Here is a 288358-nt window from a genome sequence, read left to right as displayed (position 1 = left end):
CCAAGTGCCTTGTGGTCAGGGCTCTTTACCTTCTTTCTCTGGTCCGAGTACAGAACCCTGAGTACTTACAGCCTCCAATTCAAAAGGATGAGTTGCAGTCAATGTCCAGAGCCACATTCCACTGCCATTAAATGCAAATTGCTTGACACTCTCTACCTGTAACAATACAGTAAAAACTAACCACTCTGCTGAAAAGTATTTAATAGTAAGAGCCTTCCTAAGCTCCCTTGTTCTACAGATCCTGCCACACAGGAACACGGGTTGGCCCTATTAATAATCAACTTAATAATGATTGCAAATATTCAAACAACTGAGGTTAAATGAAAAGTTCAAATAAATCAGATGCTTAGTCTACACCAGTGGTTTTCAAACTGAGCTGCATAGAACCTAGATATCCCTCAAGTGAAGAGATTGAGCAAGCAGAACTCAGTTCTGGCCCCCTCTTCAAATTAAAGGCTCTGCTTTTATTTGTATTTTACATATATATACTATATACAGACCTCGTACAGAATATTCCATTTGAAGAACAGATGCTTTTTTTTTAAAGTTTAAAAGCACTAGTCAGCACTCAATGTTTGGCATTATACAGATATTTGCAATTAGACACAATCAGATCATTATTATTAAGGGGAAGAAAGAGAGACAGAAAATATCATCTCTATATTCTTATTATTTTTAGTACAATAACCTAATGAAAGAGCAACATATATGTGTATTTCCCATGTGAAAACTGAAAAAGATGAGGCTCTCAGTATTGGATTCTTGCTCTGTATCTGGGCTTCTTGATGTATGTTGGAAAGGGTTGGGAGATACAGGGGAGAAAGTGGGTTCTCATTGTTCCATTATAATATAATGGTCTGACAGCACAAATTACTGGCATAGTTTTAGCCATATTGGCACACATGGGCTATTTCTATTGATCTCTAAACTTAAAGGGTCTATGACCTCATCCAAAGTATGCTTTTTAATAATTCAATTCATTTAAGGGTCCATTAAAATGTCAGAACTATCATAAAACTGGTAAACACTTTGTTACCTCTAATGTCTTCAAAATAATAATGCATTATTGATGAAACCTTGGTTCACAATCACTATGTTCCTATTTGACAAAGCCAATATAGTACAAGCTTTCTCCACGTCCCACCACATGTTCCTCCCTGTTCAGCTACAATACTTTGTTCCTAGGTCCCCCACAGTTCTTCTAAAAAGAGTTCTTTGGACTCCTCTCTTGTTCCAAACCAAGAACATTTACTTATTGGCTGATTAAATTCAAAGAAGAAGCTAGTGTAATAATACAATTATAAAGCTGCTTGTATATGCCACCAACCAGAGCACATAGAAGTAAGAGGGGGCTAGACAGTGTGAAATCCATTGCTAACTAAAATGTTTGCTTCTTTGGATATTTAAGGCTTTCTCTGGTAGAGATTTCTGGGAGGATTTAAGCATGCAAACTTGATTTCAGATGCCTTTTCAGTGGAACATGAGCACAAAGAACAGTATTAGTTTGAGTATCAATCAAACAAAGAAAAGGAAAAAAAAAATTCTCCAAAGCACGGGGATTTTCCCTAAAAATAGGGTTACCATATAAAATGCAGGGTGCCCAGCTAACTTTGAAGTTCAGGTAAGTAACAAATAAGTTTTTTAAAAAGTATGTCCCAAATATTGCATGGGATATACTTACACTAAAAAATTACTTGTCATTTATCTGAAATTCAAATTTGTCTTGTATTTTTATTTGCTAAATCTGGCAACCCTGCCTTTTAAGGGAAATCTTAATGTTTTACCTAACATTAAAAATATTTATGTGCTAGCTCAATAGTCCCCAGTCCTGGCTACACATTACAATTATCTGCGGTTTCCTGAGCCCATCCTTCAGAGCGGTTAAATCAGAGTTCCTGGAGTGAGGCCCAGACATCTTTTAAGCTCCCCCAGGGGGTTCTAATGGGCAGCTAGGTTTCAGAACCTCTATGCTGGAGGATTGTAATCACTCCAGTGTAAAATCTCAGAGACATATCTAGATATATCAGGGATGTCTCAGGATCCAGTGGCAGGGAAATACATGTATTTTTAAAGCACATTCAACATTTTAATATAACTTTCTACTTGAAAACTAAAAACTACCAAAAAACTTATAAACTACAAAAAAAGTTAAGCAGAATGGAATGATTTAGACATGGAGAGCTAAAATTGATAATGAAGAGATGACCTAGGAACCAGGCCAGTCTAAGATGGGCAGAGAACAGGTGGTAGGAGGCAGGCAAGATTTAATGGATGCACAGGTGTCCCAGGTCAGAGGGTAACACAGACCAGATCTCAGGAAAACAACCAATCAAAAGTAGGGCCTCAGGCCAAGACTCTACATAGCCACCAGCCAGGCACCAGCCAATGTACAACTGATCATGTAATCCTGCTAATTGCAGGACTTTTGCATCAATCCTAGCACCTGACTAACCCAGGGTTCACAGGTGACATAGGGATGAGCATTTGGCTAGAATGGTGAACAGAAGTACAAAGAAGGGCAACTGGGAAAGTCACTTATCTGAGCGCAGTGCCAGCTAACCTGCGCCTGCAGTGATCTGAAATGAGTTTGGTACTTTGAACGCAGTTTTTAGTCCTTTGTACTTTAAGCAAGTTGAGTGATGCCTCTCAACCTGAAAGTTCTTTTCTGGAAAGCGAGGAGACCATAACCTTTGCGGAGATGTGTAGGCAGCATTTTAACTCATAGGTTATACGCCAAAGGAATGGTATGTGAAGTCCAAATGTCTATGGGAGACCATCACTTTCCCAGTAACAATCAACCTTTTCAAAGGTCATCTTCCCCTGGTGTATTTGAGGGAAAGAGGTTTATCCAGCCTCCACATCTGGGTCAAGCCTAATTCATTGCTGTTCTCTGGATCCTAACCAGTACCTTTTTCTCCACCTTAGGAGTTTTGAGACTATCATCTTTTGCCCTCTTCCTGAAGAATACCACAAACACAAGGCCATGAGCAAAATATGTATCTATGTGAAGACTTGTAAGAAAAGGGGTGGGATAGTGGTAGTGGTGGTGGTAACTCTATTATGCATATCATTTTTCCGTCTTGGATGCCCTACGCTGATCAGACCATATAGCATTTGGTATGGAGTTGAGAGGAGTGGTAAACAGGGAAATCACAATATTCTGTTGTAATTCTACTTAGAATTAGAGTAGTGGCTTTCAAACAATCTTGGTTTGAACCTCAATAAGAAATACATTTACATTGCAACCCAGTATATGCACACATACAAACATTAGGTAGATGACAGGTAGACAGAGATATATTGTATCCTCACTAAAGTGCTCTCCGATATTTTCTCTACTTATTCACTTCATTTTTTAAAGAAAAACTTCTGCTTGGCTGCAACCTGTTAACATTTGATTTCATGACCAACTAAGGGATCTCAAACTGTAGTATGAATGCACTCTCCAAGAGCAGCCAGCGTTTTAAATGACAAAATTTTCTTCCCACCACATATAGAGATAGAACTTATACTGACACACACACATGCCCACCTGAGGCATCAGCTGGCCCATGAGGCAGGTTGCTGAGCCAGAGGAGTAAATTCAATGCAGAAAAAAAAAAATCAGTAAATGGACTCTTCTTCATTCTAAGGTTCACAAGCATGAACTCACTTGACTATAGCAAGACTCAGAATAAGCATCAATTCCCACGGTGACCAGTTCATGTGAAGGAGCTCCTTTCAAGTGGAAGGACCTGAAGCTCAGCCAAAGGTGGAGCAAGCCAAGGACCAGATGAGAGGCAATTCAGAAATGTGACTGCAGTGGCCTCCAGGGATGGAAGCAAGAACCTAGTGGCCCAAGAAGTACATAGAAATGCAAGGTGGGAAAATACAGTTAGACAAAATAAATATGATAAGCGAAAGCAGGGCAGCTCTAGGGAGTCAGGGCCCAAACATAGGAGGAAAGGTGGTTGATGCAAAGTGCAGAAGGAAGAACAGAGACCCAGGAACAGAGACCAGCTGGGGAAAAGGGGGTGGAAACTGCACAGGTGAAGTGGTACTTGCCCCGTTACCAGAGCCAGAAACTGTGGGTCCTGTGGGAAATGGATGCAGCTTCATTTGAATTGCAATTCATTTTAATTTGAGACAGCAACCCATTTTGGCTAGCTACTTTTCAGCACCTTTACCCCTAGGACATACATCTTCCCATACAGGGGTTCGAGGTGTGCATTCATTATCTTCCACTGAAGTTAAATTTATTTTCACTAATTTTTAAGCTCAAGACAGCTGGCTGGTATGTTTACACTGTGGTGTTTATTTTCAGAGGTAGAGCTGCAATAAATGAAAAATATTTTCCCCTCAGTAGAACAGGAAATATTACACATATATTTATAAGTATGTCTGGTTATTTTTTAAAACACCAAGTCAAAAACATTATAATTATTATACACTGCTGGCAATAATTTTCTGAGTGTGTCTAGTATAAAGAGTGAAAGTATATTCATGACATGCACTATACTTCAAACTGAATATGGAATAAAAATGTATTTAAATAACCAGAGCAAACTGCATATCTAAATAGTACATGCAAATCAGTTTAACTGTTTTATGTTAGAGTTTCTATGATGGGAAATCACCATAATAAAAGTAACAAAGCTACTTTTTTTTTGAGTACCTATTTCATTCTAAGTACTGAGATACATATTTCATATGCTTTCTCTTATTTAATACACACAATAACCACAAGTAGGTATGATTAACTCTGTTTTGTAGATGAGGAAACCAAAGTGCAGAAGGATTAAGTAATGTACCCAAGGTCACACAGCTAGTACATGGCCAAGTAGGAATGAGGCCTGTATCACCTGGCCCAAGTCTTTATTTGCTTCATGTTCCTACATTGTCTCCTCCATCTCCAGCTTTAGGGGGATGACATGCAGGTGCTCATTCTGGGAACAAGGTTTTTCCCAAATGCCATCATCTTTAGAACCTGTTGGAGACTACAGAAGCAAAGACTCTGAAACAGAGTCATGATCTATCAACTAGAAGTAACCAGACTGTATACTCATCATGAAGAATGGACGGTAAACTCATGTGGATTTTCAGAGGGTTTCTTTTCAGATTGCTGTGTCCTCAGCAGGAGCTTTCTGTGCCATTGCAATGTCCTGGGAGACCAGTTCACCCTCAGGGTTCAGATAGCTTTCGATGCTTCTCCCCCTACAGAAACCGTTGTCTGTAACATAGACCCATTGGGGACAATTAATATGTGCTGATAATCTGCTTAGGGTCCCTCCCAGCCAAACACTTCAGAAGGGTTGTAGTGACTCTTACAATGACCCTCCCAATTGCCCCTATGGAGTCCTTCATTCCCATAATTTGCTCTTCCTAATCTCCCTTCCAGACTCTTTAGAGCTGAAAAGCACCTCCCACACACTTCTAGAGTCACTTTCCAGCATTCACTACACATACTCAAATAAGCACATCGAGGTGACAAGTCTAAGTTTCATTATGTTCTTCCTTCACTGGGAAGAGCAGGTGGCTAAGTGTGGCTCTCCTCTACTACATCCTGCATACATTCTGCAGAAGCAGCCAGGCATTATTCAAAAAGGAAGCAAAATGGATACCTAAAATGGGCCAAAAGTATCCATTTAGGCCAAAGAAAATTGTATCATTTGACCAAGAAGATATTTACATCACAAAGTTCTTTGTTTTGACACTGAACTCCAATTTTAATGAGCTTATAATTCTTGTTTCCTTGAATTTGGAACCTACATACACTTTTTAATGGACAGAGTCCTCTCTCAGAAGTAGCTTTCTCTAGTTTTTTTTTTTTTGCCATAATTATCTAATATGTGAACTAATCATGAGTTCTTATACTAGTATTAAGAGTATAAAATTTTATTGGGGGGTGGAGAAACAAAATAGAGACCAACCTTCTAAATTAAACATAAATGGAACAATAAACAGTCATGAAGGGAATTTTGATGATACAATAACTTTTATTACCTTGATATGCTGACTGAGAAAAAAAATAGCATGCATTTTTTAAAAGTGACTTTTCAGGAAGAATAATTTGTTTGCATAAAATATGATTACTTACCCTCATAAATGTTTATTTGAATTTATTGCACTATAACCAAAGCCAACTGCACCGGCCACAGCAGGGAAACCCAGTTCTGAATTGCAAAACAAACCAAAGGTGTGACTGGGAGCATATCAGCAGCCCATGCTGACTCAAGGAAATTTTGGCAGTTAAAATTCTGCTTGATTTTCCAGGAATGAGAGGCTCTAATGAGGCCAAATTCTTAAGAAATCAAAAAAAACTACAATTCAGACTGGGCCCACCCCTCCAAAAAAGAACAATCAGAAGAAGCTGGTCAGCACCTGTCTCAGGTTCACCTGAGTTTCCAACCCACTGTTCACACTAGAGTCTCAAACGGCAACCTCAGGCTGAATCCAGCTACAGAAGCCACACTTACAGGTGGGCGTCAAGTAAGTGTAGAGGAATACAGAGCAAAGGTTATATGGGCTGTGCTCTCCAACTCACCAGACTACCATTTCCACTGTTCTTGGGCTCCTATTTGTCACATACTCACCTACCCATCCCAGTGGGCCCTGGGACTCCTGGCCTCTGCAGTTTGCTTTCTGACTCATGAAATACTGCTCTCCTGCTGTCACCATGCTGAAAACTGGAAAGTTTTCAAGGACCCAGGCTCACATTGTCTCCAACCAGGAGAGTGCAAAAAGGAGGAGGAAGAGAGTTCATCCTTGACAAACACCTTTACACTCCTTTTCTCACTTGAAGCTGCCCAAGAAACCAGAGCCACTCAGGGGCGAAGGGGCCCCAAGGCTCTGTCCTCCTGTTTCCCAGCGCCCGACGCTGCCACAGGTCCTGCAGCCACCTCTACTCCTAAGCAGCCGGATGCTCTATGAGCGTTTACTGAGGGAGGACACGAGACTACTAAAGAACGTCATGGAGAAGATGCAGGACAGGCAAGGTTCTTGGATCAGACCAGGACATCCTGAAATCACACAACCGTGCAAAAAGAAAAATTATTTCCATAGTGATGAATCTATCCAATTGGACAGTTTATTTACTCAGTATCATCAAGGAAAATCATTTTAATATTGCTTTTGTTTTTAAGTGAACAGTAAAGCGTGATTTCTCATGTTACCTTGTTACTTCTACTGTTTAACCTTGGCACACTTAAGACAACATAAAATAGGGACCAGAAAAGAGATGAAAATAAAAATGTAGACAGATTGAACCTCCCAGTGTGCCAAGCACTGGGCTCCATGTGTTTCATGTGGTGCGTCACAGGATCATCTTCACTCTTCATTGTGGAGATAAGGAACGAGGAGTAAAGTTGCCCAAAGTCACATAGAACTTAGCCAAGGTCACAGAGCAAGTAACAAGGTAATTGGGCCTATACTTGATCTTTTAGAATTGCTGGCTAATTACCATTTACACTCACTGCTTCTCTTTTTTTGGGGGGGTGAGGGGTGGATAGTGGCGGTGGGCATATTGCCTGGGTTAAACTTGACTTTTAAGGCTATAATAAAAACACAACATATTTACTGTAACATTTTCATTCACCTGGGCAATTTCCATTTCTGCTTCACATAACTAGTTAAAGCCTTAGTGGCTTTGTCCACAATTCATTGGATAGCCACAATTTCAAATCTGACTCCCAAAGCTGTTTCTTTAGAATGCAGTTGCAGAATCCAGAAGGGGCAGATGTCAGCATTAATGCCATTGCCTTTAGACAATTTCGCCTACAAGAGGATTTTTCTGAACTCTACTGATAACTGTTTCAGAAGTTCTCTTATTCCCTTTGGCTACAGAGGAATAGAGGGTTAGCTAACAATTTCTGGAGAGCTCTTCAGCTAGTGATTCACTTCTCTACTAGCATATAGCTCAAATATATGGGCTGAAAACTGCATTTCTAGACACCATGTTATAACTATGTCCACCATAGGAAGTTAGTTTTGTGTTTTTAAAAAGTCATCACAAAAGTATCCTCGCAGCATGAAATCTGAGAAAGTAACTACCTCACACAGTGTTTTTCTAACACATATTTTCTAACACCGGTTAGCTGTGTCAACAGGAGAGATAAAAAATTGCAAATATTTTATTTCCACATTATTTCCCTAAACTCCCTTGTTGTCCAGAACTTTCCTGCCTTTTAAACTGCAGGTAGCTTCTAGCAAAATTTGAGACAGATGGCAATGTAGAGTTCCTGGCAACAGAGATTAATGTGTGTAACATCAAGCACCCACCTTACAGCTTAGGAGCCTCACGATACCCGAGCTCCTTCCGGAAGCCTCCGGAAGGGTTGCTTGCTAAAATAATTTTCTGGTTAACAAGAAATCTATGCAACATTTCATGCCCAAGTATTTCAGAGGCTCCCTCTGAAGAACCCACACTATGCATTTTAATTTAGGTTTACACATCTCATTTTTAATAGAATGAATTGCACATAACAACATCTTTCACAATATGAAATAAACAGCCCTTGATACAGTTCATCTACCATAAAGTTTTAACTCTAAATCTAGAATAAAGCAAAATAAGCACAGCAGGACTCTAGCCTTCCTCTTCTAACATTTGGTAATTTGCTTGAGCATGGAATAAGGGGAGATTTGGGGCATGGAGGAAGTGAAGACACATTCCAGTACAGCAAAGGCATGCTCATGACATGCTAAGGAGTCCTTAATCTCATCTCAGGTCAGTGACCTTTTATTGAACATCACAGTGTGTAAAATGCTGTCCTGCATCCTTCTTGGTCATTTTGCCATGTTTGCTGGAAATCAATCCTTGTGCAATCAGCTCAGATTTAAAATAACCTTTGAGAGGCTTTTTACCACTGCAGCATGTAAATGGGGATTTCAGATGCATCTGAAAACACAGCAGGAGGATTCATTTAGAGATAATAGACATTTTATTTTTGTTTGTGTTCAAATCCACAAGGCTTTATAGAGCTCCAGGAACTTGTTGGTTAACACATATTTTCTAACACCAGTGAGCTGTGTCCAGGAACTGGCAGTGGCCTTCAAGATGATGCACTTATCCCAACATCTGATGAATAGAAAGTTCCAGAGCACTTAGTTGATTTGCCTGCAATCACACACTGTTCATAAGAGCCACCTTCAAACTTGTCTTTCCAAGGCTGTGCTCCATGTTTGAGACCTGATTGTCAGTGTCTGTTCTAAAGACTCTGAAGAAATAGGGAGCACTGAAAAGGCTGAGTGGTTCTGGGAGATGGTCCCCTACTTCTCCTGCTCTCAACTGGTAGGACTTGAAGGCATTAGTGTCCTTTGACAGACTGTTTCTCCAAGAACTTGGATGAGTTCAATTAGTGGGTGTAGGAAAATTACCTCTTTAGTGAGCATCTTGCAGTTAGACCAGTTGTGAATATAAACTTGATTCTATCTGCAAATGTGGAAAATTTTAAAAACATGGAATTCAACTTGCAATTTCTTTTCCTTTGTGACTTTCATGAAAATCCTTTTCCTAGCCCCTGAGGTTATCTGCAACAGGCAAATCATTGTTATTTCTCCCCATTACATTAGTCTACAAGTTAAAAAGTTTGCAAAAGGGGCTGAAAAGAGTTTCTACCTTTCTATTTTCTAAGTCCTAGTTATTCAAGATTCAACCCCAGTCAATCTTCACAAAGTCTTCCCCTACCACTCACAGTTCACACTATTTACCATGGACGTTAGCTTCTGTATCATCTATTGTTCAGGTCTCTTCCTAATCTGCTTTCTGTAAAAACTGAGAATTAAAACAAAGAACAAATATAGAGGCCAAAATATCAATTTTATTACCAAGTGATTTTGTTAGACTAACTCTTAGATTTATTTAGGCAGACTTGCCCGCAATCTCAGGCAGCCCTGGACCAGGGCAAGGGATAAAAATATGCCCAGGTGGAGTATACACCTTGGAAGAGAAGTACTGAGGAGAGCCCAAGCTCTGTGTGGACAAAGTAGCTCCTAAGAGAAGGAAGAAGGATGGAACCATCTAGAGCATGTTTCACCATGTCCCTCCTCTTCTATAGGGGTGGAGTGAATAAAAGGGAGAGAGAAGCCTGTAGTTTACTCAGAAAAACTCCCCAGAAAAGCCAGAGATGAGAAAAATTTATTCTCCTCTAGCCCATAATTTGTATTGAATTTCTCCACGCATGTTAGTTCTCACTGGATTTTTGAGCTTCTTCAGAACAACCATGTCTTATGTGTCTTCTGTCCCTCACAGAAGCAAATACAATGCTAGATAAATAATGGGTATTTAATAAATATTTGCCTCTAAAACTATTGATAATAAGAGCAAGGATTGTACAAAGTTCACTGCTCACATTTGTGAAAAACAAATCTTAGAAATTCTGATCTGTTTCATCAATAGGTTAACCAATATGGACCTGGGTCCCAAGTCAAATCCTCAAATTCAGAAGACCTGACCTAATACCATGCAGCTTGATAATTTATTGTAAAAAAATTCTGTATTTCATTATTTAGAACACATTATCACCCAAGGATCATGAGCATAATTTGGTATAAGATCATTCTTCACACACTGGGTATTTAAGTGTCTGTTCCCCCTTAAGGAAATATCTATAGAAAATATTGTAAGACTCGGTTGAAAGAAAAAAAGAAATCCATATCAAATTGCAAGAAATAAGAGATGGAAACTACTGCGTAATGTGCAAACACAGGTAGGATACAGAAATTCCTCCAAACTGATTGATGAAAATCTTGCAGTTATGCCAAAATCAGAATGAAGAAAATGTATAGTATAGTCTGAAGAAATGCCCTACCAGCACACCAAGCAAACTGTGGGTGTAAAACTCCTGAATGTTTACACACCATCTGCCTAGATATTAAAAATGCAGTTCCAGACATAAAGGGAAGCATAACAAATTAAAGAAACTTCTAACCTGGAATATCCTTTAAAAGTCAAGTTCTACAAGTTTTCCCAAGTGGGAGCTGACAAGGTAATGCCTTCTTTCTCAACAAATGCACTGCAAGAGCATTATGAAGCTGTCACATATATATTCTGGCCAATTTCCTTGCCCAGAAAGAGGTCATTTTGAAGTATTCCTAGAAGAAAATGAAACCTGGAGAAAGTTGCCTGCATTGATGCAAACTAACCAAGAAAGTATCTTATATGAAGGAAGAGCTGCAACTTTTCACCACCACTGGCCAGAGACAATTGATAGAAACTCTGTTAACAGCTTTATATCAGGGTATTGGTGAGTTCTGTCAACTCTGTGGGTGTTTCTGAGGAACACCCAGTGAAAGTGGCCTTCTTTGGCAGAAATGAACTATAACATGCTCACTAGCAAGCCAGCCTTTGGAAGAAATGAAGTAGAAAGCAAGGAAATACCACCATAGACTGGCCCCAAGAGAAGTCACCAAAGCCTACCCAAACCTCCCCATTTGCTCTCTGAATCATTTTAAAAATTATTCCTTTAGCTTAATAAAGTCATTCACCACTTCATTTAATAGACGCTCACATAGTCTTTCCTATGTGTCAAGAAGGGTTCTAAGTGCTTTATCCACTTAACAAGCCTATTAAATGATACTCTCATTATTCCTATTTTATAAATGAGGATACTGGGCACGGAGAGACCAAGTAACTTGCCTAAGGTCACACAGTTCATAAGTGATTTGAATGCAAATGCTTCAGGCTCCTGAGTCCATGCTGCTGTCCATAAATGTGAATAACCAATAACCCTCTTTGGTCATGATCATCATAGATAGGCCCCAGTTACACTCCTCATGATCACTAATGTAAAATATTCATATACATATTGTCAAGAAGGGATTATACAGACTACATCACATTATTGTCTAATAGTTGTCAACATATGGAATATATCAGAATGTGTTAGAGTCCCTCCTCCAGGTAACTTAGACATAAAGGTGTAGGACAGAAGTTCTCAAACTATAGCCAGAGTCAGAATCACCTGGAAGACTTCCTTAAACTCAAGTTGTTGGACCCCACTCCTAGAGTTCCTGATTTGGTGGGTCCTGAGGATTCATGTTTCTAACAACCTTCCCGATGCTACTTCTGCTACTGAAGAAACCTATATGGTATGTGCAGGCTGCCATAACAGAATACCATAGACTGGGTGACTTAAACAATAGAAAATCTTATTTCTCACAGTTCTAGAGGCTGGAAGTCCAAGACCAATCTGTTGGCAGCTCTGGTTCTCCGGAGCTGTGCAGGTGGTCACCTTCCTCCTATGTCCTCACACGACCTTTCCTCTGTGTGTGTGTGTATCCCTGGTGTCTCTCCCTGTTCGTCTGAAGACACCAGTTGTATTGTGTTAGGGCCTCACTAGGGGCCTAAATTTAACTCACCTACCTCTAAATTCAGTCATGTGGATTAGGGCCCACCCATAAGATCTCATTTAATCTTACTTCTTTAAAGCCTCTATCTCCAAATACTGTTACATTATGAAGGATCAGCAGTTGGGACTTAAAGTACAAATTTTTTGCAGAGGGACAATTCAGCCAACAATAGTACCATACTCTGAGAACCACTGGTCTACGGAATGCAACAAGCACATGTAAAGGGCATGCCCTGGCCGTGAACCTCCTAAGGGAAATTATCACACGAGTCTAAAAGAAGGTAAACTTGTCTTAGAAACATAGGGGAGAGGGGACTCCTAGCAGCCAAGAGTATCCAGCCCATCTGAGCAGTGTCCAAGGACCAGTGAAGTACCTAGTCAGTCCAACTTGAATACCAATCCGAATGACATTTTGTGTCTTTTCAGGAAACATATGCAAAGGGGCATGACAACAGAGCTAGTGACAGGAAATATTTGAATCATAGTATGTCACTTAGCCTTGCTTCCATGGTCACCAAGCAGCCTTCCGATAATTTGGTTTCTCATGCAGATAACATATCTCCAGGGAGAGCATGCCTGCTTAGGACAACCAGGAATTTCTGGTTCCACAGCAATTACATTTCTCATAGTAAATTATTAAGCTGACATTCTGACTTTATACATCAGCCTGTTGAGAGCTTTTTCACACAGAGAATCTCCTATAAATCCACTCAACTCCAGAATACCAATAAAATCTGTTTCTACATTTTGGAACCCAAAGAGCCAGATTCTAATTCCCTCAGGTATAGTCTGTCTTGTGAAGCCCCCTCATGACCAGCATACAACTGTACAGCATGCTGGTTGGATGGCCCTGAGAAGAGACACTTTGTGACTGAGCAGAAGAATCACACTTGAAGGACGAGGGCTGCACAGAGTAAAAAGAGCAGACCTGGAGGGGGTGGAGCCAAGATGGCGGCGTGAGTAGAGCAGCAGAAATCTCCTCACAAAACTACATATATTTATGAAAATATAACAAAGACAACTCTTCCTAGAATAGAGACCAGAGGACACAGGACAACATCCAGACCACATCCACACCTGCGAGAACCCAGCACCTCGCGAAGGGGGTAAGATACAAGCCCCAGCCCAGCGGGACCCGTGCGCCCCTCACCCCAGCTCCCGGTGGGAGGAGAGGAGTCAGAGCGGGGAGGGAGAGGGAGCCCAGGACTGCTAAACACCCAGCCCCAGCAATCCGCACCAGAGCGCAGACGCAGTGCATGTGTGATGTGCTGGAAACTAGGGAAACAGGACAGCAAGACCTGTGAGCGGGTCCCTGAGGCCAGCGCCTGGGGACAAAGAAAAGTGAGTGGCTTTTTTTTTTTTTAATTATTAAAAAAAATTTTTTTTTGGCGAGAGCTTTTTGGAAGTCTTAAAGGGACAGGGACCACAAAACCGGATGGAAGTGTCCCGGGAAACGTAGTCCAGAGGCAGGGAATCTGGGGATCCCTGGGCACTCTAACCCCCTGGGCAGCAGGGAGCACGGAGGGCCCTCACAGAGATAAATAGCCTCCTGGCCACTCCCCCTCCAACGTGGCTCCACCATATCAGAGCAGCTGCCCAAGGCAAGCCACGCCCACAGCCACAGCGGAGATAAACTCCATAGCAGCCGGGCAGGAATCAGAAGCCCTGTCTGCGGCAGCTGCCCAGCACAAGCCACTAGAGGTCGCTGTTCTCCTAGGAGACGAGGGACACAAAACAACAAGAAGGGAAGTTCTTCCAGCCGTCACTTGTGCCAGCTCTGCAAACTATCTCTATCATCATGAAAAGGCAAAATTACAGGCAGACAAAGATCACAGAGTCAACACCTGAGAAAGAGACAGACCTAACCAGTCTTCCTGAAAAAGAATTCAAAATAAAAATCATAAACATGCTGACAGAGATGCAGAGAAATATAGAAGAGCTAAGGGATGAAGTGCGGAGGGAGATTGCAGATGCCCAGAAAGAGATTACAGAAGTGAAACAAACTCTGGAAGGATTTATGAGCAGAATGGATAAGATGCAAGAGGCCATTGATGGAATAGAAACCAGAGAACAGGAACGCATAGATGCTGACACAGAGACAGACAAAAGGATCCCCAGGAATGAAACAATATTAAGAGAACTGTGTGACCAATCCAAAAAGAACAATATCTGTATTATAGGGGTACCAGAAGAAGAAGAGAGAGAAAAAGGGATAGAAAGTGTATTTGAAGAAATAATTGCTGAAAACTTCCCCAAACTGGGGGAGGAAATAATCGAACAGACCACTGAAATACACAGAACTCCCAACCGAAAGGACCCAAGGAGGACAACACCAAGACACATAATAATTAAAATGGCAAAGATCAAGGACAAGGACAGAGTTTTAAAGGCAGCTAGAGAGAAAAAGGTCACCTATAAAGGAAAACCCATCAGACTATCATCAGACTTCTCAACAGAAACCTTACAGGCCAGAAGAGAATGGCATGATATATTTAATGCAATGAAACAGAAGCGTCTTGAACCAAGGATACTGTATCCAGCACAATTATCATTTAAATATGATGGAGAGATTAAACAATTCCCAGACAAGCAAAAGTTGAGGGAATTTGCCTCCCACAAACCACCTCTACAGGGTATTTTAGAGGGACTGTTCTAGACAGGAGCACTCCTAAAACTAAACAGATGTCCCAGAGAAAATAAAATCACAGCAAAGAAAGCAAACCAACAAAATACTAACTAAAGGCAAAATAATAAATAAAATCAACTACCCACTAAAAGCAGTTAAAGGAAACACGAAAGAGCACAGAATAAAGCAACCAACATATAAAGAATGGAGGAGGAGGAAATAAGAAGGGAGAGAAGAAAAGAATCTCCAGACAGTGTATATAAAAACTCAATAAGCAAGCTAAGATAAGCAGTAAGATACTAAAGAGGCTAACCTTGAACCCTTGGTAACCACAAATCTAAAGCCTGCAATGGCAATAAGTACATATCTTTCAATAGTCACCCTAAATGTAAATGGACTGAATGCACCAATCAAAAGACACAGAGTAATAGAATGGATAAAAAAGCAAGACCCATCTATATGCTGCTTACAAGAAACTCACCTCAAACTCAAAGACATGCAGACTAAAAGTCAAGGGATGGAAAAACATATTTCAGGCAAACAACAGCGAGAAGAAAGCAGGGGTTGCAGTACTAATATCAGACAAAATAGACTTCAAAACAAAGAAAGTAACAAGAGATAAAGAAGGACATTACTTAATGATAAAGGGCTCAGTCCAACAAGAGGATAAAACCATTCTAAATATATATGCACCCATCACAGGAGCACCAGCATATGTGAAATAAATACTAACAGAACTAAAGGGGGAAATAGACTGCAATGCATTCATATTAGGAGACTTCAACATGCCACTCACCCCAAAGGATAGATCCACTGGGCAGAAAATAAGTAAGGACACAGAGACACTGAACAACACAGTAGAACAGATGGACCTAATAAACATCTATAGAACTCTACATGCAAAAGCAACAGGATATACATTCCTCTCAAGTGCACATGGAACATTCTCCAGAATAGACCACATACTAGCCCACAAAAAGAGCCTCAGTAAATTCCAAAATATTGAAATTCTACCAACCAATTTTTCAGACCACAAAGGTATAAAACTAGAAATAAATTATACAAAGAAAACAAAAAGGCTCACAAACACATGGAGTCTTAAAAACATGCTCCTAAATAATCAATGGATCAACGAACAAATTAAAATAGAGATCAAGGAATATATGGAAACAAATGACAACAACAACACAAAGCCCCAACTTCTTTGGGATGCAGTGAAAGCAGTCTTAAGAGGAAAGTATATAGCAATCCAGGCACACTTGAAGAAGGAAGAACAATCCCAAATGAATAGTCTAACATAAAAATTATCGAAACTGGAAAAAGAAGAACAAATGAGATAGACCTAAAGTCAGTAGAAGGAGGGACATAATAAATATCAGAGAAGAAATAAACAAAATTGACAAGAATAAAACAATACCAAAAATCAATGAAACCAAGAGTTGGTTCTTTGAGAAAATAAATAAAATAGATAAGCCTCTAGCCAAATGTATTAAGAGAAAAAGAGAATCAACACAAATCAACAGAATCAGAAATGAGAATGGAAAAATCACAACAGAATCCACAGAAATACAAAGAATTATTAGAGAGTACTATGAAAACCTATATGCTAAGAAGCTGGAAAACCTAGAAGAAATGAACAACTTCCTAGAAAAATACAACCTTCCAAGACTGACCAAGGAAGAAACACAAAATCTAAACAAACCAATTACCAGCAAAGAAACAGAAGCGGTAATCAAAAAACTACCCAAGAAAAAAACCCCTGAGGCAGATGGATTTACCTCAGAATTTTATCAGACATACACAGAAGATATAATACCCATTTTCCTTAAAGTTTTCCAAAAAATAGAAGAGAAGGGAATACTCCCAAACTCATTCTATGAAGCCAACATCACCCTAATACTAAAACCAGGCAAAGACCCCACCAAAAAAGAAAATTACAGACCAATATCCCTGATGAACGTAGATGCAAAAATACTCAACAAAATATTAGCAAACCGAATTCAAAAATACATCAAAAGGATCGTACACCATGACCAAGTGGGATTCATCCCAGGGATGCAAGGATGCTACAACATTCGAAAATCCATCAACATCATCCACCACATCAACAAAAAGAAAGACAAAAACCACATGATCATCTCCATAGACGCTGAAAAAGCATTCGACAAAATTCAATTCCATTCATGATAAAAACTCTCAGCAAAATGGGTACACGGGGCAAGTACCTCAACATAATAAAGGCCATATATGATAAACCTACAGCCAACATTATACTGAACAGCGAGAAGCTGAAAGCTTTTCCTCTGAGATCAGGAACAAGACAGGGATGCCCACTCTCCCCACTGCTATTAAACATAGTACTGGAGGTCCTAGCCACAGCAATCAGACAAAACAAAGAAATACAAGGAATCCAGATTGGTAAAGAAGAAGTTAACCTGTCACTATTTGCAGATGACGTGATATTGCACTCCAAAACTACTAGAACTGTTATCGGAATACAGCAAAGTTGCAGGATACAAAATTAACACACAGAAATCTGTGGCTTTCCTATACACAAACAATGAACCAATAGAAAGAGAAATCAGGAAAACAACTCCATTCACAATTGCATCAAAAAGAATAAAATACCTAGGAATAAACCTAATCAAAGAAGTGAAAGACCTATACCCTGAAAACTACAAGTCACTCTTAAGAGAAATTAAAGGGGACACTAACAAATGGAAACTCATCCCATGCTCGTGGCTAGGAAGAATTAATATCGTCAAAATGGCCATCCTGCCCAAAGCAATGTACAGATTTGATCCAATCCCTATCAACTTACCAGCAACATTCTTCAATGAACTGGAACAAATAGTTAAAAAATTCATATGGAAACACCAAAGACCCCGAATAGCCAAAGCAATCCTGAGAAAGAAGAATGAAGTAGGGGGGATCTCACTCCCCAACTTCAAGTTCTACTACAAAGCTACAGTAATCAAGACAATTTGGTACTGGCACAAGAGCAGAGCCACAGACCAGTGGAACAGATTAGAGACTCCAGACATTAACCCAAACATATATGGTCAATTAATATTTGATAAAGGAGCCATGGACATACAATGGCAAAATGACAGTCTCTTAAAACAGATGGTGCTGGCAAAACTGGACAGCTACATGTAGGAGAATGAAACTGGACCATTGTCTAACTCCATACACAAAAGTAAATTCAAAATGGATCAAAGACCTGAATGTAAGTCATGAAACCATAAAACTCTTAGAAAAAAACATAGGCAAAAACTTCTTAGACATAAACATGAGTGACCTCTTCTTGGACATATCTCCCCGGGCAAGGAAAACAACAGCAAAAATGAACAAGTGGGACTATATTAAGCTGAAAAGCTTCTGTACAGCAAAAGACACCATCAATAGAACAAAAACGTACCCTACAGTATGGGAGAATATATTTGTAAATCACATATCTGATAAAGGCTTGACGTCCAAAATATATAAAGAGCTCACCCACCTCAACAAACAGAAAACAAATAATCCGATTAAAAAATGGGCAGAGGAACTGAACAGACAGTTCTCCAAAAAAGAAATACAGATGGCCAACAGACACATGAAAAGATGCTCCACATTGCTAATTATCAGAGAAATGCAAATTAAAACTACAATGAAGTATCACCTCACACCAGTAAGGATGGCCAACATCCAAAAGACAAACAACAACAAATGTTGGCGAGGCTGTGGAGAAAGGGGAACCCTCCTACACTGCTGGTGGGAATGTATATTAGTTCAACCATAGTGGAAAGCAGTATGGAGGTTCCTCAAAATGCTCAAAATAGACTCACCATTTGACCCAGGAATTCCACTCCTAGGAATTTACCCTAAGAATGCAGCACTCCAGTTTTAAAAAGACAGATGCACCCCTATGTTTTTCGAAGCACTATTTATAATAGCCAAGAATTGGAAGCAACCTAAGTGTCCATCAGTAGATGAATGGAAAAAGATGTGGTACATATACACAATGGAATATTATTCAGCCATAGGAAGAAAACAAATCCTACCATTTGCAACAACATGGATGGAGCTAGAGGGTATTATGCTCAGTGAAATAAGTCAATCAGAGAAAGAGAAATACCAAATGATTTCACTCATCTGTGGAATATAAGAACAAAGGAAAAACTGAAGGAACAAAACAGCAGCAGAATCACAGAACCCAAGAATGGACTAACAGGTACCAAAGGGAAAGGGACTGGGGAGGATGGGTGGGTAGGGTGGGATAAGGGGGGGAAGAAGAAAGGGGGTATTATGATTAGCATGCATAATGGGGGGGTGGGAGAAAGGGGAGGGCTGTACAACACAGAGTAGACAAATAGTGATTACACAACATTTTGCTATGCTGATGGACAGTGACTGTAAGGGGGTTTGTGGGGGGGCCTAGTATAGGGGAGAGCCTAGTAAACATAATGTTCTTCATGTAATTGTAGATTAATGATAACAAAAAAAAAAAGAAGAGGGATTACTCCCTGATAGGATAAAACTAACTGCAAATTACCGATTAATACATGCTTTAAATATCCTTAATTTTCATCATTTAAAGGGTGTCAGATGATCAGCTATGGAAGTACATTTTTCTGATAACATTCCTTTCTCTTAAAAAAAAAAAGCAGTTCCTGTCTGGTGATCTCCAATAAGTTCTTCACAATGGTATAAAGGGCATATCAAAGTGTGGGCAAAGGGTTTGTTTGTGTTTATACAGAGGATCAAAGCCTAATTTGGCTACCCAGAAAACGAATTAAGATACGATATGAAGAAGAACTTCCAACATCGATATTCTCTGGAAGAGTCATTCCAGAAGATGATCATCAAGAAACTTCAACAAAGATCCTGGTGCTGTTGCAGTTGTAGCTGCATTCATCCCACCGGTTCCTGGACTTGCCATTGGAATGAAAAAGGAGATATCTAAGCTGGCCTGTGCATACAGTAAAACAACAAATTTGACTGGATATATACTGTCGGAATTCAACCAAGAATTAGGAGAAGTGCAAGTTGCAGTGCTCCAAAATCTTGCAACTTTTGACTGTCTACTGTTAAAAGAACATATGGGATGTGAACAGTCCCCAGGAATGTGTTGTTTTAATTTGTCTGATTTTTCTCAAAATATTCAAATTCAGTTAGACAATATCCATCAGATCATTGATAAGTTTTCACAAATGCCTAGGGTGCCTAACTGGTTTTCTTGGTTTCACTGGATATGGCAGGTAATTGTAGGTCTGCTTTGGTTATGTAGCTGTATTCCTATTATGTTAATGTGTGCATGCAATTTGATTAGTAATTTAAAACCTATACACGCATATGTTACACTACAAGAAGATATGTCAAAGAAATAATCAATCTTCCCATGTTTTCTTCCATCTGCTACTTCTATAGCTTCTCTTCTTCCTTTATAATTACAACCCCTAAGTAGAATTCGTGCCTCAGATCAAAATTACCGAGTATCATAATTCTTCCAAGTGGTAAAGACACCTCAAGACAAATGCTGGGCATAGAAGCCACAGGGCATAAATCTGCAAAAAAGTAAAAAGCTAACCTTTTCAAACAATATTGCTTCCCTCTCACTTACCAACTTTACATTTCCCTGTATGGCCCCGGAAGATGACTGGTTAGCCAGAGACGGGTAAGATTCCTCAAGGGAGGAACAACCTAAGACAGGCACAGTCGCAGGGGGGCCATCAGGTGAGAAGTTGGGGATCAACAGAGGTGAGGCTTAGAATCTCACCCCCCCGCCGTTTTGAGAGATATCTTCTGCATCTGTGGATGTTTTGTTGCCCTTGTCTAACTTGGATTAATACTTAGTCTATAGGCACACACCTGATCATCTACATTTGCCCTCTTACAGCACTAAACTATGTTTTCTACCTTTATCTTGCATCTACCTACCACTTCAGCATTTTATTTAAAAAAAATTAATAATAATAATAATAATAAGGGAGAAATGTGGGATTCACATATAAATCAAGTATAAAAATCAAATGAGTAATCATAATTGACCTGATTGTTTATAGTTCATGATGCGTGATCAAAACCGAAAGTTTCTGTGATGACTGCCCTTGCACTGTTCACCATGTAAGAACTTATTCACTATGTAAGAACTTGTTCACCATGTAAAAACTTGTTCATTAATCTTCAGAAGATTGGAGACTGTTCAGAATTAGGCTTGGGGTTGATTAATGATTATGCATTGAGTCCCCTATACAGAATTTTATTGTTGTTAACAACCATATGACCAATAAATATGATATATGCCCTCTCTAAGGGAAAACAAAAAGAGCAGACCTGGAATTAGACAAATTTGTGGTTAAATCCTAGCTCTACAACTTACTAGCTTTGTTATTTAACCCATGGCTCTATTGTCTCACTTACAAAATGGGGAGAAAGCCTATGTTGTAAATCAGTGGTTCTAAAACCATAGACCTGGCTGTCTGTTCAGGCTGCTATTACAGAATACCATAGACTGGGTGGCTTATAAACAACAGAAATTTATTTCTCACAGTTATGGCAGCTGGGTAGTCCAATATCCAGGTGCCTGCAGATTCAGTGTCTGGTGAACACTTCCTGATTCATAGATGGCCATCTTTCCACTGGGTCTTCACATGGAGAAATTTATTTCTCACAGTTATGGCAGCTGGGTAGTCCAATATCCAGGTGCCTGCAGATTCAGTGTCTGGTGAACACTTCCTGATTCATAGATGGCCATCTTTCCACTGGGTCTTCACATGGTGGAAGGGGCAAGGAAGGTCTCTAGGGCCTCTTTTATAAGGGCACTAATCCCATTAATGAAGTCACTGCCCCCATAACCTTATCACCTCTCAAAAGTCTCACCTCCTAATACCATCACTTTGGGGATTAGGATTTCAAAATATGAATTTGGGGGTTACAGAAACATAGCGCTGGACCAGCAGCATCGACGTTTCTAGGAACTTTTTAGAAATACAAATTCTTAAACCCTACCCTACATATACTGAATCAGATGTTCTGAAGACAAAGCCCAGCAATCTGTATTTTAGCAAGGCTTCCAGAGGATTCTGATGCTCACTAAAGCTTGAGAAGCACTGATATAGGTTGTTGTGAAAATTAGAAATCATGCAAAGTGTCTATATAGTGCCTGGCACAAAAGCAGATACTCAAGACATTTTAGCAGCTATTACTAGTACTACCAGAGGAAATTTGGAGAATGAAGGATTATCCCATGACCTCACTACCCTACTACTAATTTCATTTCTTACTTGGCCAAGGACATGTATTTTAAGCATATATTCAAGATACTTGCATTTGTTCAATTTTTATAGGTTTTCCTTCTTTACTTAGCAGCACGCTTTCACCTATGCTGTACAGTCTTCAAATTTCAATGGCTGTCCAGTATCCCATCAAATGAACATGCCATAATTTATGTAATTATTTCCTTAGTTTTGACCAATTATGCTGCTTCTGATTTTTCAGGAGACATCTTTGGCATACAATTTATCTCCTTCCTTGGAATATTTCAAACTCCTCAACAGAAGAATATCATGTCAAAGAGAATGCATTAGTCTGAGTGTTTTAATGTGTGGTTCAGAAACAAATGCTGAAGCCAGTATCTTCATTGAACTATCCCCAACTAGAAATGATATATCTTGGTATTTTATTAAGCAGAAAAATAGTTTCTACTTTTGGAAAATTTTTAAATTAATACCAAGTTTGAATATTTATATTTACAAAAATGTGATGTAACTATATAAAATGATTTGAGTAGTTTACAGAAATTCACATTTATTCTTTTCTGTAAATCCATACAAATGCACAATGTTTTTTAAATCTGAAAAGTTGAAATTCTGACTTGGTTGAAAACTGGATTTCTACATCACTATGTGACAGAATATGCAAATAAACAAAATTGAAAATAGGTTCCTTTTACAGTCTTGTGTTTAAATATTTAAATACCTGGTGAATCTTACTACTGATAATTCTAAATCCTGCCTTACATTAAATTGATGTAAGTACTATATGAACAAAATTGAAAATGATATAACATTAATGTTCATATTATCAGTAAAGACAACTACATATTATGAGCAAAAAAATAAAGAAATAATACTTAGCTGCAGTGTAATAAATTTAAACATGTAAGGGATTTAGAAGCATGTAGATTCTTATCTACATCTGAATTACTATGTTGAGAATGTATATGAGCTGAAAGATTCATATTTTGTTGTTGTTATCATTAACAATAAGAAAAATACTGTTTGGGAATGTGGTTTAGTGTAATTATACTGCACAAATACTTATTCCCAGTTGTTGTTTTGCTAAGGTCCTGCAATTTTACATTTCATTTACCCTTATGAAAAGGAGGGATCTTGAATTTTCCATTTTTATTAAAATTAGAAATTCAATTTTCAGGCCAAGAACTATGCACTTCAGCTCCAAACCATAATAAACAGCAGAAAATATAAAAGTGCAATAAAATAAAGAGATATCTTATGAGATCTAAAGAAAATGTCAATAAGATTTCTAAAAACAATATGAATTTATAAAAATCAATATTTCTTTATTCTACCCATAATGAAAGAGAAAATAATATAGTCTTCACAAGAAAGTATTTAGAAATTATCAACCTAAAAAAGAATATTCTCCTTTATGGAGAATATTTTAAGACTAATTATAGGACATAAAAAAAGAAAGATATAAAACTCGGGAGCTCAACCAAGTTCATGGACGTGGTAACAATAGAGTAAATATGCCAATTTTCTCCAAATTAACTTTCAGATTAGTATAATCCCCAATAAAATTTCTGGTTTGAGGAACTTGATAAATTCATTCCAAAGTGTATATGGCAGAATAAAATAACATAGATAACCATGTTAACTTTGAAAAAGAATAGCAAAATGGGTGGACTCACTCTACCAAATATTAACACATCACAAAGCCTTAGTATTAAAAATAATTTATTGCTCACAGAGAAAGAAATACATAAACTGAATAGAGTTTAGGGATATACATATACACGTGCGTGCACACAACACACACACAATGGTACCTGATTTATGATAAAGATGTGTACACAAGCATGGATGACTTAGTAGACGTTGCGCAGACCTCTCACCACTTCAACTGTTACTGCTCTGCCCAAGCCACCGCATTCCCTCACCCTGATTCCTACAAAAGCCTCCTAGCTAGTCTTCCTGCTTTTTCTTTTTGATCCCGTTAGTCTATTTAACAGTGACCCTGTTAAAAATAGCCAAATCATACTGTTGTGTTTATTTTTCACAGCTTTACTGAGATAAATTCTACATTATGTAAGTTTAAGGTGTTACAGTGTTGATTTAATACCCTTATAATGTTGTCAAATAATTACCACTGTGGCATTCATGCTGTGTTTTTAAAATTCCAACAACTTACATGAAGATACAAAAGACTTTTTCTGGTCCAATCAAATTAGGCAAAGAAAAATAGTTAATAATCATTTCATACTATCATTAGGCACTATTAGATTTACACATATTAACTCACTAAGCTTCACAACAAACCTATGAAACAGGCACTATTATTCCTTGCATTTTAAAAATGCACAGAGGTAAAGTGATTGACCACAGGTCACAAGTTACATAACCTCTCTGTGTAGGGACTGAGTTGTGATTCAAAGCCTGGAATTCAGCTCCAGAGTATTTGGGTGAGGTTTTATAGCACAGAAAGATTTGTTTACTAGATGTTTAGATATTCCACATAGTTTTAATTAATTACAAAATTAATTCATGATGCTCATAATTGATTTTACAGCTATTATTCAATTTTATGGTAGGTGGGAATTATTACAAAGATTATTACAAAAATCTAGCACATTGCTTGTCTCCTTCTGCCTTCTTCTTTCCACACTGTTCTTTACATTACTTTTCCTCTGCAGCATGCATGGGAGACCTTTCCTTCATTCTTTCATTTCTTCATCTCTCCCATGGGAAGTCAGACTGATAAGGAAGCCTACATGTTCCAAGGCTGCTTCCACACTTGGCAGTGATACAGCAGCACAGGTATGGAGGTGGGGGACATATCAACTCTATTTTGCTGGTGCTGAGACAGGCTGAAAAGTCAGGTTAGTGCACACTATAAAGTTGACATGGACTGAGGGGATTCAGTTTGCAGGTCTCAGCTTGCAGTTAGCTGGCAGTAACCTGAAAAGCCACTAAAAAACTAAAGTAAGAAGAATAATGCAAAGTGAAGGATGGACTGCAATGTGTGTGTGTGCATGTCAGAGAGAGAAATTTAAGTGCCAAGATTCTCCTCTGAGTTGAACAAACTATGAATGTAAACAAGCCCTGCTTGAAGCAATTATCTAAATTACCTAGAAGTCAGAGACATGAACCCAACCTTAAAAACAAGTATTGACCTGTGTGGCCATGACCTAAAGAAAAGACATAATCAAACTCTGAACATGAAAAACTGAATGCATCATTCACCTTTTAGGTTGGGGTTTGGGGAGTCTGGTAGGTAGGGAGGGAACTGATGTTTTATTTGCTATTTACAATTGACATTTCTTCTTTTTTTTTGTTTTCAGGATCCACATTTTACAGATGTGCAACTAGGATTTAAGCTTTTTCTAAGATCACCTAGCGTAAAGAGCCAGGCTATCTGAAGCCAGAAATTTTTTTTTAAATAAGACATCCCTTAACACATAAAAAGCTGGGCCCAGTGCCTGGCAATTGTAAACACTCCATTTTTAAAACCATTGCTATTCTAGAATGGTCAAATCTTCACAGAAGAATACAGTCTTGAGGTATTGATTAGAAACATTGTGTAAGCACAAGAGAAGCAACATAATTCCAGCTGATCACTTTGGAAAATAGCATATGTTCACTTTGAATGGTAAAGGAAATATTGTGCTCTTATGCTCTGCAACAAGGAAATTTACATCCATCTATAAAAGAATTTAAAAAGCCGTTTGGCATCTTACTACACTGATGGACAGTGACTGCAATGGGGGATGAGGGGGACTCGATAATAAGGGTGAATATCACCACATTGTTTTTCTTGTGAAACCTTCATAAGAGTGTGTTCAATGATACCTTAAAAAAAAAAAAGCCATTTGGGCAACAGGAAGGAAAATGGCTTGGATGGTGCAGAATATCCCCAGTGGGGTATGGTGGGTAAGAGATGGATATGTAAATGCAGAGTGGCCAAAGAGGAAACACAAGGCCACTCTATTGCTCTGGTATGTGTTTAACTTATTTCCAAGAAGAAATAATCAATATGGACAAGAACTGCCTTCTACTTCATGCCTAAAACAGTGATTAGCTAGATTTGTGTGCTTATAAATACTTTTATTTTGGATAAGGGCAGTAAAATACTCTTCACTCTCAAATCATGTGAGGTTTTATAAACTGGCAAAGAGACGAGTAGAATTAATGGTGTGTGATGAGAACTGGTGCCATACCTTTGGTGGTAACAGTAATGTTTAAAACAGACGTTTTTCTCTAAAACAAGCCAGGCCCATGGGAGGTAGGAAAAAGCCAAGTGTTCTCAGCACAGCGACAATGGGACTTCTTCTAAAAATTGCAAGGCCAAAACCATGCTGGATGGAGGAAATACTCCTCTTCCTATGAAATTGAACTGTGTTGTTTCTGAAAAAAAAAATACTTACCTTGGCGAGATGGTTTACTTCCTCAGCCATGGAAACTTCTTGGTAGGGAACAGAACCACACTTAGAGCACCCACACTGACCCTCCTATATGGGACCACCACCTCCCGAGAGCTTTGGTAAAAACTTGAGGCACTGGTCACTGTTGCAATTGCAGGAAACCCCCCAAATGGCAAACTCCTGCCTGAACCCCACAGAATGTGGTTTGTTAGGGCCTTGAAGAGGGGGCATCATGTGGGAATGGAGAGAAAGAGGGATAGGCCAGGGGAATGCACTTCTAGCAAAGTTCTAAGCCAAAAAGCCTCCCAAGTCTGTGCAGTTTCAAGATAAAAAGCACACAAAACCACTCTTCTGAGATTCCTTTGTGCCTTCTATAAAAATTTCATGAAGTTGCCTAATAATTTTCTGAGGTTTATTGAGCAGAGACCAGAACAGCACAGAGAAAGGGAAGACTTCATTCACTTCCACCTTTCTGCAGAACTCCACCAGAGAGAGCCTGGAGGGCAGCCTTTCCTAGCTTCTCCATGGATCACTAAATGGAATGGGCAGTGGGGAGGAGCCCTGGGTGCTGGAGAAAGCTCTGATCCCTGACCTCCCTTCACCCAGGTTAGGAAAGAACACATTTTGGGGTGGAATAGAAGACCATTGGTACACACGAATGCTAAAGCAGCATGCAGCCCTCTTGCTGCCACCTCCCTCACCTGGGCACATCCAAGTTGGGGAGGAGGTAAGATCAAAGAGAAGATGAGCAGAAAGTGTGGAACAGCTTATATATTCTACAAGTGCACAGCAGGCACTGAGTAAGATGGTGATCCTGGACATGAAGACAAGAGAAACAGAAAAACACTTATCACGTTGAAATTCTGTGAGCATCAGCTAGATTCAAGACGTAATCCTTTCTGGAATCTCATCCACTGACTTTCTTCCAGAATTTTTTCAAGAAAAAATTAGGACTTTAGTTAGGGCCTTCCCTGCCACTCAAGATTTCCATAAGACAGACTAAACACTCCCCTTCCTTGTTCCGTGGAAATACAAAGACTTTCCCATGATTTCTGCAACTTCCTAGAGGACCAGGTTCTCCTGGGGCCTCCGCCTTCAGGTTCCTGCTGAAATTAATCTGCTCTCCACAACACTCACAAAGTATGAACTTAGCCCCCATTGGGATTTCCACAAGCCAGAATATGTGTGGGTTTAGCATGATTTACTGAGGGCAAAGATGGCTTACACAAGGACACACACCTTCTTAATTGTACCTTAAGAAGCAACACTCTTAAAACCGTCCCAGTTAAGACCAAAGGGTGCGCCTGGTCCTGCCCCCACCCCAGCCCAGCTCTTCATGTCACTGGCTCTGAGTGCCCATCCTTTCTTCCTTCTCTCCTTTTTCTTCTTCCTGTCAGAAGGAAAAGACAAAACCCAGTTCCTCTCCTTGCCCTCCAGTTCAGTTTCGTGGTCAGTACTGCTCCTGTCCTCAGAGTCCCAACCCTCACCTTCACCTTGGCCAAGCATTTATTTTTTAACAGACAATTCTCTCCTTTAAATTTGATGTCAACTAAGCAGGGCGAAGATTAGGGTGAGATGTGTGAAGCTCTTCAGCACAAAAATTCGAAGGGGCATCAAAAAACTGCAATCAAGATATGTAAAATTATACAATTTTTACATTTAAATTGTGCATTAAGCAGTATTTTTTAAAAAACAAAATCAATGCCAAAAAGAAATCCATGATGAAATAAAGATAGAGTCTTATTGTTTGTTACTACTCTGTGCTGTTTTTTTTAAATTTTGGTATCATTAATCTACAATTACATGAGGAACATTATGTTTACTAGACTCACCCATCACCAAGTTCCCCCCACATACCCCATTACAGTCACTGTCCATCAGCATAGTAAGATGCTGTAGAGTCACTACTTGTCTTCTCTGTGTTGCACAGCCCTCCCCTTGCCTCCCCCACCACATTATACATGCTAATCATAATGCCCCTTTTCTTTTATACCCCCGTTATCCCTCCCTTCCCACCCATCCTGCCCAGTTCCCTTCCCTTTGGTAACTGTTAGTCCATTCTTAGGTTCTGTGATTCTGCTGCTGTTTTGCTCCTTCAGTTTTTGCTTTGTTCTTATACTCCACAGATGAGTGAAATCGTTTTGATACTTCTCTTTCTCCACCTGACTTATTTCACTGAGCATAACACCCTCTAGCTCCATCCATGTTGTTGCAAATGGTAGGATTTGTTTTCTTCTTATGGATGAATAACATTCCATTGTGTGTATGTACCACATCTTCTTTATCCATTCATCTACTGATGGACACTTAGGTTGCTTCCGTTTCTTGGCTATAGTAAACAGTGCTGTGATAAACATAGGGGTGCACATGTCTTTTTCAAACTGGACTGCTGCATTCTTAGGGTAAATTCCTAGGAGTGGAATTCCTGGATCAAATGGTATTTCCATTTTGAGTTTTTTGAGGAACCTCCATACTGCTTTCCACAATGGTTGAACTAATTTAAATTCCCACCAGCAGTGTAGGAGGGTTCCCCTTTCTCCTCACCCTTGCCAACATGTGTTGTTGTTTGTCTTTTGGATGGTGGCGATCCTTACTGGTGTGAGGTGATATCTCATTGTCGTTTTAATTTGCATTTCTCTGATGACTAGCGATGTGGAGCATCTTTTCATGTATCTATTGGCCATCTGAATTTCTTCTTTGGAGAACTGTCTGTTCAGCTCCTCTGACCATTTTTTAATTGGATTATTTGTTTTTTCTTTGTTGAGGTGCGTGAGCTCTTTATATATTTTGGATGTTAACCCTTTATTGGATCTTTCATTTATGAATATATTCTCCCATACTGTAGGATGCCTTTTTGTTCTATTGATGGTGTCCTTTGCTGTACACAAGCTTTTCAACTTGATATAGTCCCACTTGTTCCCCATTTTTGCTCTTGTTTCCCTTGCCTGGGGAGATATGTTCATAAAGAAGTTGCGAAGTTGCTCATGTTTATGTCCAAGAGATTTTTGCCTATGTTTCTTTCTAAGAGTTTTATGGTTTCATGACTTACATTCAGGTCTTCGATTCCTTTCAAATTTACTTTTGTGTATGGGGTTAGACAATGATCCAGTTTCATTCTCTTACATATAGCTGTTTTACTCTGTGCTACTTTGCAACAGAAACTCTAGTTCCCAATCAGTCCAAAGTTCCCAGGCAGTGGAGCCATCTCACCCCCAGCCCAACAGGTTTATGAGGGTCCACAGTGGTGTTAGAACAGACTGGGAAATTCAGGGCTTTACATACAGTGTTTTTTTAATTGTAGATCCTCTATTAACTTTTTCTACTTGTTTGAAAATATGGGAAGATACTGTGGTCAGTGTATCTAGGGGCTCATATCTGTCCTTTTGCTTCAGGCTCCAGCATGGCTGGCAGGGTACCCCCATACAGCTGCAGCTAAGGCAGTACGAGTGCTCACCTTGTATGAAACGTCACTGTGGTGAAGCACAGAGGAGGGAGGTGGGAGAACATAGTGGGTAAGAACTTTTGGGTCCAACAGATCCAGGCTGAGGCCTGGCTTTTCAACCTGCTGCTGTGTGACTTCAGACAAATCAGTTATCCCACCTTCTATCAGGCTGTGTGTCCTCCCTGGGAACATGTGGGCAGAAACAGTTCCTCTTGTCAGGATTATTGTGAGGATTAGATACCAATCGTCAAGCACTTGACACATACTTAAATGCCCAATAAATGTTGTTATTCTTCTGTATATTGTATAACAGCAAATAAATTGATTGTATTGTGATGCTGAAGCTCCTAATCTAATAATTTGCCTATTTAATTCATGATGTTGTGAGGAGGTTCTTCTCAGCATATCAAAAAAATTGTTTGATAATAATGGTGTTTTTTCACACACAATAGTATACACAGCAGTAATATAACTCCTTTGGGGTCTGGGACCAATTCCAGTGTTTGTGTTGGGGGGAGGGGAAGGGGGTCTTCCCACACACAACACCAAGAATTCTTTGACACTAGCAGGGTGTCCCAGGACTTAATTCTGTAGTATCTGCCTGGAGACAGCACATGTAGAATAGATTCCCAGATTAAGGGCTCTGTCCTGCAAGACCACTCTCCAACTCCCCACTCCAGATGCCAGCTGCAAGTCCCAGGCAATTACCTGTGCTTCTGACTTACAGGCTATAGACTGGAGGTTATAGCTCTAGGAATAAGGGGGGGTTTCCTGCCCAGGACACGTTCCCTTTGAATCCAGTAGAATCAAAGTAACACAGGGGAAGGGCAGGTTGGATTAAAGGGGTTTATTTCTCACAGCTTGCTTGGGTTCACTAGCCAGCCCCACACCATCCATTTCCTCAGGCCCTGGTACACTCTGTCTTCCCTGACCCACCCCTTCCAGGAGGAACTTCATGGGCAGATCCCTAGGAACTGGCAAACACCAGACCAATTATATATCAGGAACAGAAGAGAGGACAGAATGACTGTTTTCTCTCCACCCCTTGGGGCAGATCAACCTGAGGCTCTGCTGTTCTAAACACCCATCGATATGTAAATGGACTAAGATCAGGCAGGAGATTCTGGAAACTCTGGGTGAAAACTTGCATTTACCCCACAGAGGTTCCAACAACCTCCCCCTTAGGCTGGATTAACTGGTTACAGCAGCTCACAGAACTCAGGAAAACACTTACCAGTTTAATGAAGGATACCTCAAAAGATACAAGTTAATAGCCAGATAAAAAGATACAAAAGGTAAGGTCCCACGTGAAGGAACTTCTGTCTGGTGGAGCTTGGGGCCAGCTGGGCAGTACATGGAGGCATTCTGGCTCTTCAAGCCTAGCTTTCTCAGAAAAGCTGGATCCAAAAGAGCGATATGCTCTTCTCCAGGGTTTTTGTGAGGGTTTCACTGCATAGTCATGATTGACTAAATCACTGACCACCGGCTGGGTCAACCTCCAGCTCCTGCCCTTGGGTGGGGTCCAAAAATTTCTCATTAACATGACAAGACACGGATTTCACATTTAAGGCTTTGAAGTATTTTTAGAAACTGTGGATGAAGCCAAATATACCTGGGAATTATGTATTTGGTCAACTGAATGACCAAATATTTATTTCTCATAACTTATTTAATCACTGTAATAAATGGTGTGGATGCTTTTTCTTTCTCTTTACTAGATTCTTATTGGTCTTTTAAAGTCCATTTTGATGGATGAAGCAGACTCACTCCAAGACTACAAATTAACAGACCTAAGTAGGGAAGCATCAACAAATTGCCTACTTGCCTAATAAAAACAGTCTTTCACTGTATACCTACTATGTGCTCTATGTGAGTTGCTTAACAAACTCTAACCTTGCATTAACCCAAAGAAGTTTTATAAATGACAGAAGGAAGCTCCCAGAGAGGTGAAATAATTTACACAGTGTCAACTGAGAAAAGAAGCAGAGCTAAAATAAAATAAAAGCATTATTTGGGGTCTCAGAATTGCAAATGGCAGAACACAAATTCAGGTAGCAACCATGTTGTAATATATATAAGTAGATATAAGATGAACATGAAGTAAGAACCAGATGCCAGGTATAGATTCACTTTAACTACCCCACAGTCCGAATGGGCCCGGAGCAAGAAGAGGGACACGATTGTGAGAGTGTTGATGATTTCCCGCGGCATGGTGATTAGGCGGCCTTCAGTGGTAGGGATACGCATGTTGACTGGAAATGATTTGACTTAATGTGCTATGTCCGATCAATAATAGTATGTACTATGTACTCTAAGGATAATATGTGCTTGCTTATATGCATGTACTAGATCATTAATGCACGATTATACATAATATGTCCTATGTACTGTAATAATATAATGTACCTGCTTATATGCATGGGCTAAACCATTAATGTACGATTATACATAATATGTCCTATGTACTATAATAATATGATGTACTTGCTTATATGCATGGGTTAAACCATTAATGCACGATTATACATAGCATATACTATATAATTCTTGTTGGACTTTAATTATATTGCAGGAAGTAGTTTATGGAGAATTTCAGCTTTGGGTGCTGACGGTAGGGCTTTTTGTCTTCTTCCTGAGTCTTGGGGAGGGTTAGCTCCTTTGCTGGTTTACAAGACCAGTGTATTTATATATACTACAAAGACTCTTCATTTTATGAGATTGTTTTCGATGATACCTGCGATTGGTATTGCTACTAGGATTAGTGTGAAATAAAGGATGGAGGCTACTTGCCCAATTAGGATGAAAGGGTGTTCTACGGGTTGTCCTCCGATTCAAGTCAGTACTAGGAGGTCAGCTACAAGGAGTCAGAAGATAGTTTGGCTTAGGGGTCGAAATATCATGGTTCGTTGTTTTGATGTGTGTAGTAGTGGGATGAGTGCTAGTACTAGGATGGATAGGACTAGGGCTAGCACTCCTCCTAGTTTATTAGGGATTGAGCGTAGGATTGCGTATGCAATTAGGAAGTATCATTCTGGTTTGATATGGGGTGGTGTGTTTAGGGGGTTTGCTGGTGTGTAGTTATCTGGGTCTCCTAGTAGGTCAGGGAAAAATAGGGCTAGTCCTATTAGTGTTATGATTATAATGAATAGGCCTAGGATGTCTTTGGTTGTGTAGTATGGGTGGAATGGGATCTTGTCTGAGTTGGATACAATTCCTATTGGGTTGTTGGATCCAGTCTTGTGTAGGAATAGGAGGTGTACTAGTGCTAGGCCGAGGATTACGAAGGGGAGAATGAAGTGGAAGGCGAAGAACCGAGTAAGAGTAGCTTTGTCTACTGAGAATCCTCCTCAGATTCACTCTACTAGGCTAGATCCGATGTAAGGAATTGCGGATAAAAGGTTTGTAATTACTGTGGCACCTCAGAAGGATATTTGTCCTCATGGTAGGACATAGCCTATGAAGGCGGTTGCTATTACTGCGAATAGGAGCAGGATGCCGATGTTTCATGTTTCTTTGTAGGCGTAGGATCCGTAATAGATGCCTCGTCCAATATGTATGAATAGGCAGATGAAGAATATGGAGGCTCCGTTAGCGTGTATGTATCGGATGATTCATCCATAGTTGACATCTCGACAGATGTGGGTAACTGATGAGAATGCAGTGGATGTGTCTGCTGTGTAGTGTATGGCTAAGAATAGGCCTGTGAGGATTTGTAGGATTAGGCAAGCTCCTAGTAGGGATCCGAAGTTTCATCATGCTGAGATGTTAGAGGGAGAAGGTAGATCAATAAAGGAGTCGTTAACGATTTTGAGTAGGGGGTGTGTTTTTCGAATGTTTGTCATTAGGTTTCCGTAGTTTAATTACAACGATGATTTTTCATGTCATAGGTCATGGTTTGAGTCCATGTGGGAATAATGACATATATTGTGTTTATTTTAAGTGTTATATTTGTGGTCAATTTTTTAGGGTTTTCTTCAAAACCTTCTCCTATCTATGGGGGGTTTAGTTTGGTTGTGGCTGGTGGGGTTGGTTGTGGGATTGTAGTTAATTTTGGTGGGTCTTTTTTAGGTTTGATGGTATTCTTGATTTATCTTGGGGGGATGTTGGTTGTTTTTGGTTATACAGTGGCTATGGCCATTGAAGAGTATCCTGAGGTTTGGGCGTCTAATGTGGTTGTGTTTGGTGCTTTTGTTTTTGGTGTGGTAATGGAGTTAGTTCTAGTTTTATATATGTTGAAGGGTGAGGGGTTAAGTGTTGCTTTTGATTTTAGCAATCAGGGTGATTGAGTGGCATATGATGTTGGAGGGTCTGAGTTTTTTAGTGAAGAAGTTGCGGGTATTGCTGCTCTTTATAGCTATGGTGTTTGATTTGTGGTTGTGACTGGGTGGTCCTTGTTTATTTGTGTTGTTATTGTTATAGAGATTACTCAGGGTAATAGAGTAGTATGAGGATTAGGGCAATTGTTGTTGCAAATGACAGGAAGTAGAGTTTGATTAGGCCTTTTTGGTTGGATGTTATTAGAGAGGCTTTTATGTGGAAGTGTGCAGTTGATTTTGGTAAAATGTTTTCTAGTTAGATTAGGTCTAGGATGAGTGATGCTAGTTTTTGTCTGGCTGTTAGCGTTCATAGTGGTCAGGAGCGGTGTATGATGGTAGGAAAGTAGCCTAGTAGGTTTGAGAATTTGAAAGCATTTGAGGAATTTTTATGGCGTAGGTTTGTGGATAGATTGCATAGTTCTAGGGCTAATGTGAAGCCTAGGATTGTGATGGCTAGGGCGGTGTATTTTAGGTAATGTGGTATGGTTGTTTGGGGTGTGGATGTTGGGGGGATGTTGTTGAATAATAGGAAACCAGCGAAGATACTTCCTAGTATTAGGCGTTTGATTGGGTTAATTAGTAGGGGGTTATTTTTGTTGATGTTGGTAAGGGTGTTGAATCGAGGTGTCCTAGTAATGTAAAAAAGATGATTCGTGTACTGTAGGCGGCTGTTAGGGAGGTGGCTAGTAATGTAGTAATTAAGGCTCAGGCGTTTGTGTAGGATATATTAGCGGTTTCGATAATTAGGTCTTTGGAGTAGAAGCCTGTTAGGAAAGGAGTTCCTGTTAAGGCTAGACTGCCGATGATGAGGGCGGAGGTGGTGATGGGGAGAATGTGGAATAGTCCTCCTATTTTACGGATGTCTTGTTCATCGTTTAGGCTGTGGATGATGGATCCGGAGCATATGAAGAGTATAGCTTTGAAGAAGGCGTGAGTGCAGATGTGCATGAAGGCTAGGTGGGGTTGGTTGATGCCGATAGTAACTATTATAAGGCCAAGTTGGCTTGAGGTTGAGAAGGCTACGATCTTTTTGATATCGTTTTGGGTGAGAGCGCAGATAGCTGTGAATAGGGTTGTAATAGCTCCTAAGCATAGGGTTGCTGTTTGAATTGTTTTATTGTTTTCTATCAAGGGGTGAAATCGGATTAATAGGAACACTCTGGCAACTACTATTGTGCTGGAGTGGAGTAGGGCTGAGACTGGGGTTGGTCCTTCTATGGCGGAAGGGAGTCAGGGGTGTAGTCCAAATTGTGCGGACTTTCCAGTGGCTGCTAGTAGTAGGCCCATTAGAGGGATGTTTGTATTTTCGGGGTTTAGTATGAAGATTTGTTGGAGGTCTCATGAGTTTAGGTTTGTGAGAAATCATGCTATTGATATGATGAGTCCGATGTCTCCAATGCGGTTGTATAGAATGGCTTGTATGGCTGCTGTGTTTGCGTCTGTCCGTCCGTATCATCAGCCAATTAGGAGAAAAGATATAATGCCTACGCCTTCTCATCCGATGAAAAGTTGGAACATGTTGTTGGATGATACTAGGATTATTATTGTGATTAGAAAGATTAGTAGGTATTTGAAGAATACACCCCAAGCCTTTATACAACCAACTTTGTAGTAAAAACACTAGCTTTAACTGCCCTATTCCTATGAATCCGAGCATCCTACCCACGATTTCACTACGACCAACTAATACACCTACTATGAAAAAATTTCCTACCACTAACACTAGCACTCTGCATATGATATGTATCAATACCAATCGCCATATCAAGCATTCCTCCCCAATCATAAGAAATATGTCTGACAAAAGAATTACTTTGATAGAGTAAATAATAGAGGTTCAAACCCTCTTATTTCTAGAAAAACAGGCATCGAACCTACATCTGAGAACTCAAAAATCTCCGTGTTACCAACTTACACCATAATCTATAGTAAGGTCAGCTAAATAAGCTATCGGGCCCATACCCCGAAAATGTTGGATTATAACCTTCCCGTACTAATAAACCTCATTATATTCGCCATCCTAATAACCCTATTCCTAGGGACTATACTTGTCCTAATCAGCTCCCACTGACTAATAATTTGAATCGGCTTCGAAATAAACATACTAGCCATAGTCCCTATTCTATTCTAATAAAAAACTTTAACCCATGAGCCATAGAAGCAGCCACAAAATACTTCCTAATCCAAGCCACTGCGTCTATATTACTAATACTAGCCATTACCCTTGATCTAATAGCTTCCGGACAATGAACCATCACAAAAATACACAACACCTTACCATCAGCTATCATCACTACAGCTATAGCCATAAAACTAGGAATAGCCCCATTCCACTTCTGAGTGCCAGAAGTAACACAAGGAAGCCCACTATCATCAGGCATACTACTCTTAACCTGACAAAAAATCGCACCGATATCAATCCTGTACCAAATCATACCTACAATCAACACAAACATACTAGCAATTATAGCCGCACTCTCAATCCTGGTCGGAGGCTGAGGAGGCCTAAACCAAACCCAGCTACGAAAAATCATAGCATACTCTTCAATCGCCCACATAGGCTGAATAGCGATAATCATAATATATAACCCTGACATTGCTATCCTAAACCTCCTAATCTACATCATAATAACACTATCCATATTTACAATCCTACTATACAATTCATCAACAACAACCCTATCCCTATCCCACCTGTCAAACAAAACACCACTGATCACAGTCCTCGCACTCCTAATCCTAATATCACTAGGAGGCCTTCCTCCACTAACCGGATTTATGCCCAAATGAATAATTATCCAAGAACTCACTAAAAATAACATAGTAATACTACCAACAATAATAGCAATTACAGCCCTACTCAACCTATACTTCTACATACGCATAGCGTACTCCACAGCACTAACTATACTCCCAACCACCAACAACATAAAAATAAAATGACAATTCGAAACAACAAAAATCATATAACTAACCTCACCCCTAATCATTCTATCCACAATAGCACTCCCACTAACTCCCATTATATCAGTCCTAACCTAGAGACTTAGGTTACGTAGACCAAGAGTCTTCAAAGCTCTAAGCAAATATAAACTATTTAGTCCCTGACCTAAGGACTGCAGAAATTCAACCTACATCACCTAAATGCAAATCAGGCACTTTGATTAAGCTAAATCCTTACTAGACTGATAGGATACAAACCCACGAAACTTTAGTTAACAGCTAAAAACCCTAATCAACTGGCTTCAATCTACTTCTCCCGCCATGAAGAAAAAGTGGCGGGAGAAGTCCCGGCAGAGTTGAAGCTGCTTCTTTGAATTTGCAATTCAATATGTAATCACCTCAGGACCTGGTAAGAAGAGGGCTCTAACCTCTATGTTCAGATTTACAGTCTAATACTTATTCAGCCATCCTACCTATGTTCACTTATCGTTGACTCTTTTCAACAAACCACAAAGACATTGGCACACTATACCTCTTATTCGGCACTTGAGCTGGAATGGTCGGCACTGCATTAAGCCTCCTAATTCGCGCTGAGCTGGGTCAACCTGGGACTCTCCTGGGAGATGACCAGATCTACAATGTAATCGTCACCGCACATGCATTCGTAATGATCTTTTTTATAGTCATACCAATTATAATTGGGGGCTTTGGAAACTGACTAGTACCCTTAATAATTGGAGCTCCTGACATGGCATTCCCTCGTATAAATAACATGAGTTTCTGACTACTCCCCCCTTCCTTCCTACTCCTTCTAGCCTCTTCCATAGTTGAAGCTGGAGACGGAACAGGATGAACTGTGTATCCTCCTCTAGCAGGAAACTTAGCACATGCAGGAGCATCAGTAGACCTAACCATTTTTTCCCTCCACTTAGCAGGTGTTTCCTCAATCCTAGGGGCTATTAATTTTATTACAACTATCATCAACATGAAACCCCCTGCAATAAACCAATACCAAACCCCACTGTTCGTGTGATCAGTCCTAATTACAGCCGTACTTCTACTATTATCCCTACCTGTACTAGCCGCCGGCATTACCATACTACTGACCAATCACAACCTAAACACAACCTTCTTCGACCCTGCTGGAGGAGGAGACCCTATTCTATATCAACACCTATTCTGATTCTTTGGACACCCCGAAGTGTACATCCTAATTCTTCCTGGCTTTGGAATAATTTCTCACATCGTAACTTACTACTCAGGAAAAAAAGAGCCTTTTGGATACATAGGCATAGTCTGAGCAATGATGTCCATTGGCTTCCTAGGCTTTATTGTATGAGCACACCATATATTTACAGTAGGGATAGATGTTGACACACGAGCTTACTTCACATCAGCCACCATAATCATTGCAATCCCAACAGGCGTAAAAGTATTTAGCTGACTAGCAACCCTACATGGAGGAAACGTAAAATGAGCCCCCACTATACTATGAGCTCTGGGCTTTATCTTTTTATTTACAGTTGGAGGCCTAACTGGCATCGTATTAGCCAACTCATCCCTAGACATTGTCCTTCATGACACCTACTACGTAGTAGCCCATTTCCACTACGTCCTCTCTATAGGAGCAGTCTTCGCCATCATAGGAGGCTTCGTCCACTGATTCCCACTATTCTCAGGGTACACCCTCAACAATACATGAGCAAAAATCCACTTCACAATCATGTTTGTAGGAGTAAACATAACTTTCTTTCCTCAACACTTCCTTGGACTGTCAGGAATACCTCGACGCTACTCAGATTACCCAGATGCTTACACAATGTGAAACACTGTGTCCTCCATAGGATCCTTCATCTCACTGACCGCCGTAATGCTCATAGTCTTCATGATCTGAGAAGCCTTCGCCTCTAAACGAGAAGTTCTTATAGTAGAGTCAACAAACACCAACCTCGAATGACTACATGGCTGCCCGCCACCCTATCACACATTTGAAGAACCTGCCTTCGTAAACCTAGTCAAAACAAGAAAGGAAGGAATCAAACCTCCAAACAATGGTTTCAAGCCAACATCATAGCCTCTATGTCTCTCTCAATCACAGAAGTATTAGTAAAATTTACATAACTTTGTCAAAGTTAAATTATAGGTTTAAGCCCTTTATACTTCTATGGCACACCCCCTCCAACTAGGCTTCCAAGATGCCACATCTCCAATTATAGAAGAACTGCTCCACTTTCATGACCATACGCTAATAATCGTGTTCTTGATCAGCTCTCTAGTACTGTATATTATCTCCCTCATGTTAACAACCAAACTCACTCACACAAGTACAATAGATGCTCAAGAAGTAGAAACCATCTGAACCGTTTTACCTGCAATCATCTTAATCCTAATTGCCCTACCCTCCCTACGCATCCTTTACATAATAGACGAAATCAACAACCCTTCCCTAACTGTAAAAACAATAGGTCACCAATGATACTGAAGCTACGAGTACACAGACTACGAGGACTTAAGTTTTGACTCATACATAATCCCAACCCAAGACTTAAAACCTGGAGAACTTCGACTTCTAGAAGTAGACAATCGACTTGTACTACCCATGGAAATGACTATCCGCATACTAATTTCATCTGAAGACGTCCTACACTCCTGAGCCGTCCCATCCCTAGGCCTAAAAACAGATGCTATCCCCGGACGTCTAAACCAAACGACCTTAATGTCAACTCGGCCAGGCTTGTTCTACGGACAGTGTTCAGAAATCTGTGGCTCAAATCATAGCTTCATACCAATCGTTCTCGAACTAGTCCCCCTAAAAACATTTGAAAACTGAACTGCATCTATACTGTAAATCATTAAGAAGCTAGTAGCACTAACCTTTTAAGTTAGAGACAGAGAGTATACCTCTCCTTAATGACATGCCTCAGCTAGATACCACAACATGATCTATCACAATCATATCTATGGTCTTAACTCTCTTCATTCTATTTCAATTAAAAATCTCCAAACACTACTACCCTCACGACACAGAAGCTTCAACAAAGCTATATCACAAAACACCCACCCCTTGAGAAAAAAAATGAACGAAAATCTATTCACCTCTTTCATTACCCCAGTAATAATAGGAATTCCTATTGTCACAATTATTATTATATTCCCAATAATCCTCTTCCCAACATCAAAACGACTAATTAACAACCGTGTCGTATCCATCCAACAATGACTCCTAAAACAAACATCCAAACAAATAATAAGCATCCACAACTACAAAGGACAAACCTGAACCCTAATGTTAGAAACACTAATCATTTTCATTGCATCTAAGAACCTACTAGGCCTATTACCCCATTCATTTACACCCACGACCCAACTATCAATAAACCTGAGCATAGCCGTTCCCCTATGAGCAGCCACCGTAGTCACAGGATTCCGACACAAAACAAAAACATCTCTAGCCCATTTTCTACCCCAAGGCACACCAACCCTTCTCATCCCAATACTAGTAATCATTGAAACAATCAGCCTACTAATTCAACCCATGGCACTCGCAGTACGACTAACCGCCAACATTACTGCTGGCCACTTACTAATACACCTAATTGGAAGTGCAACCCTCGCCCTAATATCAATTAACCTCACCGTGGCTACAACTACCTTCATCATCCTAGTCCTACTCACAATACTTGAATTCGCAGTTGCACTCATTCAAGCATACGTATTTACTCTCCTAGTCAGCCTTTACTTACACGACAATACATAGTGACCCATCAAACCCACTCCTACCACATAGTAAACCCAAGCCCTTGACCCCTAACCGGAGCCCTATCTGCCCTCCTAATAACATCAGGCCTAGCAATATGATTCCACTTTAACTCTACAAAACTACTACTCCTAGGACTAACAACAAACTTCTTAACAATATATCAATGATGACGCGACATTGTATGAGAAAGCACCTTCCAAGGTCACCATACACCCACAGTACAAAAAGGACTACGATATGGTATAATCCTCTTTATCATCTCAGAAGTATTCTTCTTCGCTGGCTTTTTCTGAGCATTCTACCACTCAAGCCTAGCCCCCACTCCCGAGCTAGGAGGATGTTGACCTCCTACTGGCATTAACCCACTAAACCCACTAGAAGTCCCTCTGCTCAACACATCCGTTCTCCTGGCCTCAGGAGTATCAATTACTTGAGCACATCACAGCCTAATAGAAGGCAACCGAAGCCACATAACCCAGGTGCTATTAATCACAATTCTCCTAGGCATTTACTTCACATTACTGCAAATTTCAGAATACTACGAAGCACCATTCACAATTTCCGACGGCGTATACGGTTCCACCTTCTTCATAGCAACCGGATTCCACGGCTTACATGTCATTATCGGTACCTCTTTCCTAATTGTATGTATACTACGACAACTAAAATACCACTTCACATCAAACCACCACTTCAGATTTGAAGCTGCTGCCTGATACTGACACTTCGTAGACGTAGTATGATTATTCCTATATGTCTCTATCTACTGATGAGGTTCCTATTTTCTAAGTATGTACAGTACAGTTGACTTCCAATTAACAAGCTCTGGTCAAAACCCAGAAGAAAATAATAAACCTACTCTTAGTAATAGTAACCAATACCATACTAGCGTCCCTACTTATATTAATCGCCTTCTGACTCCCCCAATTAAACACATACTCAGAAAAAATCACTCCATACGAATGCGGGTTTGACCCCATAGGATCGGCGTGACTACCATTCTCCATAAAATTTTTCCTGATCGCTATCATATTCTTACTATTCGACCTAGAAATCGCACTACTTCTACCACTCCCATGAGCATCACAAACAAACAACCCAAACACCATACTCACAGTAGCCCTAATACTCATCTCACTATTAGCAATCAGCCTAGCCTATGAATGAACACAAAAAGGTCTAGAATGAACCGAATATGATAGCTAGTTTACACAAAATAAATGATTTCGACTCCTTAGATTATGACTTACTCATAGCTATCAAATGTCCCTAATCTACATCAACACAATACTAGCATTTACCATCTCCCTAGTAGGAATATTAATATATCGATCACACTTAATATCATCATTATTATGTCTAGAAGGCATAATACTATCCCTATTCGTAATAATTACCATCACAATCCTAACTAACCACTTCACGCTAGCCAACATAGTGCCCATCATCCTCCTCGTACTAGCAGCATGCTAGTCTGGGCTCTCTCCCAGGAACAAAAAGGATTTTTAAGACAAAAGGAAATGCTTGTATATGTTGTTTACAGAGAATTCAGACTGGTATTAGTGACATCAAACTAGTCTTGGCTGAATAGAAATGGTTGCTCAGTCTGTCACTAAGCAAAGTCTGTTCCTGTAGCAAGTTGCAGGTGTTGGGGCTGAGTCCTTGGCATATTTGCAATATGGCTCAATTCAAAGTTCATAGTTTCATCCTCTGAGGATGTGCATATGGCCCACTTCCTTAATGGCCTCCTAGCTCCATTTTAAAACCCCTTGACATAAGTGACTCCATTTCATCTCACCTTTCACACCAGTATAACACAAGTAATAGTGGTAGAATGAAAATTTGATCATTGCACTAGCACTGGCTTGTTCATGCATTAGGAATTCTTCTCTTACATAATCCTCTCTTTTTCTCAGGGATTACCATCAAATGGAGATAAAACAATTACGTGGTTATAGTTCTCAGAGACTGGAGTGCACCTGCAGCCCTGCAGACCCATATGTATTACTTCTCTGGTGAAGTTTTCTGACTACAAGAGCCAACCTTAGGATTGAACCTTCACATAAAAACAGCTGAAGAGTTGCTAAGACGGGTTAAGCACATTTCCTTTGTTTTCATCAAGTAGGTTTCAAATAACAACATTCACACCTCTTCATCAAGCCCTAAGAAATTTAGGGCTTCTAGTGGAAGTTTATCAGGATGAAAAATAAGCTGGGAAAAATATCTTTTATCATCACCTCAAAATTAGGAAGGAGGCTAAGGGACACATGCAAACGAAAATACATGAGAAAATACTCACTATAAATTCATTTGCAAACCAGGAGGTTTGAGCAGTAGGGGCTGTTGATGGCCCAGATGTTGTCTCATTCTTTTTCTGCCACTCAATCTATTTGGAGCTTTTCTTTTTTTCCCTTCTAATGCTCTAACACTCATGATATTGCTTGAAATCAGCCTGGGACTGGAGACAAAAATGTAGATGCAGTTATAGAAGCATGAACAGCTGAAGCATGAAACTAATACGATCACAAAAAGCAATAGAAAAATCCTAGAGGCTTGTTTAAAAAAAAAAAAAAGGCAATGCTGAATCAGAATCTTTACTGCTGGGTAAATGAACTGGAAGGACCATTGCTGGAGGGAAAGTAATAAACATTCACACCAACATTAGCTGGGACATGGGTTAGCTATGGGTAGCAAACATTTCCTTCAAGTCACTAGGTCAGAGCAAAGAGAGGGCATCCTGCTTTGCCGTGACACTCCTCATTTTTTTTTTCCACCATCCCTGTGGTGTGGTCAGAAGGATTTCTAGGACCTGGTTCCAGGTCTGAGATCAGATTTGGAACAGAATTCTTGCCACCTTCTAAGATGCCACATACCCAGCCGGAAGTCCTGGGCCTCTGTGACAGTACCACATCCTGCTTGCTATGAGTTACATCCTCAGTGCCTACGGAGGCTCCTGGCCAAGGCTGTTCACAGAGAAAGGAGGCATCCTCACCAGAGCTGAGATGAGGATGCGCTAGAAAATGAAGGACAGATTACACCATTCTTCCCTCCTGTGGACTCAGAAAAATAAAGCAGGGCAAGTATCAGCCAGCAGTTACTTTGCATTCTGGGCAAACTCCTAAAATGTGAAACCATCAGACAGCACAATGAGTCCTCCAGGCATCTTCAGTAATACGGTGAGAAAGAGACACTAGGAGAAGTGAAGCAAAGGCAGTTCCATGGCTTTCTGTACAGATTCCAGAAGAAACTGTCACAGGCGAATGTGCTAAGTCAATAAATTGTCCCCATTCAGTCTCTTGCTTCAGATGCTTACAAGATCCCTCCTACATGGGTTTCTCCAGGACCTGCAATACCTTTGACATTTAAACTATGTCTTCCCCACTTATTGGTTATTGCCTAGACCAGAAGCTGGCAAACTACAGCTCACAGGCCAAATCTTGCCACCACCTATTTTGTAAATAAAAGCATTATTGGAGCACAGCCATACTCATTCATTTACCAATTGAGTATGGCTGCTTTACTCACTGTCATGGCAGAGTTGAGTAGTGTGACAGAGACCACATGGCCTACAAAAGCTAAAGTATTTACCACCTCACCCTTTACTGTAAAGTCTGCTGATTGCTGGCCTAGACTGAAGACCCTATGTAAGCTTTCTCTTACAGGTAGGATCTCCAGCTTAGCAGTAAGCCAGTGCTGGCAGCTGATCTCTTAGCCAAGAACAAGGAAATTCCACTTCCTAATCACCATGCTTATGTTGTGGTGATTCCCCTTCTGTCATGATTAATCCTGAAAAATCACCAATAGCCTGTAGCACTGCTCACTTGGGCACAGTAATGGCATTCTTACTGGCTTCTTGCTTTCCATTTTCTTCCTCTCCAATTCCATGTACATTTTGAGCATGTTATGTGTCTAAAATATACATTAAAAAATTGCAGTTCCCCTGCTTTAAAATGTTGCAGTGGCTTCCTCTTTGTTACCTATGGAGACAGTCCAAGCTCCTTAGCAAATGAGGCTCTTCATAGTAAGACCCAAACATAAGCCGTCAGCTTCATCTCTACTATTTCAAGTGTGGCCTTTGTCCTGGGTAGACAGATGTCATATTGTTCTTTGCTTGGTCCACAAACATGATAAATACTTACTCCTGGACAGGTTGTCAAGCCACACCGCTAGCACTTTAATCACAAATATGGAGGAAAGCCTAATGTTGTAAAGGGACTGTTTGAAGTCATTAGGAGGTCTCATCTCAGTCAGTCCTATAAAAGCCCCAGTGCACTACACCAAGGAAGCCAGCCCACTCACTGTTGCCCTCAAGCGGCTGCTGGATCACACATAGTCCTTCACTCGGCCATCTCTTCCTGCTGTAACTGATATTTGCTAGTTCTATTCTCATTGATTTCCCTTGAGGATATAGTCTGATGGGTCTCAGTCTTGATCCATCTCCTTTCTCCCTAGATAGAGAGATAGATAGGTAGATAGGTAGATAGGTAGGTGCACAGATACATATATACATACCCAAAGATAGAGATCTCATCTAGTGACGCAGCTGAGAAGCCTGAGGATCTGCAAGATACTCAACAGCATTCATTTATTCATTCAACAAACATTTTAAAGCACTTACTATGTGCCAGACCCTGTATCACCAAGTGTGGGAGTACTCACTACTGTATATATGCTATGGATGTGCACAGTGAATGAATCTAGCCCTCAGTAAGTTTACCGTTCTCTGATTAGTAGCCCTTGCCTAAGTTACAACATTTGTGCTATTTTCCCAGCTTTCCTATGTGTTCTGGGAGGTTCAGGACAAAATCCTAAATATCCAGTGCCCAGAGATCTCAGGCCATTTTATGAGTCCAAGTGCTAGTCAAAGATGAGAAAAGCTCATTGGACTGTAAGCCCCATAAGGCAAATTCCATCATACCACAGCAATGGGCACAAAGCCACAGGGCAATTTTAATCAATTCTAAAATAATACTGTCCACATTCTGCCACAAATGCTGTCCTGCCATTATATCTCCAAAGAAACGCAACAAGCATCATGCAATGCATCTGCTACTCTAAGTGGCTCCTCAATGCAGAGGTTGAGAAACTGGGACATGTCTCTGGATTCATAAGGAGAAAAGACCACCAACTTTCCCTGCATGTACTGGTCATTTAACTTGTCCTAGTGATAAGTGTAATGGTCTACAATCTTAGATGCCCACCTGAACTTCTTTCTTCACCAACTAACTGCAAACCCTGCTACTAACCCTGTTCCCTAAATGCCAGCTGCATCATGTGTTCAAAGGCTCCCCACTGCCTTTGGCCCAGGTGTCTCACTCCAGCATTCAAGGCCTCCATAACTTGGCCCCAAACTTATTTCCCTGGTACAAACTTCCCATGCTTGTCAAACTTGTATCTCCACTACCCTAACAAGCCACATCCATTCTTATTATGAGCCTTTTAAGATGCCCTCTCCTCTTCTTGCCATTCATCAAAATTCCCTAAATCACTCAAAAATTACCCAAAGAACTATTGCCAAGGGCTTTTCCTATACACTCCTACCAATACAAAGTTCTCTCTTCCTCCCAAGAGCATCAGTCTTGCCTTTGGTGCCACTCATTACAAACCGCTATCCTGGTCAGTTGCACATGTCTTATTCCCTAATTAAATTAAAAGCTCCTTTTAAATGTAGGAAACATGTATTATCATTTTCATACTTAGCTTCTACAATGATGCCCTGTTGGCTTCCTTGAGAAAAGGGCAGGATCTGTATCTCTCATAGAAAGAATATTGAAAATTCCAGGCTGTCTCTACTACAAGGGAAATAGAGATGGTGCAATCACAGTCCACAGAGTTTCCTTGAGCAACCATGCTGGCTGCTTCTCGAGGACTCCTGACTGAGAGCATCGCCACAGGACAAATTTCCCAAGTGCCAAGTTCCTTCTAATGATCCATGTGGCAAAAAGCCCAAGCTTTGAGATATACCCCTTAATTCTATACTCCTCTAACTCAATGAAGACAGCCCTCTTGCTCATATTTACATAAGAAAGGAGATGCAGGTTAAAATAAGCATATTGAATTAAGTGTGAAAACAAGTACACTTCCCTCTGCATAAAGTGACACAGTCTCCCACCTCTACCCCTACACTTCTTTGCTGGAATCTCCACAGCACTTGAATCTTGGCAAAGATAGCTCCAGAGGATCTTTTCCTTTAAGGAAAAAAAATTTAACCTTTGCACATCAACTAAAAATTCTCAAAGCCTGGAACCTGATTATGCCTATACTTCATGAATTATTTATGCTGCTTCAAGTGAGAAAGATCAGATTTAATTATGTTCTGTGTGAGCATCTTCTCAAGAATCAAATGAAAAATATCCTCATTTGTCTACTGAGCCATTTTAAGAACAAGTTATTGTGGTCTCACTACCGAACTGTATATGCTGAGAAACAAAGAGGGTTCACTGGATCAGCATAAAGGAAATAAATATGAAACCAGAAGGTATTTTCCGTATCCACATGGAGCCTGTTTCTATTAAGCCCAGGCAAGAATGACACTAATACCAACACATACAAACACTAATAAATTAGCAGCACCCAATTATTAAGAAGGCAGCCTTAGGTCATAAAAACAATTTTGTGAAATTGATCTTAAATGAAAAATGTATAATTACACTTAAAGCAGTTACAGGCTGGTAGTCAATGAAAAATTTATATTGCCCATGGAGTTGTACCACTTCCTGTGCATATAAAATTAGTTGGACTGGTAGAACTTACATTACAATCGGAAGTGGTTCAAGAGACAGCAACATTTTTCAATATTCTTTCCTAAATGATCCCACAGTCTGGCCAGCTGTGCACCCATTGTGCATGTTACGTTTTTATTGGCTTTGGCCAAAAGCCACTGTAAGACCAAGTGTTCAGAATTCTAAGCAAGAACCTCACAATAGTTTTTAAAGTCATGAATATATTTTTCCTACATTTCTTTTGTTACTCTTTCTTTAAGATCTGAAAGACTTAGCTTTTAGTAAAAGCAAAAATAACCTAGGGGAAAGGATGGGCATAGATGAAAAGTCATGGGATTCATCCTTGATTCATCCCTTACGTCACCAACCACATCTCATCCATCATCAGCTTCTCTAGGCTCTACCTCCAAATGTGTCTCAGAATGTTACACTCTTCCCCTCCATCTCTGCAGCTGACATGCTGGCCAAGGGCACCATGGCACCAACTTCTTGAATGGCCTTTTTCTTCTGCTCCTGATCCCTCCAATTCATGCTTCCCACAGTAGGCTGAGATCCTTCTGGAAATGTAATCAAATCATTATCACTGCTCCACTTCAGACCTTTCAAAGGCTTCCCATTGCCCTTTAAATAAAACCCAATCTCCTCTTGCTGCCTGCTAGGCCTTGCTTGATCTGGCCTCTGGTCCCTCCTCAACTCCAGCCCTTTTCGTTCTTGCCCTCTCTCACAGTGTGGCAGCACACAGGTCTCCTTCATAGTCCTGAAGCTCTTCTACCCCCAGGGCTCTGTGCTTACTCTCCCTTTCCTCCAGAATGCTCTTCACCTGACTCATGGTATCTCAGTCCCCAGCTTATTTCCTGTAGAATAATCCTTTTGTTAATTTGCTCACTTTTGGTCATCTGTATTAGCCTTCAGTGAATGCAAAACTTTTGAGTGACTGAAATAACATATTTAAGAAACTGTAAATTCATGAAGAAATACTTGCATAAATAAGCAAATACCTTAAGGGAAGTTCAGAATTAAGCTTACAGGGTGTTTGCCAAAATAGAGCAGTCCCTTTCAGGGCTACAAATTCTACTTTTTAATTGCACTAAAAATTATATTGTGTTACCAATCTTTCATTTCTTATCTGTTTAAAGACACTACTAAAGAAAAAATTCATGCTACTAGTAAACACAGCAATATCTTGCCTCTATTATATTGAGCACTTCAGAATTTAAATGTAAACATTATTTTCACCAGAGATAGTCATTTAAAAAGCTAATCTCTCTTCTCATTTGGTCATCCTTCAGCAATCTTATTAGACTTGCCTAAAACAGTTCTAATAGGTACATATTAAACATTCCAATACTAGAGGGTGGAATCAAGCATTTTATCCACAACACTATCAACTAATCATACACAGGCTTATAATACTTAGATTTGAGGAGATGCAAAGTATAAAATAGAGTTGCACCCATAGATGATGGGAGATGACAAAGATGGGAAGAAGATGGATGGAGGAAAGAGCAGGAACTCAGAAGAAAAAGGGTCACCCTGGAGAGGAGAAGGTCAGGGCAGTTGTGAGTTGTGATCTGCAGAATGGGAAGGCCTCAGATGGGACAGGAGAGCAGGGAAAGGTTCCAAAGGAGAAGCAGGGTGACCGCCGGTGCCAAATGTGTATGCAGAGTAGTGAGTAACTTAGTCTGACCGGAGCAGAGTTAAAACTGGAGAGAAATAGGAAGTCAAAAGAAGCTCAAGAGTATCTTGCGATGAAAGATCAAATTTAGCTGGCATGACTTACCATGTTTTGGCCCTCTAACACTGAATAACTATAAAGATTTTGGCAAAGGAACAAATTAACAAGAGATAAATACTTCTGTGATGAGGAACTGGGCATTGGAGGACATTCATTTACATAGAAGAAGAAAATCTCTTATAAAGTCAGTACTCAAAATAAATACATACCTTTCTAGCCTTCAAAACAATGACAGCACATAGTGTACACTTCTCTACAAAATCTTTAATATGGGAAAATAAGGATTTTAGAAACCTGGCATGAAGCTTTGTTCAGAATGAAAGAAAGAAGTGGCCCAGAGAAAATTATAAAATCATGTTGTGGGTGGAGCCAAGATGGCAGCATAAGTAGAGCAGTGGAAATCTCCTCCCAAAACCACATGTATCTATGAAAATATAACAAAGACAACTCTTCCTAGAATAGAGACCAGAGGACACAGGACAACATCCAGACCACATCCACACGTGGGAGAACCCAGCACCCCGCGAAGGGGGTAAGATACAAGCCCTGGCCCGGAAGGACCCGAGCGCCCCTCCCCCCAGCTCCCGGCAGGAGAAGAATAGGCAGAGCGGGAGGGAGACGGAGCCCAGGACTGCTGAACACCCAGCCCCAGCCATCCAGACCAGAGCGCAGACACAGTGCATGTGTGGTGTCCTGGATACTAGGGAAACAAGGCAGCAAGACCAGTGAGTGGGTACTGGAGGCCGGCATAGGAGAAAAAAGAAAAGCGAGCAGCCATATTTTTTTATTTGTTGTTGTTGTTGGTTTTTTTTTTTTTTTGGCAAGTGCTTTTTAGAAGTCTTAAAAGAACAGGGACCCCAATACTAGGGAAACAGGGCAGCAAGACCGGTGAGCGGGTGCCTGAGGCCGGCGCCGGAGAACAAACAAAAGCGAGCGGCCATTTTCTTTTTTGGCGACTGCGTTTTGGAAGTCTTAAAGGGACAGGGACCACAATGCAAGGGAAACAGGGCAGGAACACCGCTGAGTGGGTGCCTGAGGCCGGAGTCTGAGGACAAAGAAAAGCGAGCGGTTTTTTGTTTTGTTTTGTTTTTTTTGTTGTTGTTGTTGTTGTTTTGTTTGGAGAGTGCTTTGTGGAAGTCTTAAAGGGGCAGAGCGGGACACCTAGTACAGAGGTAGGGAATCTGGGGATCTCTGGGCACTCTAACCCCTGGGCAGCAGGGAGCACGGAGGCCCACTACGGAGATAAATAGCCTCCCGGCCCCTCCCCCTCCAACGCAGTTCCACCATTTTGGAGCAGAAGCCCAAGCCAGGCCACGCCCATAGCAAAAGTGGAGATAAACTCCATAGCAGCCGGACAGGAATCAGAAGCCCTGTCTGCGTGCAGCTGCCCAGTACAAGCCACTAGAGGTCGCTGTTCTCCCAGGAGAGGAAGGCCACAAAACAATAAGAAGGGAAGTTCTTCCAGCCATCACTCGTTCCAGCTCTGCAAACTATTTCTATCACCATGAAAAGACAAAACTACAGGCAAACCAAGATCACAGAGGCAACACCAGAGAAGGAGACAGACCTAACCAGTCTTCCTGACAAAGAATTCAAAATAAGAATCATAAACATGCTGACGGAGATGCAGAGAAATACGCAAGAGCAATGGGATGAAGTCCGGAGGGAGATCACAGATGCCAGGAAGAAGATTACAGAAGTGAAACAAACTCTGGAAGGATTTATGAGCAGAATGGATATGATGCAAGAGGCAATTGATGGAATAGAAACCAGAGAACAGGAATGCATAGAAGCTGACATAGAGAGAGATAAAAGGATTTCCAGGAATGAAACAATATTAAGAGAACTGTGTGACCAAACCAAAAGGAACAATATCCGTATTAGAGGTGTACCAGAAGAAGAAGAGAGAGGAAAAGGAATGGAAAGTGTCTTTGAAGAAATAATTGCTGAAAACTTCCCCAAACTGGGGGAGGAAATAATCGAACAGACCACGGAAATACACAGAACTCCCAACAGAAAGGACCCAAGGAGGACAACACCAAGACACATAATAATTAAAATGGCAAAGATCAAGGACAAGGAAAGAGTTTTAAAGGCAGCTAGAGAGAAAAAGGTCACCTATAAAGGAAAACCCATCAGGCTATCAGACTTCTTGACAGAAACCCTACAGACCAGAAGAGAATGGCATGATATATTTAATGCAATGAAACAGAAGGGCCTTGAACCAAGGATACCGTATACAGCACGACTATCATTTAAATACGATGGCGGGATTAAGCAATTCCCAAACAAGCAAAAGTTGAGGGAATTTGCTTCCCACAAACCACCTCTACAGGGCATCTTACAGGGACTGCTCTAGATGGGAGCACTCCTAAAAAGAGCACAGAAAAAAACACCCAACATATGAAGAAGGAGGAGGAGGAATAAGAAGGGAGAGAAGAAAAGAATCTCCAGACAGTGTATATAAAAGCTCAATAAGTGAGCTAATTAGGCAATAAGGTACTAAAGAAGCTAATCTTGAACCTTTGGTAACCACGAATCTAAAGCCTGCAATGGCAATAAGTACATATCTCTCAATAGTCACCCTAAATGTAAATGGACTTAATGCACCAATCAAAAGACACAGAGTAATAGAATGGATAAAAAAGCAAGACCCACCTATATGCTGCTTACAGGAAACTCACCTCAAACTCAAAGACATGCAGACTAAAAGTCAAGGGATGGAAAAACATATTTCAGGCAAACAACAGCGAGAAGAAAGCAGGGGTTGCAGTAGTAATATCAGACTAAATAGACTTCAAAACAAAGACAGTAACAAGAGATAAAGAAGGACACTACATAATGATAAAGGGCTCAGTCCAACAAGAGGATATAACCATTCTAAATATATATGCACCCAATACAGGAGCACCAGCATACGTGAAACAAATACTAACAGAACTAAAGGGGGAAATAGACTGCAATGCATTCATTCTAGGAGACTTCAACACACCACTCACCCCAAAGGATAGATCCAACGGGCAGAAAATAAGAAAGGACATGGAGGCACTGAACAACACAGTAGAACAGATGGACCTAATAAACATCTATAGAACTCTACATCCAAAAGCAACAGGATATACATTCCTCTCAAGTGCACATGGAACATTCTCCAGAATAGACCACATACTAGCCCACAAAAAGAGCCTCAGTAAATTCCAAAATATTGAAATTCTACCAACCAATTTTTCAGACCACAAAGGTATAAAACTAGAAATAAATTCTACAAAGAAAACAAAAAAGGCTCACAAACACATGGAGGCTTAACAACATGCCCCTAAATAATCAATGGATCAATGAACAAATTAAAATAGAAATCAAGGAATATATAGAAACAAATGACAACAACAACACAAAGCCCCAACTTCTATGGGATGCAGCGAATGCAGTCTTAAGAGGAAAGTATATAGTGATCCAGGCACACTTGAAGAAGGAAGAGTAATCCCAAATGAATAGTCTAACATCACAATTATCAAAACTGGAAAAAGAACAAATGAGGCCTAAAGTCAGCAGAAGGAAGGACATAATAAAGATCAGAGAAGAAATCAACAAAATTGAGAAGAATAAAACAATAGCAAAAATCAATGAAAACAAGAGCTGGTTCGTTCAGAAAATAAACAAAATTGATAAGCCTCTAGCCAAACATACTAAGAGAAAAAGAGAATCAACACAAATCAACAGAATCAGAAATGAGAACGGAAAAATTATGACAGACTCCACAGAAATACAAAGAATTATTAAAGACTACTATGAAAACCTATATGCCAACAAGCTGGAAAGCCTAGAAGAAAAGGACAACTTTCTAGAAAAATACAACCTTCCAAGACTGACCAAGGAAGAAACACAAAAGTTAAACAAACCAATTACGAGCAAAGAAATTGAAAAGGTAATCAAAAAACTAAGCAAGAACAAAACCCCCGGGGCCGGAAGGATTTACCTCGGAATTTTATCAGACACACAGAGAAGACATAATACCCATTATCCTTAAAGTTTTCCAAAAATAGAAGAGGAGGGAATACTCCCAAACTCATTCTATGAAGCCAACAACACCCTAATACCAAAACCAGGTAAAGACCCCACCAAAAAAGAAAATTAACGACCAATATCCCTAATGAATGCAGATGCAAAAATACTCAATAAAATATTAGCAAACTGAATTCAAAAGTATATCAAAAGGATCATACACCATGACCAAGTGGGATTCATCCCAGGGATGCAAGGATGGTACAACATTCAAAAATCCATCAACATCATCCACCACATCAACAAAAAGAAGGACAAAAATCACATGACCATCTCCATAGATGCTGAAAAAGCATTCGACAAAATTCAACATCCATTCATGATAAAAACTCTCAGCAAAATGGGAAAAGAGGTTAAGTACCTCAACATAATAAAGGCCATATATGATAAACCTACAGCCAACATTATACTGAACAGCAAGAAGCTGAAAGCTCTTCCACTGAGATTGGGAACTAGACAGGGATGCCAACTCTCCCCACTGTTATTTAACATAGTACTGGAGGTTCTAGCCACGGCAATCAGACAAAACAAAGAAATACAAGGAATCCAGATTGGTAAAGAAGAAGTTAAACTGTCACTATTTGCAGATGACATGATATTGTACATAAAAAACCCTAAAGACTCCACCCCAAAACTACTAGAACTGATATCGGAATACAGCAAAGTTGCAGGATACAAAATTAACACACAGAAATCTGTAGCTTTCCTATACACTAACAATGTACCAATAGAAAGAGAAATCAGGAAAACAATTCCATTCACAATTGTATCAAAAAGAATAAAATACCTAGGAATAAACCTAACCAAAGAAGTGAAAGACCTATACCCTGAAAACTACAAGTCACTCTTAAGGGAAATTAAAGGGGACACTAACAGATGGAAACTCATCCCATGCTCGTGGCTAGGAAGAATTAATATCATCAAAATGGCCATCCTGCCCAAAGCAATATACAGATTTGACGCAATCCCTATCAAATTACCAGCAACATTCTTCAATGAACCAGAACAAATAATTCAAAAATTCATATGGAAACACCAAAGACCCCGAATACAAAGCAATCCTGAGAAAGAAGAATAAATTAGGGGGGATCTCACTCCCCAACTTCAAGCTCTACTACAAAGCCACAGTAATCAAGACAATTTGGTACTGGCACAAGAACAGAGCCACAGACCACTGGAACAGACTAGAGAATCCAGACATTAATCCAGACATATATGGTCAATTAATATTTGATAAAGGAGCCATGGACATACAATGGCAAAATGACAGTCTCTTCAACAGATGGTGCTGGCAAAACTGGACAGCTACATGTAGGAGAATGAAACTGGACCATTGTCTAACCCCATATACAAAAGTAAACTCAAAATGGATCAAAGACCTGAATGTAAGTCACAAAACCATTAAACTCTTGGAAGAAAACATAGGCAAAAACCTCTTAGACACAAACATGAGTGACCTCTTCTTGAACATATCTCCCCGGGCAAGGAAAACAACAGAAAAAATGAACAAGTGGGACTGTATTAAGCTGAAAAGCTTCTGTACAGCAAAAGACACCATCAATAGAACAAACAGGAACCCTACAGTATGGGAGAATATATTTGAAAATGACACATCTGATAAAGGCTTAACGTCCAGAATATATAAAGAGCTCACACGCCTCAACAAACAAAAAACAAATAACCCAATTGAAAAATGGGCAGAGGAACTGAACAGACGGTTCTGCAAAAAAGAAATACAGATGGCCAACAGACACATGAAAAGATGCTCCACATCGCTAATTATCAGAGAAATGCAAATTAAAACTACAATGAGGTATCACCTCACACCAGTAAGGATGGCTGCCATCCAAAAGACAAACAACAACAAATGTTGGCGAGGCTGTGGAGAAAGGGGAACCCTCCTACACTGCTGGTGGGAATGTAAATTAGTTCAACCATTGTGGAAAGCAGCATGTAGGTTCCTCAAAATGCTCAAAATAAACTTACCATTTGACCCAGGAATTCCACTCCTAGGAATTTACCCTAAGAACGCAGCACTCAAGTTTGAAAATGACAGATGCACCCCTATGTTTATCACAGCACTATTTACAATAGCCAAGAATTGGAAGCAACCCAAGCGTCCATCAGTAGATGATTGGATAAAGAAGATGTGGTACATATACACAATGGAATATTACTCAGCCATAAGAAGAAAACAAATCCTACCATTTGCAACAACATGGATGGAGCTAGAGGGTATTATGCTCAGTGAAATAAGCCAAGCGGAGAAAGAGAAATACCAAATGATTTCACTCATCTCTGGAGTATAAGAACAGGGGAAAAACTGAAGGAACAAAACAGAACCCAAGAATGGACTAATAGTTACCAAAGGGAAAGGGACTGGGGAGGATGGGTGGGTAGGGAGGGATAAGGGGGGGGAGATGAAGAGGGGTATTATGATTAGCATGCATAATGGGGGGGTGGGAGAAAGGGGAGGGCTGTACAACACAGAGAAGGCAAGTAGTGATTCTACAGCATTTTGCTATGCTGATGGACAGTGACTGTAAAGGGGTTTATAGGGGGGGCCTGGTAGAGGGGAGAGCCTAGTAAACATAATATTCTCCATGTAATTGTAGATTAATGATAAAAAAAAAAAAAGAAAGGAAAGGGGGATTACACCCTGATAGGATAAAACTAACTGTAAATAAACGATTAATGCATGCTTTAAATATCCTTAATTTTGATCATTTAAAGGATGTCAGATGATCAGCTATGGAAATACATTTTTCTGATGATATTCCTTTCTCTTAAAAAAAAAAAAAAAGCAGTTCCGGTGTGGTGACCTCCAGTAAGTTCTTCACAATGGTATAAAGGGCATATCAAAGTGTGGGCAAATGGTCTGTTTGTGTTTATACAGAGGATCAAAGCCTAATTTGGCTACCCAGAAAATGAATTAAGATACGATATGAAGAAGATGTTCCAACATCAACATTCTCTGGAAGAGTCATTCCAGAAAATGATCATCAAAGAACTTCAACAAAGATTCTGGCGCTGTTGCAGTTGTAGCTGCATTCATCCCACCGGTTCCTGGACTTGCCATTGGAATGAAGAAGGAGATATCTAAGCTGGCCTGTGCATACAGTGAAACAACAAATTTGACTGGATCTATACTGTTGGAACTCAACCAAGAATTAGGAGAAGTGCAAGTTGCAGAGCTCCAAAATCTTGAGACTACAGACTATCTACTGTTAAAGGAACATATGGGATGTGAACAGAACCCAGGAATGTGTTGTTTTAATTTGTCTGATTTTTCTCAAACTATTCAAATTCAGTTAGACAATATCCATCATATCATAGATGTTTTCACAAATGCTTAGGGTGCCTAACTGGTTTTCTTGCTTTCACTGGAGATGGCTGGTAATTGCAGGTCTGCTTTGGTTATGTGACTGTATTCCTATTATGTTAATGTGTGTGTGCAATTTAATTAGTAGTTTAAAACCTATACATGCTGAAGTTACTCTACAAGAAGATATGTCAAAGAAATAATCAGTCTTCCCATGTTTTCTTCCATCTGCTACTTCTATAGCTTTTCTTCTCCTTCCTAATTACAACCCTTAAATAGAATTCGTTCCTCATATCGAATTTACCGAGTATCATAATTCTTCCAAGTGGTATAGATACCTCAAGACAAATGCTGGGCATAAAAGCCACAGGGCATAAATCTGCAAAGAAGTAAAAAGCTAACCTTTTCAAACAATATTGCTTCTCTCTCACTTACCAACTTTACATTTCCCTGTATGGCCCCGGAAGATGACTGGTTAGCCAGAGACGGGTAAGATTCCTCAAGGGAGGAACAACCTAAGACAGGCACAGTCGCAGGGGGGCCATCAGGTGAGAAATTGGGAATCAACAGAGGTGAGGCTTAGAACCTCACCCCCCCTGTTTTGAGAGAAATCTTCTGCATCTGTGGATGTTTTGTTGCCCTTGTCTAGCTTGGATTAATACTTAGTCTATAGGCACACACCTGATCATCTACATTTGCCCTCTTACAGCACTAAACTATGTTTTCTACCTTTATCTTGCATCTACCTACCACTTCAGCATTTTATTAAATAAAAAATAATAATAATAATAATAAAGGAGAAATGTGGGATTCACATATAAATCAAGTATAAAAATCAAACGAATATTCATATTTGACCTGATTGTTTATAGTTCATAATGCGTGATCAAAACCGAAAGTTTCTGTGATGACTGCCCTTGTACTGTTCACCATGTAAGAACTTATTCACTATGTAAGAATTTGTTCACCATGTAAGAACTTGTTCGTTATGCTTCAGAAGATCAGAGACTGATGAGAATTAGGCTTGGGGTGGATTAATGATTGTGCATTGAGTCCCCTATATAGAATTTTATTGTTTTTAACAACCATTTGATCAATAAATATGAGAGATGCCCTCTTAAAAAATACAAATGTTGTGAAATAATGACTATATATGATTGAGTTGTAAAATAAACATCCATACAAGTATGCTTCATCATTTATCTAACACTTCATCTTTCAACATAATTTATGATTATTAAGTCTTCAAAAAACCCCTGTGAAGCACAACTTCAGGTTTTCAAATAAGAATGAAGAATTAGGTGACATGTTCAAGGTTACAGAAACAATGTAAACAAAGAGAAAGGACAAGAACTTTCTGAATTCTTGCAACTTGCTTCAGTCTCTGGACCATTTTACAAACAGTTCCTAAGATCAGTGGTAGTTGTTACATGTGAAGCCTGGTGACAAGATTCTGGTAGTGTAAACATTTGAACTCTTAAAGATAAAGACTGGGAACATTTACCAGGATAGGAATCATAAACCACCTCACCTGTGTGATGTAGGCCCTGTTCTATATCTTGTAGCCATACTACTTAGTATTTTGCAACAACAAAAAAAGTGTCTTTGCTAGATTTTTTGTGACATATCTCCTTAAGATATCAAGACTTCAGAACTTTAATGTTATCTCCTGTGAAATGTAACCATTAATTGCAAACATACTAACTGGTGTCAAAGAAAACTATTCAACCTGGTGTCTATAAATGCCATAGAAAATTCCTTCATTCTTTTCTTAGTAGGAAGAGCCTCAAGTTTCTGTGTCTCCCTCATTTGCCTTTGGGCCTGACTGACTTAAATAAGTCAGTGGCTCTAGTGCACATTTTAAAATAATGGTATTTTTGTCAGTATATATACACACAACATAGACAACTAGGCATTAGAACAGAGGGTAGCAGAACACAGAGAGAGTGTGTCTTAGTTAGCTTGGGCTTCTATAACAAAAAAACACAGACTGAGTGGCTGAAACAACTTATTTCTCACAGTTCAGAAGGCTAGGAAGTCCAAGATCAAGGTGCCAGAACATTCATTCTTGTGGAGGGAGCTCTTCCCGGCCTCCTTGCTGTATCTTCACGTGGTGAAGAGAGGGCAGCTCTTTTCCTTTTCTTATTAGGGCACTAATCCCATCATGGAGGTCCCACCCTCATGACATTATCTAAACCCAATTATATCCCAGGGCTCAACCTCCACATACCATCACCTTGGGGATTAGGACTTCAACATATAACTTGAGAGGGACACTAATATTCAGTCCATACCAGCAAGCTAACCTCAGATAAATCATCTGCACTTTTCCAGTTCATTTCCACATTGTCCAGCAGATTACCATGCAATGATTACCAATCCCAGAGGAGGACTCTAAACCCTTCTACCCACATCATCTTGGTATCAGAATCACCAGGAAAACAGTGCAGTCAAGTACTGGATGGTATAATACTTTACATACTCAGAGAAGAGGCAATACAAGATCACCTTTAATAGTAAACCTTAGTCCCTCATGGCCAGCAGGTCTCTCTTGGAGGTGAATGAAGGGCAGTGTTTGCCTATGCACACCACTGCCACAGTAGAAAGACCCTGTCCCCTCCCCACAGAGGACAGATACAACAGTGGAGTTGGCCAGGTGCTCTATGATTCATACTCGTTAAGCAGAGACAAAAGAACATTGACAGAGCCTGAAAAAATGAAAGATAATCCCACATAAGGCAATGGGTCTGGCACAGGCTGTGGGCTCCTTATCTCTTGGTAAGGAAGTGTTCTAAGCACAAGGCCCACTTCTACGCAACCACATGGGTACCAAAAGTCTGCATGCACAAGACTGCCTTTTCCAACATAGGTCTTTGCCAACTCTGGTATCCTATTTACCTGCATAACAGATGCACAGGCCACTTTTACAAAGAAATTTCTCTGGGGAAAAACATTTAAATACCTTCAACATATCTATATTCAAAAATACTTTAAAGTTTTAGGTTTTTACAAGGGAAAAACACTTTGCTTATGAAAATACTTTATTCAAAAGTACTAACCTGGAGGTGTGAGGGGTGAGTGAAAAGGGTATAAAATAGCCAAAAGAAATTTATTGGCATCAGCAAATACTAGTACATGGCAAGAGTTATACTAGAAATATTTAAATAAGAAATTTTTAGAGTAATAACCCACATGGCCTTAATCATCTGTGTGGCCCTGAAGGTTCTTAACTTCTGTTGCCAGTACAGATTTTCTGTGATGTTTTTTTAAGATGAGGGTACTAGACACAGAATAACTTTTTTACTACATTAGCAGGTGGGTAGACATAGGGAAATGGCAAATATGATACACTAAATGAAATGAGGAAACTGTTGCCTTCCCTTTCCCAGGCAGAACCAAGGAGAACAATGGAAGCTTGAATAAAAGACTTAAAGAAAAACAACTTATCTCCTCCCACTACTGGTCTTTGTTTCTTTGGTTCCCAGTCACCTCTTATTTATCCATATCAATGGAGAGAAATGGGGGTGGGTGCTGCAGATGGAATTACCTGTTTGGCCTTCAGCTCAGGAATCAGACTTAGCTTTGGTGTGAAGGAGGAACAGGTGGACAGGTTCCTTCACTCTCACCAGCTTATAGCTAGTCGATGACCTTCCTAAGGACCCACTGAGTATGGATGAGCTAGAATCTGGGCCCCTCAACTCTCAGGTCCGGGCTTACTGTGTGGGCAGGAAAAGGCAAACGCATGGAAAACTTATACCTTTCTCCAATCATCTCGGGTTCCCAAACTTTTCAACACACCACACTCACACAGAACATTTAATGACTAAGGCTCCAGAATACTCAAATACTGTGCTACTTTCCAAACTGGCTATGAGCTTGAGAAACAAATGGAGCACTTTGGTAACTAATACCACTTTGGAACGTAATACCACCTTAGCCTCTACACCACCACTAAGTGAAGATGTTTGCTTCCTGAGTACCAGAATAAGATTACCCCCTTGCCATAAAACTACCCTGCAATTTTCCCCTTCCTTTAGGCTATCCAATTCCCTGTACAGGTGCTTTCTCCTACCACCCTCACACTTTAGCTCTTGCATCCTGCTTACTTGGTTTCTTGTGTAACTCCGGGGTTGGGGAGGTGGAAGTAAATTCCCGATCCAGGGCAAATTACCTTTGTAGATGAAATCAGTCAAAGGGAGAAATAGAGTGGGAGAAACCCGTTTACTGACTACAAGCAGTCGTCCACTTCTGCTCAACTGGGTCTCTCGTGACCTGGCTGCAAAAAGGGACTCCACCCAACCTCTCCAGTGTAGATATGCCCTCACTCCCCCTTATAATCACCTATTGATGCAGACATGGACTACTTCTCTCCACCCACTGGAAACACCTAATGATATAGAGATGCACTAAGGCCAAGCGAGAGATTCTGGAAATATTGCAATTTTACCCACATCTTGTCTTACTTCTTTGTCACATTAAAAATTCCTGGTGAATAGTTACTACTCTTCAGGCCCTGTGATGGGCCTTCTGTGCACCTTGTTAGCAGGGCCAAGTGCTTTAAATACAGCTTATATTCAATACATTTGTATACAAGCATTCAATAAATAAATATAACTCACATAATATGTACTAATCCAATGTTGAAATAAACAGAACATATTCTCTCCCAACTATGCTAATAATTTGTGATACTACACAGTTTTAAAAGAAGTACTATGCAAGCAGATACACACTAAATATTTACTGAATGATATTCACAGCTATCCTATAATGTCTTTGAATCACATTATCTGAATCACAAACTATCTTTCATGTGTGCCTCTCATCTACCCTTCCTGATTGTAATTTCTGGAGAGCAAGAAATTGACTTGAATTTAGTGCCCTCTTTTCAGGCAAGTGGAGGCCCAAGGGACTAGGGTATGGGCTGGTAGGAGAACCTAGGAGCCTGGGCACAGAGAGGTTATCACTTACCCATAGGTGACAGGGAGAGGCAGCATCTTGGGAAAGAGCCAAACCAAAGCCTAGGCAGACCATCTTGGACTCATCATCTGAAAAAGCTAGGGGTAGAAACCGTTGTGTGAGTGTGATGTGGGGCAGGGACCTGGGACAAGCATCATGGTTAACTTCCCCTGCCTATGATGAAAAATGTTGAGATATAAACAGTACAGTATGAACAGGAAAGATTCCATCTTAAAGCTAAGATTCTATTTTAAAAACCAGGAAGTTAGGAAGTAAGATTCCTAAGATATTCCTTAGGAAAGAGACAATAACAACCCACTTTGCTGGCAGGGCAGGCAGTCTTGACTGGTATGTTTCCAGAGGGAAGATGCTATCCTGGAAAGAAACTGACCAATTTCTTGTGTTAAGTTAATTTTGCAGAATTACCTGGAGCACTGATAATAGAAGAAGGTCTCCCACTGGAGATAAGCATTTGGAGACCACTTTACAAGTCTATACCCCCTGCCCTTTGAAAAATGCTTAAAAGACAGAAACCCATTTAGTGGGCCTCCTCTCCTAGAACGCCTGCACTTTTTCTCTCTTTAAGTGGGTACCTTTAAATAAAGCTTTCTCACTGTTAAACTTAGTGCATTTTGTCTTTTTGATGTTTCATTCTATTTCCAAGTCTCCATTTTACCCTTGATAAGTAGGGAGGGGCTGCTGAGATTTGGGCCTGCAGGTTCCCATCACCTGGGGGACCCTATGCAGCAGGCTTCCTCTCCCTCCCTCTGCACCTCTGCACTTTCCTGCTCTCAGCTGCCTGCAAGGCCCTGCCATTCACTTCTACTCTCACTTTAATAAATTCATTCCTTACCTACACTCTTCTTACCTGCCTGAGAATTCTTTCTCATTCAGAGTCAAGAACCCTCCCTTGTCCAGGCTGAGGTCTCACCTGGTGCGCACAGAGAGACCTCCCCAGACGCAGCTGCCCGGCAACAAGTGCAAGCCAGCAGAATCAAATGAGATCCAAGGTCCTGACTGGCCAGTGGAGGGCACATGCCTGGAAAAAATCTTCTAGTGAGAAGGCTGCTGCTGTATCTTTTTTTTCACAGGGTGCCAGTAGCTTTAGCTATGGAGGGAGCCAAAAAAGTCACCAACCAGACCAGGGTACTCTCTCAATAAATGCATGGAAAAGAGGGAGGGAGGGAGGGCAAAACCTGGGCTACACACATTTTTTTGCTTCTACATATTTAGTGACAAAAAATAATAGATGAATCATATATTTTTGCATAGTTTGGTGAAAAAAGAAACACTATGATAATTCCTTTGCCAGGTTTTCCTGAACTAATGGTAAGTGGAGTTTCAGAAACTGTTGGCATATGAGCCTCTTGATGGACATCCTGGTTGAATCCAGCGTGAGAAAATGACTGAAAATGATATGGCCCCTTGGGCCATTCCTTTTGAGGAAATGCCCTCTGCCTGGTGGGAAGAGGAATCAGGGACCAGCAATGCTTAAAAGCTATTTAAATTAGGCCTTCTTTTAAGGACCCTCAGGTTTATGAGCTTAAAGCAGTTCTGTAGATGCCAAGCACTGCCACTAGCAACCTCACACACTATGCTGTCCTGGCACCTTCAACAGAGCTCATGGGTGCTTCATTATACAATAGCAGGGACTCAGGATTCCCCACACTTCGTATAGCTACCTTATTCTCCCTAATAAACTCAGGCATTTTTCAGCTTCCAAATTATTTCCTCTAAGCCAGAGGGAGAAGAATTATCGAGAAGGGAGATGTTCCTGCCATTTCTTTTGGACAGAGTGGAGTGATTTTGGCTTACTGCTTAACTCATTAATTTCCCATCATTTTCCAATGAGACTTTCATTTCATTAAAGGTAATAATAGTTGACAATCTATTACTGTCCCTTATGCCCTGAATTATTATTGCTATATTTTGCTATGGGATATAAAAATAAAATCTACACACTGCCATAGATCATTAACTCAAAGCAAGCCACTCAAGAATTTTATTTTCCAGTGGAATATTCTGTAGGGAGCTGTATTTCCTTGGACATTCTAACATGCCCCAAGTGTCCAGAAGAGGGAAATTAGCATATTGTTCCAAAGTTCATCTCCATTCCTGTTATTTGAAATAAATAGGATTATTTAAATAAATAGAATGCTGGAACAATTGTAACTCTTAAAGTCTCCTCCAAGTCAGAGGGGAAAAAACTTCTTGTCTCTGAGATCCTGCTGGACTCTGCCAGGTAGAGCAGTCAACAGAGGACCTGACACTAGCAAAGAATAAATCAAACTTTTAGGGTAGTGAAGTCAGGAAGGGAGAAACTGCTTACTGTCTGATCTTGGGTAAGTTTGTTAGTTACATTTTCTAAACCTATTTTCCCATCTTTTTAGATAGTGAGAATAATAATTCCTATCTCAAAGTACTTAGCCAATATCTGGTATATAGTTTAAGGCTTAATAAATACTACTTACTATTATTGATTTATTGTTATTTCCTATGGGAAAGGAGCTATATGATATTTATAAGGTAAGGACAGATGTTACTGAATTTTGAATACCATGCTAAGGAGTCTGATTTCAGATGACCAGCAAGGAATCAGCAAAGATTTTAATAATTTGAGCGACACATGGTACCTGGGTTTTGGGAAGAAAACAGAATCAAACCATGATAGATATAGATAAATATAAACATAGATAGGGATATAGACATAGATTAAAATTTTTAAATTTCCCTTTGTCCTTTTATCAACATAGCCCAAAATTATTTCCTTTTTAGGTATAAACAACTATTTGCCTTAAATACTATAAAATGTCTATATTCCCATTCAATTTTTATGGTGATATAATGCCAAATGGCTCAAATAGGCAGAAGTTTTACCCATCTTTTAATCAATAATCTCCTATAATAGGCATTAACACAATATTATTGATTCTTAATAACCAAGTGGCTCTCAGTCTGAATATATTTGCAGGTCATCTCAGCTTAGCAGGTTATTTTAAGACATCTAGATCTATAGTTGGAAAGAAACCACAGATTTGATGTAAATTTTTTAAATACTTATTTAAAATATAATAAAAACTGTTTTTGAAGAGAGAAATCTCTGACATTGTTTTAATCTATCAAATTGGCATATATTACTAAAAAGACACTATCCAGTGTTGGAGAGGACACAGAAAAATAAGCATACCCATATACTTTGTAGGAACATAAACTTTACAGAACCTCTATAAAGGGTAATTTACTAATACATATAAAATTTTAAGTACATAACCTTCAGCCAGCAATTCTACATCTAAGAATTTGTCTTCAGTAAGTAAGCATAAATAGGCACATAGATTGGTTACCCAGATGTTAACCTCAGCATTAATTATACTAAAAACATGGAACTATTTGAATACCTAACTAGAAACAATAAGATAAACCAAACTACAACCCACAGACCAAATCCAACCCACCACCTTTTCCATCCATCCTATGAGCTAAGAATAGTTTCAACATTTTTAAATGATTGATATAAATCAAAATAATAATAGTTTATGACACATGAGAATTATATGAAAATCCACTTCTCAGTGTCCATAAATAAAGTTCTACTGGACTACAGTCACTCCCACACTCACTGAAATATTATCAATGACTGCTTTCACACTATAACAGCACAGTTGGGTAGTTGCAATAGACTGTATGGCCCCAAAGCTTAAAATATTTTCTCTTTCCCTTTACATAAAAAGTTGCCAACTTCTGGGTAAAACCATGATCTAGTCATAGCATAAATTTGTGCAGCCACTTAAAGTGGTACAGAAGATTACTTACTAGCTTGCAGGAATGCTTATAGAATTAAATAAGAAATATTATACAAGAGTATATCAAGTTATGACCACATTTTTGTTAATTTTAATAATATATAAAATAGAAAAAAGACTAGAAGAATATACTGAAATATTAATGGTATTTATCTTTTGATAGTAGGACTGCAGGATTTTTTTTTAAACTTATCCATACCATTTAACATTTCCTGAAAGAACATATCCATTAGTATTAATAAAATAATATTGCGGCACAAAGACTCCAAAATAGCCCCCAATTATCTTCACCTCCTGGTATTCACACCCTGTGTAATCACCTCCCATTTAGTGTGAAGGTGACCTGTGACTTACTACTAAACAATAAAAGATGGCAAAGGTTGTCCCTCCCATGATTTAAATGATATAATATTGATTTCTGTCTTGCCAGCAGTCTCCTTCTATTATCTTTTTGCCTTACACATTTTAATGAAGTTACTTCTTACTTCTTTAGTAAGGACCATGGAAGCAGATCCTTCTTCAGCCAAGCTATCAGTGAGACCCCAACCCTGGCTGATACATTGATTTCAAACTCAGGAGAGACCTGGAAACAAAGGACCCAAGCAATCTGTGCCCAGATTCCTGACCCACAGAAATTGTGAGATAATAAATGTGTATTGTTTTAAGGACTTAATTTGTAGTTATTCGTCATGCAGCAATACATAACTAAACAAATATATAAGTTATTTATATTAAATAATATATAATGAAGAAAATAGCAGCTAAGCAATTTTAATTTTTTTGGATGGTGGACATGACATTAGAAAAGTAAGTAGAACAAATTAATTGGTCAGCTAACTTCTGCCCTTTGGATAAAATTAAGATGCCAGTTCTTAATTAACAGAATTAAGTGTATGGGCTGCCCCAGATCGTATAGCTATAGCTATTCATGTTTGGACTCAAAGAGCCTGGAAAGAAGATTTGACTATTCAAATCATCCCCGGATATGTTATTACCCAGGCTTGACAAGAAACAGTCCTTGATTCCCAGTACTCTAGAATTCTGCACCCTACCTCAAACACCCCCAAAACCACCCCATTAGAATGATACGAAAAGAAAATCTATAGCCATATAATTGCTCTGAAATTGCAGCCACTACCAATATCTAAATCTTCCCAAAGCTCATAAGATACAAAAAGAATTTAAAAAGCATGACTTCTTACATTTTTTGCTAAAAGCAAGTTTTTCATTTTCACCTTGATCAAAAGGATAATTACATGTATAAATCTCCCATCTGACCCCAAAATTGTCTTTAAATAAATTTCACGCACTTTTTATGTCCAACAAGCCATTACATTTTTATTACTGAAGCTGTAATAGCAGTTTATTAGATTTTAAAAATGCCCTACTGATCATTGAAGGTCTTTCTCCTTCCTCAAGCAGGTCTTAAATGACAAAAGTCATTGTCCATCATGATTACTAGGTATTAGTCACAGGTCATAAATATCCCCTATTTTTTGCAGTGGGTCTTTAGGAGATTAAAATAGGACAAAATGTATAAATGGCCCTCTAAACCAGTTAAAAGCATCTCACTTAGATTTATAAATATTCTGGGGAGATAGCCATAAGACTGTCAAGACCAGCATTATTTGCAATTTTTGCTAACAGGAACAATAGAGCTTAATTCTGATTTGTATTGCCCAAGAAACTGCACCACTAATATTGAACAGGCAAAATCCCTTCTGCTGAGGTTTCCCCTCTCTATCTGAATCACACTTAAAATATTTATGGTTACTTTTGTTATAGTAAAACTGCTTTCACATCTATTTCCCCCAGAGTAAAATCTCAATTTTAAAGGACTCCTCAGTAATTCTGAGTTTGTAATGCAAATTATCTTAGGACTTTGGCAGATAAAGACTGTGAGAATGAAAGCTCAAATTGGTTGCAAGGATCAATAACAATCTCAAATGGAGTTGTTCTAAATGAAATCATGAAAAAACAGATACTTTACTTCCTTGGCTTGCTAGTCCTGACATGTGTGAAGTCCTTTAGAACCTGATAGAGGTCTCCATTCTTTGTTTTTGTCTGTTTTCTTCCCTGCATAAGCCTCTGAACACCATTGCCACAATGGCATGAAGATGATGAAAGCATTCTTATTCTTTTCTCAATGCTCCCAACACTTTATTCATCCAACTCTTACCATATTATACTTTATAGTCTTTGTGTACGCATATCTCTTTCCTAATAAGTAATTTAAGGCTACCTATCTTCCTTTACCAACTTCCTAAAGCTCTGCACAAAATAGTCTCTTTAAAATGTTGGGAAGACCTATAGATATTTAAAAGGAGATTAAAAGACACATTAACTGACTACAACATATGAGATTTAATTGGATCCTGATTCAAACAAACCAGTTGTTAATAAAAAATTGTTGGAAAAAACATGACAGAATAGGAAGGTAAGGTAGATACCTCCAGGCAAAAACACACCAAGGAAGCAACTACAGCAAATACAAATAAACCTGAAAATAACCTGAAGACTATAGAACAGACCACTTACACGTGGGGAAGAAGAGAAGACCACACAGAGAAGAGAAGAACACACAGAAAAGGGCAAAGTGACAGAGATGTGATCAAGTAGGACTCAAGCTGCTCCCTCACCTCAGCCCACAGGCAAGAGGAAGAGGAACAGAGCCAGGAGGGGATAGGCACCCAGGATCTGTTAACACTGGCCCTGGAGATCTGCTCCAGGAGCACAAGTCCACATTGCACTGGGTTCTAGTGATTAGCAGGGCTGGACACCAGGGACAGTTGGAGAACTCTGGGAGGCTGAGACTCCAGCCAGTGTGGAGGACAGGCACACTCCACAGTTCCCACTGAGACCCAAAGCAGAGGTGGCAGTTTGAAAGACCTGCCAGCAGCGGGAGGGGAACCAGAGGGGCAAGAGCTGGCTGGACTCTCTCCTCAGGAGAAAGGGCAGGTAGATGATACCTCCTCAGCCCTCACACAGTCCAACAGCTTGTGAACTCTTGGGAGCCCCAGACACTCCATCCCCTTCACTGACAACTCAGCCTCAAGCTCTTTCCAGTGTACTGCCAGCAAGCCAACCCATGAAGCCAAGAAGCAGAGTCAGACTTTACTGCCTGGCAGGCAGAGGGGAGACTCTTCCAGCTTTCTCAGCTCCATTTCAGCCCAACAAAGGAGATGCCTGCAGGAGTCATCTCCAAGAGCTCCTTCCTCCCCATGGGTTTCAAGCCCAGTTGTACAAATCATCCCAGGCAAAGCGACACATCAGCCTGTCCACTCCATTAACCCCACAGCCCTGCCATTGGTGCAGGGCAGGCAGAGGGCAGCCCCACCCACAGTGATCCCAGTAGAGACTTCTGTGCTGATCACAAAGGCAGTGGCTGAAGCAAAATGCTGGCATAGACTCAGGCCACTATAGAAGACAGACAGAAAGGCAGTCCCACCACTGTATGACAATAGCTGGGGCTCTGGCAAAGTAGAACCAAGCCCTGGAGAGTAAACAATCTTGACCTTCTAGATACCATAAGATGCCTTATTCATAAAGCTATTACTCTATAGGCCAGGAAGCATAGCGGAGCCATTTTTTTTTTATTAAGGTATGATTGATATACACTCTTATGAAGGTTTCACATGAAAAAACAATGTGGTTCCTACATTTACCCATATTATCAAGTCCCCACCCATACCCCAGTGCAGTCACTGTCCATCAGTGCAGCAAGTTGCAAGAGATCCACTATGTCCCTTCTCTGTGCTACACTGTTCTCCCCGTGATTCCCTACATCATGTGTACTAAACATAATACCCCTCAGTCCCCTTCTCCCTCCTTCCCCACCCACCCTCCAACACCCCTCCCCTTTGGTAACCACTGGTTCATTCTTGGAGTCTCTGAGTCTGCGGCCATTTTGTTCCTTTAGTTTTACTTCATTGTTATACTCCACAAATGAGGGAAATCATTTGGCATTTGTCTTTCTCTGCTTGGCTTATTTCACTGAGCATAATGTCCTCCAGCTCCATTCATGTTGTTGCAAATGGTAGGATTTGTTTCTTTCTTATGGCTGAATAGTATTCCATTGTATGTATGTACCACATCTTCTTTATCCATTCGTCTACAGATGGACACTTATGTTGCTTCCATATCTTGGCTATTGTAAAAAGTGCTGCAATGAACATAGGGGTGCATACGTCTTTTTAAATCTGAGAAGTTGCATTCTTTGGGTATATTCCAAGAAGTGGGATTCCGGGGTCAAATGGTATTTCTATTTTTAGTTTTTTGAGGAACCTCCATATTGCTTTCCACAATGGTTGAACTAGCTTACATTCCCACCAGCAGTGTAGGAGGGTTCCCCTTTCTCTGCATCCTCGCCAACATTTGATGTTCTTAGTCTTTTCAATGCTGGTCATCCTTACTGGTGTGAAGTGATATCTCATTGTGGTTTTAATTTGCATTTCCCTGATGATTAGAGATGTGGAGCATCTCTTCATGTGTCTGTTGGCCATCTGAATTTCTTCTTTGGAGAACTGTCTCTTCATATCCTCTGCCCATTTGTTAATCAGGTTATTTGCTTTTTGGGTGTTGAGGTGTATAAGTTCTTTATATATTTTGGATGTTAACCCCTTGTCAGATAAGTAATTTACAAATATATTTTCCCATACTGTAGGATGCCTTTTTGTTTTGTTGATGATGTTCTTTGCCGTACAAAAACTTTTTAATTTGATGTAGTCCCATGAGTTCATTTTTGCTTTTGTTTCCCTTTCTCAAGGAGATGCATTCAGGAAGAAGTTGCTCATGCTTATATTCAGGAGATGTTTGCCTATGTTGTCTTCTAAGAGTTTTATGGTTTCATGACTTACATTCAAGACTTTAATCCATTTCGAGTTTACTTTTGTGTATGGGGTTAAACAATAATCCAGTTTCATTCTCTTGCATGTAGCAGTACAGTTTTGCCAACACCAACTGTTGAAGAGGCTGTCATTTCCCCATTGTATGTCCATGCCTCCTTTATCATATATTAATTGACCATATATGGTTGGTTTTATATCAGGGCTCTCTAGTCTGTTCCATTGGTCTGTGGGTCTGTTCTTGTGCCACTACCAAATCGTCTTGATTACTGTGGCTTTGTAGTAGAGGTTGAAGTTGGGGAGCAGCGTAATTCCCCCTGCTTTATTTTTCCTTCTCAGGATTGCTTTGGCTATTCGAGGTCTTTTGTGGTTCCATATGAATTTCAGAACTATTTATTATAGTTCGTTGAGGAATGCTGTTGGTATTTTGATAAGAATTGCATTGAATCTATAGATTGCTTTAGGCAGTATGGCCGTTTTGACAATATTAATTCTTCCTATCCTTGAGTATGGGATGTGTTTCCATTTATTCATATCTTCTTTAATTTCTCTCATGAGTGTCTTGCAGTTTTCAGAGTATAGGTCTTTCACTTCCTTGGTTAGGTTTATTCCTAGGTATTTTATTCTTTTTGATGCAATTGTGAATGGAATTGTTTTCCTGATTTCTCTCTCTGCTAGCTCATTGTTACTGTATAGGAATGCCACAGTTTTTTGTATGCTAATTTTGTATCCTGCAATTTTGCTGAATTCAGATATAAGATCAAGTAGTTTTGGAGTGGATTCTTTAAGGTTTTTTATGTACAATATCATGTCATCTGCAAACAGGGACAGTTTAACTTCTTCCTTGCAAATCTGGATGCCTTTTATTTCTTTGTGTTGTCTGATTGTCGTGGCTAGGACCTCCAGTACTATGTTGAATAGAAGTGGGGAGAGTGGACATCCTTGTCTTGTTCCCAATCTTAAAGGAAAAGCTTTCAGCTTCTCACTGTTAAGTATAATGTTGGCTGTGGGTTTGTCATATATGGCCTTTATTATGTTGAGATACTTGCCCTCTATTCCCATTTTGCTGAGAGTTTTTATCATGAATGGATGTTGAATTTTGTCACATGCTTTTTCAGCATCTATGGAGATGATTATGTGGTTTTTTTCCTTCTTTCTCTTGATGTGGTGGATGATGTTGGTGGATTTTTGAATGTTGTACCATTCTTGCATCCCTGGCATAAATCCAACTTGATCATGATGGATGATCTTTTTGATGTATTTTTGAATTCGGTTTGCTAATATTTTGTTGGGTATTTTTGCATCTACATTCATTAGGGATATTGGTCTGTAATTTTCTTTTTTTGTGGTGTCTTTGCCTAGTTTTGGTATTAGAGTTATGCTGGCCTCATAGAATGAATTTGGAAGTATTCCCTCCTGTTCTATTTTTTAGAAAACTTTAAGGAGAATGGGTATTAGATCTTCACTGAATGTTTGATAAAATTCAGTGGTGAAGCCATCTGGTACAGGCGTTTTGTTCTTAGGTAGGTTTTTGATTACCAGTTCAATTTCGTTGCTGGTAATTGGTCTGTTCAGATTTTCTGTTTCTGCCTTGGTCAGCCTTGGAAGGTTGTATTTTTCTAGAAAGTTGTCCATTTCTTCTAGGTTATCCAGTTTGTTACCATATAATTTTTCATAGTAGTCTCTCACAATTATTTGTATTTCTGTGGCGTCCATAGTGATTTTTCCTTTCTCATTTCTGATTCTGTGTATGTGTGTAGACTCTCTTTTTTTCTTGATAAGTCTGGCTAGGGGTTTAACTATTTTGTTTATTTTCTTAAAGAACCAGCTCCTGCTTTCATTGATTCTTTCTATTGTTTCATTCTTCTCAATTTTATTTATTTCTGCTCTAATCTTTATTATGTCCCTCCTTCTACTGACTTTGGGCTTCATTTGTTGTTCTTTTTCTAGTTTCATTAATTATGAGTTTAGACTGCTTATATGGAATTGTTCTTCTTTCTTGAGGTAGGCCTGTATTGCAACATACTTTCCTCTTAACACAGCCTTGGGTGCGTCCCACAGATTTTGCAGTGTTCAATTATTGTTGTCATTTGTCTCCATATATTGCTTGATCTCTGTTTTTATTTGGTCATTGATCAATTGATTATTTAGGAGCATGTTGTGAAGCCTCCATGTGTTTGTGGGATTTTTCATTTTCTTTCTGTAATTTATTTCTAGTTTCATAGCTTTGTGATCTGAGAAACTGGTTGGTACAATTTCAATATTTTTGAATTTACTGAAGCTCTTTTTGTGGCCTATTATATGATCTATTCTTGAAAATGTTCCATGTGCACTTGAGAAGAATGTGTATTCTGTTGCTTTTGGGTGTAGAGTTCTGTAGATGTCTGTTAGGTCCATCTGTTCTATTGTGTTGTTCAGTGCCTCTGTCTCCTTACTTGTCTTCTGTCTGGTTGATCTGTCTTTCAGAGTGAGTGGAGTGTTGAAGTCTCCAAGAATGAATGCATTGCATTTTATTTACCCTTTTAATTCTGTTAGTATTTGTTTCACATATGTGGGTGCTCCTCTGTTGGGAGCATAGATATTTACAACGGTTATATCTTCTTCTTGGATTGACTCCTTTATCATTATGTAATGTCCTTCTTTGTCTCTTGTTACTTTCTGTGTTTTGAAGTCCATTTTGTCTGATATAAGTATTGCAACTCCTGCTTTTTTCTCTGTTAGATGCATGAAATATCCTTTTCCATCCCTTAAGTTTTAGTCTGTGTATGTCTTTGGGTTTGAGGTGAGTCTCTTGCAGGCAGCATATAGATGGATCTTGCTTTTGTATCCATTCAGTGACACTATGTCTTTTGATTGGTGCATTCAGTCCATTTACATTTAGGGTGATTATCGATAGGTATGTACTTATTGCCACTGCAGGCTTTAGATTCATGGTTACCAAAGGTTCAAGGTTAATTTCCTTACTATCTAAGAGTCTAACTTAACTCACTTAATATGCTGTTACAAACACAATCTAAAGTTTCTTTTCTTTTTCTCCTCCTTTTTCTTCCTCCTCCATTCTTTATATATTAGGTATCATATTCTGTATTCTTTGTCTATCCCTTGATTGACTTTGGGGATAGTTAATTAATTTTGCATTTGCTTAGTAATTAGCTGTTTACTTTCTTTACTGTGGTTTTATTTCCTCTGGTGCCAGCTATTAAAACTTAGGAACATTTCCATCTATAGCAGTCCCTCCAAAATAGACTGTAGAGATGGTTTGTGGGAGGTAAATTCAGCGTTTACTTTTCTGGAAAGAGTTTAATCCCTCCTTCAAATTTAAATGAGAATCTTGCTGGATAAAGTAATCTTGATTCCAGGCTCTTCTGCTTCACTGCATTAAATACATCATGCCACTCCCTTCTGGCCTGTAAGGTTTCTACTGAGAAGTCTGATGTTAGCCTGATGGGCTTTCTTTTGTATGTGATCTTATTTATTTCTCTGGCTGCTTTAAATAGTCTGTCCTTATCCTTGATCTTTACCAATTTTATTATTATATGTCTTGGCGTTGTCTTCCTTGGGTCCCTTGTGTTGGGAGATCTGTGGATCTCCATGGTCTCAGAGACTATCTCCTTCCCCAGACTGGGGAAGTTTTCAGCAACTACCTCCTCAAAGACACTTTGTATCCCTTTCTCTTTCTCTTCTTCTTCTGGTATCCCTATAATATGAATATTGTTCCGTTTGGATTGGTCACACATTTCTCTCAATATTCTTTCATTCCTAGAGATCCTTTTTTCTCTCTGTGCCTCAGCTTCTTTGTATTCCTCTTTAGTTTCTATTTCATTTATCTTCTCCTCCACTGTATCCAACCTGCTTTTAATACCCTCCATTGTGCTCTTCAGCAATTGGATCTCCACCCTTAATTCATTCCTGACTTCTTGGATATCTTTCTGTACCTCCATTAACATGTTGATGATTTTTATTTCGAACTCCCTTTCAGGAAGAGTCATAAGGTCCATGTCATTCAAATCTTTCTCCAGAGTTATATTAAATTTACTCTGGACCAGGTTCTTTTGGCGTTTCATATTTGGATATAGTGCCCTGTAGTGTCCAGAAGCTCTACTCTGGAGCTGCTCAGCCCCTGAAGCAATGTTGGGGGTCGCAGGGGAGCAGTATTGGTGCTGGGGGGAGGAAAGAGCTGTTCCCCGCTTTTTGGCTGCTGTGCCTGTCTCCACTGCCTGAACCAGTGGGCTGAGCACACAGGTATAAGCTTTTATCCCAGAGCAGCCGGATATGGATCCCTGCTTTCCACAAGTGGTTGGAATCTCAGTCTCTCCAGGAATTCTGCCTGTATTAACTTTCCAACCCGGTAGACATGCGAGTATCATGTAAGCACCATGAAATGTAGGTTTGTGCTCCCAGAGCAGATCTCTGGAGCTAGGTATTCAGTAGTCCCAGCCCTTCCACTCCCTCCCTCCTCTGTTTCTCTTCCTCCCATCAGTGAGCTGGGGTAGGGGAGGGGCTTGGGTCCCGCGGAGCCACAGCTTTGGTACGTTACCCTGTTCCATGAGGTCTGCTCTTTTCTCCAGGTATGTGCAGTCTGACGCCGTCCTCTTTCCTGTTGCTCTCTCAGGATTAGTTGCACCAACTATATTTTCTAATTGTATCTAGTTTTAAGAGGAAGCCTCTGTCTCTCCACTCACGCCTCCATCTTTAATCTAATCTATCCAGAGCCATTTCTAATACAAAGGAAGAAACACAGAAACCCTGACAAAATGAGAGGCAAAGGAATATGTTCTCAGCAAAACAAGACAGGACACCAGAAAGAGAGCTAAATGAAAGGGAGATCATCAATCACCTTGATAAAGATTTCAGAATAAAAGTTACAAACATACTCATTGATTTACAGAAAAATATTCAAGATCTCAGGTAGTACTTCAACAAAGAGACAGAAGACCTGAAAAGAAGCCACTCAGAGCTGAACAATACAGTATCTGAAATGAAACATACAACGGAGGGATTTAAGCATAGATTACTGCAGGTAGAGGAGACAGTGAATGAGATGGAAATTAGAGAACAGGATCACAACGAAGCTGAGGAACAGAGAGAAAAAAGGATCTCTAGGAATGAAGGAATAAGTAAGCTATGTGACCAATCTAAATGAAACAATATTCACAAAAGAAGAGAGAGACAAAGGGATAGAAAATCTTTTTGAGGAAATTGTTGAAAACTTTCCCAATCTAGGTAAGGAAATAGACACTCAGATCATGGAAGCACAGGGAGCCCCTAACAAAAGGAACCCCAAGAAGACAACACCAAGACATATAATAATTAAAATGGCAAAGATCAAGGATAAGGAGAGAGTATTGAAAGCAGCCAGAGAGAGAAAAAAAGATTACTTATAAAGGAAACCCTATCAGGCTATCAGCAGGCTTCTCAGCGGAAACTTTACAGGCCAGAAGACAGTGGCCGGATATATTTAATGTACTGAAACAGAAGGGCCTTCAACCAAGAATCCTCTACCAAACAAGATTATTTAAATTTGAAGCAAGTAGTAAACAATTTCCAGATAAACAAAAGTTGAAGGAATTCACCACCAGTAAGCCAGACCTACAGGATATGTTAAAGGACAGCTGTACATGGAAAGAAATGTCCCTAAGGCTAAATAGCTTTCACCAGTGAAAACAAACCCACAGTAAAGGTAGTAGACCAATTAATTACCAAGAAAGTAAAAAAATTAAAACAAAACAAAAGTAGCAAAAGCAACCATACAAAAAAATTAGTGAAAGGATACACAAAAAGTGTAGATTATGACATCTAATACAAAAAGTTGGGGAGAAGAAGGAGAAGAAGAAAAAAAAAGTACCTTTAGATTCCGTTCGAAAGAGTGTAATCAGCAATTTAAAATAGACTATCAAAATAAAGATTAGTTTGAACAGCTGATTTTTATCCACAGTCCTTCTACAAACTATCAGTGTTTATTTGTGAGGAAGCGATCTTTGGTAGCCACAAAACTAAAGCTGACAATAAATACAAACAAAAATTTAAAAAAGAGAAATCCAATCACAACATTAAAGAAAACTATCAATAATAAGAAGAGTATAACAGAGGTAGAAAGGAATAGAGAGGAGCTATAAAAACAGCCAGATAACATAATAAATGGCAAAACTACAAAATAAAATGACAATAAGTTCACATCAATCAATCACCACCTTAACTGTAAAGGGACTGAATCCACCAATCAAAAGACAGAGAGTGGCAGAATAGATAAGGATATAAGACTTATCTATATGCTATCTACAAGAGACACATATCAGACCCAAAGACATATACAGACTAAAAGTGAAAGGATGGAAAAAGATATTTCATGTAAATAATATGGAGAAAAAAGCAGAAGTGGCAGTACTTTTATCAGACAGAATAGATCTCTAGACAAAGATGGACATTACATAATGATAAAGAGGTCAGTCCAACAAGAGGATATAACCATTATAAATATCTATGAACCCAACACAGTAGCACCTAAATATGTAAAAGAAGTATTAACAGAATAAAAGGAGTAATAGCTTGTAACACATACATTTTAGGAGACTTTAACATACAACTCACATCAATAGTCAGAACCAGACAGAAAATTAATAAGGAAACAGAGACACTGAACAATACATTACATCACATGGACTTAACAGCTATCTGCAAAACATTCCACCTGAAAGCAGGAGGATATACATTTTTCTCAATTGCACATGGAACATTGTCCAGAATAGATCACATACTAGGCCACAAGAAGAGCCTCAGTAAATTAAAAAAGATTGAAATTGTATCAAGCAGCTTCTCATACCACAATGTTATGAAACTAAAAATAAATTACACAAAGAAAACAAAAAAAGCCTACAAACACATGGAGGCTAAACAACATACTTTTAAATAATCAATGGATCAATGAACAAATTAAAACAGAAATCAAGCAATACATGGAGACAAATAAAAACAAAAATACAACAGTTCAAAATTTGTGGGATGGCACAAAAGCAGCTTTATGGGGGAAGTACATAGCAATCGATACAGGCCTACCTCAGGAAATAAGAACAATCTCAATTAAACAGTCTAAACTCACAATTAAAGAAACTAGAAAAAGAAAGAACAAATGAAACCTGAAGTTAGTATGAGGGACATAATAAAAATCAGAGCAGAAATCAAGAATAAAACAATAGAAAAAAATCAGTGAAACCAAGAGCCAGTTCTTTGAGAAAATAAACAAAATAAATAAACCCCTAGCCAGACTTGTCAAGAAAAAAAGAGAGTACACACATAAACAAAGTCAGAAATGAAGAAGGAATAGCACAACAGATACCGCAGAAATATATACAATTATTAGAGGATACTATAAAAAATTATATGCCAATAAATTGGACAACCTTCAAGAACTGGACAGCTTCCTAGAAAAATACAACCTTTCAAGATTTACAAAGGAAGAAATAGAAAATCTGAACAGACTGATTACCAGCAATGAAGTCAAAATGGTAAACAAAAAATCCCCAACAAAGTACAGAACCAGATGGCTTCACAGCTGAATTCTATGAAACACTTAATGAAGAGTTAATACCCATCCTTAAAGTAGAGAAGAGGGAATACTAAACTCGTTCTATGAGGCCAGCATCACTCTAATACCAAAACCAGACAAAGACACCACAAAAAAAGAAAATAACAGACCAATATCTCTATGATGCAAAAATCCTCAACAAATATTAGCAAATAGAATTCAAAAATACATCAAAAAGATCATCCATCATGATCAACTAGGATTTATTCCACAGATGCAAGGATGGTACAATATTCCAAAATCCATCAACATCATACATAACATTAACAAAAAGAAGGATAAAAACCACATGGTCATCTCAATAAATGCTGAAAAAGCACTTGACAAAATTTAACACTTTCATGATAACAACTCTCAACAAAACAGGTATAGAGGGTATGTACCTCAACATAATAAAGGCCAGATACAACAAATCCTTAGCCAGCATCATGCTTAATAATGAAAAGCTGAAAGCTTTTCCTCTAAGATCAGGAACAAGACAAGGATGCCCACTCTCACCACTTTTATTCAACATAGTACTGGAGGTCCTAGCCATAGCAATCAGACAACACATATAAAAGGTATCAAAATTGGTAAGGAAGAATTTAAACTGTCACTATTTGCAGATGACATGATAAACATAGAAAACCCTAAACACTCCACCAAAAAACTATTAGAACTAATAAATGAATTCAGCAAAGTTGAGGGATACAAAATTAATATATGGAAATCTGTTGCATTTCTATATATTAACAACAAACTAGCAGAAAGAGAAATAATGAAAACATCTCCATTTACAATTGCATCAAAAAGAATAAAATATGTAGGAATAAACCTAACCAAGGATGTGAAACACCTATACTCTGAAAACTAAGACCCTCATGAGAGAAATTAAAGAAGACATCAAAAAATGGAAATCTATCCTATTCTCATGGATAAGAAGAATTAATTTTGTCAAAATGGCCATCCTGTCCAAAGCAATTTACAGATTCAGTAATGGCATTTTTCAATGAACTAGAACAAAGTTCTAAAATTCATATGGAACCATTAAAGACCCCAAATAGCCAAAGCAATCCTGAGAAAGAAGAACAAAATTGGAGGGATTATGCTCCCCGACTTCAAGGTCTACTACAAAGCTCCAGTAATCAAAACAGTATTGTACTGGCACAGGAATAGACCCATAAACAGCCCATTTATAAATCCATGCATATATGGTCAATTAATATATGATAAAGTAACCATGAATATACAATAGGGAAAAGACAGCCTCTTCAATAATGTGTTGGTAAAACTGGAGATATACAAGCAAAAGAATGAAACTGAATTACTGTCTAAGTCCATACACAAAAGTAAACTCAAAATGGATCAAAGACCTGAATGTAAGTCATAAAACCATAAAACTCTTAGAAGAAAGCATAGGTAAAAATCTCTTGAACATAAATATGAGCAATTTTTTCCTGGACACATCTCCTCAGGCTAGGGAAACATAAAAAAATGAACAAGTGGGACTACATCAAACTGAAAAGCTTCTGTACAGCAAAGGACACCATCAGCAGAACAAAAAGGCACCCTATCGTATGGAAGAATATATCTGTAAATGACTTTTCCAATAAGAGGTTAACCTCCAAAATATATAAAAATCTCATATGCCTCAACACCCAAAAACAGATAACCTGATTTAAAAATGGGCAGAGGACCTGAACAGACGCTTCTCCAAAGAAGAAACACAGATGGCAAGCAGGCACATGAAAAGATGCTCTACATTGCTAATCATCAGGGAAATTCAAATCAAAACCACAAGCAGATACTACCTCACACCAGTTAGAATGGCCACTATCCAAAAGACAAGAAATAAGAAGCATTGGTGAGGATGTGGAGAAATGGGAACCCTCCTTACACTGCCGGGGGAATGTAAATTGGTGCAACCACTGTGGAAAACAATATGGAGGTTCCTCAAAAAATGAAAAATAGAAATACCATTTGACCCAGTAATTCCACTTCTAGGAATTTGTCCAAAGAAAATAAAACTCCTAATCCAAAAAGATATGCAAACCCTATATTTATTGCTGCATTATTTACAATAGCCAAGATATGGAAGCAATCTAAATGTCCATCAAAAGTTGAATGGATAAAGAAGAGGTGCTATATATACACAATGGAATATTATTCATCCATAAAAAGAAAATAAATCCTGCTATGTGCAACAATATGGATGGATCTATAGGGTATTATGCTAGGTGAAATAAGCCAGGCGGAGAAAGACAAGTACAATGTGAGTTCACTTATTTGTGAAATATAAATACAAAGCAAAACAGAATGAACAAAATAGGAGTAAACTCACAGACACTTAGAAGGGACTGGTGGTCACCATGGGCGAGGAGTTGGGATGAGTGTGTAGAGCAGGTGAGGGTGTGGATAAAATGAAGGTTCCTATGGCCAGGATCCTCACCCGAACCTAAACTACTTGACAATGTAACTGGCCTGCTGCTAGGCTACTGCTTCCATACGCATAGGCAATAAACTATTATTGACTGAGTCACTATATAAAGAGATCTGCCCAGTGCTCTGAGAGGAGGCAGAGACAAAGAAAGATTACAGACCTAACTGGATGCAGACATAATTCTTGTGTTCAACCTATTGCTGGGAGAACAAGCCAGGTATTAAACCCTTTCACCCCACGAACATTCCATTGTCATTCCTTGGTCTCACTGAATCCACAGTGAACTTGCCCAGGGCTGAAACCCATTGGCAAAAGAGAGAGGGATAAAGGGGCACAAAAATTCTCATTCATAATGTAAGTTGGTCATGGGGATAGTAGTGCAACATGGAGATATAGCCAATGACACTGCAACGTCTTCCTTTGTTGACAGACAGTAGCTGTGCTAGTGGGGGTGAGAATTTAATAATATGGGTAACTGTTGAATCACTGTGTGTATACTTGAAACTAATATAAGACTACTTATATATATATATATATATATATCTTTTTGAATTAGAAAAGAAAAATCCTGATTCAAAAAGATATATGCACCCTATGTTTATCACCACATTACTTACAATAGCTGAGATATGGAAGCAACTGAAATATCCATCAATAAATGAATGGATCAAGAAAACTGGTACATATGTTAGGTAGGAAGCTAGACATAAGTAGGAGAAGGGGTCAGACAACCACAGGTGTCTCCAACCAGTAAGAAGACATAACTACTGAGCTGTCAATCAGCACTCGTTAGCATGGATCACCCAGCCTAAAACCCCTTGCAAACCACATAAAAATAAGCCTTCTGAACACTTAGAGCCTGTAGGACCTGAGGTCAGGGCCTGCTCTGATATGAGCGTAACAAACCTGCTTGTGTGCTTTGACATCACTTTTATTCTGTCCAGCTTCCCTATGATACCGAACACAACTCTTTCAATCATGTTTGGTGCTGTGGTGGTAAAATGCTCTTACTTTCATTTTCTGACAGGCAGCCATTCTGGCCAAAGAACAGGCATGGGTCAGTCACTTAAACACCACTATGGCATCCACTGCAAGGATAAGGTGGTCATGGATCAGGGCAGATGCACTAGGCACCCCACCATCTGCAAGTCAACAACTGTGCACCGAGGCACAAAGTAATCATACCCAAGTCCAACCCCTGGCCTCCTCACAAATAAGGTTATGCTGCCCAACACTCTTTCTTTCTCAGCTTTCTCAGCTTTCTGTTTGGCTGAGTTTCCTTTAGGCTCCCATAAACATCTTCTGCCAGACCTGATCTCCACTGTCTCCATCTCTTGGGACCTCAGATCACAGTAAGCTCCCTGAGTCTTAAATTAGGAAGCCACAGAACTCTAGTCTTCCATCCTGTTTTCAGAGACAACCAAAAATAAGAATTGATTTCCAGGTCTTGGGACTCCAAGACCTCTGGGACAGACCCTGGGATGCTAGGCTCTCTAACCCATTCCTTTCTTCTGAGATAGGCAAACAAGAATCCAAGCCAGCCAACATGCCATTGGGCTGTATCGTTTCTTAATGGACCCAGAGATACTCAAAAAGAAAAGATTAATATTCTTTTGCAACACAGCTTGGCCCCAGTACCAACTAGGGGACCAAGAGCAATGGCCACTTAAAGGAACTCTTAACCCTAACACTCTCATTCAACTTGAATTCTTCTGCAAACAGCTGGGTAAATGGGCAGAGACACCATATGTTCTGGCTCTTCTATCTTAGAAGCTAAGGGGATCCCTGTCAGACATGTAAATTAGATAGTCTGCTGGGCCCTCTCTCCACTCCTCTCCCTCTATTACCACTGCCCCAATACCCAGCACCACCCACGGGCAAAGCCTCTCCATTAATCCCACAGAATCCTCAGGAACTGGGTCCCAAGCATTCAAATCTGCTGCCAAAGGCATCACTAAAGTACTCCTGTTAGTAGAAACAGTAGGTGGAGAATTCAGCACCAGATTAGCCCACAAACCTTACTCGCTGACTGAGTGAAAACAGCTTAAAGCTGACCTCAGCAGCTATACCAATCCAGATAACTATATTGATCAATTCCAACATGTCAGCATGGTTTATGACCTCACCTGGAAAGATGTCACGATAATCTTGGGACAAACTCTCTCTGATCCTGAGCAAGAGAGAGTTATCAGAGAAGCCCACAAGTTTGTCAGCAATCTTCATTTGTCTGATACTACATTCCCCATTGGAGAGACAGCTGTCCCCTCTATGGATCCTAACTGGGATTATAATGACAAAGAGGCCATGTGGGAGAGGAACCATTTCCTCCTTTGCATAAAAACTGAGATGAAGAATGCCAGACAAAAAGTTATTAACTATTCAAAAGTTGCAGCTGTTAGCCAGGGCCCAGGGGAAAATCCACTTACATTCTTAGAAAGACAGGGAGACTAACTATACTAATCCAGACCTAGACTCATACAAGGGGCAAGTAATACTGAGGGACAAATTTCTCTCACAGTTGGCATCTGACATCAGAAAGAAATTACAGAAACAAATTCAGATAAACCCTAATGGCATGTAGATGAACTCCTGACTGCAATCAGTACTGCGTTTTATTGGGAAAAGGAAAAGAGGAAGGAGACCCAGTATAATCAGCTATTAGCCACTATTGTGGCCAAATCCACGTCCTGAGGCTCATGGGGTCCCAAAGTGAATCCTGAAAAGGATAACAAATGCAACATTTGTCGGAGACTGGGCATTAGGTGAAGAGCTGCCCTACTAGGAACAAGCCCCCTCAAGCTCCCTGCTACAAGTGCAAGGAAATGGGTCATTGGGCCACCCTTTGTCCCAAGGGCCATAGGGTCCCTGGGCCATTGGAACCATCTGTGGTTCTCAAGCTCCTTTTGCAGGAATGAAGAGACCCTAGAAAGTCAGCCTCAATCCATGACATCAACATCACTGGACAAGAGCCAAGGGTAACAATGAACATGGAAGGTAGTACAATTTTCTTTTTAATTGACACCGGAGTTCAATTAAACTCTGTGCTCAGTTCCTGTTCCAGACCCTATCCCCCTGAACGTGTACTGTACTCAGAGTGACAGGGACCCCTACTTCTCAGACCTTCCCTCTACCTTTAGGATGCCTCTTCCATAGTCATTTTTCTTTACATCCATTTTTAGTTTTATAGAAATTCCCAATTTCTCTTCTGGGACAAGACATACTATAAAAACTGTATGCCAGGATAATTTTCAGCTTTCCCCCAGCCAGTCAGACTCCTCTCCAACTTTCAGTTATTCTCAACAAGCCCTTGTCAGCTTTTCAGGAATGGGAACAGTCTATTGATTCTGACATTTGGGATAAGGGAATTCCAGGAAGGGCTAAATATGCTACCTTAGTAGTTGTCCAGCTCAAGGGTCCAACTAAGTTTCCAATGTATCCAACTAAGTTTCCCATGTAAAGCCCAAGGCCCATGAAGGTCTCCAGCCTCTGCTTTCCAAGTGCTTTAAACACAGGCTACTGGTTCCCACTAATTCACCTTACAATACCCCAATTCTAGCTATCAAAAAGAAAGATCAGATTTATCACCTAGTCTAGGATCTAAGAATATTAATGAGGCATTTGTACCTCTCCACCCAGTAGTCTCTAACCCATATACTCTAATAGGAAACATTCCACCTGACACCCTGTGGTTCCTGACCCTAGATCTTAAGGATGCCTTCTTCTGCATCCCCAGAGAGACAAAGTCACAATCACTATTTGCCTTTGAATGGGACGCTCCAGAAAACCCCTCTGGACAACTAACTTGGACTGTCTTTGCCCAGGGATTCAGGGACATCCCAAGACCCGGCCCACCTGTGCCTGAACAACGGGGAGTATACTCATACAATATGTGATGATCTTTTAATCTGTTCTCCCACAAAGCAAGACTTTATCAATCATACTATTCAAACCTTTAATTTCTTAGCTGAGTGAGGATATGAAATTTCAAGGGCCAAAGCTCAGTTAGTATAACAGAAGGTCCACTTACCTGGGGATAATCATTACTCCAGGAAAGAGGCCTTTCTCCAGACTGAGTTCAGGCCATTATCTCACTTACCCAACCTACTACCCACAAACAACTCAGGCTTTCCTAGGACTAACAGGGTATTATAGATTGTGTATATCCCAAATTACAGACTCATTGCACAGTCCCTCTATGAAGTCCTAAAAGGAAAGGATTATTCTAAACCTCTAGACTGGGAACCACCATAGCAAAAAGCTGTAAATCTGTTTGAGGATCTACTGACACAGGCTCCAGCCTTAAGGCTCCCAAACCCAACCAGACCATTCCAATTGTACTCCCACGAAAGACAAGGAGTGGCCCTGGGAGTTCTAACTCAAACACTAGGCCCAACCTACCAACCTATGGCCTATTTGTCATAAAGACTCAACACAATTTGCGGGGATGGCCTCTCTGTTTTAGAGCCATTGGGGCCCTTAGTCTTTTGCTAGAAGAAACCCTCAAACTAACCCTAGGGGCTCCCATCCTGATTTATGCCTCTCACAATATCCCTAACCTTCTACAGTACAATGGATTCCAATGGCTGTCTAACAATAGACTCCTTAAATATCAAATCATGCTGTTAGAAAACCCTGATATTACCACAGCTACATGCTCAGCTCTTAATCCAGCGACCTTGCTCCCAGAAGAGCCCGTACATTCATGTCAAGAGTGCTATTGCTCTCTCTTGACCCCAGGCCCGACCTTACAGACCAGCCATTAGCCAGCCCAGATCTTATCCTGTACACTGATGGAAGCAGTTTTGTCCTCAATGGACAACAGAAAGCCGGTATGCTATAGTCTCTCTGCATGAAACAATAGATGCCTAACCTCTGTCACTGGAACTTGGGCTCAACAAGCTGAGCTCATTGGTCTATCTCAGGCTGTAGAACTACACAAGGGAAAAAGCTTACCCTCTACACTGACTCCAAGAATGGATTTCTTGTTCTTCATGCCCATGCAGCCACCTGGGAAGAGAGGTGATATTTAACTATTAAAGACAGTCCTATTAAATATAAAGATCCCATCTTGAGGCTGCTTGAAGCAAAACAACTCCCCCAACAGGTGTCTGTGGTACATTGCAGGGGACACCAAAAAGGAAGATGCTGAAGTAACTAAAGGCAACCGTCTAGCCGACCAGGCAGCCAGACAGGCAGCTCTTCGAGACCCCTTCGAGATCCTCTTTTGAGGGCGGTCTCCTCCCTTTACTAACCTTCCAACACCTCAATACACTGAGGAAGAGAGGACTTGGGGTCGGCAACAGGGATACACTTTACAGGCCAATGCGTGGCTCACCAAAAATAGCCTCCTTTTTCTACCCCTAAGTCCACAATGGAAAGTCATCAAGTCATTACAAAATGCCACTCATTTAGGACAACCAGCTTTTACCACACTGGTCAGCTGGTTATCTACCAGTAAGGGGTTAACAAATACTATTAAACAAGTAGCTGAAGCTTGCCACCTCTGTACAGTTAACACACAAGGAAAGCCACAGCCCCACCTAGTACAACCTATTCAATGGCAGGGATCCTACCCAGGGGAAGACTGGCAAAAAGACCTTACCCAAATGTCTCAACGTCAAGGATATAGATTTCTCCAGGTGTACACAGACACCTTTACCAGGTGGATAGAGGTCTTCCCTACATGGACAGAAGAGGCCAGAGAAGTGGCAAAAACTTTACTACATGAAATCATTTCATAATTTGGTCTCCCTAAATTGTTCCAGAGTGACAGTGGCCCTGCCTTTATATCCCAAGTTACCCAACTTATTTCACAGGCGCTGGGCATCTCCTACCACTTATATTGTGCCTGGAGACAACAATTCTCTAGGCAGGTAGAACTGGCCAACCAGACCCTTAAGGCTACTATTTGAAAATTGGTACAAGGAACCTCCCTAAATTGGGTCAAAGTACTACCCATAGCCTTACTGAGAGTCCACGTGGCCCCAAAGCCAGTCTTACTTTCATTCTACTTGAAGCCACCTTTGAATGACCTTTCTTATACACTGACCTCTTAGTAGACCCAGAGGCCAATGGTTTATCAGAATATGCCACCTCTATACATCAGTTCCAACAAGCTTTAAAGTAATTTGGACTCAACCAGGTCCCAGTCTCTAATCAACCAGAAGACAAGCCTCTCTATAGCCCAGGGATGCAGGCCCTCATCAAGGTCTGTAAAGATGGGTAGCCCCAATCTCTGCTACAGACCATTTGTAAAGGACCTTACCCTGTCCTTATGTCCATCCCCTTCAGCTGTCAAGGTTCCCAGAGTCGCCAACTGGATATATTCCTTGTAAGTAAAACCTTAGAAAGAACACACCATAGAAGACAGTTATCACCTGGGAGAGCTATACTTGTGAACCACTGGAAGACTTAAGACTTCTTTTCAAAAACAGCCACCCAAGTAAGATAAGTTGCTCATGACTGAACTCACTAACTGTCAAATAACTTTCTTTGCCTTATTCTTTCTTCTTTGGTCACTTTCCCTCCCTTGGGCTTTTCTGTTTCATGTCTGGTGGAGAAACAGCCTAGTCCCTGTGCTTAAGCTTAGCTCTTCAAAAATGGGATAAAAATCTCCTAAGACTTCCTCTCTGGACAAACTCCTCTCATAGTCCCATTGTTTGGCCCATGCTTATTAAACCTCTTAACTAAATTTATTTCTTCCAGACTGCATTTCATTGAGACTAAAGTCCTTTTGTCACAAGTATTCAAAACCTTACTGCCCAAGGAAGACCCTTCTATCTTTATGGGACCACTGGATGAACATGTGTATGGTCGCCCAGGACCTTCTACATCCCAACAGAAAGCAAGCAATTAAGATCCAAAGGACTGAAACGCTCCAGTACAGCTGGAAGTAGCTAGAGTGGTCATCGTCCGTCTTCCCCAAAGAATTGGGTCCCAACTGCTTGAAAGGGTGATGTTAGGCAGGAAGATAGACATTAGCAGGAGGAGGGGTCAGACAACCACAAGTGTCTCCAAATGTTAGGACATTAGCAGGAGGAGGGGTCAGATAACCACAGGTGTTTACAACCAGTAGGAAGATGTAACTACTGAGCTGTCAATCAGCACTTGTTAGCATGGATCACCCCACCTAAAACCCCTTACAAACAGCATAGAAAGAAGCCCTCCCTGAACACTCAAGGCCTGTCAGACATTAGGTTGGGGCCCACTCTGATACAGAGCATAATAAACCTGCTTGCTTGCTTTCTTGACTTCAGTTTCACTCTGCCTGGCTACCCTGTGATACCGAACCTAACTTTTCCCAACACATATACACGATGGAATATTATTCGGCCATAAAAAGAAAAGAAATCCTGCCATTTGTAACAACATGGATGGATCTAGAGGGTATTATGGTCAGTGAAATAAGCCAGGTGGAAAAGACAAATTCCATGTGATTTCATTTATTTGTGGAATATAAAACAAAGCAAAACAGAATGAACAAAATAGCAGTAGATTCATAGACACTGAGAAGTGACTAGTGGTTACCAAGTGGGAGGGATTGGGATGGGGGTGGGGAGGGTAAGGGGGATAATGGAGCACAATAATTTTCAATAACAACGTAAGCTGGTCACAGGGATGGTAGTACACCAGGAGAATACAGTCAGTGATTCTGTAACGTGTTTATATGTTGACAGATAGTAAAAGCACTGGGGACAGGGGTGAGGATTTAATAATATGAGTAACCACTGAAACTGTGCTATACATTTGAGACCAATAAAAGATTGTATATCAATGATATTTCAAGAAAAAACAAACCTGTGAAACAATGAAGGAAAGTTTAACATTAATTGGATATTTAACAATATTAAGGATTGTTAGATGTAATACAATGTGCTTAAGTTGTTTAGAAAGAGCATTTGTGTATATATGCATATAAGAATGGAAGAAATGGTATGAGGTCTGGAATTTGCTTCAAACTAGTTTAGAAAATGGGTGGAGGTATAAATGAAACAAAGTTGACTGTGGGCTAAATTGGGGGATGGGTACTTGGTGCTAGGTATTGTTGCTTTAAAAATTATCACCCCAATTTAGTGTATTAAAACAATAGCAGCATTTAGTTTGCTATCCTATTTTTCTCCTGTCTAATTAAAAAATCAACTGAATAAAACATTATATATCTGCATTGATGATCAAACAATGCATAAACATTTAATTTGTATGAGAATAATAGCACAAAAGAGGGGGAAAGTTACCAGCTATCTATCAGTAAGGGGTTAACAAATACTGTTAAACAAGTAGCTGAAGCTTTGCTCCTATATAGGAGAAAAGTTTTTGTATAATATAGAAATTAAATTGGTATTAACCTGAACCATGTTATTATAAATTATAATGCTAATTGTAATCCGCAGGGCAACCACCAAGAAAATAACTCAAAATATATAGTAAAAAGAATGATAAGGGAATTAAAATAGTACACTAGGAAATATATATTTAACAAAAAAAGCAACAAAAAAGGGTAGAATCTCATAAAAAGTAAGTACAATAAAAGAAAATAATAAAAATGTATCCCTACGGAAAATAAAAGCATGCCAAAGAGATATTTCACAAACAGAAGAGAACTATCACCTCATATTTCAAAATGAGCTAAAATAAAGACAGAGAATTGAAAGGAAACTTAAACCAGAATTAGAAAAATTCAAATTAGAAGACTGGTGATTTCACAAAAGACAAGAAAAAATTAAGAAAATAATTTAAAAGAAAAGAAAAACATTATTTCAGAATTAAAGACTAAACCAGAAGGAACACAACAGCAAATATACAAAACCAATAATACTTTAAAAGAAATAAAACATGAAAAGGAGAAAAAAAAATCTTAATTCAGAAGAAAACAAAAAATATAATAATTTGAAAGAAAATGATGGATGTGAAAGGTAGACAAAGAAGAGCTAAAATACTTATGATGGAGGGAACCAAAGTAGAATTGAGAAAAGACATAAAAAAAATTAAAAACCTTTAGTTTATATATTAAAATGACATATACCTGGAAAAATAAATTCAGAATAGCCAACCCTAATAGGGGGAAAAAAATCATTTCCTTCAACTCTATCTCTACTTACAATATTTCTATTTTTTTCTTCTAACTACTCTCCATACTTCACTTCTGACACCAAACATAGCAGCAATGGGGGGCAGTGGGGTCCCTATACTGACTAGCTCTCTGACATCAGCTGGGTGTCCTATAACTCAACTCAGTTCTGACAGTATCTACCTGGAGTTAAAGTCAGATCCCTCAAGTTAAGGGCTCAGTCCTACAAGATTGCTCCCATTTTAGACCCAGCCTAAGCCTGTCATACCTCTGACTAACTGGTATAAATTGGGGATTTACACAACCTGCTCCACAGACCCAACAATTTGCTAGAATAACTTACAGAACTCAAAAAGGCAGTTTAGTTATTATTACCCATTTATTATAATGGATATAACTCAGGAACAGCCAAATGGAAGAAGTACAATGGGCAAGGCATATGGGAAGGGGCTTGAATTTCCACACCTTCTCCAGGTGTACCACTCCCCCAGTACCTCAAGGTGTTCACAGCAGAAGTTCTCCAAAGGTTGGAAGTATTAACCACTACAACTAGACGGGAGAAAGCAATTGAGGCTTAAGAGCTGGAAGGAAGGTGGAAAACATCTCTGTTTGTAGATGGCATGATTATTTATTTGGAAAAACAATAGTAAATCAATGGAAAGCAGTAAGAAAAAATTACTAAAAACAAAGAGACATTAGTAAAATGGTAGTTTATAAAATTAATACAAAATCAAGAGCTTTCATATTTATGAAAAACAGAAGATATAAATGAACCATTTCTGAAAGACACAAAAGTAGATTTGAACAGGAAAGGCAAATCATATTTTTGCATAGAAAATCACATTATACAAATATTAGTTCTCTCTAAATTAATTAATTTAACACAATCCCAATAAAAATACTGTAAGGTATTTTATTGGAGCTAGAAGAAATATCTAACTTTACCTGCAGCACCAAACAAGGGGAAATAGCCACAAAAATTGTCAAAGGACAGTAAAATGGAGTTGGTTTTGTTGGGCAGCAATAAATAAATATCCTATAATTAAGAGATTGGTACAAGTGCATAAGTAGAAGACAAGCCAGTGGAAAAAAATTAAATCACATAGAAATGTAGTGTGATCAACAGTAGCAACTCCATCAGTTGGGAAAAGGTGAATTTCTCTAATAAATTGGGATAACTGGAGAGTCACACAGAAATCATTCAATTTGGATCCATTCCTCCTGCCAAAATGAAAATATGGTCCATCTTCTCATTGGAGAAATGCAAACTGAATTATACTGACATATATTTCTCACCTATGATACTGGCAAATAGCCAAATGCTTGACATCTTTCTCTACTGGCACTTTCATACATTCCTGGTATGCACTACTTGCCGATGGATAGGAATTGGCAAAATCTAGCATAATTGCCTATGCACTTACCTTTTGCTCAGTGATCCCACTTTTAGGAATCTTCCAACAGTAAATTGGTAAAAATACAAACAGCACAAAGTTATCAAAGTTATTCATTGTAGCACCATTTGTAATAGCACAAAACTGGGAATAGTCCAAATGTCCATCCACAGGGGAAAGGTTGAATCAACTTTGGTATATCAGCACAATTGCTACAAAAAGAAATGAGAACTATATATACTATTATGGAATAATCTCCATGATATATTATTAACTGAAAAAAGCAAGATGGAGAAAACTGTATATACTATTTTTCTGCTTATCTAAGGAATGGCTTTGAAAATATATGCTTATGTTTCAGATAAATAAAAAAATTAAACTATAAGAAGTCTTCCTACGAGAGAGGGAGAAAATAAGATGAACAGGGGATAGAAGTCTGTTCTTTGAATATACTTTTTTATTGAACATTTAATTTTGAACCATGTAAATATTTATAATTATAAAGCAAAATTAAAATTTAAAAATCCTAAAAGACACAATGAAAATGAAACACATGATCCTGTGCACTTGTGACTTTTAAAACACAGCAATTTGTACAACCCTGTTGAGATATACCTAAATAATAACAAGTATGGGGGATAGGGGAATTTAAATTATTTTCACTAATGTTATTGATAGTAATGTAGAAATTATTATTCTGAAACCACTGTGTGTGAATCTTGCATAAAACAACTGGGTAACACTCATGAGGGAAATTAAAGAAGATACCAGTAAATGGAAACACATCCTGTGCTCATGGAGAGGAAGAATTGATATTGTCAAAATAGCCATCCTGCCTAAAGCAATTTACAGATTCAATGCAATCCCTATCAAAATACCAACAGCATTCTTCAACGAACTCTAATAAATAGTTCTAAAATTCATATGAAACCACAAAAGACCCCGAATAGCCAAAGAAATCCTGAGAAGGAAGAATAAAGATGGGAAGATTATGCTTCCTGACTTCAAGCTCTACTACAAAGCCACAGTAATCAAGACAATTTGGTACTGGCACAAGAACAGACCCATAGACCAATGGAACAGACTAGAGAACCTAGATATAAACCCAAGCATATATGGTCAAATAATATATGATAAAGGAACCATGGATATACAGTAGGGAAATGACAGCCTCTTCAGCAGCTATTGTTGGCAAAACTGGACAGCTACATGCAAGAGAATGAAACTGGATTATTGTCTAATCCCATACACACAAGTAAACTCGAAATGGATCAAAGACCTGAATGTAAGTCATGAAACCATAAAACTCCTAGAAAACAACATACACAAAAATCTCCTGAATACACACATGAGCAACTTTTTCCTCAATGCATCTCCTCAGGCAAGGAAAACAAAAGCAAAAATGAACAAGTGGGACTACATGAAATGAAAAAGCATCTGTACAGCAAAGGACACCATCAATAGAAAAAAAAGGCATCCTACAGTATGGGAGAATATATTTTTAAATGACATATCTAACAAGGGGTTAACATCCAAAATATATAAAGAACTCACATGACTCAACAACCAAAAAGCAAATAACCCAATTAAAAAATGGGCGGAGGATATGAAGAGACAATTTTCCAAAGAAGAAATTCAGATGGCCAACAGGCACATGAAAAGATGCTCCACATCACTAATTATCAGAGAAATGCAAATAAAAACCACAAAGAGATACCACCTCACACCAGTTAGGATGGCCAGTATTGAAAAGATTAAGAACAACAAATATTGGCGAGATGTGGAGAAAGGGGAACCCTCCTACACTGCTGGTGGGAATGTAAGGTACTTTAAACATTGTGGAAAGCAATATGGAGGTTCCTCAAAAAACTAAAAATATGAATACCACTTGACCCAGGAATTCCACTCCTAGGAATTTACCCTAAGAATATAATTTCTCAGATTCAAAAAGACATATGCACCCCTATGTTTATTGCAGCACTATTTACAATAGCAAAAATATGGAAGCAACCTAAATGTCCATCAGTAGATGAATGGATAAAGGAGAGGTGGTACATACACACAATGGAATACTATTTAGCCATAAGAAACCAACAAATCCTACTACTTGCAACAATATGGATGGAGCTGGAGGATATTATGCTTAGTGAAATAAGCCAGACAGAGAAAGACAAGTACGAAATGATTTTCCTCATTTGTGGAGTATAATAACGAAGCAAAACTGAAGGAACAAAACAGCAACAGACTCACAGACTCCAAGAAAGGACTAGTGGTTACCAAAGGGGAGGGGTGGGGGAGGGCAGGTGGGGAGGGAGGGAGAAGGGGATTGAGGGGTATTATGATTGGCACACATGGTGTGGGGGGGATCATGCGGAAGATAGTGTAGCACAGAGAAGGTAAATAGTGACTCTGTGGCATCTTACTATAGTGATGGGCAGTGACTGCAATGGGTTATGGGGGGGGACATGATAATATGGGTGAATGTAGTAGCCACATTGTTTTTTCATGTGAAACCTTCGTTAAGTAATGCCTTAATAAAAAAAAAACTGAGTAATTGTTAGTGTTACTGAGAAAGGATGTTCAGCATATAAGAGAAGAAATACACAGATGTAAGATCATTAAGTTGAATTTTAAAAATGTAGTCCTGAATTTGAATTAAGTATCAATATGAATAATATAAACAAAATAATCTATACTTATTTCCTAGCTCTGTTTACTGCAAAAATGATCAAACCAGTCAAAATAAACACCTCTATCATGGGAATTACTGTGTGTCTGTGTGCAATATGTATGATAGTCTATATAATGCCATTTCTGAAAAAGTAAACAGCTCTTTGGGAAAAAAGCTGACTCCACGTCTAAGGATGGAAATGTACAAGATAAACCTGGGATATCTTATTACCAGAAAACAATGAAGCTATCAAGGATTATTTGATAAAGATGGGACAATTTGAGTATCAGTAAGTGTTAAAACTGCAATGGATTAGAATACATCAAAAATCCACATTTATAGTAATAATAAGAAAAATATTTTTAAGGGATACTAAAGAATCAATTCATTATCCAAAGAATCAAGCATTTTACTGTTTTTACTATATGTATTGAATTTCAGGGTAACTAAATACTTAATTAGGAGAAGATCTCTTCTTGAAAGTATGACAGCTAATAAATAAATATAATGAACATATAGCTAATGATTATCTAGCTAATGATCACCAATGGCTGCTAACATCACTAGGATACAGGAAGCACCCAAAAGCTATAAAGCAGTACTTCAAGAAGAAAAAAAAAACTGTGTGTGTATTGAATCTGAATCCAATCAAGCCTCTATATCCAGGGCTGGTTTCGTGGTTTTCCTCAGTGCAGTCACAGAGGACTCTTTGCTCAGAAGAGTCCCATGTTTGCTTTAATTGTGATATTCAGATGCTCTTACCATCTCGAAATCTGAAGAAGTGGCTCCACATTTTCATTTTGCACTGGACCCTGCAAACTATATAACCAGTCCTTATCTACATCTGACTACCAATGCAAGGAAATAAAAGTGTGGTGCTTTAAAAAGATGTCTATAAATTCTTTGATACTCCTCCCTATAAAAAGTGGAGTTTTTATAAGCCCTCTCTGCATGTGTATGGGTTACACTGCGTGATTCCCATCTAATAGAATGTGTTGGAAATGGTGTGTGACTTCCAAGAACAGGTTATAAAAGGCATTGTGGCATTCACCTTGCTCTACCTTTAAGATCACTTGCTCAGGGGAAAGCCAGCTGACATGTGAACTCACACAGCTGTATGGAGAAGTTCCACATGATGAGGAAACAAAGCCTCCAGCCAAGTCATGTGAGAGGGGGCATCTTGGAGTGGATCCTACAGCCCCCACCAAGCATTTAAATCACTGCAGTGCCAGCTTAGTTTGAATGCATCCTCATGCCAGAGCCCTAGCCATAAACATTCAGCTAAGCCACTCTTGAATTCCTCAACCACAGGAACTGTGTGAGGTAAAATTAATTATTGTTTGAAGCTTCTAAGTTTTGAGGCAATTTATTACACAGGAATATATAACTAATACAAGAAAAAAAAGAGAATGTGTTAAGTGACAGCAGGGGATGCAACCAGCAAAACCCAGACTGTGAACTCTATAGGAAAATAACCTCGTATCTTCAACCAAAATATGTCAAGGAAAAAAAAAACACATCACAGTGATATTTTTGGATCTGTATTTAAGCAAACCATTTAAAAACAGGGGAATTAAAACATTTAAATACTGACTGGATATTGGATATTAAGAAATTACTAATTTTTTAGGGAGGTGTAATGATGATATTTATTATAGTTACATTTTTAAAAGGTAGTCTTGACTTTCAGAGATACATACTAAAATATTTCATATTTTATGTCTGGAATTTGTTTCAAACTGGTTGCTGGAGAGAGGGAACTGGTAAGGAAAAGGAAGTAAGAGTGGCCATGACTTGATAATTATGAAAGCTGAGAGGTGGGAACATGGAAGTTCATTATACAATTCTGTATTTTTTTATAGTCTTGAAATTTCCATAATAAAGAGATAAAATAAATAAAAGTAGGCACTTACATCAACACACAAATACCACATATGACATTTAAGAGTGTACTTAACAAAGTCATTAATTACAAGCGAAATGAAAACCATGAAGCTTTGAATGTTTTATCGTCTAAAACAAAGTAATTTTTAAGTGTCAAAACAAAAATCCAGACTATACACTAATGCATCTATTTGTAGAACTACTCTGGCTTGGAATTGATGTCTTTGGCACACAGTATTTGATCCAATATTCTATAATAACCTTAGAAGTATTATGTCTTCTTTTTAATTGTTTGATTCAAATCATAGTCATATTTAGTCCACCAGATGGACTTTCTTCTTCACCTATTCCATCATGTTAGAAAAAGAGTGTAAATTAGCACCTTATTATGACTCATGATAGACTTTGATCATCCACATAGTAAAGCAGTGAAGAGAAGGTTATACTAACCATTTGATGGTAAAAGAGACATAAACAGATGCTATTCTCAAGTCTCAGTGCGCCAATGGTAATTACCACCTGTTCTGCTCCATCTATTAGTGCTATGCATGAAAAAGAAGCCAAGAGACAGGAAAATCATACAGACACTAATCTTTACAGCAACAATGGTAAATTCCTTCACTAAAAATACATATCATACACAGTTATAACAGTAATGCAAAGGATTTGTTTGCAATTGCATGACTTCCCTGGGCTGAGCTCAGGTGATGAAGGTTCACAAAGGTCTCACCTCCATTCTCTTCTTTCCTTTAAAAAGAAGATGGAGAGGTTGTTTGCTTTATGAAGGTAGACACCTTAAGAAAAAAATCAACCCAGAAACTCCTCATTATTTCTCATTCTTACTAGTTCAGAATTAGTGAGAAGGTCTGGCTGGAGCTTAGCTGCTATCATTAACATGATAAAGAAAAAAAGCTTGATCAGGGTACAACATTTTAAAAGTGGTCTGATTTTAACTCTGAAAAAATCACCCCTCAAACTTGGGTACAGGTTTTTAAAAGCCTGAGAGAAAGAAAATGTTCCAACCTAGCATTAATGCTGAGTCTGGATGATAGATAGCATTATGGCTATATCTTCCTTCCTCCCTTTCTTCTCTATGTTTTAAAATATTATTTCTTTTAAAATGAAACACTTAATATGTGCTATTACAGGCATACCTCAGAGATAGTACATGTTCTGTTCCAGACCACTGCAGTAAATATCACAATAAAGCAAGTCAAATTAATTTTTTGGTTTCCCAATGCATATAAAATTATACTGTAGCCTATTAAGTGTAAATATGTACATACCTTAATTTTAAAAATGCTCTATTGCTAAATATCTGCTACCATTATCTGGGCTCTCAGCAAGTCGTAATCTTTTTGCTGGGTCTTGCCTGAATGTTGATGGCTGCAGACTGATCAGGGTGGTGGCTGCTGACATTGGGGTAGCTATGGCAATTAAAAAAAAAAAAAGAAAACAGTAACTTTGCCTCAGCAATGTTGTTTTATAGTGTTTTACCACAGTATAACTTCTTTCATAATTGGAGTCAACCTCTCAAACTCTGCCTGCCACTGCTCTGTAAACTAAGTTTGTGTGATATTCTACAGCTTTTGTTGTCATTTCAACAATCTTCACCAGAAGTAGATTCCATCGTGATAAACCATTTTCTTTGCTGGTCCATAAGAAGCAACTCCTCATCCATTTTAGTTTTTTTTATTTGTTTTTATTTATGTTTACTAGGCTCTCCCCTACCCCAAGCCCCCCCCACAAACCCCATTATAGTCACTGTCCATCAGCATAATAAGATGTTGTAGAATCACTACTTGTCTTCTCTGTGTTGCAAAGCCCTCCCCTTTCTCCCACCCCCCACATTATACATTCTAATCATAATACCCCCTTTCTTCTTCCCCACCCTTATCCCTCCCTACCCTCCCATTCTCCCCAGTCTCTTTACCTTTGGTAACTGTTAGTCCATTCTTGGGTTCTGTGATTCTGCTGCTGTTTTATTCCTTCAGTTTTTCTTTTGTTCTTATACTCCACAGATGAGTGAAATCATTTGGTATTTGTTTTTCTCCACTTGGCTTATTTCACTGAGCATAAGACCCTCTTGCTCCTTCCATGTTGTTGCAAATGGTAGGATTTGCTTTCTTCTTATGGCTGAATAATATTCCATTGTGTATATGTACCACCTTTTCTTTATCCATTCATCTACTGATGGACACTAAGGTTGCTTCCATTTCTCGGCTATTGTAAATAGTGCTGCGATAAACATAGGGGTGCATCTGTCTTTTTCAAACTGGAATGCTGCATCCTTAGGGTAAATTCCTAGAAGTGGAATTCCTGGGTCAAATGGTAAGTCTATTTTGAGCATTTTGAGGAACCTCCATATTGCTTTCCACAATGGTTGAACTAATTTACATTCCCACCAGCAGTGTAGGAGGGTTCCCCTTTCTCCACAACCTCACCAACATTTGTTGTTGTTTGTCTTTTGGATGGTGGCCATCCTTACTGGTATGAGGTGATATCTCATTGTGGTTTTAATTTGCATTTCTCTGATAAATAGCGATGTGGAGCATCTTTTCATGTGTCTGTTGGCCATCTGAATTTCTTCTTTGGAGAACTATCTGTTCAGCTACTCTGTCTATTTTTTAATTGGATTATTTGCTTTTTGTTTGTTGAGAAGCATGAGCTCTTTATATATTTTGGATGTCAAGCCTTTATCAGATCTGTCATTTATGAAAATATTCTTCCAAACTGTAGGGTAGCTTTTTTTAATATTGATGGTGTTCTTTGCTGTACAGAAGCTTTTCAGCTTGATATAGTCCCACTTGTTCATTTTTGCTTTTGTTTTCCTTGCCTGGGGAGATATATTCATGAAGAAGTCGCTAATGTTCACATCCAAGAGATTTTTGCCTATGTTTTTTTCTAAGAGTTTTATGGTTTCATGACTTACATTCAGGTCTTTGATCCATTTTGAATTTACTTTTGTGTATGGGGTTAGACAGTGATCCAGTTTCATTCTCTTACATGTAGCTGTCCAGTTTTGCCAGCACCATCTGTTGAAGAGACTGTCATTTCCCCATTGTATGTCCATGGCTCCTTTATCGAATATTAATTAACCGTATATGTTTGGGTTAATATCTGGAGTCTCTAATCTGTTCCACTAGTCTGTGGCTCTGTTCTTGTGCTAGTACCAAATTGTCTTGATTACTATGGCTTTGTAGTAGAGCTTGAAGTTGGGGAGTGAGATCCCCACCACTTTATTCTTCTTTCTCAGGATTGCTTTGGCTATTTGGGGTCTTTGGTGTTTCCATATGAATTTTTCAACTATTTGTTCCAGTTCACTGAAGAATGTTGTTGGTAATTTGATAGGGATTGCATCAAATCTGTATATTGCTTCGGGCAGGATGGCCATTTTGATTATATTAATTCTTCCTAGCCAAGAGCATGGGATGAGTTTCCATTTGTTAGTGTCCTCTTTAACTTCTCTTTAGAGTGTCTTATGGTTTTCAGGGCATAGGTCTTTCACTTCTTTGGTTAGGTTTATTCCTAGGTATTTTATTCTTTTTGATGCAATTGTGAATGGAATTGTTTTCCTGATTTCTCTATTGGCTCATTGTTAGTGTATAGGAAAGACACAGATTTCTGTGTGTTAATTTTGTTTCCTGCAACTTTGCTGAATTCTGATATCAGTTCTAGTAGTTTTGGAGTGGAGTCTTTAGGGTTTTTTATGTACAGTATCATGTCATCTGCAAATAGTGACAGTTTAACTTCTTCTTTAACAATCTGGATTACTTGTATTTCTTTGTTTTGTCTAATTGCCATGGCTATGTTAAATAACAGTGGGGAGAGTGGGCATCCCTGTTTTGTTCCCAATCTCAGAGGAAAAGCTTTCAGCTTCTCGCTGTTAAGTATGATGTTGGTTGTGGGTTTATCGTATACGACCTTTATTATATTGAGGTACTTGCCCTCTATACCCATTTTGCTGAGAGTTTTTATCATGAATGGATGTTGAATTTTGTCGAATGCTTTTTCAGCATCTATGGAGATGATCATGTGTTTTTTGTCTTTCTTTTTGTTGATGTGGTGGATGATGTTGATGGATTTTCGAATGTTGTACCATCCTTGCATTCTTGGGATGAATCCCACTTGGTTGTGGTGTATGATCCTTTTGATATATTTTTGAATTCGGTTTGCTCATATTTTATTGAGTATTTTTTTCATCTACGTTCATCAGGGATATTGGTCTGTAATTTTCTTTTTTGGTGGGGTCTTTGCCTGGTTTTGGTATTAGGGTGATGTTGGCTTCATAGAATGAGTTTGGGTGTATTCTCTCCTCTTCTATTTTTTGGAAAACTTTAAGGAGAATGGGTATTATATCTTCTCTGTATGTCTGATAAAATTCCGAGGTAAATCCATCTGGCCCAGGGGCTTTTTTCTTGGGTAGTTTTTTGATTACTGCTTCAATTTCTTTGCTGGTAATTGGTTTGTTTAGATTTTGTGTTTCTTCCTTGGTCAGTCTTGGAAGGTTGGATTTTTCTAGGAAGTTGTCCATTTCTTCTAGGTTTTCCAGCTTCTTAGCATATAGGTTTTCATAGTAGTCTCTAATAATTCTTTGTATTTCTGTTGCATCCATCGTGATGTTTCCTTTCTCATTCCATTTTAGTTTTATCATGAAATTGCAGCCATTTAGTCATATCTTCAGGCTCCACTTCAAATTCTAGTTCTCTAGCTATTTCCACCATATCTGCAGTTACTTCCTACACTGAAGTCTTGGAACTCCTCAGTCATCCATGAAGGTTGGATTCAACTTCTTCCAAACTCATATTTCCGTGTTGATATATTGATCTCTTCCCATTAATCAAGGATGTTGTTACTGGCATCTAGCATGGTAAATCCTCTCCAGGTTTTCCATATACTCTGCCATGATCCATCAGAGGAATCACTATCATGGCAGCTACAGTCTGATGGAAAGCATTTCAAATCACAAGACTTTAAAGTCAAAATGACTCCTTGATCCATGGGCCGCAGAATGGATGTTGTTAGCAGGTATGAAAGCAACATTAATCTCGTCCATCCCATCAGAGCTCTTCGGTGACAAGATGCATTGTCAATGGGCAGTAATATTTTCCATCTTCTTTTCAAAGCAATAGGCTCAGCAGTGAGTTTAAAATATGCACTAAGCCATATTGTAAACAGATGTGCTGTCCAGGCTTTGTTGTTTTTCTAGAGTATAGGCAGACTAGATTTAGCATAAGGCCCTAGGATTTTGGAATGGCCAGTGAGCACTGGCTTCAACTGAGTTTCTAACTGCTTTAGGCCCTAACAAGTCACACTGCTCTTTGAAGCCAGGCATTGACTTCTCTCCAACTATTGAAGTCCTAGATGGCATCTTCTTCCAATCTAAGGCTGTTTGTCTACATTGAAAACCTGTTGTTTAGTGTAGCTACCTTCACATTACCTTAGCCAGATCTTCTGGATAACTTGCTGCAGCTTCTATGTGAACATTTGTTGCTTTACCTTGCATTTTTCTGTTGTGGAGACAGCTTCTCTCCATAAACATCATGAATAACCTGTGCTAGCTCACTTCTCTTCTGCAGCTTCCTCAGCTCAATCAGCTTCCATAGAGTTGAAAAGAGTTAGGACTTGGTCTGGATTAGGCTCTGGCCTAAGGGAATGTTACAGCTGATTTGAACTTCTGTCTAGACCACTAAAAAATTTTAAAGGCTGTTTTGCTTTATAATTCATGTATTCATTGGAGTAGCACTTTTAATATAAGAACTTTTCATTTGCATTCCCAAGTTGGCTGATTCACACAAAAGGCCTAGTTTTAAGCCTATTTTGCTTTCAACATGCCTTCCTCACTAAGCATAATCATTTCTAATTTTTTAAAGTGAGAGATGTGATTCTTCCTTTCATTTGAACACTGAGAGGCTACTGTAGGATTATTAATTGGTCTAATTTTAATATTGTTATGTCTCAGGAAATAGGGAGGCCCAAGGAGAGGGAAAGAGAGAGGGGAACAGCTGGTCCATTAAGCAGTGAGAATACACCCAACATTTATGAACTAAGTTCACCATCTTATACGGGCATGGTTCATGGCACCCAAAAACAATTACAATAGTAGTATCAAAAATCAGTGATCACAGATAACCATAACAAATAATGAAAAAGTTTGAAATATTTCGAGAATTACCAAAATGTGACACAGACACATGAAGTGAGCAAATGTTATTAGAAAAATGGTGCTGAGAAACTTGCTCAACACAGGGTGGCCACAAAGCTTCAATCTGCAAAACATGCAGAATCCATGGAGTGCGATAAAGGGAAGTACAATAAAATGAGTTTGTGAAAGGGTAAGGGGACATAGAGGTAGGCGAAATAGGTAAAGGGTATTAAGAGGTACAAACTTCCAGTTATAAGATACATTAAATCACATGGATGAAAGGTACAGGACGATAGGGAACACAGTCAGTAATACTGTAATATCTTTGTATGGTGACAGATTCATCATGGCGAGCATTTTGTAATGTATATAATTGTTGAATCACTATGTTGTACTCCTGGAAGTAATATATAATAAAATATTGCATGTCAACTACACTTCAATTAAAATTTTTAAAAATTTAAACCAGTAGAGAAAAAGCTCAGTATCTGTAAAGTCCAATAAAATGAAGTAGAAGAAAAAAAAAAGGTATGCCTGTACTGTTACTGCTGTATGAGAATTTTTAAAAGATTTTCATTAGCATAGGCACAGGTTAATAGATGTCTTCTATTTAAAATTTAAATGTTTTATTCATGAAACCAATTGCAAAAGACATGTACTTAAAATCTGTGCCCAAAGTATATGTTTCCATAAAAATATAATTCAGACCGACCTCTTCTCAGTACAAATCACTCACATGTTGCTGCAAGTAAAGCTATACGTTTTTCTACCACTGTCACAAAAATACTAAGCACAGTCTGAAAGAAGAGAGGGGATGTGAACTCAACAGTCCAAGCAGGTTTATTGCTGAACCTGAGAGACCCCTCTGTCCTGGCTAGCAGAACAAAGGAAAGAGGGTCTCTAACAGGTCAAGAGGCTTTTTATGGCCAGGGTTTTGGCGGGCTCTTTCAGGGGAGGGGTCAGGAGAAAGGTGGGCTTGTGGCTTGCTGACATGTCCTCTGGAGAATGCTTGTAGCCTAGGTAAGATGACACCTAGGTCTCTCTCTAAGATCGTGGGTGGGCTTATTCAAAAGGTGGTACTCAGGTCTGGAGTCTGTCACAGTCAGTTCCCTATCTCATTAAAATCACAGGTTTTTATTGACTCCAACAAAAAAGTTTGCCTACTGCAAGGTGTAAGATAAATTCTTGCCAAAATAAGCAGGCGACGAGAGGCAACAAAGGGCCAGGCAGTTTATTTGAGCACAATTCCTGGGCGAGGCTCCCTGGTTTGGCTATCACAGGCCAGGGAAGTCGTGCCCAGGAGGGGAGGCAGGGAGTTTTTAAGAGAACAGGGAAGGGAGGGGGAAGTGGGCCACGCTAGGGGTAGGTGGGGAATTTTTATTGGCTCAGGGTCGGGTGATGGACAGCCAGAGGTCTCCTCTTTCTGGATGGAGGGGGTCTGCATCTGGAGTTTGTTAGCACATCATGGGACTGGAATCCAGGAAGAGCTGTTGGCTCCTTCCCCATATGGCACAGAGCTACTTGGTGCTGTCTCTGCTCTGCCTGCATTGTCCTCACCCTTCTCCTTCCAGTGCCTCCAGCCTTACACAAGGTACTGTGTTTCAATAACTACCTGTTACTTAATAACAATAATAATAAAAAATACAGATGAGGAGAAACAGACCAATTTAGCCTCAAAGGGAAATCAAAACCAGATATCTCAAGTTATACACAAGAATATTAAATAAATTTTCTTTAAATGTTTTGTTAAAAAATGAAAAGGGATATAAAGGAAAAAAACCTGAGTGTTTATAAAACTATCATGAGTCTCTAGGCCCTGTAATATGGACCACATTTACCTCAAGTCATAAACACTGCCTTCTCCTGGAAAGAATGTATAGGTATAAACTCAGAAATCCAACAAAACACAGCACTTCTCTCCTGATGTAGGTACACAACCACTTGTAGTTATCTTTCAGGTAACTATACCAGGTCATACAGAACGATGAGCCATGGAATCTCCTGGCTTGGACTCTCATCTACATATTAGTCTTGATATCTCAGTATGTGTGACTGGCTGCTTGGGGTAAGAGAAGGGCAAAGGTAATTGCTCTCCTACAGGAAATTCAGGGAAATTAATAGTACTCCAGATGCTATCAGTATGTTCCCAGGTCACAGGAAAAATTTTGGAGATCCCTTTGGCTTAGGAATCTTCTTTAAACTGAGTATTTGGATGAAGCCAGTGGGCTTAGCTTCCATTTGCTTTAAACAGAGGATGAACTCATGAAATTGGAAGAAGGCTGTGTGTAACTTTACTGGTTTTCCCAAATGTTAGATCTAAAACACTTGATCATAAAACTGAAAATGGCCCATTATTAGCAACTTTACTAGCCCTTCAACCATTCTCACCATTCAAAGTCTTTGTACATAGGCGCCTGCTGGCAAAAATTGTACCAAGAATTCTTCTTCAAACAAGTATTTCTATGACTAATCAAGAAATATATTTAGGGGAATATGCCTCTGAGAATACAGAGGAGTATAAAAGTGAAGGCAAACTTTTACATGGATTTTCTTAACTGCTTTCTATATCCCATGCTAATGGAACCAACAAATCCACTGTTCCAGAAAAGACATAGTTATTTACATTCTTATTACAGTTATTATTTGTAAGAAATTTAAGAGGACCAACAAAATTATAGAATTAAAGTAACCAATCAAAAACACTCATGTCTTCAAACTGTACCTAACACAATACTTGAAGATCTACATAAACATCACAATTTTCACATAGGTTTAAGATGGACTTGGGTGGGAAGAACAGGTCTAAAATTAGAAATATCAACAGGTCATATAACACAAATATGACACTTAAGCTGCCTATCAAGAATTATCACTGTCACAGGTGTTCATGGGCCAGAGGAGGAGCATAATTGATCTTTGTGAAGTAGGATCACCAGAAAGCTGCACATCAAAATGCTCACTACTTGGCAAAAGGGAAAGGGAAATTTAAAAAAACAAACATTCAGAATATTACCACTACTACAGCACATGATCAAAGAAAAACATCTTATGACAGGAATATCAGGAAATATACCTACAGGATATCAAGGAAGATCAAGGAAGGGTCAACTCCTGGCAATTATTATTAAAAATAATCTGTGGGGGTTCTCTTTTCCCCTCCTGGCCTAAGCCAGGAGCTCTGTCCTCTTGCTTTCTAAATAAAAGCCTCTGCCTTGCTCTCCAAAAAAAAAGAAAAAATGTTCTCTGTCCTGCTCCAGCTAATACATCCCAGCAGAGAACTACTGTATTGGGTCCTTCCTTACGCTCACTGTGACTTTTCACTGAGAATATTAAGTGTGACAGTAGGGCAAGGCTTAAGGTTCAAACTAACTAAATGTATTATTTTGATCTGGAGCTTTTGATCTGGAGCTATTAACTATAATTCACCTACATTTAGATTAGATTTCTGAGTCCTTGCTATAAGTCAAAAAAATAGTATTTTATTGTATGACACATTGTACATAGTAAATAAAATTATTTGTTTTAAATACTAAGGGCTTTTAAATGTCTCTGAAATATTCATTTTCATATTTTTTTATTTTGATATCATTAATGTACAATTACTTGAACATTACGGTTACTTGACTCCCCCATTATAAAGTCCCCCCCCACATACCCCATTACAGTCACTGTCCATCAGCATAGTAAGATGCTATAGAATCACTACTTGTCTTCTCTGTATATACTGCCTTTCTCATGTTCCTCTCCCCCACTACATTATGTATGCTAATCATAATGCCCCGTTTTCCCCCTTATCTCTCCCTTCCCACCCACCCTCCCCAGTCCCTTTCCTTTTGGTAACTGTTAGTCCACTCTTGGGTTCTGTGAGTCTGCTGCTGTTTTGTTCCTTCAGTTCTTACTTTGTTGTTATACTTCACAGATAAGTGAAATCATTTGATACTTGTCTTTCTCCACCTGGCTTATTTCACTGAGCATAATACCCTCTAGCTCCATCCATGTTGTTGCAAATGGTAGGATTTGTTTTCTTCTTATGGATGAATAATACTCCACTGTGTATATGTACCACATGTTCTTTATCCATTCATCTACTGATGGACACTTAGGTTGCTTCCATATCTTGGCTATTGTAAATAGTGCTTTGATAAACATAGGGGTGCATATGTCTTTTTCAAACTGGACTTCTGCATTCTTAGGGTAAATTCCTAGGAGTGGAATTCCTGGGTCAAATGGTATTTCTATTTTTAGTTTTTTGAGGAACCTCCATACTGTTTTCCACAATGGTTGAACTAGTTTACATTCCCACCGGCAGTGTTGGAGGGTTCCCCTTTCTCCTCACCCTCGCCAACATTTGTTGTTGTCTGTCTTTTGGATGTTGGCCATCCTTACTGGTGTGAAGGATCTCACTGTGGTTTTAATTTGCATTTCTCTGATGATTAGTGATGTGGAGCATCTTTTCATGTGCCTGTTGGCCATCTGAATCATTTTCATATTTTTAAGAACAAGAGCTAAGTTATGCATAGTTGAATTTTTATTATATATTTAAACATGAACAAAAACACATGAAAAGATTCACCCTCAAAAGTACATTTGGCCCTAACAAAAACGGGTTATGTGAAAAATCAGAGACTTAAGAGTTTGGAAAAATAAAGATTAGGACAACATTTAGAAATTACTGCACAGTCAAAAAAAAAATTTACTGCATAGTACAAATATTCTTGGAATCTCTTTAAGTATCAGAATGTCCATCTGGTTTTCCATTATGCACCCTTATTTCTGCCTGTATAACCACATTCAAACTGAGCAAATACAGCTCTCAGCTACACTGAACTCAGTCATCCCTCTAGACCTACGATGCTTCCTTCCTTTGGTCCACCTTCCTCACTGCTTTTAGCAAACAGCCATGGCCTATCAGAGGTGGACCTGGCTGACCCACTCCCATCTATTTTAAGCCACAGGACTCCAGTAGGACAGAAGACGTGCCCTCCTTTGGACCTCATCTCTAGCTGTCTCTCATGACAGTAATGCTTTCAGAACTTTTTCTCAAATTTGGTCCTCAAAGACTCTTATCATAGTCATTTGATCCAGTATTTAGTCCTGACTCCAGACTCAGAAATATTAACTGTAAAACCAATAAGGCAGTGTCTCATTAACATAGGATTCTGAGGTCTAAATTTCACATACTATATGGTAACCTATCTAGATAATAAAAAGAGAAAACACTAATATTAATAAAACTGGCAGCCATTGCTTCATAGAATGAAAGTGGGCCTCTGAATTGGAGGCTGAATGAAGAAGCTTTTATGACTTATTTGATACTGAAGTGACTCATGCATAGATACCTTTCTTTCTTTAAAGATGGGACCACAGAATTGCCCCTCCCAGTCTCCTGATTAGTATTCTAATGTAGCAAAATGCTCATTTATCTCAATAGCAAGCTAATATTTTTTCGGCTAAGCATATCTTTGAGTTTAGGTCTGTTCTTGCCTTTGCAGAAAAGGAGTCTTTTTTAAGACAATATGAAGAAACTGGGGGAAAAAAAAACAACAGCAAAATGATTCATTTTCTATCTTTAAAAAAAAAAATTCTCCCCTGAGTTTACCTATGAAAAGCCAATGAACAGTATTCATAAAAGTGACTGAATTAAGATATGAGAATGGAATAAAAGATAATTCTTCTATAAACACAAGGGACATTCAACCTCAAATAAAATAATAATAATAATACATTCAAATCCACTATGTGTGCACTTTCAGTGAAGTTTTATGCATTCCATTATAAGCTCCTAGCCCTAGGTAAACACAGAATCATGGAACATGCCATGTCTATCACTAGAAGTAGCATCACAGTTCATTAACAGAATAAAGCAGAAAAAAGGTTAGGAAATGAATATTACAACATGAAATGTACCAGTGATAAAACTGCAATAAAGTAACATAAATGAAGTTACATTTTTTTTACCAGGAAGCCAAGTTGTAAACGTTCACTCCAAAACCCTAACCATCCACACAAACAAAAATCATCTTTTGCGACTATAAAATCAAGAAGGATTTGTACTCCATGGCTCTTTGGCTTGGTGATTTTCAGAGTAATACATGAGCTGTGTTAAGTAGCTTCACTGAGTTCTCCATCTTGGATAACTGCCAGTTCTGGAACTTCATTCATCCTCAGAACCTCTGCATAGAGCAAATAATTATGTAGGCTTCTGGGAAGTGGTAACTGACAGATAAAACTGTCATATTGTAAATGTTCTGGTTTTAGACTGGACCGAATTACCAAACGACAAAGATGGGTCAGGGATGGAACAGAGGCTGGAGAAACAAACAAAAAAAAGGAAGATGAAACATTTTTAAACACAAAGATATAACAGTACATTAAGATAAGTGCCTTTTTATTCCCATCTCTGTATGGTAAAACAGAAGTCATATGTTACTCAGACCTACTTTTGAAAGACTACTTGGGCCAGGATGACCACAATAAACTATTTATTTATACTTTTTACAACCTTCACCTGGTTCCTCTCCCTCTAGTTGCTAGCCACACATCCAAAGTCAGTACCCAGGGCCATATAAAACTAAACATCAAATCCCAAAGACATGACAATACCAGTTGGCACTTAAATGGAAGAACTAACTTCAGAAACCATAGAAGTTCACAGCAGCAAATGCTATATCCTTCCTACTCTGTTTCATTGCAAATGATCTCCCCGCTACCTACCACATCAAGTGAATAAATGTGTAGCATACAAAAGTTTTCCTCTTTGTATCTGTGACATAGAATCAAGTTTTAAAATTGACAGAGAAAAGGAACATTTAATGTCTACTATGCCATATGATCATACACTTCACATACACTCATTTAGATTATTCAGTTTGGGAAACTCCTCAAATCACAGTGTTTCAAAATGTCAAATAAGAAAAGCAAAACAGTTATCTGATTTTACACATAAAACCTGAGTCTCAGAAAAGTTGAGTATTTTCTTAAACCACGTTCACAGACCCCTCCATTATATATAAGACTACAGCATCTATAATATAGCACACTTACTTCCAGCATTTCATACCCATATCTTGTTTAAATTTACCCTTTTCTATAAACATAAAGAATCATCATTCTCAATTATAAGATGGAAAAACACAGGTAAGGGGAGCCTTGGAGGTATTAGCAGATTACACATGGAGACGATGCCCAAACTGAAACTCCACCCTCCTCCAGTTTCCCAAAGGTGTAAGCAGTTTCAACTTCAACAGTTCAACTTCAGTACTGTGTTCAACTGTTACATATAAGGAAGCCCTCTTACCCAGTGAGGTCAGGAGCAACAACTGGTCCTCACGTCACTCAGGATCCACAAATGTAATAAAAGTTTTAGAAATAAGCATAATTGATTATTGGTAAGCACACAACTCAGCGATAGTAGGGACAAAAGTGTACTGCCATACCCAAACCATTGGCTTGATGTGTAATTGCTGAGCATGCCACAGGCATAGTCGGACGGGACTCAGAGGAAATGACAGGACTGGAGTGCATGGGTTAAAGTGAGGTTAGTTAAGGGAATTTTTACTTATATTCAGTTGGAGTTTAATATACATCTTGTGAAATTGAAATCTCTTCATTCTGCACATTTGTACATAAATATTTATTACACTTATAAGTATACATTTGTTATACACCCGAAAGGAAGATAAAGGATGGCTGTGCAACCTGGAGGAGAGCTGCTAAGGGGCTGAGAGATCCTTGATGCATCTGCAGCTTCTCTTACTGGACAGAGTATACTGGCTCACAAACTCCTTAGGCTAATGACAGTGCCTCTGGTTGCCCCACAGCCTCCAGCAAGCGCTGACAAGCCTTTCTAGGTCACCTGATTACACTACTGTAGCCCTATTTTTAAAGCTAAATAAACCATCTGTGGTTTATATATGTATGTGGAAACTTAATCATTTGTGATTAAGCCAAATTGAACCAGTACACATTTATTATGGGAAGCTTATGGGACTTGACCATGTTGACACTGTACATCAACAACACTGCTGGTACTAGAGCCAAGTGATTTGACTCCAAGTTTAGGCCCAAAATAATTCTCTAACCTCTTCTAAACCACTGAAACTATCGTTAAGTTTCAGAAGATCTTGCCATTTAATAATACAAGAAAGGAAAGGGTGTGGTTATTTCAGATACCGGTTCCAATTTAATCGCACTGCTTTGGTTTTCCTCCTATGAGCACAAGTAGACCACTGGCCTGATGAACAAATAAGAGGTAAGAACTATATCTTGAACCGAGGGAGTCTTTCATCTGTAGATTATTAACACAGATGATAATACATCCATCAGTGGCATCTTAGTTTAATATGCAGTGAATATTAAGTGAATGTTTTAATTGTATATGCGATATTTCAAAGCATGCAAAATTCCTATGAAGGTTTTAGTGATGCATAGTATTTCCAGATGTGTTCCCACTAGGCTGAGAGAAGATCAAGCCATGCCTGAATTTATAATAGTGAAAAAGCCCAGAAGCTATAAGCAAAATGTATTTTCTTGAAAATATGTTAAAGCCATTTTAATTTGTTAAATAAATCTCTCTCTTCTTGGATGATGGCAATGATTGTAGGCCTAGAAAACAATGCTGAAACCATGCTATTCCTTTAAATCACTTTTCTGACGCATCATTTTCAATTTAGTATGTTAAACCTAGTTTATCTATAGATCTATTAACAGACAAGCAACCTTCAACTTGTCATTCCCATTTAGAATTCTTCCACTTTGTTTATTTTATGGTATGTACTGACAGAACAATTGAAACAGAAGCTACATGTTATGTTTTATTAAAATCAAAGCAATGATCAAAATAAATCCAATTCTTAATTCATTATATTTATTATTCTTATTCTTATTCATTACTTCAACTCACTGTAAGATGGAATTATATGTACATCATACACACTGCCTATATTTCCAAACCATTCATTTCTAGCCTGCCCTTATGCCAATATTCAAATGCTCTATCTGCCTATACTATATTTCTATGGTCCCTTTCCATGGCTTTTCACATCAAATGTATTCATTCAACTTTGGGGCCATCTATTACAATTTATTATTTTCATCATTAATACGTTGTCTTTCTGGTTGGCTTCCATCTTTTTGTAACCAGGCTTTCTTAATTTTACTTGTACAATCTCTCTCTCCCACTGATTACAACTGAAAACTCTAGACAAAATACAAAAAGCAACTACCTGAGGTCTCTGAAAAATAAATAATAGATTAGGGAAGGAAATCAAAACTTGAAGAATGATATGCAAAAAAAAGATCTTACATGTAGATCCAAATTGGAGGAATACATGGTGGCTTATCTGAGCTAATCAGTATATTATCCTTTCCCATCTACAAATTATGCAAAAGTTTTTATCAAAAATTCATCTGACAAATTTCTATTTTTCCTGCAATCAATCAGTTTATAAACTCACTGGAAAGGTTAGCTTTTATACATTTTTATTAAATGAATTCAAAATTCAGGAAAACTGTTTCCAAGTATTTTAACTGTTAATATGAGTTTTTCTAGGTGACACACATTGTTTTTGGCAAGAAATCCCATAACAACAGAAATATTTCCCAGAATCTGATTTCAAAATCATCTCCCTACAGCAAAGTTTCTTTCAGAAAAGTTTCTTTCTCACTAGGTTAAAATGTCATCTTTGCCTTAAATCAACAGATTTTTCAGAAAATTTACACTAGGTTTTATACTACTGATAGCTACTTATCACAAAGAAAAACAGAGGTTAAGAAAATTGGACTAGCTATATTTTAGCAGAAGAAAGGTACAAACTCATCTTTAAGTTCAAAGACTCCTTTGTATATTAAACATGTATATGTATCAAAACATGTATATATATTAAACATGTATATATATCAAAATGAGCAAACCTCTGTATGTACAAACAATTATGATGATCACTCTCATCTCATTATAAAGTATTACAAAGACTCTAATATATTTTAAAGGTCATGTTTTTTAAAAAATTATCCACAATGATATTACTTCATTCAAGTCTGGTTCCAACTCCTTTCCTGTATTAGTCTGACTATTAATGATGTAATAAAATTCATTTCATGTATGATGTTACCTCCATTTCCTTACATTTACAGAAAAGTAAGCCACTCCATCAGCATTCTTTCTTAGCTCTTCCAAGATACATCTTTTTATTAAATAAGTTATTACTATTGCAAGTGTAATTTTTATCAGATAACATAGCCATCTGATAAAGAACAGGTGGGTATAGCTCTACAATTATTGTTAGTTCACTTGTACCTTTAGTATTGTCCACACAAAACACTATTTCTTTGCAGAAGTCTTTTTAAGCCAATTTTTGAGAACTGGTTAAGTTAAAACTGGGTAATAGGTCCACCGAACAATCACACATTAACTACAATCACTAAAGCACACCACAAGTGTGGCTGCACAGTGAACCCATGCACTTCACTTTAGAAAACACTAATCTAGTCCATATGGATATGTAAGTACAAGGCATTGAGTCATGTGTACTAAAAGGAGGGAAGAATGTAAGCTCGATTCTTGACAACTACAACCTCACTATTAGAGAAAAGAAAAAATGAAAAGCAGCTTAATCACTGATATGCAGTTTCATCTACCTCTCTCCCACTTTTAGGATGCCTCTCTGGAGACTGAAATCTTCAAAAATTAAGTAAAATCGTGTACAGTAAACATTCTCCTGTGGTTATCAAATGAAAAAATGAATCATGGTCTCAGAATCCCTCAAAAAATAAAAATCCATTCTTTATTTCCCTAACTTGCTTAGGGAACTACAACACAGTAGTCTGAAAGAACAGAAAAAACTAAGCTTATTTATTATAAAGGAAATTTTTAACGTTCTCCAAAACCTTTCCATAAAATTATCAAGAATCCCCATCCTAACATTTACAAATTCTACTTCAAGAACATTGTACAGAACACTCTCTGCCTCTTGTCCTCACAGAAGCCTGATCCTCCTAAGGAAATTACTTCCTTGACCAATTTCTAAAATAAATTTTCTCATTCTTCTACACCTTTTCACATCTTATCATGAAGTCTAGGAAGCAATTTTAGAATTCTCATAGTTATTCTGCAACACTTTCAGACCCATTTTCTGTCTTTAAATTCCAACATACACCACTTCCTATCCTTCCAAAGTTTGCACTCCCTTACTACCACTGCACCCAATCTTTAATAACACTGAGACCTGGGATCCCCTGACTCTTGTCAGCTAGTCTATCAGGTTGCTTCCTTTCTCATTTCTTTTCCTGGATTCCTGGATTACCTGGATTTAGACTGTATTCCAAAGGCACATCACATATTATTTTATCATCCTCAATTCTTCCATATCTGCTCTGACAATCCCCAGGGCCAATCTAAGCATCTTCCTTCTGGACCTCAATACAGAGAAAGCAAAATACACTGGGGAAAAAAATGATCATATAATCATATGAACTATACCACTTCTAATGTCTACCAGGCCCACACATCAATTTGCTCAGCCAATCTTTCATTGGTTCCCCATTAGTTTCCACAACAACCACTCTAAATGATTGAGACCCCCTATCCAATTCTCACTTCAATTCTTAGCAAGACTTTACCTCCTACTTCCAAGTGAAAACAGGTCCTCTAGGTTCTCTTTCTCTGAGCTTGTCAATTCTCAAACTATAAACTTATCTGTATGTACCCTATCCCCAGGGGTACTCCTTCTCAAAGGAATGGACCTATATGAGGCTAATCCCATCCCCCCATACCTTCCACCAGCTCATCTGAAATCTCACTACATAAAATTACTGCCTTTACCTCCAAGTCTTTAATCTAATGTTTTGCTTTTTGTTTTTACAAAATGAGACTCCTGGATCTATAAAACATGTTCAAGCCTCTCTCATCTTCCCCGACTCCATTTTATATCCATTGCCCCCTTTATTTTCCATTTTTCTTTTCCTTCCACTTTTAATTTCAGTTTTATTATTTTGTGATAATCTATATGTATAAACTGTTTTAAATCCTTTTTAGAACAAAGCAGAGGAACACTGAAATGAATAGATCAAGAGAGTTTCCTGGGGTCCTTTCAGGATTCTTTGTAGGATTCAGATCCATATAATACTCTGGATATAATTATGCCTGCTTGATCATTAAAGGTTCAGGATGGACTAAAGCCAAGTGCTTTTACCAATAAGAACTTAATTACTTAGACTTGATCTTGGACAGCTGGTCACGGATTAGCAAATTTGATTACAAAGTCCACTGCAATGTGGTTAAACGGTCATTTCTAAGGAAGGTATGTTTAAAGCACATGATCAAACTATTGTTATTAAAGTTGCAACCACGAAGTCAAATTCACCTAGTATACTTTCCTTTTTGTTGCAAAAAAAAACTTTTTTGAAGAAAAATCTGACTCAATTTAAAAGATAAGCAGCAAGTGACTGATGGTCTTTTTTAAATTTACCAGAGCAAGTTATAATTTCCATAGGGAGGAAAAAGATGAGGCAAGGAGAAGTTTGATCACATCTATGGCATCTTGAAAGGGGCTCACAATGGAGAAAATCTTTCCCCTGGGATAGATACTGGTATACTTAAAGAAGCTAGGGAGCTGTAATTATCTAGGAGCTTACTAATAGTGGTAGAGCTGCAAGAAGCATCTTTTCCAAAATATTTAAAGGACAATATTGACAAGATAGTTTTAAATAACATAGTAAGTTATTGGAGAAAGTGTGGTGAAGCCGTAATACATTTAGAAAGGTAATCAAAGAGTTGTCCTTCTGGGTTCACTCCTTTTGTTGGTGTTAAAACCCTGGTTATGTCTCTACTTACTAGAAATCCTGCAGCTCAAAATCCAAATAAAAGAGAGAACAATACAAATAGCCAATATGAGGAAATGAGTGTCCTGAAAATTGAAGAAAAAGGGAAGCTGAATGCATGAAGAGAGGCTTAAACTATAGAAAAGAAGAGAATCATAACCCCATTTGAAATTCAGACAACTGAGATGATGGGTGGTTTTTTCCTCACATCCTCACTAAAATCCTGTGTCATAATGGCTCCCATTATCTGCAGAAAAGGAACTACTGACGAATACCCTGAGAGACCAATATAAGTAGAAGGAAGAAAACAAGCTTTTCCTAAATAGTTTGCAATAAGAACGGGATTAAAAAGCCTTTCTATGATAATAAGAAAAGACCTTCTGAAGACTGGACAACACAAGAGTCAGTGTGGATCAGGGTCTACCTTGGCACTGTTGACACCTACGGCTAGATGACCCTTTGTCTGGGGCGACTTCCTGTGCCCTGGAGGATGGTTAGCAGCCCCTAGATGGCAAACAGCACCCCTGCCAGCTGTGACAACCAAAAAAACATTTGCAGACACTGGTAAGTATTCCCTGCGGGGAAAAATCATCCCTGGTGAACAAACACTTGCCAGGGATAACTCACTTTCTTGGTAAACAGCACTCCCAAACCATCTCATCTCCAGAACCAGGGAACAGGCAGAAGGAACAATAGGACTTGCAGGACATGACAAGGTCGAATTTCAGAATTGTCAAAATGTGGGATAGCAAAAGGCAGTTTAGGATATATGGGACAGAAACCAAGAAAAGAGGTCTTGACTAGAGAAACAGATCAGAAAAGCATTAGCTACATTAATACCTCTGAGAAAGGATTTTGCAAATCTTCAGCCAACATAAAATCCTCTTAAGAGATGATGACTATTACTCTATACAAGTTCTACCCAGTGACTAATTAAACAAGAAGCCCTTGATGGATTTAGTCTACTGCAGAGTGATGTACTCAGGCACAATTTTTACCTTCATCTGGACAAACGTGCCTATGGTTAAAGGAGAGTAAACTTTCACTCATACTTACTAACTGATACACTTTTGACTTTTTGTTCTCAAATCCATTGTCTCATATTCTATCTGTTCTGAGTAGATTATTTGTTCTCTACTGCTGCAGATACATAATTAGTAAAAGGAGATGCAATTCTCAACATGAAGAATTACATGCAAGCGAGTTTTACAACATTATCATTAAAGAAAGGACTTCAGACTCCAGATTACTTTTTTCTTCAAGAGAAACCTCTAACAGTCTGAATACACCTCAGTTCAACAGCATATTTTCCTGGATGTCTGTTTTTGATTGAGAAAATTTACTTAAATATAATTTTCCAAGAAATTAAAAGATATACTTCTATATATGAATAAATTTACTTGTTAAAATCCTATTCAACATGTTTATGAAGAGTACATTTCATATAAAAATAGCAATGAAGAAATAATTTTCCTAATTTAAGACATAATCTAGTTAACAAAATATAAAGTGAAATAAATCTGAATAAATAACTAGGAATACTTTGCATATATTATTATTTAATTTAAACTAGTTTTCTTCTATGAAATATTCTCCTGTGTGCTTTAATTTTTTTTTTAAAAAAGCTTAAAACTTTTTTATTAAGAATAAGTTAAGAGTTTACCTTAAATAAGTCATTTAAAAATATCAATCAATTCACAGAATTTTCACTCAGCTCATCTCCATAGTTATATCATACCAACACACCAGCATATATTCAGTAAGGACAGGTATAAATAAAGGATAGTAATATTTCCTTTTAGGGATTATAAATTATTAAAGAGAGAACACAAATCTACCTATACTCCAAAGAGGAAAGTGTTTAGCATTTTTTGATCACCAAGCAAATATTTACTTATAGGATTTTCAGAACTCACTTTTGTTTATATAATCCTTACTAAAAATAAAAGGATATCATTAAATAAAAATGTTCATAAACACCTGCTTCTCTTTATGTGCTCCTTAGGCAAAACTTATAAAATCAGATATGATTTTTGTTGAAGGAAATTACTATAAGACCCGCCTACCCTCTCATCTATTAGCATGGTTCCATCCTTGCCCCACATAAAGGGAATGTTAATGATGCCCAAATCAAAATATGTTCTCCAATGACTATTATCACTTGAAACTACAATATAACTACAGAAAAGATAAAAAGTAGTGAAGGGTGTTTAAAAAAATGTACTTTCTTACCAATATGTTCCTGTAGAGCCCAAGAAGAGTTTGAGGCACGAGCAGAGAGCAACTTTTCAACAGTCAAAGGAAGTCTCCGCCAATTAGTAAACTCCAAAGTGAAGATAAGCATGTCATCGCTGACTGAGTCAATCCTATATATGCAAGATGTTAACACACCATTATACACAAAATACACCAAGGGTTCATTCTGAAACAAAGACCACATACTCTTGCAACAACTTAATGTGGAACACAGACAGAAAACTGGGGATTAGAAAATATTCATGATCTGGAGGCAAGTTCAGTGGATATGAAGAATCATCAAGTTCCTGCAGGAAACTGAACTGACTGTCTGTGTAGTTGTCCTATAGATGACAAGAGGAATCTCTATTCTTATAAAGGGTAGGAACTTTCTTTACCATTCCCCAGCAGCTGTGGTAAGAACAGACAGACAGCACCAGTGTCATAAGCAGATTTACCATTATTGCCTCCCATCTGGACCATCTTGCCAAATCTAGATGGTAATCCTTACAGACACATAATTTAATGGTCCTGAAAGGATAAAGCCCAAACCCCCACAACTATCCTTAAATGAGTGTGCAAGAGATTTGACTTGTTTCTGCCCAACCTCCAGGTCTGTACAACTGTTCTTCTCTAAGAACTTTCCTTATTATAGATTCAGCTCTAAAGGATGTATTAGAGTAAGTTTTGTCTTTAAGGACTGAAAGAAGGTGTTTAAGAGAAATTGTTCTCCATTTTTTCAAAATAACATCAGAGAGCCTCCTAACCCACCCAATAGAGACTTCTCAAATTTTATAAGCACTTGAGTCCTAACAGAAAGAGCACTGGTCTAAGAAAAGTTCTGATTTCTAATACCACTTCTACTATTTATAAACTTGTTACCTAAATTATTTAAGCCCTAGATCCTGGTCTCTAAAATGAGAAAAATACTTACTCTACCTATTTTAGGGGACTTTTGTGAAAATAACATGAGACAATATAATAAACATTTGAAACTACAAAATGTTATATAAATATTTGATATTATTAGAACTGGCTTAAAATTTTTAGTATTACATTTTCAGTAGGCCTTATAACACTGTATACATGAAATCTAATCAAAGCTTAATCTAGTCAAACTAAATTCTAACAAGATTACATCATCACATTGTTTGAAGGAAAAAAATGATTAGGGCCTCTGATAATTACTGCAAAAATGGAAATTCCATGGTCCCTTTTTTGAAGATATTATTGAGCAAGGACTAAAGAAGGAAAAAAAAAATAGAAGGAATGGAAAGACACTGAATAATACTCTAAACTTGTCATCTCAAAGACAACTTACTTCTTATAATTCTGGGTCAAAGTATCCTTGCAATGACAGTAAAGAGTATGAAGATCACTTCCCAAATTTTTAATTCTCTTATATGCAAACATATATAAGGAAGAACTTTAAAAAAGTATAGTACAAATGCCTTAGGAAAACATTTTACTTCTCAGGAAACTCTTAGTGAAATACCAATTAATCAGGAAATACTGAGAATAAATAAAATGATAAAACATATTGAAAAGCAAGCAATCTCCTTGACTTTCTAGGAACCCCACACCAAAAGTTATTTGATTCTGGTTCCTTATTTCTTTTTTAATGGTTTCATTTTTCTGCTTTAATGTCCTTTAAGTCTCACTGTGACCAAACACAAACAGTATACCAAACACATTCATTTTTATGCAGTTATCTAAACACAGACATGAAAATCAATGTTTACACAGTTTATATTACTTTGGTTAATATAATGGTGAATTTACTTACCAATGCTGATAATGCCACTAAAAATGTATTGTTATCATACATAGACGATTACATTCTCCAAAGCAGTTGTACAATCATCAACAAGTGACAGTTAATTAACTAAATGCACAGCTAACATTTACTTTCTATTACTCACCTACCGCGTTAGGGAAGGGGTGGGTCTAGTCTTTCATTTAAAGTCGAAAAAATATTTCAACTCTGCAGATTATATTGTGTCAGGCAATTATTCAGCCAGATACATTTTTAAGACTGTTTAACACAAGCAATACCTAGCAAGACATTTATAATTTACATAACAAAGATTAAGCAACAGACTGCATGTGATATAAATAAGATAAACTAAAATCCACTTTAACAACATATTGGAATTTTTTTTTTTCCTGGAAAATTATTTTTCATTGAAGAGTAGTTGACACACAGTATTACATTAGTTCCAGGTGTACAACACAGTGATTAACATTTATATACAGGATAATTCTCGGTACCAGCTATCACCATGTCAAGTTGTTACACTATTTTGACTATATTCCATATGCTATACATTACATCCCGGTTACTTATTTATTTTACAATTGGAAGTGTGTTTATATATATATATATATATATATATATATATATATATATATTGTGTGTGTGTGTGTGAGGGCATCTCTCATATTTGTGGATCAAATGGTTGTTAACAACAATAAAATTCTGTATAGGGGGGTCAATGCTCAATGCACAATCATTAATCAACCCCAAGCCTAATTTTCGTCAGTCTCCAATCTTCTGAAGCATAACGAACAAGTTCTTACATGGAGTACAAATTCTTACATAGTGAATAAGTTACACGGTGAACATTACAAGGGCAGTCATCACAGAAGATTTCAGTTTTGTTCATGCATTATGAACTATAAACAGTTCAAATATGAATATTCATTTGATTTTTATACTTGATTTATATGTGGATACCACATTTCTCTTTTTATTATTATTATTTTTAATAAAATGCTGAAGTAGGTAGATACGAGATAAAGGTAGAAAACATAGTTTACTGTTGTAAGAGAGCAAATGTAGATGATCAGGTGTGTGCCTGTAGACTATGTGTTAATCCAAGCTAGACAGGGGCAATAAAACATCCACGTATGCAGAAGATTTCTCTCAGAAAAGGAGGGGGGAGGTTCTAAACCTCACCTCTGCTGATCCCCGTTTTCTCACCTGATGGCCCCCCTGCGACTGTGCCTGTCTTAGGTTGTTCCTCCCTTGAGGAATCTTACCCGTCTCTGGCTAACCAGTCATCTTCCGGGGCCATACAGGGAAATGTTAAGTTGGTAAGTGAGAGAGAAGACTTACTGTTTGAAAAGGATAGCTTTTTACTTCTTTGCATATTTATGCCTTGTGGCTTCTATGCCCAGCATTTGTCTTGAGGTGTCTTTACCACTTGGAAGAATTATGATACTCGGTAAATTCGACTTGTGGCACGAATTCTATTTAAGGGTTGTAATTAGGAAAGAAGAAGAAAAGCTATAGAAGTAGCAGGCAGAAGAAAACCTGGGAAGATTGATTATTTCTTTGACATATCTTCTTGTAGAGTAACTTCAGCATGGATAGGTTTTAAACTACTAAGTAAATTGTGCGCACACATTAACATAATAGGAGTATAGTTACATAACTAAAGCATACCTGTAATTACCAGCCATCTCCAGTGAAATGAACAAAATCAGTTAGGCACCTTAGGCATTTGTGAAAACTTATCTATGATATGGTGGATATTGTCCAACTGAACTTGAACAGTCTGAGAGAATTCAGATAAATTAAAACAACCCATTCCTGGGGACTGTTCACATCCCATATGTTCTTTTAACAGTAAATAGTCTGTGGTTGTAAGATTTTGGAGTGCTACAATTTGCACTTCTCCTAATTCTTGGTTGAGTTCCAACAGTATAGATCCAGTCAAATTTGTTGTTTTACTGTATGCACAGGCCAGCTTAGATATCTCCTTCATCATTCCCATGGCAAGACCAGGAATTGGTGGCATGAGTGCATCTACACCTGTGGCAGTGCATGGATCTTTGTTGGGGTATTTTTTGCTGATCATCTTCTGGCATGAGTCTTCCCGAGAGTGCTGATGTTGGAAGTTCTTTTTCAGATTGTATCTTAGTTCATTTTAGGGGTAGACAAATTAGGCTTTGATCCTCTGTATAAACACAAACAGACCCTTTGCCTACACTTTTATATGCCCTTTATATCATTGTATAGAACTCATTGGAGGTCACCACACAGGAACTGCTTTTTTTTATTTTTTTTATCATTAATCTACACTTACATGACAAATACTTTGTTTCCTAGGCTCTCCCCTATACCAGGTCCCTCCTATATACTCCTTTACAGTCACTGTCCATCAGCGTAGCAAAATGTTGTAGAATCACTACTTGTCTTCTCTGTGTTGTACAGACCTCCCCTTTCTCCCCCCCCATGCATGCTAATCTTAATACCCCCCTTCTTCTTCTCTCCCCCGCTTATCCCTCCCTACCCACCCATCCTCCCCAGTCCCTTTCCCTTTGGTACCTGTTAGTCCATTCTTGAGTTCTGTGATTCTGCTGCTGTTTTGTTCCTTCAGTTTTTCCTTTGTTCTTATACTCCACAGATGAGTGAAATCATTTGGTATTTCTCTTTCTCCGCTTGGCTTGTTTCACTGAGCATAATACCCTCCAGCTCCATCCATGTTGCTGCAAATGGTAGGATTTGCCCTTTTCTTATGGCTGAGTAGTATTCCATTGTGTATATGTACCACATCTTCTTTATCCATTCATCTATCGATGGACATTTAGGTTGCTTCCAATTCTTGGCTATTGTAAATAGTGCTGCGATAAACATAGGGGTGCACTGGTCTTTCTCATACTTGATTGCTGCATTCTTAGGGTAAATTCCTAGGAGTGGAATTCCTGGGTCAAATGGTATGTCTGTTTTGAGCATTTTGATGAACCTCCATACTGCTTTCAACAATGGTTGAACTAATTTACATTCCCACCAGCAGTGTAGGAGGGTTCCCCTTTCTCCACAGCCTTGCCAACATTTGTTGTTGTTTGTCTTTTGGATGACAGACATCCTTACTGGTGTGAGGTGATACCTCATTGTAGTTTTAATTTGCATTTCTCTGATAATTAGCGATGTGGAGCAACTTTTCATGTGTCTGTTGGCCATCTGTATTTTATGGAGAACTGTCTGTTCAGTTCCTCTGCCCATTTTTCAATTGGGTTATTTGTTTTTTGTTTGTTGAGGCGTGTGAGCTCTTTATATATTCTGGACGTTAAGCCTTTATCGGATGTGTCATTTTCAAATATATTCTCCCATACTGTAGGGTTCCTGTTTGTTCTATTGATGGTGTCTTTTGCTGTACAGAAGCTTTTCAGCTTAATACAGTCCACTTGTTCATTTTTTCTGTTGTTTTCCTTGCCCGGGGAGATATGTTCAAGAAGAGGTCACTCATGTTTATGTCTAAGAGGTTTTTGCCTATGTTTTCTTCCAAGAGTTTAATGGTTTTGTGACTTACATTCAGGTCTTTGATCCATTTTGAGTTTACTTTTGTATATGGGGTTAGACAATGGTCCAGTTTCATTCTCCTACATGTAGCTGTCCAGTTTTGCCAGCACCATCTGTTGAAGAGACTGTCATTTCGCCATTGTATGTCCATGGCTCCTTTATCAAATATTAATTGACCATATATGTCTGAATTAATGTCTGGATTCTCTAGTCTGTTCCATTGGTCTGTGGCTTTTTTCTTGTGCCAGTACCAAATTGTCTTGATTACTATGGCTTTATAAAAGAGCTTGAAGTTGGGGAGTGAGATCCCCCCTACTTTATTCTTCTTTCTCAGGATTGCTTTGGCTATTCGGGGCTTTTGGTATTTCCATATGAATTTTTGAATTATTTCTTCCAGTTCATTGAAGAATATTGCTGGTAGTTTCATAAGGATTTCATCAAATCTGTATATTGCTTTGGGCAGGATGGCCATTTTGATGATATTAATTCTTCCTAGCCACGAGCATGGGGTGAGTTTCCATCTGTTAGTGTCCCCTTTAATTTCCCTTAAGAGTGACTTGTAGTTTTCAGAGTATAAGTCTTTCACTTCTTTGGTTAGGTTTATTCCTAGGTATTTTATTTTTTTTGATGCAATTGTGAATGGAGTTGTTTTCCTGATTTCTCTTTCTGTTGGTTCATTGTTAGTGTATAGGAAAGCCACAGATTTCTGTGTGTTGATTTTGTATCCTGCAACTTTGCTGTATTCCGATATCAGTTCTAGTAGTTTTGGGGTGGAGTCTTTAGGGTTTCTTATGTACAGTATCATGTCATCTGCAAATAGTGACAGTTTAACTTCTTCTTTACCAATCTGGATTCCTTGTATTTTTTTGTTTTGTCTGATTGCCGTGGCTAGGACCTCCAGTACTATGTTAAATAACAGTGGGGAGAGTGGGCATCCCTGTCTAGTTCCCGATCTCAGAGGAAATGCTTTCAGCTTCTCGCTGTTCAATATAATGTTGGCTGTGGGTTTTTCATTGATGGCCTTTATTATGTTGAGGTACTAGCCCTCTATTCCCATTTTGCTGGAGAGTTTTTATCATGAATGGATGTTGAACTTTGTCAAATGCTTTTTCAGCATCTATGGAGATGATCATGTGGTTTTTGTCTTTCTTTTTGTTGATGTGGTGGATGATGTTGATGGACTTTCGAATGTTGTGCCATCCTTGCATCCCTGGGATGAATCCCACTTGGTCATGGTGTACGATCCTTTTGATGTATTTTTGTATTCACTTTGCTAAAATTTTGTTGAGTATTTTTGCATCTACGTTCATCAGGGATATTGGTCTGTAATTTTCTTTTTTGGTGGGGTCTTTGCCTGGTTTTGGTATTAGGGTGATGTTAGCTTCAATGAATGAGTTTGGCAGTATCCCCTCCTCCTCTATTTTTTGGAAAACTTTAAGGAGAATGGGTATTATGTCTTCCCTGTAAGTCTGATAAAATTCCGAGGTAAATCCATCTGGCCCGGGGGTTTTGTTCTTTGGTAGTTTTTGATTACCGCTTCAATTTCGTTGCTGGTAATTGGTCTGTTTAGATTTTCTGTTTCTTTTTGGGTCAGTCTTGGAAGGTTGTATTTTTCTAGGAAGTTGTCCATTTCTCTTAGGTTTCCCAGCTTGTTAGCATATAGGTTTTCATAGTATTCTCTAATAATTCTTTGTATTTCTGCGGGGTCCGTGGTGATTTTTCCTTTCTCGTTTCTGATACTGTTGATTTGTGTTGACTCTCTTTTCCTCTTAATAAGTCTGGCTAGAGGCTTATCTATTTTGTTTATTTTCTCGAAGAACCAGCTCTTGGTTTCATTGATTTTTGCTATTGTTTTATTCTTCTCAATTTTATTTATTTCTTCTCTGATCTTTATTATGTCCCTCCTTCTGCTGACCTTAGGCCTCATTTGTTCTTCTTTTTCCAATTTCGATAATTGTGACATTAGACCGTTCATCTGGGCTTGTTCTTCCTTTTTTAAATATGCTTGGATTGCTATATACTTTCCTCTTAAGACTGCTTTTGCTGTGTCCCACAGAAGTTGGGGCTTAGTGTTGTTGTTATTTGTTTCCATATATTGCTGGATCTCCATTTTGATCTGGTCATTGATCCATTGATTATTTAGGAGTGTGTTGTTTAGCCTCCATGTGTTTGTGAGCCTTTTTGCTTTCTTTGTACAGTTTATTTCTAGTTTAATGCCTTTGTGATCTGAAAAGTTGGTTGGTAGGATTTCAATCTTTTGGAATTTACTGAGGCTCTTTTTGTGGCCTAGTATGTGGTCTATTCTGGAGAATGTTCCATGTGCACTTGAGAAGAATGTGTATCCTGTTGCTTTTGGATGTAGAGTTCTGTAGATGTCTATTAGGTCCATCTGTTCTAGTGTGTTGTTCAGTGCCTCTGTGTCCTTACTTATTTTCTGTCTGGTGGATCTGTCCTTTGGAGTGAGTGGTGTGTTGAAGTCTCCTAGAATGAATGCCTTGCATTCTATTTCCTCCTTTAGTTCTGTTAATATTTGTTTCAGGTATGTTGGTGCTCCTGTATTGGGTGCATATATATTTATAATGGTTATATCCTCTTGATGGACTGAGCCCTTTATCATTATGTAATGTCCTTCTTTGTCTTTTGTTACTTTCTTTATTTTGAAGTCTGTTTCGTCTGATACCAGAATCGCAACACCTGCTTTCTTCTCTCTGTTGTTTGCTTGAAATATCTTTTTACATCCCTTGACTTTAAGTCTGTGCGTGTCTTTGGGTTTGAGGTGAGTCTCTTGTAAGCAGCATATGGATGGATCTTGCTTTTTTATCCATTCTATTACTCTGTGTCTTTTGATTGGTGCATTCAGTCCATTTACATTTAGGGTGATTATTGAAAGGTATGAATTTATTGCCATTGCAGGCTTTAAGTTTGTGGTTACCAAAGGTTCAGGGTTAGCTTCTTTACTATCTTACTGTCTAACTTAACTCGCTTGTTGAGCTATTATAAATGTGGTCTGATGATTCTTTATTTCTCTCCATTCTTATTCCTCTTCCTCCCTTCTTCATATGTTGGGTGTTTTGTTATGTGCTCTTTTTAGGAGTGCTCCCATCTATAGCAGTCCCTGTAGGATGCCCTGTAGAGGTGGTTTGTGGGAGGCAAATTCCCTCAACTTGCTTGTCTGGGAATGGTTTAATCACTCCTTCATATTTAAATGATATTCGTGCTGGATACAGTTCGAGGCCCTTCAGTTTCATTGCATTAAGTATATCATGCCTTTCTCTTCTGGCCTGTAGGGTTTCTGTTGAGAAGTCTGATGATAGCCTGATGGGTTTTCCTTTGTAGGTAACCTTTTTTTTCTCTCTGGCTGCCTTTAATACTTTGTCCTTGTCTTTGATCTTTGCCATTTTAATTATTATGTGTCTTGGTGTTGTCCTCCTTGGATCCCTTGTCATGGGAGTTCTGTGTACCTCTGTGGTCTGAGAGGCCATTTCTTCCCCTAGTTTGGGGAAGTTTTCGGCAATTATTTCTTCAAAGACATTTTCTATCCCTTTTTCTCTCTCTTCTTCTTCTGGTATACCTATAATTCGTATATTGTTCCGTTTCGATTGGTCACTCAGCTCTCTTAAAATTCTTTCATTCCTGGAGATCCTTTTATCTCTCTCTGCATCAGCTTCTCTGCGTTCCTGTTCTCTGTTTTCTAGTCAATTAATGGTCTCTTGCATCTTGTCCATTCTGTTTTGAAGTTCTTCCAGAGCTTGTTTTCTGTATTCTCCTTCCTTAGTTCTTGCATATTTCTCTGCAAGTACATCAGCATGGTTATGACTTTTGTTTTGAATTCTTTTTCAGGAAGACTGGCTAAATCTATCTCCCCAGGTTCCTTCTCAGGGGAAGATGTAGCAGATGCCGAAGCTGTCTGGGTTAGTCTTGTCTGGATCATATTTTTTTGCCTTTTCATGTTGACAGGTGCTATTGACTGTCAGCTGGGAGGGCCAAAATTTTCACTTGCTACTGGCCTTTCTTTACTGGGACAACTGTGACTCCTAGTGGCTTGTGTTGCGTAATTGCATGTAGACTGGGTCTTTGTGTCTTGCCTGGCTGGAAGGGAGGAATTTCCCTTTCTGTGGGCGGAGTTTGTCTCAGGCTGCTTCTCTGCTTTCGCAGCGCCCGGTGGGGTGATGGATGGGGGTGCTGCTTGACTGTTTGCCTCCGTGAGGGGTCTCAGAGCTGTTGCCCAGGGGGTTAGTGCACCCAGTTTTCCCTGTAATTTCCAGCTGCTGTACTGTGACCTGGGTTGTTTCTGTCAAGCTGTTAAGTCCCTGTCCCTTTAAGACTTTCAAAAAGCCCCCGCTTTTCTTTGTCACAGGGGCATCAGCTTCGGCACCCACTCAGAGGTCTTGTTGCCCTGTTCCCCCAGTATCCAGGGCCCCCCGCCCACGCACTGTGTCTGTGCGCTGGTGGGGGTGGCTGGGGCTGGGTGTTCAGCAGTCCTGGGCTCCGTCTCCCTCCCGCTCTGCCTGCTCTTCTCCCGCCGGGAGCTGGGGGGAGGGGCGCTCGGGTCCCGCCGGGCCGGGGCTTGTATCTTACCCCTTTCACCAGACGCTGGGTTCTCGCTGGTGTAGCTGCAGTCTGGCCACTGTCCTGCGTCTTCTGGTCTCTCTTTTAGGGCTAGTTGTGTTTGTTGTATTTTCAAAAGTATATATGTTTTTGGGAGGAGATTCCCACTGTCCTACTCACACCGTCATGTTGGCTCCACCTCCACATATTGGAATTTTTATGAGAGAATTTTTCTTGAAACAGCTCTATGAATGTAAATTTAATCAAAGAAAGCAAAAGGCTTATCATATTCAGTTTAAACACTGGCTTTTATCCATTCAATAAAAGATCAGTGAACAAAAATTTGACCACGTTAAGCATTTTCATTGTTAAAGTGAAATTTTCCATTGTATTTTTCCTAATGAATATAAAGTGACTAAAGTTACTCCTTCCAAGTAAAATATATGCAGTAGGCATTCTCAGTTAAGAGGTGAAAGTTTTATAGTTTACTTCAAAATAATTTGTGGCTTACTGCTTAACTTTTCTATCCTAACACATCCAATAAATGTAGCACATATGCAGTGGCTTATTACCACAAAAATTCTCAAATGGCTGCTCACATGGAGAAGGGGCCTGATCAGAACTGGGGATGGGACAGTGTATTTTACAATAGCTTCTGGGAGAATAAAGTAAATAATTTCCTCTCCTCCCAGCAGTCTATGTAGCTGGCTGAGGAGGAAAGGAAATGAGACCATGCTTAATTTTTTTAACTGCATAGGTTCTTTCTAATTTAGGAGTAGGAAGGAACAAGAAGAGTTTGGCACAGATTCCCCTCTGCTCCCCAGTTAGGCAAGGGGTTAAGGTCCTAAAATTAGGTGATATAACTACCCTATCCCTGTGGACACATAGCACAGTGGTTAGAAAGACAGACCTGAGCCACACTACGGAGCCCAAGTCTCAGCTCTAGCACTAATTAGCTGTGTGAGCTTGGGCACATACATTAAACACTCTGTGCCTCAATTTCCTCCTCTGTAAAATAATTCTATCTAGCTACTGTATTTTACATTAAATGAGTTAACACATTAAAAGACTTAAAATAGTTCCTACTACAGTCAAGCAACATGCTGAATATAATAAACTAGAAACCAGAATGAGGCATGAAGGCTGAAAGTAATATGAAGTCAAGTTAGTAGCTTCAGTAGAGGCCTACAAGGAGTGTGACTGAGAAGAAAGTGGGTGCCTTGCAGACAAACACTAAGTGGGGTGAGAAGAATGGGAACACACTGTCAGGACAGTCTACAGCCCTGTGTTGGGATGGATTCACAGCAGCAGTCAGGGAGGGAAGCCTAGAGTGGTGAGGGACAACTGCTGCTAGCTGACAGAAGCCCAGCTGACAGAATTTACAACAATAAAATTCACTAAGTAAAATGGTAAGAGTACTTAAATAGCTTTGTTAATAGCTAGACACAGCATTCATTAGCGAGTGTTTATATCTCAGTAGGGTGTGTGTGTGTGTGTGTGTGCATGTATGTGTGTGCATGCGGGCATGTTAAGAGGCTTTGTTAAGGCAAACATACATAAACAAATAACTCAAAAACCAGCAGTTTCTCAATAAATTATCAATAATCTATATTTCATTAAACTATGTAAAAAATACAATGGATTTTTGTGAAAATTTACTGAAAAGGCATAGAGAAAACTGCAACACTGAGCATCTGACTGACAATCAGATGTGTTATGTGTTAATCAGCTGTGGGAGAAAGGAGTATATACAATCAGGGACTCAACCTATTATAAGCTATAAACAAACAAACAAACAAAAACTATTTAAAAAAGTAGAGATCAGAACGTGTACTTGAACTCTGCTTTTACTTCTATATTCCTCAAACCAGCTACCAGAAAGCAGCTTTTCCTTAGAAATCATATATTTGAAGCCTTCATATCAGAAAGGGATGACAGCCCTTGAGCATAAAACCTCTGATTAGTGAAAATTCCTGAATTCTATACAATAGCAGACATAATAAAAAGGTAGACACTGGAATCCCACCAAATAAAGACCTGTTCTTCACATACAGATGGAGAAGCCACCAGATGGAGGGAAGAATCCCAGAAATGCAAACTAAATTTACAAGTAGGGACGACATTTGCTTGCATGAACCCTAAGGAGGACGTCTTTTGAAAAGAAAACCTCAAATAATAAGATATCAAAGCACTTTTCTGCTGAAATACAAAATTTCATTGTTTTAGTGAATGGTAGTTTCTGAAGCACAAAAATGAAGCCTTCTAGATATTTCATTGAAATTTTGTAAAATACCCATGTTCTTAATTTTTCTGGAGATTTTAATTCTATTCTCTCATTTGATTTGAATTATCAGGGCAAAAGAGTTCTTTCACGGCTACAATTACTTTCTCAGCCCCAACTAGACACAAACAGGTTTTATGAAGGCTGGAGGCTGGTAGAAACAGTTTTCCTCTTCTTGCCCCCAAAAATCCTAAATCAACTTTAATATACAATCACTTGTAGGGGTTGCCCTCATTAAGAAACTACATGAAGTAAACATTATATACTCAGCTACTTCAGAAATTAGTATTTATTAAGGGAGACAAAGTTCAAGATGCTGTAGGGCAGAACTATTCAATCCAGTTATCTAAGGATGACAAAAATCTCCAAAGCAGCTACAACAATTCTGTCACAGGCATTTTAAGAGAAGCATGAGGATGGCCTAAGTAGAAGAATAGTCCCTCTCGGAAGAGTTCACAAGCATCCATCCCCTTTTACTCTTCCAGTTACCTCTGATCTTTTTTGTAGGACTCTATCCTTACATTAAGACTTGGTATTTGCATCCCATCCCCCAACTCCTTCGCACCCCCCCCAGCCATCATAGGCAAAAAAACATATACCCTCCTCCCAACACAGGGATGTCAAGAAATTGGAAGAAATTAAAGGCAGTATATTCACTCAAAAAGGGTAAGGTCCACTATGGTAGGATTTCTTACCAAGAACTGCATAGTAGATTCAGTGGGTCAAATCCAGCAAGTAAGAGAGATGGCAACCATTCCTTGTATTTTGTCTGTGCTTTAATTGCATGATTTATAAATTCAGGTATATGGCTCCACGGTGCCAATGGGCAACGTTTCTTCAAAAAGTAACGAAATAATGAAAACTTCTCATACTTCAGGCAGCATGACAAATGAAGTTCATTTAGCTGGGCTCCATATTTCAAAAGAATATTCACAATTCCAAAGAATTTGCAGCTCCACCACAAAAAAAAGAAAGAAATGTTAGATTTTTACATTAAAAAATATTTCTTATAAATAGTTAATAGTAATACAGATAGATGATAAGAATGGCAGATAGGATAGAGGATGGTCTAATGGATGAGACTAAGGGACTAGGAGAAAAGGACAGTTTGCTTTTTAATTTACATTCTCCTGCATATACATATGTATTTTCAACTATGTATAGGTAGTGCCCTAAGAATTTAAAACATTCATCTTAAATAAATAATCTTTAAAATTATAACAAACCCTTGGTATTTTGCACAATTAAGTATTGCTACTATAAATACTTGCCAAAAATAGTTAATAAGCAATTTGATCAGTCCCTAAAGACAGATGACTCATTCTAGGAATCACCCCAAGAAACCATCTCCTTTAGCAATAGCCTTAGTCAATTTCCCTCTTACTTTTAAATTCCTTATAGTAAAAATGATGACATACAAAAACTTTTGTATGAACAATAATTTAACTTCTACAACTTTATGTTTTTAAACTAATCTTTATCAAGTTCCTTTACAGAATAAAATTACATCATTTTACACTTATTAAATTGGTTTCCTTTTTTTAAAAAGTTATCATCCAATACTGGTAAGTTGAGGTTAAACTGATTAAGTATAACCCTTTTTTGAGAAGATTAATTTTAAGATGAAAAGAAGTATCATAGCAAAGTTATAAGGAGCACAGATTCTGGAGCCAGCCTGCATAGCCACTAAATAAGCTGTGTGACTCTGAGCAAATTACTTAGCCTTTCTGGCACACAGAACTAGCACTGCATAAATAAGTATTAGTAAAATAAAATGTAATAAAATACAGAAAATGTAAAGTACAATAAAATAAAAATAAAATGTAATGAACATAAATCTTGGGAATGCTGAACATTTACTTAATTTCTTTCTTTTTAAAGTCTGTTATACTATTATAGTTAACATACTGTGCAAATAGGATTTTTTTTATCTTTTGGATAGCACAAACTATGATACAGTCAAAAAACTACATTTATATAGTTATATGACCATTTAAAAGTCATTTATGGTATAATTTTAACTGTAATAAAACTCAGTAAACATGCATGTTCACTATGTAGATAACTGAAAGAAAATATACAAGAATAGAATTATTCTCCCCTTGAAAGTGCTATTAAGTGTAACCTGTTAGACTTAAACTATGGATTAAAAAGACATCTTTCATTAATCATAGTATTATACAGTCTAAATAAATAACATAAAAATTATAGATAAAACAAGTATAAAATGTTTAAATTATTGTCATGTGAGACCACCTACTTCCAAAGACTTAAGTTCTAGAACTTGAAATCATGGTTCTAAAGCAATTAAAATACTACATACATATAAGTAAAATATCACCTAACCCATATACATTTTTATAAATCTATATCATTTATTCCCCAATTTGTGCTTCTGTTCTTTAGTTAAAAGATTAAATAGCAGTCTCTTTACTTTTAATTATTTGCACAGCAATTAGAAAACAAAAATCTGTTAAGTCTAAAATTTCATTATAAAAATTATAACTTTGTTCCCTACCATCTTCCTATTTGTTCCTGGTGAGAAGTCCATCATTCATATTACTGTTCTTGAAAACAGCACTGTATTTTTTCCTCTGGCTCTTTTCAGACAGAGGAAAGCTGAGAGAATCTGTTGCCAGCAGTCCTGCACTACAAGAAATGCTAAAGGATATATATTTCTGCTGACGGTTCTAAACAGTTACCACCAATTTATTTCAAACATTTCAACTTCATTTAACTAGGCTCTCAATATTTTGCCTGCAGTTATTACTGCCTGATTCCACTATAGAACAGACAAGCTACACATGGATGGTTGAACATGTTCTAATAAATATGCAGGTAAATTGTGAGAAAAGCAAGACATTGCTCACTACAAATGTTATCAAGAACTTTGGCAGTTTTCAAGGCATGTGTATTTACAGGTGTAACTTTTTCTCTCAAGTGCTTTGAAACCATCAATAGCCTAACCAGAGCTACTTTAGCTCCTACCGACTTAGCTCTTAAAGAGGACAGACTATTACTACAGAACACAAAGGTAGATATGTGAGACCTAAATGCACCCTGCTAGATTAAGTGCTACCGAGAGGCTCTCTAGCCATTTTGTTTAGGAAAAAACTACAAAACTGACAGGCTTTCTTATTAAATTTCAGTACAGCCCCTAGACATGTGGCTCCTGCTAAAAAAAATTTAAGAGAAAGACCAAAAGACAAACCATCCAATACTGACTATGACAGGAACATGTGCATGTGTAATTCCCTAAAAGAACAAACTTCACTGAGTATTTATACTGTACCAGGCACTACATGAAATGTGTTACATGGAAAATTTGCCTCAATCCTTACAACAACCCTAAAATGTAAGTTCTATTATTATCTCCATTCCAGATGCAAACTGAAGTTTAATCATGGAGCCAGTAACTGGTAGAACTGGAATGATAATAGCAAACCAAAATCTAACAGTGAATGTGACACAGCAAATATCTGAATTCTCTATTACAATAACTGAACACTTCAAGAAATAGTCAAATTGAGGAATATCTTAAGGCTGACCTATCTTTTCCAAAACATGTTCCATGGAACACTAGTCTCTTTAGTGATCAATATGAAAACCATGCCCTCAGTTACACCTGTAAACACATATGACTTGAAAACTGCCAAAGTTCACCATAATGAAAATATTTGAGAAACCCTATACAGCATACATTGAGTCCAGAAAAGGGAAAAATACAAGCTAAACTTATTTTTAAACAGTATGCTAGTTACATTTTCAAACAGTATGCTCAAATGTTTTCTTCAACCTCCAGATACCTTTTAGAAAAAACATCTTTGAAATTAAAGCAATGGGTATTATCATTAATCTGAAAAAAAGCATAATAAAGAGTATAAAACTGCAAAAAGTCTAAAACACAGAAATAATAGTATACATACTATAAACATAAGGTCATCCTATGTTTCCAAACTTTTCAAACTTCTGCAGACTCATTCCCTCTTAGGAATTTACAAAACACCACCATAAGAAAAATTCTTAGAAGCCCTTTAGAAATGCCCTATTTAACATTGCTTAACTCTGTTTTCCAAACTTAATTATAGAACCCCTTTTATCACATGTAATATCACTAATAATCTATAGAATTACTATTCTATAAAACACACTTTGAAAACCCAGCTCTAAAATTCTCCTAATTATCACATTGCCTTGTGTGTTAGAAGAGACAAAAGCATACTCCTAAAACACATAGGAAACAGCCTGGTACTACATTAGAACACTTCCCAACAAAACTACCATTTATATGGCTAATAATAAACAGAAAATAAACTAGAGGATAAAACTCTGCCAGCATGCCCTGAGCTTCTGAGAAGGCTATTAAGAAGGTCTCAAATATAAGTGCAAACTTCCAGAAACACAAGCTACTTCAGTGATCTATATGACCTTGATTATTATGTCATTGAGCAACAAGAGACCATTGGGTTTAGATAATCTTTGGTTAAAATACAAATTACATGAGCATACGTAAGTACAGTTGACCCTTGAACACAGATTTGAACTGTGTGGATCCACTTATACACATTTTTCTTTTCAGTAAATATACTGGAAAATTTTTTGCAAATTTGCACCAATTAAAAATAAACATTTTTCTCTTTATTATAAGAATACAGTATATAATACATATACAAACTACCTGTTAATCAACTGTTTATATTATTGATAAGGCTTCCAGTCAAGAGCAGGCTATTAGTAGTGAAGTTTTTGGGGAGTCAGAAGTTATACATGGATTTACGACTGTGCAGGGGGTCAGCTTCCCTAACCCCCATGTTGTTCAAGGGTCAACTGCATTTCTCTTGACACTTAAACAAATTTTCTCTAGAGACCTGAGGAAGAATCAAAAAAACTCTTAAACTCTTAGAGGTTAAAAAGAAATAGTCCATCGTATTTTAACATAATATTAAGAACTGTGACACAATAAGAGACTACACATTATATAAACAGTGAAAATCATCAGATACTAAGAAAGTGGAGAGGTTAACAACTAAAAAAAGCAATGTCTAGGCCTTATTTTGGAGCCTGTGTATCTTCCATCATTCTGCTCTCTGAAGTTCAAAAATATGCATTAAAATGTCCAGGTAAAAATAGCACAACAAAAGGAAATTCAATATGTTAACAAGATATATTTTAAACAAATACAAATGGGCAAACATGTTGATCGTTTTATTTTCAATTAGCCAACAAAGATATCTAACCAACTGAATTGTCAAATTATCAAGGTGAATTATCAAATGCCATATCATAAGTTTTACTGAATGAAATTTACTGAATGTTTTCACCAGCTGAAAACAAAATGAAGACATTAGGTTGTGTCAGATGTACCCATGTATGACATGATGACAAGAATGGATACAATGCCTTCTATGAAACTAATGTGATAACCATGATCAATATCACCTAGAAAGCAGCCAAAATCAGGTCAGCTAAGCCATGATCTCTATAGTCATATATAAAAGGCATTAATATTTGTTCAAATTGTCCTAAAATTTCTTAGCTTCCCTTCTCTTTCCCCCTTTCCAGCTAAAGGAGTCTTTTTCTTGTATTTTCTCATTTGAGTTGAATTACTCAACTGTGCCCTTGAAAGACTGGCTTTCATAATACTGCCACTGTTCATATTTTAGCCCCCAAGGACACCTTCTATCATACCTCAGAGTGGTGAGTAGAGCTAAAGGTCACTGCTTCAATGGAAGCTCATTCTCTCAAAGGGATACCCAGCAAAATGTTTCAGAATACTAATTTTGAGCAAAAAGTTAAATCAGCTGAATAGAACAATAAAGGGAAAACTTAAAACTCAGAGCCGTTATTTATATTTACTCCTTTCATCATCTTTTGATATTAATTGTACTATTTGTAAAAGCAGATAAAAATTTACTAGAACATAACAAGCCAGTAGTGCAAGGGCCACAAATACTAAATTTCTAGATCTCAGAAAAATACCAGAAAATATACAAATAAGAAAACAAAAGTTTTTGACCCATTAACACCTAAAGTCAGTAAGTGTTGATTAAATATTTTTATACCAATCTTTTACCAAACTAACATTACTGCACCAAGACACTGTTGTTATAAAATAAAATCTCCAAACTTACACCACTAAACTTACCTATTACCAAACTCTGAAAATCTGAATATCTAACAATTTTGGAAAACGGAGTCTTCCAAGTTTCCTGGTACAATTATTATGACCAAAACTTAAATTCCTATTAATAATCGGTAAATATTCATAGGAAATTCATACATTGTTTCATTAAAAAGCAATAGCACACAACAGTTACTTTTGCATGAAAATTATATGCAATTAGTTGTTTTTAAATGGTAATTCTAATTAATTCTGAGGTATGCAAAACTAGAGAATTCAAATTTTAAAATGAATACATATTGAAAGAAATAAAAAATTAACAAATATTTCTATTTTGATTTTTTTCCCTAGACACTTGGCTATACTACCCTCTTGATATAGAACAACAAAGCCTACCAGGAAGAGGACAATTTTCTTGATGGATCAGCAAAGTGTTACACAGAGTCCCAAAATAATCAAATGATTTTTGCATTACATGTAATTGATATTGCTTTCTAGATAAATGGAAGATGGCAGGGAAAAGAAAATTAACCTTGATATTTTCCTACTATAGGCCAAAAATTGTGCAATGTACTATACTTAAGACAACTCCTTAATATATCAGACGAAATGTGAGCACATGTGATTATAATGCTACAATCTTTTAGATTTAGTCCTTTGGGAAAGGTTTCCCCTCCAATTAAATTCCCCACAACACTATGGGTAATAATGGCAAAGATGTATCATATTTAAGTCTATGGCCATGCATCACAGGCACATGAAAATTCAATTAGAAAGACTAGAGGAATGTGCCTTCATAAAACAGGCATTTGTTGTTTAGGCTCTTTATCTGTTGGTTAACAATACCTTCCAATGACTTTTCTTACCAAAAGCCTACCTTACTAATAAAGAATACATTTGGTCCAATTATAAATTCCCATGTGGAAGAAAAGAGCTGGTAAGCCCTTTTAATGCCCCCAAACCAAATTTCAATTATGTTCTATAGGGCCACTTTGTAGAGCAAAATTTCCAAGAGTAACAAAACACAAAGCTTAACTCATACCTGTAACCAAGGACCACTATATACCACACTGCTGCTGCTTTGTTTGTAGTTTTCAGCAGTCTGATTACTTTTGAGCATGCTTTTCTTTGGCTTTACCTTGTATTAATTAGCTTACTGAACTTTCTAAATCTATAATGTATGTATTCATCCAAGTTGGGAAGTTTTGGGCCATTATTAGTCTATAATTTTTCTGCACCTGCACCAATCTCTCCTCTCCTTCTGGATTCTAATGACATGAATGAAACCTGTTGATATTGTCCCTCAGGGTCCTGAAGCTCTGTTCTTTTTTTTTTACCCCCCAATCTTTTTTCTCTCTGTTCTTCTGTTTAAATAATTTCTATTGGTCTATCTCCAAGTTAAATGTCTCTTTCTTCTGTCAATTCCATTCTGTTATGGAACCCATGAAGTAGATTTTTTTATTTCAGATATTTTTCAGTTACTAAATTTCGTCTTGTTTCTTTTTTATAGCTTTTCTCAGCTGAGGATTTCTACCTCTCCATTTATTTCAAGTGTGTATGACTCATAAAGTAGAGTTGTAACAGCTGCTTTCAATATTTGGTATTTCCAAAATCTGCATTTTCTCAGGGTTGACACCTGTTAATTATATTTTCCTTTGGGAACTAGTCATATATTACTGGTTCTTGACTTTTCATTTTAGACTATATGCTAGTTATTGTGAATGGTAATGTATAGACTCTGGGACCTATTATAATTCTTTGAGGAATACTGATCTTTGTTTTTCTGTTTATTTTAGCAGGTATATAACTTAGCTAATTTCAGATTACAATTTCTGTTTCACCTCCTATAGACAGTGGTTCCAATGTCAGTTAGTTCTCAAAGTCTTTGCTATGTCACTTTTGGTCTAGTCTCATTAAATGTGCCACTAAGGGGTTTATTCAGTTATAATTCAAATCTTGTTTTTGACAATTTGTGTTTGTCCTGTGCATTCAAAGCATTCAGCTCAGGACATATGCAGATTCAAACTCAGATTTAGGGGATCCCCTTTTTTAGCTCTCTCTTCTCTAGGATTCCCCACACACTCAACCCCACAAGGTTCTATGTACCTGATTCCTCAGGTTGGAAAACATTAATTTTAAGATGTTTCAGGGTCAAAGTGGCACTGTATAATACAGTTTAATTAAAACTGTACTTTTCAGATGAAGAAGCATGAGCTTAACTATTGTGAACAGAAAGGCAGAAAAAACATTCCTCCAAAAGGTAAGATGAAGGCCAAAAAAAACTATTGTCATATTAGACACAGATACATAAAATCCATCCAAAATCATGTTCCAATCTAACAAAAAAAAAAGTTCATCTCTGACCTAATAGTTCAACAGGTGACAAACAACTAGTCATCAATGCAGACTTACTGAAGGTAAAGGATAAGTATTTAAAAGACAAAATTTTGGGAGTAAACGATGAACTTCTAGGAAACCACAAAAGTTATGCATAGATACTCAGATTAACCAAACCCAAAAATATTCAGACTACATTATATTAAACTCAGAATGAATAAAATGAATTACTATTTTACACAGCAAATGTTAAAAGAAATGGTAGAGACTGAACAATTTTGTAAATAAGATCTTGATAGATATTTAAATAATATCATATATAGCAATCCATAATAGTGAACTCAAGAAAGCCAATGAAATCCGAGGTATGCCAGTACCCTTTTATGTATCATTAAAAACAACAGCATCTACCTGCACAATTTTTTCCATTATTGGATGGACCACAGATATTACTCAATGTGACTTTTCTTACACATAGCCTTATTCTTACTGTCTATTTTAAAAGTTTAGGAGTTTTATGGATAAGTACTGGACAGAAGCTGATAAAGCAGCAGTAATTCTTCATTTACAGGCACACCTCATTTTATTGTGTTTCACAGATACTGCATTTTTTTACAAATTGTATGTTTGTAATAACTCCATATCCAGGAAGTCTATCAGTTCAATTTTCTAACAGCATTTACTTCAAGTCTCCTTATCACATTTTGATAATTCTCACAATATTTCAAGCTTTTTCATTATCATCGTATTTGTTATAATGATCTGTGATCAGTGATCTTTGATATTATTATTACAATTATTCTGAGGTACAACAAATACCACCCATAAAAGACAACAAACTTACTAATAAGTGCTGTGAGTATTCTTAGCCAGCTGTTCCCCCATCTCTCTCCCCCTCCTTAGGCCTCCCTATTCCCTGAGACACAAAAAAATTGAAATTAGGCCAATTAATAGCACTACAATGGCCTCTATTTGTTCAAATGAAAGTAAGAGTTGCCTGTCTCTCACTTTAAATCAAAAGCTAGAAATGATTAAACTTAGTGAGGAAGGCATGTCAAAAGTTGAGAGAGGCTTGAAAGCTAGGCCTCTTGCACCAGTTAGCCAAGTTGTGAATGCAAAGCAAAGTTCTTGAAGGAAATTAAAAGTGCTATTCCAGTTAACACCTGAATGAAAAGAAAGTGCAACAGCCTTATTGCTGATATGGAGGAAGTTTCAGTGGTCTTGATAGAAGATCAAACTGACCATAACATTCCTTAAAGCCAAAACCTCATCTGGAACAAGGCCCAAACTCTCTTCAATTCCATGAAGGTTGAGAGAGGTAAGGGAGGGGCAGAAGAAAAGTTTGAAGCTAGTAGAGGTTGGTTCATATGGTTTCCAGAAAGAAGTTGTCTCCAACACATATAAGTGCAGGTGAAGCAGCAAGTGCTGATGTAGAAGCTGTAACAAGCTATCCAGAAGATCTAGCTAAGATAATTAACGAAGGTGACTACACTAAACTACAGATTTTCAATGTAGACAAAACAGCCTTAGATTGGAAAAAGATGCCATCTAGGACTTCCATAGCTAGAAAGGCAAAGTCACGGCCTGGCTTCAAGCTTCAAAGGGCAAGATGACTGACTCTCTTGTTAAGGGCTAATGCAGCTTATGACTTTTAGTTGAAGCCAATACTCACTGAACATTCCAAAAATCATAGGGTCCTTAAGAATTATGCTAAATCTATTCTGCTTATACTCTAGAAATGGAAGAACAAAGCCTGGACGACAGCATATCTGTTCACAACATGGTTTGCTGCATATTTTAAGCCCACCATTGTGACCAGTGCTCTGAAAAAAAAAAATCACTTTCAAAATATTACTGCCCATTGACAATGCACCTGGTCACCCGAGAGATCTGATGGAGATGTATGAGATTAATGCTGCTTTCATGCCAGCTAATAACATCCAGTCTTCAGCCGATAGACCAAGAAGTCATTCTGACTTTCAAATCTTATGATTAGGAATACATTTCATCAGACTAAAGCTGCCATAGATAGTTATTCTTCTCACACATTTGGGCAAAGTTAATGGAAAACCTGGAGAGGACTCAAGATGTCATTAACAACATTCATGATTCATAAGAAGAGGTCGATATATCAACATGAACAGGAGTTTGGAAGAAGTTGATTCCAACCCTCATGGATGACTCTGAGGGGTTCAAGACTTCAGTAGAAGAAGTAATTGAAGATGTGGTAGAAATAGCAAGAAATAATAAATAGTATTAGCAATGGAACCTGAATATATAACTGAATTGCTGCAATCTTATGATACAATTTATACAGATAAGCGATTGCTTCTTACGGATGAGCAAAGAAAGTGGTTCATTGAGATGGAATCTACTCCTGGTGAAGATGCTGTGAAGATTGTTGAAATGACAATAAGAGATTTAGAATACTACACGAACTTAGTTGACACAGCAGCTGGAGGGTTTAAGAGGACTGACTCAAATTCTGAAAGAAGTTCTCCTGTGGGTAAAATGCTATTAAACAGCATTGCATGCTACAGAGAAATCATTCTTGAAAGGAAGAGTCAACACATGTGTCAAACTTGTTTTCCTGTATTAAGAAATTAACACAGCCACCCCAGCTTCAGCAACCACCTATCAGTCAGCAGCCAACCACAGTGAGGCAAAGCCCTGTACTAGTGAAAAATTATGACACACAAAAGATCAGATGATGGTTAGCAGTTTTCTTAGCAATTAATATTTTTAAATTAAGATAGGTACATTTTTTTAAAGATATAATGCTATAGCATATTGAACAGACTACAGTATCACATAAACATGACTTTTATGTGCACTATGGGGAGCAAAAGATTTATTTGGCTTTCCTTATATTAATATTCATTTTACTGTGATGGTCTGAAATCAAACCTGTACTATCTCCAAGGTATGCCTGTATTCTGCTTCACAGGATCATGTCAGATTAGCAAAACAAATACATCTAGGACTTTAATTACTCTGATTCACATAAAGAAATGCTAAGAATAGATTAAAAGTATAATAGTGCCTATAAAACTAAAATTTTATTTTTAGGCTCATAACAAGTCTTTTAAATAAAAATTTCAAATGGTAAATAACCTGAAACACAGCGAATACCCTACTTGATAAAATCATTTTTAATTTTTCTTTTTCCCCCAGCTTTATTGAACTTTAATTGACAAATAAGATTGTATGATGTTTAAAGTATAAATGATGATTTAATATATGTATATATTGTAAAAGGATTCCCCCATTGATATAACACACCCACTGCCTCACACATTTACCTTTTTTTTTTAATTTTGGTATCATTAATATACAATTATATGAGCAACATTGTGGTTACTAGATTTTCTCCATTATCAAGTCCCCACCACATACCCCAATACACTCACTGTCCATCAGCATAGTAAGATGCTATAGAATCACTACCTGTCTTCTCTGTGCTATACTGCCTTCCCCGTGCCCCCCTGCTACATTATGTGTGCTAATCGTAATGCCCCTTATTCCCCTTCTCCCTCCCTTCCCACCTACTGCCCCCCAGTCCCTTTCCGTTTGGCAACTGTTAGTCCATTCTTGGGTTCTGTGAGTCGGCTGCTATTTTGTTCCTTTAGTTTTCGCTTTGTTCTTATGCTCCAAAGATGAGTGAAATCATTTGATACTTGTCTTTCTCTGCCTGGCTTATTTCACTGAACATAACACCCTCTAGCTCCACCCATGTTGTTACAATGGTAGGATTTGTTTTCTTCTAATGGCTGAATAATATTCCATTGTGTATATATACCACATCTTCTTTATTCATCTACTGATGGACACTTAGGTTGCTTCCATTTCTTGGCTATTGTAAATAGTGCTGCAATAAACATAGGGGTGCATATGTCTTTTTCAAACTGGGAAACTGTATTCTGAGGGTAAATTCCTAGGAGTGGAATTTCTGGGTCAAATGGTATTTCTATTTTGAGTTTTTGGAGAAACTCCATATTGCTTTCCACAATGGTTGAACTATTTTACATTCCCACCAGCAGTGTAGGAGGGTTCCCCTTTCTCCACATCCTCGCCAGCATTTGTTGTTCCTATTCTTTCTATGTTGGCCATCCTAACTTGAGTGAGGTGATATCTCATGCAGTTTGAATTTGCATTTCCCTGATGATCAGTGATGTAGAGCATCTTTTCTTGTGCCTGTTGGCCATCTAAATTTCTTCTTTGGAGAATTGTCTGTTCACATTCTCCGTCCATTTTTTAATCAGGTTATTTGCTTTTTGGGAGTTGAGGCATAAGAGTTCTTTATATATTTTGATGTTAACCCCTTTTCAGATATATTTACAAATATATTCTCCCATACTGTAGGATGCCTTTTTGTTCCGCTGATAGTGTCCCTTGCTGCACAGAAGACTTTTAGCATGATGTAGTCCCATTTGTTCATTTTTTATTTTGTTTCCCTTGCCCAAAGAGATGCATTCAGGAAAAAGTTGCTCATGTTTATATTCAAGAGATTTTTGCCTACATTTTCTTCTAAGAGTTTTATCATTTCATGACTTACATTTACCTTTTTTTTAAATGAGAAATTTAGTTCCACTCTTTTAGTAAATTTCAATTATACAATACAATTAGATCCTCGGATCTTATTCATCAAATAACTGAAAGTTTGTTTTAATTCTTGAATTGTTTTGAAGAAAAAGGATATCAGACAATTCCTGCATTTAATTTAATACATTGAAAGCATTCCCTAAAACTGCTACCATGAAAATATAATCCAGATCTAAAGAAGGTAGGACAAAACCCTGATATTATCGCCTCATTTTTACTATACTTTGAACAAGGAGCATCATAGAGGGTTTTTTCTGTTTATTTGATTTTTTTAAGTTAGCAATTTAGCATTTAGGTATAGTAAGTATTATCATAAAAGAAAGTCACTTGGCAATACATCTTTTATATACCAAAAAAGAATGAAAATACAGCAGATATACATACTCCTTTTGGAAAGCCATACACATGGGAGAACTGAATCCAAAGACAAGGCACATCTGGGCATCTGGGCTGTAGCCATGGTGGAGTAACAGTTCTAAGCACTCATGATGCCCTCCAAACACTGCTGAGTAAACAGGGCTCACTTTATCTGGCTCAGTGTCACAAACCCGGCTCGTAAGTGGTATTAACAAGTCCAAGATTCTGCAGGTACACAAATTCAGGAGCATTTAATGTTTTTACATATACATGAGTGTCAACATTTCTACAGCACATATTTTAAGAGACACCTACTGACTGATTTAAAGAAGTCTTTCTGTCTTCAGTGTACCTTCTATATATATTAAATTATTACAGGCTATATACTCCAAAATGTTATGCTTATTATTGTTGCTTAATGCAAGGGTCCTTAAATATATCTGAAACCAAATTAAGTAATGTTCCTACAAGTAAATAGATGACATGTTGTCTTTTTTAGTATTTTTACTATTTACCTTACCACTATCACCCTACTCACCAAAATTCCAATTTTATGTTAGATGTTTTAGGATCTAATAATTTAAAACTTCATTAGACCAAATATAAATTTATATCAAGAAAATTAATTATTTTCCTTCTTAAAGTACAAACTAAAGTTTCATTTTTCTAATAAAAACTTTTAAAGATCGTAGCATGAATAGTATTTTCATCAAGAATAAATGAAAATTTCTGCTAAAATATTGTATTCTCTAAAAAGAATATGAGCTTTTTAAATACAGAGGAAGATTTATAAAGAAATTGGTTACTAAATAGAGAAAGTCCTTTCAAAAATCATTAAAACATAAGTTCCTACATTATTTATAAACTTACCTCTGGCACTCAGCTGGAGGAAAATGGCTAATCAACTCTTCTGAAATTAAAAATAAAACTATAGGGATAGTGTAAGCCAGGAAATCATCCCTCTTTCTGAGAAAAAGAAATGCAGGGCTGCTCAAAGTATCTTTATTAATATTCTTTCTCTTTGCTACTTTACCCTAAGGTAAGCCTAAGATGATAATATTTAAGGAGAACTTACATTCTCAAAAGGGGATACCTATGAAGTAGTTTATAGAGGAAATCATCAGTGGCAAATAGAATTGTTAAAACTGAGAACAAATGAGGACAAATTCCCAAGAGAGTTTTAGCATCAATTTAAAGCTCAGAGTATAACTGTACATAAGATGTATGTTTAAATAAACAATCAAGAATTAAGAAAATTATCAAATTTTAAAGCATAAGGATTTTGATAAAACAATCTGTTTAGTCTCTTAAATTTAGTAAATGTGTTTTTTTTTTTAATGGGTCGGAAAAATTTACTCTTCAGCAAGACACACATGCTTACAAGTATCTTTAAGGAAACAGTAAAACACCATGCCACCTAATGACATAATAACCAAATTACAGAACTTATTTCACTACATAAACACTAAAGTAATGACCATTTTGCTATTCCTAAATTAGTAATACCAATAATAGTTATAAAATTTTTTTATACAGTATAATTATGCTTCTATGGCTTTAAATACATATTTTTAAAAAATGTTCAGTGCTAATTTATGTTAAGATAGGCTGCCTATCTTAAGAATCAGATAACAATTATTATTTTATAATTATAAGATAATAATTCTTAAGAATTAAGAATTTGATAACATATTCTCATAGGTATATAACCAGATTATTAGCCTCTAAGACTCCTGTAATACCCAATTTTAGGGAGTTGTAAGTTTAAGTCTCTCTCCAGAAAATACCTATAATTTCATGGAAAATTTTGGCTAAGGAAGAAGAGTAACAGAAGAGGGAAAAAGTACTGGGTTGGACTTGAGATTAGATAAAGGAAAGTCCAGTCAAAGTTCAAGATGGGGAGAACCAGCCCACAGAAATGAAAGACTCAACTCCAAAAGGGGTCACAAATGCAAAAGCTTTCTGGGGTCAGAGAGGTAACATATATAAGTTGATTAAGGCCATCAAACTGCTATCTAAAGATACCTGGAATAAAACTGGAGAGTAGTAGGAAAGTAAGGCTATAGCTTAAGAAATCCAAGGGAAGATTTACCCTGAGAAAGCCCCTGGGGTTGGCCACTCTAGCCTCTGCCTCACACTAGATAAGTGCAAGACTGCAGGAGCTGGGGATGACAGAAGGGACAGATATGGTGGTAGATCTAGTCACCCAACAGATTTGAGAGAAGAAAATACAAAGGATTTTGCCTAGAGGTAAAGGTTCTGGCCCAGAAGATTTATTCTTCATTACTTTTTAATTATGAGACCATTTTTTTTTCTTTTATCACTTACTTTGAATGGCCCATTTGTGCAGCTGCATGAATAGGTAACTGCCAATTGTCCTCATTACAGTAAAGATCAGGATCTGCCCCATTGGACAGCAAAAGCTCCACACATGCTGTGTGGCCCTCTTGAGCAGCAATGAACAGGGGAGTAGCTTTGTCCAAGGCTTGACAATTGACATTTGCACCTAACACAAAATAAAACAATTAACAGATAATCATCATTTAGAAAAAAAAAAAGGTAATTAACATGGATTTCAAAGCCGCTGCCTAAAATGGGTCTCATAGTACAGTTTATTCCCCTCTGTGGATATTGTTATTTACACATATTGATTTTCCTAACTTGTTGGTAATCATTTAGTTTTTGTAAGAAAACAAGTGATTAATATTTTATAATTTCTTTTTAAGCTAAAACAAAAATCTTATTCAATGAAGGATTCATTTCATTCTAATTCCTCCTCCAAGCACTCTATGGGTCCAAAACTAATTGTTTAAAAAAGAAAAATGTAAACCATCAAATACGGATTAACATTTCTAAAAGTTACTGAAAAAGATTAAGAAAAAAACCTGAATTATGAGACTATAGATACCAGTAATCAATTCAGTCTAAGATTTATGAAAAAATTTCCAGTAACTATGATATATACGGGGGCTATTCCATAAAACTAATATTGTCTATACTCCTCATTACAACCCTTTTCTTCATGACCACTGCATGATAAATAGAACCTACAGTAAAAGGAGAAAGGTCTATTTAAATGGGTTTCTAAACTCATTTTTAAAAAGAAAAAATCTAATCAGTCATTTACATGACAGTGTATAAAATGATATGAAAAAGTTGAAAGTGACCTCAATTTCTGTGAAGGCTTTGAAAATAGCAGATTTCCCCCAACTTTTCTCATTGGCAAATGAAGTGTTAAATATGCTAAGTATGGTGTTATTACATGGCTATGATAGTTTTTAAAATTCTGGAATACATCTCAGTGGAAAAATCATCATCATTATCAAGAGGAAAAGACTACCTTTTATTTAAAAAGATGTTCTATAAATATACTTTGAATAAACCAAAAGCCCCAAGATAGTTAAAAACTATGTAAAACACAAATAGTAAGTTAAAGAGTTTATGGAACCTTCAGAAATTCCAACTGGACAATCAACATATCTACCCAAGTAGAATTTTCTTGACTTATACAAGGTGGGTGCTTCCCTTACTGTCGATCTCAGAAAGAAATTAACACTAATGCAGAGAAAAGACTAAGTCAAGAAAGAACCCCTACTTAACTTTCTTTTTAAAGCAACATTTCATTTTAATTGATAATATCAATGCATCAGAAAGAATAGGGGATCAATCCCTATAGGATTAGATGTAGAAAAGTTGGAAAAATGACAGCTAATTCACTGAAAGTCATTTTAAGGAGTTAGAAACATATATGGTTACATTGTGAACATACCTACATACCTCTTCAACTTGCTGTTCATAACTGTTCAGAGAAGAGAAGGAAAAAAAGAATAAAGCAAAACAAACCAGGTACTTAGCTTTCTAGATAAGCCTGGCATAAGGAGTCATTAAGGTTCAGTTTGACCTCTTGTATTCTAAATATTAGTTACATGCTCATAAGTTGAAACTTAGGAAACTTGAAGCCATAAAATGAATCAGGACAGCCCTCAGGAAGGTACATCATAGAAGGAGGAGGAAGATGAGAAGTCAGAAGGCCTGAGTCCAACCCCTGATTCTGCCAGAAAATACTTTCCAGACCTTTGGCAAGACACATAAACACTCAGGGCCTGGTACTGTAATCTAAAAAACAAATGTTTAAATAGTCCCTCTCAACTCTAAGACTTACAGACTCAAAATCTGTAACAGGTATCTTCATTTGGCACTTAATGTTTCTTTTGCTCCCTACCACAACTGGGGTATTTGAAGGTTTGTAAGGAGAAAGCAGAAATGAGAAAATATGTACCATGCTGTCTAAATAAACTTTCTTTTGTATATTTGGAGGTAATTTATTGAAAGCCTAGTTATTATAAGATATATATGAAAAGCCTAGGTATAAAAAAAAAAAATTGCCTGGTGGCAAATCTGGTGTATTTCCTTTCTGCTCTTGACTATCCGTATTTCATCAGGTTAGCACTGTAAGCACATACACAATGTTTGGAGGAATTTAAAATGTAAACATGCTTTGAAATAATCCATTTAAATAATCATCCAGTTAATCAAAACATATAATTCAAGGGCTTAATATACAAAATAGCTATCTAATAAATTAATTAGGCCTAAACTAGTGTATATCCTAGGAAGTTGGAACTGCTCAGGTCCCTTTAAGAAAGGACAAGCCCATCAGTCAACTTGCCAACACACCTGCCTTAGTGATAGATCATTATGAACCTCCTCATGAATTAGTAGCTGTACACTCATTGCGTTGTATTAGTAATAGACACTTAGGAACCAGGCTTATCAATCAACTGTTATGTACCCTTATTTACCACTAATATAAAACCACAAATTTCACAACCTTAGTTATATCTGGTCAAGAATTATTCTTCCTAGAAAGATACAAAGTTAAAACTCAAGATCTTAACAGTACAAAGGCTAATGGATTAATCTTACCTGATGAAATAAGTATGTTCAAGCTTTCTAGCTTGCCATACTGAGCAGCCACAAATAAAGGTGTGATTCCAAAGTCATCCTGGCATTCCTTGTTTGCTCCTTTCTTAAGAAGCAATTTTATGACCTCAGCATTTTCCTAAAGCACAGATTCATATTTTAAATGAGAGAAAAGAAAACAGAAGGTATTTCTTTTCTTATTGTCAGTTTTTTTTTAAATTCTCACTAAAGGAAAACTTTAAAAATAAATGCATTTGCTGGATATGAAGGAAGCAGTAAACAATCAGATTGTTCTATACCTTTAGCTAGCCCATTAAACATAAGCAGATGAAACACTGATCTCTAGGAATTATAATGCTTATATAAATCCTGCAAAATTAACTTGCTACCCAAGCCACTAAGAAGTTATCACAGTTTCTAAACACACTACTATAAATAAAATTAGCCATTGTTCCTCATCAATTTATATCCCAAATATTCTGATGGCCTCTTAACTATGCTATCAATATTTTAAAAATTTAGATAATCCCTGCAGCCAAAGCTGCTGGAACTACTAGAGCAGTTGGCTTATTCAGGATGATCATTAGCATTTAGACTGCCTCTTCTGTACTGCACTAACCATCATAAATCACAGGCAACTAGGAAGCAAAAACTGTATAGAAATGTCATTTTAAAAGGGTAAAACACACAATTTACATGGAAATGAAATAATAAATTCAGAGGTTACCTGAAAAGTACCCTGGTGTAAGGCATTCCATCCACACATAGAATGAGACCCATTAACATTTGCTCCATGTCGAAGCAACAGCCTTAACACATCTATATGTCCACTTTCAACAGCTGCAATACAGCAGTCAAAAAAATTAATGTCAGTAAAAAGGCATGTTTGTAGGACTGGACACTTCGATGATGTTCTCATCACTTATTCACCTCAGAACTCACAGTCCTGTGATCATTCCTATCAACGATCAAAACACATAATCCCTATGCAATGCCAACACATTTATTACAATTGTCTTAGCCCAAACCCATTAACATAGACATCCTTTCTGTGCATATGCAAAATTATTTTCAATCTTAATTTAAAAGATACAAGGGAATTGGGAGCAAAAGGCAAACCTTCATTCTCTCTGATAATGGAAACAATATATTTCTATTTTGTCAAAAATGCAATTGGGAGGGGGATGAGTTGAACATGTCAGAAGAAACAGCACCAGTCTAAAGAAAGTCTCAAAGGATCTAAAGGTGTTATCATTACCATTTAATCACAAATGACATTTGTCACTGACAACTAAAAGAGCGATACTGCAAGTTCAGCATCTCAGGTTTTACCATCATCAACAACAGTCATTGTTAAAATGAAGTTTTCGTATCAACCAATGAAAATACAGTAAAATCTTGCTTACATAAACTAAAAGGAGACTCCAGATAAACCAGACTGTTGTTAAAGAAATGCATGTTACTTAATTACAGTAACTGAAACTAATGGTTCCCAAGTTGCTGCTAAAGTAGATTCTTTGAAGGGATAGTTTGCATGCCTATAGATATCAAAAAATCATTTGCCCTTTTACTAGTTTCACCAAATTATTCTGCTTTGTTTTACATATCTAATTTTACATTAGCCTAAGGTATGTGTGGTCTAATATCATGAACATAATACAGTTTACAGATTCTACCTAGTGTGCATGAACATAGATACAATATTATTACATTGATACAAAAAACGAGTGGGGCTAAGCTTTCCAGAATGTTATCTACCACAAAACTTTGCTGTGAAGGTGGCAGTAATTCTGGAGGAGTTAATAAACAAACAGAACACTAGAATAAAGCTATATAGTACTTAGTAAGTATATACACACACACACCATTAGCAAAAAAGGTATACTGTAAATGTTGTAGGTGTGAAGGTAATATAGTGCCTTCTTGGAATTTTAACTTTGGGGAAATATCAGTATCTATAGGAAGAGAAAGAGTGGAGATGTATAAGAAGGTATGACTTCATATGCTTCGTAATGAGAAAAGAGCTTTGAAAAACAGTAAGATTTTTTATTTCATTTCAAGCATACAATTATTCCATGCCTTATAGGAGGAGGCAGGAAGTAAGAACCAACAACTCTCAGTCAAAACTTAGAAAAGCCCTAGAGATTTCGATCAAGGGCCACACTTGAAAAATGCTAATATAGAAGAAACAATAAGGAACATAAAATACTTAAAATACTTAAAATCATAGAACAAGAAATCATAATTGTACTCATTATTATTGAAGATGAGTAACATGATGTTGATGTTCTATTAATTTCATATATAGAATTTATACCAAAGCTTATTTCCTCCATAATGACTGTCATAAGTTCTTTAATCAAAAATTCTCTTATCCTGGGAGGTTTCAGAAATTTAACCACCCATGGTTGAGCTAGTACCACTCCTGCCGAAGTTTAACATAACTAAGATTATTTCTAAGTTAACATTCAAGGGCATGTTATCAGGAAAAGAACAGTTTTTCAAGCTAAGTTATTTTTCTATAATCAATCTGAAGTCAATCTAATTTTGGGTGGAGGTAATGATAGAAAAGGAACAAAATCTGTTTCATATCCAATACATACATCATTATCAGTGATTGCTGGCAAAAATCATTCTAGAGCCAGACTGAGTTGAAGATTATCAGGTTGTCAGTGATGATATAAGAAGCACAGTGAAGATAAGTTTGTTTTTCATGAGTTAGGCTGACCTTCTAAAAATGAAAGTCAAAAAATTTTTTGTAATTATTAAATACACTTCTACAAGTCAAAGAGAAAAACTGCTTTCACTTTAACATCTAAATTTATTATTTAATAAATACATTAAGATAACTGATTTCTGCATCTCTAGTGAAAACATTTACCAATGGCAAAAGAGTGAAACAGACACATGAGATGATAAGCAGCATTTTTATAGCTCTTGCTAATTTCAAAATAAAGCAAATTTAATGGTTAATAATTAAGAAAGAGTGGTTTAAAAAAGTATATTTACAGCTTGTATCTATTACCTAGCCCCTCCTTTGGAAAAGGTGTCTTAATTTTTGTCCTTAAATAACAAGTTACCAAATTGGATGGAGAAGGGAGACCATCCTATATCAACATATGTTATGCTTCAATACAAATGTATTTAAGAAAAAAAAAAAAAGAACTAGACTTGGACTTCCTATTTCTTGGCCTCCTAATCCAATATTAATAAAGTATGCTCCATGAGGAAAGAAACTGTGTCTTGCCCCCTTCTATGTCCAAGGCCAACTGCTTACAGAAGACAGGAAATAAATAATTGTTGGCTGGATGAATTTTTAAAAATGCCTAAAAGAAAATAAGATTCTCTCTTTTTAAGAATATACTCCCTCCCTCCCCAGACTGAATAGACTTTGGAATGACACTACTGGATATGACAATATTACTGGTACTAAACTAGCTATTTTGCCATAAACTATCATAAGAGTGGATAAAATATGTAAGGTAACTTTTTCTGGCATTAAACAACAAGCAGAAGACTGTCATTCCTGGGAGAAGGGAAACACGTGAAGTAAGCCCCCATGATCATCTCAGCTCTCTGCCTAGGAACATTTCTGGATTATGGTACAGTAAGCTGAAGTCCAGGCAGAATAGGGTAAGACTGAGGAAAGAGTACTTCATGCAGATTAGAATCCAAGCAGCATACAGCAGTCTGCTAAACTAAGGAGACAGAGACTGGAGTTTAAGTGGTTAGAATATTTGGGATAAGGCCCCAGAGAAAAGAATCCTCTGCAGAGAGGAGGCCTCAATATGGAAGTTCTCCAAGAATCCTTAGCTATAGTCTGAGCTGCACATGTATAAGGCAAGACAAAGCTTACCAGAGAACTGCTAAAGGGTTAAAAATAGGACAGAGATAACTAGAGGTCAAACAGTACTGATGCAATGGAATACGAGTCAGAGTGGTGAAACCACAAGCTATTACTCATGAACACCCTGGGCATCCAAGTGAGACACCCAAAAGACAGAACTCTAGGAGTAAGGACCACACCTGAGAGTACTCTAGATCTGCTCTAACTAAGCCTAAAATGAGCCCCGACAAGATCAGAAAGGAGGCAGAGGCTGGGAGTTGACTCCCAGCAAGTTAGACAGGCCTGGGGAATATCTTAAACTCTCCACAGATCTAATCTAAGCATAAAACCAAACCTTAACAAGTTCAAGGTGATAAGTTAGTAAATGATCTACCTATTACTAAAAAAGGGAAATCAACATTTCTTAGAGGAAGATAACAGAATTCAAGTCTCTATAACATTATTCACAATATTCAATGTCCAATATACAGGTCAGAAAGTGACCCCCAACAAAAACTGACCCCAAGATGGCCCAGATGTTGGATTTAACAGATTAACTAAAGCAGCTAGTCTAAATATGCTTTAAAAACTTAAGGAAAAGATATCCAAAGATTTTCTTTTAATATATATAGTTTACAGAAATGCTTACACAGGGGGATCTAAGCAGAGAAATGAAGCCACTAAAAAAAAGAGATAACCAAATGAAAATTCTAGAACTAAAAAAAAAAGAAATGGATAAGCTTAAAAGATTAGAGCTAGTAGAAGAGTCAGCAAACTTGGAGACATCAATATAAATCCAAACAACTGAGAGAAAAAAAGACTAAAGGAAAATCAACTGTGTATCAGGGACCAGTGGGAGATTGAACAGTCCAACATATATGCAAAACATATATGCAATTGGAGTCCCGGAAGGAGAAAAGAGAAGAGTAAAACAGAAAAAAATATATTTGAAAAATGGCTGAAATTTCCAAAAATTGACTTCAAAAACAAAAGCCACATTGACTTATAGATCACAGAAAATCAGAAAACCACAGTGCTTTGAAAGAATTCACTCTACTTCTTATGACTTCATATCTTATGTTAATTAAGGATGACTATATAAACATTCCTGACAGCTCTAAGAATTTAAGTGATTATAAAAGGGGCTGCAAACAACAAGCCATTGCAATCAACTTAGCAGCTATAATAGTAGTTTAAAATTTTTTTCAGCATTCCTATTTGGACTTAAAATCTATCATCTTACCATATCCCTCAAGATTTTACAGTAGTAAATTAATTAATCCAATCATTCAACAGCAACAGGGACTGTACTACAAGGGTTATAGCAGTCACCTAGATCTAGAGAGTATTTGCCTTCATGGAATGTCCATTCCAGTGGGACAAATAATAAGCATATAGATTAATAAATTCTGATTAAACTTTCTGTGGAAGCAATTAACAAGGTAAGGTAATAGTAAGTGGGAGTGAGACTGCTACCTAGAAAAGGTGGCAGAGATTATCTCTCTGAAACAGAGGCATATGAACAGAGAAATGAAAGATAAGAAGCAGTAAGCCAGGCAAAGAGGAAGAAAATTACTCCATACAAAGGAAACAAAGTGTAAAAGCAGTGACGTAGGAAAGAGTTGGGTAGATTTGAGGAATAGCAAAATGGCCAGTGCAGCTGAAGTGTAAAGTCTGGGAGAAGGAAATAAGGTCAGGGCGGTAGGAAAGAGCCAAAATTTGTAGGCCAAGGTAAAGAGTTTGAATATTTTTTTAAATTTTATTTATCTATCTATTTCAAGGAAACATATTTTTAGCTGGACCTACGTAGGAACATCTCTCTCTTCACCCTCATCTGTGAGTCCTTCCCTCCTTCTCTGTCTCTCTGTGTGTGTGTGTGTGTGTCTCTCTCTCTCTCTCTCACACGCTCACTGTGTTGTACCCACACTCCTTCGTTGGCCTTACCTCAGTGGTTCTTTCCATGCTTTCAGAATGCCACAACTAAGAGAAATTCTCACTGAACAAGCACCTAAAATCATTACTATCATATCATAATATCCCATTCCTCCATATCACATATCAGATTGCAATAATTCACGTGTACTTGTACATTATAAATTCCCCATCAGATTACAAGATTAACTCACTAATATATATCCTCCACACTTAGCAAAGAGCTTAACACATACAAGTCACTCAATAAATATCAGATGGATGGATAGAAAACAACAAAGGCTTTATACTGACTAATCACTTAAAGAAAACATGAACATACCATCAAGAATACTGAAAAAATAGAAATGAACAAAGGGAAAAACACTATTTGTAATTAAGGCTAAGCAGGTTTCTTAAAGTGAACAATCAGATCTTTAGTACTACACAGGAAAGATAAACCTGGATATGGTTCAGACAAAACAAATAAAATCTAGAGGAACTGTTTATTTGGAACTTATAAACTAAATGGGACATTAACATAATGAATTATTTTATTCCTATAATCAAAATTTAAGCCATAACTTGTAAACACATGAAAAAATAAACATCATTAGTCATGAGGGAAATGCAAATCAAAACCATGATATAGCACTTCACACCCACTAGGATGGCTACAATCAAAAAGATGGATAATAACTAATGTCATCAAGGATGTGGAGAAAATAAAGCCATCACACATGCTGGTGGAAATGTAAAATGGTGTAGCCACTTTATAAAAGTCTGGCAGCTCCTCAAAAATTAAACATAGTTGTCACATGACCACTTCTAGACTTTCCCACCCAAAAACTAGAAAACATATGACCACACAAAAACTTTTACATAAATGTGTGTAGTAGGATTATTCCTAAAAGTCAAAAAGGGGAAACACCCAGAAGTTCATCAACGGATGAACGGATAAACAAAAGATGGTATATCCAGACCACTGAATACTATTCAACGTAAAAGGCAATGAAGTAATATATGCTACAATATGAACCTTGAAAACTCTATGATGGTGAAAAAAAAAAAAAGACATAAAAGACCACAAATTGAGTGACTCCATTTATATAAATAAGTAATTCCACAGAGAAAGAGTAGGTTAGTAGTTGACGGGAGCTACAGGGGAGGCATGGGCAGTGACTGCTGATAGGTACAAGGTCTCCTATGACCAGTGGTCTCTCTTCATTCTGTATTCTCTCTCTCAGTCTGTCTCTCTTTCAAGATAGAAATGTTTCTGCCAATAGTTCTTTTTAAAACTTTGTGGGTCTACTGTGAATCTTTAGGTTCAATTTAATAGGTAAAAGCCACACTCACAAATATCTTTGAGATAAACCCTTGTCTGCCCGGGGCTTCTGCTGAGAGGCAATACCCTTAGGATTCTTAAAAGCCCCAATTTTTGATTGGGTATATCTGTGAACCACACTCTTAATATCATAAAATGTTTTACCTGACTGAACACTACCCTGAGGCACCACCTTGAATCACTCAGAAATTTTTAACAAAGTACTTTATAGTCATACCCAAGACCTTACTTTTATACCATGTTTTCCTGACAGTGCCCTAAATTTAGTATTTACTTGGAAGTCTTAATTCTTCTTCCCTTAAGTATTTTGCTCTTAGTGGAGACTAAGAACTTTCAAAACCATAAAGTCCTGGCTCCTTTGTGTTTAAGTCTTTCCTTTAGTTCACTTCTCTCCTCTCATATATTTTCTTTTCCCTAAAAGTGCCTTTCTTGCTTACTCTATTGGAAAGTCATCACTTAAATGTAGCTACCAGAATCCTGTGGCTGATCAGCATTAATTAAAAGTGGGCAAAGAAAGATTTAGTAAAATGTGTTAGATTAACTGGTTAGCAGTTTTTAAAGGAATAATGAACCAAGATCCAAATTTTTCACCACACAATAATAAAAAAGAAAAGAAACAAGCAAGGAGAGGTATCAATTCAAAGAAAAATTAAAATTCAACTTTTGTCAGATGCTAGTAGTATAACTTTCTAAACCTTAAAGCTATAGACACAGTCACAAAGTAAAAGATGAAGGGGTTTAAGCAAACATACACACCATACAAAAACACAGAAAGGAAACAAGTGTTCAGGGAAAAAACATTTTTACCAAATGTAAAAACAAGCTTAATAATATAAAGAATTTATAAAAATCAGTTAGGAGGTAGGCGTAAGATGGCGGCGTGAGTAGAGCAGCGGAAATCTCCTCCCAAAACAACATATATCTATGAAAATATAACAAAGACAACCCTTCCTAGAATAAAGACCAGAGGACACAGGACAATATCCAGACCACATCCGCACCTGAGAGGACCCAGCACCTCGCTAAGGGGGTAAGATACAAGCCCCGGCCCCGCGGGAGCCGAGCGCCCCTCCCCCCAGCTCCCGGCGGGAGAAGAATAGGCAGAGCGGGAGGGAGACGGAGCCCAGGACTGCCGAACACCCAGCCCCAGCCATCTGGGCCAGAGTGCAGGGCCCTCGATACTAGGAAAACAGGGCAGCAAGAACAGTGAGCAGGCACTGGAGGCTGGGCGACAGAGGACATAAGAAAAGCGGGCGACCATTTTTTTTTTGCTTTTTTGCTGTTTTGTTTTGGCGAGCGCTTTTTGGAAGTCTTAAAGGGATAGGGACCCCAATACTAGGGAAACAGGGCAGAAAGACCGGTGAGCAGAGGCCTGAGGCTGGCACCGGAGAATAAAGAAAAACGAACGACCACCTTTTTTTTTTTTTTTCTTAATTAAAAACTTTTTTTTTTTTTAATTTAAAAATTTTTTTTTCTTTTTTTTTTTTTTGGTGGTCGTTGTTTTGTTTTGGCGGGTGCTTTTTGGAAGTCTTAAAGGGGCAGGGCGGGTCACTTAATCCAGAGGTAGGGAATCCGGGATCTCTGGGCACCCTAACCCCTGGGCTGCAGGGAGCAGGGAGGCCCCTTACGGAGATAAATAGCCTCCCAGCAGCTCCTGCTCCAACGCGACTCCACCATTTTGGAGTAGCTGCCCGAGCTAGGCCACGCCCACAGCAACAGCGGAGATTAACTCCATAGCAGCTGGACAGGAAGCAGAAACCCTGTCTGCGCGCAGGTGTGCAGCACAAGCCACTAGAGGTCGCTGTTCTCCCAGGAGAGGAGGGCCACAAACCAACAAGAAAGGAAGTCCTTCCAGCCGTCACTTGTCCCAGTTCTGCAGACTATTCCTATCACCATGAAAAGGCAAAGCTACAGGCCGACAAAGATCACAGAGACAACACCAGAGAAGGAGACAGACCTAACCAGTCTTCCTGAAAAAGAATTCAAAATAAGAATCATAAACATGCTGACAAAGATGCAGAGAAATACGCAAGAGAAATGGGATGAAGTCCGGAAGGAGATCACAGATGCCAGAAAGGAGATCGCAGAAATGAAACAAACTCTGGAAGGGTTTACAAGCACAATGGATAAAATGCAAGAGGCCATTGATGGAATTGAAATCAGAGAACAGGAACGCATAGAAGCTGACATAGAGAGAGACAAAAGGATCTCCAGGAATGAAACAATATTAAGAGAACTGTGTGACCAATCCAAAAGCAACATTATCCGTATTATAGGGGTCCCAGAAGAAGAAGAGAGAGGAAAAGAGATGGAAAGTATCTTAGAAGAAATAATTGCTGAAAACTTCCCCACACTGGGGGAGGAAGTAATCGAACAGACCACGGAAATACACAGAACCCCCAACAGAAAGGATCCACGAAGGGGAACACCAAGACACATAATAATTAAAATGGCAAAGATCAAGGACAAGGAAAGAGTGTTAAAGGCAGCTAGAGAGAAAAAGGTCACCTACAAAGGGAAACCCATCAGGCTAACGTCAGATTTCTCAACAGAAACCCTACAGGCCAGAAGAGAATGGCATGATATATTTAATACAATGAAACAGAAGGGCCTTGAACCAAGGATACTGTATCCAGCACGACTATCATTCAAATATGACGGTGGGATTAAACAATTCCCAGACAAACAAAAGCTGAGGGAATTTGCTTTCCACAAACCACCTCTACAGAACATCTTACAGGGACTGCTCTAGATGGGAGCATTCCTAGAAAGAGCACAGCACAAAACACCCAACATATGAAGAATCGAGGACGAGGAACAAGAAGGGAGTGAAGAAAAGAATCACCAGACAGTGTATATAACAGCTCAATAAGCGAGCTAAGTTAGGCAGTAAGATACTAAAGAGGCTAACCTTGAACCTTTGGTAACAACGAATTTAAAGCCTGCAATGGCAAAAAGTACATATCTTTCAATAGTCACCCTAAATGTTAAAGGGTTGAATGCACCAATCAAAAGACACAGAGTAACAGAATGGATAAAAAACCAAGACCCATCTATATGCTGCTTAAAAGAAACTCACCTCAAACCCAAAGACATGTACAGACTAAAAGTCAAGGGATGGAAAAACATATTTCAAGCAAACAACAGTGAGAAGAAAGCAGGGGTTGCAGTACTAATATCAGAAAAAATAGACTTCAAAACAAAGAAAGTAACAAGAGATAAAGAAGGACACTACATAATGATAAAGGGCTCAGTCCAAGAAGAGGATATAACCATTCGAAATATATATGCACACAACACAGGAGCACCAGCATATGTGAAACAAATACTAACAGAACTGAAGGGGGATATAGACTGCAATGCATTCATTCTAAGAGACTTCAACACACCACTCACCCCAAAGGATAGATCCACTGGGCAGAAAATAAGTAAGGACATGGAAGCACTGAACAACACAGTAGAGCAGATGGACCTAATAGACATCTATAGAACTCTACATCCAAAAGCAACAGGATATACATTCTTCTCAAGTGCACATGGAACATTCTCCAGAATAGACCACATACTAGGCCACAAAAAGAGGCTCAGAAAATTCCAAAAGATTGAAATCCTACCAACCAACTTTTCAGACCACAAAGGCATAAAACTAGAAATAAACTGTACAAAGAAAGCAAAGAGACTCACAAACACATGGAGGCTTAACAACACGCTCCTAAATAATCAATGGATCAATGACCAAATCAAAATGGAGATCCAGCAATATATGTAAACAAATGACAACAACAACACTAAGCCCCAACTTCCGTGGGACACAGCAAAAGCAGGCTTAAGAGGAAAGTATATAGCAATCCAAGCATATTTAAAAAAGGAAGAGCAATCCCAAATGAATGGTCTAATGTCACAAATATCGAAATTGGAAAAAGAAGAACAGATGAGGCCTAAGGTCAGCAGAAGGAGGGACATAATAAAGATCAGAGAAGAAATAAATAAAATTGAGAAGAATAAAACAATAGCAAAAATCAATGAAACCAAGAGCTGGTTCTTTGAAAAAACAAACAAAATAGATAAGCCTCTAGCCAGACTTATTAAGAAGAAAAGAGAGTCAACACAAATCAACAGTATCAGAAACGAGAAAGGAAAAATCACCACGGACCCCACGGAAATGCAAAGAATTATTGGAGAATACTATGAAAACCTATATGCTAACAAGCTAGGAAACCTAGGAGAAATGGACAACTTCCTAGAAAAATACAACCTTCCAAGACTGACCCAGAAAGAAACAGAAAATCTAAACAGACCAATTGCCAGCAACGAAATTGAAGCGGTAATCAAAAAACTACCAAAGAACAAAACCCCCGGGCCAGATGCATTTACCTCGGAATTTTATCAGACATACAGGGAAGACATAATACCCATTCTCCTTAAAGTTTTCCAAAAAATAGAGGAGGAGGGGATACTCCCAAACTCATTCTATGAAGCTAACATCACCCTAATACCAAAACCAGGCAAAGATCCCACCAAAAAAGAAAACTACAGACCAATATCCCTGATGAACGTAGATGCAAAAATACTCAACAAAATATTAGCAAACCGAATTCAAAAATACATCAAAAGGATCATACACCATGACCAAGTGGGATTCATCCCAGGGATGCAAGGATGGTACAACATTGGAAAGTCCATCAACATCATCCACCACATCAACAAAAAGAAAGACAAAAACCACATGATCATCTCCATAGATGCTGAAAAAGCATTTGACAAAGTTCAACATCTATTCATGTTAAAAACTCTCAGCAAAATGGGAATAGAGGGCAAGTACCTCAACATAATAAAGGCCATCTATGATAAACCCACGGCCAACATTATATTGAACAGCGAGAAGCTGAAAGCATTTCCTCTGAGATCGGGAACTAGACAGGGATGCCCACTCTCCCCACTGTTATTTAACATAGTACTGGAGGTCCTAGCCACGGCAATCAGACAAAACAAAAAAATACAAGGAATCCAGATTGGTAAAGAAGAAGTTAAACTGTCACTATTTGCAGATGACATGATACTGTACATAAGAAACCCTAAAGACTCCACTGCAAAACTACTAGAACTGATATCGGAATACAGCAAAGTTGCAGGATACAAAATCAACACACAGAAATCTGTGGCTTTCCTATATACTAACAATGAACCAACAGAAAGAGAAATCAGGAAAACAACTCCATTCACAATTGCATCAAAAAAAATAAAATACCTAGGAATAAACCTAACCAAAGAAGTGAAAGACTTATACTCTGAAAACTACAAGTCACTCTTAAGAGAAATTAAAGGGGACACTAACAGATGGAAACTCATCCCATGCTCGTGGCTAGGAAGAATTAATATCGTCAAAATGGCCATCCTGCCCAAAGCAATATACAGATTTGATGCAATCCCTATGAAACTACCAGCAACATTCTACAATGAACTGGAACAAATAATTCAAAAATTCATATGGAAACACCAAAGACCCCGAATAGCCAAAGCAATCCTGAGAAAGAAGAATAAAGTAGGGGGGATCTCACTCCCCAACTTCAAGCTCTACTATAAAGCCACAGTAATCAAGACAATTTGGTACTGGCACAAGAACAGAGCCACAGACCAATGGAACAGACTAGAGAATACAGACATTAACCCAGACATATATGGTCAATTAATATTTGATAAAGGAGCCATGGACATACAATGGCGAAATGACAGTCTCTTCAACAGGTGGTGCTGGCAAAACTGGACAGCTACATGTAGGAGAATGAAACTGGACCATTGTCTAACCCCATATACAAAAGTAAACTCAAAATGGATCAAAGACCTGAATGTAAGCCATGAAACCATTAAACTCTTGGAAGAAAACATAGGCAAAAACCTCTTAGACATAAACATGAGTGACCTCTTCTTGAACACATCTCCCCGGGCAAGGAAAACAACAGCAAAAATGAGTAAGTGGGACTTTATTAAGCTGAAAAGCTTCTGTACAGCAAAAGACACCATCAATAGAACAAGAAGGATCCCTACAGTATGGGAGAATATATTTGAAAATGACACATCCGATAAAGGCTTGACGTCCAGAATATATAAGGAGCTCACATGCCTCAACAAACAAAAAAAAAATAACACAATTAAAAAATGGGCAGAGGAACTGAACAGACAGTTCTCCATAAAATACAGATGGCCAACAGACACATGAAAAGATGCTCCACATCGTTAATTATCAGAGAAATGCAAATTAAAACTACAATGAGGTATCACCTCACACCAATAAGGATGTCTGCCATCCAAAAGACAAACAACAACAAATGTTGGCGAGGCTGTGGAGAAAGGGGAACCCTCCTACACTGCTGGTGGGAATGTAAGTTAGTTCAACCATTGTGGAAAGCAGTATGTAGGTACATCAAAATGCTCAAAACAGACTTACCATTTGACCCAGGAATTCCACTCCTAGGAATTTACCCTAAGAATGCAGCAATCAAGTTTGAGAAAGACAGATGCACTCCTATGTTTATTGCAGCACTATTTACAATAGCCAAGAATTGGAAGCAACCTAAATGTCCATCGATAGATGAATGGATAAAGAAGATGTGGTACATATACACAATGGAATACTACTCAGCCATAAGAAAAGGGCAAATCCAATCATTTGCAGCAACATGGATGGAGCTGGAGGGTATTATGCTCAGTGAAACAAGCCAAGCGGAGAAAGAGAAATACCAAATGATTTCACTTATCTGTGGAATATAAGAACAAAGGAAAAACTGAAGGAACAAAACAGCAGCAGAATCACAGAACTCAAGAATGGACTAACAGGTACCAAAGGGAAAGGGACTGGGGAGGATGGGTGGGTAGGGAGGGATAAGGGGGGGAAAAGTAGAGGGGTATTAAGATTAACATGCATGGGTGGGTAGGAGAAAAGGGAGGGCTGTACAACACAGAGAAGGCAAGTAGTGATTCTACAACATTTTGCTATGCTGATGGACAGTGACTGTAAAGGGGTTTATAGGGGGGACCTGGTATAGGGGAGAGCCTATTAAACATAATATTCGTCATGTAAGTGTAGATTAATGACACCAAAAAAAAAAAAAAAAAAAAAGGCAGTTTCTGTGTGGAGACCTCCAATGAGTCCTACACAAGGGTATAAAGGGCATATAAAAGTGTAGGCAAAGGGTCTGTTTGTGTTTATACAGAGGATCAAAGCCTAATTGGGCTACCCCGAAAATGAACTAAGATACGATATGAAAAAGACTTCCAACATCAGCACTCTCTGGAAGACTCATGCCAGAAGATGATCAGCAAAAAACCCCAACAAAGATCCACGCACTGCTACAGCTGTAGATGCACTCATCCCACCAGTTCCTGGACTTGCCATGGGAATGAGGAAGGAGATATCTAAACTGGCCTGTGCATACAGTAAAACAACAAATTTGACTGGATCTATACTGTTGGAACTCAACCAAGAATTAGGAGAAGTGCAAATTGTAGCACTCCAAAATCTTACAACTACAGACTATTTACTGTTAAAAGAACATATGGCATGTGAACAGTCCCCAGGAATGGGTTGTTTTAATTTGTCTGATTTCTCTCAGACTGTTCAAGCTCAGTTGGACAATATCCACCATATCATAGATAAGTTTTCACAAATGCCTAAGGTGCCTAACTGGTTTTCTTGGTTTCACTGGAGATGGCTGGTAATTACAGGTATGCTTTAGTTATGTAACTATACTCCTATTATGTTAATGTGTGTGCGCAATTTAAGTAGTAGCTTAAAACCTATACATGCTGAAGTACTCTACAAGAAGATATGTCAAAGAAATAATCAATCTTCCCATGTTTTCCCCATGTTTTCTTCCACCTGCTACTTCTATAGCTTTTCTTCTTCCTTCCTAATTACAACCCTTAAATAGAATTCGTGCCTCATATCAAATTTACCAAGTATCATAATTCTTCCAAGTGGTAAAGATACCTCAAGACAAATGCTGGGCATAGAAGCCACAGGGCATAAATATGCAAAGAAGTAAAAAGCTAACCTTTTCAAACAATAAGGCTTCCCTCTCACTTACCAACTTCACATTTCCCTGTATGGCCCCGGAAGATGACTGGTTAGCCAGAGATGGGTAAGATTCCTCAAGGGAGGAACAACCTAAGACAGGCACAGTCGCAGGGGGGCCATCAGGTGAGAAATTGGGGATCAACAGAGGTGAGGCTTAGAACCTCACCCCCCCTGTTCTGAGAGAAATCTTCTGCATACGTGGATGTTTTATTGCTCTGGTCTAGCTTGTATTAACACATAGTCTACAGGCACACACCTGATCATCTACATTTGCTCTCTTACAACACTAAACTATGTTTTCTACCTTTATCTTGTATCTACCTACCACTTCAGCATTTTTAAAAAAATCATAATAATAAAGAGAGAAATGTGGTATCCACATATAAATCAAGTATAAAAACCAAATGAGTATTCATATTTGAACTGACTGTTTAGAGTTCATAATGCATGAGCAAAACCGAAAGTTTCTGTGATGACTGCCCTTGTACTGTTCACTATGTAACTTATTCATTATGTAAGAATTTGTTCTACATGTAAGAACTTGTTTGTTATGCCTCAGAAGATTGGAGACTGATGAAAATTAGGCTTGGGGTGGATTAATGATTGTGCATTGAGCATTGACTCCCTATACAGAATTTTATTGTCGTTAACAACCATTTGATCAATAAATATGAGAGATGCCCTCACAAAAAAAAAAAAAAAAAAAGGACAGACTTCCAATGGTAAAATAAATAAGTAATAAGTAACCGGGATGTAATGTATAACATAAGGAATATAGTCAAGATATTGTAACAGCTTGGTATGGTGATAGCTGGAACCTAGAATTATGTATATAAATGTTCTACCACTGTGTTGTACACTTGAAACTAATGTAATGTAATACTGTGCGTCAACTACCCTTCAATAAAAAATATTAAAAAAAAAAAATCAGTTAGGAAAGCATGAAGAATCTTATAAGTAAGTGAATAAGTGGCAAGAATACTTTTATAAAAAGAAAATACAAAGGGGAGGGGTGTGGGAGGGCGGGTCGGGAGGGAGGGAGATGGGGATTGAGGGGTATTATGTTTAGTACACATGGTGTGAGGGGTCACAGGGAAAACAGTGTAGCGCAGAGAGGCAAATAGTGAATCTGTGGCATCTTACTACACTGATGGACAGTGACTGCAATGGGGTATGTGTGGGGACTTGATAATATGGGTAAATGGAGTAACCACATTGTTTTTTCATATGAAACCTTCATAAGAGTGTATATCAATAATACCTTAATAAAAAATAAAAAATAAAAGGTTAGGTTAAAAAAAAATACAAGAGATAAACAGATATGAGAAAATATCAAAACATGGAAATATTTCTTAAATAAGCAAATTTGTTATGCAAATAGTGTCCTTGTGATGATTTATCAACTTTCTCCTAAGTAATGAGGTTAATATGAAAGTGTCATAAAATGCTTGTTTATTATTTAGCATTTAAATTTTACTGTGTGGAAAATTTTGTTTTTTTAAAAACATGAACTAGTGATTAAATATAAAAAACTTAAATGTGTAGAATTATGATATAGTAACTTCAGTTGACTATTAAATAGTATCTAAAACTATGACTAGTAAGGTAGTATTAAAATGTAAAACAAGATGCTTACACAGCAGATTAAGTGAAAAATGCAAATTTAATATATTTATGATGCATTATATGAAATATAAAGTGTCTATTTAAATTATAAAATGTCTATTAAAATTTATGTATAAACTGTATAAAATGCCTATACATAAAAAATTGCAGGGAACTCTGAAAGATAAAAAACGTGTAGGGTAAGGGGCAGTTTTTTTCTTTTTAAAAGTTATTTTTTAGACAATAAGTAAAAATAGAAAAAAATAATATTTATGACATCTATTCTATTAATATGGTGAATACCTCCTATTCAGCTTAAATTTACCAGTCTATTTCATTATAAATACTTTTTTTTTCAACTGGATATACCATTTCAAAAATTTGTACAGTGGTGTTTTGGTATTGGCTTATTCCAAAGTCTAAATATTTTTCATCACATGATGATAGTTCTGCTGTTGTGACTCAAGGCCCACAGTCTTCAAGCTCCTTTTAATATTTGCCTTTAAATATTTTAGTCCCAAAGAACAGTTCAAAATTACATTTCAATGCTATAAGATAGAAATTCCAGTAAAAAACTTGTGTGATGGCATTTTTTACAGCATTTCCCTATAATGAGACTTCAGATCCTGAATTACAGCCCAGACTATAGGAGCATATATATAATAAATACTGGATAAGTTGCAACTAAGCAACACTACAGGGCAGACAGATGGTTCAAATATCTGCTGACACAATCCTGCTTTCTCATTATGATCAAAGAGATCTGCTATGCTTAGGGAAGGCCAGAGCTCTGAAATCATCTTTCTTGGGATCAAAAGGTATGCTTTTATCCATTAGTTTTCATTCTGTAAAAAACAAAAAAATATATTATACTGAGGGTCATAAACTGAAAACTTATCAGTTGGATTCTAGCCCCAGATATATTTTATTTGGTTCACACAGCTTTATTTGGTTTTGTTAATTTGCTTTATTTTATCATTGAGCCAGCATTTAAAAATTGGGAACCTTCACATTAAAAAAAAAAAAAAAAAGATCCAGGTGCACATATTTGGAGTATCTTGAAAGATGGCAACATTGTACTAAAAAAATAGTGGCTGCCCCTTTAGTCTGGGTTTAGCTTTCCTCAAACAGTCCCTAACATTCCATAGGCATCTGTACTTACAACATGCCTTCAGGCCCCAGTAAACTCTTAGAGTCTAACTGACTTCCTCCAAGATAACTTGCAACCAGTTTTACTGGTTTAAATGAACATGTTTACCTTTCCTCTTCCATAGTCATATTGATCTTGCCAGTTGTACTAATAACATACACACTGTTTTCCATTCCCCAAAAAAGGAGTCCCCAAAGCCTATAATCCTCTTTCCATGGTCTATATAAAGAGCCATTCATTTGCCAGATTTTCCTCTCTTTAAAAAACACCCAGGCCGTATAAACAGAAAGAAGCTTAATATTAACACAGAATCTTTATACCCTTGTCCTTGCATTTGTTGTACAAGTTTTCACAGGCACTAAAGACATTTCCTTAGACTGTTTAAATAGATCATTTGTTCATTCTCTTGTGTCCCAGTAAGAGTAGGCTACACTTTAGAGTCAATAACAAACCCTGACAGGCTGTTACAAATTCCAAGAGAACAGACTGCATGCTTTCTGCCTGTCCATAGTAGGGCTATAAACAGTCAATGACTTTGCACTCAACAGTCACCAACTACCACAACTCAGTGCCCTCCTCCCAATCCAACAACAAATCCTTACACTCATCAGTGTTCACAGATTCTCTATACTTTGCAATGATTCAATCCCAGCAAAGTCTTTATTGGCAGTTAATCACTATTCACCTAAATTTGGAATATGCAGCTATAATTTAAGTGCATGTGTTTACAGTCATTATCAATCATACCCCAGAAGCCTACTAAAATGTTTTACTGCAAAATATTTCAGCAGCCTAATTATTATGGTAAGACTAGAGAATTATATGCTTTGAGGGACTATTATTATTAAACCATATACCTATGTACTTATATGCAGTATAGTACTTATATTCTTTTCTTTTTTTGAACAATGTGGCAACTTTCTTCAATTTAGAAGCATTTCCACAATTCAAGTGATTCTGAGCAAACAATGATTTGTGGATACTCTCAAATAAAATAAATTTCTACATGATACTAAGATTACCATATACATGAGAAGTATCCTGTAAGATATTTTGAAGAAGAAAGAGAGGACGAAGAGGAGGAGGAGGAAAAAGAAACTACTTCCTGGGTATAAACAGGTACGACCAGGCATTTTAGCATCATAAAACCGTAAGTCCCCTTATACTCTTATCTCTGTGTCATTAGCATAATAGAATATGTAGCAACATCATAATGTTTCCCAATCAGAATGTTCAAATGACATTTGCTCAAATGAGTACCAGTAACAATCTGTGCACAAGATGGAATCTAGTAAACAAAGGAAGATTTATTCAACTCTTGCAAATATATCACAATCTTTTAGAACACTATTATCAATCCCAGCAGACAGTTAAAAGATCATAGATGACTCATCCACTCAACATTTTGTTACTAAAATCAATATATGAACAAGTAATAAACATTACATGAAGTAGAAGGGATGAAACACTGTATTAAAAGAGACATAAGGGACATATTAACTAATTGCAATGCACAGACCTTAAACGGATCCTGATTTCAACAAACTGAGAAATATACATATATATATATATATATATATATATATAAAAAACAATCACAGAAATCCAAACACTGACTGGATATTTGGTGATACTAATTAATTAGTTATTTTTAGAAGCAATCATAGTGGTATTGTGATATTTTTTAAAAAGATCTTTGTCCTTTGGACATACATATACAAATATTTATGTTTTATATATATAAATATATATAAATATTTAATATCATAATATTATGATGAATGAGTCCTTCCTTCAAAATAATGGAGTAGGGACAGTAAGTAGAGCTATAAATGAAACAAGATTGGCCCTGAGTTAATAACTATTGAAGCTGGGTGTTAGATATATGGCAATTTATTATATTTTTCTCTATACTTTTGTATATGCTCATGGATATTGTGAAATTAAAAAAAAAAAGACTACCTTAAATTCTGAAGAAAATTTCAAATGGGCACTCCAAAACATTTTTAATATCTGAAATACTCTTAATGTGCATAAATGTTAATTTTAAAAAACATTATCAGAATAAAAATTTAAATGAACACTGTCCTACTTACTAATATTATCTTAAAGTCACATTTTGTAAATTAATTTTAAATGCTTTAAAAAGAAACAGGGAGAAGAAGAGACAAGCAGATGAATCTACAGCAGAATAACAGTAATTAGGACAGAACTTCATAATACTTAGTGTGTCTCTTAAAGGCACTTAGAGTTTGCCTTCAATTCTGATTATTATAATATCCCCAATTAGATGGTAAGCACTTGATAGTAGGAACTAAGCCCAGTAAAGTGTGTAGAACCCTGAAAATCACCTAATCAACTGAGGATAATGTGGGAAATTCAGCTGCAACTTCTACCAACCCACTGATAAGCAAAGTTGATTGGCTAAACTGTTGTTTCTTTGCTCCTTCATCTCCCCATGTGGTACCCATCTGGTAGGTCAAAGGAGGCAAATGCTTCAAACATAGGAGAGAACTAGTGTTCAGTTAAGAATATATGAAGACTGAACTCTCCAATACAGAAGCCACTAGCTACATGTGACTGTTTACATTTAAAACTAACTAAAATTAAAATTTGAGCACATCAATCAAATTATTCACATTTGAAGTGCTCAAGAGCCACAATTGGCTAGTGACTACCATACCTGGCAGTCATATAGGACATTTTCAAGTTTTACTGAACAGCAGTGGTCCAAAGTTTGGAATTTTACTGAATTTGAATTTAACTTAGAATACTAGGCATATTTACCTCCAGGATACATGCCTGGCAATACATATAGGGAGCCAGGACATTAGTTGGGCCTCCCATGGCTTGGGGTAAGTGTTCAAGGAAAGAAAGGAAGTAATTCTAGAACCTAGAAAGGTACTATGGATTCCCAGAGAGAAAAAGAAGGCAGGATAATAGGTTCTAGTATTACACTGGCATGCAATAAAGATGAGAACCCAAGGATAAACAAGAATGAAATAAAACACCCCATTTTGGAAGGCAGAGCTCAAAGCTTCTAGGGTACACAGAAAGGGATGATGGGAGACTTTCTTCCCTTCAATCCAAACAGGTATTTTCTATAAGACTCCAGCTGGGACAGTACAGAAGAAAAACCAGAAGCTCTGCAGGTAGGAACACTGCCTTATCTATAACAGGTCATATTATAGTCCTAAGGAACCTATAAGGGCAAAAGTTTTAAGAAAGCAAGAATGACATGAGAACGTCATTTTCTGCAATAATTTGTAGGCAGACATTTTGTATCTTTGAAGAAACAAGTTCTTCCATTTCCTAAATTATAGGGGAAAAGGAGAAAGCAAGAAAAAGTAATCTGGGAAAACATATTCTCAGTAACAAAATCAAGGAACTGGAAACAGCCTGTGACCTACACAAAACTTCTAACAAAAATGAAAACTCAGTTGAGGCATGTAGCACACTGAGTGTAGTCACAAGTCCCATAAAAAGACTTCATGAAGGCATGGATTCAACATAGGAGTCTCATCTGGGACAAATACGTAAGTAAGTCATAAATCTAACGAGGAATAATAAACCCTAAGAATAGTAAACAATGATCATTATTTAATGCAACATTCATTAAAGAACAAGTTTTTAACAGAGGAATTTGTAAAAATGTAATTATCCAACTGAATGCTCTTTTAGAAAAATGCCTAATGTGATTGTGTGTTCTAGGGAGCTACTGTAGACAAGTTCTGTACCAAATGCATACTTCATTGAGCTGAGTGTTACAGCTATAATCTATAAATAACTCACTTTCATTTTCAGGCTCAGGTTTTGACAGTAATTCTATAGAAAAGCATCACAGTTAGTGAGGCTATAATGAACAATTTAACCACACCCTGTCCATCTCCTCTAGTTATTGCAGCATGTTGGCTGAGAGTGTCAGAGATCACGTATGTGTTCTATTAGTACATTTGATTTATATGTGAATGTTTACTTTCTTTTTAAGTTCTACATGTACTCTATTCTCCATTATGTACTTCATCTTTATATATACTCAAAAACAATCTCTCTACTCTATACTAATATGTATAAAACTTTTAAAATACATTTAGAACATTCATAAGCCACTTATTTACTGTAGTATTTCCTGATCCTATGGTTATACTGACATCTGGTGGCACTCAGAAAGAAACCAGACTGCAATGACAAGGGACTTTTTTTCTAGTGTCTATGTGACTTCAGAGTTTATAATTTTCCAAGGCTTTACCTATATTCAAGATAGCAGGACCATGAAAGTATTATATAAACTCCACTGACAGCACACATTAGTTCCAACCCTTCACTTTGGCAATGTGACTGGCAAGGATACAGAATTGTTTTAAGAATGTCACTGGGCTGCTCTAGATGGGAGCACTCCTAGAAAGAGCACAGCACAAAACACCCAAGATATGAAGAATCGAGGAGGAGGAACAAGAAGGGAGAGAAGAAAAGAATCTCCAGACAGTGTATATAACAGCTCAATAAGCGAGCTAAGTTAGGCAGTAAGATACTAAAGAGGCTAACCTTGAACCTTTGGTAACCACGAATTTAAAGCCTGCAATGACAATAAGTACTTATCTTTCAATAGTCACCCTAAATGTTAATGGACTGAATGCACCAATCAAAAGACACAGAGTAACAGAATGGATAAAAAAGTAAGACCATCTATATGCTGCTTACAAGAAACTCACCTCAAACCCAAAGACATATACAGACTAAAAGTCAAGGGATGGAAAAACATATTTCAGGCAAACAATAGCGAGAAGAAAGCAGGGGTTGCAGTAGTAATATCAGACAAAATAGACTTCAAAACAAAGAAAGTAACAAGAGATAAAGAAGGACACTACATAATGATAAAGGGCTCAGTCCAACAAGAGGATATAACCATTCTAAATATATATGCACACAACACAGGAGCACCAGCATATGCGAAACAAACACTAACAGAACTAAAGGGGGAAATAGACTGCAATGCATTCATCCTAGGAGACTTCAACACACCACTCACCCCAAAGGATAGATACAACGGGCAAAAAATAAGTAAGAACACGGAGGCACTGAAAACACAGTAGAGCAGATGGACCTAATAGACATCTATAGAACTGTACATCCAAAAGCAACAGGATATACATTCTTCTCAAGTGCACATGGAACATTCTCCAGAATAGACCACATACTAGGCCACAAAAAGAGCCTCAGTAAATTCCAAAAGATTGAAATCCTACCAACTAACTTTTCAGACCACAAAGGCATAAAACTAGAAATAAACTGTACAAAGAAAGCAAAAAGTCTCACAAACACATGGAGGCTTAACAACACGCTCCTAAATAATCAATGGATCAATGACCAAATCAAAATGGAGTTCTAGCAATATATGGAAATAAATGACAACAACAACACTAAGCCCCCACTTCTGTGGGACACAGCAAAAGCAGTCTTAATAAGAGGAAAGTATATAGCAATCCAAGCACATTTAAAAAAGGAAGAACAATCCCAAATGAATGGTCTAATGTCAAAATTATCGAAACTGGAAAAAGAAGAACAAATGAGGCCTAAGGTCAGCAGAAGGAGGGACATAATAAAGATCAGAGAAGAAATAAATAAAATTGAGAAGAATAAAACAATAGCAAAAATCAATGAAACCAAGAGCTGGTTATTCGAGAAAATAAACAAAATAGATAAGCCTCTAGCCAGACTTATTAGGAGGAAAAGAGAGTCAACACAAATCAACAGTATCAGAAACGAGAAAGGAAAAATCACCACGGACCCCGAAGAAATACAAAGAATTATTAGAGAATACTATGAAAACCTATATGCTAACAAGCTGGGAAACCTAGGAGAAATGGACAACTTCCTAGAAAAATACAACCTTCCAAGACTGACCCAGAAAGAAACAGAAAATCTAAACAGACCAATTTCCAGCAACAAAATTGAAGCGGTAATCAAAAAACTACCAAAGAACAAAACCCCCGGGCCAGATGCATTTACCTCGGAATTTTATCAGACATACAGGGAAGACATAATACCCATTCTCCTTAAAGTTTTCCAAAAAATAGAGGAGGAGGGGATACTCCCAAACTCATTCTATGAAGCTAAAATCACCCTAATACCAAAACCAGGCAAAGACCCCACCAAAAAAGAAAACTACAGACCAATATCCCTGATGAACGTAGATGCAAAAATACTCAACAAAATATTAGCAAACCAAATTCAAAAACACATCAAAAGGATCGTACACCATGACCAAGTGGGATTCATCCCAGGGATGCAAGGATGGTACAACATTGGAAAGTCCATCAACATCATCCACCACATCAACAAACAGAAAGACAAAAACCACATGATCATCTCCATAGATGCTGAAAAAAGCATTTGACAAAGTTCAACATCCATTCATGATAAAAACTCTCCAGCAAAATGAGAATAGAGGGCAAGTACCTCAACATAATAAAGGCCATCTATGATAAACAAACAGCCAACATTATATTGAACAGCGAGAAGCTGAAAGCATTTCCACTGAGATCGGGAACTAGACAGGGATGCCCACTCTCCCCACTGTTATTTAACATAGTACTGGAGGTCCTAGCCATGGCAATCAGACAAAACAAAAAAATACAAGGAATCCAGATTGGTAAAGAAGAAGTTAAACTGTCACTATTTGCAGATGACATGATACTGTACATAAAAAACCCTAAAGACTCCACCCCAAAACTACTAGAACTGATATCGGAATACAGCAAAGTTGCAGGATACAAAATCAACACACAGAAATCTGTGGCTTTCCTATACACTAACAATGAACCAACAGAAAGAGAAATCAGGAAAACAACTCCATTCACAATTGCATCAAAAAAAATAAAATACCTAGGAATAAACCTAACCAAAGAAGTGAAAGACTTATACTCTGAAAACTACAAGTCACTCTTAAGGGAAATTAAAGGGGACACTAACAGATGGAAACTCATCCCATGCTCGTGGCTAGGAAGAATTAATATCGTCAAAATGGCCATCCTGCCCAAAGCAATATACAGATTTGATGCAATCCCTATGAAACTACCAGCAACATTCTTCAATGAACTGGAACAAATAATTCAAGAATTCATATGGAAATACCAAAGCCCCAAATAGCCAAAACAATCCTGAGAAAGAAGAAAAGTAGGGGGGATCTCACTCCCCAACTTCAAGCTCTACTACAAAGCCACAGTAATCAAGACAATTTGGTACTGGCACAAGAACAGAGCCACAGACCCCTGGAACAGACTAGAGAATCCAGGCATTAATCCAGACATATATGGTCAATTAATATTTGATAAAGGAGCCATGGACATACAATGGCGAAATGACAGTCTCTTCAACAGGTGGTGCTGGCAAAACTGGACAGCTACATATAGGAGAATGAAACTGGACCATTGTCTAACCCCATATACAAAAGTAAACTCAAAATGGATCAAAGACCTGAATGTAAGTCATGAAACCATTAAACTCTTGGAAGAAAACATAGGCAAAAACCTCTTAGACATAAACATGAGTGACCTCTTCTTGAACACATCTCCCCGGGCAAGGAAAACAACAGCAAAAATGAACAAGTGGGACTATATTAAGCTGAAAAGCTTCTGTACAGCAAAAGACACCATCAATAGAACAAAAAGGAACCCTACAGTATGGGAGAATATATTTGAAAATGACACATCCGATAAAGGCTTGACGTCCAGAATATATAAGGAGCTCACATGCCTCAACAAACAAAAAACAAATAACCCAATTAAAAAATGGGCAGAGGAACTGAACAGACAGTTCTCCAAAAAAGAAATACAAATGGCCAACAGACACATGAAAAGATGCTCCACATCGCTAATTATCAGAGAAATGCAAATTAAAACTACAATGAGGTATCACCTCACACCAGTAAGGATGGCTGCCATCCAAAAGACAAACAACAACAAATGTTGGCGAGGCTGTGGAGAAAGGGGAACCCTCCTACACTGCTGGTGGGAAGGTAAGTTAGTTCAACCATTGTGGAAAGCAGTATGGAGGTACATCAAAATGCTCAAAACAGACTTACCATTTGACCCAGGAATTCCACTCCTAGGAATTTACCCTAAGAATGCAGCAATCAAGTTTGAGAAAGACAGATGCACTCCTATGTTTATTGCAGCACTATTTACAATAGCCAAGAATTGGAAGCAACCTAAATGTCCATCGATAGATGAATGGATAAAGAAGATGTGGTACATATACACAATGGAATACTACTCAGCCATAAGAAAAGGGCAAATCCAATCATTTGCAGCAACATGGATGGAGCTGGAGGGTATTATGCTCAGTGAAACAAGCCAAGCGGAGAAAGAGAAATACCAAATGATTTCACTCATCTGTGGAATATAAGAACAAAGGAAAAACTGAAGGAACAAAACAGCAGCAGAATCACAGAACTCAAGAATGGACTAACAGGTACCAAAGGGAAAGGGACTGGGGAGGATGGGTGGGTAGGGAGGGATAAGGGGGGGAAAAGTAGAGGGGTATTAAGATTAACATGCATGGGTGGGTAGGAGAAAAGGGAGGGCTGTACAACACAGAGAAGGCAAGTAGTGATTCTACAACATTTGCTATGCTGATGGACAGTGACTGTAAAGGGGTTTATAGGGGGGACCTGGTATAGGGGAGAGCCTAGTAAACATAATATTCGTCATGTAAGTGTAGATTAATGACACCAAAAAAAAAAAAAAAAAAAGGCAGTTTCTGTGTGGAGACCTCCAATGAGTCCTACACAAGGGTATAAAGGGCATATAAAAGTGTAGGCAAAGGGTCTGTTTGTGTTTATACAGAGGATCAAAGCCTAATTGGCCTACCCCGAAAATGAACTAAGATACGATATGAAAAATAACTTCCAACATCAGCACTCTCTGGAAGACTCATGCCAGAAGATGATCATCAAAAAACCCCAACAAAGATCCACGCACTGCTACAGCTGTAGATGCACTCATCCCACCAGTTCCTGGACTTGCCATGGGAATGAGGAAGGAGATATCTAAACTGGCCTGTGCATACAGTAAAACAACAAATTTGACTGGATCTATACTGTTGGAACTCAACCAAGAATTAGGAGAAGTGCAAATTGTAGCACTCCAAAATCTTACAACTACAGACTATTTACTGTTAAAAGAACATATGGCATGTGAACAGTCCCCAGGAATGGGTTGTTTTAATTTGTCTGATTTCTCTCAGACTGTTCAAGCTCAGTTGGACAATATCCACCATATCATAGATAAGTTTTCACAAATGCCTAAGGTGCCTAACTGGTTTTCTTGGTTTCACTGGAGATGGCTGGTAATTACAGGTATGCTTTAGTTATGTAACTATACTCCTATTATGTTAATGTGTGTGCGCAATTTAAGTAGTAGCTTAAAACCTATACATGCTGAAGTTACTCTACAAGAAGATATGTCAAAGAAATAATCAATCTTCCTGTGTTTTCTTCCACCTGCTACTTCTATAGCTTTTCTTCTTCCTTCCTTCCTACAACCCTTAAATAGAATTCGTGCCTCATATCAAATTTACCAAGTATCATAATTCTTCCAAGTGGTAAAGATACCTCAAGACAAATGCTGGGCCTAGAAGCCACAGGGCATAAATATGCAAAGAAGTAAAAAGCTAACCTTTTCAAACAATAAGGCTTCCCTCTCACTTACCAACTTCACATTTCCCTGTATGGCCCCGGAAGATGACTGGTTAGCCAGAGATGGGTAAGATTCCTCAAGGGAGGAACAACCTAAGACAGGCACAGTCGCAGGGGGGCCATCAGGTGAGAAATTGGGGATCAACAGAGGTGAGGCTTAGAACCTCCCCCCTCCTGTTCTGAGAGAAATCTTCTGCATACGTGGATGTTTTATTGCCCTTGTCTAGCTTGGATTAACACATAGTCTACAGGCACACACCTGATCATCTACATTTGCTCTCTTACAACACTAAACTATGTTTTCTACCTTTATCTTGTATCTACCTACCACTTCAGCATTTTATTAAAAATAATAATAATAAAGTGAGAAATGTGGTATCCACATATAAATCAAGTATAAAAATCAAATGAGTATTCATATTTGAATTGACTGTTTATAGTTCATAATGCATGAGCAAAACCAAAAGTTTCTGTCATGACTGCCCTTGTACTGTTCACCATGTAATTTATTCACTATGTAAGAATTTGTTCTCCATGTAAGAACTTGTTCGTTATGCTTCAGAAGATTGGAGACTGACTAAAATTAGGCTTGGGGTGGATTAATGATTGTGCATTGAGCATTGACTCGCCTATACAGAATGTTATTGTCGTTAACAACCATTTGATCAATAAATATGAGAGATGCCCTCACAACAACAACAAAAAAGTACACACTTCCAATTGTAAAATAAATAAGTAACCGGGATGTAATGTATAGCATAAGGAATATAGTCAAAATATTGTAACAACTTGGTATGGTGATAGCTGGTACCTAGAATTATCATGTATATAAATGTTGAATCACTGGTTTGTACACCTGAAACTAATGTAATGTAATACTGTGTGTCAACTACCCTTCAATAAAACATAATTATCTACAAAAAAAAAAAAAAAACTACCACTGAGCTATAAAAGCAAATATTTACAATATCTGAAGAATAGATAGTTTAATTACAGCTGATGATTTCAAAGGCTATATAGTTTTGTTAATTATTGATCTATAAGAAAAAGATTTTCCTCCCTCTCATTACAGATGATCACCCAACAATGGATGATAAGAATCAAACAGTGGTGACCAAATTTCTTTTTGTGGGCTTAACAGATCACCTTCAACAGAAGATTTTTGTCTTCTGGGTGTTTCTCTGTGTTTACCTTGTCACATTGTGGGGGAACTTAGGGATGATCGCTCTCCCTAGGGATGATGGACTCCCGACTCCAGACCCCCATGTACTTTTTTCTCAGCCACTTGTCCCTTGTGGATGTCTGCTCTTCTTCTTCTGTTGCTCCAAAGATGTTGTATGACACCTTTCTGGAAAGAAAAGTCATCTCCTTCGTGGGTTGTGCTGTACAGATGTGGTTTTTCGGTCAGTTCGTAGTGACGGGGTGCTTCCTCTTGACATCCATGGTCTATGATCGGTACCTAGCCATCTGTAACCCTCTGTTGTACACAGCCATCATGTCCCAGAGGGTCTGTGTGCAGCTGGTGGTGGGGCCCTATGCCGTGGGCTTTGTAAGTGCCATTACCCATGAGACCTTCACTTTTCGTTTACCCTTCTGTGGTCCAAATGTGGTCAACCACTTTTTCTGTGACATTCTCCCTCTTCTTTCCCCGGCGTGTGCTGATACTTATAACAATAAGTTGGTTCTTTTCATCATGGCTGGACTAACAGGAGTACTCAGTGCACTGGTCATCCTGATCTCCTATACTCACATCCTCAAAACCATATTGAATATCCAGTCCACCAAGGGGAGGAGAAAATCTTTCTCTACTTGCTCTTCACACTTGTCTGCTGTGGCCATCTTGTACCGTACCCTTTTCTTTATTTACATACAGCCCAATTCAAGTTCATCTCAGGACATTAATAAAGCAGTTTCTGCATTCTATACCACACTGATTCCTATGCTGAACCCTCTTATTTACAGCCTGAGGAATGCGGATGTAAAAGATGCTTTTAGGAAGAATTTTCTGCTAAGAAGGTAGTTCAGAGGTGGCTTTTGCCATTGTACAGGTGGTGCAGCTATAGTGTGTGTTAAGTGTGTATTAAGAAGAGAACTGGACTTGGCCTAAGGAGTTGTCACTTTAAACCTTGACTCCTCCAATTATCAGGAGGATTAAAAGCAGATGAATCCTATACCATTCTTGGTTCTTTATGTCTTATTTTGAAAAATGAGGATAATAAACTCCCTTCCATCTAAAAAAAAAAAAAGAATGTCACTGGGTAAGTAGGACTGTCCACATTCAGTTTATAACTAAAGTTTATAACTAGAATGGTTACAAAATAAGGCTTTCCCATCGAGGACATATACATAATTTCAAGCCACTCTCTGTATATTCAGATATATTCCTATAATGTGTCTTGGACATGAATCTTTAGTCTAAGATGTAGTATTTTACTGATATTCAGAAAACTTTTTTTCTAAAGTTGTATGAAAAGTTATACTTCTTTCTTATGAAGTACCTTATGTCTCACCAACAGCTAACAATCTTAAGATGTATACTAGTGGGAATATTAGGAATATAACAAAAACGTTGTACTGAATACCTCAATCCAATTCTATATGCTGCCACTGACATGTCTCATGGTTTCTGACAGATAGAAACCTAATGGCCAATCAAAAATCAGAGACCATATATAGAAAAACATTCTTCAGTCACACGAAAATCTTACAAAAACTTCAAATTCCACTATCTTAACTCTATTAATGATCATTTTTCCATGTCTCCCCATCAACAGAATCAGGAGAAACATTTGATTTAGATAGCACAGCCCTAAACTTAGGCCTTCTTCTAGAGCTGTAACACTGAATTTTGTAATACTTCCTGTAATTATCCAATTCGTATTTCTGCAACATCCATACAGCAGTATTCTCCTTACAGGAGTTACCTCTTCAAGTATGATCTCCAAAGTATGGCTTAGAGAAATAAAACATTACCCTGAAGCGTCCCTCTCAGAGAAAAAGTATATGGCAAACTATCCTTTATCCCAAGGACTCCTATTTATATAGGCACTTCTATTTCGGCCATACTAACCAGTGAAAATCCTGTACAATCAATTGGCCAATGACAATAATAATTACGTACATATGATCCAGTTTAATAGCCACAAATATGTATTATACAATAGTGTTACTCAGTATTGTCAATCTGCAAACTGTTATGACATGTCTTCAACCAAGTAAGATATTCTGACCAGAATGTAAATCAATTATGTCCCTAGGTACACTGTTTAGTCCAGCTGACATTTTTCTTGAAACAAAACTTCTCTGATGAAGGAAGCAGTGCACTGATTTTCATTCTGGCTCGACCTTCTATATCAACAGAGTGATATTTTGAGTAGCACTGCTCAGTGGTACCTAAACAGAACAGAGATTGCACTGTAGGGGCAGGCTGGGAATGGTGCTGGGAGAAAGCTCATCTAAGTCTGTTTCTACCATATACTAGAATATTGAATTATTGCAAAAACAAATCAAGAATTGGAATCAAGAATCACTTTAAAAATTAATACAGACCTCCAATTTAAATGCTGTAAAGTAAGCATTTCCTCTTACTCTCCTTGGAAAGCATCCATAAGCAATTAATCCAAAATCAACAAAGAAAATAAGAAATTAAAAAAACATTCTATATTTTTAGCAAAATATGATCCAGCTAAAACTCTAGACCAAAAATAGGTAGAAGAGCTTCCAAAAGAATGGAGGTCAATCTTGGGTGGTTGGGAGAGGAAGGGGAGAGAAGATGTCTTAGCTGCACATCTCAGAAAGAGATTTAGCAAAGTAAACTTCTCAACAGTGTGAGACTCCTCTGAGGTACAAAACATAAATTCCTAGCTGAGAGATAAGATCCAGTAGAACACCCCTGGACCCAGTTGAAATCTGAAAGTCAGAAAAGCTGAGTTTAAACAAGGTATCACACAAAGAAGCTGTATTTATAAAACCAGTCTGTCTCTGCTGCCACAGAAGGAAACAGCACTGCAAAAATCCCACAGCTGCCTATGCCCATTGACTGGTAAAAGATAATAGCTAAATGAACTCACACCCAAAAAACCCAGAGTTCAAAGGAAAACCAGCTAGTTTGGAATGTGGCTCTAGCTCTTTCCCATTAAAAATCTCCTGTAAATAGGTGACTGGGCAAAAATTCATGTTTACAGATGAGTTAGCAAAAAAGAATGAGAACAAATCCACACTAAGGTACAGAAAAGGCAAGGAAGTTACAAGAAAAATTAGACAAAAACAAAAAACAAAAAACAACTTACCATACAAATATTGCCACAAAGCAAGTATCTTTTGCTGCAAATTTTTAAAAGAAAAAGAGCTAGTGAAAAAATACACAAGACAGAGATATAAGTGCTCATGGAAAAGATGGCTAGGTGATAAGAAGTAATGTAATAGGAACTTGGACAATTTAGAAAAACCCTGGGAAAAATTAAACAATAATAGAAATGCAATTGAAATTGAAATACCACAGAGAATAGACATTTCTGAAAAGGAACATAAAGAATTAAAAAAAAAACTTGCAAAGTAAAAATAGAAAGAGGATCAGAGAGGAAATTATAGATATGAAAACAGGATTCCCAACATATGAATAACTGGAGCCCAAGAAGACCATCATAATAAATAGAACTGACAAATATTTAAAGACATAATTCCAGAAAGATTTACTGAAGTAAAAAAATCTGAATCTATATATTAAAAAGGCATTCCATGTCAAAAAAGATAACTGATAAAGAACAGACTTGCAGAAATACTGTTAAAAAAAATTAGGGTGCCTCCAACTTCAATTCTAGAGCATAATAATTACCATTAAAAATCTCAAAGAAAGTGTAACCCAAGGATTATATATCTAATCAAACTGCTGTCCAAATTTAAAACCATTATTCAATTATAAGCATGCAAGAACTCACTGTTTTATTTACATGGGTCATTTTAGAGGACTCTATCAAAGGAAGAATTTAGTTAACCAAGTAAAGCTGGAAAACCATGGCAAAACAACTGGTGATAAACATCTAAGCTATTTAACTACAGAACTAAAAATTAAATAAAATGAAGGAATTAAGATGCCAGAACAGAATGTAAATTGCTACTTCCACTAATGCAAAATGATATAACTAACTAAAAAAAGTTGGGAGGGGAGAGAGTTATGTACAAACAAAATAAGGATACTGATTTCCTCATCTTTAAAAGCTGGAAATTTAAATCAATCAAACATGACTAATAAAATGACAGACTACAGAAGTACATTTAACTGTATGAAGGTAAACACAAGAAAGATAATGAATATGCTAGTTTCACGACTGCCCACATTAAGAACAAAAACATATTGCCTTAAAATATAGAAGAGTATAGTATAAAACAATTGTTGCATCAAGAAACACAGAGCTATATAAAAATAGATAGCAACATGGCTAGGAAGAATTAATATTATCAAAATGGCTACCATTTGGAACAACATGAAGCTAGAGGGTATTATGCCCAGTGAAATAAGCCAGGCAGAGAAAGACAAGTATCAAATGATTTCACTCATCTGTGGAGTATAAGAACAAAGAAAACACTGAAGGAACAAAACAGCAGCAGACTCACAGAACGCAAGAATGGACTAAGTTACCAAAGGGAAAGGGATTGGGGAGGATGGGTGGGGAGGGAGGGATAAGGGGGAAAAAGGAGCATCATGATTAGTTCGTATAATATAGTGGGGGGGCGGACACAGGGAAGGCAGTATAACACAGAGAAGACAAGTAGTGATTCTGTAGCATCTTACTACACTGATGGACAGTGACTGTAATGGGGTATGTGGTAGGGACTTGATAATAGGGGGAGTCTAGTAACCATAATGTTGTTCATGTAATTGTACATTAATGATAGCAAAATTTAAAAAAAATAGATAGCAAACAGAACGCAACTAAGTATTGCATCATGGTCTAAAATGTGTTATCTCTCTTGATTTGAATAAAGTTCTTATACTAACAAACAAGAAAATATGACACTGTAAAGCCTTTGGAATTGTAAGATGTAAAAGAAAATAAAATTGAGTTGCATGTGAAAAAAAAGGTGACATGAAAATAACATTTTTTAAAGGTAACATTTTAGTGAACACCATACTTTTGAAATGGGAAAACTCAAACTCATATTTTGAAGAACTAATGTCTCCTTAAATAAAACTGTTTCCATTACAACCCTTGAGGAAGATGATTACTCTATTTGTTGACAAATCTAAAAGTAACACCAAGGATAAAGTTTAATTAATAGTATATATTAAATCTATGAAGGTTAAATCTCAAAATTCCTACCATCTCAAAAAATAGCCCTAAGAATGATCACTGATCCATGAAAATACTAGTGGAAAGTAAAATACATGGTGGATTGTTTAATTTTGGAATATATCAGCAGAGTCAGAGTTAAAGGATATGCCACACAAGCTAAAAAGTATGACACATTTTACAGTTAAAAATTGAAATAAGCACTTTTATAAAACACTTTGTTCTTATTAGACATTACTGCTATGTTTAACATTGAAGGTTCACAGAATAAGCAGAGATTCAGAACAAAAAAAAAAAAAAACAAGAAATAATCCATCAAAAGCCAAAACTACATGCTATGCAGTTTCCATAGAAATTGTTCTATGAAGTCACGTTGGGTTGGACTTGAGCCTCCAATTTATCAATGTTGTTTTATATATATAGCAAAATAAAAAGAAAACCTACTTCCTATAAGTTAGATTTTCACTTAGATGTTACTATATGCATAAATAAGGATATTCTTATTTCCAAAGCAGTTTCACAAATTTATCCTTAGAATATTATGAATGCATTTATGAAGCAAGGGAAAAGGGATGGGGAGAGGAGACGACAAGCATAAAGAAAAGGAATAAGGAGGCAGACTCCTTTTTAAAACAAACTTTAAATTCCATGTTAGCAAAACAAATATTGTAGAAGGACAATGTTCACATGGAAAAGAAGTTTCCTGAATTTTCCCTTTCTTGTGAGGTTTTTTTTCATTTTGATTTTTATTGCCACCAAACTAATTTTTATGAAAATCTTGGGGAATTCTGTGTAGGGAAGATGGTCCCATTACAAATGGTGGAGTAGTAATTTTTTCTCTGCATTTAGTCTTCAGTTCAAACATAATTATACATCACTGAAGTCAATGACTTTTCTAATCATCTGGCAAGTTTCCATAGTTCTTTTCATTTTCTCTATCCCTTGATCCTCTGGTTTTATATTTATAGTAACAGTCTAGGTGGTAACTGGGCCATCAGGACAGTTACTATAACATGCAAGGGAATATAGCTTCTCCAAAGTTTCAGCACAAAGCAGTTTTGGAACATGAATTCTACAGATGGGGAAAAAAGCTTTACTAGATAGTGAAATGCTCTTTCTCACCTTCTAAATCCAGTTGGTCCAGTCACTTTTACTCACCTAGAAATTACCGCCTGTGGTTTGTTGCAAACCCTAAAGTGTTCCTGATTTTGTTCCAATAATTTCTTTCATTATAGATTGAAACATGGATCACTATGGTTATTTAAAAGAGGCAGAAAGATATAGGTAAGCAAAGCAGACTGTGAAAGTTTGTCCCATTATTTATGGAGCAGAATAGACACTGGAGCCAGATCACCTAACTAAAGAGCCATGTCCACTCTTCAACACTATGTTCTTACAAAAGCTAGGGCTATACTTTCCCTTTTTAAAAAATATTCAACTCCCAAACAAGAACCTAATACAACTGACGCTGTACTTGAGCACATAAAAGAACTACATATTCTACATTTCCTTAGGCTTAAAGCCCCTCCTTGGGTCTAATTATGTTGGTAAATTTGCTGCAAAGAAACTAAATAAATCCTATTACTAAAAATAAGTGATTTGAAATTATTCACTGGTTTAAATCTTAGCAACTCTTCCTTCATTAACATAAAAAACTGCAAGTTAATGATATCCCTGAAATATAAATCACTAAAAACTCTGCATTTTTAATTTTCTCCAAATATTTACATAATAAGTACAATAATAAATTTCATATATTGGACTGTAATATTCTAAAACTGTAAACTAAGCAACCAAATTAGCATTTCTCAAATAGACCCATGGAATATTAGAGATATTGAGACAGACTTAAAAGACATCCACAAAGAAAAAGAATATTATGATCAAATACTTTTCAAAATGCTGGGTCAAAGTTAAAACAAGTGCTGTTTTATAAGAGGACTTCTCCTTCACTGGTTGGTTCATTCAACGAATAATGAATGCCACCTACATACCAGGCACTGATCTGGGCTTGGGAGTTAAAACAGTGACCAAAATAAATAAAATCCCTACTCTCACAGAACATTCTTTCTTGTGGAAGGGTCAGTCAATAAACAAAGAAGCAAATAAATAAAATAGCTGCAGTCAGTGATAAGAGTTATAATTAAGGTAGGATAAAGAATGCAGGGGTTACTTCAGACTAGGTGAGCACATTAAGCTACATGGCTAACGTTTCCTTTTATCTATATTGGGAAACATACAGCACATAGCATTTCTTAAACATGTGTTCATCAGGAACCTTTATTTGTCAATGAACATCTATTAATAGCTCAGGAAATGTTATTCTAACCAATACACAGACTACAGTGGGACTGACTCAAATACAGCTCTTCTGATCCTAAACAGTGTTCTTACAGCTTCCTCATCTATAAAAGTGGAAATAGTAATAATACATATCTCATAAATTCATGGCTAAAATTAAATGAGCTAATTCATGTAAAACCTGACACAGAGCTTGGAATAAATACTCTCTGCTCAATAAATGTTGCAGTTATATTAATACGGTTTTCTGCACATGATGTCTTCCTCTTTCATCCCAGGGTTACTTATTTTTCCCTTTCAATTATCTCAAACACTTTACTTCTATCTCTTTTATAGAACTGAATTCATTTTGTTCACTCCTCTATATGGTAAATTCCTTGAAGACAGCAACTAGAATAAAGATTGCACATAGTTGGGCCTCTTTGAAAGTGTACTATGTAGCTGTACAAAAAATATCCAAAATGGCTTATACGTAGATGTAGAAAAAAAGAAACTACATAAAAGAGCAATCTCCCCTCTAGAAAACTCAAACCATATTACAGCAAAATTTCCATGAAACACCTTCAATAATGATACATTTCACTTATCCAAAATATTTTTATAAAATAATATCACCAATGAATGGGTCATATTCTTCTTGATAAGATGTGCTAAGATACCATTTCATTTATATGGTATTCCTGCCAGAAATGCATAACCTGAACTTTATCAAGAAAAAATATCAGACAAACCCAAACTGAAAAACATAGAAAATAAATGACCTGGACTCTTCAAAATTGTTAAAATCATAAAAGATTAGGACTGAAAAACTATTCCTATTTATAGGAAGCTAAAGAGACATAACAACTAAGTGCAACAATGATCCTAGACTGGATCCAAAACTAAGAAAAAATTTGTTTTATGCTATAAAGGACATTAGTGGAACAACTGGCAAAATTGAATAAGCTCTGTAGATTAAATAACAATACTGTTAACTTCCTGATTTTGATTATCACATGGCAGTTATGTTAAGAGAATTACACTGCTTTTATGAAGTTCACACTAAGTATTTATGGGTAAAGAAGTATTAGGTCTACAATGTATCTCAAAGGGTTCAGAAAAAAAATGTATAAGTATATTAGAAATAAAATGATAAAGCAGACATAGCAAAAGAATAAAATTTGGGTGAAACGTACTTAAGAATCCTTTGTACTATTACTGAACATTTCATTAAGCCTAAGAGTACTTCAAAACAAAATGTCTAAACACAAAAGCAGTGGGAGAAAAAAGGAAATATGGCAAATAACCATATGAAAAGACACTAAATATCATTAGCAATCAGTAAGAAATGCAAATTAAAACCACAATGAGATGCCACTAAATCCCTTTTAAAATAACTAAAATAAAAAAGCAAGAACGAAAAATTTGTCAATACCAAGTGCTGGTGAGGATGTGGGGCAACTCAAACTCTCAAACATTTTTGGAGGGAAGGCAAAATGGTAGTCACTTTGTAAGAAACTTCCCAATTGTTTTCCAAAGTTAAACATACACTTACCACATGACCCAATAGTCTTAAGTATTAATCCAAGAGAAGTTAAAACTTTCATATAAACAAAACCTTCATGTAAATATCTGCAGCAACTTATTCATAATCACCAAACACTACAAACAACTCAAATGTCTATGAACCGGTAATAGATAAACTGTGGTACATTCCTATAATGGAATACCATTAAGCAATAAAAAGGAATGAGTTATTGATACATCTAACAACATGTTTGAATCTCAAAAGCATTAAGTTAAATGCAAGAAGTCAGTCTCAAAGGCTGCATGTTGTATTATTCCATATACATATACAACATTCTGCAAAAAACAAACTACAAGGGTGAAAATTGGTCAGTAGTTGTCAGGTGCGAAGGATGGGGCAACTTAAAAATAGGCAGCATGATAGAATTTTGGGGTGTTGATATAACTGCTCTGTGTCTTGATTGTTTTCATTATATAATTTAATGCATATATAAAACTTATAGAAACATAATTAGACTAAAAAATGAATTCTACTGTACATAAACTTTACGAACAGATATTTTTAAGTTCACAAGGAAAAAATTACAGTCATAGACATCTCATTTTATTATCAGCCCAATAAAGACTACACAGGTACTATTACTCTCATTTTATCAGTGAGGAAACTGAAGTAAATAAATTAACATACAAATTATACATAGCAGGACCAAAAGTGTAGTCCAAATATATTGATTCTATACAAATGTTTTCTTCTCTTAATTTTCTCATGTCCCACTAAACATTATGGGCCACACTGTCCCTGAAGATAGGATCAAAGGGAGAGAAGGAAGAAAAATAGACAGGTTATTGGAAGTATGCCCTTTAGAATCTGACCTTTGTCCTGAAGGAATTAAAAATAGTTCAAAATTAAAGAAGTCTGAATAGTGATTCATATGGGCAACAAATTGGCATTAAGGATTAGCTGGTGACTTCTTCCATAAAACCTTCTTAAATTAATTTCTTAATGCAAAAAAAAGCAAAAGCAAACATAACATATGCACTGGTAACCTTGTAACTATTGCTAACAAATTAAGCTCTACCTTATCTTCAGGAGAACACTGAGAACAACAACAATGATGGTGACCACAGTTCAAAACACATTTTACAACTTTATATTAACATTTAAATATAGTGCTAGATGTCATCACCCAAGGGTGGAAAACAAGGGGGGGAACATTTAAAAATACTGTTTTGGTTTTAGAATCAAAGAAGTGACAGTTTATTATTTGCCAAAGAACCTATTATATGGGCAACAGTGTGGGAGGAAATTAAAATGAGTTTCTTCAGTGAAAAATAAATAAAATAAGAAATAGCACCTATACCACAAATAGCACATCTCACCTAAGAACAGTGGCGTGGTTTCTTCTAAAGTAGTTGCGTTAGGATCTGCCCCAGCTTCTAAAAGAATTTGTATGATCTTCCAATGTCCTTGACTTGCAGCAAGATGTAATGCAGAGAAGCCTTCAAAAGTCTTTATCTTAATGTAGTTTTCAGATGAATCTAAATAAAAAGAAAGAAAAAAAACCCATCAACTAGAAGGTATCACTTTTATCTCTTAGAGTTAAAAAATAAAAAGATTCCAAGAAGAATTTAATGAAATATTAAAATATAATTATAAATGGAAAGTCTCCTGGTTTAAAACTCTTTAGAAAAATCATGTGTCACAGTGTGAACAGCTCTCTCTTATTCTTAACACACAAATTCTGCCCACACACTGATTCTCTGTTCTCTAATTTCTGATGGGTTGGGGAAGGGGAGTGGCAGGAGTTGAAAGTAACAAAAAGCAACATCTGAAGGCGATACAGCACCAAAGATTTGCTTAAGCAAGATTTACTGAAATATTAACAAATTGATTTTTTTATTTCTAAATTTCTGAGGGAAATGGTCTCATCTCTAGCATTAATTTCTTGTATTCAACTAATAAAGTAAAGACACTTCAAAAAACTCCTTCTCTGTCTTAACAGTTAGTGAAGATTGTATTTCTAAAATAATAAAATATACTCCAAAGAAATCAAATAGTCACACACAATTTATAAGAAACTTAAGAGTTAATTTACTTTAAGGTTTCTGGGGTTTATTTGTTATGAAAATCTCAAGGTTTGTAACATTCAAATTATGTAAAAAAAAGTCTACATTAAAATTTTTGTGGCTCCATAGCAAAATATAGCATTGAAAAGTGACTTTCTTACCTTTGCTTCCAAAACAACAAAATCCTAAATCCACAATAAAAAAATGGGCTGTAAGGTGTATGATGAAGGTATTTCTGATTGTAGTAATTAACAAAAACAAAAATTAAATAAATTTTTAAACTTTAAATATATTTTCTTGAAATGACAGCATTAAAACTAATATTCCTGACTAAAGTAATCATGTTTTAAATGATTCTTATAATTGCAATTCACTGATGAAGGTGACAAACTAAGGCCATAATAATATTCAAATAAGAGCTTGCAAGTATACTAAAAGAAAACAGCCTTAAACAATAAGATGTACAACTAAGCTGCAACATAGGGTAGTTATAAAGTTCATATCACAAAAACAGTGCTTCCCAGATTATTCAGAAGCTGACCTTTACTCATATATACACAAAACTATAAGGTTAAAAAATAGCAACAGACTCACAGACTCCAAGAAAAGGGACTAGCAGTTACCAAAGGGGAGGGGTCGGGGAGGACGGGTGGGGAGGAAGGGAGAAGGGGACTGTGGGGTGTCATGATTAGTACACATGGTGTGTGTGGGGTCACGGGGAAGACAGTGTAGCACAGAGAAGACAAGTAGGGACTCTGTGGCATCTTACTACAATGATGGACAGGGACTGCAATGGGGTATGGGGAGGAACTTGATAATAAGGGTGAACGTAGTAACCACATTGTTTATCTTGTGAAACCTTCATAAGAGTGTATGTCAATGAAACCTTAGAAGAAAAAACAACTATAAGGTTAAGACATGAAAAACAATGAACACACAGATATATATAGATACAGATAGCTTCTAAATGGGAAATTTCAATTATTATAAAGATGTTGGTTCTTCCCAAAGTAATAAATAAATTTATTAAAATTCTAATATAAATGCCAATAAAGTATACAGTTGGTTGGTTGGCTGGTTGGTTGTATGCTGGTAAAGTGATTCAAGTTGACAGGGACTGGGGACAGCAGGGAAAAATAACAAAGAATATAGAAAAATAAATAAGGGAAGTATTAAGGAGAACCCAGACTGACTTATAGCCAGTAGGTGAAAAGTCAGAAACCTCCTCCCAAAACCATACATAATATCAAAATACAGCAAATACAACTAATGCTGAAAGAGCAAATAGAATGAAGACTGCAGAACAGACTGTCTACATCTGGGGAAAAGAGAAGACCTAACGGAAAAGGGTAAAGTATCAAAGCTGCGATCCAGCAGAACCAAAGCCCTCCCCCTACCCCAGCTTACTGTTGGGAAGAAGAGAAATGGAGCAGGGAGGGGTTAGAAGCCTCAGACTGCTGAACACTCAGCTGGGGAGACTGTCTCCAGGATCATGAACCTACATTACATGGTGCTCTGGAGATTAGTGGGGTTGGAAAGCAAAGACAGGCGGAATACTTGGAGAGACTGAGATTCCAGCCACTTGTGGAGAACAGGTACCCACAACTAGCCGCTCTGGGACAAAAGAAAGGCAGGCACTTTGAAAGATTTCCCAATAGCCAGAGGGCTACTAAAGGGGCAAGTATCACACAAAGATTGCTGCTCAAAAGAAAGAACAGGTGGACAAAATAAAAACTGTCCTAGCACACTCAGTCTAGCAGGTTGGTAACTTTTAGGACCTTCAGGCACTCCATCTCCCTGGCTGGTGACATGCACTGAGGCACCCCGCTTGCCACTCCATCTCCTGGCAGGCATCAGTTCACAGACCTACTACCCCAGCCATCACGCCAGGCCACCCAGAGAGCGGCCCCACCAACGGCAGATACAGGGGTGTAACACAGAGGCTCATCCCTGTGCACTCGGCCCACTGGCCCTGGCAGTGGAGGAAGGCAGTACAGCTGGGAAGTAGTAAAGAGCTCTTCCCTCTGGCAGGCACGGGTGCTGCTCACCCAAAACCACTGTCATTGCTCCAGGGGCGGGGCAGCTACAGAGAATAGAGCTTCTGGGCACTAGAGGGCGCCACCTACACAAAGTTATTACTCCATATTATTCATTAGGAATATGAAGCAGAAAACCTTGTTTAAACCAAAATCCCTCATCAAACACCTGAAAGAGGGCTAAGTGAAACTGAAATCACCAACCTTCTTGATAAAGATTTCAAAATAAAAGTCATAAACATGCTCATGAGAGAATGAGAAAAATATTCAAGATCTCAGGGAAGGTTTCAAGAAAGAGAAACTTTGAAAAATGCAGTATCTGAAATGAAACATACAATGGAGGGATTTAAAAGCAGACAAGATGAGATACAGGAGACAGTAAATGAAACAGAAATTAAACAACAGGAATACAAACAACCCGAAGCACAGAGAGAAAAAGAGATCTCTAGGAATGAAAGGATATTAAAAGAACTGTGTGACTAATCCAAAAGGAACAATATTCGCATTACAGGGGTATCAAGAGAAGAACAGAGAGAAAAAGGGACAGAAAGTGTCTTTGAAGAGGTAATTGCTGAAAACTTCCCCAGTCTGGGAAAGGAGATAGTCTTTCAGGCCATGGAGGTCCACAGATCTCCCAACACAAGGGACCCAAGGGAGACAACAGAAAGATATATAATAATTAAAATGGCAAAGATCAAGGACAACAAAAGAGTATTAAAAGCAGCCAGAGAGAGAAAAAAGATCATATACAAAGGAAAACCCACCAGGCTATCATCCTGAGGTGAAAAACCTATACCCTGAAAACTATAAGACACTCATGAGAGAAATTAAAGAAGACACCAATAAATGGAAATACATCCCATGCTCATGGATAGGAAGAATTAATATTGTCAAAAAGGCCATCCTGCCTAAAGCAATCAACAGATTCATTGCAGTCCCTATCAAAATACCAACAGCATTCTTCAATGAACTATAACAAATAGTTCTAAAATTCATATGGAACCACAAAAGACCCCAAGTAGCCAAAGAAATCCTGAGAAGGAAAAATAAAGCTGGGGGGATTATGCTCCCCAACTTCAAGCTCTATTACAAAGCCACAGTAATCAAGACAATTCGGTACTGGCACAAGAACAGACCAATAGATCAATGGAACAGAATAGAGAGCCCAGATGTAAACCCACACATATATGTTCAATTAATATATGATAAAGGAGCCATGGATAGACAATGGTGAAATGACAGTCTCCTCAACTGGTGTTGGCAAAACTGGGCAGCTACATCTAAGAGAATGAAACTGCATTATTGCCTAACTCCACACACAAAAGTAAACTCAAAATGGATCTAAGACGTAAATATAAGTCATGAAACCATAAAACTCTGAGAAGAAAACATAGGCAAAAATCTCTTGAATACAAACATGAGCAACTTTTTCCTGAACACATCTCCTTGGGCAAGGGAAGCAAAAGGAAAAATGAACAAATGGGACTACATCAAACTAAAAAGCTTCTGTACAGCAAAAGACACCACCAGTAGAAGAAAAAGGCACCCTACAGTATGGAAGAAATATTCATGAATGACATATCTGACAAGGCCTTAACATACAAAAATATAAAGAACTCACATGCCTCAACACCCAAAGAGCAAATAATCCAATTAAAAAATGGACAGAGGATCTATACAGACGCTTCTCCAAAGAAGAAATTCAAATGGCCAACAGGCACATGAAAAGATGCTCCACATTGCTAATCATCAGGGAAATGCACATTAAACCACAGTGAGATATCACCACACACCAGTAAGGATGGCCAGCATTGAAAAGACTAAGAACAACAAATGCTGGCAAGGATGCGGAGAAAGGGGAACCCTCCTACACTGCTGGTGGCAATGTAAGTTAGTTCAACCACTGTGGAAAGCAATATGGAGGTTCCTCAAAAAACTAAAAATAGAAATACCATTTGACCCAGGAATTCCACTCCTAGGAATTTACCCTAAGAATGCAGAAGTCCAGTTTGAAAAAGACATATGCACCCCTCTGTTTATTGCAGCACTATTTACAATAGCCAAGATATGGAAGCAACCTAAGTATTCATCAGTAGATGAATGGATAAAGAAGATGTGGTACATACACACAATGGAATACTATTCAGCCATAAGAAAGAAACAAATCCTACCATTTGCAACAACATGGATGGAGCTGGAGGACGTATGCTCAGTGAAATAAGCCAGGCAGAGGACAAGTACCAAATGATTTCCCTCATTTATGGAGTGTAACAACGAAGCAAAACTAAAGGAACAAAATAGCAGTAGTATCACAGACTGCAAGAAGGGACTAGCGGTTACCAAAGGGGAGGGGGGGTGAGGTTGGGCAGGTGGGGAGGTAGGGAAAAGGGATTGAGGAGTATCATGACTGGCACACGTGGTGTGGTGAGGATCATGGGGAAGAGAGTGTAGCATAGAGAAGGCAAATAGTGACTCTGTGGCATCTAACTACACTGATGGACAGTGACTGCAATGGGGTATGGGGGGTGCTCAATAATATGGGTGAATGTAGTAACTACATTGTTTTTCAAGTGAAACCTTCATAAGAGTGTATATCAATAATACCTTAATAAAAAAAATAAAAAGGGCACAGAATCTGAACAGACCCTTCTCCAAAGAAATTCAGATGGCCAACAGGCACATGAAAAGATGCTCCACATTGCTAATCATCAGGGAAAATGCAAACTAAAACTACAATGAGATATCACCTCATACCAGTTAGGATGGCCAACATCCAAAAGACAAACAACAACAAATGTTGGTGAGGATGTGGAGAAAGGGGAAGTCTCCTACACTGCTGGTGGGAATGTAAATTAGTTCAACGACTGTGGAAAGCAATATGGAGGTTCCTCAAAAAACTCAAAATAGAAATACCATTTGACCCAGGAATTCCACTCCTAGGAATTTAACCAAAGAAAACAAGATCCCTGATTCAAAAAGACATACGCACCCCTATGTTTATTGCAGCACTGTTCACAATAGCCAAGATATGGACACAACCTAAGTGTCCATCAGTAGATGAATGGATAAAGAAGAGGTGGTACATATACACAATGAAATATTATACAGCCATAAGAAAACAAATCCTACCATTTTGCAAAACATGGATGGAGCTGGAGGGTATTATGCTCAGTGAAATAAGCCAGGCAGAGAAAAATAAGTACCAAATGGCTTCACTCATTTGTAGAGTATAACAATAAAGCAAAACTGAAGGAACAAAACAGCAGCAGACTCACAGACTCCAAGAGACTAGCATTACCAAAGGGAAGGGGGTGGGGAGGATGGGTGGGAAGGGAGGGAGAAGGGGATTAAGGGGTATTATGATTAGCACTTATAATGTAGGGGGAGCACAGGGAAAGCAGTATAGCACACAGAAGACAAGTAGTGACTCTATAGCATCTTACTAGGCTGACAGACAGTGACTGCATTGGGGTGTTTGAGGGGGACTTGACAATATGTGTGAATGTAGTAACCCCAATGTTGCTCATGTGAAACCTGCATAAGATGTATATTAATAATACCTTAATAAAAAAAAATAATAATAATAATAATGCACAAGCAGTTACTTTATGGTTATAGGAAGGGAAACAAATACTGTTGTTAATAAATTATGTATTAGCATTTTTTAATGTTTTATTCATCCAGCTATATAGGCCCAAACCCTCATACCTTGAATTTACTTTACCTGCATGAATTAACATCTGCAAACATTCTACAGAGTTGTGATAAGCTGCTTCATGAATTGGCATCCATCCCCTGTTATCAGCTACATCAATGCTACATCCCTTTTTGAGCAGTTTTCTTAAGACTTTAATGTTTCCTTCCCTGACAGCAAGTCCAACTGTGGAGCACGTGTGAGAGTAAGCCTCTGTAAAATCCATTCTTTTCACCAGTCTACAAAACAAAGCAGAATGAAAACATTGATGAAACAACACTGCACTTCTAGAGATAAGCAGATTGCAGTGGGCCTGTCTAGAATCTCTCATAGAACTGCTAAGGAAAAACTCAAAGTGGGGAAAGCAACCAGCTAAGCCTCTTGGAGAGTATAAACTACGAGGTCTCTATGTTTGGGGAACTGGAATTCCTTGAAATATTCTTATCAAAATTATCAAGTTTGTTTTAAGTGCTCTATCATTTCTTTTCTGGAAATGTTGTCTGCATAGCTTCTTCCTGTTCATACCTCACCAAAATGCACTTAATGTTTGTAAGAGAGCTAAACACCTCCAGTTAACCCCACACCTGTGCTCTATTATGCAAAGATGGCCATTTAACTACCAGCAATGCTCAGCCTCAAGAATTAACTTACTGGCCTCTCTAGGAAAAAGCTAAACCCCAAAAGGCTAGAAAAAAGGAGTAAAGCACATTTATTGAAAAGAACAAATATAAGTAGTAATTCTAGTCCTAGTCTTCCTGCCCCTGCTGGTTCTTTCCAGAAGGGGCTAAACACTAAGGTTCTCTTTCCATAATAGAAGTTACATTGGATATACCAAAATGAACAGAGTATCTTAAGTTGAGTCTAGCTTTCCTGTACCAGCCCAGCAACACCTCTACAGCCTATTGCCCTCTTCCTCATTACCTCCCTTCAAAGTTCATTTCAAATTCCTCTGGAGCTAGGGTCCAGCATAACTCTCAGTGTATGACTCTCACAAAGACAATTTCTTATTAGTCACATTATGAGGAAGTTTAGGCTAATTCAGTATTCAGTAGAATATTTATCTCCCAAGAAGTAGTACTCTCTTTCAGTAATACCTCGATCCCATCCTTCCTCTTTGTTTTTCTAATGATCTTATGAGGTGGTTCATGAAATGTCAACAACATTATCCAGTCCAATACAGGTGAGAAATTTTCTAGAACCACATTCTAAATAATTTTCCAGAAAAGGAAAGTTTGAGGAAAGAGGTTAAAAGAAAGCATGCAGTATTTCCTGTAGTAAATTTAAACTTATCCATAGTCACACTGAAATATAAAACTGTACCTACAGTAGTTTATTCTGTAATGATCCAAATAACTAATGTTGGCTATGGATTAATCTGATTAGTCCACTACTAAGAAAGTGAAGCTATTTATTACATAACATTTAATTATTCAGTTAACATTTATTTACTGAGCACTAACTAGATGATCAGCAATGTGGAGGATATAACGATGACACATAGATTCTATCTCACATGATGTATAGTCTCATAGCAATGATAAATACATATGATTCAAAATAAAAAGTAGAAGTACCATAAGAGAAGTTCAGATAAAGAGCCATGGGTAGTCAAAAAAGGGAGAAATTACTTCAACTTGTGAAAGACAGGAGCTGGCCCTTAAAGGATAGGGATGATTTGACAATGAGACAACTGGCAGGAGAGCATTCTTAGGCCAAAGGAAAACATAACCAAAATTATGTAAATGAATAAACAAGGGTGAATAAGGGATGATGAATAAAGGAAGCAATTAGTTCTCTTTGGTAGGAAGATTAAGTAAACAGAGAACAGCAGGCAAGTGAAGTTACAGAGGTAGATAAAGGCCAACTGTGGAAAATCTTGAATGCTAAGCTATACTTCTTGAACCATGATAACTTCTAGCCACCACCATTATATCCAAGTATCACAGAAAAGAATAAATTACACATTTCAGGGCAATTTATAAGAGTATTCATCTATTAAAGAGTAATTTTTTTCTATATAGGAAAAAAAACACACACAAACATGCCCAAGAATACTATTCTGAAGACATGAAAAACAACATTCTAGTGAAAACAGGTATAAATCCCTTTCCAAATTTTACTGGCTTTTCTGACAGATACAGGTAATGTTAATATATCCAGATTAATAGGTAATAACCTGGAAAAATTATCAGAACTGGATAAATACCTTTGAGCTTCTTAAGGAGGAAAGGAGAAGCCAAAAACAAATGTATTACAGTATCAGGATCATTCCCTTCAACCCTTAATACCAACTTGTTAACATGAATAAGCTGTTTATAAGATCTCCTTTTATTAAAAACCTATGTTCTAGACTAAAAGAGAGTATAAATAATCAAGTATGACTGATAAACCTCAACTGGAACTGGACTGGTGAAAAAGAAATCAGCTACGATAAGCAATTCTGAGACAATTAAGGAAATTTGAATGTAGAATAGATAGAAGATGACAAAATTGTTGCTAATGTTCCTAGATGTGATAATGCCATTGTGCTTATTAGGAGAATGTCCTTATTTTTATAAATATTCAGTAGTGAAAAGTCATAACACATACATACAACTTAAAATATTTTAGATTGAAAAGTATATACAGAAAGTGGCAGAGCCAAGATGGCGGCGTGAGTAGAGCAGCAGAAATTTCCACCCAAAACCACATATATTTTTGAAAATACAACAAATACAACTCTTCCAAAAAGAGAGACCAGAAGACATAGGACAACAGCCAGACTACATCCACACCTGCGAGAACCCAGCGCCTTGCAAAGGGGGTAAGATACAAGCCACGGCCCAGCAAGACCTGAGCGTCCCTCACCCCAGCTCCTGGCAGGAGAGGATTCGGAGCCGGGAGCGACAGGGAGCCCAGGACTGCTAAACACCCATCCCTAGCCATCCGCACCAGAGCGCAGACACAGTGCATGCATGGGGTGCTGGAAACTAGGGAAATAGGACACTAAGACCTGTGAGTGGGTCCCCGAAGCCAGCGCCCCTGGGACAAAGAAAAGTGAGTGCTTTTTGAAAGTCTTAAATGGACAGGGACCCCACAGCTGGATGGAAGTGTCCCGGGACACTTACCACAGCAGCTGGGAATCCCGGGGAACTCTGGGCACTCTAACCCCCTGGGCAACAGGGCAGCTTGGAGGCCCCTCATGGAGATAAAAAGCCTCCCGGCCGTTTCCCCTCTGACTCGGATCCGCCATATTGGAGCAGCAGCCCAAGGCAGGCCACGCCCACAGCAAACACAGAGCTAAACTCCATAGTGGCCGGGCAAGAATCAGAAACAGCATCTGCATGCAGCAGTCCAGCACAAGCCGCTAGAGGTCGCTGTTCTCCGAGGAGAGGAAGGTCACAAATCAACAAGAAGGGACGTTCTCCCAGCCATCACTTGCGCCAGCTCCACAAACTATCTCTATCGCCATGAAAAGGCAGAAAAATTTGATACAGACCAAAATCACAACGCCTGAGAAGGAGATAGACCTAACCAGTCTTCCTGAAAAAGAATTCAAAATAAAAATCATAAACATGCTGACAGAGCTGCAGAGAAATATACAAGAGCTAAGGGATGACGTCCGGAGGGAGATTACACAAGTGAAACAACCTCTGGGAGGATTTATAAGCAGAATGGATAATATGCAAGAGGCCATTGATGGAATAGAAACCAGAGAACAGGAACACGTAGAAGGTGATGCAGAGAGAGAGAAAAGGATCTCCAGGAATGAAACAATATTAAGAGAACTGTGTGACCAATCCAAAAGGAACAATATCCACTTTATAGGGGTACCAGAAGAAGAAGAGAGAGAAAAAGGGATTAAAAGTGTCTTTGAAGAAATAATTCCTGAGAACGTCCCCAAACTGGGGGAGGAAATAGTTGCTCAGACTACAGAAGCACACAGAAATTCAAACAGAAGGGACCCAAAGAGGGCAACACCAAGACACATAATAATTAAAATGGCAAAGATCAAGGACAAGGACAGAGTATTAAAGGCAGCCAGAGAGAGAAAAAAGGTCCCCTACAAAGGAAAACCCATCAGGCTATCATCAGACTTCTCAACAGAAACCCTACAGGCCAGAAGAGAATGGCATGATATATTTAATGCAATGAAACAGAAGGGCCTTGAACCAAGGATACTGTATCCAGCATGATTATCATTTAAATATGAAGGAGGGATTAAACAATTCCCAGACAAGCAAAAGTTGAGGGAATTTGCCTCCCACAAACTACCTCTACAGAGTATCTTAGAGAGAATGCTGTACATGGGAGCACTCCTAAAAAGAACACAGAACAAAACAGCCAACATATGAAAAATGGAGGAGGAGAAATAAGAAGGGAGAGAAATAATCATCAGACTGTCTTTATAATAGCTCAATAAGCAAGTTAAGTTAGACAGTAAGGTAGTAAAGAAGCTAACCTTGAACCTTTGGTAACCACAAATCTAAAGCCTGCAATGGCAATAAGTACAAATCTTTTAATAATCACCTTAAATGTAAATGGACTGAAGGCACCAATTAAAAGACACAGAGTAACAGAATGGAAAAAAAAGCAAGACCCATCTATATGCTGCTTACAAGAGATTCACCTCAAACCCAAAGACATGCACAGATTAAAAGTCAAGGGATGGAAAAACATATTTCAGGCAAACAACAGGGAGAAAAAAGCAGGTGTTGCAATACTAGTATCAGACAAAATTAGACTTCAAAACAAAGAAAGTAACAAGAGATAAAGAAGGACACTACATAATGATAAAGGGCTCAGTTCAACAAGAGGATATAACCATTATAAACATATATGCACCCAATACAGGAGCACCAATATATGTGAAACAAATACTAACAGAATTAAAGGAGAAAACAGAATGCAATGCATTCATTACGGGAGACTTTAACACAACACTCACTCCAAAGGACAGATCCACCAGACAGAAAATAAGTAAGGACACAGAGGCACTGAACAACACACTAGAACAGATGGACCTAATAAACATCTATAGAATTCTACATCCAAAAGCAACAGGATACACATTCTTCTCAAGTCCACATGGAACATTCTCCAGAATAGACCACATACTAGGCTACAAAAAGAGCCTCAGTAAATTCCAAAAGATTGAAATCCTACCAACCAACTTTTCAGACCACAAAGATATAAAACTAGAAATAAATTGTACAAAAAAAAGCAAAAAGGCTCACAAACACATGGAGGCTTAACAACATGCTCCTAAATAATCAATGGATCAACAACCAAATTAAAATGGAGATCCAGCATATATGGAAACAAATGACAATAACACAAAGCCCCAACTTCTGTGGGACGCAGCAAAAGCAGTCTTAAGAGGAAACTATATAGCAATGCAGGCATGTTTAAAGAAGGAAGAATAAACCCAAATGAATAGTCTAACGTCACAATTATCAAAATTGGAAAAGGAAGAAAAAATGAGGCCTAAAGTCACCAGAAGGAGGGACATAATAAAGATCAGAGAAGAAATAAACAAAATTGAGAAGAATGAAACAATAGAAAACATCAATGAAACCAAGAGCTGGTTCTTTGAGAAAATAAACAAAATAGATAAGCCTCTAACCAGACTTATTAAGAGAAAAGAGAGTCAACACACATCAACAGAATCAGAAACAAGAAAGGAAAAATCACGACGGACCCCACAGAAATACAAAGAATTATTAGAGACTACTATGAAAACCTATATGCTAACAAGCTGGGAAACCTAAGAGAAATGGACAACTTCCTAGAAAAATACAACCTTCCAAGACTGACCCAGAAAGAAACAGAAAATCTAAACAGACCAATTACCAGCAACGAAATTGAAGCGGTAATCAAAAAACTACCCAAGAACAAAACCCCCGGGCCAGATGGATTTACCGCGGAATTTTATCAGACATACAGAGAAGACATAATACCCATTCTCCTTAAAGTTTTCCAAAAAATAGAAGAGGAGGGAATACTCCCAAACTCATTCTATGAAGCCAACATAACCCTCATACCAAAACCAGGCAAAGACACCACCAAAAAAGAAAATTACAGACCAATATCCCTGATGAACGTAGATGCAAAAATACTCAACAAAATATTAGCAAACCGAATTCAAAAATACATCAAAAGGATCATACACCATGATCAAGTGGGATTCATCCCAGGGATGCAAGGATGATACAACATTCGAAAATTCATCAACATCATCCACCACATCAACAAAAAGAAGGACAAAAACCACACGATCATCTCCATAGATGCTGAAAAAGCATTCAACAAAATTCAACATCCATTCATGATAAAAACTCTCAACAAAATGGGCAGAGAGGGCAAGTACCTCAACATAATAAAGGCCATATACGATAAACCCACAGCTAACATCATACTGAACAGCAAGAGGCTGAAAGCTTTTCCTCTGAGATGGGGAACAAGACAGGGATGCCCACTCTCCCCACTGTTATTCAACATAGTACTGGAGGTACTTGTCACAGCAGTTAGTCAAAACAAGGAAATACAAGGATTCCAGACTGGTAAAGAAGAAGTCAAACGGTCACTATTTGCACATGACATGATACTGTACATAAAAAAACCCTAAAGACTCCACTCCAAAACTACTAGAACTAATATCGGAATTCAGCAAAGTTGCAGGATACAAAATCAACACACAGAAATCTGTGGCTTTCCTATACACTAACAATGAACTAATAGAAAGAGAAATCAGCAAAACAATTCCATTCACAATAGCATCAAAAAGAATAAAATACCTACGAATAAACCTAACCAAGGAAGTGAAAAACCTATACCCTGAAAACTACAAGACACTCTTAAGAGAAATTAAAGAGGACACTAACAAATGGAAACTCATCCCATGCTCCTGCCTAGGAAGACTTAATATCATCAAAATGGCCATCCTGCCCAAAGCAATATACAGATTCAATGCAATCCCTATCAAATTATCAACAGCATTCTTCAGTGAACTGGAACAAATAGTTCAAAAATTCATATGGAACCACCAAAGACCCCAAATAGCCAAAGCAATCCTGAGAAGAAAGAATAAAGTGGGGGAGATCTCGCTCCCCAGTCTCAAGCTCTACTACAAAGCCACAGTAATCAAGACAATTTGGTACTGGCACAAGAACAGAGCCACAGACCAGTGAAACAGAATAGAGACTCCAAACATTAACCCAAACATATATGACCAATTAATATATGATAAAGGAGCCATGGACATACAATGGGGAAATGACATTCTCTTCAACAGATGGTGCTGGCAAAACTGGACAGCTACATGTAAGAGAATGAAACTGGGTCACGGTCTAACCCCATACACAAAAGTAAATTCAAAATGGATCAAAGACCTGAATGTAAGTCATGAAACCATAAAACTCTTAGAAAAAAACATAGGCAAAAATCGCATGGACATAAACATGAGTGACTTCTTCATGAACATATCTCCCCAGGCAAAGGAAACAAAAGCAAAAATGAAAAAGTGGGACTATATCAAGCTAAAAAGCTTCTGTACAGCAAAGGACACCATCAATAGAACAAAAAGGCATCCTACAGTATGGGAGAATATATTTATAAATGACAGATCCGATAAACGGTTGACATCCAAAATATATAAAGAGCTCACACACCTCAACAAACAAAAAGCAAATAATCAAATTTAAAAAAGGGCAGAGGAGTTGAATAGACAGTTCTCTAAAGAAGAAATTCAGATGGCCAACAGACACATGAAAAGATGCTCCACATTGCTTGTCATCAGAGAAATGCAAATTAAAACCACAATGAGATATCACCTCACACCAGTAAGGATCACCGTCATTGAAAAGACAAACAACAAATGTTGGCGAGGTTGTGGAGAAAGGGGAACCCTCCTACACTGCTGGTGGGAATGTAAATTAGTTCAACCACTGAGGAAAGCAGTATGGAGGTTTCTCAAAAAACTCAAAATATAAATACCATTTGACCCAGGAATTCCACTTCTAGGAATTTACCCTAAGAATGCAGCACTCCAGTTTGAAAAAGACCAGTGCACCCCTATGTTTATCGCTGCACTATTTACAATAGCCAAGATATGGAAGAAACCTAAATGTCCATCAGTAGATGAATGGATAAAGATGTGGTACATATACACAATGGAATATTACCCAGCCATAAGAAAAAAACATATCCTACCCTTTGCAACATGGATGGAGCTAAAGGGTATTATTCTCAGTGAAATAAGCCAGGTGGAGAAAGACAAGTACCAAATGATTTCACTCATATGTGGAGTATAAGAACAAAGGAAAACTGAAGGAACAAAACAGCAGCAGAATCACAGAACCCAAGAATGGACTAATAGCTACCAAAGGGAAAGGGACTGGGGAGGATGGGTGGGGAGGGAGGGACAAGGGCGGGGAAAAAGAAAGGGGGCATTACAATTAGCATGGATAGTCGGGGAGGGTCCACCGGGAGGGCTGTGCAACACAGAGAAGACAAGTAGTGATTTTACAGCATCTTACTACGCTGATGGACAGTGACTGTGAAGGGGTATGTGGGGGGGACCTGGTGAAGGGGTGAGCCCAGTAATCATAGTGTTCTTCATGTAATTGTAGATTAATGATACCAAAATAAAAAATAAATAAAAAAGAAAAAGTATATACAGAGAAAAAAGAAGTAAAGCAACTGGCAAAATCACATGGAGATTATGTGAATGGTCACTATATTCTTTTTGTCTAACTTTTCTGTATGTTTAAAATTTTTCAAAAGTTTTGGGTTGGCAAAACTAACCATCCCAGGCAATGTAAAACTACAACTTGGAGAAAATACGAAAAGACTAAGTTACTCTTAAACTAAGTTTTTCTTGGTAGCAGTTGTCTGTTGATTTCTTAAGGGCTCAAATAACACTCTTTGAACCTGGGTGTTTTAGCATTCTTTTATATAGCTTAACGCCATGCAAAGGAAACCCTCAATTAAGAGCAACCATTTAGGAAGGCTTACCTTCATGTAACTGAAACACAACCGTAAGTTGTCCAAATAAGCTTCCTAAACAGTATTTTGGAAGAGTAGCTGAAACAGCACATTTTATACTTTTTTGGATCCTTGACCTGTTGGAGATACTCATGAAACCTATAAAGTTTCCCCGCAGAATATTGGACACAGACCCCAAGTTCTGTATACACTTTTAGGAGGTTCCCCATATCGATTCCAGAGACTGCACGGGAGCCAAGAACCTTTGTCTACTTTTTTTCTGAGCTGCTGAGAAAACTAAGAACAAGTTGCTGAGAAGACTCGTTTCCCGCTCTTTCACAGGCGTAAAACTTCTGTAGTAAATTTTCAGCTTTTATTTGAAAGGTAGAGAAGGCAGATTTTTTAAAATATAAAGTCAAATACGGATTACATGCCCAGCTTGCACTCCTCTGACTGCAGTTACACGGACAGAAACCCAGTTTTCAAAGCATAACAAAATGTCTTTCTACTTGCCAACTGCAGTGTCCATATATCTCTACGTATCAAGACCTCACCAGCCACGAGTCCTACCTTCCTCTACTCTTTCACCTCCCGGATTGGAAAAAGACTCACAGTCCAACCTCAAGATAAGCAAATCCCAGAAAAGGATTGTGAGTACCGTAGTCCTCTGCACACATGCACCAGAACTGAAGGGTAATTTAGAGAGGCTGCAGAAGAATCCATTGTTTAGCCTACAGGAGTTAATGCCTAATAATCCTAAAGCAAGGAAATAACGTTGACTGAGTGGGGAAAACGTTCCTCGAACTACAAGTCCCAGTGTGCTTTGCGCCCCCAAACAGGCGACGTACCCACCGCGCCTGAGCCTGCGCCGGTGCTGATGCGTCGGGAAGGGTGCAGTCCCCGCCCGCACACGCACAGAGAGCTGTTGACAGCCGCTGCGGCAGAGAAGCCGAGGAAAGATGTGGGTTTTTGGCTACGGGTCGCTGATCTGGAAAGTGGATTTCCCCTATCAGGACAAGATGGTCGGATACATCGCAGGCTACAGCAGGCGCTTCTGGCAGGGCAGCACAGACCACCGTGGGGTCCCCGGCAAGGTGAGACGCCAGCCAGTCCCCCACACTTACTGCTCCCTGAGCGCCGCTCCCCAACTGCTGCCCCAGCTCCGCGGGACCCACACCCCAGAGCTTCCGAGGGCCGAGCACATGAGTTGGGGGCAATCCTGTTACATCTGTGCATCTTCCTCGGCCACCTGCCCCCCACCATTCTCCCAAACCAACGGTGCTCCTGAAACCACTTTAAATGCTGGTGGTTAGTTTCTTTAGGAGGCAAGAAGCGTGAGCACAGTATACACAAGCTCGCGCAAGGCTGACGTGCTGGGGGACGGGGGGGGGAGGGGGGGGCGGACAGGGAGAGGAATCTCTTGGCAACCAAGTCCCCGAAAAAACAAGCGGGAAGAGTAATCTTCCTGTCAACATAGAGTTGAAATACTAGAATTAATATGCAAATTAAACTTTTTAGCAAATAAATGGGCGTTTCTGCATTCTGGCAGACTTTCGTTAGTTGAGTGTAAACATGCATGTTATTTCTGGAGTCTCTTTATATCTTTCCGAAGGTTTTATTTTATTATACCTAAGGTCACAAAAGAAATAGTATCCAATCCTTTTTGAAAGATCTTCTACCTTTCAAATAAAAGCCAAAAGTTTACTATAGAAGTTTTACGCCGCCTATGAAAGAGCGACTCGTTCTTAAGTTTTCTCAGCTGCTCAAAAAAAAGTAGACAGATTCTTGGCTCCGGTGCAGTTTTTAAGGAACTTACTTTGTGATCACTTTGACTGTCAGGTACAGAGAAGTTAAATGATTTCTGTTTGTTACTTGAGTAACTCGTTAGTTACTGTACCCAGAATTATTTTAATTTTTCTTTCTCGGGATTCTTCTCTAAATTATAAATGTGAAATGTAAGTTTGTTGACCCACTTTTCAATTAATCTTTCAAAGAGGTTCATCTCAATATAAGTGTACAGATAATTAGTAGCAGCTCACTGCTTATGCAAATCTGCCTTGTGTTGGCTGCAAAACAACTAATATATAAGGAAAACTAACTTTTGTGTAACTAACAATTTGGATAACTTTAATACTTGTTTTAATCTCCTAACTTTTGGATGAGTACAAAATAGCTTTTTATGTTCTCTTAAAGTTAGGACTTTGATTACTGGTTTTTTAAAATAATGTTGGCCCAAAAGCACAATATCTAAAATGCCAGACCTGAGCTTTAAGATAGACAGATGACTTGAAAACAAGGGAGTGACTTAGAGCAAATGCACATCTATAGGCCAAAAGAAACTTCACGGCCGAAGTATCTCCGAGAATCTTATAGTACAGTTAAGACTATGCAGAACTAAGTTAAATAAAGTGCCTTTTGAGTTGTCAAATACGAACCTTTATAATTGCCATTCTAAAGAAAAAAGCCTTAACCCAGGCTCTAATTTTAACAATTAAATACTTATGAAGATGGTTGTAATAGTATATTTTCCTACTCTAGTCTCAACCAAGGTGTGTGTGTTACATAGCACACTGAGATATATATACTGTCAGAAAAGATTGATGATAAAATGTCAAGTCAAATACAACAGTTCATAATTATTTAAAAGGAAAGAAGAGCTATAAAAGCCACTATCTCTGTTTTGGCTTAAATTTACTAAAATATAGGGCAAAAAAGTTAGGGGGAAAAGAACTGCAATGGCTAATAGTTTCACACCAACTTTTATTTAAGGAATCCATCATAGCAAATTAAAGTCTAAGTACTAATTTCCTAAGTATACTGTTCTGTCAAAAAAAAAAAAAAACAGGAAAGAACATTACTACTTTACTTAATTTATTATAATGGATGACAAGCCTTACCTAAGTATGGTGACTCTCTGACAATAATAGAAAAGGCTACTAAAATATCCAGCAAATTAGAAGGATGACATAGGTGCTCTATAGAACTATGTTTTTTATAGCAACATATGTTCCTGGTAAGTTAGTCATCATTACATATGAAATGTGATGTTATTAAACAAATGTTAGACTCATTTCCACATACTGCAATGTGACATTTTTGGGGAAAATACCAAACTGCTTGCTTTATTAAATTATGCTTTCTTTTTAGTTTCATTAAACTTTAACTTCTTCATAAATTTAATTAAGCATCTCATTTATATATGACAAACTGGCAATTTCTCACCAAATTAAGGATTTATTTAAATGTGAAAGAATTTCAGATCAGAGAAAATATTTCCAAAAGATGAAACATTTTAACACAAGCAATATCATGAACATTCACTAAATCCCTAACTTTTCTAAATCTAGATCAGAAACATTACTCATTACCCAACAAAAAACGCACAAAAAATGTGACTCATTTTACATCCTCCAACACCAATCAGCTTAAAAGACTCCTTCTTCCATTTCAATTCCCCAAATATTTACGTGCACTTACAAATTTACATTGTTTCTCAGTAACATGCATTTATTTTAAAGACAAAGAGCTTAGTTAAAAAAAAGTTTTCCAAGTAAATATATCACTATCAACAACAGTTCATGTCTTTCATCCATAAGCAGTCATATGGATCCATTTATTTTCCCTTAAAATGTCTCTCTGTATATTCTTTTGTTTCAGTTGCCATCATGGAAGTCCAGGACTTTACTACCCTTCCTCCTCCTTTTAATAATTACTACTGAGCACTTACATGTAAGTGGGACACACCTATGCAAACAACAGTACCTGCTGAGTGCTACAAGGGAAATGAATAAAAAGAGCAGTGAGAGTTTAAGAGAATGAGCTCTACAAAGCTTGTCTGGATAGTCAGGAGAGTGACAGGAGGATATCCCAGAGAAAAAATAGAAGAAAGGACATTCCACACTAGTCACAGCTATATCCAAAGGTAATGGAAGTCTGTGAATGTTATAAAAATTCGGTACATTTTGAGGGGAAAAGTGGTAAGAAATGAGGTTTGTGGTTAAGTGATGCTGAGGAATTTTCTGCAGAATGAAAAATTCAAAGCATGGGAATTAGCAGCCCAGTATTTGCCCCAGAAAGTCATTCTAGAGCCAAGTAGAGAACAGACTGGAAGGAAACAAAACCAGAGGCAGGCAGCAAGAGCTACCCAAGAACTGGTGACTAGGCTGGATATAAGGGGAAGCAATAAAAGGTGGAATGCAGAACTTGTCACGGGGACCTCTAAATTTCTTACCCATAGTCTACCTGCTTCCCACACTAATTTCCATACTATATGCTTTACCACACTGATCTCTTCCCAAAACACCATTATCACTCCAGTCACCTGTTACTTAAGTGCTACATAGCTTCTTCTTTAGTGCTCCTACTTCTCCCAAATTTCAGTGGCTTATTTTCTACTGTCCCCTAATTTCAACTTCACTCTTTGGCTTTTCAAATCTGACTCCATTGTATGTCTCCAATTGTCTTTCAGAATCATTTTTCCTATGTGGGGGGCCCTCTGCTAAAGTCAAGACACTTGGCCTGGATGTAGTCCTGTCTATAGGCCCTCACTTGTGAATTATGAGTCACAGTGATCTTTTGTCAGAAGTTTGTCTTCCTTTTTCACCACCCAAGACTCAGTTCTTACTGCACCTAATAACATACGTCTTAGCCCTTAAGTATTCTCTATTTCACATGTTACAATATATACTCTTAGAAGCAAGAATAAAGGTTTTATCTTCTCTACAACACAGAGAGCTATTTATTAAATAAGTAGCTCCTGATTCATCTTGAAACTCAAAGTAGTGTGGCAATAACTACATGACCCATACCAATGTATGTATCCTAGTTGTAGCATTATCCTAAATGGAAAAGAAGTCAAAAGTAAATGTCCAATATCACAGGAATGTTTAAATTACAACTCACAGAATATTTTGCAACTATTAAAATGTATGAGAAAACTTAACAGGAAAATACAATAAAGAACCACCAAAAATTCCATGTGCTCCATGTTTATGAAATGTCTATAGGTAGGCAAAGACAAGAAGGAAATAGCAACAAAGATGACACAAGTATGTGAATGACAAGCTCACTATGTGCCAGTCAATGACATACAAATAGGTAAAACTGTGGCTTACAACTCAGCATTCTTACCAATGATCTTAAAATGTCAATAAACACACAGCCTTTGATACCAGGTAGGAATCGTTTTTTTGGTTTTTTGTTTTCTAATGCAAATTCTCAGATTCTAACTCCAGACCTAAAGAATCAAAAACTGGATATGTGGCTTAGGATGGTGTGTTCATCAAGCCTCCAGGTAATTTTGACCTATGCTAAAGTTTGAGAACCTCTTCCTTATAGAAAAGCAACCTGGAATGTTGTGATTTATTCCCTAATACATTTCAACAAGGCTTTCATTTGCCTTTCATTTTTGATAAGCCATAGTCACAGATGTGTTTTTTAACATACCCATTTTAAATGAACACAATATACCTAATATACAAACAGAATGGAATCTGAGAAAGGCCAAGATAGTTTGGATAAGGTAAGGTTCTCTTAATTCACTTAAAAATTTATCACCAAAAAAGTGCTCTAGAAAGGGGTTTAGAATGAGCAAATGAAGTTCAAACATTCCATGTCAACAGTAAGTTGCTAATGCTTGGTTAGTTAATGAACTTAAATTCCGAAAAAAAAATTTTTTTTTTTACTTCTTTTTAAAACAGCCTGGAAGAGTTGTGACTCTTGTTGAAGATCCTGGGGTATGATATAAGTATTCTTTTTTGTATAGTCTTTAATCATGTAACATGTTGAGATGTTTCTAATAATAATCAGTGAAATTTTATTAACAGTCATTACAGATAATTTGAACTACACTAGGTCTAGAATTACTGTGTATCTGTTGTGTTTCTTTTCATCTGTTAGGAAAAGTTTGAATGCAGGATGCAAGGTCAGACAACAATTTTTTCTTTTCTTTGTAAGTTTGACTTAGTAATGTTGACTGAGAATTTTTTAGTCCCCCTGACATTTATAGGGCCAACTCTCAAACAGCCAGACTACCACCATCAATCAAACGGGAACCCTTAAAACTCTCCTCACGTTTGCTAGGAGTCTAATATTTTTGGCAAAAGTCCCAATCAGGAGTTATCACTTCATTTGTCGCCTAATTTTATCAATGCACAGCAAGTTTTTAAACAGGTTTGGAGCACTAAAAAATTTCTATTTACCTCATAGTCTAGTTTCTTAACTACTTTTTTTTTTTTAGAATCATTTCATCGAGGTAGAGATTCAAAATCTTGTATTGTCAAGTTAAAGATTTGGGAAGGGACTTTAATATGTAAAAGTGAAGCAACTAGCAACAGATGAATAATGGTGAAATTATAAATGCTTTCATAATTACATTAGGAAAAGCATATATTAAAATGTATTCAAACTGATAACTAAGTCCTAATTAAAGCTAATCAACAGCACTTTGTTTCTATAGAACATTAATTCATCCAGGAAGATCTTAGCAACCTAAAGTTTAATAGCAAAAGTTAATAAATTAAGGGTTGTTAAGAAACTATAAAACTTGATTATATGAGATATTAATACTAAAAAAACTTCACAGCTAAAGTATACTGTTGTTACTGATACTTTGTGGGCTTTTTTTTTAACAAAAGTGGCTGCCATACCATATACTGGGGTGGAGTAATTTACAAAGGATATCTGAAAGTTTAGGCCAAGAAGAAAATGAACAAATAAATGAAACAGCTATGGCCTTAAATAGCTGATTATTACAAAGGTTTTAAAACACAAAAACCTTTCTGCAAAAAATGGAGCATCTAATATGTAAGAAGGTAAATGATGGCTCAGATCTAGCTGAAGGAATTTGGGGTGGCAAAGCCCTTCCAGCTAACACCCCAACATTTACCTGCAGACAGCACTTGAGGTAGGCTCCAGGGTGGCTATAACACTCCATGAAGCAGTTTGGAAACAACTGTCCTGTACCGTCAGTGAAATGTTTATGGATTTAAAGCTCCAGAACTATATTTTTAGAAATCAAATAAAAACCTGATTTTTTTCATTATAGCCCCATCAGTTCAAAGACAGTATTTTAAAATTTTAAACAAAGATAACCTGGTGTGCAAGAAAATTATTCAGACTGAGGAATTTTAAATGCTGATTTTCTTTATTGTTTAATATTTGCCTCTTAAGTGCACTTGAAGTGAAGCAAAACTTCATTGATTTCTAAGAATATATAAGATTTCTAAGAAAATTCTTAGATTGTAACATATCTTCCCTGTTCTAGCCTTGTAAATATTAAAAAATACAATCTTTTCATTTTCCTACAGGGTTGTGTATGGGGTGTTGCTTACAGACTGCCAGTAGGAAAGGAAGAAGAAGTGAAAGAACACCTTGACTTCAGAGAGAAAGGAGGTTACAGGACCACGGCGGTCATTTTTTATCCAAAAGATCCCACAACAAAACCATTCAGTGTGTTGCTGTATATTGGAACATGTGATAATCCTAACTATCTTGGTCCTGCTCCTCTGGAAGACATTGCTGAACAAATTTTTAATGCAGCAGGTCCAAGTGGAAGAAATACAGAGTACCTCTTTGAACTTGCAAATTCTATTAGGAATGTTGTACCAGAAGATGCAGATGAGCATCTTTTCTCTTTGGAAAAGTTAGTAAAGGAACGTTTAGAACAAAAACAGAACCTCAATTGCTTGTAAAGACCTAATCATTGACTTTTCTGAACAAGCAGAGCTTTTACTCTTCAGAGAATAGCTTCATAGTACAATGGCAACATGATTTGGAAACATGTTTACTTAAAGATCTTATTTATTTTTAATGTGGTAGTCAAGATATCAAAATTTATAATTTAATTGCAGGTGTCCTGAAACATGTATATATATTCAAAATATTGGGATATAGTTAAAGAAAAAATTAAATTTTAATAATGTAATGATTTCCTAACTATATGATATTGAACACTTGCTCATGAGAAGTGAGTTCTTTAGAAAAATACGATGAAGGACTCAGTTCAGAGCTTGCTTTTATCAGAGTAAAAATAATTCTGTTGTTTCATATCACAATACTATTTTGAAGTTGTAGAAAATTAAACCAAAAGCCCACTACATATAATGAAGTTATACTTTGAATATATTCCTATACAGTAATTCTGTAACCATGGTTTAAAATGTACAAGCTTAAAATAATGTATAATTAGAAATATACAATAATATAGATAAGATTTCAGCCTTACTTGTTAATTTTTTTGTTCAGGTATTAATGAGATCCTTTCCAATTTATGCCAAAAAAATTGGCATTTTGAATATAAAAATTTCCTTGCAATCATGTTTTTGCTACATGGAAAAAACTCATTCAGCTAAAATAGCGTAAATTACATTTTACAAAGCACATCCTCTAACAATGCAGTCTGTCATTCACTTAATATCATACTGAAATTTATTTTAAAGGATAGGCTTTCTGATACTACAAATTAACAGAAACATACATAAATGTGTGTGTATACATGTATATAAAAAATGAAAGTTCTGTGTTTGCAATGGCTTTTAAAATATTTTTTCAAAATAAGATTACCTGATCATTTGCTACAGCTTTTTTTTCCTTCTTATATCTTCTCACCTAAACAAAAGTATTCACTGAATAGTGTTAAAAGATTCTGCTCAAGTAGGAAACATACATGTAACATTACTAGCTCATGTAGAATTAGGCTTGATTCAAACTAATCATTATTTCTGATTATAAGTGATTTCTTCTCAACAGGATGTATAATCTTTCTAAAATCTTTCAACATGAAAAGAATTTCAGGATCACACTAAATCTCACATGGAACTTAACAGAAACTCCTCAAACCCAGGCATGACTAATAATTGACACAGGGGTTTTTCACACAAAATAAAGCTGTCCTACATAGTCGGGACAATAATCCTTTTCATGTTTTTCTACTTACTACACCTTCCTTGGTAATTTACTCCAGTATATAACTATTTTAAACATTTTCCAAGATTTTCAATGTTAGTTTTCCAAAAGGCATTTCTCTTGTCCTGTATACAGAAAAAGTAGTAACATTTCATTAACAAATACCTCATAAGGAAGTGCTAAGCACTTTACATAGGGAAGCATTTTAATGGATGACTCCTCTGAGCTTGTTCCCATAATAACTTGCAGGTAGCATGTAAAACTAGTAAGTAGGAGAAATCCAGGTCTCTGATTCTAAAGCACAAGATCTTTCTACAATATATTTATATTTTGAACTTAACTATCTTTACTATCCTGCATCTTGTTTCAGGAGGCAAACAAGATTGATATTTTGTATAATGAAATGGTTATGTAACTTGTTACATAAAGTTAACTTTGAGAGATGTACTTAGATTCCACAAACATAATGAGCCTATTCAAAACTCACATTATAGCTCAGAATCATTAGGTGAATTCAAAGAAGTTATTTTAATAAACCTAGGGCCAAAGGAGTATGTGACTTCCCAACATGATTCTTCTACCCTTTAATACATAATTACATTATAATATCAACAGAGGGATTATTTTGTTATTCCCATTTATATGACTTCAGATTTTCAGTTACAAGTTAAACTAGAAAATATATGCATATACATGCGGTATACATTTCATATCACTAAAGCCAAAAGAGCTGAACATTTAATTATATTTACTTTTTTTTTTCATTCTGGTATCATTGCTATACACTTACATGAGCAACATTGTGGTTACTAGACTCCCCCCATTATCAAATCCCCACCACATACCCCATTACAATCACTGTCCATCAGCGTTGTAAGATGCTACAGAATCACTACTTGTCTTCTCTTCGCTATACTGCCTCCCCCATGCCCCCAGCCCCGCTACATTATGTGTGCTAATCATAATGCTCCTTAATCCCCTTATCCCTCCCTTCCCACCCATCCTCCCCAATCCCTTTCCCTTTGGTAACTGTTAGTCCATTCTTGGGTTCTGTGAGTCTGCTGCTGTTTTGTTCCTTCAGTTTTTGCTTTGTTCTTATACTCCACAGATGAGTGAAATCATTCGATACTTGTCTTTCTCTGCCTGGCCTATTTTCATTATATTTACATTTATACCTTATCCAATACACAAAGTCAACTGCTAGGCTTCAGTTACCATCTTTATATTCAGAGAACTTAAAATCTCTAACCTACTTTCTCAAATTCTTTGTAGCTCTATAAGTTTTATATGTAAGGGATGTCCAACTGAGATACACAAACACCAGAAACTTAGTATACTAAAACAATTCCATCTCCTTTCCCAACATTTTGTCCCATATTACTTCCTTGCACATGATACACATTAAATGTTGAACAATGGTTTATAACAAACAGGTTTAAGAAACTCATCCATTTAAAAGCTTTGGAGAAAATATTTTTACAATATATACAAAATATAGTGTGCCTTGTTTATATAAATTTTAGCCTTTATTTTATTACTAAAAACTCTATAACATTTATTAGTAATAAGTCAAACCAAAGTTAGCAGGGAAGCCCTGAAGCCTGTGATATGGCTTAACAGTTTACATGATCATAATATCTATCACTCAAGTGTAAGCAAGAAGATTCTCAGCTAAAATAAGAACCTTATAAAATAGTAAAAGCCAGTTTCTTACACCTTATCTTCAATCTCTTTTCTTCTTTCCAGTACATTCTCTAATCTGCACTCAGAATTCTTTGTAAAATACAGAACTAATCTGGTGAATAATCAAAAATACCTTCCACAAAATACAAAATAAAGTTCAAATTCTTTAATTTTGTATTCAACTACTTACAATCTGGTGTCTGTATATTTATCACATTTCACTTTCCACTAATGCACCCCCACCCCCACCCAATGCTCCAACCACACCTTCTTACTCATCCATTAAGACCCAGCAAAAATGAAGGACTAATGATATGCACGAAGACTACTGAAACAAAAAAGACTGGTCCCAGCTATTAAGAACCACATTTGGTGAAGAGACCCACAAGAAAGCAAATCAGTGTAATTTAGCAAAAGGCTGTGACATAAATATAAGCAGAATACAGAGAGGCAAATTATTAATTCAAACTAGTAAGAAATATAGAGAGCTTCATTAAAAAAAATGCTCATGGATCAAATAATAATAACATTTACATAGCACTTACTATATATGCCAAAATCTAAGCCAACTACTTTACAAATATTAAACCCCATTTTCTTAAGATGATAAAAATGAGAGACAAAAAGTGTAAGTTAAAGTAACAGTAACTATCATTTACTGAATATCCCCAACACGTCAGACACTGTGCTAATAAGCACTAAAAAGTAACAAAATGGAACCAAGGCCTTTAATTTTAAAAAAAAATTGTGAGATCGCAGCTTTCCCATTTTGTACAGTTAAGCTTTTACCCCAATAAGATTCTTTCCTAAAATAGGATAAAATTAAAAGGATAAAAACATACAATAAAAGAAAATTCATTTAATTATCCATGTCTTATAGCCATAATTTTTAAAAATTTAAAACAGATGTTTGCTCAATTTTCTCAGCAGCACTGATTGATTGATTCAACAAATACCTATTAATTACCCACTCTGTTTAAGACAAACTAATTAACCACATGTATTTTCCTCCACCTCCTTCAAAAATCCCACTGAAATGCATTCATTCATTCTGGAAAAGAAAAAGCAGGTGAGATTATACTAAGGAAAGAGCCAACGCAGAGAACTGCAGACTAAAACATGCAAGCACACACACATGTACACACGCATTAGAAAGCTGCAGCCAGGTAGAAGACATGCCCGCCAGCAGAGTCTGGAAAAGAACCAAACCTGTGCATGCAGGAACAGAAAGCAGGAGGGGGCTGTAGGGCTAAAATCAGTGATTAAAATATGGATATGAAATAGCCAAGCCAAACCTTTAACCACACTCCTTTACACATAGAAAGTCTAACAGCAATAGCGTTGGTTTCTAGCTACAACCACATTTGTTTTTTAAAAAATATACAGCAATCCACCCTGAAGGCATTCGAACATCTTCATGCTCCATAACAAAGCCTTCTTTATTTGGGCACAGAATGGAGGGAAGGGAGGTAGAGACAGTTCTTTTCCTGCACTTCATCCATGGACCCTAAAGTGAAACCCAACACTTGATACTATGCTCACTAACAAAGAGTTCAAAAATCATTAAAAAAAAATTTTTTTAGGAAAAACAAAAGTACAAAAGGACGATAAAAATAACTTATCTGAAGGACGCACAGCTATTTCTGGGAACAGAAGATAAAAGTTTAAAATTTGTGTTATCCTCAAATTCATTATCCTCAAATAAATAAATTGCAACCATTAAAATAAACTGCAACTAGCAATTACAGAAACAAAAAAAATAACCACTTGAAAAAGAAACTCAAAAGGAGAGCTTATAGTCAAGGAAATGGACTTCTTGGATTTATCTCCCATATCTTTTAATTTTTTTTCTTTTTGTCTTTTGTCTCTCTGGTATCTAAATGGTATTATGAGTAGAACAGAGAAAATAGAGGGAGAACATAACTGAAGATATAATAAAAGAAAATTTCCCAGAAGTGACAAAAAGGACTCATGGAGGATAAATGAGGAAAGATCCATACTTAGAAACTCTCATAAGGTATCATAAAACCAGCAATAAAAAAAAAGAGTCTAATAAAATCTTCCAGAGGAAAAAATATGTCACTTGTTTAAAAAAAAGGAAAATCAGACTAGCATTAGACTTCTCACCAGATAAACAGGATGCTATGAAGCAAAGGAACAATGTCTCCAAAGTTTTGAGCAAAACAAAATGATTTTGAACTATGAATCCTCTTCCTAAACTACTAGACTACTAGTTAAAGGAGAAGGGAAAATAAATGCACTCCCAGATCTATGAAGACTGTGAAAATTAAATTACCTTCTTTGTATACTTTCTGAAAAAAATTAACTAATTATACTCCAACAAGGTGGAGAAAAAAATCTGAGATAAAGAAATGGAATAACATAAAATAGTAGACCCAACCAGGGGAGCGATACAAAGAAACCCCAGAATATAGATATGCAACAGACTTGGAAAGCAAGTAGTACTAATTAGAAGTTGTTTAAGAGCTCAAAACATATCTTCAAGAACAAAATGAAATCATTTCAGCAAAATAAGTAATATGAGTAATACAGTAATTTGGTAATAATATAGTATTACTAGGAAGCTAACAGACACTTCAAGTAGCATAAAATTAACACAATTATATTTCTTTCTCTGCAGTTCCAATTACACCTTTTGGTTTTATAGTGAGTGGTGCTTGCATGCTTATAATGAACGGTTTACAGGTTTTCAATGTCTAAGAATCAACCTACAGACAAAACACAGAAGACTCAAAGTCACAGAATGTCATGACATATACATATAGTAGTAGATTGTGCAAGTAGTGGAAGTGATAATAAAAGCTAACACATACTCCATTCTATACCTTAAGTATTATGTAAAAAAGCCTTACATGTAATAACACCTCATTGACACCAACATGGCAGCACTGAGTTGCAGCTAAAAGAATGGATTCAGGAGCTAGACTGCTTGGAGTTTGATATCCAGTTCCAGCCTACCAGTGTTTTGGCCTTAAGCAAGCTGCCATATTTCATTTATCTCATTTTAAGACTTCTGAAATTGAGATGCATCTTATACTAGATGACATTATAGGTTTAAATGGCAGTCATTACTTCCTTAGTAGTACAAAAAATAATAGTGAGCCTTAACATACATGGCAAAGGGAAATTGTTATAGTTTAAAAGAGACTTTAAGACACCAATTAAATGAAGCTTGATTGGATGATGAATGGAAAAAACAACGGTAAATAAATGGTGAAAACTAAAATTGTTATTTTCCTAAGATGTGATAGTAGTATACACCTCCTACATAAGCTATATATATACAGCTTATATAGGAATCACCTTATTCTTAGTCATTCTTGACCTTTTTCCAAGGTCCAGGCCAGTTGTCTTAATAGAATGTACCACATTTTTTATTTGATTTTTATAAGATCCAGGTTTGGCAAGAATACTACATAAATAACCAGCTGTTAGGTCAAGCAAATGTCTTTGTTGTTATTGGTTTTGCCCTTTATATCTGTAAATGAGAAACAACAGATTTGGGGGAATTTCTAATTCAAAGTCCAAATGTTTGGTACCCATTTCTGACTCATAAACATTTCAACTGGAAAAAGTATTTACAGTTTTATTCAGCCATATTTTGTAGCATGGCATAATGTAATTTATGTGTGTGTATGTGAATTATATTAAAACATGGTATTAACCTTTCTTGTGCCTCAGTTTCCTCATCAGTAAAGAGGGAAACAATAAAACATTTTTAAGCTATTATGAAAAAACAAATCAGTTAAATAAGTTTATATCTATAAACTGCTTAAAATAGCACCTGGACACAGCATCTGTTAAATGGGAAGAATACATAATAAATCTGAATGTTCACAACAGTTCTTACACTTTACATTTGCTATTCTCTCCATTGTAAAGATAAGAAAACTGAGCTCTATTAAGTAATGAGCCCAAGGTCACACATGTGTTAGGTGGTAGAATCAGAATCTAACAGCCTAACTCCTGAGCCCCTGCTCCTACTATTTGGTTAAAGAGGTTACATGTAACTTACTCAACCACAGCCTGTTGAAAAATTAGATACCCAGGATTTGTTTGCCACTGCAGATAAGGCCACAATGAATATCTTTGTACATGCATTCTTATGTATCAGGGCTTTCATCTTTAAAAGAGAAGCCAAGAAGTAGAATCACTAGGCACAAGGGAGGGAGCTCAAGATGGCAGCGTGAGTAGGGCAGCGGATATCTCCTTCCAAAATCATATATATTTTTGAAAATACAACAAATACAACTATTCCTAAAAGAGAGACCAGAAGATACAGTACAACAGCCAGGCCACATCTACATCTTCAAGAACTCAACATCTCATGAAAAGGGTAAGATACAAACCATGACCCAGCAGGACCCAAGCACTCCCCAACCCCAGCTCACCAGTGGGAGGAGAAGTATCAGAGTGGGGTGGGAGTGGAAGCACAGGACTACTAAATAACCAGCCCTAGTAGTCTGCACCAGGAGCACAGACACACATTGCATGGTGTACTGGACATTAGAGAAACCAAAAAGTAAAATACAAGACAGAGACTGTGAGTGGGTCCCCAAAGCCAGCAACCCTGGGAGAAAAGAAAATCAGGCGCTTTTTAAGAGTCTTAAAGTGAAAAGGGCTCAACAGCTGGACAAAATTGTCCCAGCACACTCAACCCAGCAGGCTGGGAATCTTGAGGAACTTCAGGTCCCATAACCCCCTGGGGGGTAAAGCAGCCCCGAAACCCCTCACAGTGATAAGCAACCTGTCATTCATTCCCCCCAGCCAGCACTGCAAGAAAAACGGCTAACCCAACAGAGCTAGAGAACAGCCGGAGAACAGCCCCGCCCACAGCAACCACACAGAGTCTCCTCCCAGGGCGCAGCTAACCGGGACAGAAAGAGGTCCGGAGAGCACAAAGGGGCACCGTTCTCGCAGGAGAACACAGCCAGCCTGTCTGCCACACCCAGCAGTGTCCAGGCTATCCCAAGGGCCTCCCCATGCACGGCAGCTCAGGATATTATCCCAGTGTGCTCCCAGTGTGCAGGTAACGCACAAGCAGCTGAAGCCGAAGCAAGGTACAGAAAGTATGAAGGGGCGCCATTCTTACAGGAGAACACACTCGGTGCATCTACAAACCCCTGCAGTGTGCTAGGCTATACCAAAGGCTGCCCAACCCACGGCAGCTCAGGAAATTATCCCAGAGACTGCTCCTGCTGTGTGCATAGATGGCACAGGCAGCGGAAAAGGGCAAGGCGACCAACAAGCAGGAGGAGGCTTTGTTCTCCCAGCTGACACATGAGACCACTTACATCGCCATGAAAAGGCAGAAGAATTTGGTCCAGTCAAAAATCACTCAGACAATCCCAGAGAGAGGGCCTGGTGAGATATAACCAATCTTCCTGAAAAAGAAACCTGACCTCATTCCAATGTGTCTAAGTATGTGGGAGGTGGTCTTCCCACACATAATACCAAGCAATTCTCTAACACCTGCAGGATGTCAGAGAACTCAATTCTGACACTATCTGCCCAGAGACAGCACCAGATTCTCCACGTTATGGGCTCCATCCTACAAGACTGTCCTCCACCCATTACTCCAGATTATGGTCTCAAGCACCAGGCAGCAAACCTGTGCTTGTGCCTACCAACTACAGACTGGAGATTCCAAACACCTCCCCCTTAGGTTGGATTAATCAGTTAGAGCAGCTCACAGAGCTCAGGAAAACACTTATGCTTACTATTTTAATAAAGGATACCATAAAAGATACACATTAACAGCCAGAAGAAGAAATACATAGGGCAAGGTTCCAAATAAAGGAGCTTCTATCCTTGTGGAGGTTGGGACCTGGCTTTTTGGCAGGTGGAGGTGTTCTGGGTCAACAAGCTTAAAAGCTCTCTCCCACTGAGAAGTAGGATCCCAGAGAACAGAAAGTGATAAGCTCTTCTCAGGGGTTTTTGTGAGGGCTTTATTGCATAGTCATGATTAACAAATTATTGGCCATGGGCTGATTCAACCTCCAGCCCCTGCCCATAGATGGAGGGTGGGTGGGGACTTAACCTTTGGTCACAGTCTCTTATTAACATGACAAGACATCCATTTCACCTTTAAGACTATATTATTTTCAGAAACTTTGGATAAAGACCAAATATACCTGAGAAATATATATCTGGTCATATGAATTACCAAATATGTATTTCCTATGACTCATTATATTAAACTAGACCAAAAAATTTTCACATTTTTAACTTCAAGAGAGATTACTATTTTTAAAAAGTTTACTACATCAATGAATGGATACAGAAGATGTGGTACATATACACAATGGAATATTATTCAGCCATAAGAAGAAAACAAATCCTACCATTTGCAACAACATGAATGGAGTTAGAGGGTATTATGCCCAGTGAAATAAGCCAGGCAGAGAAAGACAAGTACCAAACGATTTCACTCATCTGTGGAGTATAAGAACAAAGCAAAAACTGAAGGAACAAAACAGTAGCAGACTCACAGAACCCAAGAATGGACTAACAGTTACCAAAGGGAAAGGGATTGGGGAGGATGGGTGGGAAGGGAGGGATAAGGGGATTAAGGAGCATTATGATTAGCACACATAATATAGGGGGGGTACAGGGAAGGAAGTGTAGCACAGAGAAGACAAGTAGTGACTCTATAGCATCTTACTATGCTGATGGACAGTGACTGTAATGGGGTATTGTGGTGGGAACTTGATAATAGGGGGAATGTAGTAACCACAATGTTGCTCATGTGAAACTTGAGCATAAGATTGTACATCAATGAGACCTTAAAAAAAAAAAGGTTACTACATCAGTCTATCTTTCCATTTATAGTATCTGGATTTCTTGTCTTACTAAAAAATATCATATCTTGTATAATAATACTAATTATACAAATATTCTCCTAATTTCTTCAAACAGATAAATATATTTAACTCCTTCACAATTTACTTTTATTTTATGATGAGGGAATCTAGTTGGTTTTCTTATAGATGGATAGCAAATTAAACTAGTAGCATTTATTAATTAAAACATCCTTTTTGCACCAAGGTGAACTGTCACCCATGTTACATATTAAACTCATACCATTCCCAAGCTCCCTTCCTATACTCAAATCAAATTACTTCTGATCTCTCTATGTTTTGGTGTAGCTCTGCAGGGAAGCATGTTCCTAGCCAGAGGCAAATAAACTAGTGAAACCGGTGAAGCTGAAAACAGTTTAGGGAAAGGATAAAGTGGGAGAAACCTGTTTATTGCTTACAAGAAGCCTGGCTCCATTCATCGTCATCCTGCAGCTACTCTTGCTCTCCATTCCGCTCTCCACCTGGCCCATACTCGCTACGCACGCAGGCGGAGTCCTGGCGACTGACAGGTGCCAGACCATTATGCAACAGAGAGGACGAGTGAACAGCTTCTCTCCACCCCTTGTAAACACCTTTTGATATGGAAATGAAGTAAGGCCAGGTGAGAGATTCTGGAAATACTACAATTTTACCCACAGTTGGGATCATGCTCTTCCATTCACTTTGAATAGGCCTTTCCCAGCTCTGGAAATCCAAATCCTACCACCTGTTAAGACCCTGTTCAAATGCCAGGACTATATTATTGATTTTGACCCTTCCATCCTCTCATCCCCTACAAGAGGTAATCACCCTCTCCTTTGAATGTCCACAATACTTCACCTATACAATAAGTACCTCTCTAACAACACTTGTCATTTTAATATAATTAGTTAGGTACAAGTCCTATCAACCTTTCTATGTGGTAATGCTTTAGGTAATGTTCTAGTTGGGACTTGATCTATATCTATGTCATTTTTTTTTTAAATACCGTTGATATACAATCATATTGTTTCAAACACAGTGGTTCAACAGTTACCCACATTATTAATTTCTCACACCCTCTAGTGAAGTTACTAACAGTGCAGAAAGATGTTACAGAATCATTAACTATATTCTCCATGCTATACTACTGTCTCCGTGACCAACTTACATTGTGACTGCAAATTATTGTGCCCCTTTATCCTCCTCACACTCCCCCCTCCAAACTTCCCCAACCCCTTCCCCTTGGTAACCACTAGCCACTTCTCAATGTCTATGAGTCTACTGCTGTTTTGTTCCTCTGTTTTGCTTTGTTTTTGTATTCTACAAATGAGTGAAATCGTATGGTATTTGTCTTTCTCTGCCTTGCTTATTTCACTGAGCATAATACCCTCTAGATTCATCCATGATCTAAGTCATTTTTATAGCATCCTTACTACTTAGAGCACTGCCTCTAAACCATATGTTGTTAGATGAATAACTACACAACTTTCTTAATCCCTCTCCAGATTTGCAGTTCTACAGCTAATTTAAAATTGCTGCATTAAGACTAAATCCCTTCTATGCAGAAAAGGGCAGCTTTGCCAAATAAAGGGGAATTTTTCTAGAAGCCACAAACAGAAAGCTAAAATAAATGAAATTTAAAATTATAGTACGATATTTATATGAGAAAAAGTAAAGACACTACTAAATGAAGCAATATTGACTCTTTTTTTTCAAAATAATTTCTAGGCTATGATGGGGCTAATACAGATTCAGGACAATTTTCTACATATTTACATCCAAAATCCTCTACAAATGTAACTGACACACATAATAATGATATCACTGCAAGGTAAGATTAAGTGCCTTATGAATCACCAAAGTATAGTGCAAACAGTACTACCTGCATTACAGGCAAAGATGTATTTACTACATTGCAAAAATTTTGGAGTGCCAGAAAGAAAGGTCTCCTGTTTGCCCCTAAGTAAGCTTCCCCCTCAGTAAGCTAATGCCTAAAATATTCATCATTACTATTCATGCCTTTCATTTAAGAGTATAAACCAGTGATTCTCAATCTTGGGCCATTTTGCCTGCCAAGGGATATTTGGCAATGTCTGTGGACATTTTTGGTGTCATAACCAAGGGGGAAGGAGCTGCTACTAGCATCTAGTGGACCCAAGCCATGGATACTATTAAACACTATACAATGCACAAGACAGCCCCTTACACCAAAGGGTCAGCTGGCCCAAAATGTCAACAGTGCCCAGATTCAGAAACTCTAAACTCTGCTAAAATGCAGACACATATTGTTTTTAATTTAATGTACACCTTAGCAAGCCCTCCACTTCAGTCCAATTTAATCAAGCCTTTTTTTCCTCTCTACTCCTCTTCCATGCTGCCAAATCCCAATGGTTACTTACTTATCCTCATTTTATACAACTCAGCAGCATTTATTTGACTTAGCTAGCTGGTCACTCCCTCCTTCTTGAAATACTTTTTTCTCTTAACTTCCTTGATACCTCAGTTTCCCAATTTTCTTCCTGCTTTAGTGGGTATACCTTCCCATTCAATTTTGTTAACTGTTCAATGCTGTTCTTTACCTAATATTGCAATGACCGTTTTCTTCCCTTTGTTATCCTTATTCCCTGAGATGATCTCAGTCAGAATCATGCCTTTAAAGACATCTATATGTTGATAACGTCAAAATGCCTAAATCCAGCCTAGAACCCACCTCCTCAACCCCCACCTCTATGTGTCTTATTTAAGTGATTTGTTAGCTCCACTTGGAAGTCTGTTATCTAAACTTAACATATCCAAAACAGAACCCTTAACTCAGAAATTATTATTATTGTAATCAAAACACATATCAGATAAAATGTTAACAACTGGGTAATCTGTGTTCGACTCTTGCAACTTTTATGTAAATTTGAAATTATTTCTAAATAAAAAATAGAACAAATAAAAACTTATCGTTTCCATCAGTCTATATTCTGTTCTTCACCCTTTCAGTAAATTGCACCATGAATTCCTCATTAAAAATATCCAGGCATCATCATTAATTGACCTCTGTAAAAACATGTCACGTTTAATCCACCAGCAAGTTTAAGATGCTCTACCTGAAAAATACATTCAACATCAGGCCACTTCTCTCCATCTCCACTACAAGCTTCTTAATTTGTCTCCCTGTTCCCACACTTGCCCCAGTATTAGTTTCCCAGGGCTGCTGTGACAAATTATTACAAACTGGGTAGCCTGAAAGAATAGAAATTTATTACTTTACAGTTCTGGGGTTAAAAGTCTGAAACCAAAGTGACAGCAGGGCCATGAACTCTCTCAAACTTCTACCTCTTCCTAACTTCTGGCGGCAGCTAGCACTCTTTAGTATTCTTTGGCTTGTAGACTCATCACTCCAATCTGTGACTCAGATTTCACACAGCATTCTCTCTGTAGATCTGTCTGTGTAACCAATGTTCCTCTTCTTATAAAGACACTAGTCATTGGATTAGGGCCTGCTCTAATTCAATGTGACCTCATCTTAACTTGATTGATCTACAAAGACCTATTTCCAAATGAATTCACACTCACAGGTTCTGGGGGTTAGGATTTAAGCATATCTCTTTGGGGAACTCAATTCAGCCCACACCATCCCCTATAATCCACACAGCAGCAATAATGTGAGCTTCACAAATATACATCAGGACATATCACTAACCTACCTACAGGTCTGTGTCCAGATGGGCTCTTCCTGTCTCTCCAACTTCACCTCGTACCACTTTACTTTTACACTCCATCCACATTGGCCTTTTGGTCCCTCCAACACACCAAGCTCATCCTTGCCTTAGGGCCTCTGACTGAAAATTCATGTTTGGCTTTTTCCTCAACATTTCAAGTCACAGCTCAAGTGTCTACCTCATAGAAATCTATTCTGACCACCTACCTAAACAGCACATCCCAGAGGCATTCTTTTTCACATAATCCTAGTTTCCAAGCAGCATTTACCACTACCAGAAATTACTTAAGTAACCGGCTTACATGACCGTAAAACTCTACTGAAGCAGATTCCATCAATACAGCCTCAAAGACTAAACCAGAGCAGTAGAAATATTTTTCATTTTTATTTAATCAAATGACTTTGTTCTTTCATAATTTCAGGATTTCCTATCTTACTAACATCATTCCATTATTCCCCTAAATTTTCTATTACATTCTTTGTTGTTGTTATTCATTTAAATATTTATCCATTTGGAATTAATCTTTGTATACTTGAGAAACATAGATCACCTCAGATGATTTCAATGCATAAAGTCTACAATCTCAAGAAATTCTGACCTATTGAGACAAAGCTCAAACTCTTCGGCAGGGCATACGCAACCTTCCCAAACTGACAGCCTCTGTTCCTCCAGAGCCCTGATCTCCTGTTGATTCCTTCTCACCCTGCCCTCTGACTACACCAAAAAGCCCTAATCTAGAAGTATGCTTGAAATGCATTTCCCCACCTGCCTGATGTACTCTCATAAGTCCTTATTAAAACCCCAGTTCTAATGTCACCTCTCTGGGGAAGACTTCCTTGTCCAACCCACCACCTCCCCGACTCACCGGGTCTCCTTGCTGCCTCTGTTTATCTCCACTTTAACATCCCTTTACTGTACAATCTATGGTATCTGCCTCATAATATACATAAAGTAGTTATGACGTGTAAAGACTGCTCTTCTTGCTTTTTGATTTGGTTCAAATTTGGGACGGGGAGGAGACTGTAGTGGATCTAGCAAGACCATCTAGTTTTCCCCACCACCACAAAGACAATGATGGGCTCTCTATGGCTAACACTGTATATACTATTATATTGGAGAATATATGCAATGTAACTGCAGGAAGAAAACAGAGGCTGACTCACAAGCTCCAGGAAAGGACTAGTGGTTACCAAAGGGGAGGGGTGGGGGAGGACGGGTGGGGAGGGAGAAGGGGATTGGGGGTATTATGATTAGTACACATGGTGTGTGGGGGATCATGGGGAAGACAGTGTAGCACAGAGAAGACAAGTAGTGATTCTGTGGCATCTTACTACACTGATGGACAGCGACTGCAATGGAGTGTGGGGAGAGGGACTCGATAATGGGTGAATGTAGTAACCACAATGTTTTTCATGTGAAACCTTCGTAAGAGTGTATATCAACAATTCCTTTTAAAAAATTGTATAAAAAAAAGATTATATGCAATGGCATTTTTTTTTAAAGAGGAGAACCCAAAACTTTTTGTCTTATTTTGAATGCAATCAGATATGTTTTTACCTCACATGAGTTTTAAAACTTCACATTCATCTGGCCCTTAGGTGCACCTAAGAAACTTCTCAGCTTCTTTGATAAAACCACCACCTAACGTACAACACAGGGATGCCTTAAAGGAGCCCCACGTGGGGTAAAATGTAGGGGCTGTGATATCTAGCTGTCCTCCCCAAGAGGAGAGACCCAGTCACAGCTAACTTCGGTGAACCACAGTATTCTTAAGCCGGGGAACGACAGGTTTCCTCAGCTCGAGTATCGCCTCACCCGGGGCTGCAGAAACTGAGCAAACTGCTCTGCCTTGGTCAGAAGCTAAGCACTGAGATGACCACAGCCCACGTCAGAGGAGGCGGAGAGAAGCTTCACGCGGGAAAGATGAAGTGTTCCTATTCTATATGAGGAGAAAAAGGAAAAGAAAAGCAGCGAGAAGGCAGGTAAGTCAGGAACAGCGCCACTTGTCACTTCTCATCGCTACCTCGAATTTTCTCATCTACAGACCAGCACCCGCCCCGCTCACATTCTCCTCTTCCAGTTCCCGCGCCGGTCAAGACACCGCCCCTGCTCTGGGCAGCCGGGCGGGTGGCAGGAGGGAGCGCGGTCGCCGCCTCCCCGACTCACCGGGTCTCCTTGCTGCCGCTTCGCAGTAAGGCTGGTCCGAGGGCTGCTCTTCGGGCGTCCGCTCCCGGGAGGCGACCACACTCGAGGCCCTCGCCCCCGCCGGGAAACCGCCGACCCGTGCCCCAGCTTCCGTAGGCGGAGGGTCGGCGGTCCCGGATGTTGATATGCCGCTTGCCCCGGAAACAGTGGCGGGAGGCCCAAGGGGGCGGAGGCGGCGTTGCCGGGTTCTCCGGAAGGAGACGTGGCGGTGGTTGGGCCCCGAGCTGCCTAGGCGTCTAGTAGTCCCGCCGCCGCCTCCTCCTCCTCCGCCTCCTCTCCTCTGTGGACAGAGGAGGCTGTGGCGGCGGCTGGAGAGCTCGGCGGCGGAGGATGGAGGAAGGAGGCGGCGGCGCGCGGAGTCTGGTCCCGGGCGGGCCAGTGTTACTGGTCCTCTGCGGTCTCTTAGAGGCGTCCGGCGGCGGCAGAGCGCTGCCCCAGCTCAGCGATGACATCCCTTTCCGAGTCAACTGGCCCGGCACCGAGTTCTCTCTGGTCAGTGCCCTGTAGCCATCTCTTCCTCCTGGCACCAAGAGTTCGGCCCTTTCTCTCCGTATTCTAAGCTTTTTTCTCAGGACCTCTTCTGCAGGCGCTTGCTTCCTTTCCCAGTCAAAATCTTCATTTACCCGGTGTTCATTCATTCATACGAGTGTTTATCTAACACGTTGCGTGGATGCCCTCTTGATGGGGATCCAGTGGCCATTTGCTCTCATTTTAAATGTCTCACTACACCTTATCAACATTCCTACCCTATGGAAGAAGCTTTCTTAGAGCCACATCAGGCGCACCCATTTATCTTTGGAAAATCAACGGCAGTTCTTTCTACACTAGCCGCCTTCTCCCTTGAGTACTACACAGCACCCTACGTACACAACCAGTTGTACTGCAGATAAGAGTTCCCTCTTTCATATTCGTTCTTTCTCTCTTTTGTATACACATACATAGGCATAGGCATGCTCCCATAACTCTTTTCCCTTCAAAGATGTTTCTGAGAGGAATTTTTGGCCTGTGAAATGTTAACAACTCTCTATACCGAATACCTTTTACTGTTTTGATGTATTATGACTGTTATTTAAAATCCCATAACATGAGATTTCATATTAGGTTTTCTACAGTGATGATCATATTTATAACCTCACAGTAATGAAATTTTTGCAGTCTTGTCTTTGCGGGGTAAACTGCTGAAAAGTCTTACTATCTAGTGTAGACAAATAAAAATTGTGATGTTAAGATACCATAATTAGTTCATTTATTTCAGAATGAAATCCTGGAAAATGCAAAAGTTTTTTTTCAATTCCCATTCCAATTACTTGCAGTCATTACCTTTGGGAGACTATATTAGCATATTGTTCTATTACTATTTCATGGAAACATGAGTAAGTGACACTATGATATCAAAATAAGATTTACCAAGATGTCATCATTGCCACAGCAGCTTCCTATTTGCAAAAGTTAGTTTTTGCTAATATTTCACACCTGGCTTGTTTCTCCATTCCTCTGTTTTCAGTTCTCCCATTCTGGTAGTTCACTGGTTCTCAAATTAATTTAAGTAAATATTTCTCTGGGAAGCCAGGTTAATCTTTCCATTCCACAAAATATTGACTTATTTAAATACTTATATAAAAGTTAAATCAGATATAACTTTAGCAGGCTTGGGGTGAGAAAACTTTAGTCCAGCCTCTGTTATTGTTTACAAAAAGCGTAATGAACTTGGCAATTGTTTAAAGAATATGGTCATGATAATTTTTTACTCCTGCACCTGTGTGTTTGTTTTTTTTTAATTAAAAAAGCATGCTGTTATACACCCCTGAGAACTAACTGCCCTGTAAGCTAATGTCTGAAACTAGCCTGTTAAGAGGTTACTACCAAGTAGTTCAGTTTTCTTTCTGGCACTGGTGTTTGCTGGCTTAAAAGAGGTATGGAAAAAGATCTCAGAGTGTGCTACACTAGCTTTTCACATTATCGATTTAATTTTGAAATTTCGTTTTTAATTACTTTCTTTGGCAATACAACATAATCTAAGACAAGCATATTTGAGGATTTGGGGATAAATTTTTTTTGAGTTTGAGTTATTTTGAGAAAAATCTAGAGACATTATTACGTGAGTTGGTGAAAGGTCTGTGGCCCTCACCCAAAAATAAGCCCCAAGAGTTATTATTATTGGTCTTACAATTTTTAAAAATACTTTTATAATCTTAAGGCTTCCCTTCCCTTCTTTATGTAATTGAAACTGCAGCCTTTACACCTGGCACTGTCATTTTTTTAATGGGCCAGTTGATTGGACATTTGTATATAACTGAGCAGTTGTATGAACTAGAATAAGGACTTTTATCTCCCTGATGTCTGAAATAGGAAGAGAGTGCTTTAGATCTGAAATTTTTTTAGCTTTAAAATTGTCCTGTGTTTTAAAGCATCTTCCCACTCAGATATATCAAAATACGTGATCTTTATAATCTTGCTTTCTAATTTACTTAAAGTATTAAACACCAAAAATGTGTACTTTTTTTTTTTTACCTCTTCCCTGCCTACCGACTTGTCCACTGTGGGAGCTGAGGATGGCTGCCACTTTTGGGGAGGGGAGAGGTAATGCTGCAGCTTCTCCCAGTTCCAGGCCAGAGCAGGGAGTGGGATCCCAACTTTGAGCTGTCTCAGTGCCATGCAGCGAGTTCCAGCAGTGGGAAAGGTCTTAAAGCCATGTGTAGGCACGTGGGGTCCTCAGTGGGTTGCTGGTTACTCTACTCTAAATGCTATCGGGAGTGCTGGTGTCCCAACCCTTTTTCTTTCAACGCAAAAAAGAAAAAAAGTGTACATTTTTTAATGTTTACATTAATTAATGACTGATATTGTTTACTGGTTTTTAGCATTCAATTTTAGGTGTATATTTCCCTTCTGAAATATCTCTGCCATTAAAATGTTCAATTATTCATTACTTCACAGAGTTCATGGATTTCTCCTAAGTAAAACCACAAAAAAAGTCTAATTTTTTTCCTCTGCTTCTGTTAGTATTCCCACTCAAAAACCTTCCCCAAATATGACACTTAGGAGGAATGGTGACCAACTCCATGTTTCCAGGCATATTATATATGTTGACAAGTTGTGCCCATGAGTTGATTTTACAGCCTCTCCCAGGTTGGTTTTGTCTTGTATCTGCTCTTTTAAGTCCTCCAGACTCCTGTCAAACAGTAGAAATTTCTCCCCTGCCAAGATATATTTCATTTCTTAACCTTAAAGAACCATACCCCCTTTGAATAGTTTTTTTTTTATCAAATCACTGTTACTTACACTGAAAATATTTTAAGGTGTTAAGTTATATAAAACAAGTTTCTTACATTATCTGTAATTCTGTACATTCAGAATTTATTATATTTAATTTTTTAAAGTAACTATTTTACAAAATCAAAAGGAAGCATTTTAGTAGTAACAAAAAAAATTAACTTAAAATCACAAAAGATTTACTTTTTCCCAATAATTTCTCTTATGAAAAGGTAGGGTAAAGTCTGTTAAAAATTTTACTTTGTGATCCCAATAAGTGACTCACTATTTCAGCAGTTTTCATTTAGAAGAATTGCTGCTTGGTCCAGTATATGGAAAAGGAAACCAGCCCTTCCTAACTTAATGAAAGACAAGTCTCTGCATCTTCAAACAAGAATAGAAATAGCTTCTATTTCTTGTTACCTCTTGCCTAGATCTTAAAAACAATAGGCAGAGGAATTAATTTATATATAGGCATAAATCCGAAAATAGTTTCTGTTACAAAGAAAAAATTGTCTTCCTTTCTTTGCTATGGTTCAAAACAAGCAGTTCCTTTTTCCATTGTTAGCATTGTGGTGAACATTTTAGTAAATAAGTCAATATTGGTATACAATTCAACTCTGAACATTAGAATGGCAGGTACTTCACAAAGAGGTGAATGCACTTAAGTCATATGCCACTGTCTGCCTCCACTACAGTACAAAAGTGATTTGACAAGACTTCAGGGCATCCATTGCTAAGTGAGTGTGAGTCATGCTTTACACAACTCACTATGACATATTCTGAATATATCTGAAAAACACTGAAAGTCATTATAAATACTATGTCTTAACATTTGTCGACACAACTGAATAAAGGTTTCTAAGTAATTTGTCTTTGCAACTCTCACTTTCAAATCTCTTTGATTCTTTCAGTTTATAATGATCTTTTAAACAAAGGTCCTTGGTCATAATCTAGGAATTTATATGATAGTCTAAAAGAATGTTAACAAAAGATTCAAATATGTTAAACAGGAGCACACAGAATATACAACCAGTCTGCTTGGGTTCATCTCTGGGCTGTGCTATTTACTAGCTCTGTTACCTTGGACAAATTATTTAAACTCTGGGCTTCAGTTTCCTTTCCTGTAAGATGGGTAGAATGCTTGTTTTGAGGATAAATGAGCTAATAAGTAAATGAGCTAGATTTAGAGTGGTACTGTCATATAGCTAATAGAGCTAGTATTTCTGCTGTTTTTGTTTTGTTTTTTACTGTCTTGGGAAAACATTGCCCTAATTTGCATTTGTGTCTAAGATGCCACTGGTGTCAAGTAGTACTGGTTTTATTATAGTTAACAGTTGTGTTTCTTAAGTTGAGAAAAAAACAGAGGTGATTAATAAGATTGGTTCTTTCCTTGCCAGGGAGAGTCAAATAGTACAGTGATTTCTCAGTAATGTAAGGAGAGAAAAGTTAAGAAAATTGAATTATCACAGAACACATATCATAGACCATGCAAACCTCTGCCTTAGTAATTAAATATGTATTTGCTATCACAAAGAAGAGAGTTCTCTTTAACTGATAACAGTTATATTAAGTGCAATGTTTGAGTCATGTTAGTTCATATTTGATTTGTCAATTTGTTTGGTTTTATGGAGTATAAATTGTTAAGGATAGTTTTGTTGAAATATACAAGCAGTTGGCAAACAGTCTTTGGGCTGGCCCACCACTTGTTTTTTTTTGTTTGGTTTGGTTTGCTTTGCTTTGTTTTTGTTTTTGTTTTAGTTTTTTTATTAAGGTATCCTTGATATACAATCTTATGCTCAGATTTCACATGAGCAACATTGTGCTTACTACATTCCTCCTATTATCAAGTCCCTACCATATATCCCATTACAGTCACTGTCCATCAGCATAGTAAGCTTCTTGGTGCTGTACTTCCGCCCACCACTTACTCTTTTTTTTTTTTTTCCCATGGTGATTTTTTTTTTTTTGGTATCATTAATCTATAATTACATGAGGAACATTATGTTTACTAGACTCCCCCCATCACCAAGTTACCCCCACATACCCCATTGCAGTGACTGTCCATCAGCGTAGTAAGATGCCGTAGAATCACTACCTGTCCTCTCCCTGCTGTAGGGAGCCTTCCTCGTGCCTCCCCCCACATTATGCATGCTAATTGTAATGCCCCCTTTCTACTCCCTCCCCCCCCGTTATCCCTCTCTTCCCACCCACCCTCCCCAGTCCCTTTCCCTTTGGTAATTGTTAGTCCATTCTTGGGTTCTATGAGTCTGCTGCTGTTTTGCTCCTTCAGTTTTTTCTTTGTTCTTATACTCCACAGGTAAGTGAAATCATTTGATACTTGTCTTTCTCCACCTGGCTTATTTCAGTGAGCATAATATCCGCTAGCTCGATCCATGTTGTTGTAACCACTTGTTCTTATGAACAAAATTTTTCAGAACACAACCATGCCTACTCATTTACATATTGCCTATGCACTTTCTTACTACAGTAGTTGAATAGTTGTGGCAGAGGCCATATGGCCCACAAAGCCTAAAATGTTTATTATCTAGCCCTTTAAAGAAATAGTTTGAGAGGGGCAGAAGATGGCGGCGTGAGTAGAGCAACGGAAATCTCCTCCCAAAACAACATATATCTATGAAAATATAACAAAGACAACCCTTCCTAGAATAAAGACCAGAGGACACAGGACAATATCCAGACCACATCCGCACCTGAGAGAACCCAGCGCCTCGCGAAGGGGGTAAGATACAAGCCCCGGCCCCGCGGGAGCCGAGCGCCCCTCCCCCCAGCTCCCGGCGGGAGAAGAGCAGGCAGAGCGGGAGGGAGACGGAGCCCAGGACTGCCGAACACCCAGCCCCAGCCATCCGGGCCAGAGTGCAGGGCGCTCGATACTAGGAAAACAGGGCAGCAAGAACAGTGAGCAGGCACTGGAGGCTGGGCGACTGAGGGCATAAGAAAAGCGCGCGACCTTTTTTTTTTTTTTTTTTTGCTTTTTTGCTGTTTTGTTTTGGCGAGCGCTTTTTGGGAGTTTTAAAGGGATAGGAACCCCAATACTAGGAAAACAGGGCAGAAAGACCGGTGAGCAGAGGCCTGAGGCTGGCACCGGAGAATAAAGAAAAACGAACGACCACCTTTTTTTTTTCTTTTTTTTTGGTGGGCGTTGTTTTGTTTTGGCGGGTGCTTTTTGGAAGTCTTAAAGGGGCAGGGCGGGTCACTTAATCCAGAGGTAGGGAATCCGGGATCTCTGGGCACCCTAACCCCTGGGCTGCAGGGAGCAGGGAGGCCCCTTACGGAGATAAATAGCCTCCCAGCCGCTCCTGCTCCAACGCGACTCCACCATTTTGGAATAGCTGCCCGAGCCAGGCCACGCCCACAGCAACAGCGGAGATTAACTCCATAGCAGCCGGGCAGGAAGCAGAAACCCTGTCTGCGCGCAGCTGCGCAGCACAAGCCACTAGAGGCCGCTGTTCTCCCAGGAGAGGAGGGCCACAAACCAACAAGAAAGGAAGTCCTTCCAGCCGTCACTCGTCCCAGTTCTGCAGACTATTCCTATCACCATGAAAAGGCAAAGCTACAGGCAGACAAAGATCACAGAGACAACACCAGAGAAGGAGACAGACCTAACCAGTCTTCCTGAAAAAGAATTCAAAATAAGAATCATAAACATGCTGACAGAGATGCAGAAAAATACGCAAGAGAAATGGGATGAAGTCCGGAAGGAGATCACAGATGCCAGAAAGGAGATCGCAGAAATGAAACAAACTCTGGAAGGGTTTATAAGCAGAATGGATAGAATGCAAGAGGCCATTGATGGAATTGAAATCAGAGAACAGGAACGCATAGAAGCTGACATAGAGAGAGACAAAAGGATCTCCAGGAATGAAACAATATTAAGAGAACTGTGTGACCAATCCAAAAGGAACAATATCCGTATTATAGGGGTCCCAGAAGAAGAAGAGAGAGGAAAAGAGATGGAAAGTATCTTAGAAGAAATAATTGCTGAAAACTTCCCCACACTGGGGGAGGAAGTAATCGAACAGACCACGGAAATACACAGAACCCCCAACAGAAAGGATCCAAGAAGGGCAACACCAAGACACATAATAATTAAAATGGCAAAGATCAAGGACAAGGAAAGAGTGTTAAAGGCAGCTAGAGAGAAAAAGGTCACCTATAAAGGGAAACCCATCAGGCTAACGTCAGATCTCTCAACAGAAACCCTACAGGCCAGAAGAGAATGGCATGATATATTTAATACAATGAAACAGAAGGGCCTTGAACCAAGGATACTGTATCCAGCACGACTATCATTCAAATATGATGGTGGGATTAAACAATTCCCAGACAAACAAAAGCTGAGGGAATTTGCTTTCCACAAACCACCTCTACAGAACATCTTACAGGGACTGCTCTAGATGGGAGCACTCCTAGAAAGAGCACAGCACAAAACACCCAACATATGAAGAATCGAGGAGGAGGAACAAGAAGGGAGAGAAGAAAAGAATCTCCAGATAGTGTATATAACAGCTCAATAAGCGAGCTAAGTTAGGCAGTAAGATACTAAGGAGGCTAACCTTGAACCTTTGGTAACCACGAATTTAAAGCCTGCAATGGCAATAAGTACATATCTTTCAATAGTCACCCTAAATGTTAAAGGGTTGAATGCACCAATCAAAAGACACAGAGTAACAGAATGGATAAAAAAGCAAGACCCATCTATATGCTGCTTACAAGAAACTCACCTCAAACCCAAAGACATGTACAGACTAAAAGTCAAGGGATGGAAAAACATATTTCAAGCAAACAACAGTGAGAAGAAAGCAGGGGTCGCAGTACTAATATCAGACAAAATAGACTTCAAAACAAAGAAAGTAACAAGAGATAAAGAAGGACACTACATAATGATAAAGGGCTCAGTCCAACAAGAGGATATAACCATTCTAAATATATATGCACCCAACACAGGAGCACCAGCATATGTGAAACAAATACTAACAGAACTAAAGGGGGATATAGACTGCAATGCATTCATTCTAGGAGACTTCAACACACCACTCACCCCAAAGGATAGATCCACCAGGCAGAAAATAAGTAAGGACACGGAAGCACTGAACAACACAGTAGAGCAGATGGACCTAATAGACATCTATAGAACTCTACATCCAAAAGCAACAGGATATACATTCTTCTCAAGTGCACATGGAACACTCTCCAGAATAGACCACATACTAGGCCACAAAAAGAGCCTCAGAAAATTCCAAAAGACTGAAATCCTACCAACCAACTTTTCAGACCAAAAAGGCATAAAACTAGAAATAAACTGTACAAAGAAAGGAAAGAGGCTCACAAACACATGGAGGCTTAACAACATGCTCCTAAATAATCAATGGATCAATGACCAAATCAAAATGGAGATCCAGCAATATATGGAAACAAATGACAACAACAACACTAAGCCCCAACTTCCGTGGGACACAGCAAAAGCAGTCTTAAGAGGAAAGTATATAGCAATCCAAGCATATTTAAAAAAGGAAGAGCAATCCCAAATGAATGGTCTAATGTCACAATTATCGAAATTGGAAAAAGAAGAACAGATGAGGCCTAAGGTCAGCAGAAGGAGGGACATAATAAAGATCAGAGAAGAAATAAATAAAATTGAGAAGAATAAAACAATAGCAAAAATCAATGAAACCAAGAGCTGGTTCTTCGAGAAAATAAACAAAATAGATAAGCCTCTAGCCAGACTTATTAAGAAGAAAAGAGAGTCAACACAAATCAACAGTATCAGAAACGAGAAAGGAAAAATCACGACGGACCCCACGGAAATGCAAAGAATTATTGGAGAATACTATGAAAACCTATATGCTAACAAGCTGGGAAACCTAGGAGAAATGGACAACTTCCTAGAAAAATATAACCTTCCAAGATTGACCCAGGAAGAAACAGAAAATCTAAACAGACCAATTACCAGCAACGAAATTGAAGAGGTAATCAAAAAACTACCAAAGAACAAAGCCCCCGGGCCAGATGGATTTACCTCAGAATTTTATCAGACATACAGGGAAGACATAATACCCATTCTCCTTAAAGTTTTCCAAAAAATAGAGGAGGAGGGGATACTCCCAAACTTATTCTATGAAGCTAACATCACCCTAATACCAAAACCAGGCAAAGACCCCACCAAAAAAGAAAACTACAGACCAATATCCCTGATGAACGTAGATGCAAAAATACTCAACAAAATATTAGCAAACCGAATTCAAAAATACATCAAAAGGATCATACACCATGACCAAGTGGGATTCATCCCAGGGATGCAAGGATGGTACAACATTCGAAAGTCCATCAACATCATCCACCACATCAACAAACAGAAAGACAAAAACCACATGATCATCTCCATAGATGCTGAAAAAGCATTTGACAAAGTTCACATCCATTCATGTTAAAAACTCTCAGCAAAATGGGAATAGAGGGCAAGTACCTCAACATAATAAAGGCCATCTATGATAAACCCACAGCCAACATTATATTGAACAGCGAGAAGCTGAAAGCATTTCCGCTGAGATCGGGAACTAGACAGGGATGCCCACTCTCTCCACTGTTATTTAACATAGTACTGGAGGTCCTAGCCACGGCAATCAGACAAAATAAAGAAATACAAGGAATCCAGATTGGTAAAGAAGAAGTTAAACTGTCACTATTTGCAGATGACATGATACTGTACATAAAAAACCCTAAAGACTCCACCCCAAAACTACTAGAACTGATATCGGAATACAGCAAAGTTGCAGGATACAAAATCAACACACAGAAATCTGTGACTTTCCTATATACTAACAACGAACCAACAGAAAGAGTAATCAGGAAAACAACTCCATTCACAATTGCATCCAAAAAAATAAAATACCTAGGAATAAACCTAACCAAAGAAGTGAAAGACTTATACTCTGAAAACTACAAGTCACTCTTAAGAGAAATTAAAGGGGACACTAACAGATGGAAACTCACCCCATGCTCGTGGCTAGGAAGAATTAATATCGTCAAAATGGCCATCCTGCCCAAAGCAATATACAGATTTGATGCAATCCCTATGAAACTACCAGCAACATTCTTCAATGAACTGGAACAAATAATTCAAAAATTCATATGGAAACACCAAAGACCCCAAATAGCCAAAGCAATCCTGAGAAAGAAGAATAAAGTAGGGGGGATCTCACTCCCCAACTTCAAGCTCTACTATAAAGCCATAGTAATCAAGACAATTTGGTACTGGCACAAGAGCAGAGCCACAGACCAATGGAACAGACTAGAGAATCCAGACATTAACCCAGACATATATGGTCAATTAATATTTGATAAAGGAGCCATGGACATACAATGGCGAAATGACAGTCTCTTCAACAGGTGGTGCTGGCAAAACTGGACAGCTACATGTAGGAGAATGAAACTGGACCATTGTCTAACCCCATATACAAAAGTAAACTCAAAATGGATCAAAGACCTGAATGTAAGCCATGAAACCATTAAACTCTTGGAAGAAAACATAGGCAAAAACCTCTTAGACATAAACATGAGTGACCTCTTCTTGAACATATCTCCCCGGGCAAGGAAAACAACAGCAAAAATGAGTAAGTGGGACTATATTAAGCTGAAAAGCTTCTGTACAGCAAAAGACACCATCAATAGAACAAGAAGGATCCCTACAGTATGGGAGAATATATTTGAAAATGACACATCCGATAAAGGCTTGACGTCCTGAATATATAAAGAGCTCACACGCCTCAACAAACAAAAAACAAATAACCCAATTAAAAAATGGGCAGAGGAACTGAACAGACAGTTCTCCAAAAAAGAAATACAGATGGCCAACAGACACATGAAAAGATGCTCCACATCGCTAATTATCAGAGAAATGCAAATTAAAACTACAATGAGGTATCACCTCACACCAGTAAGGATGGCTGCCATCCAAAAGACAAACAACAACAAATGTTGGCGAGGCTGTGGAGAAAGGGGAACCCTCCTACACTGCTGGTGGGAATGTAAGTTAGTTCAACCATTGTGGAAAGCAGTATGGAGGTACATCAAAATGCTCAAAATAGACTTACCATTTGACCCAGGAATTGTACTCCTAGGAATTTACCCTAAGAACGCAGCAATCAAGTTTGAGAAAGACAGATGCACCCCTATGTTTATCGCAGCACTATTTACAATAGCCAAGAATTGGAAGCAACCTAAATGTCCATCAATAGATGAATGGATAAAGAAGATGTGGTACATATACACAATGGAATACTACTCAGCCATAAGAAAAGGGCAAATCCAATCATTTGCAGCAACATGGATGGAGCTGGAGGGTATTATGCTCAGTGTAACAAGCCAAGCGGAGAAAGAGAAATACCAAATGATTTCACTTATCTGTGGAATATAAGAACAAAGGAAAAACTGAAGGAACAAAACAGCAGCAGAATCACAGAACTCAAGAATGGACTAACAGGTACCAAAGGGAAAGGGACTGGGGAGGATGGGTGGGTAGGGAGGGATAAGGGGGGGAGAAGTAGGGGGGTATTAAGATTAACATACATGGGGGGGTAGGAGAAAAGGGAGGGCTGTACAACACAGAGAAGGCAAGTAGTGATTCTACAACATTTTGCTATGCTGATGGACAGTGACTGTAAAGGGGTTTATAGGGGAGACCTGGTATAGGGGAGAGCCTAGTAAGCATAATATTCGTCATGTTAGTATAGATTAGTGATACCAAAAACAAAGCAAAAAAAAAAAAAAAAGGGCAGTTCCTGTGTGGTAACCTCCAACGAGTTCTACACAAGGGTATAAAGGGCATATAAAAGTGTAGGCAAAGGGTCTGTTTGTGTTTATACAGAGGATCAAAGCCTAATTGGGCTACCCCGAAAATGAACTAAGATACGATATGAAAAAGAACTTCCAACATCTGCACTCTCTGGAAGACTCATGCCAGAAGATGATCATCAAAAAACCCCAGCAAAGATCCACGCACTGCTACAGCAGTAGATGCACTCATCCCATCAGTTCCTGGACTTGCCGTGGGAATGAGGAAGGAGATATCTAAGCTGGCCTGTGCATACAGTGAAACAACAAATTTGACTGGATCTATACTGTTGGAACTCAACCAAGAATTTGGAGAAGTGCAAATTGTAGCGCTCCAAACTCTTACAACTACAGACTATTTACTGTTAAAAGAACATATGGCATGTGAACAGTCCCCAGGAATGGGTTGTTTTAATTTGTCTGATTTCTCTCAGACTGTTCAAGTTCAGTTGGACAATATCCACCATATCATAGATAAGTTTTCACAAATGCCTAAGGTACCTTAATGGTTTTCTTGGTTTCACTGGAGATGGCTGGTAATTACAGATATGCTTTGATTATGTAACTATACTCCTATTATGTTAATGTGTGTGCGCAATTTAAGTAGTAGCTTAAAACCTATATACGCTGAAGTTACTCTACAAGAAGATATGTCAAAGAAATAATCAATCTTCCCATGTTTTCTTCCGCCTGCTACTTCTATAGCTTTTCTTCTTCCTTCCTAATTACAACCCTTAAATAGAATTCGTGCCTCATATCAAATTTACCGAGTATCATAACTCCTCCAAGTGGTAAAGATACCTCAAGACAAATGCTGGGCATAGAAGCCACAGGGCATAAGTATGCAAAGAAGTAAAAAGCTAACCTTTTCAAACAATAAGGCTTCTCTCTCACTTACCAACTCTACATTTCCCTGTATGGCCCCGGAAGATGACTGGTTAGCCAGAGACGGGTAAGATTCCTCAAGGGAGGAACAACCTAAGACAGGCACAGTCGCAGGGGGGCCATCAGGTGAGAAATTGGGGATCAACAGAGGTGAGGCTTAGAACCTCACCCCCCCTGTTCTGAGAGAAATCTTCTGCATATGTGGATGTTTTATTGCCCTGGTCTAGCTTGGATTAACACATAGTCTACAGGCACACACCTGATCATCTACATTTGCTCTCTTACAACACTAAACTATGTTTTCTACCTTTATCTTGTATCTACCTACCACTTCAGCATTTTATTAAAAATAATAATAATAATAAAGAGAGAAATGTGGTATCCACATATAAATCAAGTATAAAAACCAAATGAGTTTTCATATTTGGACTGACTGTTTAGAGTTCATAATGCATGAGCAAAACCAAAAGTTTCTGTGATGACTGCCCTTGTACTGTTCACCATGTAACTTATTCATTATGTAAGAGTTTGTTCTACATGTAAGAACTTGTTTGTTATGCCTCAGAAAATTGGAGACTGATGAAAATTAGGCTTGGGGTGGATTAATGATTGTGCATTGAGCATTGACTCCCCTATACAGAATTTTATTGTCGTTAACAACCATTTGATCAATAAATATGAGAGATGCCCTCACAAAAAAAAAAAAAAAAAAAAAAAAAGGACAGACTTCCAATGGTAAAATAAATAAGTAACCGGGATGTACTGTATAGCATAAGGAATATAGTCAAGATATTGTAACAGCTTGGTAGGGTGATAGCTGGAACCTGGAATTATGTATATAAATGTTCTACCACTGTGTTGTACACTTGAAACTAATGTAATGTAATACTGTGCATCAACTACCCTTCAATAAAAAATAATTATTTAAAAAAAAAAAAAAAAAAAGAAATAGTTTGCTGAGCCATGACATATAGTTAAGTCTGTGTAGAAAATTAATAGTGATTTTTCTTTTAAAAGTAATTTATCCATACATTATCTAAATATGAAAAATAATGTACTATGTTATGTCCCATCCAACAGAATTGAGAGTACATTTGTAAAGTGCTATAGATTCTCACATATAGGTGGTAATTGTTAATAAAAGTAATAAATAGTCATCAATGGTGTATTCGTGAACATTGACTGTAATGCTTTTGAATCCATGTTTTAACTTCAGTCTTTGCATTAGTATTTTCTTTATACTCAAAACTTATTTTTTCATTTTTTCCTGTTACAGCAACAGGATAAAGTTTGTTATAAAAAAAATATGTGGAATCTTTTCCCTGGCTTTGGAAATATGTTCAAAAATCCTCTGTTGAAATAGTAAACTAGTTTGACCCAAGACTATAAGTTATTCAATTTAACACAATTTATCCAGAGAAAGTAATGTATATTTCTTGTTCTATTTCTAGCCTACAACTGGAGTTTTATATAAAGAAGATAATTATGTCATCATGACAACTACACATAAAGAAAAATATAAATGTATTCTTCCCCTTGTGACAAGTGGGGATGAGGTAAGTCTTTATAAATATACTGATATTCCCTGTCACCAAAGATTTATTTAAGACATTGCAACCACATACTTTAAAATAAAATTAAATGGCAGGTTTCTCATTAATCCTGTTTTACCATAAAAATAGTGATCACTTTTATTGTCCCTGAATTCTTTGTTTTTACAGTTCAGTTTGAAAAATTAGCAACCAATTATTAAATGTTTTAAATGAAAATCTAACTCCATGCTTTCTTTCTTTTATAGAAATGAGGGTTTTGAAACAAGATAGAACTTTTAGATGTATATGATATTTTTAATAAAAAATGCTGATAAGTAAGTCTGTAGCTACCTTATGCTTTCTCACTACCTTAGCTCATGCCCTTTTTTTCCTCCTAAAATTCCCTAGTTGTCTCTTATCCATCCTTCAAGGCAATGACTTCTTTCAAGATGAAACAGGAGAGGCAGCATGGTAAAAAGGAAAGGACACCAGTCTAGGAGCCAGGAGGCTGAGGTATAGGCTATAGTTAGCTGTGGAACCTTGAACAAATTTGAAACTCAATAAATTTATTAAGCTAAGTACGTAATATTTTCATGATCTGTAAAATGGAAATCTTAAACTCAGCAAGTGCTTTCTTAAGTTTGATTCAGATTTAAAATCTGTGAAAGACAGTATGTTTCATTTTGTTTTAAACAAATATAGACAAATATACACACAGGCAATCATACGTATACATGGCATTCAAGTCTGAAATGTAAATAAATATAGAAAACTGAGAAGTACCTTAAAACTTTACAAAATATTCTCTAAGATTCATCTATTCTGAGGCTTTCACAACTAGAATTTGAATGCAAGCATTTAAAAATTCTGAAATAGGTTTATAAGAACTATTCAGGAAACTGATAATCAAAAAATCTTATTTTAAGAGAAGGAAGAATGGAAGGTCATTCTTTGACTCCATGTTTTATACTTAAATTCATTTGAAAGAAGTGGCATACCATAGGATCTTATTAAAGGTTTTGACTTTTTTTCCCTTTTGTTTCCAAGCATCTGTGACTTGACCAATGAGTTATACCCAACAGCAGAGTTGGGTGAAGTTCTAGAATAATGTAAGTATTAAACTCTAGTTCTTCCATAGGAAGAAGAAAAGGATTATAAAGGCCCTAATCCAAGAGAGCTATTGGAGCCACTATTTAAACAAAGCAGTTGTTCCTACAGAGTATGTATTTTATGTTCACTTGATAACTAGAAAATAAATTTCTGGCAGCCAGTAGACCCTTGAAAATAATTGTTTCTTTTTACTTTATTATGTTGTATCAAATTATAAATTAGTTGTAAGTCTAAGCTACTGCTTAATAGTATTTTCTTCACTTAAATTTCCTGTATATGTAACAAACACCCGTTAATACCAATATCAAATATCACTTACCAAACCACTTTGAATGTTTTTCAGATCAAAATTAAGTTTCCTTATATACAATTCTAATAAAAAGTGCTAATTATTATTTTTAGATTATGTAGAAAATAATCCCTAAGCCAGGTGGTTATTACAGATGCCAGCTGTATTCTAGACCTATTTCCTTCACAGAATTTTCATAATCTAGTTAGTGAAAACAGTGAATAGCCTTTAGAAATTTCATATTTTTCTGAGGTGTAATAGTAAGTTTCATTAATGAAAGCTTACTCTAAATCTTGGGGGAAATCTATTCAAATACTTAAAATATCAAAAAGTAAATCAGTTGAGCCACATTAGACTTTTACATATTTAAATACATACATCTTTCTTAGATTGAGTCTTATTGGACTTACGAAGTGTGTCACGGAAAACACATTCGTCAATACCATGAAGAGAAAGAAAGTGGTCAGGTATGTTTTTCTTCAAAATATTAACTATGGAACATTATGAAATGAGAACTTTAATAGTGAGGTTAATGGTTTTAAAGTTGTATTCTTTAAAAATTTATTTGCAAAATACTTACAATCTTTTTATTTTATTTTTAAATATAGAAAGTAAATATTCACGAGTACTATCTTGGAAATATGTTGGCTAAGAACCTTCTATCTGAAAAAGGTTGGTTTCTACATAGTGATTTGATAATAATGATGGAATTTGTTTTTATATGTTCAAATTGTAATATAAAAGATCTTGTTGGAGACTGTATGAATTTTAAAACACTAAATTTCTGAACAATCCCTTAGAAAATGTTTTCAGAGAAATATTTTCATTATTTTGTGCCTCAACAAACATGCTTTTATTCACCTAATAAATTTTTTTTAAATCTGTGAAGATGCATTTGTTAATATTATATTTATATAGTGTTAGTCTTTTGTCTGATTAAAGCAAAGTTGTCATATCTAGAAATAGATGTAGAGGTAGCCTCGAATTGTGAAATATTTTTATTAGTCTATAGTATTCAAATTGGTCAACTAATTTATGATTAAACATCTCACTGAAATAAAAATACTTCAAAAGAAAACTGTTGTGGCCAGTTTTGATTGCCTCCAAGAGAATATTTCCTAGATAAAGGTGTAAAGTTTAAATACAACTTTACTTTCAGATAAAACCAGGGAAACTAGCTAGAAGTAGTAAGATAAAAATTATATGTATGTTTTGACTCTTCTTTAGAGAGAAGTTTAAGATTACAGAGTTGGTTGAAAACTATTTGTATTTTATATATGTTGCTAGTCATTCTTTACATTTACCTTACTCTTATATTATTACACAGAACAAGAGGCAGAAGAAAAGGAAAAATCAAAAGAGGCAAGTGACAAATGTTGATTTTTCACTCTTAATATCTATTGTTAATGAGGCATGAATTCATACAAATTAACTGACAGAACATAGATCTGTGTTGTTTATCAAATATCTCAAAGGATTGAGTCAAAGAAAATTTGCAATATGTTAGCTCTTTCTGAGAAAACATACTATATTTTTATTTACTTTTAAGATTATACAAAAATAAACAGATTTACAAAGTTGTGTCTGGGAGTATCTATAATAGCATTCTAATGTCATCTCTGTGCTTACTTAGCATTGGTTCCCTCCATTTAACATTGGAAACAATTACAATAAGAGCTTTTGCATTTTTTTCTGTTTTTTGGTCTCTGCCTCCTGTGGATAAAACAGATAAACTATATGTGTAAATAACAAGCTACCAAACTGCAAGCATCTCAGAAGCAGGGACTTTTATCTCTTTACCCCTCAGTGCAAAACCAAGTGCCAACATAATGTAAGCACTTCATAAATGTGTATTGAATATGAATGCATAATTGATAACTGCCAGATAGGTTTGTTTAAAAAGAATGATTCCTTAGGGTACTTAATCACAAATTTTAAATGACCCTGTAGTTCCAAGGAATGTTTTCTGAATCCTAGGCATTTCCGTAGAGTTTAATATCTTACTGAGAGGGTATTTCTATAAATGGCTCCATATCCTAATGATACTTTTATTAGAAGTAAAGTAAAATGGCAAAAAGCCTTAAAAGAGATGCCTGTAACTTTAAAGGGTGGCTTTTGGGGGAATTGATAAGTTAAACATAGACACACATAGCATTGCAAGATTTTAATTTTACAGACTACCTTTGAGATAAAATATTCATTTACTGTGGCTCTGGAGGATAGCAAGATGGAATTCAAAGTGTGAATGATAAAGGAAGAGAAAAAAAGGGTAAGGGAGAAAACTAACATTTACTGAGCCCCAATTTATAAGCCCTATAGTGTGCAAGGCATGTAACAAAAGGTAATTCTTAATTCTCCCCACAACCTTAGAGCCTGTATTATTATTCTGCTTTTACAAGTGACAAAAACTGAAATTTTGTTGAGGTTGTAAAGCTAGTAAATTCAAAGCTTAGATTTGAACCCAGGATTTTCTAATTCCATATACCAGCATAAAAATAGCATACAAGAAATCTCAAAATATTTTTCCCTGGAAACACTTATTTATTACCTTTTTTGGATATGGCACTGACAGGGTATGAAAGTGATAGAAAATGAGCTCCCTGCCTCCAAAGAGCTTGCTTGGAGATATTATTAATATCTTTCTAAAGCCCTTATATTAGATTTTTCTTGTATTTATGTAGATAAGAGTGTGGGAGCTAACTCCTTAATAATCCCTGTCTTCTGAGGTAATCTCCTTTATTCTCCCATTCCATGAAAATTTCTTCATTTGTCCTTTGCTGGCCTTGAATAGATTTAGACAGAAGTTTATATACTGAAAAATATGTCTGTTAATAATAGGGAAGAAGAATAAGCAGATTGATGAACCAGTACAGTATTTTAGATGATAGTGTTTTACTATGTAGCCCCACTTTTTCACAAATCAAACTTCAATCCTCTAGAATCTAAATTCTTACACAGCCATACTCCGAGAGTTTATGAAGAAAGTTCTCCAGCCTGATAAAGTTAAGTTCCTGTATTTTATCTTAGTCTCTTTTTTTAGCACTGTTGAAAATCATCCATTTTAATCATGATATTTTAGCCTTTATCTAAATGTACATTTACTTAACATATTCATTTTTGCACCGAATAAAAATTTCCTTTTTTGCTGTATTAAATTAGCTGTGGAGTATGTGTTTTCTCAAGTAAGCACCTATGAATCAAAAGAATATTAGAGGGAGAATTACAGAATACAGAAATGTTATCTTTATTAATTATTAGTTTATAATAAAATGTAGTTTTCTTCCTTTTAGTGTTTTTACTATCCTCACCCTCACCTCCATCTCTAATGAAGAGTCTGTTTTATACTCTTTTTAAGATTCCCACTAAAAATATCGAAGGTCAGATGACACCCTACTATCCGGTGGGAATGGGAAATGGTACACCTTGTAGTTTGAAACAGAACCGGCCCAGATCAAGTACTGTGATGTACATATGTCATCCTGAATCTAAGCATGAAATTCTTTCAGTAGCTGAAGTTACAACTTGTGAATATGAAGTTGTCATTTTGACACCACTCTTGTGCAGTCATCCCAAATATAGGTAGGATGTGGATTTAATATTTTAAAATGTGAACTGCATACATGCTTTAAAGTGTCATATGCTTAGCTTTTAATGCTTTATTCTACTGGATAGATTCAGAGCCTCTCCTGTGAATGACATATTTTGCCAATCACTGCCAGGATCACCTTTTAAACCTCTCACCCTGAGACAGTTGGAACAGCAGGAAGAAATACTAAGAGTGCCTTTTAGGAGAAATAAAGAGGTATGAGAATTATCTAACGGTATTTTCTCAGTGTTTACTTTTCCAAATTTCATAGTATATATCAATATTGTAATGGTTTCTGTAGTAGTAATTGATTTTACCAACTCAAAATTTTAAATTCCAGTTCTTTTCATTCATTTTAAATTTTTCCTGTTCTAGTACTTCTCAGAAACCATTTCAGCATTCTCTGACACTCATGATTTCATATCTTCAGGTTTGACCCCCTGTTCATTGTAGTTCAGTTTAGTTTTTAGCTAGTTACTAGACTTCCCAGCTAAACTACTCGAAAAAATAGACCACAACCCATCTCCTAACATTTTGTTTATTCTTCAGCTCTTTGCTGTTGGTCATCAACCATCATTCTTCTGAATCTGTTCTTATTAAAGTCAATCAGCACTCTTTTTGTTCTAAATTCACTGAACATATGCATAACTTGACCTTATTAGCACATAAAAACACAACATTTGAAGCTTGAACTTTTTCTTCTATCTTTATTTCAGGTCATTCTCTCTAGTTCTGTCCGAATCTTTTCTCATGTAGTAGTTCTTTCTCTACTTCCTGCACCTTAAAATGTTAACATTCCCCGTGGTTCTGTACATAGCTGCCTTCTCTTGTTATTGTTTACAGTCTCAAGTGAGCTCATTCAAGTCCATTCTTTCAATGTCCATTTGTATACCCATGAGTTCAAGATACACATCTCCAACACTGACGTTTCTCCTATACTCAAACCACAAGCACAATAGTTAACGTGTATTGAGTTTCAACAGCTATTATCAAATTCTCACAACAACCTATAAGATACACTATTAACCCCCTTAATAGATCGGGGAATTGAGGTTCAGAGAGGGGAAGGAAGTGACCAGGTGTGAAATAGAGATTAGAATTAAAACAGTCTGTAGAACCTGCCCTCTTAACCACATCTCTGTGCTGCTTCTCCCTTTTGATCAGCTGTCTTCCCTTTTCATCTGGTCTATTGGACATAGCCAGATTCACTGACAATAATCTCAAATTCATCATGTTTTTTTCTTGCACACTGACCCTTTTCTTGTCTTCCCCATTGCTTTTAAAGCACTGTGCTCTGCCAGCTGCCCAAGTCAGAAACCCTAGTCATTTTCTTACCTATCTCGTGATTCATCTCTAACTCTAATCATTCACTAAGAGCCATCAGTATTATCTTCTAAATGCTTCTCTAAGCTGTCCTGTCATTAGTTCAGGAGCTCATAATTTCCAAGGATCAGAAACTAGTCTCACACATCCTTTCCTAGTCCTTCCCACACAGCCTTTAAAATACTTGTTCTGAAATAAACATTTAATTATGTATTTAATCCTTTTGGTGGTTAACTGATCTACACCTCAGGATAAAATCATTGCTCATTCAGTGATTTTTATCAAAGGGATACAAGCCTCTTTGCGACCTGGCTTCAGCTCCTGTCACCATTTCCTTTACTCCAGCTATTTTGAATGACTCAGTTTCTTAGAAGCACCCCATTCTTTACAAACTCCTTACCTTTGGATATATCATGTTCTCTCTTCATCTGTGGCCTCCTCGCCTCTGTGCTCTACACCTAATGAACTTCTACTTCTGCTTGAAGATGTGTTTCTAGTGTCATGTCTTTTCAGATGAGCCAGAACTTCTAATGGATTACCCCAGGAATATATGTTTCTTCTTCTGTGGGCTTGTATTTTATTCATTCTCTGTTTTAGCACTTATATGGCTAAAATTGGTCGCTTTTCCTGTGGTTCTCATATTAAAATCAAGGGAGAATAAACGATGCTTTCATTACTTTGGAGGTTTCCAGCTCCTCACATGATGCCTGGAATGCTGTGGGTACTTGCTGCAAGGTCTGTTTCTCTCCTCTATTTCTTGAGTACTTATTAGAAGAGTATTGCTGGACTGTTTGTGAATGTTATAAAGACTGCCATTCTGATAGGAAGGAAAAGTTATCTTAACATTAATTTGCATTTGTTTTGAAGTGCTGTAATTAAAAGATTAGAGATGGAATTCTTTTCTGGTCTTCTTGATAGTGATTTAAATACTGACAGGTACTTAAAAATTAGCTCAATCGAAGTGCTTCACAGATCCCAATTTTAATTACTCTTCAAGCAAGAAGTTCTTCAAGAAGAACTTTAATTAATGTGCTTAATCTGCCAGCTGAGAATAATTATTTTTAAAAAGCTACAAATGATAATACTTTCAGAATACCTAGGATCTTTAGAATACATCTTGTATATGAAAATCTTGGGTAATTCTACAGAATGACTAGTCACTAAGAGCTGATCATCTTTATTTCAGAATCTTTTTTATAAATGTTGTTTGTTACAAATAACATTTCTTTTAAAAATTGATGTTTGGCATATGGTTTGCCTTCTAAGTATGGATCAAGCTTTACCATAAGATAAAGGCTTCTTTTCTTTTTTAAACCAAAGTACAAATACGGCTATCAGAATTTTGGTTAGATGTTCCGTGTTACTATATTACATAAATTTGGAGATTACTGGACTAATAGAGTCCATTTTATGAATTTCCAAGCCCTTCTACAAAAACTATCATCTTGCTTTTATTGCAGTAATTTTCCTTAAAAATGAAAGTGTATGTTTTGAAACAAGAAACAATAAATGACCATGCTTCTATTCTTCCTATTTAGCTACAGATTTCACTATGCAATTTTACTGTTTTTCTTCACTAACTTTACTATAATATTCTAGATAATTAGTCTATTAGACCTTAGCTCCATAGGAGCACTGACTATGTCTGCTTCATTTTTAATACTCAGTACTTAAAATAATGCTAGGCACATAGTAGCCTCTGAATGTAGAAACAGTTATACTGAAATTCAAGTTATACTTGAATTTCAAAAAATAAGCCACATCAGCAGCCTTTGTTCTAACTTGATATTGGAAAAGAAAGAATAAAGTCATTGATTTCTAGAGCAATCATCCAAAGACTCTTACAAGCTGATATAGAAGGAAAGAAACAGTTGCTCAATAGCAACTCCAGCAGGTAAAAAAGGAGATATCATGTCCACTTTACATTTATTAGGATCCCTTTTGCTATTTAACTTTTTAAGTTATTTTATTCAGTTACAATTAGTGCATTCAGTTCTTCAGTTCTGGTCTAAATTTATTTCCTCTGCACTCACTGTCAGTACCCAGTTAACTACCAGATTCTAACTCATTAATCTCTTTAATAACTCTCCTTTTCTCTCCCTCACTTCTGTTACTCCCTTACTTGAGATTCTCTCATCTCCGGCCCAGGTTACTGCAGCTCATAACTTGGCTCCCCACCTCCCACTAACTTGGCTCCCCACCTGCAGATGTGTTCTTCTTATTTTTTCTTCTTCTCTTCCACCACTTAAGTAATTACTTAAAAATTTGATCAAGCCATATCTTTGCCTAAAATATGTAAGGTAATGTCCAAACTTCTTAGCCTTAATTCGTTTTCTACCATATAGTATCTGCTTATCTCTTTAGTATCAAATATCATACCATACCCCATATCTTTCCTCTTCTTCCTCAGGTTTACATGCATATGCATACACACAGACACAAAACACATACTCATTCACATAAGTCACATATTATTATTCATGCTTTTAATAATTAATCAAGGGTTTTCTCTTTGTGAAGTCTTCATGTTACAATTCTTCATCAAAGTCTGTTTGAATCACCTCTACTCTATGATTCTGCTGTTGCCTTCACCTTTATTAGTTGGCACCCTCCTTCACAGAATCACATATTCCTCCAGGGCAATAGCCAGGGCCTGCTATATATGAATAACTGATATTCATGTTTGCTCCAACCCAGCTCATCTTTACCCATAGTAACTACATTTTCCAAAACTAAATGTAGAGACACAAACTCCAACAAGTAGCAAAAAAATAATGTCTTAGTGTATTTCCTTTCAGTGTTTCTGGGATTTTTTTTTGGATACATATATACACACAAACAGTTTTTTAAAATGAGAGCAACCATATATATATATATTATACATATTATTACTTGTTTTCACTTAGTAATGTATCATTCCTACATTCCTATGTCATAAAGTAATCTTCTGTAATATTATTTTTTATTTCAAATTTTTATTGTCTAAAGCCCCAAAACTTATTTAAATCATTCATTAGTATGGATATTTTTGTAACCTATAATTTTGTGCTAATGTGATGAAATGCCACATGGAACATCATTGGAGCTAAATCTTTACACCCATCAGTGTGATTGTTCATTCAGAATAAATTTTTAGAAGTAGGTCAGAGGTAAGCACTTAATTAAGCACAAATAGTACAGGGTTTTAATATACAACTATCAAATTATACTCCACAAGAGCTATGGAATTTTATAATCCTGTTAGCAATATAAAAAAGAAAAGCAAGGTATAAATGTATTTGTGTGTATTTGTACCTGTATTTAATGTGTGTGTAGTATTCCAGTAAGACGGAATACTACTTAGCTTAGGTAATTATATTGAAATAACTCTGACTGCTATAATTTAAAAAAAAAAGAATAATGAGACAAAATATATGAAGTAGAAATTATCCCTAGGTTTTCTATTTTCTACTGGCCACCATACCCCCAACTGGTAGACAGAACTAACATTTGTCTGGCGCTTTCTATATACTATTAAGTGTTGCAAAATTCATTCTCTTAAAACACATTAAAAACAAGTGGAAAACTTACCCAAGTTTTCTAGAGTTTAAAAAATAGTTTAAGTAATAACAAAAAAATTGTGACACAGAAGCCCTTAAACATGTATGTTTGTCGCAGGGGGGCCATCAGGTGAGAAATTGGGGATCAACAGAGGTGAGGCTTAGAACCTCACCCCCCCGTTTTGAGAGAAATCTTCTGCATCTGTGGATGTTTTATTGCCCTTGTCTAGCTTGGATTAACACTTAGTCTACAGGCACACACCTGATCATCTGCATTTGCTCTCTTATAGCACTAAACTATGTTTTCTACATTTATCTTGCATCTACCTACCACTTCAGCATTTTATTAAAAATAATAATAATAATTATAATAAGGGAGAAATGTGGGATTCACATATAAATCAAGTATAAAAATCAAACAAATATTCATATTTGACCTGATTGTTTATAGTTCATAATGCGTGATCAAAACCGAAAGTTTCTGTGATGACTGCCCTTGTACTGTTCACCATGTAAGAACTTATTCACTATGTAAGAACTTGTTCATCATGTAAGAACTTGTTCATCATGTAAGAACTTGTTCGTTATGCTTCAGAAGATTGGAGACTGATGAGAATTAGGCTTGGGGTGGATTAATGATTGTGCATTGAGCATTGAGTCCCCTATACAGAATTTTATTGTTGTTAACAACCATTTGATCAATAAATATGAGAGATGCCCTCTCAAAAAAAAAAAAAAACATGTATGTTTGATTTTTTTTTTGGTATCATTAATATAAAATTACATGAGCAACATTGTGGTTACTAGATTCCCCCCATTATCAAGACCCCACCACATACCCCATTACAGTCACTGTCCATAAGCATAATAAGATGCTATAGAATCACTACTTGTCTTCTCTGTGCGATACTGCCTTCCCTGTGCCTCCCGCCCGCTACATTATGTGTGTCAATCATAATGCCCCTTTTCCCCCTTATCCCTCCCTTCCCACCCATCCTCCCCAGTCCCTTTCTTTCCCTTTGGTAACTGTTAGTCCATTCTTGGGTTCTGTGAGTCTGCTGCTGTTTTGTTCCTTCAGTTTTTCTTTGTTCTTATACTCCACAGATGAGTGAAATCATTTGATACTTGTCTTTCTCCACCTGGCTTATTTCACTGAGCATAATAACCTCTAGCTCCATCCATGTTGTTGCAAATGGTAGGATTTGTTTTCTTCTTATGGCTGAGTAATATTCCATTGTGTATGTGTACCACATCTTCTTTATCCATTCATCTACTGATGGACACTTAGGTTGCTTCCATTTCTTGGCTATTGTAAATAGTGCTGCGATAAACATAGGGGTGCATATGTCTTTTTGAATCAGGGATCTTGTTTTCTTTGGTTAAATTCCTAGGAGTGGAATTCCTGGGTCAAATGGTATTTCTATTTTGAGTTTTTTGAGGAACCTCCATTCTACTTTCTACAATGGTTGAAATAATTTGCATTCCCACAGCAGTGTAGGAGGGTTCCCCTTTCTCCACATCCTCGCCAACATTTGTTGTTGTCTTTTGGATGTTGACCATCCTAACTGGTGTGAGGTGATATCTTATTGTGGTTTTAATTTGCATTTCTCTGATAATTAGCGATGTGGAGCATCTTTTCATGTGCCTGTTGGCCATCTGAATTTCTTCTTTCAGAAGTGTCTGTTCAGAACCTCTGCCCATTTTTTAATTGGATTATTTGCTTTTTGTTTGTTGAGGTGCATGAGCTCTTTATATAATTTGAATGTCAACCCCTAATCGGATATATCATTTATGAATATATTCTCCCATACTGTAGGATGCTTTTTTTGTTCTACTGATGGTGTCCTTTGCTGTACAGAAGCTTTTTAGTGTGATATAGTCCCACTTGTTCTTTTTTGCTTTTGTTTCTCTTGCCCATGGAGATATGCTCATGAAGAAGTTGTTTGTATGTTTAATTTTAGGAAGATCTGCAGTCAACTAAAGAAGAAAGATTTCCAGCAATCCACAAACCCATTGCTGTTGGTTCTCAGCCATTGCTTACTGTTGGAACAACCCACATATCCAAACTGACAGATGACCAACTCATAAAGGAGTTCCTTAGCGGTTCTTACTGTTTTCACGGGGTGAGAAGTGAGCCTTTGGTTTAAATATTTATCTTACAGCTTTCACTTGTATCTTATTTAGTCAAAGGGCATTAGCAGCAATGAAAGTGGTTTTTGTCTTTAGAGAAGTGGCAAGATTCTGAAAGCTTCCAGTGGACATTTTCTCTGTGCATCTTACTGTAATCTAATCCATACCATTATGTTCATTTAACCCACGAGCTAAAACTTCACCTTTAATTGGTAGAAAATATATATAACTAAGTCTTGTGTGATTCTGGTTGACTGATGGAATATATCAGTGATTGAATAGCCTACATTTTGGTTATGTAGTAATCACATTTAAGACTTAAATTAACTTCTACAAAGTTAAGATTTTGTCCCTAATTGCTCAGAGGGAAATACACTTCCAAGTGGAATTTTACCAATGCAGTATAGCAGTTATTCTCTGTATTTGTCTATTTTTTATTATCAACTGTTTATTGCTATTACAGTTTTTTTTAATTATTTATATTTCCATCACTGTTGTGTGACAATACTGAGACAGATCCACGGTCCCCTTTCTCAGTACATTACTTGATCTGTTTTCTTCCCTGTAGGGTGTTGGTTGGTGGAAATATGAATTCTGCTACGGCAAACATGTACATCAATACCATGAGGTACAGAACAGCATTTATATCTCCTACCACTAGATGGAGTAAAGTTTGGAAAATCTATGGAAATCAGAGGGGGGTTGGTGTTAACTTTTCATTATGAGATGATTTTAATATTTAAGTATTTATCAAAGTGTCTCTGAATTCTAGAAAATCGAAAACTTGGTATTAACTTAATCAATCATCTTAAAGTAACTATTAACTACTCAGATTCTTATATTACTGTGAGCTTAGAGAAATAAAAGCTATTGTGACTAACCTCATTACCTTTGACTAATAAATTAGTTTTTGTTATAATTCATCTTTAATAAAGTGAATTGTAAGATAATACATTATCACTAGAGTTAATATATAGGGTAAATACAAGTTTATCTGCTAAAAGAAGTTACCATATCATCTAAGTTTAAAATAAAATAAGTTTGAGGATTACATACAGTGTCTTTTTATTCTTCCTGTTATTTGTAATTTCATGAATCAGATAGCCTATTCTCCCAAATTTGAACCAAGCTGCTTAAATTCTGAAGTTTTTTTATTTGTCATAGTTGTACTTTGATAAGGTAAACTGCTAGACATTGAAGAATAATGTTAATTAATAAGTATTGCCCTGTTTTAAAGGGCTCTTTTTATTCCCCAAAAGAAATAATAATTAGTAATTAGAAAATCATAAATTTGCCCTCTTAAGATGTTTTGAACTGATCTTAAATTCCAAGATGGATCATACCAGGAAAGATCGTCAACTCATACTTGCACATTTAAATCATTCCAAATGTATGAGGCGTCTATAAACTAGGACTTTTTGTCTTCACTTAAATCTGAGAAGTTCCATTTCACTATTCTTTCCATTCTTGCTTCTTTGTAGATATTTTATTTTTAATAATATATATTAATACAGGAAAAAAAGTATTATCTAACTGTAGCCCAGATAATACCCAGTGGCTTTTTTAAAAAATTAATTAAAAATATATATATATAGAATGAAAAGTAAAATTCTCTTCCAGCATTGTCCTGTTTCACAAATGTAACTGCTATTAACATTTTCTTAGTTAACCCTGCATAAGGAAAAATAATGCATATACGTAAATGTTGGTATAACCTTTTTATTTATACAGAAGGGATCTACTGAATGAATTGCTCTGCACTTGTTCTTTTCACTTAATATCTTGGAGATCTTTCTATGTCAGAAACACTGATCTTTCTATTAGAGAAACATGTCTACCTACAATGTATTTAGTAAAACCTCTACTGATGGACCTTTAAGTTGTTTCTAGTTTTCGCTGTGATAGCATCTTAGCATTTTTAAATAATTCTGTTGGTGAACTTTATCAAGTGTATTCATAAGGCACATTTTGAGCAATGTACTTGCTAGGTCAAAGTATATTCATACTGAACAGTTTCCTTCCAAAGGACTGGATGAGTTTATATTCCCATTAACAATGACTGTTTTCCCATACACTTGCCAACAGTTTTTACTAAACTTAGTTTGGCCAAGGTCATCTAACCTAGAGCCATCTGAGGGACTCTGCTAGGAGCTTTGGGAGATATAAAAACAATAGTAGGTAATACATTTCTCACTGTATATCAGGCACTGTTCTAAGTACTTTATACACATTAACTCATTTAATGCTCATAACAACCCTAAAAGGTGAATATTGTTATTCCAAGATGAGGAAACAGAAGCAAAGCTTTAGTAACTTGCCTAAAATCACATAGGTAGTAAATGGTGAAACTAGAATTCAACCCAGGCAGTCTTGCTCCATATCCAACCTTGTAAGCACTTCACTCTGCAGCTCTAATCCCTGTCTATCCAGGAATTTACAGTCTAGTTGCTAAGAGAATGTTTAATGGCTCTCTTTTCCATTAGGCAATAAGCTCCACTAGTGCAGTGGCCATGCTTGTTTCCTTTGCCACTGTAAGGGTTTTTAATTCTACTAATCAGATGTATATTAGTGCCCAGCATGGTGTCTGGCATAAAATATTAAGGAAAAGAAAATAGGAGAGAAGGGAGGAGAAGAGATGGAAAGGAAAGAGAGAGAAAAGAGTATAAAGTCCACATATAAGATAGTTTACATTTTAAAAATAAAAGAATGAAGAAGGGATTTCTGAACAGTCTTGATACAGAAATAAGCATGATGTCAAATGAGTAGTGTGAAGACTAGTATAACTTGAAGGTTTGCCTTTGAAAGAGTAGAAGTAGGTTAAAGAATAAGCTCACTGTGGCTGCAGGCTAATAGAGGCCACATATTTAACTGAGAATCACAGTAGTATGTGGTTCTGTTAACATATGAAATTAAACTTGTGCGGGCTGAGATGTTGGCAGTGGAAATGTAGAGAAAGAGTCTCAAGGCAAGAACATCTCTAGGAAAAAAATTGACACAATTGATAGATGTAGAAGGGAAAGGAAATAGAAGAATAAAAAATAATTACACCTGGAGGTAGCCTGACTAGGAAGTTTTATTTTCAGAGAAACAAGGAGTAAAGAAGATAATGAGCTCAAATTTATGTTCATAACATTGCCTTGACTAACTTTTAAACATAGATATCCAGTTTGCAGTTGAGAATAAGGACTGTCTTATATCTTACATCTTAGCTTATAGGCCGTCAGCATAAATGTCTACTTGATGATGTCAGGCATGCATTATCACAAATATTTTTTCACGTATTAGGATAAGGATAGTGGGAAAACCTCTGTGGTTGTGGGGACATGGAGCCAAGAAGAGCATATTGAATGGGCTAAGAAGAATACTGCTAGAGCCTATCACCTTCAAGACGATGGTACCCAGACAGTCAGGTAAAAATTAACTTTATTTGCCTTTGGATCTGATTAGTAGAATATTTAAACTCAGAATATTGAAAAACATAAAATTTAAACACTTAAATAAAATCTCTGGTCAGTTTTTTTGGGGGACATCTTTTAGGTCAGTTTTCTTTCCATGGGGAAACAATGTGGTATAACAGTTAAGAGCACAGTGTCTGAAGCCAGAGGCCTTGGATTCAAATGCTGGCTCTTCACTTACTACTTGGGCATATTACATAGTCTTCTTAAGCCTCAGTTTTCTTGACTAGTAGTATTTGCCACATAGGACTGTTGTGACATTTAAATGAGGTAATTCCTAAAAAACATGGTGCCTGGTCTTACTATACCGATGGACAGTGACTGTAATGGGGTATGTGATGGGGACTTGATAATGGGGAGAATCTAGTAACCACAGTGTTGCTCATGTAATTGTATATTAATGATACCAAAATTAAAAAAAAAAAACACACAAAAACATAGTGCCTAGAAACAGCACACAATAAAGTTTGGCGTCTCTTTAAATAACTGTGGTGGTATGGTAATAAGAGTAGTGGTGGTTGTTAGTAACAATGGATCGATTCCAGATAGTAGGTCTGAGGATGTTTTAAAGCTTTCCTTCTTTCATGTATAATCTTTACCTCGTTTAAGTTACTTAATTCTATTTTCTGTATACTCTAGCATTCCTCTTTGTTACTTAACATTCTGAGGTAATAGTTGAAAATAGTTAAACACTGGTCTTAAGAAAAACTACATCTCTTCTGGGCTATGTAGATGTATTTTGTTATAGCAGAAATAATCTCTTGTTTCCCAAATGTAACTAAGTTTTAGCTTTTCTTGTAGTCTGTTGCCCAGTGAATTTTAAATTATGCATTCATTTTCCTTCTTGGGTATTAACTTTATCCTTCGTAGCACAAATTGTTTTGAGAGACTCTGCTTTCAGAATGGACTTCTTAGGCTTACCAGAATCAAAGTTAACAAAATTAAGAGATAGGCATTTAAATATTAAAGTATATTAAATAGATGGATTTTTCTTATATTCGTATATGTTTCATGTGAAAATATCTCATGATATATACAGCAAATATTAAAGCATAGGTGTGTGAAGCTAGCAAAATTAAAACTTTTCTTTGCATCCTGTTCATTTGAGATTTAGGGGTTAGCCTCAGCTTTACCTTTGAATACCTGCATTACAGTGTTTTAATGGGTGGAGCTGGATAGTGGATGGGAAGAAGGGGAAAATGTTCCACAAAGTAAACAATATACATGGTTGAGGAAATGATTACCTTTAAAAGAAAAACTTTTAAAAAGCATTTTATCTATTTGTATACAAATAAATAATAAGCAAGATGAAGATCATTCTTATTAAATCACTGTGAAGTGTCTGAACTTTATATTTTCTTTATAGAATCTGAAAGACTTTCTCTATGTCATAATCCTAAAACTGTCTATTTTTAAGCACTATTTTATAGTCACATTTTTATTAACTAATGCAAAACTGATTCTTCTAGCTATCTCACCCTGCCCTTTACATTTATTGAGTCAGTAAAGTTTTATTTTAATAAAGCTTGTGTTTTTTTCTCTGATTAAGGATGGTGTCACATTTTTATGGTAATGGAGATATTTGTGATATAACTGACAAGCCAAGACAGGTGACTGTAAAACTAAAGTAAGTTGGGCCATTAAATTGTGCTTTATGCCTTTCTCTTTTTTTTTTTTCTCTGCTTATTTTTTTTATTGAAGTATAGTTGATATATTATCTTATATTGATTTCAGGTATACAACACAGTGGTTCACAAGTTACTCACATTATTAAATCCTCACCCCCACTAGCATAGTTACTACTTGTCAACAAAGAAAGATGCTACAGAATCATTGACTATATTCTCCTTGCTGTACTACTATCCCCATAACCAACTTATATTACGATTGAGAATTTTTGTTTCTCTGCTTATTTTTAATTAGGTCACTTCTCTCTTTTATATTGAATTACAGAAGTACTTCATATATCTAGATGTGAGTCCCTTATTATACATATGGTTTGTGAAATTTCTTTCCATTCTGTATGTAGCCTTTTCACTTTTTTTTTTTTTTTTTTTTTGTGAGAGCATCTCTCATATTTATTGATCAAATGGTTGTTAACAACAATAAAATTCTGTATAGGGGGGTCAATGCTCAATGCACAATCATTAATCCACCCCAAGCCTAATTATCGTCAGTCTCCAATCTTCTGAAGCATAACGAACAAGTTCTTACATGGAGAACAAATTCTTACATAGTGAATAAGTTACATAGTGAACAGTACAAGGGCAGCCATCACAGAAACCTTCGGTTTTGCTCATGCATTATGAACTATAAACAGTCAGTTCAAATATGAATACTCATTTGATTTTTATACTTGATTTATATATGAATCCCACATTTCTCCCTTATTATTATTATTATTATTTTAAATAAAATGCTGAAGTGGTAGGTAGATACAAGATAAAGGTAGAAAACATAGTTTAGTGCTGTAAGAGAGCAAATGTAGATGATCAGGTGTGTGCCTGTAGACTATGTGTTAATCCAAGCTAGACAAGGGCCATAAAACATCCACGTATGCAGAAGATTTCTCTCAGAACAGGGGGGGGAAGGTTCTAAGCCTCACCTCTGTTGATCCCCCTTTTTCTCACCTGATGGCCCCCCTGCGACTGTGCCTCTTGTGTTGTTCCTCCCTTGAGGAATCTTACCCATCTCTGGCTAACCAGTCATCTTCCGGGGCCATACAGGGAAATGTTAAGTTGGTAAGTGAGAGAGAAGCCTTATTGTTTGAAAAGGTTAGCTTTTTACTTCTTTGCATATTTATGCCCTGTGGCTTCTATGCCCAGCATTTGTCTTGAGGTGTCTTTACCACTTGGAAGAATTATGATATTCAGTAAATTCAATATGAGGCACAAATTCTATTTAAGGGTTGTAGTTAGGAAGGAAGAAGAAAAGCTATAGAAGTAGCAGTATGCCATTCTCTTTAACCTGCTTCCCATCAACAAAAGTTTATATAAATGTAAAATATAATTATGAATAATTATACTCATTATAAAATTCATGAATTTATTTTGTTCTAAAATATCAAAACAATTTTAATATAATTGTTTATATTTTTAATTCTTGAATTATATTATTTCAGTTATTTATTAAATTATACAGGGCCACTTACATGAGATTTCTATTACTTAAGAGGAAAACAGTTAAAAATAATTTTGTATGGTTTGGGCAGTGCCTTAAAGTACTCTCTGTTTTAGGTGTAAAGAATCAGATTCCCCTCATGCTGTTACTGTATATATGCTAGAGCCTCACTCCTGTCAGTATATCCTTGGGGTAAGTAAAAAAATTATACTTACAGATTCAGTTTGGAGCCATATGTTAATTTTTAGCATGAACTCCAGAAAAAACCTTCAGTAGTCTCCAAAATTTAATACAGCCCCCATACTACCTCTCTAAAAGTTGACATCTTTTTTTATTGAGGTATAATTTACATAAAACAAAATGCAAAGATTTCAAGTATTGAGTTAAATGAGTTTTCACTGTTACATATCCATATAACTATCACCGAAAACAAGGAATCTGTCAACTGCAGAAAATTTCCTTTTATACCATTTTCCTGTCAATACTCCTGAACCCCCAAAGATATCCCTTTGATTTCTGACACCATAGATCAGTTTTACCTGTTTTTAATTCCATATGAATAGAATCTTATAGTATACAATTTTTTATGCTTGACCTATTTGACTCAGCATATTTTTCACACACAGCCATCTTATTGCATGTGTCAGTACTTCATCCTCTTTTTATTACTGAATAGTATTCTTTTTATAAGTATACCACATTTGCTTATCCATTCTTCTATAGATGGGTATTTGTCCTCCTACCAGTAATATATGTGAGTCCAGGTTGCTCCACATCCTCACCATTTTTTATTGTCAGTCTTTTTATTTTAGCCATTTTAGTGATTTTAATTTGCATTTCACATATGAAAAGTGGTGCTGAACACCTTTTCATGGGATTATTTACTTATATGTCTTCTTATGTGAAGTATCCAGGCAAGTCTTTTTAAAGAAAAAATTATCCTGACATTAAAAGAGTAAAGCAGACTTTATTTAGGACTCTTGCAGTAGGTGTCAAGACAGTCACAATAGGGGAAAGAGAGCCAGCTCAACTCCAAATACAGCAGAGCCAGATGGGGGTATGTAGCCAACAAGCAAATTTGGGGTTAGGGGTAGTCAATGGATGGGAAATAATTAAGAGGAGTCATCAATGATAGGGAATTCTTGCTAAATTGACTTGACAGGATTATTGCTAAAGGCAGGCTAGAATGATGAGATATCGAAGGTGAGAGAGGAGGAATTTGATCAGATGTGGAGGGTGATTAGATATTGAGGGTGAGAGAATCTCTCTAACTTGCTTAACAGGATTCTTGCTACAACTGGACTCAGCAGGCCCAAGACAGGGCCCAAGGATGAAAAGAGGCCTAGTTGAAAAGAAGGCTTGGGAGGCTGATTATGTTTTGGTCAAGGAGAGTCTTTATTAGTCTTTTACCCATTTTTATTGTTGTTTGTCTTCTTATTTGTTTCTTAAGAATTCAAATATATCCTGGGTTTGTGCTCTTTGTATTTATATTGCACATTTTTTCCCCAGTTGCTTGCTTGTTCATTTTGTTAACGTGTTTTGATGAACAAAAGTTTTTTGATGAAGTTCATTTTATCATTTTTTTCCCTTTTATGGCTAATGCTTTTTTTTTTCTAAGAAATTTTGCTACTCCAGAGTCACAAAGATACTGCCCTGTGTTTTCTTCTTGAAACTTTATGATTCTTCCTTTGATTATGTGATGCCTAAGAGTGGTTTTCTTTGTATTTATCCTGGTTGGAGTTTATTGAGCTTCTTAGATTTGTACATTGATATAATTCATCAGTTTTGGAAAAATTTTGGCCATTATCTCCTCAAAGATTTTTTCTGTCTCTTTTTATTTCTGGGACCTCAATTAAACATGTTAATTTGAAGTTGTTCCCAAATCTCAGATACTTGTTCTTTCATTCTCACTTTTTTTTCCCCTTTCAGTTTGGGTCATTTCTATTGAATTGTCTTCAGGTTCATTGATTCTTTCCTCTTTTGTGTCCCATCCAGCTCTTTGAATGACTTTATCTCAGATATACTTAACATTTCTAACATTTCCATTTAGTTATTTTTCTTTTTCTATGCTAGAATTCTCCATCTATTCACACGTTGTCTGCCTTTCCCACTATTCTCTCCATCATATTTATTATAATTATTTTAACACCTGATAATTTCAACACCTGACTCATCTGTGGGTTATGTTTTTGCCTTTTATTTTTACTTGTACACTGATAATTTTTACTTAATCTTCTATTTTTTTTCTGTTGTTGTATAAGACCTAGCTATATATCCCTCCCTCATTCTTGTCCTTAACTCCTTCCTCTCTCATCTCTTTCACTTAGAAGTAAAAATATTTTCTCTATCTGGTATTTTATATAGATAATTAAAAATTGTTTTCAAACTAGCTCAATTTGTAGAAATAACATTGGATAATTTATACAAAGTAAGGACTCAGATACATTTAACAAATTTATATACAATGTATTCATTCAGCAGAATAAAAGTGAATAAAAAATGCTTATCAACATTTTAATTGTTTTATTATTGTTCTTTAGGTTGAATCACCAGTGATCTGTAAAATCTTAGATACAGCAGATGAAAATGGACTTCTTTCTCTCCCCAACTAAAGGAAATAAAGTTCAGGGAAAGAAAAGATAATTGAAAAGTCATGATGGTTTCTGTCTGACCATGTGTCTCGTTATAGAGTTCTCTGCCACTGGATCTCATCTAAAGGATCATATAAAAAGACTTTCAACCACTTTGTGAATATATATGTGTATATAAGAGGTTATTGATAAACTTCTAAGGCAGATGGTTGTCTCACTTTTTATTTTTATTTTATCTTATGAACTGATTGTGTTTTCTTTGCTTGGATAATGTGATTCCAAAATAAATCTCATCCAAGCAACTTAGAGTCCAGCCTAATGAAATGTCGTAACTGCTATACCTGTTGAAAGCTTTTAAATAGAGTTCTTATGTAAATTTTAGTTTATATAACTAGTTAATGACATAAAGATTATTAAGAAAGTGATAGATTGTTTAAATAGGAGACCATGTAAAATATGTAAATTCTAGTTCCTGAAATCCTTCCAACAAATTTTATTTAGCAACTGCTCTCTACCAGATATTAAACTAGAAATGGGGTACATAGTAGTGCCTCACATACAAGTTTTCTTGACCTCTGTTAATCTCATGAAACTCTTATTTGTAATAGGTTGCTTCTCTCTCAGAAATTTTATCTATTTCTTTTTCCTTCATATGAATGTGTTTTGCCCCAAACAAACAACGTTCCTGGTGTAGACAGTCAGTGACTCTCTTCATTCATGCCTTAGAATGGTTTATTCTAACAAAACACACTGTGCTGGCCATTCTTGGCACTTGCCTATGTATACTACAGATTTTAGTTCTGGACAGTTTTACAGTGCAGTATTTATTTTAAAGTGAATAAAATATCCACAAGCAATGTTATCATGTAGTCAATGACAGATTATTCAAATCATTTATTTTCTGTACTACCCTGCACACATGTTATCCTGTTGCATTTTAGACATATATTACTTAAATAGGAACAAAAAGTAGCCATAAGATACCTTATTTTTCCTTATTTTCAGGAGTTCTGGCCAAAGATATTCTAGTGAGAAAATGCTAATACAGTTAGAGAGCAATTTGTGGATTTTAGTAGGAATAGCACATACAGAAAGAGCATGAACTTTGAATTCAAGCGTAGGTCCAGATACTCTCTTTGACTTTCTGTGTGATCCTAAACTTAACCAGTTATCCTCATTGAGCCTCACTTCCTCTTTTGTAGAGAAACGACTTACTTCATAGGTTGATTGTATCTGGGCATTAATTTTACTGTATAGAAAAATCCTAACCCCAGTACTTCACACCAGATTCCCATTAAGTGTTATTTTCCTAACATTACCCTTGTCTCCTAATAACATAATAAGATCAGAGACTAAAGCCATTAAAATTCATTGCTGTAATGAATTATAGAATCATATTTATTATATCAATGAATTAAGACAGATTTACCCTCACATTTAGATTACAGGTATAGGAGAGAAGGGAGTTAAAATTGTGAAAGGTAGTACCAGAGACACCTTGAAAATAACTCTTTCTCTTATAAGATGAAAACAAATCTAAACTATATTGGAATAATTTACCACAGAAGACTCTTGAGAATAAATCATAATTACTTCAAAATGAAACATTTTAGTTAGAAAAATCAGCTTTCTGTCTTTTTTTATTTTATTTTATTGAAGGGTAGTTGACACACAGTATTACATTAGTTTCAGGTGTACAACACAGTGATTCAACATTTATATACATGATAATTCTAGGTACCAGCTATCACCATACCAAGTTGTTACAATATTTTGACTATATTCCTTATGCTATACATTACATCCCGGTTACTTATTTATTTTACAATTGGAAGTGTGTTTATATATATATATATATTGTGTGTGTGTGTGTGTGTGTGTGTGTGTGAGGGCATCTCTCATATTTATTGATCAAATGGTTGTTAACAACAATAAAATTCTGTATAGGGGGGTCAATACTCAATGCACAATCATTAATCCACCCCAAGCCTAATTTTTGTCAGTCTCCAATCTTCTGAAGCATAACGAACAAGTTCCTACATGGAGTGCAAATTCTTACATAGTGAATAAGTTACATGGTGAACATTACAAGGGCAGTCATCACAGAAGCTTTCGGTTTTGGTCATGCATTATGAACTATAAACAGTTCAAATATGAGTATTCATTTGATTTTTAAACTTGATTTATATGTGGATACCACATTTCTCTCTTTATTATTATTATTTTTAATAAAATGCTGACGTGGTAGGTAGATACGAGATAAAGGTAGAAAACATAGTTTAGTGTTGTAAGAGAGCAAATGTAGATGATCAGGTGTGTGCCTGTAGACTATGTGTTAATCCAAGTTGATCAGTGAGAGAGAAGCCTTATTGTTTGAAAAGGTTAGCTTTTTACTTCTTTGCATATTTATGCCCTGTGGCTTCTATGCCCAGCATTTGTCTTGAGGTATCTTTACCACTTGGAAGAATTATGATACTCGGTAAATTCGATATATGGCACGAATTCTATTTAAGGGTTGTAATTAGGAAGGAAGAAGAAAAGCTATAGAAGTAGCAGGCGGAAGAAAACCTGGGGAGATTGATTATTTCTTTGACATATCTTCTTGTAGAGTAACTTCAGCATGGATAGGTTTTAAACTACTAAGTAAATTGTGCACACACATTAACATAATAGGAGTACAGTTACGTAAAAAAAGCATACCTGTAATTACCAGCCATCTCCAGTGAAACCAAGAAAACCAGTTAGGCACCTTAGGCATTTGTGAAAACTTATCTATGATATGGTGGATATTGTCCAACTGAACTTGAACAGTCTGAGAGAATTCAGATAAATTAAAACAACCCATTCCTGGGGACTGTTCACATCCCATATGTTCTTTTAACAGTAAATAGTCTGTGGTTGTAAGATTTTGGAGTGCTACAATTTGCACTTCTCCTAATTCTTGGTTGAGTTCCAACAGTATAGATCCAGTCAAATCTGTTGTTTTACTGTATGCACAGGCCAGCTTAGATATCATCATTCCCATGGCAAGTCCAGGAACTGGTGGGATGAGTGCATCTACAGCTGTAGCAGTGCGTGGATCTTTGTTGGGGTTTTTTGATGATCATCTTCTGTCATGAGTCTTCCCGAGAGTGCTGATGTTGGAAGTTCTTTTTCATATCGTATCTTAGTTCATTTTCGGGGTAGCCCAATTAGGTTTGATCCTCTGTATAAACACAAACAGACCCTTTGCCTACACTTTTATATGCCCTTTATATCATTGTGTAGAACTCATTGGAGGTCACCACACAGGAACTGCTTTTTTTTATTTTTTTTATCATTAATCTACACTTACATGACAAATACTTTGTTTCCTAGGCTCTCCCCTATACCAGGTCCCCCCTATATACTCCTTTACAGTCACTGTCCATCAGCGTAGCAAAATGTTGAAGAATCACTACTTGTCTTCTCTGTGTTTTACAGCCCTCCCGTTTCTCCCACCCCACTATGGATGCTAATCTTAATACCCCACTTTTTCTCCCCCCCCTTATCCCTCCCTACCCACCCATCCTCCCCAGTCCCTTTCCCTTTGGTACCTGTTAGTCAATTCTTGAGTTCTGTGATTCTGCTGCTGTTTTGTTCCTTTCCCTTTGGTACCTGTTAGTCAATTCTTGAGTTCTGTGATTCTGCTGCTGTTTTGTTCCTTCCGTTTTTCCTTTGTTCTTATACTCCACAGATGAGTGAAGTCATTTGGTATTTCTCTTTCTCTGCTTGGCTTGTTTCACTGAGCATAATACCCTCCAGCTCCATCCATGTTGCTGCAAATGGTAGGATTTGCCCTTTTCTTATGGCTGAGTAGTATTCCATTGTGTATATGTACCACATCTTCTTTATCCATTCATCTATCGATGGACATTTAGGTTGCTTCCAATTCTTGGCTATTGTAAATAGTGCTGCGATAAATATAGGGGTACATTGGTCTTTCTCATACTTGATTGCTGCATTCTTAGGGTAAATTCCTAGGAGTGCAATTCCTGGGTCAAATGGTATGTCTGTTTTGAGCATTTTGATGTACCTCCATACTGCTTTCCACAATGGTTGACCTAATTTACATTCCCACCAGCAGTGTAGGAGGGTTCCCCTTTTTCCACAGCCTCGCCAACATTTGTTGTTGTTTGTCTTTTGGATGGCAGCCATCCTTACTGGTGTGAGGTGATACCTCATTGTAGTTTTAATTTGCATTTCTCTGATAATTAGCGATGTGGAGCATCTTTTCATGTGTCTGTTGGCCATCTGTATTTCTTTTTTGGAGAACTGTCTGTTCAGTTCCTCTGCCCATTTTTCAATTGGGTTATTTGTTTTTTGTTTGTTGAGGCGTGTGAGCTCTTTATATATTCTGGACGTCAAGCCTTTATCGGATGTGTCATTTTCAAATATATTCTCCCATACTGTAGGGATCCTTTTTGTTCTATTGATGGTGTCTTTTGCTGTACAGAAGCTTTTCAGCTTAATATAGTCCCACTTGTTCATTTTTGCTGTTTTTTTCCTTGCCCGGGGAGATGTGTTCAAGAAGAGGTCACTCATGTTTATGTCTAAGAGGTTTTTGCCTATGTTTTCTTCCAAGAGTTTAATGGTTTCATGACTTACATTCAGGTCTTTGATCCATTTTGAGTTTACTTTTGTATATGGGGTTAGACAATGGTCCAGTTTCATTCTCCTACATGTAGCTGTCCAGTTTTGCCAGCACCATCTGTTGAAGAGACTGTCATTTTGCCATTGTATGTCCATGGCTCCTTTATCAAATATTAATTGACCATATATGTCTGGGTTAATGTCTGGATTCTCTAGTCTGTTCCATTGGTCTGTGGCTCTGTTCTTGTGCCAGTACCAAATTGTCTTGATTACTATGGCTTTATAGTAGAGCTTGAAGTTGGGGAGTGAGATCCCCCCTACTTTATTCTTCTTTCTCAGGATTGCTTTGGCTATTCGGGGTCTTTGGTGTTTCCATATGAATTTTTGAATTATTTGTTCCAGTTCATTGAAGAATGTTGCTGGTAGTTCCATAGGGATTGCATCAAATCTGTATATTGCTTTGGACAGGATGGCCATTTTGACGATATTAATTCTTCCTAGCCATGAGCATGGGATGCGTTTCCATCTGTTAGTGTTCCCTTTAATTTCTTTTAAGAGTGACTTGTAGTTTTCAGAGTATAAGTCTTTCACTTCTTTGGTTAGGTTTATTCCTAGGTATTTTATTTTTTTTGATGCAATTGTGAATTGAGTTGTTTTCCTGATTTCTCTTTCTGTTGGTTCATTGTTGGTGTATAGGAAAGCCACAGATTTCTGTGTGTTGATTTTGTATCCTGCAAATTTGCTGTATTCCGATATCAGTTCTAGTAATTATGGGGTGGAGTCTTTAGGGTTTTTTATGTACAGTATCATGTCATCTGCAAATAGTGACAGTTTAACTTCTTCTAAGCCAATCTGGATTCCTTGTATTTTTTTGTTTTGTCTGATTGCCGTGGCTAGGACCTCCAGTACTATGTTAAATAACAGTGGGGAGAGTGGGCATCCCTGTCTAGTTCCCAATCTCAGCGGAAATGCTTTCAGCTTCTCGCTGTTCAATATAATGTTGGCTGTGGGTTTTTCATAGATGGCCTTTATTATGTTGAGGTACTTGCTCTCTATTCCCATTTTGCTGAGAGTTTTTATCATGAATGGATATTGAACTTTGTCAAATGCTTTTTCAGCATCTATGGAGATGATCATGTGGTTTTTGTCTTTCTTTTTGTTGATGTGCTGGATGTTGTTGATGGACTTTCGAATGTTGTGCCATCCTTGCATCCCTGGGATGAATCCCACTTGGTCATGGTGTACGATCCTTTTGATGTATTTTTGAATTCGGTTTGCTAGATTTTGTTGAGTATTTTTGCATCTACGTTCATCAGGGATATTGGTCTGTAGTTTTCTTTTTTGGTGGGTTCTTTGCCTGGTTTTGGTATTAGGGTGATGTTAGCTTCATAGAATGAGTTTGGGAGTATCCCCTCCTCCTCTATTTTTTGGAAAACTTTTAGAAGAATGGGTATTATGTCTTCCCTGTAAGTCTGATAAAATTCCGAGGTAAATCCATCTGGCCCGGGGGTTTTGTTCTTTGGTAGTTTTTTGATTACCGCTTCAATTTTGTTGCTGGTAATTGGTCTGTTTAGATTTTCTGTTTCTTTTTGGGTCAGTCTTGTAAGGTTGTATTTCTCTAGGAAGTTGTCCATTTCTCCTAGGTTTCCCAGCTCGTTAGCATATAGGTTTTCATAGTAGTCTCTAATAATTCTTTGTATTTCTGCAGGGTCCGTCATGATTTTTCCTTTCTCATTTCTGATACTGTTGATTTGTGTTGACTCTCTTTTCCTCTTCATAAGTCTGGCTAGAGGCTTATCTATTTTGTTTATTTTCTTGAAGAACCAGGTCTTGGTTTCATTGATTTTTGCTATTGTTTTATTCTTCTCAATTTTATTTATTTCTTCTCTGATCTTTATTATGTCCCTCCTTCTGCTGACCTTAGCCCTCATTTGTTCTCCTTTTTCCAATTTCGATAATTGTGACATTAGACCGTTCATTTGGGCTTGTTCTTCCTTTTTTAAATATGCTTGGATTGCTATACACTTTCCTCTTAAGACTGCTTTTGCTGTGTCCCACAGAAGTTGGGGCTTAGTGTTGTTGTTGTCATTTGTTTCCATATATTGCTGGATCTCCATTTTGATCTGGTCATTGATCCATTGATTATTTAGGAGTGTGTTGTTTAGCCTCCATGTGTTTGTGAGCCTTTTTGCTTTCTTTGAACAGTTTATTTCTAGTTTAATGCCTTTGTGATCTGAAAAGTTGGTTGGTAGGATTTCAATCGTTTGGAATTTACTGAGGCTCGTTTTGTGTCCTAGTATGTGGTCTATTCTGGAGAATGTTCCATGTGCACTTGAGAAGAATGTGTATCCTGTTGCTTTTGGATGTAGAGTTCTGTAGATGTCTATTAGGTCCATCTGTTCTAGTGTGTTTTTCAGTGACTCTGTGTCCTTACTTATTTTCTGTCTGGTGGATCTGTCCTTTGGAGTCAGTGGTGTGTTGAAGTCTCCTAGAATGAATGCATTGCATTCTATTTCCTCCTTTAGTTCTGTTAATATTTGTTTCAGGTATGTTGGTGCTCCTGTATTGGGTGCATATATATTTATAATGGTTATATCCTCTTGATGGACTGAGCCCTTTATCATTATGTAGTGTCCTTCTTTGTCTTTTGTTACTTTCTTTATTTTGAAGTCTGTTTTGTCTGATACCAGAATCGCAACACCTGCTTTCTTCTCTCTGTTGTTTGCTTGAAATATCTTTTTCCATCCCTTGACTTTAAGTCTGTGCGTGTCTTTGGGTTTGAGGTGAGTCTCTTGTAAGCAGCATATGGATGGATCTTGCTCTTTTATCCATTCTATTACTCTGTGTCTTTTGATTGGTGCATTCAGTCCATTTACATTTAGGGTGATTATTGAAAGGTATGAATTTATTGCCATTGCAGGCTTTAAGTTTGTGTTTACCAAAGGTTTAGGGTTAGCTTCTTTACTATCTTACTGTCTAACTTAACTCGCTTGTTGAGCTATTATAAACACAGTCTGATGATTCTTTATTTCTCTCCCTTCTTATTCCTCCTCCTCCCTTCTTCATATGTTGGGTGTTTTGTTCTGTGCTCTTTTTAGGAGGTCTCCCATCTAGAGCAGTCCCTGTAGGATGCCCTGTAGAGGTGGTTTGTGGGAGGCAAATTCCCTCAACTTTTGCTTGTCTGGGAATTGTTTAATCCCTCCTTCATATTTAAATGATATTCGTTCTGGATACAGTAGTCTTGGTTCGAGGCCCTTCAGTTTCATTGCATTAAGTATATCATGCCATTCTCTTCTGGCCTGTAGGGTTTCTGTTGAGAAGTCTGATGATAGCCTGATGGGTTTTCCTTTGTAGGTAACCTTTTTTTTCTCTCTGGCTGCCTTTAATCCTTTGTCCTTGTCTTTGATCTTTGCCATTTTAATTATTATGTGTCTTGGTGTTGCCCTCCTTGGATCCCTTGTCATGGGAGTTCTGTGTACCTCTGTGATCTGAGAGGCCATTTCTTCCCCTAGTTTGGGGAAGTTTTCGGCAATTATTTCTTCAAAGACCTTTTCTATCCCTTTCTCTGTCTCTTCTCCTTCTGCTATTCCGATAATGCGTATATTATTCCTTTTTGATTGGTCACTCAGCTCTCTTAAAATTCTTTCATTCCTGGAGATCCTTTTATCTCTCTCTGCATCAGCTTCTCTGTGTTCCTGTTCTCTGTTTTCTAGTCCATTAATGGTCTCTTGCATCTCGTCCATTCTGTTTTGAAGTCCTTCCAGAGCTTGTTTTATTTCTATATTTTCCTTCCTTAGTTCTTGCATATTTCTCTGCAAGTACATCAGCATGGTTATGACTTTTGTTTTGAATTCTTTTTCAGGAAGACTGGCTAAATCTATCTCCCCAGATTCCTTCTCAGGGGAAGATGTAGCAGATGCCGAAGCTGTCTGGGTTAGTCTTGTCTGGATCATATTTTTTTGCCTTTTCATGTTGACAGGTGCTATTGACTGTCAGCTGGGAGGGCCAAAATTTTCACTTGCTACTGGCCTTTCTTTACTGGGACAACTGCGACCCCTAGTGGCTTGTGTTGGGTAATTGCGTGTAGACTGGGTCTTTGTGTCTTGCCTGGCCGGAAGGGAGGAATTTCCCTTTCTGTGGGTGGAGTTTGTCTCAGGCTGCTTCTCTGCTTTCGCAGTCCCCGGAGGGGTAATGGACGGGGTGGGGGGGCTGTTTGGCTGTTTACCTCCATGAGGGGTCTCAGAGCTGTTGCCCAGGGGGTTAGTGCGCCCGGTTTTCCCTGTAATTTCCAGCTGCTGGACTATGACCTGTGTTGTTTCTGTCAAGCTGTTAAGTCCCTGTCCCTTTAAGACTTTCAAAAAGCCACCGCTTTTCTTTGTCACAGGGGCATCAGCTTCGGCACCCGCTCAGAGGTCTTGTTGCCCTGTTCCCCCAGTATCCAGGGCCCTCCGCGCACGCACTGTGTCTGTGCGCTGGTGGGGGTGGCTGGGGCTGGGTGTTCGGCAGTCCTGGGCTCCGTCTCCCTCCCGCTCTGCCTGCTCTTCTCCCGCCGGGAGCTGGGGGGAGGGGCGCTCGGGTCCCGCCGGGCCGGGGCTTGTATCTTACCCCTTTCACCAGTCGCTGGGTTCTCGCTGGTGTAGCTGCAGTCTGGCCACTGTCCTGCGTCTTCTGGTCTCTCTTTTAGGGCTAGTTGTGTTTGTTGTATTTTCAAAAGTATATATGTTTTTGGGAGGAGATTCCCACTGTCCTACTCACGCCGCCATGTTGGCTCCGCCCCTCAGCTTTCTGTCTTAGCTAACAGCTTCAACTTCTTTGAGGGGAGGGCTAGGCTGGGTGTCTATCTCTTCTAACTGTGGGTGCCCTATCTATGAAGTCTCATTTGATCACTAAATTGCTGCTACCTCTTCTATGCAACCATTCTATTAAGTAGGCTGAATTCCCAGTAGGCAGAAGAAAAGGCTCAGCTATAATATGCCTAATGCACTTTGAAAAGTTTTTCAAAGTGGAGTCTATTAAATTGGGTTCTAGCCCAGATCTACTAATTCAGATTTTTAGGGTAGAGCTTAAGAATCTGCATTTTAAATATTCTTCCTGAGTGATTCTCTTTATTTTAAATAAATTCTCCAGTGATTGAGAATCACGGACTTGGGAACCTCAGCTTTAACAATTTCACATCTGGTAACCCTCCTGGTTAGGGTTTCAGGGGAATAACTAGTAGCTCAACTTTACAGGAAGATTGTGACATGGAGACTTTTTTTTTCCTTTTTTAGCTTTACCTGCTTTTCTTCGGGACACCACTAGATGAAGCCAGTAGCCTACTTCTATTTCATCTATCATTATATGCTTGATTAAAGAGACTGGAAACAAATTATCTTAGTTAAACTGAATGGTAAACTTTGTGTACAGTTTCCTTGGTGAACTGACCTTTTGGGCCAGTCTGATGATATACAAAGGCCTGACCTGATTTCTGACAATGCTTAACCTTCCTAGTACATAATCAGGCCAAATTATTGACCCAGTAGCACCACTTAACATAAAGGGGCTTAAGCTAAACAGGAAAATGACAATCAAGACTTAAATTTTGAGTAAGTAGGATTTGCAATCAGAGTTTCAAATGAAAACAAGATGTCAGCTATCCCAGAATCTGATTTTCAACTCCTCCTAGTGTTAGGTGATTTTATTTACCAGTGCTTACATTTCCATTTGAATGTAGAACAATCCTTCATATCTATAGATGTTAAATGTTATAAATATGTTGCTATCATGACATGGCTCAAAATAAAATCTATTTCTCCATTTCTTTTTTTCAGTTGTTTGGCAGGCAGGGGTGGTATAGAAGCCATGGACCACCATGTAACCTAAGGTCATGCTTTGGTTCATATGCCAGTATTCTCAAAATAGGTTGTACAAGCAGGCAAGATGATGCGGTGGATTATGGGGAAAAAATATTAGAAATTCCATTATTTTTTCATCTACAAAAGAGGAATTAAGTATCACTAATTTTAATAGGTAGACTAACACTGGTGCAGGCAGTCATTGATAAAGTTTCACATAATAAAACATCCTGAGGGCAAGAGTGGGCACTACATGTGTTCAGGAGTTGATGGAGATACCATTGTTATTCTTCACTTTCACCATAATAAAGCATTGCAGATTAAATTAGTGCCACCATCACTTGTTAAAAAATTGTCACTTGAAATATAAGCATCAAGACCACACATTAGAAATACAACCAGTCAAAATTCAGGTTATGTTAACAGGTTACTTTCACCCTATCACTGTGGGTCCTGGTATCTTACAAGGCTTCTCTAGAAGAAATAACCCAGTATACTAGTACTTTTTTAACAGTGATTAAGAAGAATGAGCATGTTTTTCTCACTGGCAGGAGAAACTACAGTTTGAAGACAACTAGAATTCCACTCTTTAACAAAGAAAATAAGGGCAAACCTGACAGTCTCAAAACGTACAAAATGGAAAGAAGAAAAGCAAAGTTATTAATAAATGGAACATAAGGTTTGTAGTGTGCATCCATATGTATTCGTAAATTTTTACATGTTGGCTTTTATTTTTGAAACAAAAAGTATTCACCAAAACTAAAATCAAAACTTCTGGGAATAATAACTATTTCAACTATCAACATTTATGAGAATGTAAAATAATGATAAACATCTTCAATCCTGTACTACATTATGCGCTTCAGATACATTAAACTGTTTTCCAGTTCCTTTCAACAAAGTTGTGCATTGCCTTGAGTTTAAAGAAAAAATACAGCTTTTTGTATATTTTTCTGAAACAATTTGTATTTTGTAAATATACAATACTAAAAAATCAAACTTCCTTGAAAGTCCAGCAACATGAGGTGTGAAACCCAGTAAGTCAAATCTACTTTCTAAATTTACTCAGTAATATGGCCAAAAATGAACTTTCCTAGGCTCTAATAACTCATGTTCTCAAAATAACTAGTTTGCAAATTAGCCACCAGTGGTCAGTCCTTAATAGCAGTAAAAACTAATTTAAGAATTCTGTCAGAGTTCTAAATGTTATCCCATAGATTAGAAAATGTTAATAGTTGTCAAAGAAATTTGAAGTTGTTCTCCCTCTGGATTAGTTTTCCATATTTACCTACAGTTACAAATTATCTTTAAGCCATTTTGAAAGAAATCATTTGTAGGAAAAGCTTTCATCTCACCCTCCACCAAACAGCCAGTTGTGAACAATCTTTTTGAGTCATTCATTCCTTGAATTTCAGATGACAGGCTACTCCACTCTGCTTTTATAATAATAAAAATAATGGCCGCCACTTACTGAACATTGATTAAATACTAGGCACCATGACAAACAGTTAAGATACCCTATGATCACAACCTTTAAGGTAGGTGTACTATCTTTAACTCATGGAAAATGAGGCTCAAAGGAGAACTAAACTAAAGGTGGATGGGCCAGCATTTGAGTCAATTCAGATTCTAGAGGGTAAATAATATGCAATAGTTCTATTTGCAGAAACTTCTGCGTCATGAACCATTCCATTATCTTCAGCTTGAGAGAACACACTAAAGGCTCAGCAAAATGCCTTGTAAAATAAGGGAAATGATTGATTTTGTCCTGGTAATGTATGACACATTTTTTTCCATGTATTATTTTTATCAAGGAACACTATTAACTTTTCTTAAGCTAATACAATCCACAACTCTGGCAAATGCAAATTTACTAGTAAGATTAAAGTATTGTTGGGAATTCCGGCTTGGTAAAAGGCCATCAAACCCTTCCCTCTTTGATAATCCTTTTGTGATGGTAGACAATGCAAGCACAGGGGCAATTTATCTAGATCCAGATTGTATTTAAGATTTAAATGATAAAAACAATCCCTTTATCTTTTATGTATTAGAATAAAGATCTTTTTGTTGCTCCTTGCATAAAATTGACAGCCAAATATTTGTTGAATAAACTCTCACCTTCTCTTACCCACACCTTACAAAATCTTCCCCAGATACTCCAATTTCTATGGGTTTCTAACCAGTCCCTATTTTTGGGTGTTTGGGTGCTTTGAGAAAATAAGTATTTTCTTCAATTTCACAATGGTTGGGAAAGAAAAAGGAATAGAACTATTCTTTTCATCTCTATTCCTTTTCACTCAGATTCCACACCAACTAAAAAATATTTTTTGTTGTCTTACTATGCTTTCTCATGATTCCACATGTTGCTTCTTCTCCCTAACAAGAGTACAATGTTTGTGTCTCCTTCTGCTTTATTTACCCCTTTGGGGGCAGTGATTGAAGTAAAGTCTCTGATATTTAAGAGTAAGAATTAATATGTCAATCCCAACTCCATGAGCTAAAAACATTCCAGTTTTGAGGTACTCTGAACTCCTCAAAGAATATGTCTGTGATTCTCTGTGAAGAACACAATTCCCAGTTGTATCTTTCCTTAGAGTAGTATTAACAAAATCAGTTCTTAACAATTTATTTGACATACTTTTTTGCTAAAGCTAAACAAATAAGCAAGCTTTCATATGCCCTTGATAATGTTGGATATTAAATGAATTGAATCTGAAGCATTTACACAGGTTATGAAACCTATCCTAGTGCCATGGGCCCAGAAGACAGACAGAAAGTCCTCTTTGTGAATTGCTCCACTTTTCAAAGCCTATCTGGCATCTGAACAAGCTACATTTTGCAAAACATCGGGCTTTGCATAAAAATCAAGATTCCCACATTGGGAGTTGAAAGATCTCCTTGTCAATGTGCTACAGGCAGCTGAAGCTTCAGAAATGTGTCTAGAAGGTGAACCTTCACATAAATGCAATTCAGAGAACAAACTGAGTTTACCTTGGCACCACCTAAGAGTATTTATAAAAAACAGAATTATCTGTTTTGTGTAGTAGTGGGAAAATTCACTAATTTCTCTACAAGCAATGAAGTAATATTTTTGCCTCAGTAAAATTAACCCCAAAGGCATAGGACCTAAAGTGATTCCCTGTTAACTGTCTTCTATGGAAACAAAAATGTCACTAAATCTGCATCCTTATTCAAATTAATGTGTACTTTCAAGTAATTGGTATTCCCCTTCTCAGCTCCTTTAACTCCTTTGTGGTTGCTGAAGAGTTTGCTGTAATCTTCAGTGTCCTCAGGCTACTTGGTGAGTCAAGGAATTCCAGTGAGAATGAGTGCAGGTTGTCTGGCAGCTCCTGGGCAGCCAGGGTGGCCCCTTGGGAAATGATGCCCGCAGAGCAGGTCCTCTGATTAAGTAGTCAAAAACAAGTCTTGTGCTCCCCCTAAATCAAGACCCATATTCCCTTTCATTAGAGTCCTGTTGATAATTGTCCTGGCAATACAGAGAGGGATAAAAAAATAAACATGGGGAAATTGTAAGCCAGCCAGGGGGAGATTGGGGTTCATCCATTCAATCATTTACTATTTGATTCATTCATTCAAAAGCTATGCACTGAGGGCCCACTAGGGCCAAAGACTGACAGGTACTAGAGATGTGGTGCCTAACAAAATAGACAGGGTTCTTTGCCCTATTAGAGCTTTATGCTAGTGGGGAAAGAGCCAGTAAATAATTATATGTAACTGTTATGGACTGAACCGTGTCTCCCTCTCCCCCGAGAATTATTTGACACTCTAACCCCCAATGGAACTGTATTTGAAAATAAGGCCTTTAAAGAGGTAATTATCATTAAATGAGTCATAAGGGTGCAGCCCCAATCAGACAAGACAGAACAGGTGTCCTTTAAGAAGAGGCACCAGAGAGCCCTCTCTCACTTTCTGTCTCCCCATGTTTGCACAGAGAAGCCATGTGAGCACACAATAAGAAGGCAGCCATCTCAACCCAGGAAAAGAGGCCTAACAAGAAACCAATCTCAATGGCATTTTGATCTTGGAGTAATTGCTTTCAGAATTGTGAGAAAGTAATTTTCTGTTATTTAAGCCACCTAGGCTGTAGTATTTTGTTATGGCAGCCAGAGCAGACTAATACAGTAACATAATGTTGGATAACGAATGAAGGGCCCCCAACAGTAAGATGGCGAACTTCCGGCTTCTCTTCCGGGTCCTCAGTTCCCGACGGCACCACCTAAAGACCAATCACCTCTCTCCCCACTCCCACTCCCAGCACCTAGCCAATAGCCACCAGCCCCGTAGAAGTAACACCACAATCACCCCATGCCCCTTCCTATATAACCCAGCACCTTTCCCAATAAAACGGAATTCTCCGGTGAATTGCTGCTGTGTGTCGCTCCTTTCCTTTCATTGGTGCCGAAACCCGGGAGACGAGACAGCCCAACTGGGCCCCGTCTTCCCCCCGACACCAGCAGCAGCTTGCCCTCGTCCTCTTTTTCCGGCGCTGGCTCCTCACACTCACCACTCCTCTTTGGCCTTTAGGTAAGTTTTCCCCGAGAGTGGGCCACTCTTCCCCAAGCTATCACAGTGCCATTGACCATAATCGTATGGCAAGGCCCTGACGCTCGGGGATGAGGAGGGAGCTCTCCCCGCCTTAGGCCTTCACGGCTGCGGGGGACCCTCAGGCCCCCCTCCAACAGCCATAAATTGCCGAATCCGGCCTCCACAGCTGCTGCAGACCCTCAGGCCCCCCTCCAACAGCCATAAACGAGGTGACTCCTTTGTGGATGAGAACGCTCCCTTTTCCACTCCTTCCGTTTTACCTGCCGAAATCCGTTCCGTCCGCCAAAAACTCCTAGTACGAGGTACCTCGGACTCCGGCACTCTGCCTTCTTAGAGAAGTCTGGGTGACGACCCACACTTCCTAAGAAACCGACTCGTATACGAGTTTCCGCAGACCCCCAAGGATCATCGGGGACGCCCTTTGTCTCCTTGCGGTCTGCTCCCAGTCCGAGGATCTCCGTTCGTCTTCCCCTGTTTGTCTCCTTCTCTGTCCTTTAGCCATGGGAGCCTCCTCATCCCTCCCTGGAAGTTCACCTCTTGAATGCCTGCTCAAGTATCTAGCCACCCTCTCCCTGACGCCTGATATAAAATCAAAACTTCTCCGCAAATACTGCTCCCAAGATTGGCCGACATACCCCCTAGACAATAACAACCAATGGCCCGCAGGGGAAACTCTTGATCCTAACATCACTCGCAATCTCTTTAACTACTGCCAGCGCCTGAAAAACTGGAAGGAGATTCCCTATACCGAAGCTTTCTGCCTCCTCCCCCGCCACCCCCCAAGTTCTCCTAGCCTGCAAGCCGTCTCCCCCACAAAAGCCTCCTGTTCACTCCCTTCCCCCTCCTCCTTCCGCCTCCCTCCCAGCTGCTGCATCCTCCTCTCTCCGCCTCCCCCCAAGTTCTCCTAGCCTGCAAGCCGTCTCTGCCACAGAAGCCTCCCGTTCACTCCCTTCCCCCTCCTCTCCTACAACAGCCCCTCCCCCTTCCTCCACCACCATCTCCTCCCCCACCTCACCCCGCTGCAGATCAAGCCTGAGCCTTTCAGCTCCCCTCTAACTAAGTTCCAAGAGCCTCCTCTGTCTTTGCCCCCATCACCTGTTTCTCCCTCACAGACTGAGCCAGAACACTTCAGTCCTCCTCAGACTCAGTCCCGAGGGCCTCCCAAAATTATCGCCTCCCCTCCGAGAAGTAGCAAGATCTGAAAGCATCATGAGCGTTCACGTCCCTTTCTCCTTAAGAGATTTAGCCCAACTTGAGAAATGCCTAAGTTCCTTTTCCACTGATCCCACAACATATATCAGAGAGTTTCAATAGACCCTCCAGTCATACAGCCTCACACATCATGACATTTTCATGCTCCTAGCCAATACCCTCCTTCCTGAAAAGCATAGATGAGTTTGAGACTTCGCCCAAATGCACACCACCTAAACCCACAGGACTGACCCCACCTATCCCTCTGGCCCCACCGCTGTCCCCGAACAAGACCCACACTGAGATTATAACACCACTGTGAGTCTCCGCTCTCGAGATATCTTCGCCTGCTGCTCAATAGCAAGTCTGAAAAAAATAGCTTGTAAATAATCAATTTTCAAAAGCTCCTTCCGAGATCTTAGACAGACTAACTCAAGCCCTATTACAGTATACCAGCCTGGACCCAGAAACGCCTGATGGAAGACATGTCCTTATGACATACTTCCTAGCTCAAAGCTACCCCGATATTAAAGCTAAACTCAAAAAGTTAGAACAGGGCCCCGCTACCCCACAGACTGAGATCTTAACAGTGGCCTTTAAAGTCTTCCATAACCGGGAGGAGGAGAAGGAATGCTGTAAACAAAAGGCTGATCAAGCCAATTTCCAAATGTTAGCTCAGCTGATAAAACCACAACCTGGGCGCCCCTCTACAAACAAGCCCCCCACAGGAGCTTGTTTCAAGTGCGGACAAGAAGGACATTGGTCAAGGGCATGCCCCTACCCCAGATCTCCTACCACCCCATGCCCCAGATGCCACAAAAAGGGCCACTGGAGGTCTGATTGCCCAGCCACCCGAAGGGGAGGCTGGATGAACAACCCCCATCCTAAGCCCACCGTAGTGGGGCTAGCAGAAGAAGATTGATGGGGCCTGGGAGCTTCTCGCCCAACCATTTCCATCACCAAACAGGAGCCCAGGGTTACATCAGTAATAGACGGTCACCCCATCTCCTTCCTCCTAGATACAGGAGCCACCTTCTCAGTCTTGCAGGAATACCGGGGCCCTACCACGCCTGCCATTACTCCTATAGTTGGGGTAGGAGGTAAACAGATTTTCCCATTAAACCTCCCCCCCTTTTATGCACAATCCAAGACAATCCCATACCTTTCTCCCACTCCTTCCTAGTTATGCCCCAGTGTCCCATCCCTTTACTAGGACGAGACATCCTTTCTCTCCTCCATGTTTCCATAACTATATCCACTCCCACAGCCCCCAGTACTCCCTTTCTGATGGCTCTCATAGCCGACGACCCCCCTCTACCCAATGAAAGCTCCAGTTCTGCCCTCATACACCTGTAAATCCCAGAGTTTGGGACATTACAAGCCCCTCCGTGGCTCTATGTCCTCCTGCCTCTATCAAACTACGTGACCCCTCTCAGTATATCTGTCAAGCCCAATACCCCCTAACCACTTCAGCCCTCATAGGCCATCATCCAAGATCTCTTAAACAAAAATTACCTCAGACCCACTCACTCCCCGTTTAATACCCCCATATTAGCTGTTAAAAAAACCAACGGATCTTTCCGCCTCATCCAAGACGTTCGCCTCATCAACATGGCCGTTGTCCCTATCCATCCCTTAGTTCCAAATCCATACACCCTTTTATCGCAGATCCCTGCCTCAGCCTCCCACTTCTCAGTCCTAGATCTCAAGGACGCATTTTTTTCTATCCCTCTGGACCCCTCCTCCCAAGATTTCTTCGCCTTCACCTGGACGGACCCATACACAAGACATTCTGAACAACTCACTTGGACAGTTTTGCCACAAAGCTTCCGAGTCCACCTTATTACAATACATGGACAATCTTCTACTCTGCAGTCCCTCATTGGAACAGTCTCAACTTGACATTGCCTCCCTACTTAACCTTCTAAGCTTCCAAAAGTTACCGAGTATCCCGTCAAAGCTCAAATCTCTTCCCCTTCTGTCACTTACCTCCGATTTCTTCTACCTCAACAAAGAAAGTCCATTACCTTAGACAGAAAACAGCTCCTCTCTGACCTGCCCATTCCCAAAACCAAGACAGAAATCCTTTCCTTTCTAGGCCTGGCTAAGTATTTTAGAGCGTGGATCCCTAACTTCTCCCTGTTGGCAAGACCCCTATACGACCTCAGCAAGGGCCCCCCTGAAGAACCGTTATCCTCCTCACCCCGACACTCCTTCATTAAGCTCCGTCGAGCCCTTGTGGAAGCCCCAGCTCTCCATCTCCCTGATTTGTCGAAGCCCTTCTCATTATACATTCATGAGAAGTCCAGTCAAGCTCTAGGAGTCCTAGGCCAATATTATGGCCCATCCTTTGCCCCAGTAGCTTATCTTTCCAAGCAATTAGACCCCACAGTTCAGGGATGAGCCCCCTGCCTACGGGCATTAGTTGCTGGACAGCTCTTGCAGAAGGAAGCTCATAAACTGACATTCGGGGCGCCCTTTACCATTCTGTCCCCACATCACCTAAAAGATCTCTTAACCTACAAAAGTTTACAGACTTTCCCTCCCTCCAGACTCATGACCTTACTGTCCTCTTTCCTCCAAAATCCCGTTCACCCCCTTTGCCATCCATACCCAAATCATGACCTTTTCCTCCTTTACCACTCTCTTGCTTTTTCTCCTCATTCCTATTGTCTTCCCCGCCACCCCAGCCTCCTTTGTATGGCGATTCAAAGTAAGACAGACTTACGCACAGCATCAAACAAAAGTTACTGCCCTCATTGCCACATCAGACTGCCCTCTGAAAAGCTGCTCTGAGCCTTTATACCTCCACTTTCCTCCCTCCACCGAAGTGTTCACTAGCAGCTACCTTTATTTTCCCTACCTCTGCTTCCTCTATGACCAAAGACAAGCCTATTGCAGGCGATGGCAAGACACCTATGGGGGATGTCCCTACTGGTCTTGTGCCATTCACTACATGAGTAACTCCCAGTACCCACAGTATTACTCCTCCAACCGTTTCATGAAATACCCCAACGGCTCATTCTCCTTATCAATCCCAGATCCCTGGGACTCTTGATGGGCCGCCAGGGTCACAGCCTCAGTTTACTATGAGGAGTCCTCGACCCCCCCACGGTACCCTTCATATCTCTCGAGAGTATGTTCCCTCTCACTCCCAGATCTCTCAAGTTGCATCAGATATCAGACATTCCGAAAAAGTCATTATCCAAACTCTTGACGGCACTTCTTCATCTTCTTATTCCTCCTACTCTTAGTTACAGCTTATTAAAGACACCACCATCTTTCTCAATCACACCCTCAACACCGCCAGTTGTTTCTTGTGCGCATCACTACAGCGCCCATTGCTGGCCGCCGTGCCCCTTAATATTTCCAACTACTCCTTCCATGCAGAAGGACAACCCCTCTGCCCCCTGGCAGACATACCCCTATGGGAACCAGAATATGCAGATAATCTCACCATCCACCACTGTGTAGGCCCAGCTCCACCCCCCCTCCAGCGCACTTCACTGCCTCTCTATCTACACCCCTACCTCCGGCTCTAAGACTTTCACTCAACCGGGACACTTCTTTTAGTGCAATGGCAGTCTTTTCAACTCACTGCCTCCCATCTCCGATATACCCTGCATTCTCGTCACCCTAATCTCACAGCTTACACTTTACAACATGGCAGAATTCCTTGAGCTCCAACCTCCCTTGCCCTCGCGCACAAAAAGGGCTGCTTTCCTTCCCATCATGGTCAGTATCTCTTTGACACCTCAGCCATTGGTGCAGGGTTTTTGAGAAGAGCCTTGAGTCACTCTCTATGGGCAATTAGAAATCTCAACGACAAACTTGAAAGAGCCCTGACATCCACTGCCGATTCCCTAGCCTCTCTCCAAAGACAGGTCACTTCGCTAGCTAAAGTCAACTTCAAAACTGGCAGGCCTTAGATCTGCTTACAGCCGAGAAGGGCGGCACCTGCATCTTCCTTCAGGAAGAGTGCTGCTATTACATCAACAAATCCGGCATTGTAGAAACTGACATTACCAAACTCACCGACCTTGCCTCCAGCTCCACTCTGCTTCCAATTCCAACCCATTCTCTTCAATACTAACAAACCCCCTCCTTACCTGGCTCTGGCCCATTGCAGGCCCCATAATAATCATTCTTCTCGCCTCTCTCTTCTTACCCTGTATAATGAAGTTCATCAAATCCCAAGTCGGAAAACTCTCTAATCAAACTTTCAACCAGCTTTTACTCAGGAACTATCAGCTTCTGGCCACAGAAGATCCCTCACCCTCATGTGACCTCCTCACCACACGCTGAGATGGACCCCTCTCTCCGCTGGAAACTGTTTCTGGAAACAATGGCCACAGACGCCTGGCTCCTGGCACCCGTATCCTCTTGGCACCATTAGAATCAACAAGTCCTCGACCTATAGTTACAAGGAACCTTCATTGATTTCCAACCTGAAGAAGTCCACATCTACTCGTCCTTACTGTGGGGAGTCCTATCAACCCTTTCCCCCCAGTCCTCAAGCCCTCACTCCCTTCTCCGCCCCCGTTCAGCAGGAAGCAGTCAGAAAGAAAGCAACATCCACAACCCCATAGAGGAGAAAGGGGGGAATGAAGGGCCCCCATCAGTAAGATGGCGAACTTCCAGCTTCTCTTCCGGGTCCTCAGTTCCCGACGGCACCACCTAAAGACCTATCACCTCTCTCCCCACTCCCACTCCCAGCACCTAGCCAATAGCCACCAGCCCCATAGAAGTAACACCACAATCACCCCATGCCCCTTCCTATATAACCCAGCACCTTTCCCCAATAAAGTGGAATTCTCCGGTGAATTTCTGCTGTGTGTCGCTCCTTTCCTTTCAACAATAAGAACCATGAAAAAAATAAAATATGCAGAGGGATGGGTGGTGGAATAGAGAACTGTGTTGAATATGGCGACTAGGAAAAGCCACTGGAAAGACCACTCCAGGATGGAGTATTTCTAGAGGAATTAATTCCCTGACATGGAACAAAATAGTCAGAGAGCCCATGTACCCCAAGCTAGGTTGGGTACAAATAAAAGGAAATGGGGATAGAGAGGAAAGCAGGGACTACATTACTAGGGCCATGCAGGCAATGGCAAGGACTTGAGATTTTGTTCTAAGTGGGACAGAAAGCCACCGGAAGCTTTTAAGCAAGAGAGTAACAAATATGATTTACCTTAAAAGGGCTACAGTAACAGAGGAAGGACTAAAGGAGGGCAAAACTAAAATTTGGAAAATGGTTACCAGGCTAGTTTAATACTCCAGGTGAGAGATGATGGGGCATAGGCTAGAAGGGATGGGGATGAAAAAGTTGAGAAATAGTTGGATTCAGAGTATATTATTTCAATTCAGGATTTGTCAATAGATTGTTTATGCCATGCAAGAGAAAGAGTCAAGGACACCAAAATCGAGCTATACAGCTGGGTAATTGCAGTGCTGTTACTGAGATGATAAAACAGCAGGAGACACAAGTTTGGAAAGGAGCAGAACTGAATCAAAAGTTCATTTTTGTACATGTTAAAATTTGAGAAGCCTATCACACATCCAAGAGATGTTGAATAGGCAACTGGGTAGACCAGCACAGAGTTCAGCAAGAGGTTAGGACTAGAGATAAAGTTGAGTGTCATTAGCATTTCAATGGTATTGAAAGCCAGAAGACTGAATATCAAATCATCATAATTACTACTAGCACCTGTTTCTCAGTTTACGGATTCCTCTTTAAATCTTTAGGAATGGGGGAAAAAGTAGGGAGGTATTTTCCTGTCTTTCTGCTCCTCCTTTCCCTTCTCTATCCCCTCAAAGATTACCCCATTTGGCTTCTACTGGTCATTGTCTTCACTCCTGGAAGTAACTCTGGCTCTCTTGTGACTCATCCCTTTGGGGCTGCACACCACAGCACCTTCTGTGGTCACCTGCTGAGGCAGAGTCCTCTCACTGGTGGGGCTGGGCTGCTTTCCCCATGGTTCCAAGCTCTGTCTAGACCTGGCCTCTCTAAGCTTGGATCTCTGATAGAGGTGAGCATTTTTCTTGGCAGCCTCTCTTCTCACCACTCCACAAGCCTGGTATCTTCACTGACTCTTGCCCTTCCTACTCCAACTCCAGTAGGAGAGCAGTGGGGCAAATCTCTTTTAAGGGACCAAAGGCCTCTTTCATGAACGGAAAAGAAAAACAACTGGTTTTAGTGTATAAGGGAGAAAGAGCATGTCTGTGGGAGTTAAAAATCACACTGGGGTCTCCTTGTGTACATTGCCACAAAACTCTGAAAGAAGAGGGTGGCCTTGACAGGGGAGACTGTAACCAGCCTTGGATTATGGAAGATTATTTAAGAATGAGCTATAATCACAAATCAGATATGAAGGGAAACTTGAGCCTGTCAGCACCCAAGAAGTGCTACTGGTGACCTAGAGATCTTCAAAACTGGAATGGGGAATGGGGTATCTTGAACATGAAAAATGGAACTGATCTACAGATGCTCATTTTCAGGTCCATAAATCTGAGCTCTTTGACAAGATTTCTGTGCCTTACTCTTCAGGACCTCATGTTTGTTTGTTTTTTTGCCAATGCCCTTTCATTACTGTCTCCTTCCCATTGTAGAGAAGAATTCCCTCCTGCAATCTTATGACAGCATTGCTCGTGGATGTAAAGAGCTGCTAACCAAGAAACTACTCAAAATATTAGTCTCAAAGAAGGCACAGAGTGGACTGAAACTCACTATCTATTCCAAACCTCCTTTTAGTTTACATTTTTAGTGTGACTATACTGTCCAGATTCACTGCAAGCTAGGGTTTTAAATGCAAATTGGATTCCACCAACTAAATGCATGGTACAAATTTTTCTTCAACAGTGTTTTGGTGTTCAACCCCTTGCTTTGGAGGTATCAAGAGGGTTAGTTGTGGAGGTAGTGGCAAGAGCTGCAACTTCCTGATCTCTGGATATTTACTTCAACAGGGTGTCCTTGACATCAAAAGTTCATAGAGACCTGACTCCTTCCCTTCTTGGTTGTAGTAGAAGTAGTAGCTCTCCTGACTAGTCAGGCAGTGTTTATTGTGGAATCTTTCCTGGAGGCCCAACATAGAGTCCTGGCCTTCAAATTATTTAGTAGACATATAATTTCCTATACTCAATCCTTTTCTGCTTCAATTGGTGTTTTCTGACTCTTAAAACCAAACCTTGATAGATAAACTAAGAATTCTGAAATTCTGTATCTTCGTCCAGATTAACCTCATTTTAAAGAAGTTTTTGAAATGTTTAGTCAGGACTTTTCCCACTGGGTGAGAAACTTAGTTTAGTAAATAATCTTTGGAGTGAATTATCCTTGGTTCATCTGAGCATATATATTAATATACGCACACTACAAAATGTGGTCAAAGAAGTTATTTAATCTCTTAAGGAAAAGAACTTGTCTCCGAGGTTCAACACATTGCTATCCATCATACAATAATGACTGCTATTCTCTGATGGTTTTTAAGTGATTATACAGGAAACTCATAGTTTGTAATCTGATGTTCAGAAATGTCAGGGTTTTCAATATTTTTATTTTTCAAGCATTATTTTAAAATAACATTAAAAGCATCAGAAATACAAATCTGGCCTAATGATTAACATTAGAGTAATAATAAAATGTTTGAAATACATCACATACTTTGTATCACAGTAAGGCATCAAGAGAACTAATTAATGTACCCCGCTAATTAGTAATATTCAACTGAATTCTCACTACTTTTAGTTCTCATTTTAGCCCTTGTGAAAAGTTACATGTATCTATATCTATATGGATCTATATATGAATCAATCTCCATATAGATAAAGATACATATAACTTATGAAAAGACAAGTTAAATATATCTGTATCTCTATGTAGATACAGATATGGAAGAGGACTAAGAATCTAGCCCACTATGCATTTTATGCAAGTTAAATCAGTGATTTCTTGATGACCACAGAGAGACTGAAGACCTCACATGCACATCCTTAGTTTTCTTTATGCTATAATTTTTACTTCCCAAAGATGGGTTATCTCAAACTCAAAGGTCACAAAGGAAATCTGTCATTGAAAATTTTTTACAAGTAGAAATTACTTACTAAAAAATCTTTTATTGACCCACATTTGAAATGCCTGGCCAAAAAAGAGATTCATACTTTAAAAAGTGTGAAATACCTTCTTGATTAATGTTATTAATTATAAAGCTATTTCATTCTGAGTTCAGACAAAAGTATAATTCCTAATTTGCCACAATTCTTCCAATGATCTTGGTAGAGGATATTAGATTTCTTAATTCTTTGTTAAAAAGAGGTAATATACTAACCTATCTATGGGAAGTATTAATAAATGAGAACAGTATTGTATTAAAAAAATATAAAAGCACAATTGAAATAGATCATAGTTCAAAAATAGCATTCAATTACCAAAAAAATGTGAGAAAGTGGACATTTTCTCCTCCATTATAAAATTTAATAGCAAAAATAAAGGAAGAAAGGAGTGAAGGAGGGAAGGAGAAAGTCCTTAAAGGGGAATTAAAAAAAAACCAAAAAATCCTTACACTTAAACCTCAGAAGTAGAAATGACTGGTTGATACTGGAAGGTACGAACTGTTAGATGAGGCTCAGCAGAGTTCTACCTGAGTATATACTCTGTTTTCTCCATGCCTCTCATCACCTCTGTATTTGGGAACAGCCTGAGAGAGGGCGCTACAAATTGAATACCTTTCATCCAAAGGAACAAAATGCCCTCTAAACTGCAATAACAGTTCTTGAATATAACAATTTTATAAAGATAGGTTTTGTATCTTGATGCTCATCTTGTATCCACCAATCATAGATCCAAAATTATAGCAATTCAAATGCTACCTGTATAATGAAAATATTTTTACATAAAACTGTCAGTTTATAATTGTTGTGCTAGGAATCACAGAGTATATAATAAAAGTAGTTTTAGATATAGCAATACTTACTCTACTTTTCCTTATTGTCCATTTCCAGTTTAAATTAATGGAAGAGAAATACAATTAGTTTGAAAATAGATTATCTTAATTTTTCTACCATAGTAATATGTAAACAAATATTTTTAAAAATTCTAAATGGTTACCTGTATACTCTTTGTCAGGTTGTTACTAAACCATCCTCATACAGAAGGAAAGCCTAAGTCAAAACATTCCCAATTTCATCCTCTGCCTTCTTAAGCAATAATAAGGATCATCTAACACACAAGCACAGCCTGGATGGCTTCTCACATAACACCTTGACTGAGATGACCACAGTCAGTGCTTACTCTCCCATGAACAGCATACCTCTACCACTACAGACGCAGTCTTCTTCACTAGGGTTCTTGAGTAAGATTGTCCTGAAATACAGTAATTCATTTTTAGCAAGCAAAAACATCTTTCTTTGTAAAAGAACGATATATCTAATCAATTTACACAAAATAATGTCTGTAATAAGAAACGGTAATAATCACAAAACTATTACTGGTTGACTGTCTTATGAAAGGAAAGTACCTAGTGCCTAGTGATATTTATAGATAATATATTTCTGATTATCTGCTTTAATAATGTTTATTCAAATAGGCCTGCTACCAAAAACATGTATTGTTTCAATGCTTCAAAGAATCTAAATTTGTAATTCAATTAATGAAAAGAACCCCTCAGTGAAGTCACCTTCACATTCTTTAAAGAATCCAGCCCCTTTATACTTTGAAGATGTATAACACTGACTCAAATGATCATAATGATGATGATGATATAATAATGATCATAATCGAATGATCATAAATGTTCATTCTCTAACACAGTAGCATAATTATTCTTGGCATCTATTTAAATGTTTAATACCAGAGATTGGCACACAGGTCAGGGTAAAAATCTAAGTGATGAATTTTTACATCCAATCTTACAATGTCAAGAAACCACAAAATGAATCAATAGATGCTAATACTTCAGATAAAAGAAAATCATAAGTGCCAACTGTTTAGCTGATTCTTTAAGTTTTGATTTACCAATGGTCTAACAAAAGTGAAAAAAAATCAAGATCTATTAGTATCGGAAACAAAAATGTGAACAAAAGATTCTCCAGCCTCCACAATTCTAAACAGAGGGGACTGGAATCTGCTTGGCTGAAGTGCTGTCATATTCTTGCACTAAATCATTAGTGGTATGATAATGCATGGCAATATATGAATTGGCAAATCCAAAAGAGTTTACTGGCTGTAAGTTATGTGGGAGGCTCTCTTCCCGGGATGGACTGCTGTTACAGATGCTGTAGTACGGTTCAATCCGAGTGTTGATGGGAGTTGAGCTGCTCTGACCACAGTGTTGATGTCCAGCAGAGATCCTGGGACTGACCACACTTTCCTTTGAATGACTTGGCCCACAAGCCTGGTCCACAAATTTCTTCTGGGGCTTTGGAGACAACATGTAGACAGAGTTTGTTTCATGATGGGAGGACTTGTTTCTGTTGACTTCGAGGTTCCCTTTTCCAATGGCTTGAAGTCGAGTCTTCTGTTTGCAGCAGAAAAAACCCAGACTTATGTACTGGAGGCACCAGAGCACTTTCCTTCTCAGCCCTGCGCTGTTCCGAGAATATATAAAAGGGTTTAATCCTGACTTGAAAAATATTAGGGTAAATCCAAACAGTTCAAACTGGTCAAGGATGAAGCTCCCACTGCTGGACAGAACCACCTGCACCAAGGAAATCCCCATGGGAAGACAGCACACCAGAACCGACAGCACGATGACCACACAGGTGACCACTGCTTTGGAATCCTTAGCTGTGGAGAGATTGACAGCTGACACCAGCTGCAGCCGGCTGGCTGCAGCGGTTGGTAGCTGCTTGAGACTCTTGGTGTATCCATGGATCTGAACATGCTGCAGTTTGTTGTAATTCTGGTTCCTGTACAGAGCCGGCATGGTACACTGGATGGGGTCTCTACCTCCCTTCACAGGAACCCCCATGAAAGGCTGTGGTCTGGAAGCATCAACTGTGATTACAGAGGGGCACTTTCTGACTTGAACATTTTTTCGCAGGGTCTGAGCAATCATGATATAAGAGACAGATACCACAGCAACACAAAAGGTGAAGTCGACCACATAGAGGGACAGGATGGCTTTCCCTTCTCCAGCAATAAGACTGGACATGGGAAGGCAGAGGCGGGACTTGCTGATTTTCAGGGTGGCCAAGGTGGCCAGAGTGAAACTGGCGGCCCATAGAAGCAGAGTTAGAAGTAAGGTACCGGGAAAGGAGGCCGTGTGATTAGGCTGCTTCCCCAATACCATGCGGAGCCGGTGCAGAGCAATCACAGCCACTGTCTTGAGGGACATGATGATGAAGCCTGAGCTAGTGAGATGGAAGGCGAAGCAGAAAGCATCGGGTATGCTACTGGCTGAGCCGAAAAACAACACAAAGGTGAACATGGGGGCTGTCACTCCACAGATGAAAAGGTCACAGAAGGACAAGTTCAGGATCATGAAATCAAAG

At 37.8% G+C, this 288358-nt stretch overlaps 4 protein-coding genes, 1 long non-coding RNA gene and 2 pseudogenes across 8 annotated transcripts in view; 5 read left to right on the top strand and 2 right to left on the bottom strand.

The window, feature by feature from the left end:
• The first annotated feature begins 37772 nt into the window (after positions 1-37772).
• Positions 37773-40149, top strand: LOC118932444 (cytochrome c oxidase subunit 1-like; annotated as a pseudogene).
• A 66030-nt stretch (positions 40150-106179) lies between these two features.
• Positions 106180-225134, bottom strand: ASB3 (ankyrin repeat and SOCS box containing 3). Of its 2 annotated transcripts, none has more exons than XM_036925930.2 (10): positions 224972-225134; positions 192733-192941; positions 186286-186444; positions 147928-148040; positions 147204-147339; positions 144606-144783; positions 142305-142502; positions 129556-129813; positions 116721-116854; positions 106180-107977 (listed from the first exon to the last, which is right to left on the bottom strand). In XM_036925930.2, exons 2-10 carry the CDS (start codon positions 192926-192928, stop codon positions 107772-107774), a joined length of 1578 nt encoding a protein of 525 aa, XP_036781825.2. In that variant the 5' UTR covers positions 192929-192941; positions 224972-225134; the 3' UTR covers positions 106180-107771. The 2 variants fall into 2 exon arrangements, with proteins under 2 accessions (XP_036781825.2, XP_057353195.1); XM_057497212.1 differs by lacking the exon at positions 224972-225134 and adding an exon at positions 223671-223681.
• Positions 175856-179119, top strand: LOC118932449 (olfactory receptor 5G3-like; annotated as a pseudogene).
• On the top strand, positions 202556-210581 carry CHAC2 (ChaC glutathione specific gamma-glutamylcyclotransferase 2). Of its 3 annotated transcripts, XM_057497213.1 has the most exons (4): positions 202556-202760; positions 205324-205395; positions 207366-207401; positions 208974-210581. In XM_057497213.1, exons 1-4 carry the CDS (start codon positions 202626-202628, stop codon positions 209355-209357), a joined length of 627 nt encoding a protein of 208 aa, XP_057353196.1. In that variant the 5' UTR covers positions 202556-202625; the 3' UTR covers positions 209358-210581. The 3 variants fall into 3 exon arrangements, with proteins under 3 accessions (XP_057353196.1, XP_036781828.1, XP_036781829.1); XM_036925933.2 differs by lacking the exon at positions 205324-205395; XM_036925934.2 differs by lacking the exons at positions 205324-205395; positions 207366-207401.
• A 62-nt stretch (positions 225135-225196) lies between the features above and the next one.
• On the top strand, positions 225197-261534 carry ERLEC1 (endoplasmic reticulum lectin 1). The gene is made up of 14 exons (XM_036925931.2): positions 225197-225502; positions 239449-239553; positions 240668-240748; positions 241318-241395; positions 241537-241600; positions 242256-242290; positions 244284-244507; positions 244601-244730; positions 251338-251499; positions 252075-252134; positions 254792-254916; positions 256511-256588; positions 258198-258273; positions 260622-261534. The coding sequence occupies exons 1-14, from the start codon at positions 225341-225343 to the stop codon at positions 260691-260693; spliced, it is 1452 nt and encodes a 483-aa protein (XP_036781826.1). The 5' UTR covers positions 225197-225340; the 3' UTR covers positions 260694-261534.
• An 8533-nt stretch (positions 261535-270067) lies between these two features.
• Positions 270068-272018, top strand: LOC130682594 (uncharacterized). The gene is made up of 2 exons (XR_008995849.1): positions 270068-271146; positions 271669-272018. It is a non-coding gene; the product is annotated as an uncharacterized LOC130682594 (long non-coding RNA).
• A 9715-nt stretch (positions 272019-281733) lies between these two features.
• GPR75 (G protein-coupled receptor 75) overlaps positions 281734-288358 on the bottom strand; it is an 11265-nt gene continuing 4640 nt past the window's right edge. The window contains exon 2 of the mRNA XM_036926063.2: positions 281734-288358. This exon is cut by the window's right edge and continues 327 nt beyond it. Within this exon, the coding sequence (XP_036781958.2) occupies positions 286969-288358 (1390 nt within the window). The 3' untranslated portion in view covers positions 281734-286968.

The sequence above is a fragment of the Manis pentadactyla genome, chromosome 2, assembly GCF_030020395.1.
Source record: "Manis pentadactyla isolate mManPen7 chromosome 2, mManPen7.hap1, whole genome shotgun sequence".
Taxonomy (NCBI): Eukaryota; Metazoa; Chordata; class Mammalia; order Pholidota; family Manidae; genus Manis; species Manis pentadactyla.
The sequence above is the reverse complement of the archived record's forward strand: the minus strand, read 5'-3'. Positions and strand labels throughout refer to the sequence as shown.

Excerpts from the sequence above, each read along its gene's own strand:
- ASB3 (XM_036925930.2), bottom strand. The coding sequence starts at position 192,928 with ATGGATTTTACAGAGGCTTACTCTCACACGTGCTCCACAGTTGGACTT. Across the intron at positions 148,041-186,285 it reads AACCACGCCACTGTTCTTAG|CTGTTGAAAGTGGACATATA; the intron begins GTGAGATGTGCT and ends GCTGTATTGCAG. Across the intron at positions 129,814-142,304 it reads TGTATGGCTTTCCAAAAGGA|CTGCAAATTCTTTGGAATTG; the intron begins GTATGTATATCT and ends TTTGTGGTGGAG.
- CHAC2 (XM_057497213.1), top strand. The coding sequence starts at position 202,626 with ATGTGGGTTTTTGGCTACGGGTCGCTGATCTGGAAAGTGGATTTCCCC. Across the intron at positions 202,761-205,323 it reads ACCGTGGGGTCCCCGGCAAG|TTGCCATCATGGAAGTCCAG; the intron begins GTGAGACGCCAG and ends CTTTTGTTTCAG. Across the intron at positions 207,402-208,973 it reads CTCTTGTTGAAGATCCTGGG|GGTTGTGTATGGGGTGTTGC; the intron begins GTATGATATAAG and ends ATTTTCCTACAG.
- ERLEC1 (XM_036925931.2), top strand. The coding sequence starts at position 225,341 with ATGGAGGAAGGAGGCGGCGGCGCGCGGAGTCTGGTCCCGGGCGGGCCA. Across the intron at positions 239,554-240,667 it reads TTGTGACAAGTGGGGATGAG|GAAGAAGAAAAGGATTATAA; the intron begins GTAAGTCTTTAT and ends GTTCTTCCATAG. Across the intron at positions 251,500-252,074 it reads GTTCTTACTGTTTTCACGGG|GGTGTTGGTTGGTGGAAATA; the intron begins GTGAGAAGTGAG and ends TCTTCCCTGTAG.